General features: G+C 40.3%; 4 protein-coding genes, 1 long non-coding RNA gene and 1 other non-coding gene across 10 annotated transcripts; 5 read left to right on the top strand and 1 right to left on the bottom strand.

Annotated features, from left to right (window-relative positions):
• Positions 1-109,164: 109,164 nt before the first annotated feature.
• SUB1 (SUB1 regulator of transcription) lies at positions 109,165-122,446 on the bottom strand. Of its 2 annotated transcripts, none has more exons than XM_075021669.1 (5): positions 122,368-122,446; positions 120,357-120,429; positions 118,533-118,652; positions 111,860-111,968; positions 109,165-109,406 (listed from the first exon to the last, which is right to left on the bottom strand). In XM_075021669.1, the coding sequence occupies exons 2-5, from the start codon at positions 120,426-120,428 to the stop codon at positions 109,327-109,329; spliced, it is 381 nt and encodes a 126-aa protein (XP_074877770.1). In that variant the 5' UTR covers position 120,429; positions 122,368-122,446; the 3' UTR covers positions 109,165-109,326. The 2 variants fall into 2 exon arrangements, with proteins under 2 accessions (XP_074877770.1, XP_074877771.1); XM_075021670.1 differs by lacking the exon at positions 109,165-109,406 and adding an exon at positions 109,429-110,234.
• Positions 121,517-127,005, top strand: LOC142027452 (uncharacterized). 2 transcript variants are annotated; one of them, XR_012649141.1, is made up of 4 exons: positions 121,517-121,801; positions 124,656-124,877; positions 125,033-125,097; positions 126,125-127,005. It is a non-coding gene; the product is annotated as an uncharacterized LOC142027452 (long non-coding RNA). The 2 variants fall into 2 exon arrangements; XR_012649140.1 differs by lacking the exon at positions 121,517-121,801 and adding an exon at positions 122,448-123,344.
• A 2,698-nt stretch (positions 127,006-129,703) lies between these two features.
• Positions 129,704-178,940, top strand: ZFR (zinc finger RNA binding protein). 2 transcript variants are annotated; one of them, XM_075021689.1, is made up of 20 exons: positions 129,704-129,884; positions 130,187-130,271; positions 147,518-147,800; positions 151,102-151,246; positions 152,062-152,280; positions 153,565-153,812; positions 154,827-155,018; positions 157,148-157,436; positions 158,374-158,567; positions 160,276-160,395; positions 161,360-161,505; positions 162,009-162,171; positions 163,828-164,033; positions 164,263-164,413; positions 166,417-166,558; positions 171,528-171,625; positions 172,447-172,542; positions 175,510-175,621; positions 175,732-175,829; positions 176,579-178,940. In XM_075021689.1, exons 1-20 carry the CDS (start codon positions 129,848-129,850, stop codon positions 176,756-176,758), a joined length of 3,204 nt encoding a protein of 1,067 aa, XP_074877790.1. In that variant the 5' UTR covers positions 129,704-129,847; the 3' UTR covers positions 176,759-178,940. The 2 variants fall into 2 exon arrangements, with proteins under 2 accessions (XP_074877790.1, XP_074877789.1); XM_075021688.1 differs by having other exon boundaries at positions 157,148-157,448.
• On the top strand, positions 144,814-144,950 carry LOC142027547 (small nucleolar RNA SNORA66). Its single transcript, XR_012649178.1, has one exon. It is a non-coding gene; the product is annotated as a small nucleolar RNA SNORA66 (small nucleolar RNA).
• Positions 178,941-192,176: 13,236 nt separating the features above from the next.
• Positions 192,177-228,628, top strand: MTMR12 (myotubularin related protein 12). 2 transcript variants are annotated; one of them, XM_075021476.1, is made up of 16 exons: positions 192,177-192,430; positions 200,494-200,548; positions 201,762-201,901; positions 203,751-203,823; positions 205,071-205,201; positions 205,876-205,969; positions 208,532-208,655; positions 209,851-209,926; positions 212,866-212,972; positions 215,150-215,274; positions 219,662-219,740; positions 221,413-221,483; positions 222,553-222,725; positions 223,461-223,628; positions 224,567-224,728; positions 225,807-228,628. In XM_075021476.1, the coding sequence occupies exons 1-16, from the start codon at positions 192,371-192,373 to the stop codon at positions 226,380-226,382; spliced, it is 2,214 nt and encodes a 737-aa protein (XP_074877577.1). In that variant the 5' UTR covers positions 192,177-192,370; the 3' UTR covers positions 226,383-228,628. The 2 variants fall into 2 exon arrangements, with proteins under 2 accessions (XP_074877577.1, XP_074877575.1); XM_075021474.1 differs by lacking the exon at positions 192,177-192,430 and adding an exon at positions 192,515-192,989.
• A 14,717-nt stretch (positions 228,629-243,345) lies between these two features.
• Positions 243,346-275,938, top strand: GOLPH3 (golgi phosphoprotein 3). The gene is made up of 4 exons (XM_075019590.1): positions 243,346-243,821; positions 264,410-264,541; positions 270,563-270,677; positions 273,989-275,938. The coding sequence occupies exons 1-4, from the start codon at positions 243,606-243,608 to the stop codon at positions 274,411-274,413; spliced, it is 888 nt and encodes a 295-aa protein (XP_074875691.1). The 5' UTR covers positions 243,346-243,605; the 3' UTR covers positions 274,414-275,938.
• The last annotated feature ends 12,420 nt before the right edge of the window (positions 275,939-288,358 follow it).

The raw sequence follows: 288,358 nt of genomic DNA, 5'->3' as shown, positions 1-288,358 counted from the left end.
CTTTGGCAGGAGTATTTATAATGCAGGAGGCGCCAATGTCCTCTGACATCTCACAGGATAAGGAGAGAGCAGACTGCTACACCACCATACCCACGCACCAACAACTTCAGTACTTTGTTTTTCCACAACAAGACTTTGTTTCATCGAAGTGGAATAGCTTATGCTAACTAACCCAGTAGCTGGAGGTTGTCAACCAGTTAGATTTCCTCGAATAGCTTCTGAACTGGCATGAGCATTTTGGTTGTAGGTTCAGAGTCACACACTAGACAATCATTTCTGCAAGGCCAGGGTCAGGAGATGGCTGACAGCAGAGAGGAAAGAGGGGAGAAAACAGTACTGAAAAGAGTTAAAGACTCACAGTTGGCATTGAAGGAGAATAATCTTTTAACAGGATTATGTTAAACTAACTTGGCAAAAATGGATACAAAATAGACACCAGTTTAAATAATAAAATGGAAATACTTAGCAATACCAAAAAACACAGGGCTAACACTTAAAGCCAGAAAAAAGTGGAACAAATGTAACTAAAACAGCATTCAATACCTACACTAACAAATACCACTTCACAAACACATTCTCTCTTGAAGGCAGTTTCAGATATGAGACTAAACCAAGTCTCATATCTAGTCTAATATTTAGTCTCAACACAATAGTTACTGGTTAGAAACTAAAATCTGAAGTGTGTCCGTATGTGGGGAAGGCAGATACTGACAATTAAATAGGAGGTGACATGTTTCTAAAGACATTATTGTTAATACATATTCTTTCCCTTTGGCTGTGTGTGTCTGGTAGAAATGACAGGTTTTCTAACACATGCACACAAGACACTAAATAAAATAACCTCCCAAGACATTAGGACTGTTTCACCAAATCACAGATCAAGATAGCAGGAAGTATAAAAGCCAGACACTAGAAGTATAAAGATAAGGCATTACTGTCACCAGTATAATTTTGCTCTTCAGAGTTTGAACACCGCAAATTTGCATGAACTCGCTCTACAGTGAATTTTATTGGCACTGCAAACATTTCAGACCAAGAGTTCAGAGCATCTAATAGAAAACTTGGATAATCAAAACCAAGTGTTCAAAACAATCCTGACACCAAACCAAACACAGAAATTTATTTACCAGTTACCTTAACAGGACTGCCAAGCAAGCGACTTTTTTTCCCCAAAGCACCCAAACTGGTTTGGTAACAGAGATGGGCCAGCTTCTCATGTTATTCATGTCCAATTCACAGGAAGTCTGGTACTTACCAACATGCAGTTTTCTCAGCCTTCATTTTATACTAAGATCCTTGAATTAATCCCAGAAATGGTTTTTTTTTAGGCTAAAAGCACCCATAGATCATTTCTGTTTCCTTTGTCAGAAAAAAAGCATTTCCTAGTCAGTGTCCATTAAGGTAAATATGCCAGCTAGCATTGGCAGCTGTCACATTTCCCGAATTTTTCACTTTGGACTCAAAGTTTGAAAATACTTAGTAAGAGAAATTTAACAGTATTATCATGTCTTAAGAACCTTCCATGATTTACCTTTCACAAAGAAGTCATATGGACAAATATATTGGCACAAAACCAAAACATACTTGCACTCAAAAAGCCTGCAAGCTTAAGAAAAGTTTCCAACAGACCTAATGGTAGAGTCTTCATACATCTTGATTCTAGTGGGATTTTAATGTTTCTTACCTCAGTTGTTACTTCCTTGTAGTCTGATCCTGCTTTCATACTGCTACAATCTTATCAATTTTATCACATGGATACCATAAGTAGTTGCTAATATCAGAATCCCATTATGCTGTAAGACAAGAATGATCCTGAACAGTTGACTGTCTCAGTACATTGGCTTATTGTTAGCATCAATATCTGCAAAATCATAATTAGACCTTGCCTTTCTTAATTTATCAGCATTTACCTTCCTGAAATCCTATGCCTTTATAAGGTCTTTGCCAATGATTTCACCCAGCATGTATGCACATGTGCTGGTTTTGGCTGGGATAGAGTTAATTTTCTTCATAGTGGCTAGTATGGGTCTATGTTTTGGATTTGTGATGAGAACAGCATTAGTAATGCCGAGATGTTTTGGTTACTGCTGAGCAGTGCTTACCCAGAGTCAGGGCCTTTTCTGCTCCTCACCCCTCCCCACCAGCGAGCAGGCTGGGAGGGCACAAGAAGTTGGGAGGGGACACAGCTGAGACAGCTGACCCCGACTGACCAGAGGGGTATTCCACACCATATGATGTCATGTTCAGCATACAAAGCAGGGGCCATGTTTGGACTGATGGCGTTTGTCTTCCCAAGTCACCATTATGCGTGATGGAGCCCTGCTTTCCTGGAGATGGCTGAACACCTGCCTGCTTATGGGAAGTGGTGAATGAATTTCTTGGTTTGCTTGCTTGCGTGCATGGCTTTTGCCTTATCTATTAAACTTTCTTTATCTCAGCCCATGAGTTCTCTCACTTTTACTCTTCTGATTCTTTCCCTATCCCGATGTGGGGGGAGTGAGTGAGTGGCTGCATGGTGCTTAGTTGCCAGCTGAGATTAAACCACAACAGCATGGTAAGAAATGGGAAAGAGGAGCCTCGTGTTTTGTCAATACACTTTCTTGTTCTCTGAAGTTTAAAACCAGTGGGGTTTATATGACAGCTATAGATGAAAAGTGAATGAGGAGAGATATGTTCTAAAAGAGGCTGTGAATATATTTCTGGGTGGAGTAGCATTGGGACACTCCACCTGTGGAGTACAAACACCATCTCACCCTACACCATTCTGAAAATAAATAAATTAACGGTGCTTGCCCAAGAAGAACCTGTGAGGAAAATCATAATTACATCTTCAGAGAATAATATTCCAGAAGACGGAAAATGAGGATAAAGCAAGGTACTGAGTAGACTAGTTAGCGCTAAGATTGTCTTCTACACACTAGAAGAGGCAGAGTCCAGATGAAAAGAGAAAAACCCAAAACATTGCCTGATCACATATGTAAAGACTGTCTCACAGCAAGTACCAGCCTTAGGTTTCACAGGCTTTTCTAATCCCAGTGTCTGACTTTGCAGCTTTACTAATTATCTTTAACTAGAGATACCTGTATGAACCAGCTGAGTGACTAGTAATGCTCATAACAGCAAGGTGGAGGATAATAACAGTGAACTTGAATTTCCTTTTTAAGTAGTTCTAGTGTTTGAGACAGCCCAGATTAATCAGTTTTTCAATTTGACTGCATTTTACGTTCACAGACATTTTTACTGATGGCCCAGCAGAAGGAAAACATGTAATAGAGTAATACGGGGAGACCCCTGAGACTACCTCCATTCAGAATCTACCCTGAAACTCCCACTGAGCAACAACAGAAGAATTCAAGTTTCTAATTCAATTGTGTTTATTTCCTGGTGTTTACACCATCGAGTTTCTTTGCTACTACATTCAGCTGACTGCTATTTACCAAATGCCAGAAAAGTATCTTTACGAGTCCATGGGGAAAGTAGTAAGTCCTCAGATCTATATTTTTTCCATAGGCATTTTAATATTTGTATCCGCAATGACCTAGAGTCTTTCAAGTGACTCATCTGTGTCCACAAGGAGGTTCTTCTGCCCACCACAGCTTTTAGAGTCCTAAACCTTTCCTGAAGGAGCCATAAGAAGCAGCTATATCTTTCTTCTCAAATAACTAACCCAGGCTCAGGATTCTTCTTCATGATGTCGCTGGAAGAGAAAGCAGTATATGTAAGTAGAAAAGCACATGGCCAGAACTGTTACAGCAAGAATGCTGAGTAAGCCATTGTCCTGGGGGGCAGGGGATGTGGAGCTGAAGCCCAGCAAGAAGAGGATGGATTGAACCTGGTCCTCTTCCATTCCCTTCCCCCAAATATAACCTCTGAATTGCTGCATAAGGAGCACTTTACCACTCTGGGAGAAAGAAGCTGCTGGATTTTGTGGAGTTGAAAGCTGCAAACGTGCTCTGAGAATGGCTTCATGACCAGGAAGGAGATAAACACCATCTTATGCACTTCCAAGTCAACAGAGACACAGGTATTGGGAAGTTTAATGTTAGTATCTTTGGCTGCTAGAGATTCTAGGCACCTACAGGTTTAGGCAACAGCTGAATAGGGATTTTGAGGATCTAACTGTTGGGTTTAGTCACCTAAATCCCACATCAGCATATAAGGCCTTTTGTGGATCTAGGCCTTGGTCCAATAGCATCTTTTGCTGGGAAACAGAACAATGTCCTTTGTTAATAATAACAGTGAGAATTATTGCAAAGCAAAGATACATTTTTTTTACCCTACACAGGATATAAAAAGAAACAAATGTATTTTCCAATCAGGCAAATAGAGATTAATCTCAATCTTTAGATCATCTGTAGTGCATAGCTTGCTATTTTCTCAGGCCAACTAAAACAGAATGAGAACTCCTCGAATCAGTTTCGCAATCAGGTTAACAGAATAGTCTTTATTCTTCACATTAGCAAAATTCTTACAACCTCTGTTAAAACTAGTTTGTTGTTTCTTCAATTTTGTATGAGTCAGGAACACAAAAAATCAGTCTCTAAATAAATCTCAGAAACTAGTAAAAACAAAGCAAGTCCAGAGAGCAAAGCACTTGTAAAACAACCAGACAGAAAAAAACAGGTAGAATTATTTTGTGCATAAAGTAAGCCAGCTTGAAAGTTCTCGAAACTTAGCACTATAGTTCGGTGACATTCCCCTTAAAATAATTTTTAGTAAAATAAAATAGAGGAGAAACAGACAAGCATCTTAATATGACAACAGACTGCTATCGTTGTATTTATCCTGTTTTGTGTGCTCTTTTTTAGAAGGGTCCTCCACCCTCTTACTCTTTACCAATATCTGACCAATTAAAAGAATTATGAAAATTTAACATAGGTAGAGGGCCAAATAGATGATGCATATTACAGCTAACCCTTCTTTTAGCTTTTCCCTGAGTTCCCCAGCCTCTGAGACCTGACTGACTAAATAACCACTTCCAGCGCATTTGGATATGTGTTCATCACAGCTCACCCTGCAATAGTTTCTTTGCAGGGAATAATGACCTGAGATTTAAAAATACTTCAGCACTCAGCTGCATTTTGAAAATACGATCATTGTATTTAGGTGCCTAAGAAAATGTATTCTTTTACTTAAGCAGGAACCCTTCAAAAAGTCTGAAATGGGACATCATAGAGGGATCCTAGGAAAGAGATGACTCCTCTAAAACTAAATAAGCCTGTCAGGATGTGGAGTGCTACCCCAGACAGCTGAAGTTCAATGAGATGCACCCCTTTTGTTTGCCTCTGGCTTCCATGAACAGAGACTACAAAAGTTGTAGTTTTTCCTATCCTCCTCTGAATGACAGAAATAAGTTTCTACCAAATCTGCTGAAATACGTTTTACGGAATTTTCTTCAGACCCCTCTTGTTTCTGAGGAAAGGATCTTTTTCACTGTTTCAAAGTGATCACATTTCTCAAAAAGATTTGCAATTTCAAAATAGATCTATTCCCTAGGAAATTTCATCTCCTGAAGAAATGCACTTATTGCATGAATAGAGCAAGAGGAGCACAGACTCTTTCCATGAACAGCACACCAGAGCTACTATGCATCACCTGCATTTGAAACATTTTGGTGAATCATTTCTCTCAGAGGGTCCTTTCTGAAAACTTGTGCGGTAAATCTGCCCTGAAGATCTTTCTTCTGTTTAACATACTTCAAATAAAACATAAAAAAGCAGTGCTGGATTAGTCAATAGCATGAATTGTTTAAATAAAATCTCGCAGGAAATTGCTTTTAAACAGTTGGGTTACCTGATAAACTTCATGGACTTTGTTCTGTTTCACTTGCCCTATCTAGAACTCCCCCTTCCCAAACTATACTGTGGTCTGTGATTCTCTGAGGTTAAAATGCACCTTTCATTTGAGAAATAAAAATAAATAATTCTGGAAATGTTGGACATCTATATTTGTGAGCACATTCCTGATATTTGCCCTCAGGTATTTACCAAGTCTATTAAACAGTCAAGTAGTGCCTTTTGCTTTTTCTGGAATTTGCAAATAGTAGGCATTTGTCATGTCTTGTAACCCTCCACCTCCCCTCAACTGTCACTCTGGAAAAGAAAACATATTAAAAGATGCATCTGTGCAAGCTAAATTTAAAACAACTTCTAAGCCCACAGTTATAAAAATGGAAAATATATTTCTCTGTAATGAAAACCTGCAAGTTAGCTAATCAAACTGTAGCCTCAGGGTTTCAGAGAGGTGTCACTAAGGGCTTTTAATGTTGCACACATAAAGCCAGCCTGCAAAAATAGCAGAGGCTTAAGCCATAAACCATGGTGTGACTTCTCTCTACCTTGCCCAGCTGCATGTTCAGGGTTATCTGTACTCCAGACTCCAGCATAGCTTAGAAATACCCAGGCTAGCTTTAAATACATGGATTCAGGCATCTGAATCATTCTAGGCTCATCAGCACCATGCTTGGCAAAGTCTAATTTACCCAGGTAGCAGGAAGGCAGCCAAGGACATTTTAACAGTTCCAGACTCTTCTCCTTCTATCCCTATCATCACTCATTGCTTTTTTAAAGAGATACTAATAAAACTAGGAGGTGGTATCTTCCCCATGCATTAGAGAGCTGAAAAAAATGCTTCCAAATTTCAGGGGCAACAGCTTCTAGTTCTGTTTTTCCATATCTTAAGACTGGTGCTGATTTTTAATTTTGGGGTTGAACTGCCGAAGCAGATCCGCACCTGATTTCAAAGTGAGGATAGAGGCTCCGGTTTCATCGTTCACGAAGGGACCTTCCTCACCTCAATTTACACAGGTCAGGATTAGGACTCCAATTCTTGGCTTGCTGCTGAAGGTGCCTTTAACCAGCCAGTATAGAAAAGCTGGTACTTCTGGGTGGTTCATCTCTGGTGTCTAATGCAGGGGGAGATAAATCAGCATCTGTAACCGACGAGAAAATGAGCCTGGAGTGATTATTTTAGACATAACTAACTAACTTTCCCTCAGGCCCTGTTCCACCCAGCCACATTACCAGGGAACCCAGCAGCCGCTGCCGCCCGTGTGGAGAACGTGTCCCCCAGGGTCTGGAGGGCCGAGCTCTGGGGTTTGGCCATCGCATCCCCAGGGCAGAATTTTCTAGAAAAGACATTTCTGCCCTGCCACTCACCTCTGTATTTGCTATTTTTCTCAACTGAAAGGACACGTTGGTTACCATGATGCCAGATGCTTTTCACCCCTCTTTCACAGCACGTTCCTGACCTCTCAGCTGGCTGCTTTGTATGAACTCCACACCCCATCTCTCTGCTCCCATACAGGGCGATTCTCTTGGTGGAAAACAGGGAATGAAGTGGGCGTCAGGGGACCGTGAGGCTCCTGCTTAGCCCAGAGCAACTCCCTGGTGCTGAGGCGGGACATGGCCCCAGCTTTCCCACCGCCTGTCCCCAATGGGATGACGGCCACCCTCTGTGGCCAGGGTGCCCTCAGCAGCCAGACCACTGGAGGGGAAACGGACAAGGCCCTGACGCTTGCGTCCCCTCTCAGTGAGGGGCGTCTGGGGTGCCCACAGCCTGCTGTGCCCTGAGGGACAGGGAGCCAGGGCCGAGCATGCCAGCAAGGCAGGGAGTCGCCGGCCCCCACCACTCCCAGTGATGCCAGACTGCTTGGGCTGTGTGGGCCCCTCCAAGGGTGTCCTTGTGCCCCCAAACCGGTCCAGAGGTGATGCTGTTTGGTTTGCATGCTCACCCAGCAGATGTGACCTCGGCACATTTTGGCTGGGACTTACCTTTCCTTTGCAATGAAACAAGACTCTGCTCCCTCACTGAAAAAAGTACTTTTAACAGAAAAAAGAAAAAATAGCAAAAGGTCTTCATCTCCTTCCCCCCCCCCCTCCCCATTTGCCATCTGACCATGTTTTTTAAGTGTTTAGAATCCTGAAAAGGTAAATGTCAGGGATCAGGCTTTTCATATGTTTATATTGGAGGCAAAACCCAGCACTTCCAAATACCATGTCCAAATTCAGGTTTCAAGTATAAAGAACCTGACTGTTAATTGAAGTTTGCACTTTACATAAAAGCCTGTATGACTTCAAATATACTGTTTCCACACATATTATTTTATCAAATAAAATTAGAAGATTGTCATGATCTTAAAAGAAAAGGCACTCTAAATTGAGATAATCCTGGTCTCACTGGTGTGGTTTGCATTTTTAAGGAATCTAATACAATATACAAGATTTCTTCCTTCCTTCTTTTTTTTTTTTTTTCAGCAGACACCTGCTTGCATGCAGATGGACTAATATGTTCAAGATGTATCTTTGTATGTATTTGAGGACATTTAATGTCTGACAGATGAAATTGGTTTCTTTATGGAACATTTAATATTCAGAAGTTGATTCACCTGTAGACAACATTAAAGGAAACCAACAAGGCCAACTGTAGTCCTTATGAGCTGCCAGAATTCATCTGAAGTCACTGGGCTGATAACAAATTACACTAGGCTCTGCAATCTTGATCTAAGCACAAAAACCAAATAGTGACACCTGGTTTATGTCTAGCTTTCCCTACTTCTCATCAGTGAAAGAGATTCACAAATCAAATTTGCTCTTATACTAAGAATCTGACTACAGTTTTCATAAACATACATTTTAATGTGCTGCACATTTCAATACCATGTATTCTCATGCTCTTTGCCCAAAATCCTTACGCTGAATTGTCATTCAGCAGTTACTACAACATTTGAAAATCCATATAATCCACATGGCTCTTTATGTCTCTGCCTTATATTTATATATTAGCCTGCATCATTTGGAGCCTTCTGTCACACACATTAAGAGCATTTTGTCTTTCATGATGAGTTTAATTATCGCAAAAACTCTGTCATTACTCAGTTTGGTATGGCTAAGCATAGATGTGTGTAGCTGGCCCAAGTCAATGACACTATGCTTCATCAAGCCAATGGTCCACTGTTGTTAAAGGTCTGTGTCACCTCACAAGGGTTTAGTGGCAAACACTCCAAAATACCACACTTAACAAATTCAAGAGGGCATGCTATTAGAAACATCTACAGCTATACTAGGAATCTAGATATTGAGCATTTATATTTACTTTATTCTTTATGATTAAATCATTCAGATTGTTATGATTATTTAAAACAGTTTAAGTATGCTTGCAAAGGGATTATTAGAAACCTTAAAGATATGTATCACCTTTTCATAAAGAATTGCAAGAATAGTTTTAGTTTTAGAAGAAAATATATCAAGAATCAGATGACTCACAATAAACTGGGAGTTAATATTATTAGTTCCTAAAATATCTGAATAGCATGTATATAATCAATGTGTACTAGTTAAATTGTATTTATCATGGTTTTTCAGCAAGTCACCAACTGGCAATTTCTCACACCATTTAACATGCAGATACGCACAAATCTGCTTGCCTTCTGATGGAATGTTGTTGCTATGAAGTTGGTAAAGAGGTAACTATTTAGAGAATCATCTTTCTATCGTGTACATGTATTGTGTCTAGACCAAAGAGCCTTAAATCACGTCTGGGGATTCCAAGCATCACCACAGAAGTAGAAATAGTATTACTGCTTTGGCTCAGTGTCTCCAAGATGCATTACTTATGGTCTAATAAAAGTTACAGTTTATAACAGGGAAGAAAGTTTACCTGCAAAATGGTTATAATGTGTTTTTTCTTTTTTGTATCTACTGTTAAAAAAGCCCTACCTGTGAGAGAGGTTATTTCTATGTTTCTGTGGAGAAAAAGTTGCTCTTGCTGAAGAATCCAAACTGCAAAAACTGCAATACCTCCCATTCATCCCCTCTACAAAGACTGTATTTCTGACAGGGACAAATAAATTTCCTGTAGATTGTTCCAACCAAGTCCCTTGTTTTCTAATTTTTCACTGAACTCCCAGATGGAGTGGTTCATCCATGGCTATCCATGTGTAAGCACTACGCTAACAGTTAACACCCAGACCTGTCAGAGATGTGAGCAACAACCTACAGGAATGAAATGAAGAGCCACACGCACTTTCTGCCATCTTATGAGCCCACATGTTAGAAAAACATTAGAAAAAGGTGAATGGAATCACTGCTGACTTGTAAGGCACGATATTGCAGAACAGGAGAGAAGACCAAGTTCCATGCAGCCCACCAGCCCCCTGCTCACTGGTACGGCAGCACTGACACCAGCTGCTCCTCCTCACAGGACCCCACAAAGGAAGAAACTGGAGACGAGTTGTGCGTGCACCCTCCAAAAAGAGGCAATGCTACGCAGTATGGCAAGCACTGCTTCAAGGTCAAAGAATATTTGTTCTGTGCTCCCCTCCATGTGAGGACATACTGTTTTCCTTCAGTCCAGCTCACTCAGCCTTAAGCAGAGGGTTTAGGGCTTAGGTCTAAATGAGTTATTTACACAAAGGGATAACGGGTGGGTCAGGTTCAACAAGGGGCAGTAGAATAAGCAGTACAAGACTGCCACAAGACTGAATAAATCCAAATATTACCATATTTTCTGGGAAGAAAATAAACACCACCCAAGAGAAAAAGTGGTCAGAAACCAGAGACGTGTCTGACCTGAATTGTACGTACTGCGGTGTTGTTGCTCAGGTCGACATTCCCACCGAATCACTGGCCAGAAAACACTGCTGCTGAATTCAGTCGCCGCACTGCGAACCCAGCCGTTAAATACTGGGAACTCAAACAATAATCTTTCTAACGCACTGAGTTAGTTTTGTTCCCACCCAACTTTCCTATCTCCTCTTTCACTTTATTATTTAAGGATCTATTACCACAGGTTTGTACAGCAATTTAATCATACAAGGCCTGATCTTGTGAGGTGCTGAATACCTTCACCTAACACTTACCACACATCACTGGAGGAATGTTTTGTCTTTGGCTACATTTTCAGCCTGGCTGTTTCCCCTGTCTTTTCCACATGTAGTGGTGCTACATGATCCATTTAAAGGGCAGCTTCACTGTTCTTTGTATTCCTGATATACAGAATTATTAAAGTCAAAACTGATTTAGTAAAGTAACAATTTTAGCAAGGTAATTAAGCATGTTTATAAGTTTAGAAGCAGAGAGTATTTCCACAGACTTCAAGGGAACTATTCATAGGTTTAATGTTATTAATGAAATTCCAGCCAAAATGGGCTCTTTATTTTATTCCCTGTTTATGTCATACAGGTCCCAAGGACGTGGCTAGTACTAGAGATTCACAAAGTTGCAGGGGAGCTTGTGACATCCATTATGTCCCTACGTAGCAAAATAAACATCACTGAAGCCGTAAACCCAAAGCATCATCTTACACTAATAAGGCACTTTACAAGGGCTCTCCAAAACACTCCACAAAAGAGATTGATTAAATTATGGCATGTTGTTTGCACAGCCGCAAATACACGTAATGAAGATCAAGTCCTTGTCCAAAAGAATTTATCACCTGAAATGCAGCTGTGTGTAAGGAGAACAGTAACAGCTCTTTAACATCTTTGTGCATTTTAGGTTTTCTGAGCACAGAAATATTTGGTCAATCCATTAGAACTATAACAATAAATAATACAGAGATAAGATTCTGAACCTATTTTAATAAAGAGCTGTCTCATTTCCACAGTTGTAACACTTCTGTTATAAAGCTGCCAAATTTCATTAGCTTTCTATTTCCAGTCAAATCTAAAAAGGAGATGCCAGCCACTCAGTAAGAATTGCCAATTTTGGCCTAACTAAAACATGGGACTATAAGCCAGATCTTTCCAGAGATTAATGAGAAGAAGCATCCTGACATAACACCACCACTGAGATGGGAACTTCACTGAGAGAGCTGATAGCCCTCTCCATCTGGAGGCATTAGAGGCAGAAAATCAGGGTTAGGCTGAAGCATTTTAAATGGTACGTCTTCTGCTAAAATCACTCATTTTGAATGAAATATTACAGAGCTGCCACTAGCAGAGGGAAGGGAAGGCAACACCTGTCTGCAGCAGGAGAGGGAAGGAGCAGCTCTGAGAGGGGAAAAAAGTAATTTCTCCAGCAAACATGGTTGAAGTGTAGTCACGCTCTTGCCCAAGCAGTCCCTTTAAAGCATGATATAACTCATCCACATGGTTCTCCTCTGAAGCCAGAGCAAACGTCTCTTGCTCATCCCTCGCCAGCAGCTTTCAGCACACAGATCCATTGGTAGCAGTTAGTCACAGGTGTATCATTTTTCATGTGACTTTTGACAGAGAAAAGACAGAGGCTGCCCCAATTTGGAGTAAAGCACCACTGCCCTAAGCAGATTTCAAGCAGTCAAGGAGCTGTGCTATGGCCTCTGCAAGCTATCATTGCCTTAAAGACCAAAATATGCTTTTTAGGCTTCTTGGTGAAGAATCCAGCATCCTTAAGAAAGCAAGTGAGTACAGTCAATCACATTTGCCAAAAGTTGGTCAAAGGATGAGCTATTAAACTGAACCTACTGCTTTTATCAGGCTGGAACTAGTCCTTATATTTCCCCTTAGGTAAGCTACCAAAAAGTTTTATATAAGCAAGTGTTCCACTGACTTTGAGAGCCTGCTTTTGTGCATAAGGATATCATACAAGGGAAGCCATCCCAAAGTCTTACCAAAAGCTGTAAAATTATCCACTGGACACGTGCACTAAACAGCATGAAGGTGAGCAAGTGTTTGCCCCTAGTTCATACATGTATGTCCCTGTGAGGACATGAAGAATCAAAACCAATCATTATTAAAATCAGTACTGGAAGATTGTCTGTATATTAGTGTGTTCTGGCCTTAGGTATGGGGAGGTGTCAAGCTAACTTTTTAATTGAAATAAATTTATTGTGTTTTTCTAGCCTGTTTGAAATAATTGCCTATATGAGTAGCAGTATTTAATCAGTAACTAATTATAATATCTGAAATTTGACAAAAAAAAAAAATTAATGGAACAAATCTTCCAAATAAATTTCTAAAGTGGACATTAATATTCCTGGCTACAGTTAAGAAAAAAAAATTTAACATTTACTGAAGTTGCTGACAAAATACAGCTCAGCACAGGATCAGATTTTCCATGAATATGTGTGATAAGTGATTGATGGTTTATATTATTACCATATGCAGTAGTTAAACATTTGAAAAAGTAAACCTTATAAAGAAACAACATAGAAGATAATATTTAATTTCCAGTGGGAAGAATTTAAGAATTTTCAGATGAAAGTGGTTTGTATGTGGAGTGAGTAGATCATGTAAACATGGTTTAAATGATTGTAACAGAGTGGTTGTGTAGAGCAGCTAGAAAATACGTAAAAGAATTAGCAATGTTTGAAACTAAAGTCATAATCAAGATTTATAAGTTGTAGAAAATTTAAAAATAATAAAATGACAATTTAAGTACAGGCAGAAAACACTTTGATGCACTTTGAAAATGCAGACAGATAACAAAATTTTGTTACCTGCAGTGAGTTTTATAAAGAAAGAAGTGTACAAAAAGTGTCTATTTTCCCTAAACAATATTCTTTCTGGATTTGGATTCCACACAGACTAATTTAATTTCAAAAAGTATAGGAAAAATTTATTTGGATTGAACCTTTGCTTTCAATGTAGCAGAGAATCGCAGTAGAACTCTATATGAGAGTGGTCTGAGTTCAAATGGTGGGGGGGGAACCCAAAGATTGACTCTTAGGAGAATTCTACTTCAGTTGTGCATAAATATTCAACATTTCCATCATAAGGAGGAAATCTTTTAACTTAATGTAGAGCTAATCCTCCTAAGTCTCTTTCATCCAGTCCTCCATTTAGAAATAAAGGCGTGTAACATTTATTACACCTAGAGGAGAAGCTGGCCTGGTACTCTTGTATTAGATGGGATAAATATGCACAATTTATCTAGCTTTTCTCTTAATGGAAAAGGTTCAAAATATACTTAGACTATGACCTGTTGTCGGAATCCAACAAAACTGTGTGGAAAGAGAAATGTCAGGACTTCTTCTAACCATCATACATCACTGGTGTTGCAAACCATGCTCCAAGAAAAACAGAGCAGCATTTTAGAGTAGTGCATAGCTGAGTGGCATAACTTTAGCTATCAGGTTTTTTAACTTACTCTATCCAGGAATGTTATCATCTGAATAACTTAGTTCAGTAGCTTTATTCTTTTCTATTAAGAACACAGAGGGCTATAAATTTCATGAGTATCACTGCTGAACTTGCTTTTCTTTGCTGTCTCTGTGAAGAAGTTTTGGAGAAAAATAACAAACATTTTAAAAAACTCTTTTATGCTGGGAAATGTCTTTTTCTCATAAGACATATTCCATGGGGTAATTTTTATTCTCTCTCAGTGACACCTGAGTTTATACAGATGAGCCAATCCTATGCAAGGTGAAACATTGATTTGAATTGGACAGAATCCTATATACACACTCATCCTCTGGAACCAAATGCTTATTTAGAAAAAAGATATCTTTATCTCTCTTTGAAGACTGGAGTGACGGAAGCACTGACATTGATAAGGAGAGTGGGGCTGGGAGAGAGCTGTTGGACTGACAAAACCAAATAAATGAAACTAGTTTATAAAGTTTTGCAGCTGGGTGCCGTTTCCTCCAATGATGACAATGACACAAAAAACCTGTTTTCTTCTAGGAAGAGAATGGAAACTGTGGACATGCAATACGGTTTTTAAAAAAACAGCTTTGTGCTAGGGCTGGCCAAATTGCTGTCTGGGCCAATGATGTGACATTCGTACAGATGAAGCTGGGAACTGGGAAGAAAATTAGTTTTGTATTTTTTACACTGACCTGGAAATTTATTTCCTTTGGTTTAGATATTCTGCATTAATCTCTTAACCTCAAAGAAAAATTCCAAAATACATATATTGGAAAACCAACTGCCTAATACCTCTGTGAGTGAAGCCAATTCAAATGTTGTTTGAGCAAAGACAAAACCCTAGAGGTTTTGTCTGGGTTGGTTTCACGGCCTGATCCAAAGCTGATTGCAGCCACTGGAAGCAGCACCACTGCATTGCTCCAGGCTTCAATCTGCTCTACGCTCCTGATCACTTTGTCATCTAACACTTCCTTTGCTGGAAGAAAGTGGACAGAAGTTTGGACAATGGGACAATCACCACCATATTTCCTGGAAACAAGGAGGCTCCTCCTTCAGGAGTAGCAAGAGCTGAAGGAAAGCTTCACAAAGCAACGTCTGAGCGTCGGTGTTGTGAATCACTAGCTGAAGGAGCTCCTCTCGCTCCACTGAAGGCACGTCGTGCCTGGGAGAGCATCTTCTAACATAAGCACGGAGGTAAATGCTGCCCATGACTTACTATATTTGCCTTTGCAGTATTTTTCCCACTGGTGAGGCTGTTACAAAGAAACTCTTCTTTACCTGTAAGCTGAGGGCGTTTCAGCAGCAGTCATTAAGGAACAGAAGACAAAGAAAAAAGACTAAACTTAGTGTCACTGTCACCTCTTAGTTTCATTTTCAGAATAAATCCTAAATTTAGCTGTGTCACTGGAAACAATGCAAATAAACCCAGCTCAAGAAAGGACTGTTTAATCTGCCACTGAAGTGGTAGCATTTGAATTCCTGTGTAAAACCTCTGAGATTTTAGTATGACTTAAGTCTTCTCCAAAAGACATGAACTCATGAAGATTCTTGCAATTTCTGTCCACAGTTAAATGAACTGCACGATCATAAGAGAAGGCAGAATTTGGGGCATACATTTTATCCTATGAAGACAAGGAATAAGCTGCAGTTTTCCCTGCTGAATGAGGTACACCTGTATTTCTATCCCTTGCTTTCTATAGACTCTACATTTGACCTCTTGCTAGCAAGAAATTTAAATAACTCAAGAACTCTTTTAAGTGGCACTTCTGGATTGTACTGTGCAATTAATAAATTACAATTTATTACCACAGAATAGCCTAGAGCTCATACGGAACTGAGGTGCCTATGCACATATAACACCAATAATACAATGTCTGATTTAAGAAGAGTATGACTTGTGAAATATTTATAACATTCCTTATGATGCTCAAGTGTGTCTTGTATGTAACTGCTCATAGACATGCATAAATCTGCATATTAATGACATTTAAAAGGCAAACCCTGACCTTAGCCATACCTTATACACAGGTTCAAAGGAGTTGTGCTGTGAAGATAGTGAACATCAGGTGGGACTTCTGTGTAGGTGGAAAATTTGCACAGCTGGTCATAAAGAAAGTTGGCTTGCCAGAGGTAAAGACCATTCCTGCTGTCAAAGCTAAATCCTGATCCAGAAAGATTCTTGACTACAGGTTTAACAGTACGCCCTTGAGTAGACTCACTGGTTTCAAATTAGTTATATCCTTAGGAGTGTTGCTGGATTGAAATGAAAGGTTAACAAAAATTCTTAAATTTCCTTTCCTTTGTTTATATATTAACAAATAAACTAATTATAAAATCATACAGTATTAATTGCAAAGTACATTTCTTTCTACAAATATTCAGCATATAGTGCTGTATACCAGTACAATGGATGTCAGGTATCTAAAAAAATTACTCAGAAGAAACAGAATAATGTGCAGGAGAAAACTTCAAAAGAGATTGGGATTTGCAGGCCTTAAAAGAAAGCAAGGTAATGAACATAGTGCTCATAACCAACTACTCATAACTGAGGCTACTCAGAATGTATTTTTCCTGGAGCAGAACCAGACACTGCTTAGCACTCCAAGTTATTTTGAACCCAAATTGCACCTTTCAAACCTCACCTTTTCCTCTGTAAGTCAGTTCAAAAATACTTTCAACAGTGGGAAGAGCCTGACTTACAGGACACATCCCCAGAACTTCCACCAGCCTCAGCACCTTCAAAAACTTTCAGATTAATTATTTTGAAATGAACTATTTCATACACTCACTCAAAGCTTCCCTTGAGAACTTTTCCACTGTATCCATGTATATGAAGTGTATTTCTGTAAGAAATTACTGGTGAAACTACATTCACTGCCATTCCCTCATCTTTCTCTGCACCAACCTTCTGTGTTAGGTTTGCTTTTTAATTCCAAATCTTTGGGAAAGTCTGTTTACAGATCTGGAGTAAAAAAACAATGTAGATATCAAATCAGGACCCTTCAGTTCACTTCTGAACTGAAGTTGGGAAATGCATATTTGAACCCAAATGGTGAAAATTTCCAATTCTAGTAACCCAACCAAGTCTTTGTGAGGAAATTGCATTGTGATCTCATAACGTTAGATTAATTACTGCTGCTTTTGAGACAAAATACTATGCAGAACTGAAAAACTTATATGCTCATGTACAAAATAATTTGAAATAACAATGTCAGTCTAGTTGTTTTTAAATGTATTTGTTTCTGTCTGTTTTTCTACACAAAAACTGGTTCAATTAAAGTGGGTCTTTTGTCTAGGTATACTGAACATTGCCCTGAAACAATAAATCACCCTCTCCCAAAAGGTTTCAACTATAATCAGCAGCATAGAAGGAAGTATTGTCTCAAGGCTATTGAAAGGTGGGCTGATTATTAAAAAGCCTGACGAGTTTTAAAACATTGCCATAATGGATGTGCTTTAGAAGATCCTGTAAATTATTTTGATTACTCTCATCTCCCATTTCAGACCACTTTACTCTCACTTTCTTAGTAAACAGGCAATGCAGGAAGCCTGCTCAAACTGATCTTTTGCTTTGCAAACTATAATACCCTACTTTAAAACCTCAGGAAGGTTATTTCAAAATTTTTCAGCTGTTCAGGAACCCGGACTAATCCGCTGAAATCTACTGACCTCACATATGGAAAATAACCAAGTAGGAACTAATGTGTATATCCTCTTTGAACTTCCTCTTACAAATTTCAGACTTAAGAAAAAGGTTGAAAAGGAAAAGCATTCTTTCCTATAAACATTAAGCTTTACAATACCATTTGCTTTCCGTTCTCAAATTAAACCGGAGCCGACTTTTTGTTATGGTTTTAAATTGTCTGCAATAATAACACCTTCCCCCCTTCTAAAATGTAGAAGGCAAAGCATGTCCAGGATCATAATGTTTGGGGTTGTTTTAAACCACTTAGGAAGTCTGCAGAAACTGGACTCCCACAACTGCTTTGCATTGAGAGGATAATAGGTTCCCAAAAGGAACAAGAGGTCTTTGTTTTGGGTTGTTTAAGATGCAGAACAAAGGAAACTCTGACAACAAACAAGCCTTAAGAGACCATAGAAACAACTAGAGTAAAAAAAATCTTTCTCTTACAGGATATGTAAGAAACAAATTTCACTGCATTCCTCAAGCTTCCTATGTTTTTTCCCAGGCACATGTCCCAGGACATGTTCCCAAAGCCACAGAGGACTCCATCCTAAAATATGAGTGCATTCAGCCCCTACCCGTTCCACCGTATCTCTTAGGAAGTGTTCGGAGCATTGCACACCCATTTCCCAAGTTCAGCTTCCGGGATATTGGTGTCCTGCTAACTCTCAGCAGTTTTTCTTCCGTAATGCACAGCTTTCTCCTGTTAAGTGTGATATCTTTTGCTGAATGCATCCTTTTCCAAACAGACTTTTTTTCCTGAAGGATGAAGCTTTCATTTGTTGATTTTGTTCCATTCACTAAGAGACCATCTGAGTGTCCTGACATTTCTCTTCATCATGTTTACACTGTTTTGCAAGAGTCTTTTGCTGCTCTCTTGTCTCTGGGCTTGGTCCTACATGGCTGAGATGAGTGGGAGTTTTGCCACTGAATTGCGTGGGAGCAGAAACAGATCCTCAAAGCAAGGATGCTTGTCAAAGCCCAATTCAGTCTACTTTCTGAGCAGATAATGCATTTACTCTTCATATTAACTGATTTTGTTTACAGCATACATTCTGGTTTCTAGTAAGCATGTAATAGTAAAATATTGGGAGTCAACACAAAAAATTGAACCTGTATATGCTTTTCAAACTCAGTATCCCTTTTATCAGTTAATTACATAATTTAAAATAGGGGACTTTATAAAACTATTCTTGACTTCCATCTACAGAACAGTATTTCAGGCAAGTGAAGAAATCTGCCATTCACGTTTGAAGTGTATTTGAACTGACAGAAAGCTTTCATCCATAAATTAATCCACTGTAATGCAAAATTCATGACTACATCACCTTTGCTTTCTCTCTCTTTTTATAGGAACTAAAAAAAATATGTTTCTTATAAGCAGATGGAACAAAGGTGAGCAACTGTCACATAAATGTGCTGGATCTTGGAGGGAGCCATTTCCCTTACAACACCCCCCACATCATGTACACATAGCCAGAACAGAGGTATGTGCTCAACTCCTCAGGTGACTAGAAGTGTTAGCATGGCTCTGCACTCCCAAAAAATAGCTGGCATTCTTCTTGAGCTCCTCACCTCCTCTGCAAACCAGAAAACTGCCTTTCAGCATATGTTTCAAGAGGCCAATTAACACTTTTTCCAAGATCTGAAGAGAGGTAGCTCTAACACTTCTAGAGACTCAAGGCCTAGTTTGCAGCCAACCCTCACACAAACACCTTTTTCCATTCATAATGATACATAAATATTTATTCATATGTCTCTTTTGCAGAGTCTGTGGCATTGATGTAGTCGTGAGATAAATCCATGAGGCAAATCTTGTGTACTCTTGGTCATGAGAGTGACATTGATGCAAAGTACAAGGCAATGGCTTGAATTTACAAAGCAGACAGTGATTGAAGAGAATGGGAGAGGAATGGCACTACCGCTGCCAGTTCTGTCTCCTGCACTATCAAAATGTCATGAGGAGTGTCCATGAAAAACATAGGCTATGACAGAGCCAGCAATGATGGACTGACAATGCATTTTGGTTTTATGTACTTTGGTAAAAGGAAACCATGAAAAATTTTGCTATGCAAGACATGATTCAGAAAGCACGCATCAGATGACATCAGAATGCAATCAACCTTCTCAGGATGAAAGGGCAGCATCTGAAAGTCTATGTATATCTCAACCCAAGACAAGGAACAAGCAGTAGATGGAGAATACACGGCACTCAGAAAGCCATATAGTTGTGCACAGATGTGTCATTTTTTTTCAAGGCAGATACTATTTCCTTGCCAACCTCACCAACTGCGTAGTAATTTTAGGATCATCTGATCATATCAGCATGTATGAGACAGTAACCTCACCCAGTAGACTAGTTGTCATCTAGCTGGTAGGTTTACATTATCTCACATAATCATTTGCACTGGCTCCTGTGAGACACTTGCTAATAATGAGAAGCTTCAAACTACATTTCCTGTTCTGCAACAGAATAGGAACATTGTGGGTACAAGAAATGTAAGACTGGCCATGTTTGGCTAATTTACTGAGACAAAATCTCTTTAAAATCATGTAAATATTGGACAAGTTGCAAAAGTGGTGGGAAATTTGTGCCCAGCCAGAGCCAAGGAGTCTCACAGACACATGCTTCTTGGGATACTGCAGTCCTCTGGTCAGCATCCCATAGCACTAGTTTGGCATAACACAACATCCAGTTCCAACCAGTGCATACCAGGACTCTTCAAAGGCACAGTTCCCTACTTCTTTCTTTCCTATAATCTTAATACAAGATTTTAAATACTAAACACTACAGTCTATAAACTAACTTGTCAAACCAAATTAATCACTCTGGTGTCCTGCACCACATGGACCTGAAAACAGTAGCAGATGGCAAAGATCTGATGTTCAAACCTCTCCTGGTCTGCGGTGGCTACAGCCCAGCCTGGATTCTCAGGCAGGTAAGGCAACTGACTGGCTGCCCCCTTTTCCTTTCCCTTGTGATATGGACTGGGCAGTGGCTGTTTCCAGGACCCTGCATCACACTGGTTTCGTTTGCCTTCTCTGCCCCTCCCTGTATTTACAGTTCACCAGGCCTGCTGACAGGAGGTCTTAATGCTGCAGATGTTCAACTCCTGTCAAAGAAAGTGGCCATAGTTAAATGCTATAGTTCAAAATGTCCTTCTTGCATGGATTTAAGAGGAAGCAAAAGGAGACATTATCCCCACTGTTATCACTGAGATCCCACATGACGAGACAGGGTGTAGCCAACTGACACACAGCCCTTCTGCCCTCCCCATCACATGAAGACCCTGTCTGCATATCTTTTTTTTTTTTAACATATTTGCCTCTTACTTCTTGGCAATTACAACCCAGCAACGTTTAAATAAAGTCTCATTTGATACTGACAGCTCCTTTTTATAGTAACAATAGGGAGTGGGAGAACACGACCTTTGCTACTCAGCCATAATGGCTTTACTTATTTCCGAGCAGTGACTGACAGTAACTGTCTATTACAACACACATTTTGTCAGTGTCTTTTTTAGTCTGTTAATGTACAAAATTTAACCCTAAATTGCTTCTCTGTACTTTAGTCAAAATTTTTAAAACTTACTTAACTTTTGTGGCTGAGAATAACTCTGTTTTCTCAGGGCACAAATCTGCCAGGCTCTTTCTGACAATGGGAATAAGCCTCATTAACCAGCATGAATCTCTTACAATAAGTTGTTTTGCATCAGTGGGCAAAACCCAAATCTTCCTTGCAGTGATTCTGTGTTGGATGACCATATTCAGAGTGATTTGAACAGTGTCAAGGAGGTGGAAATAGAGCCCTCATTATTTCTTTAATGTTTCAATTTTTCAAGTTCTCAACTTTCAAATTAGAAGGGGGTTTTATGTTGACCTGTGGTGGTATGCAGAATCTGCCCTCACTGACTTTTACCCGGGAGCCAGGGAGGAGCATTAATTTTTCACATTTTATAGCCTGGCAACTTGACAGTGACTGCACTATAGATTTGTTGGCCTTTATTCTGCAATAACTGTCCTGATCTCAGTGGACCACAAAAACAAGTAGCAGCTCTGAGTGTAGTCTCAGCAGGAGAAGCTGTCAGGCTTTACCCTACAGAGCCCATTAGGGCTGAAATATGCCTGACCTCCACTGCTTTATTTGTTGTGTGGGTAAACTTCCAGTGCTATCAGACCTGGATTTTGACAAGCATTTGCCTGCAATATTAAGGTAAGATCCTGTTGATTTTAGCAGTTTTCCAGCCTTGTTTGTTTTGGCAACGTGAAGAAGTCCTACCAACAGTGATGATCCGATACCATCTCTGAAACATCCCTCGTTATCAGAGAACACTGTGGTCAGGGAATAGCAATCGTGCGAAGGAAGGCACTTCCTCTCCCTGCCTCCATTCCAGCTCTTGGAATAATTTTCATGCCAAAGGTAACAAGGGATGCATACAGTGAAATGGATCAGCTTTTGCTCATAGCATTCTCATATTTTTCAGCAAACTATTCTCTTTGCATGTAGAGAAACACCTTCCTAACTGATGATAGCAGGAGTTAAATTGTGTTTGCATCAGCCAAAGACAATACTTTCTTCATTCACACTGCAAGGTGTGAAAAATGCATGTGAACTGAATGCTCACAGAATCTGCCTGATGGAGAGCCATAGGTTAGCTCTCACCTGGAGAAGCACTGTGTGGAAAGAACATCTTGCTAACAAAGGCTGATCACTGACTGACTGCGTCCATGCTTATCAAGCTCTATTCTGCTTACAAAACCTACGTTTCTGCTATGATTTTACTCATCTGAGACAAGAAAAACACGCACTTGTTGAACGAGGAACTCATTTCATATGCAGAGGAGACCCAGGAGCACAAGGGATTGGTCCCAGCCTTATTGGAGTCAATAGGAAAATTCCTCCTAAACATTTCAGGTCTGCTGGGACAGGCTCCAGATGAAGACAGTGGGGTAGATGAGACAGGATGTCTCCCTTAATCTGCCAAGCCTTTGCTGCTGACAAACATAAATGCAACAGCAAGAGCCCTCTGTATTCTTAGTCCTCATGCTGAATTATCATGACTAACTGCCAAAAAAGACATGTTGTAATTCACTGACTGAATGATTTTTTGATGCACATTAAAATGGCCAAAGACTTTTTTTTTTTTTGCCATTAAAAGACATTTATGCTACGTCTATAACACAACCTAAAAAACGGTCAAGGAATGAGCTTGCGTGCCAGACTGCTGATCACCCAGGCTGACTCACTGTCAACACATCTCAGCACAGGCCAGCTGCCACCTCCCAGAGAAGAGTACGGGTAAAACCCCACCTTACGTGGCTCCCTCCCCTTGACAAAGTCCCCCAGTGCTCTCCTGTAGGACTTGGCGCCCTCAAGCACCCTGGATGCCTTCATGCCATACATGCAATGCACATCTGTGGTTTCATGCACTGAGAATACCCCACCAGTGGCCCATAACATAGTCCTCACTTTAGTTCAAGCACTTGGAGATGGAAGGGAAAAACAGACAAAATAATAACTGTGTTCAAGGCTGGAAGGACCCTGTATGGGACCCAGAGAGATAGAGAGCCAAGTCACACACAGATGAAGTGCATCTGTAATGATCTCAGGGCCAGAGGACAGATGGTTATCCTGTTTTATTTAGCAGTGTAAAGGTAACCCAAGTCTCCTATCTACAGGACCATGAGAAATTAAAGTTACAAAGGATGTTCAAACCATGTGACTTTTTCCTGTTAAGTTTGTTCTTCCTAATTTCAGTACTGCTTCATTAAAACACATTTATACAACACTTTCAAAATCACCCTGCTTGCCTCAGCTGTGATACGTGCTACAGCATTTGTTGCAAAAATCCATTTCTTCCTACCTCTCGTTTTGGCTCTTTTCTCTTCGTTACCTCTCCCCAGCTTTTTTTTTAATTTTAATAATGGCATATATACACTCCACAGCTACCATTTGATGCAGTATGACTTACTTTTTCTATGTTTTTAGCACATACACAGACTGAGAGCTGAAAATACAGCTAAGGCCAACACAGTTTTCAATCACAAGTACAGAAGTTGTATATTCTGCTTTATTTAAGCACCAGACCAAACAATTTGTTTAGCTTCTGCCAGGAATGAGCCCTTATTCTCTCCACAGTTTTGCAAACATTTTGAGCTGACTCTGCAATGTGCCAGCCTCCTTGAGACTTAACTTTTTTGTTAAATCCTGGGGGACAAATGGTTAAAAGTCCTGTGTTCTGGCACAAAGAGTTTGTGCTCTGTCAGTGTGAGGAAAGGTGAACGAAAATTTCCTTATATGTGAAAGAGGGAAGGATTTCAGCTAATTAGAGGCAGACCCACTCCCAAGCCTGCTCTTTGGGCTAAAGTGTTTCCTAATTACAAAATTCCCCAAAATCTAAGTGTCCTGTATGTAACTCAGTGCATGGTGCAGCCTACAGCACACCCATTGTGGAAACACAGAACTGACCTTGAATTCAGGCAGGGGGAATTGGAGAAAAACCTTATAAATGGCTGGAAAGGCCAAAGGGAGAAGTGAACTCCAGAACTGGGAGCACGTGGAGGAAGAAGTGTCTCATTATATAGTCATGACCTCAAACTATGTCTGAGGATTTTTTGCTTCCAAACTAAAACTAACTTCCTGCTTGTGGGTGAGGAGTGTCAGAGAAAAAGGACAAACACATAATTAAACAACAGCATTTCCTTCCTCTTCCCGCTTTCTGGTATTTCTGGACTTGGACTGTTATTTATTTGGGTCCTTCTTGTTGAGCCAACAGGTAGCAATGTTGAGATCCAAAAAATATAAAAGCAGTTCCTCCCGTCTCAGCTTGTTTACATATCATTCAAAAGCTTCACCATCTTTCATAAGACTGCATTAGACAACAGAATGGCAAAGCAATTTTTTCTTCTTCTGAAGAGATAAATATAGCTTGACATCTGTTTTGTTTAGACTGCAGACAGTGCTGCTGGCATGCAGGTTTCTTAGCTTCCTCTTTATTTATCCAATTTAATGTATATTAAATAGTAGAAGTCTTTAAAAAGGAAAGTTCACTGGTTTAAAATTGCATTGCTACTTCTGCTTCAGGCTCAGAATCAGAACAGAAAACTTGAAGGGCCAATTTCTGGTTTATTCAGCACTTGTGTCATTCAAGCAATGACAGCAGGACTGTGCAATGAAAATCAGGACAGAGTTTTGTAAGAAGAAACTTGGGAGTGATGTAAGGTAAAGAAAGGCTTAAAAGAGATATTTTGGAGATTTTTAATTGTTTTCTAATACAGCTGAGAGTTTCCTGAAACTTCTTGATTTAAGGCAACAAGACTCATCGCCAAAATTCTTGATTTAAGGCAACAAGACTCATTGCCAATCTCCAGAGAATGGGGAATGAATATCCTCAGCATTTGCTCTTGCAGTGCAACAGCAGAGATTCCCTGTAGCAATGACTGGCCTACAATCATCATTTTAAAAGATTTTGCAACAGAAGAGGAGCAAACAATCCTTAACTCTTATTTTCTTCTATGGCCTCCATGGGGCTGATGGGGAAACAAGATGTGTTCCCTGTAGACACACTTCTGGGATCCCCAGACTTCCCTTGGATTTCATTCATTTCCCTCCCACCCACCCTCTTTGGAAATGAGAACACCTTGTGAACTCCTTGGGAAAAAATGGAGTAAAGCAGTTGTGAAGCTTGCTCATCATGATCCAGCTTCTGCATCGGAGAGGAACTAGAAAAACTCTGGAGTAAAATCATGTCTGATTTTAGAGCCCGAGCTTATGCTTACTTGAAAATACTCCCACTGAGTGTGTATTGACCACAAAAATCAGGCCATTACTCTGAAAGAGACAAGCTACATTTTACCTCATTATCTCTGAGAATAAAAAGCTATATAGATTTTGGCAAACACAGCCAGGTATTTTTTAATGTCTCTTTAAATCTTGCTTAATATATAAATGACACTTGAAAGTCCTTTTTATTGCAGTTGGCATTTTACCTAAGGTCATAACAAGTTGCTTCCCTAGTAAAATGTCTTTTTTTCCTAACCACAACGATATAATTCAGACTCTCAGATTTATTAAAAAAAAAAAAAAGTTTAAGTGTTAAAGCAACCCTCTGGGAATAAGAAGTAGGATTTCCCATCAAAGAGAAAGCAGTCACTTCAGTGTGCTGAACTGGCAGGACACCAAGGCCTGTAGTACTTCCTACAGACAGCTTTCTAACACAGCCCTTGAAAGAAAAACTTACTTTTTCACCCATTGAGGTAATCTATGATAACAGCAAACTATAAACAAAAGGAAAACAAACCAAAGGAAGTCTCCCTGCTAAGGCATGATGTGGCACATTATTTACTGGGAAAGAGAGAAAATAAAAAGGCAGCACATGGCAGTGTACAAGCAGATTCAGGGTCTCCATAGTGCAGACCCTTGTGCCTGTATTTGCACTGCAGGACACATTTGACGCCAGAATTAATTCCTATTAAGCTTCCCATGAACAGTGTGCAGAAAGAAGGGGATATTTGTTTTGAACAACGGGACTAGAATCTAGTCCTGGTAAAAACAATTTAGACCGCAGGTTTTATCTAAACAGAAAATCACCTTAGAATTTAGCCAGTTGCAATCTGGTAGCTTGTTTAGACCATTTCCTCCATGGGGCTCTCTCCTTGCCATCAAAATCAAATGGTGAATCTCAGTCTTTTTGCAATTGCTTTCTATACCTTACAACTGTTCCTCTTTTCAGGTTCTAGTTTGGCTTTTGCATTTCTGTTGTAAAGTTCTAGCAAAACAAAGCCAGTAATTAGCAAGTCACAGAATCTATAAAGTGGTACCTGCACCCTGCACTAAGTCTTCCTGCGTATATGTATTATAACCTTCTTTGAACTGCACTTATTTGAAGCTGCAATTTCTGCCGAGGAATTGGTATACTTTGAACTGCAGCATATAAACTCAGGAAATTCTTTCCTATGAACTGCAGCATATACACACAGGAAACTCTTTCCTACTGTGTGTATGAATCTTTAAAAGCCCTGTGGCCCATATAACAAAGGTAATTGTGAATTGAAACCAGTTGTGTTTTAGGCATCTGGCCAATACCAGCACTGTTGAAATCCCAGTTGGTGTTTATCTACAACCTGCAGCTCCTAAACACTTTTGTAATCTGGCACTATTTGTGCCAAAGAGAGGATTTTGCTGAAACACTGCAAATACACTGGTTTGGTTCATAAAGGTAATGTACATTCTGGTGTTTATACCTATTGCATAGCTATGCAATTCAAATGGTGCAAAACTATTCCCACTGTTTGGCCCAGGAGACAAAGCCACAGGTTACAAAGATTTAACCTACAAACATGCAGTGGCAGCTAGACTGGATGCCCATGACAGCACACAGCCACGTTCCACCACTGTCCTCACAGTGCCTGTGAAATCTGGGAATTCTACCCCAGGGAAAAGCTGAATTTCATGCAAGCAAATTTTCTTAGAAAAGAGACATTTAAGATGTGCCTCAGGCACACAGACTCAATGCCAAAGCACTTTGGCCTTTCTGAATCCCCTGCAGGCACTTGATTTGACAGTGCATATAGTCTTTACTGCTGACTGGCACCAGGCAAACCATGAGCCTGTCCAGCTCCTGTTTAGACAAACCGCCACATGAAAGAAATCGGATGAGCTGCAACCATCCTGGCATCGTGATATGCATAAGGAGAGGGGGGCTCCCAGTATACTTTCCCTTACCCTCTTTGCAAAGGCCAAATACGTGTTCCCCATGTCTTTATAGGAGATTATTTCTAACCCAGCATTTCTAGAATAAAATTACAAATTCCAGATTGTTTCAAACCATCAGTGAACCTGTCCTTGCCACCATTGTTCCAATAAGAAAATGCCTAACTACCTATAAAGCACAAGCTGAATGCACAGTCTCCCCTATTAACATTTTTGATGCAATGCCCACCTGGAGTCAGGAGAATGCTGTATAATTCTCCAGATGAAGGAGAAACCACAATCATTTGACTCTGAATGTTTCCTTTTTCCTGTAGCTCTTGTGTACATTTCTTAGCTCATATCCCTAAAAGTTTTTGTTGTCATTTTCAATACCTACATTCCCCTTTACCTACCTACCCTCCTCATCATGTAATGGTTTTCCTTTCCTAACTTCCCCTCTAGAGGATGATGCCAAGAATGTACTCCCTGCAGAATTTGTATTGGCTTTTATTTTCTTTTTAGGTTTTTTTTTTTTAATCTTCTACGGTTGTACATTCCAGTCATATACATTCTTTATACCCCTTCATTATTTATACTGAGTCCCAGTTATTACTGAACATTCCTTTAATTCCCTGCCATAGGCTCATGTACTTCTGCTCTGGTGTGGAAAAAATGAGTGAGCTCTTCAGAGCAGTTCCTCTGTAACTTCCAGATTGCTTCTGTTGTCTTCCAAAATGACAGTGGAATTGTATCTTTTAGTCTTTTGCTGCTGGGGCATCACTTTGTTATAGTGGTTCTTTGACTCATCGTGGTATGGGACGATGTCTGGTGTAGAAGTTCATCTTCTGAAAATCACCTCTGAAGGCAGCAGTCTTGATTCAGCACCGCATATCATTCCCTTTTGCCCCAGGATGCTTTAGTCCAACCTGCAACTCTGAAAACCTTTACTTCTGCTGACTGAAATATTATCCATGCTTTGCCTTTAATTTACAGTAAGACTTCATAAGGAATTTAAAAAAAACATTAATAAAGAAGCTTTAACTGGTCTAGTACAAGCACAGAGAATGTCACAGTCTTAATATCTTCAAAATTTATTGTCCACTTTATAAAAATGAAAGATAATACTGACATTTATGGCTGAAAAGCTTTTGTCTAAATCAGGCAACCTGAGGTCTGTTGTCTGCATTGGTCAATGAAACACTATATATATCCTTGCATATACGTACACTGTCTCTTACAGAGTTCAATACTGATGATTTTTCTACCAGAGAGAGTTTAGTGTCTTTACAGAGTAATTCCTGCCTTCTTAACTCAGTCCATCCTACACTTTGGGGGTAGGAGGATGTGGGTAGATGGAGTGATGAGGGAACACAACACCCCTTGTTCACTCCTGGCCCCAGAAGGCTTTGCAGAGGCTGAGTGTGCAAGTAAGTTTTCTACAGTCTCTCTGATCCCTCCAGCACTGGTAGAGGTGTTAATAGGGCTGCAACACAGTGAGGGGAGGTAGATGCCCAGGAAAAATCCAAGCATGGGAAATGGTGAGCTCCAAACCAGATTCAGAAGGGGAGTACTAAATCACCCCCTATATAACGTTTTAAAACTCAATATGTGTTATGTATTAGAATATATAAACATACACACATGTTTATATTCTTTTTGAAACTGTGTATTTGGGGAGTCTGTCTTCCCCATATGAACCTGCTCAGTCTCCACCCCATGTGCCTCTCTCAGACACTTTTATTCTGCCCATGCAGCATCATTATGCTATATCGCCTCCCCTCCTCCCCTAAATTTACCCTGAACCACAGAGCAGATTTATGCAAGAATCACCAGCAGCCACCCAGGAATCATCAGTGTACTCCACACTGACTACTCTGCAGTAATTGTGTAGGAAAGGGTCCCGACCCCATACAGCTGTACATTGTACATTATACCTCGCAGGTCTCCTCCCACTGTGGAGACGGCTGACTCTTCACCATGCACCATGGAGAAGTAGTTTACTTGGACCAATCCTATAGAGCATCCAACAGACATCACCCCAATGGCAGGAAAGGGCTCGCATGATGCAGCTTGGGCAATGCAGAGGACACTGGCCAACAATGCCTCGGGATTTTCTAGTTCTGGGGGCAGGTTTCCAGCAGGAGGGGCGTGGAGCCAAACCTCATCGCGTAGGAGACTCTGTGGAGGACTTGGTAGGAAGGGAGGTCCTCCCCAAGACCTCTGGGTAAAACGTACAGTCTGTCCTCTGGCACTGAGAAAGGAAAGACGAAGACACCCCATCTCCCATTCTGATGTCTGTGGTTTAATTTCAATGCTCATGTGTTCCAGGTGATTGTTATTCCCCCCAGTGCTCGTAGGCTTTAAGAAAAAAAAAAAAATCCTCAAAAATACTAAGTTAATTATTGTGGTTATTCAACATACCTCAGAAGGGAACCACAGTCCCATCTCTCTAGTTCTTCTGGCTGCAAGTCCATTCCCTCAGCTGCTTTGAATTTTCAGATGGTCTTAGCCAATTATGAAGAAATAAAATGATGCAGGAATTGTAAACCCTTTTTACAGAGAATTTAATTGAAGTGCTTGTTTCTATAAAGCTAAGAAACAAACAAACATTCAGGCACTTGCTTTAGACAAAATAAACAAATGAAGTACAGTGCATCAAGCCGGACAGATTTAACTTATGTCTTTATAAGGTGTAACCAGGACATTGTAAACCAACTTCCCTTGCTAAAATTCCCAAGTATGAATTTTATGTGACTTCTTATTAAATGTTTAGTCTGAATAAGACGAAGGAAGAACGGAGTCCTCACATGTTCTAAATGAGGCCTGCATAATAGTTGAATCATTTTATTTCTCCTGCATCATGAAGTGGTCAAATTCTTCCAAAAAAGGAGAGAAAAATTGGAACAGAAGCACTGAGGACAATGTTATAAACCACCTTTCAATTCATTACAGAAACCTTTGATATATTACACACATGAGGAAAATGCCATTGGTCCTCTTGCAATCATACCTGTCAGATTTTACTGCAATTATCATTAGTACCTCTGCACAATCTGCTACAGAGACAGTCCAGTTGTCTTTCCATGTAGTAAAGAAGCTGACTGCAATTCACAATTCTGCTTAGACTTGAACCCAGCTAAGTTAAAGGGCCTGCTTTTCACCATCATTACTCTTGGCTCTGATGCAATGTTTTTGTGCTCCATCAGAGCCTGGTCTGGCAGATTTAAAATAAAATAATGCAAAAAGTACTTGCTTAATGTGCTGTTTCTCTGATTTTTTCAATAGCTGGGTGGCCATTTGTCAGTAGGAGGCAGCAGGAATAATAGTCTGGTTTGTTGGGAGCACATTGTTTATAAAATGTTTTAAATTAGAAACATATCCAGGGATTTGGATGGATATGATTACAAATTAAAATGCATGTAAAAATATTACCTCAAAGGGCGTGCTTCTCATTTGTATTGAGACCGGTTTTGTCCTCTACCAAGCAAGTTAAGACAAGGTTTTGAATTCTGGAATTACACTCGTTGTCTCCACAACACGTGAAATGAGAGACGCTGCAGTATCAATGCTGTACTTGGCTAATAAGCTATAGCACCAATTAGCAGATTCTCAACCAAAAAGAAAGATATGATCCTACTCACCAGCCTCTGTATTACTAATTCTGTCAGTGGCTCACAGCCTTATGTTGGCAACAAGCAACAAAGCCTGTGCTTTCTTGGTATACCTACCAGAAAAGAAAGATGTTGGGAAACAAACTTCCTATGAGTTTCCTACCAACCATCAGTTGGGTTTGGGTGGTTTTTTTAGATATATACAGCTTCTTCAAGACAACTGAGTCACGGTCTTTGGATGGATGGTAGTGACAATCCTATCCTGCTTTCCTGTAATACCTGCGGCTGCACCACCAGTGCTGCCAGTGCCAATAGTGCAAACCATGTTTGGTAGATCAGGTGTCTTGCAGCTGCTTCTTTAGCTGTCTGGCAAAATCTTGCTCATTAAGAGGCACAGATCTCACCTTTGCCATCACATACACCGTGACCTTCTTGGACTTCCCACTGTCACACCTGTGAGTACAGGTCCAGTGCGGAAAGCAAGTATAAATGACTAATGTAAACCTGCATTTTTGATCAGCTGAGTGCTCATTCAGTTAACACCCTCCTTTGAATACTGCCTTCCATGTTCTCTAAAGAAAACATCTTCAGGTTTGTTTTGAAACAGTATTTTGACAGCCACTCTGTTGAAATGAAATTACAAATGCACATATATACATACATACATTTTCTTCTTTTTCCTTCCTCAAAGTAAATAAATCAAAGCCTCGGGTCTCTACCAACAACTTTCATTTCTGCAGTGCAGCTGGCAAAGAAAAGTACAAATAAGGTCCCCCCTTTCAGTTAATTGTACTTTTAGATGACGTCCCAAGTGTAATTTATAATATTCGTGACATTTTCCTATTCATTTATTAAACTCCAGGAGACCATTACAGTTTCTAGCCATTCAAACAGAAAGTCACACCATTTCTCACACATTCCAAATGGAGCCAAAAAGATGCTGGCAACCCATCAACTACAGAGCAAGCCTGCGAGCATATTTCCTCCAAAATGTGTTTTCCTTACGTGAAGATGGTGTGAAGATTTCTAATTCTTGCAGAGAAACAAAAACAGTCTGTAAAAATACAGCAACTCAGTAATATTGCAGCATTTGATCAGAGTCAGAAAGAAAATTTAAAAGGCTGGGCACCTTTCCACAGAAACGAGTGTGCCGAGTACAGTCTGCAGGGATAGTGCACAAGGATCTGAAGAAAGGAAGCTAAGGGATGGCAACAGCACCTGCTGCTTAAGGTAGTCAGATGTTATACAGTCAGAAGGGATAACCAAATCCTGTCCCAAGTAATCATTTTCAAAGACCACTGAGAAATGGAACTGTACATGCAAAAGGCACCCATCTGGCATAAGCAACAGAACTGTAAAAAGGCAATGGGTAAGTACTTATTTTTGAGTGAAACACAGTCAAATACAAAGTAAATATCAAAATACTACCATCAAGTGGTGGGTGAGAGGGAGAGTTACAAAATAGAGGAGAAGCCAGAAAACAAGGGCTGCACAACTAGCACACTGATAGGATATGAATCCAGAAATATGTTTTGACTCTACTGTGCAAGACAGCAAGGAGGGTGTGAAAGGTTTCTTTGAGCATCACAGAAATGTCTAGGCTTTGTCAAGAGCTTGGAAGAAACTTTGCCTTTTATCAAAGACTTTTTCTCTTCTGCTTTTCCTGCTCAACAACACTAGTGCCAGTAAAGAGGAGAGAGGAACAAGTATTAGTGGATATAGTATGTCCACACCTAATGCTGTTCGGCAACCTTGCTAGCAAAACAGCCAAGAATGGAACATGGTAAATAAAAGGTATGATCTTACCCTTAAATACGGCCATTCCACATCTTGGCTGAAGCACTGGAGCAGGACGCTGTGAAGATTATGTCCCGTGTATTTCTGTACTGCGTGCTCATTCCTGCCTTTCATTCTACTACTTATCGCGGACTGGTTTTCTTAGGGTCTTGTTGCAGATGTAGCTGGACAGACATCCTGCTGAAAAGAAGAATTACCAATGACTTTTGCTTGCCTGCACCCAAGCTTTCCTTCGTCTTTTGGCTTTGGCTGGGAAGGATTTTTTAGCTTAAGAAGCCACACTTAAGGTCACATGCAAAGGCCACTTGCACAGAGGGACAGAAGCAGTCATAAGCAGACCTTAAAGCACTTTTCCTACTGAAGGGCTCAGGAATCTTCAGGTCAGCTGGAACACCAGCACGAGTTGGACCCCAGGAAATGTGTATTTGAGTGCTAGTACTTGTCTGTGCATTGCCAGCAGTGGTAAGATGATTGTCTTAGCGGAAAATACAGAGACTGTCAGAGAGAGTATGTACTGCATTTATTGAAACCTCAGTGTTTAGCACACAAAAACCTCTTAAAATCACTAAGGTGCCTCAAAACTTCTTCATAAACGAGCAGAAGAAGAGAGTACTGTGTTCCCAACATTATGGATGGAAAAACCTCCCAGAACAAAGTCCCAGACCTTATCACAATTGCTTCCTGAAAGGAAGCGAGGCTAAACAGTGCCCAAGGCCAATCGAAGCCTGCTTGGAAACCTTGTCTCTTGTTGCTCTAGGTATCAAAATAGGAAGTAAACAGCTCAGAAACAGTGCTGAGAATGGTTTGGAGGAAGTACGGTTTCCTCTCCCTGCACTTGCTAAGTTCGCTTATCTTTCATGCTCTCAGCATCCCCCATTCACTCACTGCAGCCAGCAAATGCTGCAGAGGCCTTGCAGAAATGACCTAGGAAAATAACATTTATACAAAAAAATCTATCACCAGCTCCTGACTCTGAGAAACCCTGCAATGCTCTGCCTGAGAACATGATCTTGGAGAGCGCTGCTTTAGTGGGGATAACTGTACATCACACACCTCAGACCCTCTCCCTTCAAGGCCCAAGATCTTCGCCAAAGAGACACCTGAAGTAGGAGGTGATCTTACAGCTTTGCTGAAGATGCAACCTGATTCTCATTTTCACCCTATTTATATACATATGGTCACAACGGCTAAAACTCTTTGAAATACATTATAGGCATCACTTAATGGGAAATGTATTTCTTTAGTTTTCTTTGGATTTTCATTGGATTTGGGAAAAAACAAGGCCTGATCTCTTAACTGGAGATACAATGTAGCAGAGATAACCAGAGATATGACGATCTTTTCATCAAAGCTAGAGGCTTTTATGAAAGAATTGACAGCAGTAGACCCACTAATGAGAAAGAATGAAGGGCTATACAAGTCGCCAAGGCATCTACCCTATATGTGGAGGCCAAACCAGAGCTGACACTACGTGTCACTGGTCTCAGGGTCCAATTACTAGTGCATTAGGAATTTGGGGGTGGATTTTTGGTTAAGATAAGGAGCAAATACATGATTTTAAATGCACTGGTCTGGTGAAATTCACATTAGGGAAAGAGGTGGTTCAGCTGCAGAGCTGCTAAGGGCTCTGACATGATGAAAATGACTGATGGAAAGAAAGGGGTTTCCAAAAACTGGAAAAAGCAGACATGCACTAGTTTAGAAGGGAGGAAAAGAGAAAAAGGAGAAAAGAGAACCCAGTCAGCTTTATTCCAGTTACCAAAAAATACGAGGACAAATAAACAATTGCCTCCAAGATAAGTAGGCAATAAATTAGAGACAACATGGAATTGTTGAGAATAAATCACATGAAATCACTCCAGTTTTCTTTATGACAATAACAGGCATTGTGGGTGGACACAAGCCGCAAACATCATTTATATTGATTTACACAGAACAGGGTCAAAACCTGTACTAGGCTTTCTCAGAAGTTTACCAAAGAAACATTTTCTAGATGAATTAACAATAAAGTAGCTGCTGAACTGGTAGAAACCAGACCACGTAGGTCTCAGTTTTTCACTGCAAGGAACAATCAAGCAGGACTCCTGGCTAATATGCCCTAAATGGGGACTAATTTGTCATTTTCATGAATGATTTGGCCAGCAGGATATAAAACATCATTGTTATTAAATTGCCACTGGCTGGGAGGAGCGGTGGGACAAGCAGGCTTAGAGCCCTAAGGAATGCCCATAGGTAAGGGCAACTGATCACACAAAGAAAGGATAAAGAGGTTGCTAGTCCAGAGAAAAGGAAAAGCAGCTGAAATGTGGTAATTGCCTTCAAACACATTAAATGTAAATGCAAAGCAAAAGGGCAGAGCCTGTTCTCCAGGCCTGTCTGCCTTCTAGAATATGAATTCAGAGCCCTAAATTTCAACACAGGATATTGCAGATATGGCTTTAGGAGGATGAAGTTAGAGGAGCATCTGTGGGCAATTGATACTGCTTGGAGCTAGCACAACACTCGTCTCCCTCTTAGCTCTGTATTTTCTCTGATTTTAACTGTAATGGAATACTTCTGTAAGCTATAAAAAAAGAAGGTAAAATCTGAGGTATACATGTAGGAGATCTACAGACATTTGGCTTCGACTATTACCATCTGGACGTTGACTAGTTAAATGAGAGGTGAACATTTTTTAATTTCATTTCAAATTTTAATTCAAGATCTGTTTTTTACAATGAATCATGCAAACATTTGTGATTGACTATTCCAATACAAAATTACCTATTTTGGAAAAAAAAAAAAAAATTTCTGGATTGCAAGCTGGCCCAAATTTTACATGTGAGTAGTTTTATGAAGTTTCACAAAGGAATTTTCATAGCCCACCACTTTGCTTTCACTATCAAGTGAGAGGATTTTTAGTATTTAAAATCAAGACATTCAGAAAAACTGAGCTGATGAAACAAAACTTTTATTCTCATTTGTTTTTTCATTTTCTTCAAAAGCTCATGACTTCAGTTTTTCCGCTAAACATATATTTTAATTCTGTTCTTTTATTAACTGGCAAAACACTGTACTAGACAAAAATGCTACATCCAAACTCTGCTGGCTGCTGTTGCAAGACACCTAGAGAGTTTTAATGCAATCTGTGGAATAGGTGGAATTTTAGCCTTTTCAATATTCTAGAAAATCTGATCAAGAGTTTGCAAACAGTTGTATTAGCTTTTCTTCATCAGTGCACTCACAGATTTTAAGATCAATTTTAACACTGGGAACGATTTGAGAATTAGATTTTTTTATACCCAATGAGTAAGCAAACAAAATCCTTTTAAAAAGGGATAAATGGGAACTACAAACATCATAATCTCTGGGGCTAGGAAGGATGATCATCTTCATACATTTTTTTTAAGAAATCAAACTAAACCAGGTCAAATTATAGAAAGAACAATTGGGGGCTGGGAGGGTGGGGTGGAGAAGATAACCATTTTCAGAAAACCAGGCTTTAGAGAAAGTCCTGGCATACTAAACAGGCAGACGCTGATGCCAATTGATTACTAAATATCAAACCCACATTAGTAAAATTATATATTTCCCACACACAGACTGCATCTCTAAAGACCTGCTGGAAACAAAAGCTGGTTATTTGTAAGGGGGACATGTTCACATTTGTGTCCAGATTCAGTTAGGAACTGGGGCATGGTAAGTACCCAGAGAGCACTCCTGGGACCCTGGAGTTTTCTGTCCAGCAGACATGAAAGGTGAGACACTAATTTTCACTGGGTAGAAATGATGGAGCAAATCTTCATTTTTTTCCTCCTGAGCATGTAGCTGGCCTTCTCCAGGCATAACAGTGTCTAAAGGAGGAGAAAGAAGCATCCTACAGGCAAAGAGGCCTCATAAGCAGGAGATTTCATAACAAGCATGGAGAGGAGTGTTTTCCTCTCTCTCTTTTTCTCAAAAAAGCTTCAAATGATCTTGGTTTCATCCCACTGTAGAAAAGGAATATGTTGAAATATTTAAAAATAAAAGGGTTGCGCGACGGAAAAACAGTTTCCTGCCAAGCTTTAATTTTGAGTCCATTGAGTCAAGTCATTCTGACCTCACTGTTTAAATTTCGAATTTTGTTGGCCAGCCTCTGGGCTTTTGGATGGGAATTACTTACTCTGTGAAAGCAACGATCTGCAAAGCCTCCCCCCAGAAGTGGCAATGGCAGTATTACTTTGGGAACCTGACTTTGAACCAGGTCAGCGCTCGCCGTCAGTGGGAAGTTTGAGTGTAGATACAAAAGGTTCTTCAAAAACGCTCTTTTCTTTCAGTCTAAGCCCATGATGAATACTATCCTCTCCTATCTATGCTCTGTGGTCACCCTGTTGTGACCTTACCTTACACAGTTTTATTTGCAGTTCTTTTATATGCAAGAGAAGTTGTTAAAGAAATGTAATTATTGCCATGAAAGTCACAAACCTTGTGCTGGGAATCCACGCATCATTTCAGGATTTCAACTGTATAACAGTTTTCACCATGATTTTCTGATAATAAAGTAACTTTTACTACAGAATGGAAGTTGCCCTAGGGCAAAGTAAAATAAGTTATATTTGTATTATGTAAAGTGTTTTGTGATGTGACAAAATATATATATACACTTTTTTTAAAAGGAGAGAAAAAACTCTTTTTGTTCATGTTTGGAAGTTTGGATTAAGTGCCAAGCTTTGACTGAAGGGAGAGCTTAATTTGAACACCTGAACCAACAACGGATATTTCAAAATCCATCCATACATATTGCATTGCTTTTATTTGAAAGTTCAGAAAATAATGTTGGTAAGAATTTAAGTAGCATGTTAAATCTTCAGCCAGTCTTTCCACTCAATATATTTGTTAAAATAATGTGCTGAAGCAGCAGGAATTTATTATTGGGCTTTTTCACACAAGACACACCTTGAATTTTTCCATTCTAAATCTTTTAACAGATGCATAAAGTGGTAAAGTGCTTCATAGAAAAAGCTTCATATATGATGTGAGTTCAAACAGCAACATGATGAAGATATGAAATACAAACTATTGAACTATATCTTAATTAGTTTCAGATTTTCAGTCTAACATTTTTAGGTGTTTTTGACATCAACAATCATATAAAGTAAAACCTGCAACAGACATTAGACTATGGGGAAAAGTTAGTTATCATTAGCATATATTGGAAGTAAGTCTCTGGTTCGAATTTTTTAAAAAAACCGTTTTAAGTATCACTTTTTACCAATACAAAATGCTGGTATACTAAGGATTTGGCCTGCATAATTTTAAGCTAACAACCCACTGTAGCTGACCTTGCATTTATAGACAAACTGACTGAAGTGGTGTCCGAGACACAGAAATCTCCATTACTGTGGCACAAGAAGTAACTAAAAATGCCTATTTTGTCTGGACAAATGAAGTCAGATGACAATATAGAGAGCCTGCAAACATAATGCCTTACCAGGATATACAGTGCCTTTGATTCTTTGATTTTGGAAATGTGTGTACAATACACTAGAACAAACTTAGAAGAATCAGACACCTCTGTTGCAAATACACACATATTGTGGGTGCTGCACCAGGCAGCACTGGCATAGCTTACAGGTTTGAATATCACTGCTGGCATAATGCAGCTGACATGGGAGCTACCAAAATGGGTTAAATCAGATTTCCTCTTTTCCCTGTTTGATGCAGCACTGTACATTGTCTTCTTGCCCAGGGGCCCCTTGCCTGCAATCTCACTAATTCCTCCCTGCCACCTTCTTTACAGAGACAAACCTTTCCTGGTGACCATACACATCAACTTTGGCTTAAAAAAGATAACATTATGTTACACTAAGAAACATCTAAGTTGTCATGAATTTACATTAAAATTCAAAAATGTAAGTTTTCTTCATTTTTCAGCATGAGAATTAGTGCTCTGCTTGCTTATTTATAATCCTGCCTTTCCTCCAGAAGCATCCTATCATCAATTCTTGGACAAAACCCATATAATAACATGTCACTAACTCAGTGCCTACAGAGATCAGCTTCCAGGATCAAATCTGAAAAAGACAGACCCCTGAAAAGCTTGTAAGATTCCAGTAATAAGTCCTGGCTGGCTTTTGAGATATGCCTGATGGCTTTTGGTTTCATGTCATAAGTAAGGGGTATAAAAGAGTATGCAAGCTGTTCATAAGGATACTGAAACAGAAGTCATTGCACACTGAGATCAAACAGCTGTTGAATTGGTAAAGCTAAAAGAAACCCACAGTCTTATAACAAGGTCTGCAATTTTCAGAGCCTGTTGTATTGCGCATAGTTAGCTGCATATGGTAAGTCATAGTATCTCATCAAATTTCCAACACAGCCTCTTCGGCAGCAAAAGAAATGCTGGCTAAAAACTGATATAAATAAATTAAACTTCTATAGTGTTTTGCATCATACTGAAAGAGATATTTTTGTGGAAAGAATAGAAAGAATCTTTTGATAAGGAAATAAGCTACACAGACAGCAAAAAAAAGTGGATTTAACTAATTATGTCACTGTTATAGTGTGCTTCTGGAAGCGAATCACATCTTTTTTTTTTGCCAGCAGGCTACATATTGCTGGGCGGAATCCACTCCCTGTGGGCAAACTGGAAACATTCCTGCCAGTTCAGGGCACAGTGTGCCATTTCATTTAATTCACTATTTGGAAAAGAGAAATCAAGTGGAAGAAATGCAGAACAATGCCTGCACTCAAACAAGATTAACCTTGCTCATTTTTGTGTTTTAACCTTGTCAAAAAATCTCTGCTTGAGCAATTAAAGTTTTGGTAAGGACTCCCAGCTCTAAGAGGTGTTTAGAAGATGACTTGAAACAACTCCTGGAGCATTTTGTAACAAGAATAATTAAGCAGTGAGCATGTGTGAAAACAAAACAAAATTGTTGTTGCATTACTGCTGTTAAAAAGTTTCACTGATCACATGAATTTAAGTAATCATCTGAAACAGAAGATCTGTGCTGAGAGAGCAGATTAAGCTTTTATAGGCTGCTCAGTGAAGAACTGGACTCTCATCAAACACGGGAAGCAAGGATACTTTAGAATGCAGGTACATCCAAAATGGCTGGAAACCTGGCAATGTGATAAATGTCTGATTTGGTTTAGCATCTTAGAAAACCAGTGGAAGGACATATGCGAGAGACCTTTGTTGAATCATTAGGTAATACTGGAGGAGAAAATTTGTGGCAGGAAAATGGTTGTGTCTACAACAGATACTGAAACTGGGTGAATGAAAAATGGTGCCTTTTTATTGCAGTTAGATTTAAATATCAATGTGCTTCATCTGGGGGGGGGAGAAGAAGTAGGTCTGCAAATATATGTTTTACTGTCATTAAAATGTGTATGCTGCTGTTACAAATATTTTGATAACTTAAAATTTTATTTTATATAAGCTGGGTTCGATCAAAAGGTAAAGATTGTAGAATATAGGGGTTTGAAGCTCGCAATGTAGTCATAGAAGCTTAGGAACATACAAAATGTGTTGTATACAATCATAAGATAATAAGTATTGTCTAAAATTAGTTAACCATAGAAACTTTGACAGATTTGTTAGTTGGTAGTGTTTTGTCCTAAGAAACTAAGAGAGATCGTTATGGACCTTAGTTCTGTTGCTTAGAAACCTCACTTTGATCAAGATTCCAGTTAGTGGAATTAAGTAAGATTAACCAATGAACGTTTTGGTATAAGAATATTGATAAGGTGGTGTGACTGAAGGGCCAATCATTAGAAACGTTAAATTTAAGAATTAACATTGAATGTACTTTTTATGTAATCTAGTACATGATGGCGAAAATCGTACTGCGCAGAATCACATAAGAGAGGTCAACTATCGGACAAAGTGAGGCAGACTATGGAAGACCACCAGAGGGCTTCTGAAGACCACCAGAGACTTCACCGTGCCTGGGTAGAGGGACAATTACATATGCTAATGATTTATTGGACAGTTGATGATTATGTATGACATTTCCTAGAAATTTAGTGAATGTGTATAACAGGTGAGTATTTAATCTGTACAGTTAGACTAGCCAGGTGCCCACATTAGGTGGAGTGATCCCCTGTGTGCCCAGCGCTGCAATAAAGGAGTGCCTGCTTCTTAACTTCTCATTGCTGTTAAGGAGTTTTATTCTGGATTTTGGTAACACTGCCCCAAAGCATGGCAGATAGGTTGCAAGTCCAATGGATGGTCTGCAAAGAATGTGGCAACTGAGAACAGTAAACACTGAACAAATGATCAGGACATCTAGAAGAACACACAGCTACTTGATTAAATCAACTGGACAGACAAAATGCCTAAAATATGAGCATTTTCTGGCAGAGCAAACACACTCAAAGAGGCTGATTTTTATATCCAGTTTATGCTGATGCCTGTGACAGATCAGCTTTTAGCCACTGTATAAGACTTGCTTGGGAATCAGTAATGGCTGCACTTGCATTGTCCCCAGTGAACTGCTTCCCCTTTCTCAGAAGCTACCCAACCTTGGCCTTTTCTTAAAATTGCTCCCAGGCTAGAAGCCCACATCCTAGTTTCAAAAAACATGACTTGCTACTTAGGAATGTAAATCACTTTGCATCCTGATCTTTGAGAAACTAAGTCAGCCCAAGGAGTGGGAGAATGATCCTCCTTGTTCTGCACCACCCCGAGGGCCAGGGGGTAAGTGACCTCCACCCCCAGGAGCAGAAAGCGCCCAGCCAAAGGAGCGGGGTGGCAAACGAGGGCAGGTCATTTGGGATTGAATGTGTTTCATTTACATGTAGTGAGGGCATGCCCTCCACCAGGCTGCTGGGGGCGGGGGGCAGATGCCGAGACTACTGATAGAGCATTTCAGTGCCCTTCAAAAGAGATCATTTAAGGGCTGTCTTAAGGGCTTTTTTTGCTCCTTTATTTCATATACATAGGCACCATGCGTGCAAAAGCCTGGCTTGCTTGAAACCCCTGGGGGAGGCAGCAACATTGCACAAGAGGGGGAAGCAGAACCTCTCCTGAAATGGCTTTAAAAGGTTTTATCAAAAGTTTTAACCCCCTGATGCAAACCAATCGTTACAGCACTAAAACAAATAGCACATCACAGCAGTAGGGTAGCCAGCAGTGTGATACACATCAGGAAGGGATGGTGTAGCTCTGAAATCCACAGCAATACCTACCAGCCCCTGTGGATCTGTCTCAAACTAATTGTTGTGCAAGTGCTGTCCTGCGAGGGCTCAGGGAAGTCAGATATATTTCTCATCACCTTGCAAGCAGTGTTAGGGAAGATCCTGAGGAGATTTGGTTCCCTGAGACAGACATCAGAAATGTGAAGATGAATAAGGAGCACTTGCTGACAAGGCAATTCGCAAGCACTTAGCTGTCTACTTTTCTCCCTACCACAATCTTTCCTTTTCTTCTGTAGGCAGAAACATCCAATTCTCTTCAGTTCTGGCCTGCTTGCCTGCACCTAGATGCAAAGTCTTTGTTGGGGGTGTGGGGGGCAGATACAGAGGCAAATCAGGCAGTATTTCCTAATCTTCTCACCCAGGCACAGAGTTGGCCCTTATTACTGTGAGGTCTTCAGAGTGAAAGCTATACTGGCACAGCATATCCAGGGGCAAGAGAGTATTTCACTGAGTTGTTGAGCATCACATACTGTTCAAATTGCTAAGCCAAAATTTAGAAGTTCATAACCCGTAAAAGTTATATTAAATAATTGTCACCGGACTAGTTGAAGAGAAACATAAGCAAACAATGGAGTTACCAATAGTTACTCTAAAACAAAATCCACAATCCCACTTAGCTCTTTCATACATTTGAGGGCTGCCAAATGATTTATTTACTTTTACTAGTTAGCACTTACTGATTCTAACAAAGCCAGTAAAGCATGGACTGAGTTATGCAGCCGAACAAAGGGAAACAAGTGAATAATGAGTTGAAAAATATTTGATTATGTACAACTGTACTAATCATATTTTGTCAATAACTACCAGTCAGCAATATCAGAGTGTCTTCAACAATGACAGTAAGTAGTAGTCAGTTGATTACAGCCCAAAATTTAAATCAGTTATTTATGAATCAACTGAAGTAGACTAATCATAAAGTCAGTTATCATTACTACTAACACAATAACTCCAGAAGTAAATGTGGTTATGAAATTTTGCCAAAGGGCTACACAGCATTTCAAGTAAAATTCAATTCCATTACAGCACACTAAGATGCAACTTCATATTCAGATCTCTTAGACTGAAGAAAAGACTCAAATGCATAGTTAGATATGATGGGAATTGCTTAAAATCTCACACTACACCACATTAAACAACTAACCATAGCTTTTAGGGCTCCTTCAAGGAAATCCCATTCTAGGGCTAATATTAGGATTAAAAAGATAATGTCATATAACAATTACTGCTCAAGACTATGGAGTATTCCTATTTACTGGTGTAGCTGAACATTTTTACATTATAAAAGTTAGATTAAAATAACTCCATCCAAAGAGATCAGTACAATAACATTACAAAATGAGACAGAGAGAGTGTTGCTCATACTGGATTTGCTGCACACACAAACTGGTTTTGTTGGACAAAGGTTGGAATTTTATTTTTATCTGTATTCTGAAAAGCTTAGTTTTTTTCTCATCAAGAGTATATATGTATTTCTCTTGAAACTCAGGGGATTCCTCATGGAATCTGAAGCAAGAAATGTTGGTTTTTCTGATTTGTCTGGCACTGAGCCAGCTTGGTGAACTCCATCCATACACCAGCTCTCTGAGTGGTCTATAGGGGGCTTGTCAGAAGAAGGGTACAGAAGCTCTTGGAGAACAAGAGGTTCCTGGTCACTCTGATCTTCAGAAAAGCTGATTCTTTCCCAGAATTACTGGAAGTTTAAAGGACTTTTTGGAGAACAATCTTTAGCTGGGGAGTTCATTCCGTGCTCCACAGCCTGCCTGAGAAGAAACTTTGGTTTTAATTGATGTCTGACTATTCAAGCCAAGCTCAAACTTTTACCATGTCCCATTTCTCAGATTCCAGCTTTTTTTGAAATCTGAAGGTTAACAGAATGGATCATGAGAGAGAACCTGCTGTTGTTGCTGCTGCCCGGAAGCAAACGTCTTCTCCTTACACTCGAGTTCTTCTGTCTTCCCTTCACACATAGGAAGACTGTATTCCTCTTTTGCTAAACAAGCCTCATGTTCATTTTAAGTATCATAACTATAATTAGTATACCCTAAATAGACTGAAAATTCTGCTTGGAAGGTCTAATAGCCTAGAAAGTTTTGACCATATGATGCAAATCAGTACGGTTTCTAACTAGCAACATCTTCCATGATTACTTTTCTCAGGACAAAAAAGACATATTTTGATAAAATTTTTTGCATTTCTAGCTGGATGAGAACTCCCAAGCAGCAAAAATATCACTGTCCTGGTTTCAGCTGGGATAGAATTCACTGTCTTCCTAGTAGCTGGTACAGTGCTATGTTTTGAGTTCAGTATGTGAAGAATGCTGATAACACTGATGTTTTCAGTTGCTCAGTAGTGTTTAGACTATAGTCAAGGATTTTTCAGCTTCTCATGCCCAGCCAGGGCACCTGACCCAAACTGGCCAACGGTGTATTCCATACCATGTGACGTCCCATCTAGTTTAGGAACTGGGAAGGGGGGGCAGGGATATCGCTGCTCGGGGCCTGGCTGGGTGTCGGTTGGCGGGTGGTGAGCAATTGCCCTGCGCATCATTTGTACATTTCAATCCTTTTATTACTACTGCTGTCATTTTATTAGTGTTATCATTATCATTATTATTTTCTTCTTTTCTGTTCTATTAAACCGTTCTTATCTCAACCCAGGAGTTTTACTTCTTTTCCTGATTTTCTCCCCCGTCCCACTGGGTGGGGGGGAGTGAGTGAGCGGCTGCGTGGTGCTTAGTTGCTGCCTGGGGTTAAACCACGACAATCACATAGAGACAATAGCTGTAAAAAAGTTAGCTACGCATTCATTTGGAGTTTAAAGGTTTCTTGCAAGAAATAACCGCAATTTGCATTGCTGTACAGAAAGTGTTCGCTCTTAAGTTTCTGTTTCTGAATGAGAAGAATCTATTAGTGTGTGCCTGGCTGATTAAAAATCTGATTTTTTTTTTAGGAAATCTATATATATTTGCTTCTTTCAAGTCCTTAGGAAACACTATAAACAATAAACATGGTGCCAAACTTGCTGATTTCTAAGGAAAGAGTCTCAAATACTAGGTTTCAGTATTTCAGTAACAACAATAAATTCCTGATGGCAGCCTTCCTAAGAGAGTCATAAATATTTTTCGTCAGTGTGCAGTTCTACCATTTGCAACATGATGTGACATTCATAGTGGTATCAAAAGTTCAAATCATAATATCCTGCCAGGAAGCTTTAAAGCAGCTCTTGGACTGCACTAAGGCATCTGTTTGGTATCAAACGTAAGATCAATAGTTTCCCTGTTGACTACTATTTAATAACCTGATTTTCTGGACAACACAAGAGAAGATACAACTTACAGAACATAATTGTAGTCATCGGAAAGAAAGCAGAAACAAATGGCAGTGTTGTTTGTTTGTTCAATTCTTTTATGTTAAAAGCAAGCAAGGACATCCCTGAACACGCAATGAACAGATCAAGTGGGGAGAGGATGCAGCCACAACAGTGAAGCCCAGCAAGGAGATCTTAACATTAATTCCCAGTGCTCTGTGTACGTCTGCACAGCTATGACTAGAAAGTAGTGTGTAATCCTGGCAGAAATGCTTTGTAGATTGAGTTCCTAATTTAATACTAAATAAAAACATGCTGAGAACGTTTATGCATATGATGCTACAGCAGTAGTTCGTGAGTTGGCTTCTACATGCAATATCAGGTTCCTCCGTAAACACAGAACCCTCTTCTTCATATATAACCCCAAAATATTACAAGGCTGATATATTAACTAATTCCCATACATTATAAATCACTGTATGAAATATGCCATAAAACTTACTGAGTCATAGGTACCACTCCTCCCTTGAAATTAAATACAACTTAGGCCTAAACTTGAGTTTAAATGTTTGATTACACATTTTTTTAATTGTTCCCAGAGTTATTGTTTTCTAGTCAAGGAATTTCAAAGAAATAAATAAAGTATCTTGTGAAAGAAGATCAGAAACGTGTGATCAATTGTGAGAACTGGGATGGAATAATTTTAATGAAAATCATACTTTTCTATCATTGTTTCTCAGAGGACAAACTGAAAGGACATAACATTAATCCTCTTTGCCAAAATTAAGCAATGAAACTTCCTAGGGGAATCTTCAGTGGAAGAATATCCAAGCAGAAAAGCTGAGTGTATTTACGGTTCTCTAACCATATGGGAAGCTGTCACATAAAGTTTTATGAGCCTTTTTTGAGATGTTATAGTAAGTCTTTGTTAAGTGTATTGGAGATAATCTGAACTCTTGAAAGTGTTTTCTAAGTACTGTGAATATCAATGCACTCCATGCTAGCACGAGTTTTGTAGAAACACAGCAGATACTTTTCCCCTGTTTATACATAAAAAGAAGAGCTCTTTCTTCACAAGTAAATAGGACTGTGACCCTCCTCAGCACTGTGTATATTTTTTTCAGCATCTCATATGGGTAAATAGCCTCTTCATGGAAAGACTGACTTCCATGTTGTGAAGGATAAGTGTAGAAGCTCTTGAAACTTACAAAGCTGGATACTTAGTGAAGTTTCTCCACTCTTGGTGAAACACATAGGTATTCCTGCAGCTCTTACAGCTCCCTCCTCCCAAGTTTGTTAAATTCAGTCCCTGACAAGATGTGAAACAGATCAAAATCCCCCCTCTTAGTTTGTAGTGTCTCGGAAGGTTAGAAGTTCATGAGTTCATTTTTCAATGTTAAAAATATACAAGAAGGAAAAAAGAGAGAATACAAAGCTTTCTGACACCTTTCAGGCCAAAAACAAACAAACAAAAATAAAAACAAAGAGAGCACAGACATGTTAATTATTGAGATTGAGGCCTCTCAGTCTGCCAAACCAGTGGCTATTTAAAGATCTTCTACACCTCATTTCTATGTTCTTCCCTGGTTGACCTTCCCCAGGTCATGGCTAGATAGGGAAAAAATAGTCAAGTGCAAGAAAAAGACCCTTTAATTAGCCATTGCCCTCTGCAAATGGGGCCACCAAAGCGATGAGCTTACTCAGCATCCACCAATAAAATCTTTTGGTAAGAAGTCAAGCCATAACCACACACCAGGCTCCCTCTTCCCTTCTTTGAGTTTCTAGCCCCAACCACATCTCTCCCCCAGGGACAGCCACCTCCAAGAGTGCTATCCCAGAAGGGTCAACCCTGAGTCACCTTCCAGCCTGCAGGTCCCTGGGACAACCTTGCCATTGGGTGCAGGGAATAATAACAGGCAAAGAGGGAAGTTCACACCGGCCATGTGTATACTAGGGAGTGAGCTAGCAAAGTGAAGGAGCTGGGGCTGAGGACACAGCATTTGCACTATACAGCGTTCAGGGTTTCTTTACTTACGTTTGGTCCCAGGGACCAAATGCCCATTTGTGTCTACAGCTCAGTTGAGGCTCTTGCAGCTTAGTATCACCTAAAAGGAGCCCAGTTCATACACCCTAAGACTGCTCCATGACACAAACCAGAGCACTGTAAGTGGGGATAAGCAGGAAATTTTCTTCAAAAGCATTCTGCTCATCCACACACCATGCCTAGAGATCACGGTCAACTTCTCCCCACAAGTACATCCACTGTTCTTCTGAGGCAGCCATTCCTGGAGGGCTCTCTCACCTTACAACCTCTGTCCTAATCCACACAAGTATCGGTAATATAGCAGGGGGAGACTGACTGACCCCAAGGCACCTCATTAAATTTTTTCTGTTCCTCATGGACTTTACTTCTCTCGTCTCACTGGGAAATCAAAGCCCCCAAAATACTTCCAATCCATTTTTCTCTATGCACCAGGGAGATGTGGGGATCAGTATTCGGCAGACAGTTTATTTGCTACATGTTGTTTTATCCCCTCCACTTAGTGTGGAGTATTTTCTGTGTGAAGGAGAGAGGAAAGAAGCGCTTCTCATTGCTTGTGAAGACAGCATCTTCCAGCAAGCAGCAGACACTCTTAGTACATCTCTTTTGGGGTTCTCCATCTAAAAACTAAATTCACAGCAATGATTTACACCACTTTCCCACTTCTGTCTTTCATTTTAGTCATTTCATTAGGAATCAGTATTGCATACTCTTGGTGACCAATATCTGCAGGCACAATGGGATGACAGCAAGAACCTGCGATCCCACAGCAGGTCCAGAGGGGAAGGAAGGGACAGGAACTGCAGCATTACACAATTATACTTCTTATATATCCACAGTGCCCAAACCACATCATCTTTTAAAAGAGAGTGACTTTCTAGGGGGAAGATAAACAAAGGTATGGTCTTTAAAGGAAGCTAATTTACTTCACAAACATTTTCAAGCCTTAAAAGAAGACCGCCCTACAGCCTTTGGGCAGAAGTCTGACTACTGCAAAACAGCGAAAATGCATTTCACTGAAAGTAAACAAAACCACAAACCTAAGCATCCAAAATAAGTGTTGAGAGCATAAAATAAACCTTTGCCAACAAGCTGGTGTCTATTTCAATGACAGTCTTGGGCTGCTGTTATTTAAAAGAGAAAGTTTTCACAATATACAGTGATATAATCCAAACACTGCAATAAGTTTTGCTTTAATTAGGAACTCTGAGCTTCTCTATCCTGAAGGAAAAAAAAAAAAAGGTCATGTTACACCTGAACAGAACAGAGAAGCAGAAGAAGAGCTCCTGGCCCAGGGAATTTGCTCTTTTTTAGCATGACATGCAGACTCTATGTATAACCCTCCTTTCCTTCCAAAATACCTTGGTGACTTGAATGGAAATGCCCTTCTTTCCTCCAGGGACAGTCCTGATACCATTTTCTTATGCATGATCTTTGATGTTTCTGTGTGATTCCTAAAAGTCTCCCAGCTGCCAGCAGTATGCTTCTCTTCTAGGAGTTACTTATCTCCAGGAGCAACACATCTACCTCAACCATTCAGCTTGAAAACATTTAAGCCCTGCTACTGTGCTCATGCCTCCTTTCCCTATTTTTCTCTTGCAGCCAGAGGTGCTGTGCAACATGTCCAGAGCCGCACTGATATACCCTGACAGATTGGCCCTCTGCAGATGTCATGAAAGAGCTCCCCAGTGAAAACAGGGGACAACTTTAATTGTCTTGAAGTGGGAAATGTGAAATTCACTGTGACTCATACTGCTTTGGCATCAAATCCAGCTGTTACAAACAGCTCTGGAGCAAATGACCAAAGTGTTGGCATGAGCAGTCTCTGCACCCAGTGGACAATTACCCATGGAACTATAGCCAATATCCCTTCATATTCTCATTCTTTTCCTAACCTGTTCAGCCCCAGCACCAGCCTGAGAAACATGTTTACCCATTCCTCTTCACTTCCAAGGAAATCCAGGGTGGCAGTAATTACCTCCACACAAACCTTTCAAGTTCAGAACGAGGAAAGGTGCAGAGCAAAGCACATTTTGCCATACATTTCTGCTGGACCTTAAAACAGTTGCTTAGAAATACTACTAAATGCTGTTACTCAATCTGCATGTGCAGTAGAAATACAAAAAAAACAGTGAACGCTCCACTTCCCTCTCTACAGGTCCTTATCCACTGCTATTGGATCAGGCCAATATCTCTTCAGTGGATTCATATCATTCCCTTGTGTCTGGTTCCTCAGAGTTGGGTTCAGTCTATCCACTTTCCTCCATGGCCCTACAGCAAGGTTTTCTTGCCTTTTGTACAAAAACCCATGAAATACACATATGCACAATATATGCAGAAAAAAAACCCACAGGATGCCTCACTGCAAGTTTCACTGATGACTCTTCCACAAAAACATGCTGGCCAGCCATTTTGCATCTTGTGGTTTCATCCATGGGTGCTGAGAGTAGGTCCAAATCTCTAAAATCTGTTCTGGTATTTTAGTGCCCATACCCAGCCATTCTTAAGGCTTTCCTCATTACAGCTCCATCCTTTGTGGTGCTGGTCAGGCCCTGGGAGAAGCAAGGCAGCTTCATAGCCTTTTTTCCTCCATGTTCTTCCTTTTAGCTCTTTGATGAGGTTTAAGGAGATGGAGGGAAAGGTGAGCATCTCAGTGAAGTTGATCGATTACTGATCAGGTAGGGGGAAGTTTTGTTGAGGTTTTCTAACATGATCAGCACTTGTGGCAACTGAAAGAAGGACTGAGAGGCAAAATGTCATTTGAACAAACAATAAATGGCTTATCTACATAAAAGAGTTAGCATTTCGTGGAGCTGTCAGAATGGCATAGCAAAGCAAAACTGTAAGTTAAACATCTGTGGGTTCTTTCTCAGGCTGTTCACTCTTGAAAGTGATAAACAAAGATTTAGTCAATACCCAAAAATAACTTCACAAAGTTTTTTTGCCACATTTTCAAAATGGGAGAATCTCTGCATGGGCTGATCAGACAAAGAGAGACCTTGCCTTTCTTCCAACCCAGTATAAAAAAAAAGAAAATCATAATGGCAGGCAAAGATTTTTAACTAATATAGTCTACATGCACGTTCATTCCTTTACTTCTCTGAGGGACGTCATAGTGATTTTCTGATGCTGCTAAGGAGAACCTTTGGCTTGTATTGGTTTGGAAACAGAAATTCTTTGCATATCATAGTCATTAACTAGCCTAGCTAAGAATTACTCAATGTTAACCCTGACCTACATGGACTGGAAACAATTATCCCTTGATACTAAGAGCTTTTTCATTCAATAACTAAAAAAGTTGTTTTTCACCCTGGACCACACTTTAAAAAAACCCAACACAAACATGTTTTCCAAACCAGCCTAAATGCAAAAATGAACATTTACCCTAAAAGCAATTTGTTTAAACTGACACAACATCACTTCTCATAATATATTTGGATCTATTTCAGCAATTGTTGGAGAAAAACAGCAAGTCTTGGAGCTCAGAGTGCTTAAGAGTTGCTGTGGCAAGTTTGCGCCATCCCATTGCTGTGCTCAGAGAGCGTTGTGTCATTGGTATGAGGTACAGCTGCAACGTTGGAGGGCCGAGCATGCAGAATTGGGCTTGGCTACAGTCCTTGCTGCCCCCACCACAGCACAGATGTGCACCCTTTTCCCCTTGTAGTAAATGCTTGAGCTGCTGCCAGCAGCAGGGAGTTCCCCTCTTCAAGGGGAATTGTTCACAGTGTCTCTCTGGTCTAGTTAAGAGAATGAACAAGGACTCCAGGGCTCAAGTATCTCTGTGTAAGAGATTAGCACTACAAGAGCTTGGTTTGCAGAAATAGAAGTTTCAAACAGCAATTTTAAGTAAAGACTCAACGTGCAGGATGAGAAAAGAGCTGCTACTCGTGTATTTCCCAAAAGGTCTTATTCATATCCTCATGCAAAACTGCCCGGACCACATCTCTTGGGTATTTTAAAATGAACATTTTTTTTCTCCACCAACTGAAAGTGATAAAAGTTTCCTATTATTTAAATATGTAGTAAGAGCATGACACACAGGGTTTCTGGTAAGAAGTTGTGTTTTGCTTTCCAGCTCAAACCACAGGATCTCATTCTGAGCTAAGGATGTCACTGGATGACAGGTGTCACCGAACAGGGCTGGTACAGCAAAAGGCCACGGGGCCTCTCCTGGGAGGGGGCACATGAGCACTCACTGCTGGGGCTGCAACCATGGGCAGGGCTGTAGAAGCCCTACAGGATGTTCTGTTGAACCAAGGGTTTGTGTTCGTTTCCAGCCAGGATCAAGAAAGGATTTTAGCCTGTATCAGAGGGATTTTTTTAGCCTGTACAGGAGGGTTTCTTGGCCTTCTGGGAAGAATGGTTGAGTCGGGGTTCAGACCAGAGGGAAGAAAGCTGGGCTGTGGAAAACTGCAGAGACATTGAAGGAGATTTTTCTGAGCCAGGAGGGAAATGAGTTGTGTTAGGAGGGAAGAGTGAGAGTGAAGGACAGAGCAAACTGGTGAGGGGGAACTGCTCGCATGTGCAGCAAGAGGAGGGACAACGAGTGTGTGGAAATGCTGCCTTCTCTTTGGATTTCACACCCTGGCTTACGCAGCTCCCTCCTAAGGTGAGGTAGCCACAGCAAATAAAACATGAGGAGTACATCCCACTGCAGAGATATTTTAGCTTCCCCAGATGAGATGAACTGCTTACTCTGCCTTTTCCTTTTAATTTGAGATTGTTTGCTAGCCCAGAACTGGTCATGAACTTGCAGAAACTTTGCCTGGAAACTGCAGGGAAAAGCAAGAGAGTCTTGGCAAGGGATGGCACAGTTGCAAAGCATTTTCCCCAAGCATCCTGAGCAGAGCTGTGCTCCTCAGGACACACTGCCCGTGCTGTGGAGAGAGGAGCAAAGACCTTTCTTCTGCAGCCTGGAATTAATGAGTTTGGGCTTGTTCACAGAGGGGTTGAGGGCGCAGGGGAGGAAGGCATATTTCAGTTTGTTGATCATCTCCAAGAAAATCTTTCAATAAATGAATGGTGTGTTGGCCCTGATTGGATGCCAGATGCCCACAAAAACTGCTCTATCATTCCCCCTCTTCAGCTGGACAGGGGAGAGAAAATATAACAAAAGTCTCATGGATTGAGATAAGGACTGGAAGAGATCATTCTCATGGGCAAGACAGACCCAACTTGGGGAAATTAGTTTAATTTATTACCAATGAAATTGGAGTAGGATAATGAGAAATAACCCAAATCTTAAAAAACCTTTCCCCCACCCCTCTCTTATTCCTTGGCTTAACTTCACTCCCAGTTTTCCCTCCCTCCTCACCCACACAGCAGCGCAGGGGGACGGGGAATGGGGGTTACAATCAGTTCATCACACGTTGTCTCCGCTGCTCCTTCCTCCTCAGGGGGAGGACTCCTCACTCTTCCCCTGCTCCACCGTGGGATCCCTCCCACAGGAGACAGTCCTCCATTAACTTCTCCAATGTGAGTCTGTCCCACGGGCTGCAGTCTTTCAGGAACAGATGGGTCCAGTATGGGTCCCCCTACGGGGTCACAAGTTCTGCCAGAAAACCTGCTCCAGTGTTGGCTCCTCTCTTCATGGGGCCACAGGTCCTTTCAGGAGCCTGCTCCAGCGCAGGCTTCCCACAGGGTCACAGCCTCCTTCAGGCATCCACCTGCTCCGGCGTGGGGTCCTCCCTGGGCTGCAGGTGGAGATCTGCTCCACTGTGGACTTCCATGGGCTGCAGGAGGACAGACTCACCATGGTCTTCTCCACAGGCTGCAGGGGAATCTGCTCCGGCACCTGGAGCACCTCCTCCCCCTCCTTCTTCACTGACCTGGGAGTCTGCAGGGTTGTTTGACTCCTCTCTCTGGCTGCAGGTTGTTGTGCAGGGTTGGGGGTTTTTTTTCCTTCTTAAATATGTTATTACGGAGGTGCTCCCACCATCACTGATGGGCTCAGTCTTGGCCAGTGGTGGGTCTGTCTTGGAGCCAGCTGGCATTGGCTTTATTGGACATAGGGGAAGCTTCCAGCAGCTTCTCACAGAAGCCACCCTTGTGGCCCCCCCCCACTAACACAACCTTGCCACGCAAACCCAATGCAACAAGAAATCTTTGTTTGTTTGGTATTGGACCAGACTGCATCCAGATTCTTCCTCTGTTGGAGCTCAGTTGTATTTTATTTCACTTGTGTTACAATCCTGGCCCTATCTCGGAGGGGTGGGTTTGCATTTTGGATAACTGATAGGATGGGACCCCTCAGCACTTCCCCATGTAGGGCACATAGCTTGTACTACAGGGCTTTTTTCAAGGGGGTGGAGTTGTGGGAGAGGGAAAATGTTACATTTTTCACAATACTTAATACACTGTGACTCAAAGAGCATTGGGGTCTCATTTTGGCTTCATTCAGTCCACAATTAATTTCTTGCCCCTTTCTCTAAAAGTCTTGGGTGTGTAACACCATTTTGCACACAGCAGATGGCTTTGTGACATGGCTTACACTCAGGCTGTGGCTAGAATTAGAATTTCAATAGAATTGAAATTGAAAAAATAGGTCCCAAAAGCAAAGCCAAGAGTTGGGGGGTTGGGGGCTGGTTTGGGGGTTTTTATTGCTGGAGATTTCTCCATGTGGGTCCTTTCTGCCACTGTCCCACAGTTAAGAAAAATAATCCCCATGGACCTTAAAGATGTGGCAAAGACCTGTAGACAGCAATTGACTCTTTAAGGCAGCTATCAGGATCCTGAAGGCACCAGTAAGCCTTACTGACCCTGAACAACCTCCCATGGGACCTCCCTGACACCCAGAGGGCCCTGAGACAAGTCAGGGGATGGAGACAAGGATGGAGGCCATTTCCTTAATATCATCCTGCTTAGGAGGAACAAGAAGCAAGAGTTGCCCTATGGGCTTGGCACCTAGGAGAACAGAGACAGGCTGCATGCATGACGGAGCAAAGGATGGCCTGGAGGAACAAAACCTGTGAGACACAGCTGACAGGTAAGGTGCCCAGACAGCACTTGGACACACGTTCTCCCTTCCCAGGTTCCTTGAGGATCTCTATAATCAGCTCCTGCTAGTAGCTCCCTACAGAAAATGCATGCAGGGGATGAGAGTGAAAACCAGGGGGAAAGTAACTGAAATAAATTGCAGAAGAGATTTGAAGCACAGCAGACTGTGCTTTTCTGATTATTACAAAACAAACATATAACAGAAATCCTCTTTTCTTCTCACTCCAGCAACTGATTTTATTGTTATAGAGGTAGTTTGTTAAACTCTCATGTCGTGACAGGGTCATGGTCTGGCCCATAGCCTGACCCTGAGAAAGTTCAGTCTCAGGTCTGAAGCTCCTAGAGATTAAAATGGTGCCCAGACGGAAAGCAGTGTTAAAATGTTCACCAGCAACACACTCCACATAGTCTCATGAATGTGACTGTACCTACCTCAGTGGACCAATGCAGGACTTTAGCATGGCTGGAAGGGTCACCTGTTGAGTTTGTGAGCTGCTGCTGTTACTCTGCTATTGATGTAGTAACAGCTAAGCAGAGATGTAAAAAGAAGAGTGGATAGTAACAGCTAAGTAGAGATGTAAAAAGAAGAGTGGGGAGCAGTTAACCTTCCTCAGACAGATGGACAAAATCAAATTTTTGCCCTTATCACACCACAGGGTGGGGGGAAAACATTTTTCACAATGGCATTGTCTGTTTTTAAATCTTTACAACTCTTTTAGAAAGCACCTGTGATCCAGAAAGCACTGAAATGACTTAGCAAAGACTGGAAACACGGACCTGTCGGTGAGCTCTCAGGCTGTATCATCAGGTCGTTTGGTATCTTAGTCCTGCTGAATCTTCTGAGTAAAATTTATCGTCTTCGCTTTTCAACCCAGAGCCACAGCCTTTAGCAAAAACAGTGTCTGGGCAAGCCAAGCTGAAAGCCTTGGCATGGAGCGTTGCTGGGAGTGGAGAAGGGTGATAGCGCAGCCGGCGGTGCCATCTAGCTGCTGCCCTGCCCCCGGGTGATGCTCGCTGTGGTAGTGGGCCCGCCAGCCCACATCACCAAAGGATCCAGCAGGGACCTTCCTAAAACAGCTTCTGGTTATTATTCCTTCCGTTGGAAAATGGGTGAAACATGAGATAAAAGGCTGGTGTTTCGGCACAAGTTGTGTTTTATTATAATTTCAATCCATTCTTCTTTTATTCATCCTACTTTTCTCCTTTCTTCTGATTTTAATCAGTTCTGATTTTAGTCAGATGCTGCTGCAATTGCCTCTAACTCTTTCCACCAGTACTGGAAATATTCCCCCCTCCCTTCTCACCACCTGCATGCTATCAGCCAGCTTTCCCCTCCCTTTGACCTTCCTGGTAATAAATATAACTATTCGTTTCACAAAACAGACATGGGCCCCTGTGTGGTAGTTTCCAGCACCTTTAGAAAAATAAATGGCCAGGCCCATTCCTTAGGCAATCCAGGTAGCCCTGGATTTCACCAACAGCACAATCTTACCCATTGCCTTTGTTCCCTCTCTGACGTCCCAATAAGCTGACAGTAAGGAAGGGATTATCTATCCAAATTTTGATAGTTCTCTGCCACTACTGAAAAATATATGCGAAACAATTTGGGCAATAAGAAAACCTTTTAAGGCACATGAGGACTGTTACTGACAAAGGTTTCAGCAGTTCTAAAAAGGATTTCATTTTGAAAGTGTTCACCTCCCAGCAGATTCCATAAGCCACAGAAGACCTCCTGGACGCTCACATCATCCAAGGATCCAGGCTCTAAAGCCATCCAACACCTGTGCAAACAGAGCTAGTATTACACAGGCAGTGTGCCCTGCCATAACATCCGCCGTGCTGGGCTTTGTGCAAAGGACACACATCTTTCCAAGGGGCTCCAATGCAGTGGTCCTACTTGGTGAAAACTAACATAAAGTGATCTCAGGTCTCACAACAGCAGCAGAGGATGCCCAAGTTTCTGCCATGGTTCATTTGTCCTGAGGTACTCTGAGCTGCCAACCGTCTGGCCATGGGGGCAGATACTGCGTTCTGATTCATAGATGGCAGATGTGAAATATCTGTAAGTCAGTTGGAGCTCGTTAGGCACTCATGATTCCCCTGCCTTTTCCAGGAATTGCTCTATGCCTGCAGAATATGGCCCATGCATCTGCCATGGTGTGTGAACTTCAGCCAAAAAGCCAGGGACTGTGCTTGGCACTCAGGAAAGGATCTACTGGGAGGGGGCTGATGGGCTATCCCTGGAAAATCACATGCTATGCAGCATCAGCAGCCAGCTGCTCTAATTTTGCTTGGTTGCCAGTGTCTATGTATTCATTCCTCCAGGACATGACAAGGCAGAGGTGGCGGTTGTGGTGTGATAAAAGAAGGAAATGGATGGCTGGGTTAATGGTAATGACAGACCAACTCAAGCTAGCTGGAAACCAGGATGATGCAGGATAGGCTGTTGCTAACACATTTGTCAGAAAACTGAAAACCACATTTATTTGAAGAGGATAAATGCGTGTAAATGCAGACAAGCAGAACTCAGAACAAGTAAACCATGCTGTCCGAAGCCCCTCTATGCTAGGAAACCCCTCTACATTGCAGAGTGTTCGGCTTAACCCATTTCTTCAGTATTGATCCCAGTAATTTCCTTCCGGCCAGAACACAACCCCCCCGAAAGGGGTTCAGCCCTGCCTTGAATGTGCATCACTGCTTTCTTTGTTTGTGATACAGGTGACAAAGAAAGGTGTTGGGTTGTGACTGGGGGTAGGACCGGTGGCTTGGCCTTTCACATTGCAGTGAAAGCTTGATCCCTTGCATTGTAAGACCCTATTTTCAAGCACTTACAATGTTGCCAAACTATAACCATTTGGAATGAAATTTTCCATGCCAGGTATCTGCCTCAGGCTGAAGTTTTTGGAGAATGTCCACAAACTCAGCCGTTTCCAATAATAAGGGTAAGGAAAAATTCGTTGTTTTGTCCAAGCTAAAAAGCAATTGTGACCTTTTCTTTGAAAAGATCTGGCACCCCTCTTCCTTGGAGCAAGAACTCCAAAGAGGGTTGCCTTTCATCAGAGATATCCCTTTTGCCCTCCTGAAAAGCTGCCCAAGCTTGGCTTTGGAAAGCTGAATTTGCACATGCTCAGTGGATAACTAAGAGATTCCTTTCATTTTAGCAACTGAACCCCTGAAGTTTTCATCCTTCCTGAGCAGGTTTCAACCTCAGGTCAAGCAGGACTTCACTTGCAGTTTCAGCCGCAGACTTTCACAGCCTACAACAGGACCAGGCACCTGAAAGGAGAGCCAGGAGTCTGTCTCTATTGCACTCTCAGTGATATTCACTGGGGTGAAATAATGTGGAGGAGAAAAATTCCTGGATTCAAACGCAGAAAGGACAAGAGCCAGACATGTGGGTGGTGATGAGGGAGGGGAAGACTCAGGAATCCTCCCAACAATACAAGCAGAAGGACAAGACCAGGAATGGCACATGGAAGTGGAACAGCAGCGTGGGATGGAGGGCAGGGCAGTGGTAGGAAGCAGAGGGACGTGGTGGCTGTGGAGGATGGGTGAAATGAAGTGGGAAAGGAGAGGAAGAGGCCGGAGAAATCTTTTCTCACCTGAGAAGTTCATTCCCGGGAACAAGCTGCAGACTCCAGGGTCAGCATTTTTGCCTGTCATATCTAATGTGTGAAATGCACAGCCTCAGCCCAGACACAAAAATGAATATGTATCCTTTACATTAATCTTCACAGCTATTCAGTAAAAAAGGACTCATTTCCTTCACCTCTGAATGATGCTGTAAAAATGAATTACATCTGAGACCATGGCTGTAAAGACAGAGTGCGATGGGAAAAAAAGTGCATTAGAAAATTGATAACTCTTGGTTTAGGGCAGAGCTTGAATAGTGGGACATGACAAAAAGGTGTTTTATAGGAGAGGACAGAGCTGAAATTCCACAGCTAACTTCAATTCCAGCATTTCCTTCGCAGTTTGTTGTTCAGATGTCAAAGTCAGGTGTTATGCTTGTAATGTTATCTTTTTTTTATTGTCTAATTTTCTTGGCAGTGCTGGCATTGTCCATAGGCACTGACTGCCTGTGCCAGCTTGTACCTCAAAATGCAGAACAGCAGGAAGCATGAAGAATGATACAAGCTGGCATCTGGTGTTGGGACTGGTTATTTAGAGATTAAAAATCTGGGGCAGAAGTTGTTCAGAAAGGTAAGCAAGACGAGACTCTATCTTCCAGAAGGTTGATTTGGACTGAAGAAAAATGCTGATTACTCTGGAAGAGGAGGTGATCCTGGGAAACTCTCCTTCTCTCTATAGTGTTTTCTTCATTTTTTTCAGGGATACTTAGAAAGGTACCTAAAAGAAGCAAACCTATCACCGCATCATTAGATTTAAATTCACTTTATAGGCGTTTGTATTTCCACCAGAAAACCTCTAGGATCCTGCAAATTAAAAAAAGCTTTGAAAAATCTGACTAACATTTTTGGAAAAGAACTTTTGACCCATCGACGTGTGTGCTGACACAAGGAAGTATTACAGAGCTCAACATGTATTTGCCTGAAGTTCGTTGTACTGTATTTGCTAAACACTTATGGCTCTGCCATGGGCAACCACACTGTTTCCTAAGACAGAGACTGGGGATTCTAAGGACAACTGCATGCCTCAAACTTGTGGAGACTGGGCTACTGGCAAGAACATTAACAAAAGAATGCTGATAACACAGTTACTGTTTGATACGAAAGAAATTATTTTATAACAAAGGGAAAACCTGGTCTTTCAGTGTTGTAGCAGTCATGCAAAGGGGACTTTCTCATTGTTTGACTGTCCATAGGATGTTTGCGTGTCCAACCTCAGTGACTGGGCACAAAACTCCTGTCTTGAAGAGTGACTTCCACCAAGCCCTGCTACCTCCTGCAGCCTCCCATGCAACAAGAATACTCTCAGCCACTTGCTGCTTCTGAAGAAAGACCTTCTGTTTGCAGCGGCTACCTACATTGCTAGCCTCATTGATGGCCCAGATCCAGAGCCGGTCCCTCTGAAGGCCATTGGTTGCTGCCCTTACAGACTTCCCTCAAGGGAGCAAGCACCTCTGAGAAGCCACTGGCCGCTCTTTGAGGAGTCTGGCTTGGTGTCTCGAATCTCTTGCCGAGAACTATAGGCTGACTCAGAAGTTCCCCTGCAGCCATTCTGCACACTTTGGTCACTCAAGGTTCCTTTGAAAACCTCCAGACATCATTAGCATACATTAACGACTGCTTAGCATATGCTAATAGTTCCCAGACGGGAAATTTTGCTCTGCATTGAGTGGGTCCAAAATAAGCAAAGGAGACTTTGAGCATTACTGAGCAGCTTGACATGCATCACTTATCATCCCTGACATCAGAGAATCTATCAACATGTCAGCAAACTGGGTAAAGCAGAGGGAGAAATGGCACTTTGTCAAAATATTGATTCAGGGATGCACAGAAATACGCAGTCCTGCCCTCAGCCATACTGGCACAAGGTCAGAGCCAGCCTTGAAGGCTGTTGTGTTCTTACGGGGATGGGAAAACAGCACCTTTTTCTTACATTTATTTTTGGGTTATTTTTGAATGTTTGGGAGGTGCTCAAATATTATGTGATGGGAACTACATAAGCACTGAGGCTGAATAGGTGACACATTTTTTCTTGTGTGAGACATGTCTTATATATGCAAGAGTGGCAGTAATTACTAGGCAATTTTTACCTTAAACCATCACCACCAAAGCAGCCTTTGTAACTATTATTTCCCAAGAGGTCTCTGGACCTGGAAGGCTTTCATGGTTACTTATTTGCATGCCGTTGGGGAGAGGACATTAACCATGCTGAATTTATCCTATCCACCAGCCTTTGGGTAACCATCTGTGCTTCTCTTTATCCAGTGGACTAACTACAGAGGGGCAATGGGTTTTTTTTCCTCACTGTCCTCATTCTTCCAGAGTCAGTAAAATTTTTCAAAGCATCAGAATCTCAGAAGTGCAGGAAACTGCTCACACCACAGTCTGGAGTGTGGGTTCAGCTTGAGTGAGTATTCAGATGCTTCTCCAAAGCTTATCTGGCCTAGCCAAAACCTCCTGAATTTACAAAATTGGGCTGGGCATTTTATGAGAACAGGATCTCTTACAAGATTTTCAGTATTTCCTCTGCTGACTAGAAAATACCATGAGATCAGCTTGGAAACCAGAATAATTTATTTTGATTAAAAATGGATCATAATGTTTCCAGATCTTAAAAAGATTCAAAGCAAATTGGCTTGTAGAAATTGATTGAAGGTGGAGGTGGATGACTCCTTTTATTTTGCCCTCCTTAATCCAGTTTGCTCTCCTCCAATGGCATCCAAGGTAACTTTACCCTTGGCAGCCGTGTTTCCCATTTCAAACCTACCCTCCCCTTGCTCCAGCATTGCTTTACTGCTGCAGCACCTTCTCTTGAAATAAATTACTAACAACTTGTAAATTCTAAGCCAGCAATTATTCTCCAAAAGGTCAGGCAGCTCAAATGACTTCCACATCAGCTCAAAGCTCCTCCATCAAAAATGAGATGAAAGCACTGGTGTGCCTGATCCTTATTCCAGTCCTGCAACCCAGGTTTCAAAGGCCACTCTTTGGTTTTGAGGCTAACATGGGCAGTCAGATATCTTGAAGTGTTTTCCTATGGGGCTGACGGTCTGTCTGCTCTTTTGAAGACATACATCAGGACTTTAGTATTTCCACTCGTTAGGGTGGCCTTTTGCTGTGTTCACAACTGAGCTGGCTTTATCTCTGCAGAAGAAAAATGAAATGCCACCTCCCAGCAAAGCCTTGATGAAGCTTTGCTGAGAGACATGGCTGGCACTATTTTGGTGAAGAGTAAGCAGAGCAGCTACATCACACCACTCATGACATCTTCACCTGGCACACACCACCCCGTCTCCTGGGGAACACTTCAACAGCAAAGGTTACTTGCTGTTCTTAGAAACTTTCCCCAGAAAAGGCTGATTTCCTGTTGCTGCCTGTAAGGAGGAATATAGCCGCTCTGGTGACTGCAAACACTTAAAATGTAGATGCCAAGTGTGGTGGAGATCAACCTTGCTGTGACCTGCAGGATGGGGCCAGGAAGTCTGCAGTGGCTGCTCATACCTGCTCTGTCTTCCTATTTTCAGTTTGCTTTTATTATTTGTTTCTCCCCTGGTGAGTGGTTGACTTTTTGATGACTGAGTTGTCCCTTTAATGACCCAGGAGATGGTCAGTACCTAATGGTCATCTGCTTTGTACATAGACTGTCACATTCCCCCATCAGTGCCAATGGATGTTAACAGAGGTGATCAGAATGGGGCTGCTTTTGCTCCTGTATTGCCAGTTGGGTGTGCTGCAAGGAAAAACATGGATGCGTGCGCGGAGAGCCTCTTCTAGGAGGCAGTAGCAGCAGTGTTAGAGCTTTTTTCACACTCCAAGGAAAGCCAAAGTCAACTTCAACAAATAAAACACAGTGGCTGTGACTACTTCAGAGAAAAGTGAGATCTGGCCAGGCCTGGACTGCATCCACACATCACAGCTAGAGAAGCTGCAGAACTGCTATAATGAGAAGAAGCAGCCACTGACCCCACAGAACAAGTTAACGTGTAAAATCTGCTTCAATATCCTGCTCTGAACTACAGCTTTTTATTTTAAAAATCCGGCTCAATTTCAAAACTTGAAGAGATTAAAGAATTTGAGAGGGGAAGTCTCCCAGCAGCAGACAGATGAGAGAGTAAGTTCACCGGCCACTTTAATGCATACAGTAGAGAATAACTGTAGGGGATCTAACACTGTAGGGGATCTGCAATCCTTCTGCCGGTGGTTTCATCTGTACTGCCTGGCTTCCTAACAGTGATGTGTTGAAATCAAAAAGATGGTACAACACCAAGCCCTTGGGAAAACACTTTGGTGAGGGATGGTGTTTGGTGTAGTGATTTAAGGTGAACAAGTTGCCATGGGTTTAATTCCACTCCCACATACCTAAGTCTTCCTTTCCAGGACATCAGAGCTAGCTAGTGATATACATATACAAACATCTGTATTTGTGTGAATATATAAATAAAATGGGGCCTCTGCTGGCAAGAAATGACTAAAAACAAGGCAAGCTCCCTTTAGCCAATGGACAAATCACCTCTCCCAGTACAAATCTGAAGTAAACTCAGTTGTTGGATATATAAACTAGAACAATAGCATCATACTGACCTATTTTAGACACTGCTGAGATCAGGAATGAGATGTTGTGCTACCTGCAACCCCAGAAAGATGACGGAAGCGTCTAGAAAAATGTCTGGAGAATGAGTCAGTGAAAAAAAAAATCTTTGCTCTAAAACTACCAAACCAATCTATACAGCCTACTAAGCAGAAGGCTGGGGGAAACTTCACTGCAGTCTATAGCAATTGTGAAGAAGGAAGTGTACATTTGAGAGAAGGCTGTTCAAACTAGCTGAGACAGAATGAGATCCAGTTACTGAAAACAGGTATTAGATCAGCTTCAATTGGAAATGGAAATAAAGATTTCATGGTGAACACAGCTATCCGCCAAAGTAGTTGTATTTGTGAGGGGGATTCTGTGTTCCTGGAAATGAAATAAAAATTGACTTTTCTTTAAAAATATCCTCTAACTCAGGAACACCTACTCAAACCAATTATTAGTACAGGGAATTTTAAACAAATTAAACTAAATGATCTTTGAAAGACCAGACTTTCTGGTCTTATAGAGCTGCAACAAAAATGCAGCAACAAAGATGTTGGTCTTGGTTTTAAGTTGCTTAGCCCCTAATGCTTGAGGCTGTAGCAATATCTTTGGATCTCAGGGGATTACACTGCCACCTAGGTGTTAGGAAGTCATGTAGGTGGATACCGAGTATTCATTCAAATTCCTTTCTGCTGTCACACCCTGGTATGGCTCAAGCTGTTAGAGAGATGCAACATTCCCTGTACATGATGGTGTCAGCACATAGCAAATAATTGCTGACAACAACAGAGCCTCGGGTCAGATATATCTGGACATGGTGGAGTCTTGGTAAAAGAGCTGCATTCTTTCCCTTCTGAAAGTTGAGATGTGAGTCCTTTAAATATATATGTCTATCCTACAATCATTCCCTTCAAATGCAAAGGACTGCCTCCAAAGAAATCTAGGCAGGGAAATGGCAAAGCTTCAGCAAGGAAAGACAAGTCAAAAGACAGAACTTTATAGGAAGGTATTTTCTACAGTTTCCCTCTCCATCAGTGCCAGAAGACCTCTTTCGGCAAAGCATGAAGCCCATCTGTCAGTTGGGGACTGCACAGGGCACCCCAGCAGTGAATGGAGTTCAGAGGGCACAGGGGAGCTATCACAGGGCAGAGAGGATTTCTCCTTAACCAAATTACAGTGGAATAAAAAATGTAAAATACCCAGAAAAATACCAGCAAAACTCAAACAGAGGGCAAGGGAAGAAAAGATTAAACCAGTGGAAGGCTGGACCCATGTCACCCTCCCTGCCAGATGTCTGTCCTATGTCCTCCTCTCCTGCACACAGCATGGTTCACATTCCTGCTTCTCCTGGTCAGAAAATCTTGGCAACAAACTCCTTCACCAGTTTAAGGATCCAGGTGAAGTTTTGCAAGATGGCATTTTTTGTGCCCTGAGATGCTACAGAAACCTCACAGGGTTTGTGGTAATGTTTAACTGGGACCTTTTCAGTGTGAGCTGATTGTTAATACGGATTTCACACCACTGAAAAAATGTGCAAAGTCTACAAAGAAAGACATTGTCTGCTTTGTTTAACAAATGACATTATTTCCCTTCTGCCTAGCAACCCATAACAGGGCCAGAGGATCTGTAACAAGGAGCCGGAGTGAGCTAGCAGGACAGAGCATTTCAAACTAGCAAATAGATCTCATGCTTTCATTGCACTTTACAGCTTAGACAAGAACTTATAAAACGATAAAAAAAGAACATCTCTCTTAATCCAATAACTGTAAAAGAACTCCATAAACTCAGATGCTTACCAATTCATCAGAACTGTAAGAAAATATAGCTTTCAACAGCATTTCAAAGTAAATTTTTTGAAAGACTAATTGCTTTGTATATATTTCCATGCAGACAGCAAGATCATCCATCACCCTACCATGCCCTTAATTGCCACAGTGAGAACTAACTTAATAATGTAATAATGTCACTGTAAACAGATCCATAAATCTGAGGCATTTTCTCACATTCCTTCATAGTCATCATCATTCTCTTGATGTCTTTGACATGCTGAAACTGAAAGAATATCTTCATTTTAAAACTTCCTTGTTTTAAGCCTTGAAGTTATTAGGGTTGCTTATAGCCAAGCCATATGAGTCAGGCTGTGTCAATCATGTAGAGGGTACAATGGGGCAAAAGTAAGAGGCTGGTAAAGGATTAAAATGGTCAGCTTGACCAGTGGCTGACTTGTAGGTCTTGTACATTCAGTAGAGTTGGGGAGGGGAACGGGGGACATTGCTATAATCTATGTAGATTTGTTTGTCAATCCAGAATGACACGACAAGATGATAATGCACTGGTGAGATCAGAAAGCATGTCAGGGAATAGCAAGAGCTGGATGCTTTGCAGGGGATGGCAAGCCAGAGCCAAGGATGACAACAAGGCCACTAGGGAGGTGCCAACACCAACAGCCCCATCCCACGAGTCTATAGATGGTAGCCAGGGTCAGCCACAGCCCATGGATCACCAGACAGGTCCACAGTGATGAGGCAGAGCTGAGGCCGAGCTTAGAAGGTAAGTCAGTGGGTTGGGGTGAGGATGAGCAAGGTGCAAGACTGGGCACTGGCATTCCCACAACACAGCTGAGGAAAACACGAAGTGTAAGGGCCTGAGCTTGACTGTGGCTGCTGGGCAAAGCAAAGCAGACCCCAGCCAGGCTTCTCGCTGCTCTTTCACACTGACTTTTTCCTCAGCGGTCTGATCCCAGGTTGCCCGTTTGCATCAGGGGAAAGCTGGCCATGAGCCCAAGCAGCCTAAGCCCCAGGAGATGGGGGATGAGGCTGCAGAGCCCCTTGGTGCACACAGGGCACAGACAACACGTATGACTTAACACCTTTCCAGCTTCTTCTTGGGATGGAAGAGGCTGAGAAGGATTTGCTACATTCATATGCATCTCTTTGCATCACTAGATTTGAAGACCTTGGAAGAATCTCCTGTCAGTGAGGTTTAAAACACCCACATGGAGGTGGCGCTTGGTGCCCCTCCAGAAGTCACTGCCAGCAGATGCTGTGACACATATGAAATGTAGCTCAGCTCAAGGGGAGATTGGGCAAGTACATAGAAGAGAAATCCATTGAGAGTTACTAAATGCACAGAAAACACAACCAGCTGAAGAAATTCCCAAGCTGAAGACAGAGGTTAGGAGGCTGCTCCAGGGAAGCATCCTATTTGCTTTTCCTGGCTTTCCTCTTCCCTGTCTATCACTTACAGCCACTGCTGGAGACAGGATACTGAGCTGGAGGAGACCTTGTTCTGACCCAGGACAGCTGCTTTGATGAACTTCCTAGTCAAACTGAAGGATCGGTTTCATCCCTTTTATATTACAAGTGATTCAGGCTCCCTACACAGTTATTAAAGAGAGATGAACCTCACTGAAAGGCTCAACTGAGACTCATCTTCCTCCATTCATCATGTAAAGACCATTTCCTCAGAGTCCCAGTGCTATGTAGGATGAATCTGGGTCCTAATGTTGTTTCCAATCTTGCTGCAAAAATGAGACCATTTTTGAAGTCCTTATCTCTTTGAGAATTACACATGAAAGTTTAAATACCTTATTTTCTCAAACAATTGCAAAAGTGGACACCTAATTTGACTCCTGCTGTAAATGACAAAGTATTGCAAAATGCTCATCTTAGAAAAAATCTAATGGTAATCTTGATAAGAACAATTCTTAGAGATGTAAGTTATTCTTACAAATGTTCTGTTTTCTTGCGCAGCTCGTCCGGTCAGATCAGAAATTTTTTGCAGACATAATTTTGTATGCTGTAGACATACATTACATTATCTCCTGTATATTACATGTAAGTTCTAAATAGGCATGGCCCTGTGAATTATGACAGAGTCCCTTTTACTGGTACTGCTTCTTCTATTGCTCTGCCTGAAAAGGCAGGTACCTCATTTCCCCCTGCCCATTAAACAAACTTCATTAGTGACAGGCAAAACAAAGCCCCAAACAATTAAAAATGTCTCCACAAATGGCCTAGCACAGCATGTCCCAGCTGGAGCTGTCTGCACCCAGCTGGCCAGAAGACATCAGAAGGTGTCTGCACAGCAGCTAGAAAAAAACAATAGCACAAGCACGCACTCACAGCCACACAGAGGCAAGGCAACAAAATGAGGGGAAATAAAAATATTAAATGAACATTCAAAGCTTGGCCCAATTTTCATTTAATCGTAAATGAAAGACATTATTGCAATACAGCACAAGATGGCGTTGAATTTTTTTTATCCCAAAACCTGGGATAGTTCTGTGGGCTTTTAAGAACTACAACAAAATTTAAAACAAAAAAAAATAAGTGGTGTTCAAGTTCTCTTTTAAAAGCTGGGATTTAGAACTTAGATTAAAGTCTAGGCAAGTAGTGCAACCCCAGGTATTTGATAATTAAGCAATATATTTAATTTTTTGTCATGGGTAATGCATCTGTGTACAGGGATGTGGAGTGTGCACACACATGCAAAGTAGCAGTGAACTTCATTTCTGTCCCCCACATCACATGGATTCTGTGATTATTTTAACAGCAACATTTGTTTTTCCTTATTTCCATTGTTTAATTGGAACAAAAACAACCTGCAGACTCACTCACAAAAATCATAAATCTCCCAGTTCAGTAGTCTCTTCAGTCGAATTGTGTTCAAGCTCTTGGGCAGTATGAGAACACAGGCAGTCCAGGAAGTGTTTATACAGATGAGAGATTTGCAGAGAGAGAGAGGAAAAGGAAAAGTGCATGGTTCATGTGTAATTTCAGTTATTCTGGGGCTCAGAGTGACAATGAGCATGGTGGGGATTGCAAAGAGGGCTGTGGGTATGATAGCACCACGCAACCTTGGTCCTCTTTTAGCAGCTTTCTCCTGCTTGAGATACCAGGCAGATGCACTGAGTAACAGGCTGGGAAGGTTTGGTCTTATGTGCATGTCCAGATTTGGGGCTGAGAGGCTTGCAGCAGAGCCCTTCATGTGCAGACAGATCAACAGCAGTGCTGTAGCAAGCATCACATCAAGAATGATGAACAGGCAACTTGAAGAGACATGAACTCCTTTCACGTTGCCCAGAAAGCTTGTGATGGAAGAGTTAAAGAAATGCATAGCACATTGCGTGGCTTACAAACAAAAGCCAAAGTAAAGAAAAAGCAATAACTTATCCCTCAGAAGTCATCAATTTCCCCTATTCTCACACCGAGTGCTGCAGTGTCAGGAATCTGTGTCTGCAGCCAGCACCAGGAAATCCTGACTCCCAGGGTCTAAAGCTCAAAGGGATCATTAACTGCAGCAGAATAGCACATAGGCAGGAGCATGGCTGGGAAGGGGACATGCAGGAACCTCATATGGACAGAAGAAACCCTGTAAAAAGGACAATAAATGAAATGAAAGAGGGCATCAAGCTAATTCATCTGCTGCTTTCACACTGGGAAAGTGAGCCACAGCTTCAGAGGGCAATGGACAGAGAGAAACATGAAATAATGCATCAAGGTGCTGACAGCTTGAATTCTCAGGCATTGATTTTATGTGGGTATATGCAGCAAAGAAGGCTCTTTCTAAGCTGTTAAAATAATAAGGAAAACTTAATGTTAAAGGTTTTTTTAACTAATTAAAGGAATACACCACCAAAGTTTCTAAATGATTTTGCTCTGGGAAGCTTTTTGAAGTGCTGAATCCAATGTATGAGCATAGGAGTACAGTGACAGGGGCTGCCTTCCTACTTGCACATGGTGAGCAAGTAATTTAATTAAATGCAAGTAATACAGGAAGTTTCCTTAACCCAGCCAGGGGACATGTTGTGATCCTGAAAAGGAAGGTGCTGAAGGAGCACAAAAATTGCATAAATTCCTGATTTCATGCTCTCTGTAAAAGTTGTTAAGAGCTAGGTAAACAAACTTATTTTCCCAGTAGCATGAATGTAGTGGGAAGTGAAAGGATTAGTTTGATTTAACTTGTGACAGAACACTTACAAACCATGCTAAGGGCTTAGGCCATGGAGATGGGGTGTTTTTCAAAGCATAGCTCTTGTAGCCATGTTGCCTCGGCTGTTCAAAACTGAAAATTTTTAAGGACATTTCAGGATATCTTGTTGAAAAGCCTGCCTGGAGATCTGCAGCTGTCACAAGTTAGGCTGCCCAATGCCTTTCAAGAGTAAAGGTTGAAGTCAGTGTTGGCTGAATTATGTCAATTAACAGAGAGGATGTGGAGATGAAATAAGAGTACCAAAGGACAGTACAGAATCACTAGGAAGTCCTGGCCTCTTGATTTATGTAACTAAATAGCATAAGTGTAAAAGCAAGGTTTCCAGGTTTGCTATTTGGACTTAGCAAATCTTTACTCAGATACAAAAGGATGTAAAAGTCTATCCAAGTATTTGGACCAAGCAGCTAACAAACACAGTCCAGAAGAGATAACTGGCGGACAATAAGGCTGGAACGAAAAATTCACAACAGTAAATACATGTTTAAAATGCAGGTGCTGTGTCTGATTGACCAGGGACATAGATTGAGTTATTATTGACAAAGTCCTTAACTCAATGTACAGCTGCAGACAAGAGCTGCTTTTGAGCTGATACACATATTACACTTTTATATTTAAAGAGAAAGGTTTTTAGCTGATCAATTTAAAGTATGCTTTTAGGGGTGAATTCCATGTTATTGCTTTCCCAGATCTGTCTCACTATAGTTGGCTTCTTTATTTATACTGCTCAAATGAAGTTGCTGGTCATCCAAGACACTCTCCCAAGGTCCACCATGAGCTCCCAGCTTGCTTTGGATCCACCTGTGACTTTGAGGTGACAGCTTGCAGAGCTGTCTAGACACAGGCAGGCCCCATTTAGCACGGTGAGAAAAAAAAGGGTGATAAAAAGCCAGGCTTTTACTCAGACAGTTTATAGGAGACCCTAATCTTCTCTAGACTGGCTACAGGGGAAGCACAAATGCACACAGATCATTTAGGGTATGTGCATATACGTTCTGCATATGCCCCAGGAGCAAGGCAGAGTGCTGGTGGTTATACTCTATCGTCAGGTTTTCCCAGGCTTTGCCTTGGAGGAACCAGATGCACTGGGCATTAGCATGTATGATTCCCTGTCCCCTTCCTGCTGCTCCCCTCTGCTAGCTGTGTGCAACAGGGCACCCAGACCCTGCCCTCATCTTCACCGGTTTCTCCTCTTTCAGTTCGAGCTGGCATCTTCCTTCCAACCTCTCCCAGGTAGGTCCTGGCAAAGCTAGGAGTCAGCTGCCAGGTCCTCAGCTGAATTGCAGATACATCTAATGCACAAATCACCTAGGGTCGTGCTTCTGCTGCTGCTTTCTGTTTGGAAAGTCTCCAACTCAGAGCAGTGAGCCTCACAAGACACTATCAGACACACATACCTACACTTGAGATCCCACAGCCTGTGACCTGCTGTGGCACTGTCACTGACTCCTTGCTGCTCATTCTGGCTACTTTTCTCTATGTCCAACTTAGAGCTGTTGGACTTTTTTTGTTTTGTTTTTCTCTGTTTACAGAACAGCCAGCATAGCTGTGCTTCCTTACCACACCTGCAGAATGGGAAATCACCCAATATCTCACTGCAGAGGGGACACAGGTCAGTGTTTGTCCAGGGCTTATAGAGTCTGAAGAGGATCGACAGCAATGCCACAGCTCTTCTGTGGTTCTCTGAATACAATCAGAGCCTGGCAGCTGAGCCCAGTGGGACAACTCATGTCATTTGTGTGTTAAAGAGCATTCAGCCTCACTGTCCAGTCAGCAACGTGCTACTCCTATCACATCACCCTCCAAACAACTGTGTTCATTGGCATGCTTGCCTGTTTATTTAGGTGTGTGACAGGCTTCCATTGTTATTTGGATCAAACCTGCCTCATTATGTTCATTCCAAGCACTGCTTGCGTGCTGTTTTGTAGACATCTCCTAGACATGCAGGGCACCAAGGGGATTAATAACATTCATCCAAATGTTTTTCCAGAGGTCGGTGTAAGAAATATTGGTATTGACCTCTCAGACTTGGGATACAGATAAGAGGCATTCAGAATGTGGAGGGACTTAAGGCTTGATGCAGCAGAGGGAGAATATTACATTTCACAGGATTTCAAGCTGGTTTTCTTTCCTGGAGACTCGGTGTAACTCCCTCTAATGCAAGACCTCAGGGGACAGCTGGTCTGTGCAGTTGCAGCCTACAAAGAAGGGTGGTTGAGCACTGCAGAAAAACAGCCTACCTGCGATGAGTGTCCTCAGAATATCACCTTACCATCATCTCTGATCTGCAGACTGTCCAGTTCTGCTTATCTTTAATCTAAATTTATCACCTGCAACACCCTGGGTAATAATGCTGACACAGCTTTCTTACTTTGGGAACTCAGTGTTCAAGAGCTTACAGCAGCTATAGTAGGAACAGCCACAACAGATCTTAATTATCTGGAACCAAAATGGACGTCACTTAAGTGCTCACCAATAAGAACCTGTGTTGGCACTCATAATAATGTCGAGTCTTTAATAAAAAAAGTAGACTAACCTTGGAGGCTAGAGCTGAAAAGGAGAAAGATGTATGTACAAGGCTTCAGCTGGGCTTCCAGCACCATCAGGACCTTCCAGGAGCTGCTGTATTTCAGGACAAACCTTTCAAAAGGGCAGTTACATTTACTGATGACACATGGACACATTTCAATCTAGTGGGGCCTCATCCTCAAACATCAGCCCTTTCATTGCCACTATTCCCAAATGCCAAAGGGAGCCAGTCTTCCTGACCCTGAGCACTACATAGCACAGTGCTCACAGAACTGAGATGTCCCTGACCAACCCCATGAAGTCCACCTTTGGGGAGTTCCCGAGGGCAAGGTCTGGGTTTTGCACAGCTGCATAGCTGGCTCAAGAAGTGACCTGCTGATGGGGACATGGGAAGACTTGCTGGCTCCTTGCCTTTTGCAGTAGGGGACTGCCACTGCCCAGCAGCCCTGTGCCAGCACAGCTGCCCACCTGGTGGCCAAGTCACCACTCATGTAGAGCCACCTGTGGCTTCAGAGCCATGGAGTTGCCCCAACATGTGCCACAGAGGCCATTTCCAAGCAGTGACTCAGTTATAGCCGAACCCCCTTTCCCTGACCTGCTTCCTCTTCTCCCACTGCCTCTTAAAGCCTCCTGCACTGGAAAACCTGGAGAGAGATTTCTTCCTACTCCTGATATGTGATTCACTGTCTTTCACCATGCCATTCTGGTCCTTGACACCCTCTTGTGCATCCTATTCTCCCTCAAATACATCATTGTAAAATCAGACACAGCATTCAGTATATGTGCAGGTAAGAAATACATGGCTTCAGTATGTAGCCCCATGTTACAGTACATGGCATACCTGTATCCAACTGCAGCTTGTCTCCTTGGCACTTGAAGCCTTGCTGGTCTTGCCATCTGTGCCTGGCTGCTCAGGCAATTTCTCAGCAGCATCCACTCGAGGTTCTTATTCTTGGCTGCTTGGTCTGAATACTTCATTTTCTGGCGGGGAAGATATATCCTTGTCCTTTCCACCCTTGCAGGTCTTCAAGACTTTACTACCCAAATCCCTAATCAGCTTGATCTAATTAGATCTGCTTCCAGTGAAGGTTGGACTAGATGGCCTTTGGAGATGCCTTCAAACCTAAATCATTCTATGGTTGTGGTGCCTGAAACAAAGATACAAGAGGACTAGCATTAAGTAAAGGTGTATGATCAAGGTTGGGGTTAAACATGCAGCAGAGGAGTGTGAGACACCCCTGAGGCCATGGCAAGGGCCAAGACCCAAGACCCAAGACCCAAGGCAAAACTGGGAGGATTGGCAGCTGGGTGGTCAAACCTCCAGGGAGAGGCTTAGAAGGCCATTTGGTCCCAAGAAGAGTGAGGACAGTCCATGATCAGTCTGGTGGCCCTGATGAAGCCCATCAGTACCAGGCAGGAAGTTGAAAAAGAAATTTGAGCATTTGAAGAAATCATCTGAGCATGAATGCAGGCAGGACATGGGAAAAGGGCTACAAAAATTTATCTTTAGTAAGTGCACTTAACATCAGCAGGATGGATTATAAATTTAACACTGCACTTACAAAGAGCTGGGACTCCTCTGCTCTTGTTGGATGGATGCAAAACAGTAGTTCACTCCATGGAGAAGGAATAAGCTAATACACAATAAACACAGCACAATCTACCCCCCTCAACACAGGAGAAAATTAGACAGGTAGGGGTAAAGATTTAAATATAGTTGACTTAACTCTTTCATACTTAGACCAGCAGACTAAAGGTAGTTGCTCATTTTCCTTACTGTCTAAATACAATCCCAGGTCTGCCATTATCAATGCTAGAAGAGAAAGAAATATTAGTTACATTATATGGTCAGGTAAGGTTCATGCTATTTTTGGATGAAGACAGGGTGCAGAACCCATGAGTGACTTCATTAAGAAAATAAAGATTTACAAAAGAATTTACCAACACATGGGCAACGATTGGAAGAGTGCAGAGTTACATACCCAGGGCCAGTTGGGCATGGGACATAGAGAGATTTTATGTGAAGGTTTTTTTGTTTTCTTTCTAACAAGAAGTAATTCCACAAGTAGAAATCATGTTTATGACCCTTTTCATAAGCCTTTAAGCCACTTGTTAGTGTTGGACACTGAACGGGATTTTGGCAAAGAAGTGACAAAGGAAGAAGCTTAACAATCAGTAAAAAACACTGCGAAAACAGGATAAAACATGTATACCTTGTGACAATTATTATTCACAAGTAGGTTATTTCAAGCAACAATCCCAAGCAGCAACCATTTGCACTGACAGCTATATTAATTCATCTGCACTCAGATGGAGACAGGGACATCAGACCTTTAACTTCAATTCAGATTACTTTCCAAAATCAACATTCACGAAACTTGTTGAAATGAGCAGGCACAGAGCCAGGGTTGCACATTCATACCACTACCTTCAGATCTTATTGAAGTTAATGGAAGATCTGCCATTAGCTGAAATTGGGGTTTTTCATGCACAGCTGATGTCTGGTGAGATTTGGGAGTGGTATTTGAAACCAGATTACTCTGAATCTGGTTGATTTATTGTATCGTTAACTTACTTTGTTCATGCTTTTGAGACCTAGTTGTGATAGCTGACAAATCTGTTTTGCTTCCCCATTTCACATCCACCTTTTAGTTACTTATTTTTACAGGTTACTCTAGTGTAATCACACTATATATTAACTGTGATGGTGTTGTGATGGTGCTTGAAATTCATTCTTGAACCTTGGCTTTCCCAGAAAAGGTGTAAAACCACAACGGAGTGGTTTCTTCAGTTATTTTCTTACATCAGGCTGCATAAAGTGGGGATGGGGCTCTGAAATCAAGTACCTCTTCACTGTAGGACATGTACTTGGTCATCAGCAAAGCCAATCTTGTGGAAGTCCACCTGGCACATCTTCCTGCAGGTCTCACCTATTCCAGCACTCGGTTATCCAGACTCGATTGTTAGTATTCTGGGTTGTACTTTGACAGTCCTTGTACCCTGCCTGTTAATATCCCACAAGCCATTCCAGGAGTTGTTTCAGGGAACATAAAGCAAGAGTATGTCTGTCGACCCCAAAGCCCTGGCACGAAGCATTCCAGCCCTTCTAAAGCATTGCATGCTGCACACAGGGAACCAGGATGATGCTTACTGTAGTAGCTTGTGTCCCAGTGTATTCTCCATTGCTTTCATAGGGTTATAAGGAACTGAAACTTCATTAAAATCTCCCAGTTGATCTTCCTATTTCTTTATTCTTTTCCTCAAGGGCTCACACATTTCAGTCCATTCTGGTCACAAAGGCTGAGAAGGAGCATGGAAGTGAGGTAGTTTCCTCCTTCCCCAAAACTACAGCTACCTCAAAACATGCCATATGCATCACAACAGAAATTGGGTTTGTCATAACCCAGGAAAAATCCCTTTTCATGCTGCAGTTTCCCCTCCTGGCAACAGTGTTGAAAGTCTCTTCTCTAGCTGTGGCTCTGCTTCTCATGTTCCCCCTTCTCTGAACAATGCCATGGGTCTATCTCCAATCATCTCTGGGTTAATTACCTTAGGTCTCTCAACTGCTCAAGCAGTGCAGATGCACAATGCATGGTGAGAACAACCGGTTGATTGTCCTGCTGCAGGCTGCAGTGATCATGCACTGTTTGGAATGACAAGAGTATCCCTGCACAGCCCTAATCTGCTGCTTTGCTTTACCTAAGTTTGTTTCTCTCACTCCCAAATAAACAACCCACCTTGTTTTAAACTTTCCCCGTTGGGCCTAGTTTTGCTTATTTTACACCCTTGTTTCTAATTTTGGCCTTGGCCATCAGCTCCACTCTGCTTTTACCATCTTTCAACATTATCCAGCTAAGTGAGCTCCCAATGACTCCTTTCACATCATTTGTCTATAAGTTTAACCCACTATTGTTTTATTAGTTTAACCCCAGTTTGGGTTGCTCATGTGCTTTTCCTCATGTCCAGCAGTTTCTCTCATTGCTACCTTGTTAGTTACCCCCCAGTGGATTCTTCATCCACAGAGATTTAGACAGATATATAGAAATAAGATTTAGTGTTGGCAGTAGTCCTGATCTAAGCAGGAGGCTGGACTAGATCTTTGGGTAACAGGACCTCCATACATCTCTCCCCACCACTGTGCCGAAAGACAAGCCTGCAGGGAAGAAAACCGGCCTGGCTGAACAGAGAGCTTTGGCTGGAACTCAGAAGAAAAAAAAAAGGAAAGGTTATGACCTTGGAATAAGGGGCAGGCAACTCAAGGGGACTACAAGGATATTGTGAGGTTATGCAGGCAGAAAATTAGAAGAGCTAAAGCCCAACTAGAACTTAATCTGGCTACTGCCATAAAAGACAATAAAAAATGTTTCTATAAATACATTAGCAACAACAGGAGGGCTAAGGAGAATCCCCATCCTTTACTGCATGCAGGGGGAAACACAGTGACAAAGGATGAGGAAAAGGCTGAGGTACTTAATGCCTTCTTTGCCTCAGTCTTTAATAGTAAGACTAGCTCTCCAGGTACCCAGCCCCCTGAGCTCAAGACAGGGACAGGGAGCAGAATGAACCCACCATCATCTGAGGGGAAATGATTAGTGACCTGCTGTACCACTTAGACACATGTAAGTCTACAGGGCTGCAAGGAGGATCTGGGGAACTACAGGCCTGTCAGTCTGACCTCAGTGCCGAGGAAGGTTATGGGGCAGTTCATCTTGAGTGCCATCACACGGCACGTACAGGAGAACCAGACAACCATGCGATCAGGCCCAGCCAGCATGGGTTTATGAAAGGCAGGTCCTGCTTGACCAACCTGATCTCCTTCTATGACCGGGTGACCCACTTAGTGGATGAGGGAAAGGGTGTGGGTGTTGTCTTACCTAGACTTTAGTAAAGCCTTTGACACTGTTTCCCACAGCATTCTCCTGGAGAAACTGGCTGCTCATGGCTTGGATGGGTGTACTCTTCACTGGGTAAAAAACTGGCTGGATGGCCAAGGCCGAAGAGTTGTGGTGAACGGAGTTAAATCCAGTTGGCGGCCAGTCACAAGTGGTGTTCCCCAGGGCTCAGTTTTGAGGCTAGTTCTCTTTAATATCTTTATCAGTGATTTGGAAGAGGGGATTGAGTGCACTGTCAGTAAGTTTGCAGATGACACCAAGTTGGAAGGCAGGGTCGATCTGCTCAAGGGTAGGAAGGCTCTACAGAGGGATCTGGACAGGCTGGATCGATGGGCCGAGGCCAATTGTATGAGGTTGAACAAGGCCAAGTGTCGGGTCCTGCACTTGGGTCACAAAAACCCTATGCAATGCTACAGGCTTGGGGAAGAGTGGCTGGAAAGCTGCCCAGTGGAAAAAGACCTGGGGGTGCTGGTCGACAGCCGGCTGAATATGAGCCAGCAGTGTGCCCAGGTGGCCAAGAAGGCCAACAGCATCCTGGCCAGCATCAGAAATGGTGTGGCCAGCAGGAGCAGGAGGTGGTTGTTCCCCTGTACTGGGCACTGGTGAGGCCGCCCCTCGAGTGCTGTGTTCAGTTTTGGGCCCCTCACTGCAGGAAAGACATGGAGGTGCTGGAGCGTGTCCAGAGAAGGGCAACCAAGCTGGTGAGGGGCCTGGAGCACAAGTCTTGTGAGGAGCGGCTGAGGGAGCTGGGGCTGTTTAGTCTGGAGAAGAGGAGGCTGAGGGGAGACCTTATCGCTCTCTACAACTACCTGAAGGGGGGTTGTAGTGAGGTGGGTGCTGGTCTCTTCTGTCAGGTGGCTGGAGATAGGACGAAAGGAAATGGCCTCAATTTGCACCAGGGGAGGTTTAGATTGGATATTAGGAAAAATTTCTTTACTGAAGGGGTTGTCAGGCATTGGAACAGGTTGCCCAGGGAAGTGGTGGAGTCACCATCCCTGGAGGTATTTAAAAGATGTGTAGATGTGGCACTTAGGGACATGGTATAGTGGTGGACTTGGCAGTGTTAGGTTAACGGTTGGACACAATGATCTTAAAGGTCTTTTCCAACCTAAACAATTCTATGATTCTATGATTCCTGCTTGACACAGTATCTGTAAGGATGCTTTCTGTCTGTCACTCTGCATTTGGGACCTCTGAACTGTAACATCATATAGTCTTTGAACTATAACTTTGTATAGCCTTTCTGCTGTCTCAGGTGTACTTGCTCATCCTCAGAACAAGACCTGCACAGGGACTAAAAAAATCTAAGATTTCAATGAAAAATGAAGTTCTATAAAACTTGGTAGCTCCACCAGTCTAATGCCAATATGACATGTCTTTGGATTAAGCTGCTCCTTGCACTGACAATCTGTCTGCCCAGGAACAGACTTAACGATGCTCTTCCATCACTAGATCCCATAATTCAAGATTTCCAACAGGCTGTGTCCTTTCCTGCCACCACATAGTTATTTTGTTGTTGGTTCCACGCTGGAGAGCTGGTGGAATGCATTCTTGCAAAGCCTAATCTTAAAACCATTGACATTTGTACAAAGCATTAGATCAGTCCTGCACCCTGATTCCAGAACTGGGCAGATGGCAGAAAGAGAAGCATATTCTAAGAGAACATATTGGAATGTCATAAGAAACAATAATGAGTGAAATTTGTTTTCATAGCGAAACATTTAATATGCATGACATGTACTGCACAATTACTCAAATTCTTAAAATGAAATGCATAAATGTTGCCAGCAGGCATCATCTTCTAACAATCCTTTCAAGTTGATGCCAAAGGAAAAAAAAAAGGAGCTAGTAAAATTTCTGTACTGAACACACCAATATTGTCTCCAAAGCTATCAGACATGTTTATATGAAAATTAAAGTCAGGTTAAAAGAGAGGCATCCAAAATATATTTTTTCTAAGGGTGCGGATAAGTAAGTGAATCACGTTAAGACCACTGTTTCACGTAAGATATTCTGTTTCCATTAGAGAAGGGCTGTGGATGAGAGCTTCCAAACCATATTTATCTGTATTTACAATTCCAATCTAGCTTAGGCTAAGTTCAGATCTGATCAAATGTCCTGTAAGATATGACCCCAAATGGCTGAATTCTTGCAGAGGAGTGTAAAGGCCTGAATGGTGTATCCTGTTAGTGTAGCTGGCAACACCAAAGTCTGCCCACATTTAGAAAAGGTGCTTACCTCCCAGGTTTATAGAACCAAATGCAAAATAAGCTGACCATCTGCTTTCTGATCATATTTACATTACTGGTCCCATCCTTCTTGCATACATAGCACTTGAAGCAACCCCAAATATTGTCTACTCTGTAAGCCTTCCCATCTTTCCAGGTTCCTCTATCTGTCTCTTCAGCCACTACCTCTGCACCTTTTTCCAAGTAGTTTTAGAAAATTCTCTCCAATCTTTCTACTTTAAGATGCTTCTGCTAACTTTAAACTGAAACAATCACTTGTTACTGTCCCACTCCTGCAGCTGTCTGTTTCTCTGTGTAACCATGCACAAAATTTTATCATTTCTTATTTGTCTATAAAATGCCTGGAATGTGGCAGGCACTGACACAAGTCAATAATAACGTTCGGTTTGCAGGCTAGGATCATATCTACATTTTACAAGTGAAAACAAGTCTTTAGCTATCCCCCACTATTACTGCATCTATTTCTGAGCCTCAGCAGTGATTTCAGATGGCACCTTGGCAGTATCTCAAACGCCTGGACCAAGAACCTTCAAAATGAGGGCATGTAATTGCCAAAGTGGTATGTGCAGGTAGGCCATGATTCAGCAGCAGTCAGCAGCCAAGATTAAAACAGACCATCTAACAAGCCAGCTGCCTTGGATACAAACACAACTCTGCAAAACTAGGCAGTAATGTGCAATCTCATAACGTGGGTATGTCTTGGGAAGCTGGAGACTGCAGGGGTTGCTGCAGATTTGACTCTTAAGTTCATGTATCCAAAGTGTTCCCAGGATCTTTGTTCTGCTCACTTTTCATCATTTTTTTGAGATTTCTGCTTGAAGCTGGTAATTTTTTTCACTTCCTTCAACAGTTGTTTTTCCTCCCCTGACTGCTATATTACTTTGTGTATTTTTCCAAGGATGCTTTCCTCTCCTTTTCTACCTCTTCCACTTACATACTTTTAATTTGCTCAGTTTTCCCATCATTTGACTTGTCAATTGTTTTTGCTACCTATTGATTGCAGCAGTAACAGGTTGCTTGCCTACACTTCCAGTTGAACACAAGTAATTATAGTGGAATTAAACCATCTTTACCCCATCCACTTACCTTTTACATGTGGAAGAGGTGGACACTGAAATGGCTGCAGTTTCAATTGCTTTGTCCTACATTTCTTCACTTGAGAGAGCACCTCTCATGGGTAGCAGCAGGTTTACAGCTCACCATAGAAGTCCAGTGTAAGTGATCTTGGCAGACGTAGTGAGATATCTGGTTCTGACACACACAAATACTGAAACCATCTATCTGCATGTGTCATACACAGGGCCTTGTAACACACCTCAAATCCTATTTAGGAGCAATTAGTAGGTTAATACTGAGGTCAGTAATTAGAAGGAGACATTGCCCATGATATTAAGTCATGGTAAAAGAGCATTATCTCATGCTATAAACAGTTGGGCCAGACAATCCACCAGCCTTATTAGTACAGTTCTCAATGAGAATAATGACATGCCAAAAATGTTGGAGGAATGAAGTGTCTATAATTTTTCTTTAGCCTTTCTCACTGTAAAAATGCCATATAACATTTCTGCAGTGTTTTGTGTTGCTGAGATGACTCATTATACACCAAACTGCCACATAAGTAACTGTTTGTGAAATGCTGACCCACTTTGTTTTTACTGCATGTCAACCAGTCATGCTACCTGTGAAGGGTTACAGCTGTAACATCTCCCTGACCTACACTGTCATGAAGACCAAGGGTCTGTGCTCCTGCAGTTCATCCCTAATTGCTCACAGAAAGAGCAGCAAAATGTCTAGAATCAAATAGTAATTGATAGGCTTTGCTGCAAACCAGATCATTGCTTCATCATTAAAATATTCAGAGATAATTTTACAAAACACATGCAAAAAAGCTAAGAACTTTGTTCTTAAGCACTTATGGCCAAACTGTTTCAGACCTCTATGTCCTTTTCTCTATCCTTAGCTCTTCCTCCCTGCATGTTTTCTCCTTTACTCAGTCCAAAATTCTTCAGACAGGGACTGTCTTTTGTTTCATGTAAGGAATGTACCTACTGTGCCCTCAGCCCACCATCTAGCTTGAGGCCTCTAGACATAAAGAAATAAAAATATTATTACTAAGAATAATGGAATAATGAGTTGTCCTTAGAAACCTCATTAATGCTGTATGCCCCACTGTGTGTCCTGTTTTTGTCCCCTCCTTTTGACCGATGACTGGACATATGAAAGAAGATGCTTGATTCAGGGTTACCCTGCAGAGACTGGTTTGCTATTCTAACCAAGTTCTGGGAATAACAGTACATTTTTCATCTTGGAGAAACAAGATACAATAATAAAGAATATTAATCAAATATTGTATTGTGTTCTCATCTTTGGTGAGCCTGAAACCATTTTCCACACTAAAGAAAATAAATAATTAATAAAGAAAGCTTTTTTTGTAACACAACACAAGCTGGAAAACATCCTATAAAGTTACAAAGTAAAATGCAGTGTGTTTTTATAATGACCCATGAAATGTTTATAAATATTGTTTATTTTCAGTACCATGGACCACTGAACATGCAAGAGATGGCAAGGCAGCATCTCATTCATTTTTACATATATTTTTCTCACAAAACTTGTTGAATATTCATCCAAGCATGCCACATGCCAATTCTTTGTTTGTCATAGTAACTGCAGCCAAATGCCATCTCAGCTAAAGCGAAGTGTCCTATGAAGACTGGAATGTATCACTCAACTCAAAAAAATAAGGGCTTGTAATGCCAGTGTGTTCACTGTTTTTGAAAGGAAAAGCATCATGTTTTAAAGCATTCAATACTTGCAGGAAGCATACTTCAGGATGCCTCTCCTGGTGTTTTTTGTTTCCTTTGCTGCACTGCAAACAGCCTCATGTTGTTATTTCCCCTTTTTTTCATATCCTAAGTGTAGTTTCCCTGCTCTAGATACATTCCAGCACAATGAGAAAAATATTTTGTCCTATGCTATGTATAGTAATTTCCTCTGAAATGCCCTCTCTTGCTGGAGAAAAAGAGCCTATGCCTGCCAGCCAGCATGAAGACCCATTCTCCAGCAGTCATACGCAGCTGACAGAGTGCTGCTTGGTTCAGAGACCATTCACCCAGGAGGAAAACTGGTGTTATCAGCGGGAAGGTGGCCTCCAGAATGACACCAGTAAGCACAGAGGACCCCTTGTCTCCCATCCCAGTCAGAGGGAAATCAGCAGCTTATAATATTATAACGTCCTGGTTATACAGCTCAGACTTCTCTATTTGGCCAGGCCTGGTTCAAGTACACATCTCTACATGCAACAGTATGTAAAAATACACACATAAATTAGAAGTTCCTGCTAGTATGACTCTGACTTCCAGTGGGGCTGAGCCCCAACACTGCCCAAATAATCAGACACTTTGGCTTTTGTTTTTAAGGATATTTAAAAGCCTAACTCTGGCTCTACTGTGCTTCATCTTTTGATATGCTAAGCATCTACTGCAGATTATTGAGCAATCTTAGATGGATCCAAGTAGATTAGTTTATTATTATTTGATCTCCCAAACAACAAGAGCAGAAGTATTCTCCAGGGTTTTACAGTACATTATAGTGAACATTTAAAGCTAAGTTAAGATTTTAACTGCTACGCAATGGACTACCATCTCCTAAATCTCAGTTCTGCTTTCTTGTATCTATGTACTAGTCATTTAGCACAGGCTGTAAGGAAAAGACTTTTACTTTGCACAATGCATTTTTGTCATATTTGTTGACAGGGTCTTAACAGCTCATTGAATTCTGCAGAGTTCCTAAATTCCCTCCTTTTATTTGTTCTTTGCTGCATGACAGAGGTACACATAGTGAAGGGATTCAGCAGCATGCTTAACTTCAGCCTGCTCTGCACCTGGGTTGTCCTGGAGTGCCAGGGCTCAGCCTTGGCTAAACCCTTACTTGGATGGTGGGAGTGACTATTAACATAAAGTGGCAGACAAATTGAAGTGGAAATAGTATTACAAAGTGAAAGGTAATTATAAGCTTAGATGGACTGTGTAGAGAGTGCCAGATTTATCAAAATATCTAAGGAGCTGTAGCCCTTTCATTAACCACCAAAACGAGTAGCAAGTGCTCTGCCATGGGATTGCTACTAAATGGTCTTTCAGGGGACATGGTAGCTTTCTCTGGATATATCCTCAAAGATGACCTGAATTACAAGGCACTCAGAGTCTGGGTCTGACCTCCTTCATACAAGTCCAAGTTGGCCATCGAGCCATGGGAGCTGTGCTGGTAGCCCTCCAGTGCAATAAGCACAGGACAGAGCTCTGAGGCTTGAAAAACTAACAAAGGGCAAAGGCATCTTGCTCAGGTGATGGTTAATTTTGTTGCAGCAAACAATTACACTGCAGCAGAACTGAGTAAAGGGTTCACCAGAGGCTGGTTTTCACCATGAGTTTAATTGCTTTAGCTGGCAAGTTATAGGACAGTGATGTAACCTTCACGGGGTGGTAAGCACTGCATTAATCCAGAATTGCAGGCAGCTGTAATTATAAACAGATACACAAGATTTGTGCTAGTGCAATGTCCCCATTCCAGTAAAATTCACACTGTAACCAAGTTTGGACTGAGGGAGATGCCAGAACAAGGGAACCATCTGTAAAGATCCCACCTTCAGTTGTAGCTAAGAAACAGCCTCCACCTCCACAACCTGTGCAGTAACCAGAATTCGGGACTCAGTTTTCCATCTGTTTGGCCCCTTTCACATCAGTAATAAACACATTGCATATGCTATCTACTGCTATCTTGCTATTTGGCAGGAACTCTTAAAAAAAATAGAACATAAACACCACAACAATACAGAACAATATACTTTTTGGCAGGTCCTTCTTAATCAAACATGTCTAGGTCTGCAGGCAGTGGGCCCTTCGTGGCCAATGGACATCCCACAGAGTTGGAGCATGCACCTGGAGGAGCCCCAACGTGCACACTGCATTAGGAGACAGATTAAATCAGTCGTCACTTGGAAATAACAACAATGGAGAAGTGGCTGGAGACACAGGTGCAGAGTGAGGGATGACAGGATCTTCCACTGCAGCCATAAATCTGGGGGAGAAGCAGATGTCTCACCCCACCCCTAAAACTGACTTTCCCTAATGTGACCCAATCCAGGCTGTGTCTCCTCTTTCAGAAATCCCTTCAGCTGCCTACAGACACAGTACATGGTGAGAACTGCCTGGCACACTGAAAGACAGGGCAGGGGGAAGATCTGTAAAGCTGCAGATTTCCAGGCAAACTTCTTGTGTTTCTGCATTCTCCTCCCAAACACCATTCCTTCATCTCTGCTTCTTCTGCTCTCCCTCCTTCCTCCTCCTTGCTGGGAGGAGGCACTGAAGGGAGAACGGCAGAAAGAGTTGGTGGGAGAGCTGTTGAACTACCTGGCCTTTCCTATGGGAAGGTGTCCCATCAAAAAGATGGGAAGGGAAGGGAAGGGAAGGGAAGGGAAGGGAAGGGAAGCTGAACACTGCGCACACAATCTTAACTGTGAAATTTATTTGCATGGTTTAGAGGTGCTGGGAGATTTCAAGACCACCAGTCTCTGCATGTCTGCATGCTCTGGGATTACAGCCACTGCCACAGGGCAGCCCTCCCTGCTCAGGGCACAATGTCACATGCATAGACATGCCCAAGTTGATATATTAAGGCAGACATGATCCCCGCTTCCATCACAAACTAATTAATTGATCTTGATGAGCCCACAGGACACTGTCAGGCATGGCTTGCACCGTTGGCACCACAGAAACAGCTATGGTGGAACAGATATGTGATAGACAGTACAACCTAAAAGGGAATTTAAAAGTTACTGAGGACACCATAATAGTATAATAAAATCTCTGCCATGTGTCAGTACACCTGCAAGGGTGTCTGCAAACTTATGACAGTGGTTGGCAATGCTTTCACTTGTGTCTCTACAGCTGGCAGGCTACCATTACCCAGGATTGCTGTGCACACATTGCTAACCTGATCGAACTTATCTGTCCCTCTCCAGGTAAGTGTGGTAGCCTATGCAGGAGTGGGTAGTGGAGGGTGCATTGAAACATGTCTTAGTTTTTTGGTTTCTTGGTCATTGAGACTGAAGATCTGGCTGGAGCATCTGAGTTTTGGCTGCAAACTTTGGGTCTCACATCAGTGCAGAGTTGAGATGTGACCAAGGCACACTCTTGCACATCAGAGTTCAAAAGTGCATCTGTGTTCTCTGGGCCAAACACAACCTGAGCCTGGTTTCCCAAGAAAGAGAACCAGGAAAGATCCTGAAGCCTGGGCTCAGGAATAAAAAGCAGCAGCTTGGAAATTAAACCTGTCTGGGTTTCTTGCATGGGAATGCAATGCAATTCCAATGCATTAGCTCTAGTCCCCTCTACAAGGCAATGCTACAGGTTAAGGAGAGCCAAGAAGTGATGAGTCTGAAGTAAGTTTAGTAAACACATTCTTCTGACAACTCAGATAACTTAGTATTTCAATGACAGTAACTGTGATAAAATGATGATTCTCCTCTCTTAACAGTGTTAGCATGTATATGGGAGCAACATACATTTTGTTGCAGCTTCATAGATGTAGCTAGTTCATATGCTGGGCCTGAAAGTTAGGGCAAGTACAGTCTCAAGAGATCAAAGATCTATCGTCTCTCAGAAATATATATTAAATAGGTAGAATAAAACCATGTTCTGAAGGCAGTGTGGTAGAGTATCAAAGGCATTAAAAAGGAAAAACAGCTTTCTGTTGCCCATCAGTGAGGAGTTACTCTGTTGTGTTTTCTAGCAGTAGTATTCTCTAAGCAATGAGACACATGTCACGTAGCTAACTATCTCCACATCACAGACAGGCACAATACAGCCATTATTTCAGAAAGCATAAAATTTTAGCATATAAACATGAATCAAAGAAAGGTGTTCGCATAAATTTAACTTCTGATTAGGTCTCAGATTCCAAAATAAATATCCATCTTGAGTATCATCAGCTGGGAAAAAAACTAACATAGTCTGGACACAGTTAAAGTTCAGTGTAACCTTGGTGAAAGAAAGCTGAAAGCCACTTAAGCAGCAGTTCAGACAACTTTATACCCTTGCAGACACTTTTCCAAAGAGCCTGGTTTACTGTGCCCGAAGCAGCACTGAAGTCCAGAGAAAATAAAGTAACCCACGTGAGACACCATCAGTCACTGACTCCTGGAGGTTCACGTAGCCCATAAAGATTACACTAAAAATTGCTGCAACTGAGAAAACAAGTTCTTGTTTCAAGACCGTTTGACCAGAATAGCTGATCAGACACTGGCTTTGGCCTTTACCCTTGGAACTGCAGCAGATTATTGGTTTCTTTGTTTATGTAAAACAATAGGCTGAAATAGGACCTATTTTCAAAGTAAGTAGCAGAACACTTGTTGCCAGAAGGTGAACAAACAGCTCTAATTGCTGAGTAGCTTTTGCAGCAATGCAGTGTTTGAGTCACTTAGGTGGTGAGGAGTCGAGTGTGAGTGGTGGGATTTAAGTCAGAATTCAATGAAACAGTCCTGTATGCCAAGTTTGCTGATTTATTTGAAGGAAGAATAATTTGAGCATCAACCAGAAATCAAGCAATTGGAGACTGATTTTTAGCAATGGGAACAGCAGCTCTGGTCACATCAATTTTTACTTTGGAAAAAACTAAGAAAAATAATTGCCTTTCTTTGCAGAGCAATAAGTAGAAGGATAAATCCTTTCACTGGGATACAAACTCTAGACACTAATAAAAAGCTGCCAAAGACTATTCCTGATACCTGTTTGCAATTAAACCATATTTAAGTAGCACACATCTAGCAGGTGAAGAAGAAAACTAATCATATGAGTCAGTTACTTTACCAAATGTAATAGCAAATCAGGATTGTCATTTCCAAACCAGACAGTGAATTGGATGCTGGTTTCCCAGCCAGTGCCAGAACAATTTGGGCAAAAGTTCCTTAAGGTCCTGTGATGAGGGAGTTGAAGATTAGCATTTTAGCCTCTGTGAAATATCTCATTGACCTAAGATCTTGCTTTTAAAACAGGGTAGATGGTGTTATGTGGCTAGTAATACACCAAAGTAATGTGCCTGAAAGAACAGTGTTTTTTCCTTCTCATCCCCACTTGAGTCCACGAGCAGGTTGCCACACATCTAAGGTGTTCTGGAGGTCAGTTACCAACTGTGCAGAAGCGGGACTAAAAGAAAGCTCACTATTATTTCTCTGCCTTTTCATATTTCACAAGCATAAATATATGATAAAAGATTGTGTGATGTCCAGATGCACATTTTTGTGGGAACAACAGAACTTCAGTCAGGTATAAACAGTCAAAAGTCTTCACTTTCCAGGTTACCATGTTCCTTCTAAAGGCTTTTATTCCTTTAGCTATTCAAAATATACGATGACAATGCCAGATTTTACCCCTCCTTCATATTCCATAAACTGGTTGAACTTCAGGATGTGGTTTCATGATCAGATAAGGCCAAACTATGACTACACCATTACTAAAAGACATGATCTCACTCTCCGCCCCATGTCCAGGTCCACATTCCTGCTCTTTCCTCTGCTGGGTTCAGCCTCCACAGCTACATAGACAGGCAGATACACACTGAAATAATGTGAATACTACCCACCCCCCAAATTTAAAAAAATATTAGTTTTCAGCTGTATAGATTTAGATCAGCTGAAGCTGATCTTAACATGTCATCCTTTTCTTGTTTGTGCACAGGATTTGTGAGTCACCCATGCAGCCTGGGAGCCCACCTATTGATTCTGCAACTGCAGGCACAATGCTTGGGGACCAGCACTTCTAAACAGGCAGAGACAAGGTCAGAGAACACAGAAGAGGTGAAGAAGATGAGTGAGAGTATGTGTCACACCAGGTTCAGTGAGCTAAGAAAAGGAAAGAATGAGAGATCAAGATACAAATTGAAGATAGTGCAAGAGACAGCAAGAATAGGTGAGGACAGGAATCTGGTGATAAGGTGAAATAATTTGCCAGAAAGGAGGAGACAGAGAGCTATGCACAGCATGCACAGAAATGCAGTTTCCTGAATGTATGAGAAACAGAAATGAAGAAAAGCAGCCAGTGAAGCTCCTTAGAACAGAGTTGAGGAAGAGCTGGAGAAAGACATTTGCAGCTGATCCATTTTACTAGTCAAAAAAAGGAATGGGAATATGCCTAACATTGCTTAGCTTGAGTAATGCACTTTATACCTATCAAATTTATTTATAGTCACAGAATTATATTCTCTCCATGCTCCCTCAAAAGTATACACTGAGATACACTGAGCATAGCTTAGTGCTTCAATTTTCAATTGTGTCATAAAGGGGAGATGTCACTACTCCTGGGTATCTTGCCAGTAAAGATTATGGCCTGACCAAGTCAGTAAGATTGAACTCAACAGGATTTTTGCCATTTAATACTCTTCGGTGTTTGACTGCATTTGAAAACTGATGGTCAACATTAATTAAGGAATGTAGGAATATAAATAAAATGGTGCTGGAAGAAGAGGTTTCATCTTCAGTTTGATTGATTTCAGGGAAGAAGAGAAAATCGTTTGAATTATTAGGAGATAATGAAGATACTACCATTTAGACTAAATTCCTTTTCTTTTTCCCTTAACTTCAAGTCTAGCATTTGAGAAATGTAACTTTATAGCGAAAAAAGCATTTCTCTTACCCAGCAAACTTAAGAGTGAAACATGTTGGCAAATTGTACCTCCCATGGGAAACAGAGATAGCAGAACAGTTGTCAGAAGGGCTGAAAAGGTCAAAAAGAGATCTCAACTGTGTCTTGGAAGACAGATTTTTTTCTAAGTTTATTTCCCCTATGGGCAACCTTGTCTGTTCTCTGTCATGCTTATGCTGTGTGATTGTGATGAAAGGTCACATACTGTATGTCCAGTAACATATAAATCTGGAAGAGCAGAACTGACTGTGCCATTGTCACACTAACTCTGCATTTCCTGAAAAAACATTGGTCGTTTTTAAAGATGTCACAAGGCCCCCTTATCACTTTTATTAATGCAATTACTTATTCAGGAATCTGAAATCATGCAAAATATATTCTTTCCTTCCAACCACATAATTATTCTTTGCCTTCCTTTCAGCTTGGACAGGCTTGCAGTTAGTGTTAGTTTCTGGTGCCAGCAAATTCCCAGCCTGGACCAGCCTGTTGACCTCTAATTCAATGTCTTGTCTCAAATACCAGCTGCTTCAAACACCTCTCTGATGGAGGCAATACAGGACACCTTACTGCAAGGAAATCTGCCTCCTCCCCGCTATCCCTTATGGATTGGCCTGTGCCCTGCAGAATTATGACTTTGCTGTCATGCTTGGATACAAAGCACCACCAACTGACTGCATATCCTTGTGACAGATCTCCTATCCTGAGCACACTTAGCTTTTGCTCCACAAGGGGAAGCTGCCCTTCCTCTTTTTTTTTTTTTTGTCTCACAACCCCTCCATCTTTGCCTTACAGAAAAGTTTGATGCCAATTAACACTGACTGTAAACCACCAAATCAGAGAGCATCCTTGCCCCCCAGATTTTAAGGCAAACGAAAGTCATACTTAAAAAGCCTGGGAGAGAGTTGTGACCCTCCCAATCTCACACAAGTGATCCTGCAGCACTGGGCACATTTGGGGTGAGCAGTGGGTGCACACAGGTTATGGCCTGAGGTCTGACCCCTGGGATGCCCACATGACCTTTCCCTCTCCCAAAAGCAGAGGGGTTTGGGCACTGCCCTACACCAGCTTTGCTTCCTCTCTAGGTCATGATTGGGAAATATTTCTGTGTCCTCCAGCCTCAATGCAGCAAGAAATATGGGGACTTTTATGATACATGAGAAAACACAGAATAGATGAAGTTTCTCCAAGAGGCCATGGCAATTTCCCACCCATTATATCCCAAAAGGCATTCTTCCTTTCCTTTCCTTCACCAGAAAATATTTTTTTCATCTTTGTTTTCCTGGCTATGTCAGTAAATTCCGCTAACAGTAATGTAAATGTAGTCTGTAGGATTACAAGCTGCACCATAAAAATCATAACAGATTAGACACAGGACTTTATGCTTAAATCGTTACTTTTTACTGTGGCACTTGAGGACCCAGGTTATTTAATTAGGTACCTTGTATAACTGAAGAGGGGAAGTAATTGCTCTATACTTAATACTAGAAATGGACACAAAAGATCTACACGGAACAGATAATTACACAGCTAATAAAGTTATTGAGAAAACATCGAAGAAAAATCACACAAATTAGCAGTGATCAAATTCCACAGGATCTGTGGATCAGCTCTGCACAGGAAGCAGACTGAAAAGAGTCAAAGACACACTTGGAAAAATGAAAAGAGATTTAACCTGAAACTGGCTTTAAGTAAAGCCACAGAAAGCCAAATATGCATCTAAACATTATTCCATCTACGTGTTTAGGATAGATTTTGATGCTTGTTTGGTAATATTTGTTTAAGAATGAATTAAGACATTGCTCTCTAGCTACAGCAAGTTTATATGCAATCACTCACATGTTGCTTAAGTTGCAGGCCTTCCAAATATAAAGAAAATATTATTAAAAGCTGAAAGAAAATATTTTAGAATTATATTTCAATAAGCTACAAAAAATTACCCAGGGCCAAATTAATCTCTGTTGCCATCACACTGACCGCAACAGAATCACATTTGGAAAGTCTTGCGTCAGCTTTGCCAACCATGTATCTACATCTTACAAAACTAGAAACTAATGCAACAAGCCACATGTCTGGTGCTATATACTGTCCTGCAAGTTCATTTGCTTTCTCAGCCACTCAAAAGGAAACTTTGCACTTCAGTTCTGTCAATGCAGAGGTCTGACCTGTCAGTTATCAGAAAAAGAGCGATGAAGCTCGTGAGGGGCCTGGAGCACAAGTCTTATGAGGCGTGGATGAGGGAATTGGGTTTGTTTAGCCTGGAGAAGAGGAGGCTGAGGGGAGACCTTATCGCTCTCTACAACTGCCTGAAGGGGGGTTGTAGTGAGGTGGGTGCTGGTCTCTTCAGTCAGGTGGCTGGAGATAGGACAAGAGGAAATGGCTTCAAGTTGCACCAGGGGAGGTTTAGATTGGATATTAGGAAAAAATTTCTTCATCAAAAGGGTTTTCAAGCATTCGAACAGGGTGCCCGGGGAAGTGGTGGAGTCACCATCCCTGGAGGTATTTAAAAGACATGTAGATGTGGCACTTAGGGACATGGTTTAGTGGTGGACTTGGCAGTGTTAGGTTTATGGTTGGACTCGATCTTAAGGCTCTTTTCCAACCTAAATGATTCTTACGCATGAGGACCTTGTCTCTCTGCTTTATTAATGAGTGAAGATGAGACAGGATCTGTAACAGCCCTGATTCTGTTATAAAACTGCCCTCTTGAGTCAGACCAATGCTCCATTTAGTCCAGTATTATATATCTAGCAGTAATAAAGAAGATACAGTTTAGGGCATGGCCTCATAAGTGCGCTACGTTCTGCTGTCCGTTCCCTCATCCTTCCCCAGCATCCAATACCAAGGATGTTAGTGAGTACATTCCTCCTTGGTTTTTTTTCAGATTCCCTTTATGCACATGCCTTTGTCATATCCTTTTGAACTTGCCTTGACCGCTCCCTGTGTCAGTAGGCTCCCAAAGGTCTTTCCTTTTCCAGTCTTAAAACTCTCTTCAGCTAGCTTCACCCCATGCCACCTAGTTCTTGTGTTGTAGGACTTGTGAGAACAGCAATCCTCCATTTCATTTATCCACCACCTTCTAGATTTCCTAAATTCAATTGTAAACCTGCTCAGCCATCTCCCCACAGACTGGGGAGTCCCAGCCTTTGCTGGGGCCTCACACAGGTGCAGCAACACCATGTGTCTATCTAGATGCCCAAGAGCATCTGCCTTTGAATTAAACTAGTAAACTGCTTGGTTTGTGGCAAAAGAAATAGGCAGGAATTGCCATTCATTACAGTAAACATATATCCAGGATGAAACCCAGACTGAGAGTAGATAGGCATAAGGTTTGAAATGTAAATATTTAAGATCTCATTAAGTTTTTGAAATATTTTTTCTACTAGCACACAAAAAAATTCATCACTCCTAATTATGGGCTTGCACTAAATGTACCGATATTGAAAGAATTTTTATGCTCTTAGGCACAGACAAGATGAATTTTAGCTAAAATGTAAGGTAGGAGCAACTTCCATGGAAACTTTGGGAAATCTCCAATCATAAAACAGCCAGTGGAACATCTGTCCCCTGCACATCCTTTGGGATTAGATTGCCTACTTGGAGCTGAGTTATACTGTCAAAGATGATGATACTCAAATACTAGCCTTGCCCCAGGAGCAATCAAATTGTAATAATGATCTCAGTCACCACCTCGTCACGTTAGGCATTTGCAGTTGGGCCTAATGGGGCATTCAGAACAGCCAGGCTCTGCTAGGTAATGCAATCACTGTAAAATGTAGTGTATAAAGGTCCTCTAATTGAAATTACTGGTTAGAAATTGTCAGTGAGGTTCAAATACACAGTACAGGGCTTGCAAAGTAATGAAGTCCACAGCATTTCTAAAATAAGTCACAAATGTCCTGACAGGATCTGTGGCAAGAAATAATCTATTTTATCTTAATGACAAACCTTGACAACATTCTCCACATCACTCAGCTTTTCTAGCTTAAAATATTATTTTGTAAAACAAATGAGAAACCAGCTGATATTTTTTCCCTTCCAGATTCCCTGCAAAGTCAAGTGTCTGAACCAATTGCATTCACATTTCAGAACACATCAGTCTCCCAGGCTGAATGCTCATCTGCCAAATTTTAGCCTGAAAGATATCTGGGGGTGGGGGGAATTATACCAAATGTAAATTCTACTGGGGATTATAACAGAAGCACTGACAGCACAACAACATAAATGCAACTCTATCTTCCTGGATGCTCCATAAGACCAGTGCTTGCTCTCGATTTCTGGTTCAAAATCAGGAACTGCTGAGATATGCCTTTTCCAATTATTTCTTGTTACTTGCACTTGGTGTAAACTCCTCCTGAGGACTCAGGGCCCCATTCCTGCAAGCTGATGCACGTGAACCTGCACAAACTCCCATTATCCTCAACAGGGCTTTGCGTGGGTGTTAAGGGTTTGCCTGAACAGATCAGTTTGCAAAATCAAAGCCTAAGAGACTGCACTTAAGTGCATTTTCATCTCTGTCTCCTCTCCTCCCTGCAGCTGGACCTTAGTTATCTCTCCCCCTAAGACATCCCTCCTCTTCAACTCAGTCAATCAGTCAAGGCTCATATCCCAAATTGCTGCACACTAAAGTTCAGACTTTCATGCTTTCCATCTTTTTACTTAGAAGGCAAGATGCTTCACTCACTGTTTGTTTTTTTTTTTCTTTTCCTCATTACCAGCCACCTCTTTACCCCCATTAAAAGCTCAGTCTTCTCCCCAGCAGATCAGCTTAGGGTCAGCCTCAGCTCATCATAACCTTCACTCATGAACAAAGCCAGGCCTGAATCATAGCTGACATTTTCATGAACTAGAACAGATCCATGATATCTGATTCCCCAGACAAGGATTTGACTCTTCGGGGACATATGTTTATGGTCAAATTCTATTCTAGAATAAACTTCTTATGGATTTGTTTTTAAACTTAAAAAAAAATTTGTTTGTACTAAGCTCTATAAAATGCATTTCTAAAGAAAAACTCTTTGTAGTGTAGCCAGCAAAACTGTCCTTTTGAGCCCAGTATAATAGACTTCACTTTCAACATTTTTTTTCAAGGCCAAACTTGCAAAACTAGTGACACCATGACACTGAGGATCCTTGACTCTCCATGGTTTCTGAGCCTGGTTTTGACCCTCTTTGTTGCTGTGATGGTAAGAGTCAGGCTGGTTTGTTGTCCTGATTCAAAAAAACTGTTGCTGGAAACTAAATATTTAGTAGAAATTTCTACTTGTTAAGTCTTTTGTAAGGGGCTTGTCTGGCCCCAGCTCTGTGATCTACTTCTCAATGAGCCAATGTTTCACAGAAAGGATGCGGTTGGAAGGGACCTTTGGAGATCGTCTCATTCCTCCTCCTCAAAGGGGGCAAATACAGCAGGTTGGCCAGGATCATGCCCAGCTGGGTTTTGAGTATGTCCAAGGATGAAGATGCCACAAACTCTCTGGAGAACCTACTCCAGTGCTGGCTCACCCTTGGAATAAAAAAAGTTTTCATATGTTTAAATAAAATTTCCAGTATTTCAAGTTTGTGTCCATTGCCTCGTGTCCTTTCTCTAAGAGGAGTCTGGCTCTGTCTTTTTTACTTCCCTTCATCAGGGATAATACACAAGGATAATCCCACCTCAAGCCTTCTCTGCTGCAGGCTGAACAGACCCAGACCTCTCAGCGTCTTCTCACAGGAGAGATGCTCTAGTCCCTTCATCATCTTTGTGGCCCTTCATTACACTCACTTCAGTAAGTCCATCTCCCTCATACTGGGGGGCCTAGCACTGGACCTAGCACTCCAGCTGAACTTCACCAGTGCCAAGCAAAGAGGAAAGACCACTTCTCTTGACCATTTGCATCACAAATAAAGCTTCTTGTCATCGGGAGCAAAGCCACGTAACTGACCTTCCCTCCGATCTCAGTTCCTCACCTCCTCTTATTGAGAACCCAAAAACTCAGGTGGCTGGTCCTGCTGTACCGAATTATTTGCCAATGTATTTACTAGACTGGGACACTCATGAAGCATTTACCAGTTAATCCCAGATCTTGCTTCAGTCTAAAGAAACTACCTTGGCATAACAAATTACCCAAGTGTGCACAGCAGATCCAGAACTCCATGGGGTGAAAAGGCAGGCATGTTTCCACACTGGCTTCTCCAGCTCCATCCACTATTACTCACATTCCTGAACCTGCAGCTTTTTATTTCACAGACATTGTCTGATTTTCCTTCAGGATGAGGCTTAACTTAATCATATTTTTTTGATGGTGCATTTTTCAGATTGGCAATTTTAGAAGATATTCTTTTTTGCACTTCCTTATGTTTAGAAAACTGGAAAGAAAGACCCGATATTGTCTGAGACCTCACACTGAATGTGAAGTCTCCCTTTATCTCCCTAAATTCTATACAAGCTGGAAAGCATAAAACACTCTACAATCATTGGGTTTTAAATGTGAGGAGAGCCTGCTTTATTTTCTCACATTTCACTGTAACAAGATAGCCATCTTTTTTCAGCTTAAAGTCTCTGTTGGTCAGTTAAGTACAACTGCTGAAACTCCTAACTACACAGAATACTTGCTTGCTGAAATGCATCTTTGATATAATTCTGATTAACTTAATAGGCAGTTAAAGTTTGGTTCTAGATTCCCCTCTCACAGTAAAAAATAACTTTAGCCATAGATTTATTAAAGAAATACGCCTTCTCATTTCTATCATAGGAAATATTCACCTGGCTTCCTCATCGTATTTTATAACCAGACTTCTTCCTGAAGCTTTCTCTAAGTATACATGGTGAGAGGTGCATTGGTTTAGCTGGACAGTTGCAGGGCTTTTTCAACAAATCCAAACAACAAAATAATCCTTTTGCTCTTTTTTCCCTGTCTTCGATCCTACAAAAAACAAGAATCACTGGAACTTCAGTAAGTTAGTTATCACTGACAAAATAGATGTACTTTGAAGCCCTACAAACAGTATCTCCTGGCTACAGTTCACCCAGAGAGACGCCCCACCTGGGGCACCCCAACTCCCTTCTGTCCATCTGCTCCCGCCAAGCAGCCGGTCCACAGGTACCTACCACAAAAGATGGATTTCCTTAGTTATACCGTGCACCTTGGTTCTACATGTCTTCCTGCAACTTCTGAGACATGTAAGAGGTGTAATAAACTCAGTGGCTGAGGCACTTTCAAGTAGATGGGACCTAAAGTTCAAAGCAGGGGTGGGGACTCTCAACATGTCCAATCCTCCCAGTTTTTGAAAAATGCTGAAGGGATTCTATGTGCCGACCCATAGGGGTAAGAATTAGATGCACCTTGTCATACATATTCAGATATATCTCCCTCCATCTTTCCACCTAACCAACCCATAAAACTAAGAAAAGATATTGCAATTTACTACAGCTTAACAAGATTGACAAATTCTGAATTTTTCCATCATTTAATTGGTCAAAGTAGAACAAATTATAATGCACACTTCGCCATTTTTCAGTGCTAATTTTTTTTTTCTACTTCCTCCCCCTCCCAAAACAACACCACAAATCATATGGAAAAATCTGTATTTATTTTTTTGTAATTACTTCTGGGCTGAGACCAAGTATTTAAGTGGAAGCAAATTTTTATGTCCAAGTTATAAACTCTGAAAAACAACTTATAATGAGAATGCTGACACAATTTTAAGTGGAGTGACATGCATGGCGCCAATATAATGCAGTCAAAACATGTGGGAAATAAAGTATTTTGTTCCAGAAGGATATGAAATTCCCAACTCAGAATAAAGTATACGTCTGGTATTTACTGGATTCTACCAAACATAACAATTTTGCAAAACATACAAGGGCTTCAGGGAGTATAGGATTCAATCACAATTCAAAACCTCTTCATCTTGGATACATTTGAGACAAAGGGTTTCACGAGCCACAGGGGCCAACTTCTTTCCTTCCTCCAGAAACTCAAGTGGGATTTACCCTGAGTGAATAATGGTAACAGATAAAATAGGAGTTCAGCAAAAGATCTGTCTAGCAGAAGCGTTCAAAAGCCCACATAAAATCCAAAATGTTATAAACCACTTAAAATGATGAACTGTGTAGTAACTATGCAGCGTGGGAACCATAACAATATACCAAAAAGGAAGAGAATGGGAGTTTATACATCCTTTGCAAGTCAGCAGAGGTAGTTTCAATGCTGACATGAAGCAGAGTCTGAGATGAGCTATTATCATGTTATTCTTTATTAGTTGTTAAACACTGATGTTGTATTCAGTTCTTCACCAGAGAGCCCTTGTCCTAATGGATTTACAGTTGCAGGCCCTCTGCCATTTGTTCCAGCCAACTCTTAAGTCCTCTCAAACTCCTAATGTCAAGATGGATAAAGAGATCTGCCAACACAAACCCAATGACTGCATGAAAAAAACACATTGAAGAAATGATACAAGGCTAGAAATACAGAAAGAGTTAATTGCACTTTTACAAATCACTGTGGGAAATACAGAAAAAGGAAATGTTTAAGAGTGATGTGAATAGGAATAGATGGATTAGTGAAACAATGGGTTAGTCCTCTCTTGAGGACAAGAAAATTGGCACAGAGTAGAGAACTGCAGAAGATGCTTGTAGAGCTCTACCCAGCATCTTTGATAAGGCAGAAACAGGAAGGAATAGCCATGAAGAGCAAAAGGAGCAAAAGGGGATGGAAATAGTGTCTTGTACAGGACAGGTAGATATTGTGCGTCCTGGGCAAAGACAGCAAGCAGAAATTAGGAAAAACCTAATGACTCGTGTTTGGCAGCAAGGGTTGCCCCCCTGCCTTTCTTCCTTCTTGCCCTCAGCTACACAATCTCACCCTCGGTGCTGACACAGGCATTCACCTGTCTAGAGAGAGATCATCTTCTCCTCAAAAGAAAACTACTTGCTTGTTCCTGCTGTGTTATTTTTCTGCCAAATTAGCCACTTGAAGAGCAATGGGGAGAGGAATAGAACTGTATCTTTTCTGCATCAGTGAGCCACTAAAGTGGTTTAGCCAACTTCCCCCCTAGATGCAGCTCTAATTTGCACACAAAAGCTCTTCAGCTTTGCTGAGGGGCTCCATGATGCAAAAAGCATTTTTGCTGGCAGGGAGCTGCCTCCTTCACCTCTTTGATGCATCAACCCATGCTTGAATGCAAGCACAACTGAACTTCAAAAGTCTTATTTAAATCTCACTTTGTTCTTAGCTGTTTTAGCAAGTATCAATGTCTTTTTCATGAGGTCTAAAAAGTGGGAAATTAGGAAAAGTCACCTTGGTACACTGCTAGAAAGACGGGTTTCACTGAGCGTTTCACAAATACAAAAGGCTGTAGCCTCTTGGTGCTGGTTACCAAGTCTCATGTCAGAAATCAACTTCACATCACGTTTTAAGCAGGAATGGCCAACTCGTAGCTCAGTTGTTAATATTTAAAATAATGCTGACATCTAGTGGCTGGCTGCACTCATACACGTCTGTGCAGGTCTTGAAGCTATTTGTCCACGTGTGTCCAGCACCATTCCTTACCCTTTGGAGGCAAGAGGCTGCAGCTGGAAGTATCACGTCCCTCTCCATTGTGCACTATTCAAACAAAGAAAATGCATCCTAGTTCTGCAGAGATCATAAATAAAAAACGATGGAGAAAAAAACAAAGGAGACGAAGAAAATATTATTCCCCTTTTGTAGATGGAAGTTAACACTGGATAAAAGAAATTAGAAGCCAGATGATTAAAAGCTGATGGGGTCAAGACTGCAGCCAGCCAGGGCTGAAGAAAACTAAAGAAGAGTTCAGACTTTCCCAGAAATATCAGGTGCTTGAAAACTGTCAGATCTGATGAGCTGGAGTGAAGCACATTGAATACTAACCCTACCCCAATTAGTCCCCACTGTCAGCTAACAGCCCCCCTTGCAGCGCATGGCTGCTGGCTGGCTCTGCAATAGAGCACTGCTGCTCCTGGTCTGAGCAGGGGGGAGACGTTCTGGGCTGAAGTCTCTTAAGTGACTCATATACAAAGAGAACACACCCAGAAGAAGCTGGGCCTTGAGAGACGCCAAAGATAGCCAAAGAGGAGCCTGAAACCAGGCCAAAGATTAACAATGTCTTGTCCTGTCTTATCTGGACAGTAAGCTTTTTGTTGAGACCTATAAGCTGCAGGTCAAATAAAGCTATACAAGGATGAACCTCTTTATAAGGAAGTTCTTCAAAGACAGTTGTGTGCATCTCATTTTCGCCCCAGACTGCAGCTCTGCTCACTTTAACTGCCAGAAAACTGGAAAAATCTAAATAGAGACATCTCCAGCAAATGAACATCACTGCCCATACACCCCTCCCACACTGCATTTGCCTCCTGTGTATTAAAAAGCAAGAATAGACCCCTTCCTTACGCAGCACATATAAATTTTCCAGCATAACTTAAACATCAGGCCCTGAAAGATGAGACTGGAGAGCTTTGTATATATTCACATGCTGACCAAAATGTGAGGTGGTTCCTTCTCTTCAGTGTTATGTAAAGCCAGTCCGAAATGTTCGCAAAATGTTAGTTGTTAGAAGAGTATTTGGTGATAGAAGAGCATAGGCTGATCCTGCATCTTACCTGGTGCAGAAGTAAACAGATAATCCAGAGATGAGCAACTCGGCCTTCCTCATGCTGGAAGTTGAGTTGAGCCATTTTCCAGTGACAGGAGGCACATGTTCATCTGGAAACATGAGATACGCTTCACACAGCTGTTCTTGCATTATTTTTTTCCACCAAGATGAGTCCAAAGAGATTGTTGGTGTATTTTGCACCAGTACCTTGCCTTGCTTCAGAGCAGACTTTGGTGGAGGAAGGCTATTTTCCCTTTTCCAGGTGCCAAGGAGTGCTAGAGATAACAGGTAACAAAGCAGACAGCAAGACCTCATAGGTGCCATTGCCACTCCTACCAGTATCCCAGGAGGTATGCCCACTGGCACTAAGAAGCTGACAGAGGTGAAAGATAGTTCAGGGAGAATTACAAAAGGTAGGACCATAGCAAGATTGCTGATCATTCGGGAAAACCTGTATGTAGTAGAGAGATGAATTCACACTTCATTTCACAAAAAATACCATATTTCAGTACCAGAGCTGACATGAGCAGACCCCACCTCATCAGAGGATGAGCCAATAAGCCCACAAGCAGTAATCCATCTTCACAAATTTTCATGTATTTTTCAGCAGTAAATGCTCAGTGTTGTCTGAAATAGCAAAGTCCTGAGGCAACAGAGGCACTATGTGGCCCATATGATCTGTGCTGGTTTTCATCTCATTGCTCTGGCAACTTTTCTACAGGCTGAAACAAAATTCTTAGCTACAGTAAACACATATGTTATTCCAAATATCTTGAACAATGACCATTGTCTTGTTTTAACATTTTGCTTGAAGTAGCCATACCAAGACAAAAATACATCTGAAAAACATTGGGCAATTAAGTCATCAAATGGAATTGACACAGGGACGTTTTTCCTGAGCACTGAAGACAACTGCTCTCTAATATCTCCAGTCCCATCATTAACACCATAAGAGTGTGTTATTCAAGACAATGTTTTAATTTCAAGTCTCATTACTTTGAAAACAGTGACTCAAATCCCTGTCCCACCGAAGTCTAAGTATTGACTGAAGGTTCATGTGTCAAGAAGTGGAGGAAAGCACTCCAACAGATGTTTCACTTCTAAGTGCTGCAAGTGCCTTGGCACTACTGGCAGCCAGCAGTGCAGAGCACTCAAACTAGCTTTATTCACAACTACTGCCGTCATAACCCAATACTCTCTCTGAGCTGACTTTACCCTTTTCACAACAGCCCTCCATAAAATATGGAGGAGGCTTATCTCTAAAAGACCAAGAAAGTAGCTAGGAGGTTTAGAAACACTTTCAGAGTGAAGGATTCCAACTCAATAATGCAGTGTTATTATAGGCCACACACATGCAGATTTCCAGTTCTTTTACAGCAAATACTTACAATGACCTTTCTACTCTACAACATCCAAGAAATCCAAGTGCATGGATTGAAACTTAGTACCTGTCACAGGTGATTTATTAAGAGAAAGCATCATGATTAAACAATGATCAAATGTTAAATAGTTGATGATTGAATGGAAATCAAATGGTGATTAAGCAATAATTGATTGGTAATTAAATAGTGATTTGACATTGATTTAAATGATGATTTAAACAATAACTTAGCAGTCAAACACTCCACTACTTACTACACTTCTAATAATTAAGCTATAGATGGAGATACAGATATATAGATACATAGATATATAAATGTCACTAGCATATAATACACTTTTAGAACAAAAGTAAAATGCTGCTTACCTCACTGTAGATATCAGATGCCAGGTAAAGGGTGTCTCAGCCTCAAGGAGTAACCCTGAGAGGTGTCCCTGCTCAATGCGAGATCACTACCATGCAGCGCATGTAGAGGAGAATAAAATGGGCTTGAGGAGGGTACAAGCTATTTTTATAGCCGAAAGCGATGGACATCATAGTCAAATGACCCCCTTGGTGTTTGTGCAGATGGGCAGCTGTGACAGCTTTAGTTTTTTCTAGTCCCAGCTTGGGCTGGTGCTGTTATCTCCCAATAAGACATGGCCTAGACTTCCTGGTCCCTGAGAAGATGTGGCCTCGCACGGTTCTCACAGTTTGCACAGTACAGCTGGTATTACCCAGGCCTGCTTGCGGGTGACTCCTGAACCAAAGCATTGCTCGCTCAGTCAGAGTGCGGCCATCCATCACTACCATTTACAAACTTAGCGGTACACACATATGCTTAACTAACCTATACTGAATTATTACTTAAGTATTGCTGCTGGCACAGAACTTGCATTTAGTAGCCACTTACACAGAGATTTGTCTGAATATTTGTTAGAGAAAATATAACAGTTATTAAAAAGTAATTATTGAGGTTTACCCAGACAAAAAAAAACTCACTTCTCTGAAATATTACACACACTATTGAAGATTACCAACAGGTTGTCAAAGTGTTTTATAGGAAGGTTTTCAATTCAGATCTTGTATACTTTTAATGTGAAAAGCAGTGATATGAGTTACTTAATTCCACTTATTTACACGTTCCACACATGTTGCATTCAAAAGATCCATAATGAAAAAAAATTCTGCTTGGCAACAGAACAGTATTACCTTACCTTGCACCAGGACTCCCATCCTAAATGATGTACCAATCAATGATGCCTATGTAAGTACATTAGCAATGACTCAAGCAGAAATGTAACCAGATACAAAATAGAACTGAGAATTATCTAAACTATGCATCAGTTTGTATTGGCTTTGTGTAGCAAGGGTTTGGGGGAGGGCATGGGGGGGTGTTACATGGCTGGCTTCTGTGAGAAGCTGCTGGAAGCTTCCCCTGTGTTCAAGAGAAAGCCCATACCAGCCGACTCCAAGACAGACTTGCTGCGAGCCAAGGCCGAGCCCATCAGCAATAGTGGTAGCACCTCTGTGGTAACAGATTTAAGAAGGAAGAAAGTTGCTGGGACACAGAAACGGCAGCTGGAGAGAGGAGTGAGAACATGTGAGAGAAACAGCCCTGCAGACACCCAGGTCAGAGAAGAAGGAGGGGGGAAGGAGATGCTCCAGGCACCAGAGCAGAGATTCCCCTGCAGCCCATGGGAGGTCCACGGTGGAGCAGATCTCCACCTGCAGCTGGGGAGGACCCCACGCTGGAGGAGAAGGATGTACCCGAAGGAGGCTGTGACCCCGTGGGAAGCCCACGCTGGAGCAGGCTCCTGGCAGGACCTGCAGATCTGTGGAGAGAGGGGCCCAAGGAGCAGGTTTTCTGGCAGGACTTGTGACCCTGTGGGGGACCCACGCTGGAGCAGTGTGCTCCTGAAGGACTGCACGCTGTGGAAGGGACCCATGCTGGAGCAGTTCATAAAGAACTGCAGCCCGTAGGAAGGACCCACGCTGGAGAAGTTCGTGGAGGACTGTCTCCCATGGGAGGGCCACCACACTGGAGCAGGGGAAGAGTGTGAGGAGTCCTCTCCCTGAGGAGGATGAAGAGGCAGAAATAATGTGGGATAAATTGACTGTAAACCCCATTCTCCATCCCCCTGTGCCGCTGTGGGTGGTAGGTAGATAATCTGGGAGTGAAGTTGTGCCTGGGAAGAAGGGAGGGGTGGAGGGAAGGTGTTTTGAGATTTGGTTTTATTTCTCATTACCCTACTCTGGTTTGATTGGCAATAAATTAAGTTAATTTTCCCCAAGTTGAGTCTGTTTTGCCCATGACAGTAATTGGTGAGTGATCTCTCCTGTCCTTATCTCAACCCACGAGCCCTTTGTTATATTTTTCTCTCCCCTGTCCAGCTGAGGAGGGGGAGTGATAGAGAGGCTTCGGTGGGCACCTGGTGTCCAGCCAGGGTCAACCCGCCACACAGTTGCAGTATTACAAATTTCTTGACTGTGCTAATCTCAATCATTTTGAGGACAAACCCACACAAAACAGAACATTTAATTAATAAAGCTAAATATCCATCCAAATTTTACTTCAATAGAATACACACACCAAAAACTCTAAAATCAGTTCTACCCTTCATTAATATAGCAGACTGCTAATACCAAGGCTTCAAGGCAATACTGACCTAAAGCAGATCAAACTCATTGCCCAAAGCACACAGCAACCTCTTTGTCCAAGAACTTCCACACCAGATAACAGTTCTCTTCCTTCAGCTGAGGATATGACCTCCATCTGTGGAAGGCTCCAAAGTTGTCACAAAGCTTCATAGAAATTTACCTTTCAGTTAAGATGAATGCTTCAAAAGTATCAAAAGGACAAACAGAAACACTTAAAAACTATATATTGGTATAGATTCAATTAGCTTTGAAAATTTTGTGGTGCTAAACATCGTGTTTATCTAGGCAGATTTCTTTAAACAAAAAATCACTGCTATAACTTTTTCAAAAATACTGCATTAAAAAAAGGGCATGTCTGATAAACTTGTGTTTGAACAGAAGCAGTTCCAAATTTAAGCTTAGCGGTTTTTAACACTTTGGGGTTTAGTTTTTGCCTTGAAGATGCAAAAAATATTGTTTCTGGAACATGTCCTGAAAAAGTTCAGAAAAACACAAACTTATTTAACTGCACATTTCCCTCTCCTCACCTTTTCCCATGGCATATCACAAATTTGCAATTTTATAGTCCTGACAGACAATTCTCTTTTCAACAGTTGCTCAGACTACAGAGCAAACAGTCTCAGCCAGATAATTTAGGAATCTAACTAAATCTACGAAGAAATGCATCCAAGCATGACCTTTGCAAGTTCATTTTCAAAAGCTGCAACTGGAGCATGCTAAAAATACGGAGCTGCAAAACACCTTAATGATCACAGGAAAAAAGTCGTTCCAGTTTCCTGCAAAACAAAATACCAAATATTAAAATACCAAGGCACAAACAAATGTATAGGAGGGTGGGGAAAATACCTAGGTAACTTATTTACAAAAAAAATCATCCCCAAAAGCCAAAATGTTTTTTCCCAAACATTTTAAGAGATAAGCTATAAACATTTTCCTTGGGTTACTACAAATTGTGTTGACAGATGAAATGCACATTACTATGGAATAGTTACAAAATAGATGCTGTGTAAGAACGAGAAAAAGATATGCACTTTCCCTACACAGTCTGAGTGATTCAGAGGAAATCAGGGTGACTAGTTCTCTTACCAGGGTATATGTAGGGACAAGCATACTGCAAATTAATATTGTTCAAAGGTTTCTTTTAACAGCCAGGAGGGCAGTCTTTACATCATCATAAATGCTACTAATATCCTACATGGCACTTTAGGAACTTTTCAGGCTACGCAAGCAACTGGTTTTCTTTCCATTAACCAAACCACTGCAATTACAAATATCCTTGCTTATGGCAGGCAGATATCCAGCTGATAACTCTATTCCAGGAACTGTCTCACTGTGGCATTTTCCAAGTTGTTAATAATCACTTCAGCAGAAAAAGCATTTGCCCACTACTTTCACTGAAGACAATAATCCAAGCTAGTATGAAGAAAATCAGTTCCTTTGAGAAGTATGCATGTTGGCAAGAGTAATCCAACTATTTTAAGTATACTTTATCACAATGCTAAAAAAAAAAAAGACATATGACCATTAATTGACCTTTGTTAGCAATATCAGCTGTATCTGCCAGCTATCATTAGGATCCAATTGTTACAATACTCCTTGTAATGTGATGTGAGCGTAGCCAGAAATGCTTGTGTTCCAAGAGACGAAAGGATGCTTCCAGCCAGAATACAAGCTGCAGGTCTCAGTAAGGGATGGCAAATGGAAAGCAGAAGAAACAGCAGAGCTCTGCAGAGCCATTTCATTTTGAGATAGCTAGCAAAAAGCTTCAAAGATTACATAAAATCAACACCACAAACACACTGCAAAATTTTATTGCTCTATACTACCTAACTTTCAATTTCAAGTAGTTCATTGCTAGGGTCACATCAAACTCAAGTTTGTTCTTAATATACAATGCCATTCGCCTCTCCCTCAGATATATTGTGTGATGACGTTTTGGTGAATAGAACAACTTAGGTCTTTCTATTCCTAAAACGAAATGGGCTTTATTTTCAACAGCCTGAAAATTATTCTGGCACATTAGCCTATTAGTGAAAGCATAAAACATTTAAACTCTTGAGGAATGAAGCACTTCTTTCGATAATGACAGCAGTAACAGGGTTATGTAAAAACTTACTATTTCTTTACTTCAGCAGTTTTTACCTCATTAACTTCTGCCCAACTGAACTGGTAACAGTAGTCTACTAGGAATGCTGGCCAAGGAGGCATAAAATGTTTTTCTTATTTAGCCTTATTAAATACAGCTAGAGATTTCCAAGAACAGTGTTCATTCCAACTTTTGCAGTTTTACAGCAAGCTCTAGTCACCTTTAGGGTTGAGAGCCCACCTCCTTCCAAAGGATAACAATATTTTTAAACACTTGAGTCCTCAACCAACCTCAGTTCCAACCTCATTTGCCATCCCATCAATGACAACTATATGGACTCATTTAAAAGGAAAAGTACAATGAAAACCAAAATAAGCAGATCTTACAAAAAATTATAACATTTTTGTTAAATGAAGTGAAATACCAAGGGAACAGCTGTCACCAACTTCTCAGCCTTTAAGTTATCCCGACGACTAATAGCATGTCCCTCTGCTCACAAGACAGCACAATTTAAGCTTCCCTGATAAACCATCACTAAGCCAAGGACCATTTATTTCAGTTCTTCAGCAGGTGTCTTCACACTTCTATATAACAATATTGACAGCAGGGTACATACAGGCTTGATTCACAACAGGAAAAACATTGCCTGATTGCTCTTCCATACAGTCACCAGAGCTACAGTCAAAGATGAATCCTATCAGTAAGTGGATGGCAGTAAATGAGAAATAAGTAGGACATGGTGACCCTCCATCAACCCCAAACTCCACTTCTTCCCTTCGATCCACAGTCATTTCTGTTTCTGTGGCTATAAGCTGCTTAAACTAACAGAAAAATGTTAGATTCAAGGCCATAATCAACTAATCCACTCCCTACAAATGAGTCACAGCAAGCATGTGAAAAAAAATAATGTTCTTCCTAAAGAAGACTACATTGATCTAACTGACCAATGATAATAAATAAATGGGTGAGAAGCTTTTTTCTATCTAATCTACAGTTACATTTATTGTCACATCAAAAAGAAACTCCACTGAAAAAGATAATCAGCCATTTTCTGAACAGTAGTGACTTAGGCACTTTCCTTCTGTTTGATGTTTGAAAACACATTTCTATCTCCTGCTTCTGTATTTAGATAACACTTGTTCTTCTGTCATAGTGAAAAACTTCTATCCCTCTGGGTTACACAATCAATCCCCCACCCACAAACATGGACCAAGTATAAGATGATTAAGTTTTCACATTTCCAAATTACAGCAGTTGCAAGGAACAAACAGCAATTTCCATAATGATTTCAGAAAAAGTAAGTTTTAGTGCAGCTAAATTTCTACTAAAAATAACACTATGTCAGCAGAAGTCTTCATTTATTTCCAAGTGTTCAAATTGTTATTACACATATGCCATTTAACTATTTTTTTATTTGAACATTAAGGTAATTACAGTTGGAGGGCTCATCTTTCCAGTGGCCTCTCTGCAGCAGATCCCCCCAGAGCAAACATGTAACATTCCACATGATTAACAATATGACATTTGAGTTACCAGAATTACAATCATCTTTTTTTTTTTTTGCTAACAGATCACATAAGAAGTAACTGGGGCATTTCCTTTAACAGAAATATCAAACTTAGTACTGTGTTTAATTTCAATATGAACACCTCTACATAAGAGCAACATTGTACATGACAGTTTGATTCATCACACATATGGTACTTTGGCAGCTCTAACTGTGATTTATTTTTCCTCCTAAGCTTCACAGTAGGTTTAACTTATAAAACATATTGCTAATATGCCCTGCATAAACATCAAGAAACAAATGCATCTTTCTTTTGCCACTCCAGTGGGAAAGGGAGCAGTGTTTTTACGTCATATTACACAGCCTTTTCATACATGCAGTTTTCTTCCATGGACTCTTCTATATGTACCCTAACTACCATTTTGTCTGCAAGAAAATAATCTTTATTAAAAAAACAATCTGAATTTTCTTCTCAAATTGAAAGACTGCAGCTGTAGATAATTACATGATAAACCACTACCAACTATTTATTTCAAAATAACACTGAATGTGTCAAATTTTTATCAAGTAACAAGCACATCAGTTATCTGAAGTGCAACGAATTCCCTCACAATTTAACTCATCCCATTTGGAGTTCATTTGTGAAACTGACTGGTTTATTTAGTTAACTTTTTTGTATGACATTCATGCAGATGTTAAGACTGGCTCGGGTAAAATATGTGGTATTTTATCATTATTACATGCAGAAACATAACTGGCAGATGGAAAACTATTTTTAAACACAGAAGCTAAGTAAAATCAAACTGCCTAAAGTTTTATCAAGTAAAATGGCATAAACAGGTCCAGTAATTATCACCACAAATTCAGCAAGGGGGTTATCTATAACAGGAACTAATAGTTCTTGGTTAACAAATACTAATTTCTTTGAATACCTCTACCATCAGTTTCCACAAGAGAACTAATCACTATATTAAAAATTTTTCACTTACTCCCCGCAAATGAACGAAATTAATTCTCCACCTTCCTGAAAAAAATTATATTGTACTCTGATACTCAACTGCCAGTGACTTACTACCACAGTAATTGAAGTGAGGACAACATTCCCTCTAATGTATCACGCACTTTAAAGTAGCCACATGGAAGTTTTGAGGTAAAATGGGTGAAATCTGGTTGCAAAATTTCAGATTTAAAGGAAAAAAATCATATATACATACCACATATAAAAAACACCTATTTCATATTTATTCTATTTGGTCCGAATACCCCTACACGCCTTTAAGAGTCACTCAAAAAAAAATGCTGTGCCCCAAAATGCATCTGCTACCACAAAACATCTCTTCACCCTTTTACTCACTCTCAAGCAGTTCTTAAAAATTTCCTGAGCTACACAAAAGCAGAGCTTAACTTTATTTGTAATATGTCAACAATAGGTAAGTTAAAAAGCAGGTGGATGTATCTGATATAATAATTAAGTAATATATATTTAATTTGATGAAGTCACCCTTCCTCACCCTTCAATACCTATTTGTATTGAATTATAAACTCCGCAGCACAGGAACAATCTGTATATGGCACTTCCATGCGTGTCTGCAATATAAACAATTATATTAAGATATTCCAAAATTAAACAAATGGTATATCCTGTTTATCCATACAAAATTTTAAAACTACATTAACATCAAATGGGAAAATTACAGCCGAACCAATTAGGTTGTACATTCACTACATAGCCTTGAAATGTCAATTTTCATCAAGTTAATTCAGTTAATTGAAGAAAGAAGATGAAAGAAGTCAGAAAATGAACTCTTCTCCAATTCCGCTAACGTGCATTTCTTCATTGAAGTTATTATGTGTCAGCTAACTTTGATCTTTCGCCGTTAACTTAGGTACTGGTATGCCCCTTATCTCTCCAAGTTCTACTCAAACATCTTACTCTCCCTTCTTCAATCCACTGTTTGTGACACCTACCAAGAAGCCCTTCAACTGGGGCAGCATCTAGTCTAATAGAGCTTCCACTGGACAAGAAGCTTCTCTTACCAGAATAGTACAATGGATGACAAGCAAAGTTTGCTAGAGTCATGATCCACTACGTACCAGCGCTCCACTGTAAACGCTAAGTATCTTCTGTACAAATAAAACAGCTGTGCACATGTAAGCCACACAAAGCAAGCCAAGTTAAGAGGTTTGGGCAAGCAGTGTGTACAGGGCAGAAGCATGATAGCCAGGCATTTTGGCTGAAGCCATTTTAACCCTGTTTGACTGTTTAACCTGTGTTACAGCCTAGTTTAAGCATCGTTGTTTATGCAATATTCTCAAACGAACAAAAGCCCTACAAAGACAGGTTAACTGTTCTTTTCTATAGAATAACTAGTTAGTATGTGTTCGTGTTCAAGAATGAATTTAATGTAAAGCTTGAAAAGGGTACCTAACTAATAACCACATTTGGACCTTTTAAGTACTATCTTACTCTGAGGTATATGTCTATTACTGTGGAAGTTTATGCATCACATTCTAAAATCTAGGGTCCAAGAAAAAAGGCTAATCATATTTTCTAAGTCAAGCAAGCTATAGAAAAATGGGAAGAAATAGCATGTGGCTTGTGTTCAAGTGTTACTGTTTAGCATAATGCTTCATGCAAGTAATGCAAAAAAGTCTATATACTCAGGACTGTTTACATCCGAATAAATAGGGTAAATTTGCAAATACAGTATTTAAAGTTATCTACAAAAAATGTGTTTTACCAAGTATTCACTGTTTGTATCAAGTCTTAAAGCAGAAAGCTGTCAGGGCAATACCAAAAAGTATGAAATAAAAGAAAAAAATAAATGGATATATTTTAAGAAACTGCCTCAGAATACAAATTCGTATTAACTGTTAATTAAGCTGAAACTAAAACAAAGACTAAAGCTATTAGGTGGCCTTACCAGCAAACACCTTCAATCAAAAGGCCATAAACAAGTATGCTTTACATATTATTTGATTTGTTTATTTTACACCATGAGGTGAAAGCAACACATTTCCTTTTAGTAAAGTATACACAAATAGCCTCACTCAGAATACACTTTTAATGCACATAAAAAAAGTATTCATCTTACAAATCGTTTTGCAATCCAAATATACAATAGCTTGGAAAACAATATTTTAGAAAACAAAAGCCAATGTAAAAAGACCGCTTTAAACAACTAAAATAAAAGTTTCTGTATGGCTCTGTCTTTACAGTTTTCTTACTGCATCATCAATATCAGAAATCTGTTCCTTCAGCTGGTTCCACTGTTCTGGATTTAAAGAAATACCTGAAATGCATTAAAAATAAACACTTAAGACAAAAACAAAATTGTGGTGCAGGATCTTGCAAAACTGCTATTAAGACTGGTTTAAAACACAACATCTATGTCATAACGATTAATGCTTGAGCTACTTCAACAACCATCTCAGTTACAAAGTGAAACTACTCATTTGTAACACTTCAATTTAACTTCAGACTTCAGCTTATCTCTGGACAAGTATAAATTACAAAGAAAGTAAGTACAGTGTAACAAATTCATTCACAAGTATTAGGCGAAATACAGCTCTGGCCTTGATAGAAGGCAGCACAAAAGCCCCAGGTGAGAAGTAGGAAATCATCTGTATTCCTGTTGGCTCCTAAAAGCCATACCTCTGGGGACTGAACTTCTATGTGCTTTTAAAGTACCATAACTCTGGGTTGTTTTTTTTTTTTCCTCCTGTTTCTTAAAGCACTGTAAATAACATATATCATAAATAACATTTTGGAGAGACTATTCCACTCCCTAGCACTCACAAACCAACACAGAAGTTACTTTTTCACTTCAAGTTCACTATAGTTTCTAGTGACATTCAATCAATAATCGTTCAGTGCCCCACAACCCACCTCCTCAGTTCTAAATTTGTACTTCCTCACGCTTGAGTCCAGGCACGTTTCCGTTGTGCTTTGGTCTCCTCATTCTTCCCCTACAATTTCTACACCAACTCTGTGCAAGTACAGACTCACAGGCCTACCTCTCATACTCTCTCCAGCCAGGCTCTTCTACTATTTACCCTCACTCTCCCCCCTCAGTGACCAGGCTTCCTTCATTGCTTTCTCCCTGCAGGTGGAGCAGGACCTGAAAACAGGTGAAACTTTGAATTCCATTTCTGGGGCTTATTGCCTTTTTGACTTCTACCATCCCTGTCTATCCCTCTACCATCCAGAGCACCACCATAATTTTGAGCAGCAAGCAGTCTGCATGGAGCTACTCTAAGCAGTTTTCCACCAGTCTTTAGAGGGCAGGTTTCTTCTGAAAACAGCATCAGGTGTGGTAACCATTATTAGGGGACCAAACGTCATCAAGATATTCCTGGACCACATACCAGTTGAACTGCACGCAGTTCAGAAACAATCTGCTGTTTGAAACAATCTGACACAATAATTTAAAACTCAAGGTTTTTTTCCTGTTTTTTTACACAATTTCAACTGCTTATATTGTTTTCAGGATAGCTGGATAAGCAGCTCATAAGAGCATCAATGGAACATTAGGCTCACATACTGTATAATATTATTAATTTTATCCTAATAAAATTCAGACTCTTTTGCCACACCAATAAGCGTTTCTATCTACATCATGCAATTTTTGTCACTTGGCCTGCACATCAAATCCCATTGTAGTTTGCTTGTCAAACTGCATATATTTTTGATTTCCACCTCAAAACGCAGCAGGTTAAAGCCCTTAGGAGTTAGAGTAATCTTTTTTGTTAAGTAGCAACAACAAACCCAAACCAAGAAATTTTCCTGTACAGTACCAGTACACCTGTTCATACAAACCTGTTCTCAGTGCTTATTTAAGAAATGTTGAAAATGCTTCTCAAGTGTTCCAAATGTCTATTCACTGAGTTGCTCCTGGACACACCAGAAGAATGTAACAAACCTTATACTGATTTTATATTAAATGTCTTCAATCTCCAGGGCAGAATTGTTTAATACTTACCCCTTTTCTTCATGCAATATGAAAACCAATTAAAAGTAGGCTTTCCTAACAGCAGCAACATGACATTAAGCAAAGCACTACTACCATAACTGTCCTTGCATCCTCATCTTCCAGGTGGCAAAGTTCTGAAAATGGTTCAGTGAAGGCATGCCATAAAAAACAGATATGGGAGTGGCAATTAAAGGCACAATGGCTTATGCCGTGCTGCAGAGTAGAAGCACAGTACCAAAACTTGAACACTTGAGGTATTTTCACCTCAATTAAAATCCTGACATATTTTTTCCAAAATTAGTCACATTAAACATTTTAATATTTTCCAACTAAAATTTGACAGAAACTGAATGACATAATTGTTTTAAAGAAAATAACATCACAAATTAGTAAGTTAAATCTTTTCAGTGAATTTTTAAATAAGAAACCAATTGTAATAATAGAAAGAAATCGCATTGTTAATTGGGGGGGGAGGGAGGGAGTATGGCTATGCTTGTAACTCCCATACCAAATCTGCTTGTATTTGATGCCTTGTTTTCCATAAATCATGGAGGATCTGTTTAGGAAAACAGACTCAGGCCAACAAAGCCCCTTTGCTTTTGTTTATAATCTACAGATAAAACCAATCATTTGTTAAAATAAAATTATAAAAATGTAAAAATACTACTCTAAAAATATTATGTAGCAACGAAGCATAAAAGTCTGATACACAAAGTTCTCCAGCAAACTGCAGACAATGTTTTAATACAAAATAACATGAAGCAGAACAATACCTTTTCTGCCAGGCTTCATTTCACCTTCTTGATCCATCCAATATTCTCTAATATCAATTAAGACTTTCCCTTTAAAGTCACGAACACTGACATACCTCATTTTGCCAATCTGTCAAAACACACATAATGGTCTTTTAGGTATTTTACATGTTACAGCATTCACTTTTCCCAGCAGCATCAGACACATGACATGGCACACTGCAGCTTATTTTAGACACCAGAGAAACAACTAGATCAAAAGCTTAAGCCAGAGTAGTCAGTAGGCTAATAAGTAATGACAATATAAATGGATGAACGACTTAAAATGAGTTGAGCGTCCAATGCTCAATGTAAAACTAGCTCTCCTACAATAAAAATACCTACATTCTTAACACACTTACTTCTTAGAAAAACCACTAAATTATTGTTTTCTGAAATAAAATTTTGCCTCTATCATAACCATCTTCGTTTGCAGCAGTTGTAAACTAACAGGGAAAAAGGGAGCTCTACTCCCAAATGTAAATTTTAGTCCATTCCATACATAGAGAAAGCAAATTAGATATTCACATGAGATAATCACAATTTCTAGAGGGGTTTTTGTTTGGGTTCTTTTTTTCTTTTTCTAAACACAGTAAATACAGATCAAAATGAAAGTTAGCCACCAACTGTGCCACACCCCGTCCCAAGTCCTCATGGCATTTCATTGGAACTGTGCTTAAAAGACTATCTCACTGTACCAGGTGTTCCAAAAAACCATTTGAATCCTTTAAGTTTACCAGCATGTAGCATAATATGAAATGACTTTGGAATTCCATAATTTCTGCACTACAGTTGCTTAATTGAATTATGAGGGTGCTTTTTTCTTGGGGGGGGGGGGGGGGGGCGGGCGGCGGAGAGACACAGGGGAAGGGGAGCAGTCACACTGACAACTACGCGTTACATGACATATTTAGGCTCATTAAAGATCTGACCAAATTGGATAAAAAAATACTTGTTCACATAAATTCAAACTATAATGTGAATTTGAGAATCAGAAATTAGGTAATAAAAACACAATCAAACACAGTTCATGTAAGAAATTCTCAGAATTCTCTATGCACTTTCTGAATACACTTTATTTAGAAAGAACACATTCTAAAGTAAACAATTTTATAACAGAATATTCCTTCCTGATGAAACATTAACTTTAGTCTTCAGCTTCCTTAGTTTATGCATCTTGCATTTTGATACAATTTAACGAGAGCCCAAACCCACCCTAATAGCTTTAAGTCTGACCAGAAAGGTTGAGTAACTGTCTAATCAAAGAAAATTATCCACAGATGTTTAAGTCATAAGCTGTTATTTGACAAAATAAACAAGAATGCTTTATGTTTGCTTAAAGTAATTCTTCTTCTTAAGCAGATCACGCTAAATTAACTCCAAAATCGACTTTAAAACAATTAGGACATCTTTAGATACTATAAGCCTGAAGCAGTTCTACTTCAAAGCATCCTTTAAAATGAACAAGATGCTACAGATTACAAGATAGTATTTTTTGAACTGCTTTATTAAATACTTCCACGGTACTACAAATTTAACATTCAAAAATAAGGCATGATGTCATGGTAGCTTAGTTCTTTCAGACCAAACTTGGTACTATGCCCAAGTCCTTCAGCACTGCTGGCAAAGAATATCCTAAATAGCCTACATGGACAACATTTCTTGGTTTTACCCTTTAACACTTCAGTGACTTTCAAGGTCACCTCTAAGAACAGCTTCAAGTAGTAGTACTCCACAACACCTTTTTTTCCCCAGAGCTATCAAAGAATATTAGTGCAGGGCCAAGTAATTCCAGATTTGCTCCAAGAAATAAAATCTAATATAATATAGCAGACTACAGCTGCAAATACAGTAAAAGGGTTTAGGATTTAAATTTTAAGACTGTATGTCTTAATTCAACTACTATAAGGTAAGTGGCAATAATGCAAAGTTCACATTTACTAAGTAAGTCTACCTTAAATGGAAGCAGTTCCATATGAAAATGCTGAAATTGTCAGGTTTTACACAGAATCATAGAATGGTTTGGGTTGGAAGGGACCTTAAAGATCATCTAGTTCCAACCCCCCTGCCATAGGCAGGGACACTTTCCACTAGACCAGGTTGCTCAAAGCCCCATCCAGCCTGGCCTTGAACGCTTCCAGGGATGGGGCATCCACAACCTCGCTGGGCAACCTGTTCCAGTGTCTCACCACCCTCATAGTAAAGAATTTCTTCTTTGTATCTAAGCTAAATCTACCCACTTTCAGTTTTAAGCCATTACCCCTCATCCTATCACTACATGCCTGTCCTGGTTTCAGCTGGGATAGAGTTAATTGTCTTCCTAGTAGCTGGTATAGTTCTATGGTTTGGGTTCAGTATGAGAAGAATGTTGATAACACACTGATGTTTTCAGTTGTTGCCAAGTATTGTTTATACTAACTCAAGCTTTTTCAGCTTCTCATGCCCAGCCAGCAAGAAGGCTGGAGCGGCACAAGAAGTTGAGAAGGGGACACAGCCAGGGCAACTGACCCAAACTGGCTAACATGGTATTCCATACCATGTGACATCACGCCCAGTGTATAAGCTCGGGGGAATTGGCCTCAGGGGGTCGCTGCTCAGGAACCAACTGGACATCAGCCAGCAGGTGGTAAGCAATTGCATTATGCATCATTTCTATATTCCAATACTTTTATCATTATTATTGTCATTTTATTATTACCATTACTGCTTCTTCTTTTCTGTTCTATTCAACTGTTCTTATCTCAACCCACAAGTTTTACTTTTTTTCCCAATTTTCTCCCCCATCCCATCGGGGGGGGGGGGGGGCGGAGTGAGCAGCTGCATGGTGCTTAGCTGCTGGCTGGGGTTAAACCATGACAATGCCCTTGCAAAAAGTGCCTCCCGCACTTTCTTGTAGGCCCCCTTTAGGTACTGGAAGGCTGCTAGAAGGTCTCCCTGGAGCCTCCTCTTCTCTAGGCTGAACAACCTCAACTCTCTAAGCCTCTCTTCACAGGAGGTGCTCCAGCCCCCTGATCATCTTCGTGGCCCTCCTCTGGACCTGCTCCAACAGGTCCATGTCCTTCTAATGTTGAGAGTCCCAGAGCTGAATGCAGTACTCCAGGTGGGGTCTCACCAAAGCAGAGTAGAGGGGCAGAATCACCTCCCTTGACCTGCTGGTCATGATTCTTTTGATGCAGCATCATCGTCTTTGATGCAAGTAGATACCACTGTCTAGATTGCAGCTGAATATTCACATTATATTTTGAATGTTTAGTTGAACTCTATGCAAAAGCTGCCACTGCTAAAACCTTTAAGTAGGCTTCTGAAGTACAGTTTCAATGAACATCTAAGGTTAAAAAGCTCAACCAAAATCTAGATTTAACCATTTAAGTAAATTGATGCTTCTCGATGCTCAGTTACCTGCAGTTCTGGCACAGATTCATTTCTGAACAATTCTTTTTTCACACAGCAGCTGACAGTCCTAGAATAATTTCACAGATCTGAGACATCTTTGTATCTCTGTAATCACAAGTGTTCCAAGGGTTGTATTGCTTTATAGCAGCATAGTTACTGCAGTTCAACCTTCACAGACAAGTTCATATGCTTTTTATTAAATATTACAGCTCCTTAGACTGTATTGAATTACATAAATCAGAAGACATTAAAAGCATTATTTCCAGGTTTCTGTTTCTTAGAATAAAATGCACTGAACTGTGTCTTGGGTCCCGTCACAGCTATGCAACCGACTTCCTGTATGAGTTTCAGCAACCACCTTCTTTACCGTTCTTCCTCCTATTTCCAGTTTGTGTTGATTAAACTGTATACACACTGTAGAAGCAGAAACACCAAAAAAAATCCTTCTTTCTTATCTGATACCTATATGTATAGCATTAGAAGGAGCGCAATAAAGAGTTGTGTGAACAGCGAGATCTGCAACACGGCAAACTGATTGTGAAATGCATCAGTGACCACCTAAGTTTCAGAATTCATGTGCTAAATGAATCACCTTTCCAGAGCATCATAATCTTATGTATTTATCTACTGATAGGTAAAGACATTACACAGGGAAACCAAAGAACTTATTTCTCACAAGTCAAAAAACAAATACAACCCAAACTTTAAAATAAATATAACAAATAAAAGGAGCAGGGTGGTGGAGAGATGAGACAATACACATACAGGCAACTGTCGAAGCAACAATTTCAGTGAAATGCCTGATCATGCAACGTCGTTCCACTCTAGGTAGTCAAGTAATACTGCATCCTGACAGCATTAACAAACCTTATCCAAATCAGGCATAGGTAGATGACAGGATCTGTCAAACTAACCAAAGTACATGATGCAGACCTCACGATAGCTTGAAGCCACAGACAGGAATTTAATGTATCAACACTAAACCCTTCTACATGAATAATGCTTGTCCTTAGGGCCTCTAGTAATACATCAGAAATGGGAGTAAGATAAATTTCTATATCCCAACTGCACCCAAATCCTTTAACAAATTCCAAAGTATACTAGGCTACCTATAAAACCTAAAAAGGCCAAGACATGTAAACAAATAAAATACACTTGGTGTCTTACACTGAATTAATTCCCTTCTACTTATATTTATACTATTCTTCATAATTAGTCTCAAGAATACCATTACACCAACATTAGTCTGAAACAAAACCAATAAAATGTAGATCTTTATGAAAATGCTGAATCTTCCAAATACAGCAGTCACAATGAGCTCTATATTAAGGGAAGATGTATAGTTTAAGAACACACCCTGAGAGTATAGAACAAGCCTCTAAGTTTCACATCATTTGCTGCCACTCCCATATACAATATGGACACTACAGAATTTCTGACTATCTTACAGATGCTTTACAGCATGATTTCCATCAACAGAAGCCACACTTTTAAGTTATACTGCAAAGTCACTGGCACATCACAGATCATTTTACTGCCATGGGAAAGTAGAAAGGGGAGTTTCTAGTATTACTAGTAGTCCTAGAACAAACAAAACCATACCTAAAAAATTAACACACACCTAGATCTTCTAACATGCTCTCCTGGGTAGGGGGGAGAGAGGGGAAGTATCCTCAGACCTACAGTGCTATTTCTGCACTGAAACAGTTGCATCTTAGTTAACACGCATAAGCTGATGTAGCATGAAAAAAAAATCACAATACTTCACATAACACAATAAGCTATCTAAAAAAAATTTTGTTGTTGATTAAATAAAAGGCAGGCAGAGACTAAGTAACACTGATGTTTTAGGTCAAGGTGATATTCAAATATTTGTTCTGTATTATACTCAACACTGGAAGAATCCTGTTCTTATCAGACTAACACGAGTCCTGTACTGTCTGTTTTTAGTAACTTTTTATTATCTTAGGTCAAAAAGGTTCAAAGAAATCGGAGCACACAAATACTTTTGCTTTTATTTGAAAGGGTTTGGGTTTTTTTGCATCAGGGGAGCATTAAAAATTTTAACAACTTTCGCCAAGGCTGGAATTTCTGCACTTATTACAAACATAGCATAAAGCTTATACATAGCTTTTTTTGAGTTCTAACTGCAGTTCACCTCATAAGGTGTAGAAGACACTATCTCATTTTTCCTACATGGTTCAAAGCATGCCCCAGCAGAACTAAAAATACTATCTTCTTCCTTTGATGGGGAAGTCCGGGCATTGTCTTCAACTGAAGCTCGCTCTGCCAACTACACGTGAAGAGGAAAGTCAGAACTGATACATTAAAAATAACTGCCCTCTATTACAATATCAGTTAAGCAGGTCTTCTCTCTAGAAGATTTTTTTTTTTTTTTGCCACATTACTTTGCACATCTACAGCCCCAAAGAGTTTCTTTTGCCTTACTCACTGTTGGGACCATCTTATTAGGCACCTCTCCCACATCCTTTCACAAACTTAAGAATCAAAGTCTCTAAGAATTTAAGCTCCTTTCCAGCCAGCTAGTCAGAGACATTTAATAATTCCTGACCCACACCCTTAAAACGGGTAATTCTGAGCTACATATATTTTTGCACAGCTCTCAGCACACACTGCTACTGCCTCAGCAAATCCCAGGAACTGCAGTACCCTGAATTCACAAATGCATTTTGCTACTGAAAAATGCACATTCATCCCAACTTGAAAACAAGGACCATGTCAAAAATTTCAATCTTTCTGGATGTTCTGTGAAAAAAACATGCATCATAAAACAAAGGAACAAGCAAAACTTATTCCAAGACACTGCCTTATAATGCAGGAGCCAAGTTGCCCTTGACCTAGTTAAATAGGAGTGAAGAGTCCATACTTTGGTTTCCATGAACCTTTCTTTCAAGAGCCCTGATTAAAAAACATTTCCATGTACTGACAGTTCTGATCTAATATTTACAGTATACTCATGGTAAGTGCTGTATTTACTGACAAAATGACAACCCAGAGTTACCATGGGCAAAAATGTGAGGGTTAGATCAATTGCTACAACTCAGATTGTTTTACTCTGCTGAAACCTGACAATGCTTTTTCTGAGCATCTCATCTGTGTGCTAGCATCATAATCCCCTTTGGCCAAGGCTTCAAGAGACCAAGCACTATGCTGTCAAGATATTCAGATCACCTCATAAGATTTATACTGAATATGATGTAACATGTTACCTTAGCCAGGCTCTAAAAGTCATAAATTTTACCTGAAACATATTCTCATCTCTGTTACTGCTTTGCTTAGAAGAAGCTGCACCTTTTGAACTTTCACCCGTCTTTTGTTTCTTTACAGGCTTTTCTGGAGCTGCTTGCTTTTTCCGCTTTGCCTTGGAGCAAGAATAAAAAAAAGAAAAGCATGAACCACAACTCATTCTATAAGTTACAGAAAAGTTTACATTACAGGTCACAAACAACTACTATGCAATGCACATCATCACCTTCCTGCTGTGAAAGCAGGAACACAATACTGTACATTTAGACTGGAATTTAGAAAAAACTAAAAATCTTCAAATGAGCCTAATTCTGTTCAGTGAAGTTTACTGTAACACTCTGGCTTTAAAGACAATTGAATTAGATCAAAATACATTTCAAAAATCCTGCTCTTTCTGCGCAGTAATACTGTCAGTTCAGTAGTTTTAATAAAAAATTTAAAGTCTGATGGAAGCTTCACCTTCCTTTCCACTAAGTGTAACAAAAACTGCAGGACAGCTTACAACTCTTCTAAAAAAGAAAAAAAAACTAGATGAGATAATGAAGAAAGGATCTGGAAATCACCTCCATCAGTAATAATTTTTTTTTTTAAATCAGCATCCAATCTCTGTCCATAGCATGATAAATTAAACATGCTTTTAAAACATTCAAACAGCATCACCTGTAAGTCAAATTACCTGCAGATGCTACAAAGTTACCATTTCTACTAATGGTTATACAGTAACCATGCCCTCCCCAAAAAGAGTAATACAAAGATACCAAAAAATTAGTCTCACCTGCTAGAATCATATGTGGATAACCTCTTTTAAAGACAAACAGTTCCAACAAATACAGGAGGTTATAATAGGAAAAAAAAAAACAAACACCAAACCACCTTACTGCCCACTAAAGCAGACTGTTAAGACTATGCCTTTTCAGGAATACAGTTCCCTATCAAAAAAAATCCCCCGACCATTTTCTCTTACATTAAGATCTGACAGAATGCCTAATTTGCAAAGTGCGATATTTGAACCAATTCAGTAAAGCAGCCCAAGTCTCTTCATGTACTACATTAAAACACCTGATGTCTGTGTTACCATCTAGCATTTCTTAAAAATATAAATTCACTGACTTTTTCTGGTTTTGTTCATAATGACTAGTACATCTATACAGACTTACAAATTAAATAAATATTAATAATAAATGGGAACACTCAATTTATACATTTAAAACATTCATCATATGTTAAAAATAATCAATTCAAAGACATTCAGGTTGGGTCAGCTTTTAATTGAGAAACTAGCAGATGGTATTACAGTAAATCTAAGAATCTGAAATGGAGAAAAAGAACATGCAAACAAGACAAGCAAGTGGCACATGGAGGACAGGGCAAGTAGAGGTTTTTGCTTTCGACAAATAATCCAGATACCAAAAGGGGGGGGGGGTTGTTCTCAAAATTAGTCCAAATTCTTGCCACCAGGGGCAGCTTATACAGAAGCCTTCTATCACTTGCCACAAAGCAGCAAAGAATTCCAGGAAGCTTGCGGTTAGATATATCATATGGAAAACCCTGAAGAAAGCAAAATGCAACTTAAGGAAAAAAAGTGTACTGCAAGGCAAAAAGCATCCTATCCACCCAAACACTAACCTTGTTGTTGTAGTTGTTGGGGGAGGCAGGGGGAGATAGGCAGGGGGAGATAGAGGGGTGTGTTTTGGGTTAAGTGCCTGATAAATTGTATGGAATGACATGCATGTTGTGACATAATGAACACCTAATTCCTTAACCGCAGCCTGAAATAGACAAGTTAATACATGAGTAATAAACTGTATATAATGTTCACCTTTTTGTCAACTTCACTATCTGAATCACTGGCAGATGAGCTTGAAGACACTAGTTCCTTTGACTTAGGCATTCTAGGAAGAGAAAAATAACGTGAGAACACTACACAAGGAATATGTCCCATTATGGCTGGAAAGCCATCGTCAAACCTGTTTGTAAAGGTTTTCATCTTATTGAAAACCCTCCAAAAGACTTGCCTGCATTTTCACATAAGCTCTAACGCACATTGTAGATGTGATCTCAAACACTCTTCCCTCTTACATCTCTTCCCCTTTTTGATGCAACTGCATCAAATGCAGTGGTTTATTTTCTGAACTGTTTACAAAGGGACAATTTTTCACCAGTTTCATACAGCCCTAAATATGACAGAAACCATAATGTAAAAAATACAACACAATACTGTTGTCCAATTGAATTCTTTGTATTACACTCACAAATATAAACTACTAAGGCCCTAGCATTATCTATACTCTTACATGGGCATTTCACCCAGTTGGATTTGCAAGCAACACGCTGCATAATCATCATACATGAAGGTAAAGTTCCCACCAATAATACAGACGTCTGAAAAGCACCTCAGTTACAGTGAACTACAGTATTGCAATTAATATTTCCACTGCAGCTTCAACACATCAGTCACTAGTGTCTATTCATTTGCCAGACAAGTGGACATTCAACTTTCCTTGAATACATGCTGCCAGGTGTGCTTCTGAATCTCTCTAGTATGCAAACGTGTGGTTAGATATAGCAGTTGCATATCTTGCCTGCTACTAGAAACTCTTTGTAACAAATAGCTCTTTTGTTATTTCAGAATAAAAATAAGCATCCCAGAGAGAAACCGTATAAAATAAACTACGGTTAGGAAATGCTAAGAAAAGGTTAAAGAACCGTATATCAGGAAAGAAAAAGGAATAGTGGCATGTTTAAACTGGCAGTGAAAAGAACATATGCAAATGAAAAAACAGAGTCTGAGTAGCACGCGGTTCTAAAGTAGGATAAGTTCTGCCGTAATAGCTTGGAGCACAAGGATGAAAGCTGTAGCACTGAAAATGAAACAGGGTATGGGTAAACACACATAAGCCACACTGCAGGATGGAGGCAGAAGAGAGCTGGCATGGGACAATGTAAAAATAAGCAGAGCAGTGACATGAAATCGGAGAGCCGAACAAGAAAAAACTCACAGGCGGGGCGGCGCGGGCACCAGCAGGGGATAACCCCAGGGTCCGCACGAGGATGAGGGATTGACAATATGGAGGAAGGTGGGGGCGGAAACTGGAGGAAAAGAAATGGGAGGGAGTAGGTGCCCCTCGAGAGAGAGAGGCTGGCAGGCAGAGCGTGAGGAGACACCGAAGCACCGGTGAAAGCGAGGGCCAAATGAGACGGGCCAAGCGAGAACGAAGGAAAGATAGAGAAGAAAGATAAGCCAGGAGGAGCCAGGAACACCAGGTAGGCGGATCCCAGACGCCATTTTCCTCCCCTATTCCTCTTTTGCACGGCTCGCGTTGCCCCCCCAGGGGAAAGGAGCGAGGGGCCGAAGGGGGAGGGGGGGGGGGGGACCAAGGACGCCCAGGTCCTCCTGGGGCAAGGTGGCAGCAAGCGGGCTGCAGGTCACCGGCGGCGGAAGAGAGAAGAGGCAGGAGAAAATAAAGAGGATCGGGGGTCGTCAGCGGCCAGGGTCAGATCCCAGCGTGGGGGGAATGGAGCCGGGCGGTTCCCCGCCGCCATTTTCTCCCTCATTCAAATCCTCTTTGCCCCCCCAACATGGCAGCTTCTCCTCGACAGCGGCTCCTCCTCCCGCCCCAGGCCGGCTCCACAGCGGGGCATCCCTCCCGCAGGGCACAGCGGGCACTCGAGGAAAGGGGAAGCCTCGCCTGGCCGCACGGCCGCCCAGCGCGCCTCCCCCGCGCCGGCCGGGAGGCGGCCGAGACCCCGGCAGCCGGCGACGGGGGCGGGGGACGGAGAACATGGCGGCGGCCCCGATGGGGCGCGAGGGGGGGAACCCCAACACTCACGTCCGAGTCCGCGCGCGGCTCCTCCACACCACGAGAGGAACGGAAGTGACGCACGGCGGAATCCCCACCCTTCTCCTGCACCACGTGGGAGAGGGCGGGAGAGAGGCGTTTAAAGGGGACGCGTCCCTTTGTTACTCGTTCCTGCCCCCACCCCCGGCGGCAGAGAACGCCTCCGGTGCTCCCGGTCCCCGCAGCCTCCCACGAACCAAGCACCGGGGGGGGGGGGGGGCGGAGGAAACGCGCCCTCCGAAGGGGAACCTGTGTGGCTGACGGCAGGGCCCTGCCTGGAGCCGGGAGCCGTCGGGGCTGTGGTGCCGCTGAGGGGAGGCGCTGCCGGGGCCGCGGCTTCACCAGCCGCCTGCCTGCGGGAGGACGGCCCTTAACACTTCAAAAGAGCCCTTAAAAAAAAAAGAAACCTGTAAATGGCTGGGTTTTTTCGCAGGCTGCAGCGCTTCCTCGATCTCGCTGGGAGCGCCCGGCCGCCAGCCGTGCCCGCGGAAGCGGCCTGAGGCGGTGGCGGCGCGGTGGCTTTGCATACCGAAACCGCAGCCCCGGCTGGCACCTGAGGCGCTGTCCAGGAAAGCGCCGGTTCCCCTTTCGCTCACCGGGTGACTTGGGTTTCCTTCTCGTCCCCCCTGCCCGCCTCAGGGCTTCGCGGCGCGGGGGGAGCGCCGGGGCTCCCGCCTCGGCGGCCACGGCGGGTGAAGCGCGGGCCTGAGGCGCTGGGGGCCGAGGGGGAAAACAGCCTCGGCTCCTGTTTTAAACACCTGCTTTTTACAAGCCCTCCGAGCAAAACGAAACAAAAACAACCCAAAAAAACCCCAACCTGAAAATGTAATTTGACAGTTTTGCCAATCTCTGTAGCGTGTTTACGCCAGAACACGCTGCCTCCAAAGTGCCGTGCTGGTGCCTGTGTCAGGACTTGAGGAGGGGCTGCAGGCTTAGTTCACCTAAACAAGCACCCAACAGCTTCCCAGGTAAACCAAAATGACACCTCTTTGGAGGGGTGGTGGGGAGAGGGTCTTTGGCCCCCGGCTTTGTGAAGGGAGAAGACTTTTAACAGCCCTTGCAAACTGCAGTAGGCCAAGGACGCCAAGGCCAAGGGGTTTCATGTTGTGTCTGCCTGTGTTACGTGTTTCAGCCTGTACTTTCTTTTGGTTCATGATGCGATCTATTAACATTAAAAAAGTGTTGTCGTCAACACAACTTCACACAAAAGTAACATAGCCTGTTATTGTTTGCTTATTACTATTTGCACTGATGGCTGATGTAGTTGGGTTGTAAGCATGGCAGCATGCCAGTAAATGTAGACTAAACATTACCAGTTTAGTTTAGTCCTTTTCTCATTGTTACTACCTCTGGAGCTGTGCTTTTGCTACCGTGGCAATGCAAGCTTTTTGTAAAAAGTGCAAGCAAACCATTAGAAATAGGAAGTGGACTCTAGTTCCAGTCCTAGCTTCCAGATAAAGCTGTTGTTGATACAGGTAGAGTGGGGTGGTGGTTGATCAACCTCTGTAGTTTCAAGAGCAAATACCTATTAATGAAGTGTTTGAAATCAAAAGTCTTGGGCCTTCTTAAATTCCAAAGATCTCCGTTCATTAACATGGGCCAGAAGGATAGACATAATGTTTCAAGAGGGGATAATCCCCCAGAATCACCATAAGCAGCTGCAAGTCCTAAGCAGTGTTTCTGAAAAAATACTTAACGGGTGGTAGGCGAAGAGGTTTTTAGAAGGGATACATGAGGTCTTTAAATCTCTCACCATGAATTGAGGTAAACTTGCTCTCACTTCGCTTTTTCACTTTAGCAGCAGGAAAACAGGAAGTTAATACCAGAAATTAGAAGTGCACTCTTTTAACTGATTCTTGGAAATTGGCAGTTTCATACTGTTATGTATCTTGCAAAACAAAAAGAAAAATTGAAAAATACAGTTCTTACTGCATGCCAGACCTTTGGAAAATAAAATTATGGTTGTTTATATGGAATCAAAGCACAGTAAATCAAATGCATGCAAATACAGTAATTACCACCACTGCGCAAGTATCAGGCTTGTCAAGCCATGTAATTGTGGAGGATGAACAGATGATCTTTTAATACTTAATGCTCAACTCCAACAAAAGAAAAAAAGAAAAAGAAAATACCTATTCCACACAAGATGGTGTCCACATGTAGAATATGAATTTGAAAAAACATAGCCGTTCTTTTCAAGGCTTTTACTAACTTTTCATATTAGAATAGTAATGGCAGTTCGGGTCTCTGTAATCCCTATCTGCTTTGCTTTCTTATAGGTCAACACCTGGTGCACAGAGAATGCTAAGGTTTTAGAAGCATCACACTCAAATCAACAAATTCTTTATGCATTTTGATCAAGTCCTTCAGCCTTGAAATAAATCAAAATGACTAAAAGAGATTTTTCTGCTGGATCTTAATGAGTTAATTTGTCCCACCTGCAGCATTTCCTCCATAGCAAGCACCAAGTTTATTTTTACAGCTGAATTCCCAAATAACAGGTCAGTGAGGGGAAGGGAGTGTTCGCTATAACTGGGGATTTCATGTTCTGTTTTTCAGTAATGATAGGTTTCTTTGAGAATTATTCTGGTTGTTGAGTATATTGACTGTTTGAGCTTTTTGGTAAATTACCTTTACTGTATTTTATTCTATTTAGAAAGAAGATACTAAGAAAAAAAGCTGGCTTTAGAAAAGTGGGAAACGAGCCTTAATTCTTCTAAGGTAAATTTCTTCTGTTACCTTCTGAGTGAGTCATCTTTCCCCCCAAGGGGTATAGTTCACTTTCTGAGCTCTTAAAATAGATTTTTGTAATGGGTTTGTTCCCTCATCAGACTCTTTCCTTCTGTAGCTGCCTTTAAAGGGCTTGAATTCTTCTACTTACTGCCTCATTTCATATCACATATGTCTTTGGCTGAGAAGAATGTTGAAGCATTAGCTTTTTCTTCCAAGAGAAATTTTAGCATGCAGATTTGAACAGGAATGCTGCAAAATACAAGCTTATGCTTCTGATCACATAGCGATTACTAACTGCAATGGTTGACTTCTATAGTTAGAAACAGTAGAGATGGTAGGAAACACCTTTTGGGGCAAGAAGAATGAGGGACAGCTCTTTAAAGTTTTAGTACTCAGTACTTACCAGTTTAAATGTGGATGAAGAAATTGACTGAGGAAGCGAAGGTTAGCATAGAACATGGACACTAATTTTATTAAAGTGTCAGGAAAGAAAGAGTAAAGGATACTGCTGGGCAGTATTTTTGCGTGTATACTGTAACTGGTTCGTTTCTTGTGTGTGTAATTGGAGTTTGCATTAGCACTTGCATGATTTTGTATTATGCTTGGGTTTGGGTGGTGGTGGGGTTTTTATGTTGTAATTTGGTATTCTAAACACTGATAACTTCCATTTGTGGTTTAATAAATTACTTTATTAACACTTCTGTTATGGTCACTGCTCAATGTCTAAACCCTGTTGTTAAAAGGTAACATTTTCTTGCTTTAATCACTTAAAACCTTGGTGAAAACATCGGGTCTTTGTCTCCACTGCTTAAAAAATGCAATTTCACTTTAAAATAAGAAGGTTGATAAGCTGATGTCTTGTCTCTGTAGCTATCTGAAATAATTTCCAGGTGAGAAGACAGCATTGGACTCCTTATACTGATTTGAAATCTTTTCCTATCTAAGGCTTTTACAAGGAGAGCACTAAGTCTTAAATTACCTTTTCAGGAAATAAAAGTGCAGCTTTTGTTAACAGGGTCTGTAATTTGCTGTGGAGGAAAGCTTTCATCTTTGGCTACATCTGCCCTGCCCTCTGGTGGTCACACAAAGGCCAGCTGAGAGTCTGGTTTTGCATAAACTGGAAGGTTGCTGCTAAGAAATCTCACCCCCATCTGCTGCCAAAAAAAAAAGAAAAAAGTTTGTTTGCTCACTTTTAGTGGTTTACAGAGAAGGTACAAAAGATTTACAGTTTTCCCAATGTGTTTCAACTACAGTTTTGCAGTCCTGTGGTAGCAGCAAAGACATGCATCTTGGACATTGCATTACATTAAATAGTAGAATTGATGACACTACATGTTATACGGTTCTTTCTTCTCACCCTATTTTGGAGATCTTTTTTCGTATAGTTGAAATGAAGCCCAACGGTTTATTTTTCTGAATGCTGGCTTGCTGGTTTTGTCTGTGATATTTTTAGATGCATTGAACTCTGCACAAATAGAGTAGCTGTGCTATTTAATTCCAATTAAACTTTTGTGTTCCAGTGTATGTTTTCATTCTGGAAATTCTTGGCTGTTCTTCTGTAATCTTAATAGGAACAGAGATAGAGAAGTTTTGTCTTTCTATTTAAAAATGATCTTTTGAATGTTTCACTAAAGCTTTTGTGCCTTTCTCCCTCTGCCATGCGATTTGTACTTTATCACTCCATTTATTTTCCTCCCAGTTAAGGCTACAGAAATCGGTAAAGTTCAAAATGCCCTAAAGGATCTAATCTGAATTTATTACTGTTTCATTTTGAAGCATATCTGATACACATGTCTTACAGAGATGCAATCTTGTTTTATAACCCACTGAGGTTTTTTAAGTGTAGACTATGAATCTGATCCTGTGAGCTAGTAGTAACATAAATAGATGTTATGTAATGGTTCATAAAGTCACCAGGAACCATCGGGTTCTTATTAGGGAACTGCTGAGGGAAAGACTTGTATAATACCACTGGGTTTTTTTTTCCAAGAAAATAGGAAACCTTCTTGATTTTTTTTTTCCACACTTAGTAAGTGTGAGTTCTCATAATGTATGTTTTAATCTTTTTAAAGTGATATATGCACTGAAGAGTCAATATGCAAAATTCACCCAGGAAAGTAATCTGAAACTTCTGCTGAAATTGCAGCTGAACCAGGCTGCCAAATGGGAGCTTATGCTCAGACATATGCAGAGCTGAAATCACAAGATATAGGGTGGAATATTTGAATTAGAACTACTAGAAATTACTTGGATGAAAGAAGTTATGAAACCTAAGACAGAAATCTGTATTGTGAGTAAGAAAGTGCTTCCCCCCACCCCTCAGTTTGTGGAGCCAAAGGTTGAAAAGAGGGTAGATATTCCAAGTTAACCTCATCAGTGAAGAAGGAATAGGCAATTGCAGACCTACCCACTTGCAAAACATAGCTTTAGTGATACAGTGTCAAAAGATGTGTGAATGTCTGTGTGTGTATATAGATGCTTATATTTTTTATGACATATATATTGAATTCTGTATATTTATCAGTATTTTGGAAGGTTTATAACTGAAAAAACTTGAAATACAGTGGAACAAAAAAAACTTCCATTTCCTTCTTGTCCAAGTACCATGATGCAGTAGTCCAGTTATGAGCAATTTTTAATAAAAATAAGGAGAGGAGAGTATAGATATCTCTCATTTGTGTATCCTGAGTCCACTGAGGTTCTCATGGCAGAGGTCATGCCCTTTAAGTTCTTCTATAGAAGATTTGTGTAGAGCCCTCTCCTGACGTACTCTTGTATATAACTTCAGGATTAGGGATTTTGGTTTTATAAGCAATAGCAATTAAATGTCGTCACCCAATAGCTGCTTTCTTCACAGAAAAGCAGCTTTGAGTGGAAGTGCACTGCATAGGTTTGAAATTCATTTTTTTCCCATGCAGGTTCCTTTTCGTATTGTGCTTGAGTAGGATAAGAATGAACAAGAGGTACAGTGCTATTTAGTTCCTATGCAAAACTAATAATAATAATGACCAACGAATTATGTTCAGTAAACTGGCAAGATGTTTGGCATCTTAAGTAGCTATACTTCATATGTAGCTGCAATAATGTAAGCTTTAGATGAGAAATTGCTTTACTCCTCTCATTTGTTTTATCAACAATAATATCTTCATTGAAGTCTTACTGCCTAAGACAACCCCAGGTACTGTGGGATAAGGGAAACCCCTGCGTTTCTGAGGACTGTGGGAGATCACAAGCAGGGCTGTTCTGAGTAGGCATGGCTGACTGAAAACAAATACTTCTAGAATGATCACTTTGTAATTAATCCAGAAGTGTTTTGTAAGTCTTGATTAGTTTACAAAAAATGCACATCATAGCACAGACAAAGTGCACAAATGAGATGTAAATATTTAAGGATTTGAGCTTTGCTTTGTTCAGAGATTGGGGAAGCATCTGCGGCTCAGAGGGAAGGATTGCCAAAAGGTGGAACAGAGTCATGGGGAACAGATGTAAATTCAGTCACTTTGAACGGGAGGTTACTGCACGGGCTGCAATCTGCCGCCCAACGGTTTTTAGGAGCAATCTCATGGACTGCTGGTGCCTAGAAACTTAAGACGAATGGGCCCTGTATGGGCGAGGCTGCCCAGGGAAGTGGTTGAGTCACCATCCCTGGAGGTATTCAGAAAGCGCATAGACAGGGTACTCCAGAACATGGTTTAGTGGGCATGGATGATGGTTGGACTCAATGATCTTGAAGGTCGTTTCCAATCTAAATGACTCTATGATTCTATGAGGCTTTACCTCACGCGTGCGCTAAGCACACGGGAACTATCACAGAATTAATTTGTGGACATGTCAGCTGCGGTGCCTCAGGGACAGGTCAGACGACATGCACGTGGCTGTAGTTGGACGACAGTGACGTTGCTTTTCACGTGTGCGGTCGTGGTGGTGCAGCCGGGGGCCCAAGTGAATTTAAAACTGGTTTTACGTTTAGACAAGCCCGAGGTCTTGCTGTGAACCTTGCAGGCGTGCAGGAGCTGCAGCTGCTGCCATTCAGCTCTGCGGCCTCAGAAGAGTGCTATGTACCTGCTGTGTATGCCAGGCTTCGGCTGATCGTGTGCTTGCGTGGGAAAGCCGGTAAATACGTGCTTGTCCCTTCGTTACTACTAATACAAATGAGAATATTGTCATTTTGAGAAACGCACCGGTAAGGTGTCCGTGGGGGTGGCGTGGACCCTCTCCACCCGGACGCCTGTTACTGGAGCTACCTGCTGCGGCGCGTTGCGCCTTTGGAGGCAAGAAATGAGAAACCGACCCTGTCCTTGCACTGTGAGTCCGCGGGTGGGGGTGCGGAGCAGGGGATAACGGAGGGAGGAGGGGGACAGGCGGGCGCTCCCCTGGCAGCAGGTCACCGTAGCGCCTGGGCCTGCGGGGCGGGGAAACTACAGCTCCCGAGAGCCTTTGCACATCCTTGCGCACGCGAGGACCGGCGCCTCACGGGCGGTGGCGGCTCCCGCCGCACCCAGCGCGCTCTTCTGCGTGCGGGGGGGCGGGGCCGCAGGGGGCGCGGCCAGGGGCCGGACTACAACTCCCAGCGGCCCCTCGCACATCCCGCGCGTGCGCACGGCGGCGGCCCGCCCGCTCTCCGCCGTTGTCGCCGTAGGTGGGTGGGGGGAAGGGAGCGAGCGCGGCGGTGAGGCGGCGGGAGGGGGGGGCTGAGAGTTGAGAGTTCAGCCGCCGCTGTCGCTGCCAGCTCGGACTCATGATTCCCATATGCCCGGTAGTTTCGTTCACCTATGGTAAGTAACGGCGCTCGGTGTGTATGTGTGTCCGTGCGCGCAGAGGGGGGGAGGGGATGCGGCCCGCGCGGTGGGGCGGGGGGGAAGGGGGCGAGCGGGGCGGTTGGGGGGGTCCTGAGGCGCCGTGTCTGACCTAGCGCTCGCGCGCTCTTTCTGTCCCTTGTCTGTCTGTCCCCTAATCTTCCTCCCGCCCCCCCCTCCCCGCCCCCCCGCCTCCTCCTCCCCCCCCTCCTCCTGCCGGGCCTCCTGTCATGGCCCCGACCGCCGCCGCCGCCACCGCCTCTTGGTTATCGTCGCTGCAGTGCCCAGCCGGCTGGGAGAAGATGCCAAAATGGCCACCGGCAACTACTTTGGATTCACCCATAGCGGGGCTGCTGCTCAGTATAGGTAACCACTGCGACCCCTCCCTGCCCTGCCCCGCCCCTCCCTCTGCCCGGGCCCGCAGCCCCCTCTCCCCTCTCCGCCTCCGGCCCCCCGTCCCCGAGCGAGCCCTCCCCGCCCCCTCGGGGTGAGGGCTCGGGACTGCTCCCGTCCCCCGCCCCGTGCCGGTGCGTCTGCTGCACCGCCGCTCCTCCGGGATGGCTGTGCCTGGGACCCTTCTGCTTGTCTGCCCCGCCCGCGGCTGTATTTTCTTATCCTCCTGGTAAGGGCCTCCCTGTATCCCCAGTGGTGTGAGGGTGGGGACGTGGAGCAGGGCACTACGCAGGAGGAGGAGAATCAGCGGCAGCATCAGGTCCCGAGGCCCTTAAATTAAAATGGCCACTTGCAGTCAATACCACCAGCAAGTTACCATCTGCTGCCCCCGGGCCCTTCTCCTTCTTCAGTTTCAGGGAAGACGGGGTTTGCTCCTCAAGTCTTTGCCCCCACTTATGTCAGTGTGGGAGGACAGAGTTTTTTAACATAGGATAGAACCCAGCCTCTGGGAGACCGGGTGGGTAAGGGAAGAGCTGAAGCACCAGAAAATACAGGGGATTTCATTCTGTTGAAGCAATGTTATAATTAACGTCTCTAAGAAAGTAGAGCAGGTACGTTCAAGGCCAGGCAACTCTTAAAAAGATTTTCTACTTTGATATTTAAGACCGGGAGTAGGTCTTCTCGTGTTGCTCGGGGACCTGTAACTGTACATTTTATATAGACACACTGCCGTAAGTCTTTGTATCTTTGTAGTTTTTGTGCGTCCAAATTGTGTATCAGAGTGTTAAAAAGTAATTGGCAGCATCTATTATCTCACATTTTCTGAAATCAGATTACTTAATTTGGCAAAAAACAGATACAGTCGGGGACATCTTCACATTTTTGGCTTGTATTGAAGTGGCACCATGTCATGGTTTAACCCCAGCTGGCAACTAAGCACCATGCAGCTGCTTGCTCACTTCCCCCCCACCCAGAGAGATGGGGGAGAGAATCGAAAAAAGTAGAACTTGCGGGCTGAGATAAAGGCAGTTTAAGATGACAGAAAGGAAGAAAATAATAATGATGATAATAATAAAATCACAGTAGTAATAAAAGGATTGGAATATACAAAACAAGTGATGCACCATACAATTGCTTACCACTCGCCGACTGATGCCCAGTTTGTTCCCGAGCAGTGATCCACCCTCCCACCCCCTCCAGGCCAACTCCCCCCAGTTTATATACTGGGTATAATGTCATATAGTATAGAATATTACTTCAGGTTAACTGCCCTGCCTGTGTCCCCTCCCATCTTCTTGTGCCCCTCCAGCCTTCTTGCTGGCTGGGCATGAGAAGCTGAAAAATCCTTGACTTAGTATAAATACTTAGCAACAACTGAGAACATTAGTGCATTATCAACATTATTCTCATACTGAATCCAAGACATAACACTATACCAGCTACTAGAAAAAAATTAACTCTGTCCCAGCTGAAACCAGTCCACATTTGAATCTATGTTACTCATTTCATAAATCTGTAATAAAGACCTTCCTTGATCCCTAAATCTTGGTTAGTGGGAAAAACAGAAGAATAAAGCAAATATGTGAGGCGTTATTAACAAACAAATGCAGATGTGTGCTACTGTTAACTAGCTAATAAAAATTGCATACCTGACATAGTTTCAGGAATATACAGTTTTATGGAGGTCTTGGAATGACTCCCAATCTATTCTTTCCATCTATTTTTTCCTGGAAATGGACATAAAGTACATTAAATTGCATTTGCTCCAATGTTTAATAGTTAAAGGAGAGGATTAAATTTAGCTCATCTGCTAGTTCTTTTAAGATTAGGTGCTTACAGTATGGGTATGTTTTACTTGACAGTTGCAGTGAAATTTGAAACTTGAGGTGTCATGGGGTATGAAGGAGTTTCTAAATAGGATTTTTTTTTTTGGTCAGTAGACAAATTAAGTGAATAATAAACAGAGATCCCTATGTCTGCGGTTTTGAAGTAGAGATTAATTTTTTAAATTATTACTCTTTTTTTTTTGGAGCTGAGGTGGTCTCTAGACTTACGAATCTGAACAACTCATTTGAAATTTTGTTTTGAATTGCAATATAAAAACATATAATTGGGATAATGTTCAAGTTCAAAACTTGTTTTCATAGTTAATCCTAAACATATTCTTGAGAAAATGGAAAACTGATCAAAAGAAGCTTTTTCCTTTGCTATCACAAGTGCAAGATACTATTTCATTTGCTGTCAGTAAAAGACTCTACATGCGATAAATAGTTTGTATATTTACCACATCTGAAAGTGAAGAGACACAGCAATCAGTGTTAGAGCAGTCCTTTCATGAGAATTAATTTAATATTTTGAGCAGAAAACACACTAGCCACTTAAAATGTCTAAAAGGGAGCTTACCTTCATGAAGCAGACTTGGCAGGTCCTTAGTAGCTTGTTTACAGAGTGCTACAATATGTATATTCCACTCCAGTATATTTGAGAAAGAGGTGGAGATGGCAGGGGAAGATAGGAAAAGATTTAATACTGCAACAAGTCCTCTACAATTGTTACTAGTATTTGAAGTAACAGTTTATAGAATAATAAAATTCCTGCGTTCTTAGAAACCAGGATAATAGATAAACAAATGGATGTTTATCTGCATAGTTAATACATAGGTGAGCCTCCTAAATCTAAAAATAAAAATAAACTTCTGGCCACAGAACTAACCCATGGACTTTTAAAAAGTTGCTCAAAACGGCAAGTTGTTCTAGGATGGCAAATCAGACACTTAAAATTGAAGACCTTAGTTCTTTGATGCATGCTGTTTAGAAGTCCTAGTGCTGTAGTTTTTGTAGGAAGTAACAGAAATTGTCATAATAAACACATTATTGGTCACATTTTGGGGTGTTCTCTCTTGACAAAATGCCTTTTAAAAAATGCTAATGTATTACAAGAACTTTAGGCTCCAACTTTAAAGGAACCTCAGTCAGTGCTCCCTAATTATAATACATGGAATCCTGTTGATTTCAAGTGGTTACTTCAGCTAAGTGCAAAAAATCTGGGCAATTCTTTTCAGGATATATACCTTTCAAGTATGAAACTGTTAAATCTTAAGCTGGAGACATGCAGGGAAAAAAACCCAAACTGCATAAGAAGAAAGAGAGTCTGAATAGTTTCTGATCAATTTCAAAGAATAGAATAGACTATTTCAGTTGGAAGGGACCTACAAAGATCATCTAGACCAACTGCCTGACCACTTCAGGACTGACCAAAAGTTAAAACATGTTATTAGGGGCATTGTCCAAATACCTCTGAAATACTGACAGGCCTGGGGCATCAACCACCTCTCTAGGAAGCCTGTTCCAGTGTTTGACCACCATCTCGGTAAAGAAATGCTTCCTCATGTCCAGTCTGAACCTCCCCTGACACAACTTTGAACCATTCCCATGCATCCTGTCACTGGATCCCAGGGAGAAGAGCTCAGGACCTCCGTCTCTGCTTCCCCTCCTCAGGAAGGTGTAGGGAGCAATGAGGTCACCCCTCAGCCTCCTTTTCTCCAGACTAGATGAACCCAAAGTCCTCAGCTGCTCCCTACAGGACATTCCTTCCAGCCCTCTCACCAGCCTTGTTGTCCTCCTCTGGACGCACTTGAGGACATTCACATTCTTCTTAAATTGTGGGGCCCAGAACTGCACACAGCACTCAAGGTGAGGCCACACCAATGCTGAATACAGCACGATAATCACCTCTTTTGACCGGCTGGTGATACCGTGTTTGATGCACCCCAGGATGGGGTTTGCCCTCTGGGCTGCCAGGGCACACTGCTGACTCGCATCGAGCCTGCTGTCAACCAGCACCCCCAGGTCCCTTTCTGCAGGGCTTCTTTCCAGGCAGTCATCTCCCAGTCTATCCTTGTGCCTGGCATTACTCCATCCTAGGTACAGAATCTGGCATTTGGACTTGTTAAATTTTATCCCGTTGATCATTGTCCAGTGTTCAGATCTATCTTGATGCCTCTGCAAGGCCTCTTGTCCCTCAAGAGAGTCACCAGCACCTCCCAGTTTGGTATCATCAGCAAACTTGCTAATGGTGTGTTTAACTTCTGTATCCATTTTGTTGATAAAAATATTGAACAGAACTGGCCCTAGAATTGAGCCCTGAGGAACACCGCTGGTGACTGGTCACCAGCCAGATGTAGCCCCATTCACTACAAGCCTTTGAGCCCTGCTGCTCAGCCAGTTCTTCGCCCAGTGCACCATGAACCTGCCCATCCCACAGTTGGACAACTTGGCCAGAAGGGTGCTGTGATGGGGCAGTATCAAAAGCCTTACTAAAATCCAGAAAAACTACATCCACCGCCTTCCCTTCATCCACTAGGCAGGTGACCTAATTGTAGGATATCACATTAGTTAAACAAGACTTTCCCTTTGTGAACCAGTGTTGACTGTGCCTGATGATTGCATTGTTCTTCAGATGCCTTTCAGTAGCACCTAGTATGATCTCCATAATTTTTCCAGGAACTGAGGTTAGACTAACAGGTCTGTAGTTTCTCGGGTCTTCCCTCATACCTTTCTTGTATATTGGAGTAACGCTGGCTGGCTTCCAGTCAGCAGGGACCTCCCCAGACTCCCAAGACTTTTGTTACATGTTTGAGGGGGGTCCTGCTGTAGCATCTGCTAGCTCCTTCATTATTCTGGGTTGAACCCCATCAGGCCCCATGGACTTGTGAACATTCAGCTGATACAGCTGGTCTCTTACAATTTTGACAAATGGAAAGTCTGTCTTCCCGCAGTCGTGGTCCTTCCAGAGGACTCAAAGGAGAAACTCTGCTGTACTAAGTGATATTTGAAAGGTGCTTGTAATAAAGGTTTTCTGTATTTAATTCTGGACTTGTTGGAGACCAGTATAAACCTTGTTGGAATTCATTTCTCAAAATGACAATATTCTCATTTGTATTAGTAGTAACAAAGGGACAACATATTAGAACTATTGGGCTCAAAGAAATAGCTTCTTTGAATCAACAACTGAGAAGATGATGAAGCTATTATTGGCACTGCGTCTTCCTGTGATTCTAGTTTATGTGTGGCCATGGTGGATCATTTAAATACTCTCTCATTCTTCACAGGAAGGGTGAATTAAAATTTGTCCAAGGAATATAGTCTTAACTTTAAATACTGATATTTGAAGCAGTTATATAGGCCAGATTGGTAGCTGCTGAGGTGTTAGATCTTGGATTTGGGAAATTTGTGAGTAGTGTGTGCAGGAGCTGATAACGTATTTACTGTTGTAACAGTGTAAGCAGTATAGTTCTCTGAATTGACTAGATAAGAAAGGGAATAGATGTCTTTATTAGTTCATAAATACTACTTTTCATAAAACACATTTGAAATCTTAACTTGTTTCATATTTAATCAAAGGCAGCACAAGAGCTAAGTGTCCTTTAAACCTGTAAATAATGGATTAGAAGCGTTCTTGTTCCTTTCAGTGTTGTCACTGCATAAAATTTCCTGCTGCCCTGCTCATTCAAAATTCTTTGTGTGCACTACCCAGTAATAATATCATGACTTAATGAGAGAAGCATTAGATTACACAAATACCGGTATGGGAAATTTCTCTGAATATTGCAATACCTTTACAATTTGTGCCTTCTGCTAGTGGTTGTATTAGCACCTAAAGTTATAAACCTGCATGCAATGCAAACTTCATCTGTTACTTATTTAAGTAACTGTATTAATCCCTCTATTTAGGAGTCTGAAGTAAATGTAGAATTTGGTGATACTAGTCCTCTTTTTGTTTGTGTGTGTATGTGTGCTCTGTAGGTCACCTGAACCACTGTGTGTCTATTCAGTTTGAAATGAACAACCTAATACTGGCTTGTCTTCCATGTGTAAAAAATACTGACTTTCTTGATTCAGTGCTGGAGAGAGTCATAGTTATGCTTTTATTCTAAAGTTGGCTGACTGAAATGGGGGGATGCTGGTAGAGAGATAGGGGCATTGAGAAATGTCTGGACAGAGAAGTGTGCAAAAGTGGTAGTCTTAACCTTGTGTTGAGATTTTGGTTTCTGTTAAGAAAATAAAGAATCTTTAAGCGTCTGAGTTTCATCTTGGGGATACTCATATTGTGTCACTGCTCTAATGAGACAGGACACAGATGGGAGATTCTTGGGTAGTTAGGAGTGATTTGTTAACTTCAAATTGCCTTCAAGTAACATGAATATTACTGTGTGGTGAGCTTTCACAGATAAAGGCAATTTTAGCATTTCAGATTGAGAGCAGACCACAGTGCCTGTGGGTTTAGGTTAAGATGCAGTCTTCTAGGCAGCCATATGAAAGTGAACTCTTGCAATTGTAGCTGGTTTGGAATTCAAGTGCAGTGCACTATGTTACAGGGTATTTGAGGCTGGTGCAGAACAGCAAAAGAAGGTGAAATGTTGTGGATGGATAAGCTGGCTATTGAGAACTGTTTGGGGGTGGAGTGTTTTCTTCACATTTGCTAGTACTTCTAATTAACTTTACTTTTGTCTTCAGTGTCTGCTCCAGTTACCTCTTCTTCAACTAGTCGCTGGTTTCAAAAGTATTCAGTGTTTCAGAGACATTAGGCCTGTAATTCACACAGGTCTGCTAGCCCCAGTTTAAGGTATCCCTAAAGATAATTCAGACTTGTACTGCTGGACAACCAGGAAGATAAGGACAATACTGAGTAGGACTTTGGCTTCTGAAGTGAAAATGTACTACTTAGACTTAAATTTATGTTAAGAAAAACATTTATTCACCTTACAGTATTGTGTTACATGCACCCCATTCTAAAATGCATGGGGAATGAAGGTAGTAGTTCTATCATAGGATGAAGGTACCTATATCATAGTGTAAAAGCTCCAAATGCTTTCTTTCTGCAAATTTTATGCCCATGCTATCTTGAGTTGCATCACATCTTAAAGCATAAACATTTTTAGCTAAAGAGACTTCACTGAATATGATAGAGCTGTGTGGTGCTGATTCTCTTTTGTTCAACCAATGTTAGTCTTAGGTGCTATCCTAAATATGCTGTTCTAGCTTACTTAATGTACACCAGAAGCCTCCAGTAAGCTGCTGCTGTTTATAAAAAGATTTTGATAGACTTATTTTCAAGTTGGTGAGGTCCCACTCTCAAAGGAGGTATGCCAACATTAGAAAGGCAATAAGGGGCTCTGGGTTTGTTAACATGGGCTGTATGCCAGTATTGCAGTTGACTAATGATGGGGAGATGGAGGAGGTGGTGGTAATTGGGGTGGAGAGGTGCCTCACTAATCAGAGAAGCCTTTGTCATTTTTAGGAGGGAAGTCTGCCAACTAGTTTAAATTTCCAGCAGGCTCATGTCTTTAGGAACCGAGCACTTGGGGAAGCTTTTCTGTTAATGGTGGTGTTAACATCCTTGGTAGTTCTAACCTCAGTTGTAGGCTTAACTCTGGGGTGTTAAAATATGTGTAAAATTTTGTCTGCTACTAAAATGCAACAATGGTAAGTTAAAGTATAGTTGCATTATTGGTACTAGAAGAGCAAAGTAGTAGCTTAAGGCAAGAAATATAGAATGTTTTAAAAATTGAATACAGTTTTCCATATTAGTGAAGTATCTTTCCTTTTATAGACAACTTGCCAATTCTAGCATTTTTTCTGTTTAACCTCTTCATTAATGATCTGAATGATGGGGCAGAGTGTACCCTCAGCAAGTTTGGTCATGACACAAAACTGGGAGGAGTGGCTTATACGCCAGAGGGTTGCACTGTCATCCAGAGGGACCTCAACAGGCTGGAGAAATGGGCTGACAGAAATCTCATAAAGTTCGGCAAAGGGAAGTGCAAAGTTCTGTACGCCGGAAGGAGCAACCCCTTGTACCAATATATGCTGGGGTCACCCAGCTGGAAAGCAGGTTGGCAGAAAAGGACCTGGGGTTCCTGGCGGACACCAAGTTGAACATGAGCCAGCAATGTGCCCTTGCAGCAAAGAAGCTGACTGGCATCCTGGGCTGCATTAGGCAAAGTATTGCTAGCAGGTCGAGGGAGGTGATCCTGTCTAACTCAGCAACTGGTGAAGCCACACCTGGACACACTGTGTGCAGTTCTGGCCTCCCAGTGCAAGAGAGACATGGATGTACTGGAGGGAGTCCAACAAAGGGCCCACAAAGATGATGAAGGGACTGCAGCATCTCTCCTGTGAGGAAAGGCTGAGCAAGCTGGGACTGTCTAGCCTAGAGGAGAGAAGGCTGAGGGGAGATCTTCTTAATGTATATAAATACCTGAAGGAAGGGTGCCGAGAGGACAGAGGTCAGTGATGCCCAGTGACAGGACCAGAGGCAAGGGGCACAAACTGAAACACAAGAGGTTCCCTCTGCACACCAGGAAACATTTTTTTCACTGTGAGGGTGACTAAGCACTGGCACAGGTTGCCCGGGGAAGTTGTAGGGTCTCCATCCTTGGAGGTAGTCAAAAGCTGTCTGGACAGTGTCCTGGGTGACTGGCTGTAGGTGGCCCCGCTTGAGTGGTGTTGGACCCCTAGATGACATCCAGAGGTCCCTTCCAACCTCAGCCATTTTTTGATTCTGTGACTTTGACAGGGAAAATGTTAGTAGTTGGTGCTTCTTCAGGCAGATGTAACATCTCAAGCTCAGTTCTTTTTGTCTTGCATGTTATTACTGTGAACATGGCTGTTGACTAGACTTGAATAAAATCAATGTTTTGATAATTAAGAGAGCAGTATAGGCAATGAGCTGTCTGTTGTGTGCAACTGAGTAAAGGGAGGTAGATACAGAGCATATATTGCATCATTATTAGACTTGCAGTTATGTTGTGATGTACAGTGAGGAAAACATTGCAGAATTTGGTTGGATTTAAATCAGGTCATGAGACTAAATCCGAAGAGTAATAAAGCAGTAAGGGTGTATTGAAAACCTGAGGATATTCATCTTCGAGGTGAGTTATTGATAGTATATGGTTTAGCTGTCTAGTACTAATCAGGATTTTTTGTTTGTAATGGAATGACGCAAGGATGTTTTTAGAAACAAGGAAGAGGAATGGAAACTCAAAGTTGCTACGAAGAACTGTCTTCTTTAGGCCTTATGTAGTTAAACCATAGAATACTAGGAGCTGCTGAAATTTAACAGAATTCAAGAGGGGATTGCACATTTGCATACCTTCAGGCCTCTCTTTGGATTCTTACTGAATTGTGTTGCAAACTGTGTTCTGTTCATAAAATTGTAATAATACGAAATAATAATTTTAATTAAAGTTCTAGAAAGATATATTCAGTCTTCATCAAAATTTTATGCTTGTAGTGAGTGGACAGGCTTTAGAAAAACAGAAGTAAAGTCACTTCTAAAGTCCCAACTTACTGTAGTGTGATATTTCATTTCACCATTTTATGCTGTTTATTAATAGTCAAGTGTGTTTAGGAGGAAAAAAGCTCACTGGATTTTTTTTTTTTAATTATTATTGTTTTGTTTTCACTTTGCTTTACCCAGGTTCCATTAACACACCTGAAACTTCATCTGACCAGTTATTCAGTAGTGCCTCTTCCTAGGTTAGGATCTGAAGAAGCAGCAGATTGTAGTGCTTCTTTAAGTTTTTGTGGAGTTAGGTCATACTTGTTTCAATCTTCATGTCCCTGAAAGAAAAACTGCAAAACTTTATTTTTTTGTATTCTGCTTCTAATAGAATAATCTGTGAAAGTTTGAGAAATCTGGCAGATAGGTCTCAACAAATATGGTTTCTGTAATGCTAAAATGTTCAAATGTTCTTAAAAGTTAGAATTCAAGAAAAAAGTCTTAATTAGTGGGGGGGGTTTAGTTCAAGATATTTGCATTTTAAAAATCATTTTAAGAGTAGCTTAAATATGCTAAGCTAGCCTGAAAATAACTTCTTTAAATGAAAAAAACCTGCAAGAAATATGTTTTAGAAGTTGTAATTTCTGAGGAAGCTTGTGGTTTGGATGGAGAGAAAATTGGTTTTAGTCCAGATCTTAACTCCATATCAAAGTACCCTAAACAGAGCTGGAAGAACAGCAGTGTTAGTGTTAGTGTGTGTCTGTGTGTTGGTTGGTAGTACAGAGATGCACTGGAGATCAGCATTTTTGTTTGTCTTGAGCTTACATGCAGACGAGTTACAACTCATTTTTGTTTTTAAATTAAATCAGTCAGTGTGATGAAAAGCAAGGCTTATAGGCAGCCTTTGTATGCTTCCTCTATATATACCTTTTACATGCTATATATCTTATATGGAAATAGACTGCATTTTCTTGAAAATGTATTCGTCTGACAATAATTGCTACAGATACCTTTTTGTTTCTTAACACGTGACTTACTCCACAAATATCTTAATGTGGAAAATAAGGTATTACAATCTTAAGTCATCTGAAGTTATTACCTGGCAAAATAGATAGCATTATGTCAAAGCATTGTATTTTCCTGGTATTGTTAACATGCAAAAAATAAATAAAGCTTTCTACTTTCAATTTACTTTTTTATAAAAAAAGCCTCAACACTTTTTTACTAGAAAAGGCCAAGAGCTGGAAATGAAAAAGGACATGAGTCAAGTGTTCTACAGAAGAGAATTCAGTATTTGTTTCTTGATTGCTTCGGGCTGATATATCAGAGGAAATCCAGATCTTCTGTCAGTGTTGCTGTATAAAAGTAACCAGCAAGTGAGGATTCTGCTATATTGGATCTAATAGGTACAACACAAGTTCTCATCTAAGCATTTTTTGTGGAAGAATGTTGCTCATTTACAAACCTACATTATATAGCTATTTAAGTTAGACAAACCTGTGTGGTTTTAGAACTGGAGAACAATGTTTTGCTAAGTGGACACCAATACTTCATTAATTGCTCTTGATCAGCAATTTCTGCCTCCTAGCCAGCTTCTAACTAAATAATTTTAAGTGTGCTGCCAGGTTTATTTCACTTTGGAAGTCTGTATTTCTTTTCATATATCAAAAGCGCTGCTACAATTTCCTTGTTGAAAACCTCTATGCATTTCAGAAAAGGTTTTTAATTGCTGCTTGAATAATCTGTATTTTGACAAGAGGAGTGAAAATTACCAACAGAATTATGAAATTAATCCAGTTATTATAATAACTAATATGGAGTAGTGATGGCTAACACCTTTTGTTTTGAGAGCTTTTTCTCAGGGTGTAGACTTTTTGTTGCTGGTGTTTTAATACAACTTGGCCAAATGTAAGTGTTCGGGCTGGAATTTTCCTGGCTAAATATCTATGTAAAATTACACATTTTTTTAAAGCTATACTATAGCTTAATTGATTTTGTGGTGTAGAATTGGGCAGGGAGATCTTCATAATTCTTTGATGCCTCAAAGTGTTGAAATGGAGACTTCACAAATGAGAAAAAAGGGGTTTACATGTTATACTGTTTCAGAATCACAGCTCTGACTGTACACAGCAATATCAAACGTTGATACCATGAAACAGCTGCAGTGTTAGTTTTATGTCCAGCTTGCAAAGTATCGGGACAAAACAGGCACAGGCCTTGGGAAAATGTACTTTCACTTAGTGAAAGGAGTTCCATACACCAGACAGCAATGTGGACAAAGCCAATTTTTGCTGTGGCCTTTGCTGTGGGATGAATTCTGCAAGACTGTGGCCCCTCACCCCTGTTGTGGTTTAACCCCAGCCAGCAACTAAGCACCACACAGCCCCTCACTCACTCCCTGCCACCCAGTGGGATGGGGGAGAGAACCGGAAGGAAAAAGGTAGAACTCGTGGGTTGAGATAAGAACAGTTTAATAGAACAGAAAGGAGGAAACTAATAATTATAATAATAACAATAATAAAATGACAATAATAATAAAAGGATCGGAATATACAAAGCAAGTGATGCACAATGCAATTGCTCACCACTCACCGACTGATGCCCAGTTGGTTCCTGACCAGTGATCCCCCCAAGACAACTCCCCCCAGTTTATATACTGGGCATGACGTCACATGGTATGGAATACCACGTTGGCCACTTCGTGTCAGCTGCCCTGGTTGTGTCCCCTCACAACTTCTTGTGCCGCTCCAGCCTTCTTGCTGGCAGGGCATGAGAAGCTGAAAAATCCTTGACTTAGTATAAAAACTACTTAGCAACAACTGAAAACATCAGTGTTACCAACATTCTTCTCATACTGAATCCAAGACATAACGCTATACCAGCTATTAGAAAAAAATTAACACTATCCCAGCTGAAACCAGGACAACCCCCCAGAAAATCAGATTGACATAGAATTGGAGATCAGTGTGGAGAAAGGTACACAGCTCACTGCAGCCAGCCTTATCTAGGAGGTTTAATATCATAGTGGTGTTTCATAATATATGGCACTTGTTCTGATACTAATGCATCAGAAAGATTAGTATTTCCCATCATGAGTGTCAGTTGAAATTACAATAGGTGTTATTCAAAGATTTGAGTCAAAGTTGTTTTACAAAAAATACTTTTCTCATGCACTGTAATACAATAATTTTGAATAAAGAATTAATTCTCTTGGTCTTGAGGTTACTTAGGATGTGGAAGATGAGGGCAAGCTAGGTATACACTGGGGTGTAAAACTTTTGAATAGAAGCAAGCTTGTTTAGGAAGAAGAAGCAAAGAGCATGGGGAAATAGCGATATGCATGTAGCAGTGTAAAGCAGGTAGGGAGAGACAAAACATATGGGTAAGGTGCTGGAAATTACCTTCTGCAGTTGACTGAAACATGCAGCTACAGAATCTGGAGCAGAACAGTTGAGTGCAACATGTAGACTGTAAACTGGCTCTGGCTGGGATAGTGAAAATGCAGTGAAATGGAAGTCTGACCTGGAAGACGAACATCAAAGAATGTGTATTATTCCTAGAAAATAGAAATTAAAGTCAGCTTGGTGGGGAAGCACTGTTATTATTATGATCAGCTAAAGAAATAGGTATGGTATGAATAAAATATATTCTTTTTGAATGAAGATTTCTGGTGGAAGAGGTAATATAATAGCAATACAACAGAGTACAATTTGAAGCTGCCAAGTCCTTCACCCATAACTTCTTACATCAGAGTGATGTTTATTTTGATAGTAAATTAAAACACTGTGAGAATTGTAGTATGAAGTTATGTTGAATTGAATGGTCACAAACTGGGTTTGCCTTATGTAAATGTTGGTCTAGACCTCATTTGCTTTTGAAACTGAAGTTTTTATAAACTAAGGAAAAAATTCTTGACGGTGAGGATGCTCAAACACTGGAACAGGTTGTCTAGAGCAGTCTTGCAGCCTCCATTCTTGGAGATGATCAGAATCTGGCTGGACAAAGCCCTGAGAAGCCTAATGTAACTTCGAAATTAGCTGTGCTGACCTCCAAATCCTTGTTTCCACCTACATTATTTTGTGATTTTTAAGCTCCACCTAGTTAATAAAGCCAATTGGACTCATTATCTTTTCATATGAAGAGAGCTGGATTTCCTTGAACTCAAAATATCCTAATAAGGTTATTAGAATTTATTTGGGGGAAGGGAAGAATTGATCTACAAAGAAAAATGGCAAAGTTAACCAGGTCAGTGAGTTAAGTGTCTCTGTCTGCTGTGCTGCAGTACTTGTTTGCATGTTCTTAGTCCATAGAACATAAAGAGTAATTTGGTTCAACTTTTTCCCACTGTGTTGGGGGATTAAGCTAAACTGAATTACTTTCTTTGTTGTGGTGAAGAACACACGTGTGGTTTGTTGCCATAGCTCAGCTGACATACTGTTGCTCTAATAACTTGTTCACATGCATAAATCTTTTCAAGTCGTATTTATTGGGACTAGGTTGAAATACTTGATGTGGTGCAGTATGGAAAATTACTGCTTAAGGTAGACATTAGTAAAAGAATGGTAGAGAAGGAGCTGGTAGAGGTGGTTAGTAGAACTAGAAGAGTGGTTATCAAATAGGAATAATTGCAGTGGACTTCCTTAGGGACTGGTTCTGAGCCTCACTTAGTATTTATATTAGTATGGCATGTCGTGATATTTGATGCAAGGAAAATATTGTCAATACACAGGTAACTTTACAAGAAGCTGCTCTGCGGAAGCTAGACTATTTGGAAAGAAAGCACTGTCTGGAGCAGAGCAGGTAGCACAGCTGAAACTTCATCTGAAATGATGCATACGGTTCTTGCCATCTGTAGTCAAGAAAGAAGAAGAGATAATACTAGGATAGGTGCACAGATGAACTGCAAGAAAGATGAGTGGAATAGGGAGTCTGGCAGAGTAATCTAGGAGGAGGTAAGTTCATCTCAGCAAATGTGATCAGGCACTAGCCAACAAACAAGGATAAAAACTCTTGTAAGTTAAATGAAGAAGTTGGCACAATAATCTTCTTATTTAAACTAATTCCATGAAAATGTCTGGTCATCTTAATGTTAAAAGGTTTTCAGTAAGACCACAGGAACAAAAAGGAATGTCATAAATTTAGAAAAGACGTCACTGTGAATTTCTGTAACATAATGTAACATAACTTTTAAAAAGGAAGAAGCAGTCAGTTCTAGAATATTTTTCTTGCATTCTTGCAAACTCGATCACTAGCTCTGCATGATGTTGCAGAAGCAAGGGGAACAAGTTTGCTAAAGTAAACATGGTCATAGAACTGTATTAGCCTGAGAAATCAAATGATTGAGGCTGTTAATTCTATACCATGATAAGGAATTTCTATACAAAAATAGCACAAAACAAATGAAACTGCCTGTACCAGAATCTTGTTAATAGTCCTGCTGATAATGATCCTAATGTCTTCATAGTATTAAATACTGAAAACTGTCAGGTAGCTTTAATCATATATATTCTGAGAACAAAAACATTTTCTTTGATAAACTGACTGGTACTGTTAACATAAGCACTCTATCATATTTTGTAATAGTAACTTAAGCACGGATTCATGACACTTGGAAGAGCCAAGTTAGTGCTTCCTGGACAGGTCCCTGTTCTTTCTCCTCCTTCCATTTTTTTTTTCCATGTTTCCCTATGTATAACTTACATGGGTTCTGGCATTCAGCAGACTTGTTTTGTAAGCTCCAATGTTTCTAACATTTCAACCATGTTAGAAAACAAGCCCAGCAAAAGAAATTCTCCTTGGTTTCTGCTAGATTAATGAATTAAGTCAGTGCACTGAATAGCTTGACAAGTTACAGAACTAGCACAGGGGACGAGTAGGATGGCATAACCAGGTTTGGTATATGGGAGGAGGGAAGAAGGAGAGTGGGAATAGGATACAGTAAGACTTTCCTGTTGGCAGTAGTGGACTGTTGATGTGTTCAACTGCAGTCTGAGTTAAACAGTCTGCTGTCTGTTTTCTCAATTTATTGTGTTTTTAATAGACACATATGATAATGATTATTACCTCAGAATTTGTGAGTATTTTACACTTCTGTACTGTTAGTTATGTAGCTAATGCAGCCTAATGTTGTAGACTCTCATTCGTTTTTACCATCATAAAATAGTCTTACTGAATTTTCTGGTGGAGTCTGATTTCTCACCTTAAACTGACAAAATAGAGAATCTTCCTATATACGTCGAGTAGGAGGAATTGTTTCAGGCAGTGGTGGGAGGTACGCCAAAGTGTTTTAGGTCTTTTCCTTCTACTGTTAACGCTAAGAAATTGAAAATAAAATGAAAAACAGTTGTGAGTACAGCTCACAACTGAATTAAATTTGGATGAAATGCAAGTGGTCTTCTAAGCAGTCAGCGGCCTATGATGGGAAGAAGGTGGAGTCCAGGCATGGAAGTCCAATAGTAATAAAATTTTCTGTGTTTCTGCAGTAAGAATGTTTTTGAGTGTTTTAATATATTGAAGTTAATGGCTTCTGCTGTAATTAATATGACAAAATCAGGTTTTTTCCATAAATAAATAAATACAAATTACTAAACACAAGGTAGTTATGGAAATGTCTTTTGCAAAAATAATAGTATGTGTAGTTAAAAGGTGCTTTGTTTCTGGTAGGTATGTTGGAGACAATATTGCAGACTTTAGGAAAAAATACTGTAACTTGTTCCTTTTGGTTTTGAGCATAACATACTGCAATTCCAGTGTGCCACTGAGTATGTTTGCTTCACATGAGATTTCATTTTTATATTTTCTTCTGAAAAATAGGGAATACTATCTCCTTGATAGGCATGGAGTTGGTTTTGAATGGTCTTTTAATAGTGCTATGGAGATGTAAAACCCTATAGAGATTCTTAAATGTTATTGAACAACAGTGCAGGAAGTGTACTAAAAAAATTCAGAATAATCACTCATTGCCCGCTTCATATCATTGTTCCAGACAGTGATGTATTGCCTGGTTCACTTTATTTGTGGAAAAATCAAAATAACTATTCTAAGCTTCTAATCATGATGCACAATTATACATCAATATAGGACAGTAATACTAGTTTTCTTTCAAATAATTAAACCTTTGAAGCCTTCATTTTTTATTTCCGCTGTTAGTATTTACTCATTCTTAGTAAATAGCCACATACTAATGTCCTACCTGCAAATTTTAGAGAGGCAGATTAGTCTCGGCATGTGTCTGGAACATTGCCAGAGCTCTGGTAGCAGTTTTCTTGCTGGATCTGACTGTTCTTTTGATGCTTCATGTTGTGAGGCAGTGGACTTCTGTATGAATGAGTGGGGCTAGCTTTTATAATTCTAAATTTTGTGGGAGAAGTCTCTTATCAGAGGTGTGTATTTAAAGTGCCTCTGCCTTAAATGTAGGAGTTCTGAGTTAATTTTCAAGGAAGTCTTTAAAATGTCATTCCTTTAATGTTATTGAAAAACTTCATGCAAGTGCAGGTTAGTAATCAGGTCTCACAGAAAAGTAGTATTTTTCTTAATTTGACAGGTATGTCAGTTTTATGGAAGAACTGCTAAAGCATTTAAAAACTTGCTGGTCATGAAAAGATAACAGTTTAAAACTTCTGTATTATTTTGAATGAAAGACTTGTGCTCCTCTGCTTGAAAAAAAAACCCAGCACAAATGCCCCACTTGCTAAGAAGGTAATCACCTGCATGATATGTGTGCATCCACAGAAACTTCAAAATGATACAGCCTTTTAAATGGGGGTGGAAGAGAGGTAATAGAAGCCATTAAAGTGTATGCATGTATAGATAGCTGCTCCAGATCAGTTTGTAGAACAGACAAGTGTTAATCAAATCTGGGATTTTGAAATGTGTAGGCATTAGCTTAGTATGTTGGATTAACCTAATTATTTGCTTACTGTCTTTTTTAAATATAGCCAGCAGCCAGCTTCGGGTGTAGCCTATTCCCATCCAACTACAGTTGCTAGCTACACTGTCCACCAAGCACCAGTTGCTGCGCACACGGTTACTGCAGCCTATGCTCCAGCAGCAGCTACAGTTGCAGTAGCCAGGCCTGCTCCAGTAGCTGTTGCAGCTGCTGCAACAGCTGCTGCGTATGGAGGCTATCCTACAGCACACACAGCTACAGATTATGGTTATACGCAGAGGCAACAAGAAGCTCCACCGCCACCACCTCCTGTCACTACGCAGAATTACCAGGTGGGTTCCAAAAAAAATTACTTCTGTTGTATGATTTTTAAATGATTGTTAAAAGGAGGAAGCCTGTTTGGTTAAGTGTTGTGGTTTAACCCCAGCCAGCACCTAAGCACCATGCAGTGGCTCTATCACTCCCCCTGCCCCAGTGGGATGAGGGAGACAATCAGAAAAAAAAAGTAAAACTAGTGTTAATAGGACAGAAAAGGAGTATGGGAGGGGGAATAATAATGAGAGAATATACAAAACAAGTGATGCAAATACAGTTGCTCACCACCCACTGATGGGTGCCTAGCCAATTCCCTCCCAGCTTCTTGTGTACTCCCAGCCTCTGCTGGTAGGGCAGTATGAGAGGCTGAAAAGTCCTTGACTTGGTGTAAATGGTGCTTAGCAACAACTAAAACTTCAGTGTGTTACCAACACTATTCTCATCCTAAATCCAAAACACAGCACTGTACCAGCTACTAGTAAGAAAATTAACTTTATTCCAGCCGAAACCAGGAAAATAACAGAATGTGATGATATTTTTTTTTTTTCTGTGAAGCACAGTTTGAGTACAACTCAGATTACTTAGTAGTGAAAACCGATAGAATGTGAAGTGACTGCAGTCTCATATGGCCCATATGGAGGAATATCAGCAGTACTGTTGTACTGCAGGAGCTAAGATACAGACACTAACACAATAAGCAATGAACTGATGTTTACCTCCAAGTGATTTTGTGAAACTACTGCTGAAAAGAGTAGTACTGTCTTGCCTCAGCTAGCTTAAATGCTCGAGTGGTGTGCAGTAAACTTGGTTTTGGAACCGATGTAGTTGAAAAAACTGTTCTAGTAAAAATTTTCAGTGGAGGTAGAAATAGTTCCCTTGCCAGATGCCTGGGTGCCACAGGAGTTCTAGTACCGAACATATAAGGTGTGGTGGGTTGACCCTGGCTGGAGGCCAAGCGCCCACCAAAGCCGCTCTATCACTCCCCCCTCAGCTGGACAGGGGAGAGAAAATGTAATGAAAGGCCTGTGGGTGAAGATAAGGACGGGGAGATCACTCAACCAATTACTGTCACAGGCAAAACAGACTCGACTTGGGGAAAATTAATTTATTGCCAATAAAACCAGAGTAGGGTAATAAGAAATAAAACCAAATCTTAAAACACCTTCCCCTCACCCCTCCTTTCTTTCTGGGCACAGCTTCACTCCAGGATTCTCTGCCTAGCCCCCCTCAGCAGCAGGGGGATGGGGAATGGGGGTTACAATCAGTTCATCACATGTCGTCTCTGCCACTCCTTCCTCTTTAGGGGCAGGACTCCTCACACTCTTCCCGTGCTCCAGCGTTGGGTCCCTCCCAGGGGACACAGTTCTCTACGAACTTCAGTGTGAGTCCTTCCTACAGGCTGCAGTTCTTCACTAACTGTTCCAGTGTGGGTCCCTTCCATGGGCTGCAGTCCTTCAGGCACAGACTGCTCCAGTGTGGGTCCCCCCGTGGGGTCACAAGTCCTGCCAGAAAACCTGCTCCAGTGTGGGCCTCTCTCTCCATGGGGTCCCAGGTCCTGCCAGGAGCCTGCTCCAGTGTGGGCTTCCCACAGGGTCACAGCCTCCTTAGGGTACATCCTCCTGCTCTGGCACGGCGTCCTCCGCAGGCCGCAGGTGGAGATCTGCTCCACTGTGGACCTCCCTGGGCTGCAGAGGGACAGCCTGCCTCACCATGGTCTTCCCCACAGGCTGCAGGGGAATCTCTGCTCTGGCACCTGGAGCATCTTCTCCCCCTCCTTCTTCACTGACCTGGGTGTCTGCAGGGTTGTTTCTCTCACATGTTCTTACTCCTCTCTCTGGCTGCTGTTTCTGTCTGTCCCAGCAACTTTTTTTTACTTCTTAGATACTTTATCACAGAGATGCTACCAGTATTGCTGATGGGCTCAGCCTTGGCCAGCGGCAGGTCTGTCTTGGAGCCAGCTGTCATTGGCTTTATCAGACACAGGGGAAGCTTCTAGCAGCTTCTCCACAGAAGCCACCCCTGTAACCCCCCAGCTACCAAAACCTTGTGACACAAACCCAATACATAAGGGTAGAAGATTGCCCTAGGAGAGGAACTATCCTTTGGGTAGTTTTGCAGTACCCTTCGTGAGATCACTGCCTAACCTTGTGTGGCTACAGGCTTCCACAAAAGGGAACTGTTTGTTTTCATCTTGGGTGTTGAAATAGTATGTCTTTTGTAATAATTTTTTAACTTTTTAGTCCTAAACTTATCAAGGCAGTATCTAGATTCTAATAAGTATTTTGTTTTTTTAAAAGGACTATACTATTGCTGCATGTTCTCAATTCTTTTGTATGGTTCTTTTAATTTGTTACATATGGAAATGAATCATAATGTAGGAGGCTTTCCAGTAGCACATGTACTCATAATTGCGAGGTTAGTTATTAGATTCATTTGGACAGAAAAAGAGAGTCCTCTAAACTAAATAAAAATAATTCCAGTTTATACAGGTTGGATGTAAAGGAGATTTTATTTTTGTATTTCTTGGAAATAAAAAGAATTTTTATACTTTGATACCTTTCAGCTATAGTAGTTCATGCTTTGCTACCCCTCAGTTGATCAACTTTTTACGCTTTACCATAAGTATGGTGAGGATAAGAAAATATATGTACATACATGTAATTGGTTCCAGGGCCTCCCCTTCTAAGCTTACTAGCTATCTCCTGAGTTCTAGAGGTCTTGGATGAGCTACTTGTCTTGCCATTATAGACTGGATATGACTCCCTAATGGACTCGTTGATACACCAAAAAGTAAAGAAGGCTTTAAAAATATCACTTTCATACTCTAAAAAATATAATCAAGAGAAGTATTGTTAATGATGGGATTTTTAAAGCCAATAAATGGTCATGTTCATAAACTTGTGAATTTATTGTGGTTTGTAGAAGTGCACGTTTTGTGGAGATCTGTGGTGGTTTTTCACTTTGTATTTTACAGAAATGTAATCTGACACAGTCATTATGAAAAACTAGTGAGATTATTTGCTTTTCAGTAGCAAAAATAATTTGATAGGGAAAGTGATTTACTAGCATGAGGTTAATTCCTGTGTTAAGTCTGAAAAACACCATCAGGGTTGTTTTCAGGCCTGAAGTGTCTGTAAACATAAATTTAATTTCCTTATGCATTTATTTGTATATACTGTATCTGTGAATGTTTTTTTAAATCTACTTCAGTAGACCAGAAGAAAATACAATGCTTCTTTGACTCTGCTAATGACTTTTATTACTCCAGATATATACTTAAAGGAGAAATTTGCTGGTTTTTCTTTTTTGAATTTTTAGGATTCCTATTCTTATGTTCGATCTACCGCCCCAGCTGTAGCTTATGACAGCAAACAATACTATCAACAGCCAACAGCGACTGCGGCGGCTGTGGCTGCTGCTGCCCAGCCTCAACCTTCAGTAGCTGAGTCGTACTATCAGACAGGTGGGTGGCATGATTCAAACTCCTGTCAATACACACAGTCTGTGTAGTACTTTAGTACCTTAAAAATATCTTTTTAATATTTTACATTACCCAGATTTTTTTTGTTTTATAGTTTTGTCCTGTCACATCTCTGTCCCTACACATCTCTGTCAATGTGTAGAAAAATTTGCTGCACCTAGAACTTGATTATGTGACATTGCTATAAGTAGCTATCTCTGAGGTTTGGATTATTAAATACACTCAAAACACACTTCTAGACAAACTTCTTGTTGATTTGTCTAGAAACCTTGCTGAAGTAGGTTCAAATAGTCAATGGTGGGTTCAGATGGTAACTTTGTTAGAAAGACTCTTTCTTAATTCTTTACTTGCTTAATACATGTAATTGTTTAATTATTGGTATCATGATTGCTACAAAGCATAAATCCTATTTACTTCTTTTTATTTTAATTAGAAATAATAGGAAAGTTTAGGTGTACTTAGGTTTAGTGTACTCTTATTAAAACCATTGAATGAGAAGGTTGTTTAAAAACATGGCAGCACAATTAAAAATAAATGAATAAATTTGAGGCTTCCTAGTGTGAGCTGTGACATGATTAAACAGTTGTGTGATACATGGTACACAATGCATAAACACGACTCTAAAAAAAAAACAAACACCACAACACAAAAACCCAAAACCAATCAAAAAAAACCAAAACAAAACCCACCTGTTAGGTGTTTATTCCCCAGCATATCATTAAGTATCCCTTAACATGTTTTGCATTTCATTCAACTAAAATGTATCAGTGTACACTTTTATTTTCTATCCTAATCAGCTCCGAAAGCAGGATATAGCCAAGGGGCAACTCAGTATACCCAAGCCCAGCAAACACGACAAGTGACAGCTATAAAACCTGCAACACCAAGTCCAGCAACAACTACGTTTTCTATATATCCGGTGTCCTCTACTGTGCAGCCAGTAGCGGCTGCAGCTACTGTTGTTCCATCCTACACTCAAAGTGCAACGTACAGTACAACAGCAGTTACTTACTCTGGTAAGAATTTTGCGTATTATGTTGCTGGGATCTTTGCAGTTGCTACAGGAGAGGCTTTAAATACAATTCTAACAGTTCATGTTGAATTACATCATAGTCTACTGAGAAGTATCAACCAGTTAAATCTTTATAATGGCAAAATAGTTTGCTGTATATTGAAAAGGTGTTTGATGTTTTTGTGTGCCTGTTTTGTTACCTGTGAGAAAATTCAAAGCATTGGCATTGCTAAACGCACAGAGTTTTTTGACTTACTGTAAGGTTTGGGGAGAAAAGATGGGCAGTAGAAAAAAAAAGGAAACACATCCACACAAGTATTACCCAGGCAAATTGGAAGGGAGCATGCTGCCAGCAAACAGCAGTTACAGAGACAGGGACGAGCGGTCCAATATAAATCTTGCAAGTTTGGGCTGTCTTGACCCAAAAGGGGAGGAGAACAGGTGCTGAAAAAAAAGGCTTTCCTTCAAACATTAGAAATCTATAAAGTAGTTAAAGATAAAAAGATGTTAACTTATGGCCAGATGGTAATCAACTGGCATATTATAGCTACCTTGGAACTTTTTGTTTTGTTTTGTTTTCTTTTAAAACGGGTTTTTAAGATTTGCTTGAGACAGAGCCTGGTTAGAGGATTAAAATAGTTGAACCAGTAGATGTAGAAACTTTATGGGAAAACTGGCTTAAAGGTATGAAAGCCCAGTTTCCTTGATTTATTCAACTTTGATACTAGAAATCAAGGACTGCATAGCCAGGTCTTAGCAGGCAAGCAGCTTGTCTGCACTAAACCAGCTTAAATCAGTGAAACAGAATGTAATTGTCCTAGCAATTCTGTCTTCTATCTTCATTTTTTTTTCCCCTTTCTCTGCATGATGTCTGTCCTCTTTGCCATTTGGAAACTTGGAACAGCAAATCTGGTCCTAGAAGACTGCTTACTTCATGTGGCCTTTGATAAATCTATTATTAAAATTCTTGTTACATCATACTTGGTCATACCAGATGTACCGGGAAATTTCACATATTTTTTAGGGATGCTTTGATTTATCTAACATAACTGTGTGTCTGCAAAGATATGTCTAAAGTCAGATACATTCCTCATACAATTGGTAGCTATGTATTTGTGTACTGTGAAACATCAAGAAAAATTCAGACTGCCTAAGAAGATCTCAATAAATTGTTTATATCCTGTCCTGCCCCCCTAACTCTGTTATGCAACATGTTTTTAATTAGTGTATTATGTAATTGATACATGATGTACAGTGATGTAACATTTATTTTATTTTGATCTTTGAGGTACCTCTTATTCTGGCTATGAAGCTGCAGTGTATTCAGCTGCATCGTCCTATTACCAGCAGCAGCAGCAGCAACAGAAACAGGCAGCAGCAGCAGCAGCTGCTGCTGCTGCAACAGCTGCTTGGACAGGGACCACCTTTACTAAAAAGGCACCATTCCAAAATAAGCAACTGAAACCAAAACAACCTCCCAAACCACCCCAGATCCACTACTGTGATGTTTGCAAGATCAGCTGTGCTGGACCACAGGTATCTGTATTATGTAATATTATGCTATACACTTTAGTCATAATTTCTTCAGCTAAAAAACTTACCCCTTTAAGAATATTTGTTCATTTTTAAAGACCTGATTCTGTACTTCTACTAAAGGAATAATTAAATGAAAATGTGCACTATCATAGAAAGAGTTCCTATGAGAAGACAAAAAGAGACATCCCCATAGCTTGTGCAGAGAAGCTTCAGCTGTGCTTTGGACTTCAGAAATATTCTAAATCTTGAGTTTGATTTGCTTTTTTAGCATAGCAAACTTCTTAGAAAATACTTTTTTCAAAACTATGGAATTACATACATTTTGTGAATGGTAGGCCTGAATGTTTATTCTTCATTGTATTCCAGCATCCCAGTTTAGTTTCACAATGGGTACAAGTGCATGGAAAGTAGATACAGATTCATGCAGACTGTTTCACGTGTGTGTCTGGCTAAACAGTTCTTACTGTTTAGGTAAACTTGTCATTATTTCCCACCCTGTCTGCTCTCTAGATTGCCAGTGTTGGTATAGGAACAAATGCCAACTTCGGCATTTCATTTTCAGCACATCTTTGTTTATGCACTACCTTCTTTTGAATTGTTTTTTTTAGTTCTTTGGGTACACGTGATCACTGTGATCTTGTAGTTTGAGGAAAAATTGAAGTCAAGAATAATTGAATGCAGTGCAGGAAACTGCAGTTTTCTGATCCTACCAAGTTTTCAGTGGTAATATCTGTTGATCAGTACTTGATTGAGGAAGTGAGAAGCTAGAGGAGAAAAGCCCGTATTATATTACCTAAAAGTGGAATCCTGGTGGTGAAGAATAGAATTTCTTGGTCTTAGAAGTGGCCTGCTAATGCCTTAGAGCATGTCACATGGAAGAAATGTTCAATGTAGGAAGTGTTTCTTACACAAAGCATGTGTTTTATGCTATGTTCTATATTACATGTATTCACATGAATGATGAGCAAGCAGTACAAAGACAACTTATTCTGTGTGTATTGTTTATTTAAACAGACTTATAAAGAACACTTAGAAGGCCAGAAGCACAAGAAGAAAGAAGCAGCACTAAAAGCTTCCCAGAACACCAATAACAGCAGCACTTCTGCTCGTGGAACTCAGAATCAGTTGCGCTGTGAGCTTTGTGATGTGTCTTGTACAGGGGCAGATGCTTATGCTGCCCACATCCGTGGAGCCAAGCATCAGAAAGTAAGAGTTCCCTCTTGTTCTTATTATACAAGTCAGTCATATATTTCTTCCCATCATTTTTTTCCCATCTTGGAGAGGAGAAAATACACAGAAACAATATAATCTGGATTATTTTGTTTAAAGATGTTTCGTTTTGCTTTTTGTTTCAAACTTACCTTTAAGCTCACTGTTAGAAAGGCCTTGTTGGGAGAAAGGGAGAAAAATATTGCCATGGCATCAATGAGAAGAGGATGTATTGGGGAAAGTATGTAAATTGTAGGAAGAAGGTGTAGAGTAAGATGCGGAAGAGAGTCAATGAGGACATGTGGTAGCATGCTCGTGCCCCCTAACTCTTTTCAAGACTTTTCTTGACATTCGTCTTATTCTTCTGATGCTGTGAAGCTTTCAGTGCACTTTGAAACACTGTAAGCTGAGTCAGTGCCAAGGGACAGGACTATTATGTATACCTCCTTGATATTTCTTGCAAAGAAAATTGGCATATGGGAGCAAGGAACAATGTCCTGTAGTAGACTTTATAATGAGTATGTTTGGAAGACTTCTGGTAAGGATGTTTTCCCTGCTGTTTGGGTGCAGTTTGGTGGGCATTCTGGAATAAATACTGGGCTGCAGTGTGAACCCCTGTGACCTGTCTTTTAAATTTGGCCATACAATAGTAAATGCAATGGCATTGTAGACTTGTGTGTTTAGATATTACAGATTTTCTTCATAACTCTGGAAAGATCAGTGTCACTAAAAACACAGTATTAATATTCAGCTTTTATAGCTCTTTGCATCTCAGAACACTGTACAATGTGGCATCAGTAACATTGTTCCTGTGAAAAAAAATAAATGTCATAGCAGATTTAAAACAATTTTCCCACAAGAGCAAAAATGATGGTTTAGATAGACTTGCCTAGTGTTCTCCCTTTCATTAATAAGTTAAGCCATTACATTTTTGGGTTGCGCCCAGTAACTCCATAGGTATATGGAGTATAGTATATATTATCCTTAAATATTTGCATGTAGCTTTCTCTTCCTCATAAATAGTTGCTAACCTCTTTTAATTTAGGTTGACATCAGTGTAAAAATGGAATCTCAAAGGACTTATGTCTGTGGTACACTAAAGGATATTGTGCATTCTACTGGAAAAAAGTAATTTTGAAGAGTTGCTTGAACTTAAATTTATAATATTGTGTGACACTAATATGTCTGTATTCTGATGGGGAACATACTTAATAAGAACAAAAACCTAAAAAGAGTCTGTACACAGTTGTATGCATATCATGATTGTGTACATGTGCTTGCATTAAAAGCAAGTCTTGCAGACTGGTTTTTTTTCCCCTGCTATTTTCAAAACCCAGTCATTAGTTTTGATCTTGCATGTTTTGTTCTCATGGACTACATGCATTGCTTTTTCAGGTGATGGTCAGCAGTCAAGTCATTATTCTATCTCAAGCATGTTCTGGAAAGGCCTCTGCTTATCACTTCTCAGAATAAGCATGTATCTCTTTACTTTCTATGAGATACTAAAGAGCTCTGCAATACATCTCTCGCGTCCTCCTTAACTATCTCTGCAGTTTTGCCTTTTTTTTTTTTAAAAAAGAAAACCTTTGCCTAAGGTCTTTTCAGTTTTGCTAGGTAACCTGGAAATTTTTTCAATATGAATACTCTTAACATGTAGTGACAAAAAGAGACAGTGTTGTTGAATCTGAATTAAATAACTCTTATTTACAAGTATTGTTTGTAACCAAAATAGTTCAATGTACTACACTTCTGGAGGGAGAGTAAAAAGCAACCAAGCAACGAGTCACATTGAAACAGCTGGAGCAAAATGTTTCCTTGAGTTGTACTGGCTTGTGAGTTTATTGGCTTTCTGTTCTCATCTATACAGCTTTTGGAGTAAACGTCTGAATTTCTAATGGAAATAAGCAATGTGAGATAACAATTAACTATTTCTTTGTTAGAGATGACAAGAGCTTTTACGTGTCCTTTTTTTCTTTTTTTTTTTTGCCAAGATCACTTTTTGTAAAGAAATAATAGCTAACTTTTTAATTATATTAATTTTTTTAATTATATTAATGTTTGTGTTACATTATTTTTTATAGTTATCCCAGGGAAGATCATATTAGGAATTTCTTTTCATTTTACAGGTGGTAAAGTTGCACACAAAACTTGGCAAACCCATTCCTTCAACTGAACCAAATGTGGTTACCCAAGCTACTTCCTCAACATCCACATCTGCTTCCAAACCAACTGCCTCTGCTTCAAATATAGCAACTAGCAGCAGTACTGTGAACTCCTCTGTTGCATCCTCTGCAGTGAAAATTCTTACTCCCACGGCAAACACACCACTTAACACTGCGTCCAACAACAAAACATCTTCAACCGCTGCTAATATAGCTGTAAAGAAAATATCTACACCGAAAATAAACTTTGTTGGCAAGTACAGAAGTCAGTCTTTATTTTGAAACCTAACCTATTCTATAATTTTTTAAGACTTAGTGCAGCAAATACAAATGTATTTAGTTAACTTTATGCATGAGTAACTCTGTTATGTTTAAAAGAATTACTGATAGGTGAAAATAAGAATGTATATAAGGTTTTGTTTCAGAATTTACGGTGTTTTCTGCCCGGTTGTCTCCACTTGACCTCTCTTGGAGGCTTTTCTCACCTTCATAAGAAGCCTCCCACCTTTGATTTCTTCTGTAGTAGCTGCTGGAGTATTGCAGTTCAGTTAGTCCTAATTTCAGTTTACATCCTGGGCTGTTGAGGCAACGTGCAGTAGGTTGACAGTTGATAACTGGGCAACTGAAACATCCTTGTAACAGTGAAAATCTAACAGTAGAAACTTTTGAAATGAGCATGACAGACATTCAGAGTTGGGAAGCAGCTGTTCAACAATAAGCTATCCTGCTCTTTAAGGAAAGACCTATGCAGTGGGAACACTGAGAGTATACTACCTTTGTTAGTACAAACATTATAAGGTTTTGAAGTACTTTTTGGGATCCATTTAAAAAAAAATAAATTACCTGATGACAAAAAAAAGATTATTAAAATAGATTTCCTGAGTTGTTCCCATTCAGTCCTCTTTTGAAAAAGCATGAAAATGAATAATGAAAATTGCAATTATATAAAGCAAAAGTTTTTCTTGCTAAAATAAAAAACTAACTGTTTAAATAACTTGAATGTTGTTAAACTTAGTTTTAAAAATCTTTAATTGTATTTAAAATATGTTTAAGTTTTAACTAATTTTAAAAGACTGATAATGCTTTGGCCAGAGCATTGATATTTGCAAATAAAGTCTTCAGTTTGCACATCATGTGTAATCACATTCTCATTTTATGAAAGTTAATGATTTAACTTTTTTCATTTGTAGGTGGCAATAAGCTTCAGACAACAGGAAGTAAACTGGAAGAAATGAAATCAGCTGAAAGTGTTAAAACAACGCCTGCTGCTACAGTACAAACACAGGAAGTAAAACCAGACACAGCAGCTGAACCAGTGACTCCCACAACTCTTGCTGCCTTGCAAAGTGATGTCCAGCCAGTGGGCCATGACTATGTGGAGGAGGTATTGATATGAAAATGTGTATTATTTTTTACTATTTTAGTGAAAATGTGTTCAACATGAAACAGAATCACAGAGTGGTTAAGGTTGGAAGGGACCTCTGGATGTCATCTGGTTCGACCCCTCTGCTCAAGCAGGGCCACCTACAGACAGTCACCCATGGTGATTTGATTTGATTTGATTTGATTCCCTGGGCAATGTATGCCAGTGCTTAGTCACCCTCACAGTAAAAAAAGTGTTTCCTGGTGTGCAGAGGGAACCTCTTGTGTTTCGGTTTGTGCCCCTTGCCTCTGGTTCTGTCACTGGGTACCACTTACCTCTGTCCTCTTGGCACCCTGCCTTCAGGTATTTATATACATTAAAATGTCCATGTCTCTCTTGCACTGGGAGGCCAGAACTGCACACAGTGTGTCCAGGTGTGGCCTTACCAGTGCCGAGTTAGACAGGAAGGATCACCTCCCTCGACCTGCTGGCAATACTTTGCCTAATGCAGCCCAGGATGCCAGTCAGCTTCTTTGCTGCAAGGGCACGTTGCTGGCTCATGTTCAACTTGGTGTCCACCAGGAACCCCAGGTCCTTTTCTGCCAACCTGCTTTCCAGCTGGGTGACCCCAGCATATATTGGTACAAGGGGTTGTTCCTTCCTGCGTACAGAACTTTGCGCTTCCCTTTGCCGAACTTTATGAGATTTCTGTCAGCCCATTTCTCCAGCCTGTTGAGGTCCCTCTGGATGACAGTGCAACCCTCTGGCGTATAAGCCACTCCTCCCAGTTTTGTGTCATGACCAAACTTGCTGAGGGTACACTCTGCCCCATCATCCAGATCATTAACAACAATGTTAAACAGGACTCGACCCAGTATTGACCCCTGGGGTACACTGCTAGTTACTAGCCTCCAAGTAGGCTTCATTCTACTGATCACCGTCCTCTGGGCCTGGCCATTCAGCCAGTTTTCAATCCACCTCACTGTATGCTTATCCAGGTCGTACATCAACAGCTTGTGTAAAAGGCTATTATGGTGAGACTGTGTCAGAGGCCTTACTGAAGTCTAGGTATACAATATCAACTGCTCTTCCCTCATCTGTCAGGCCGGTCATCTCATCACAGAAATTTATCAAGTTATCAAGCATGACTTCCCCTTGGTGAAGCCATGCTGACTACTCCTTGTGATTTTCTTGTCTTTAACTTGCCTGGAAATGGTTTCCAGGATTAGCTGCTCCATCATCTTCCCAGGGACTGAGGTGAGGCTGACTGACCTGTAGTTCCCTGGGTCCTCCTTGAAGATAAGAATGACAAGGCATTGAACCTGCAAAGGATTGTGCATATGTTTGCATTTCTGTATTTTACATGTTTCTTTTATGCTCACTGGGACATTCTTCACATGGGTGGCATGAGATATGTGGATGAAGTCTTATGTAAATTTTTCACGATTTGCAGGTTTGTAATTATTCAGCTCAGTATGTTCAGGCTCAAGGTTAAATCTGTGTACTCTTTAGAATGGAATAACTTTGGTCTTTGTTCATTACCAAGCACAACGGTGTGTCTGTCAGAATTTAAATTTCTGCTTTGCCTTCTTTCAGTTATCGTGTGAACTTTTTAGCATGTTTTGATGCAGAGGTAGACATTATCCAGTGTCACTGATTAGATTAATTTTTACATCCATTTTGTTTTTATTAAAAAAAAAGCCAAATGTGTTATAACTTTATTTTCCAGGTAAGAAATGATGAAGGAAAGGTGATCCGCTTTCACTGTAAACTTTGTGAATGCAGTTTTAATGATCCTAATGCCAAGGAGATGCACTTAAAAGGGAGGCGGCACAGACTTCAGTATAAGGTTGGTAGAAATGCTAATGCTTCTATCTGAAAATCCTCCAGATGTCAGCTGACTGATTACACGTACTTACATTTAAACACTAGTCAGAAGTAGGTACTCTAAGTAAACAACATATAAAAAAAGGTGGAGAAATATATTTCTTAGGGAGTATAGTAGTTAAAGAAGTAATGCAGACTGAAACTATTTTGGTTTGGGTTTTTTTAAACATTTTGAACATTGCTTTCAGGCAACACTGAAGTATGGTACAAGGTATGCAAACAACAGTAGGTTCTTTATGTTGCTTACCGGGAATTTTAAATAGTGTAAAATAGTAGTGCTCAATGTTTTTGGCAGGATAAACCACATAAACCCTTTGTGGAGACATCTGAGAAGCAAGTGTTGCAGATTTTTTAGTCATGAATGGAGAGACACCTGTATTGACATATGGTGTGCATTTTGATTATTACAAGATTATATTGGAGGAATCTACTGTGGTCACAAGAGATACAATGGACCTGCATAATCATGAAAGGGATGAAAGAAGAGAAAAAATTGCCAGAAAATTTTACTCAGGAACTCATGGTTATGCCCCTTTATGAGGGACCCTTCAGGAACAGGGCATCAGGAAGCACACTGTAGTTAAGATGAAATGTTTTTTCAGGCTATAGCGTAGTCATCCTGCTGCAGAATGAATAGTAAATTACTTAGTATTTCGTGTAACATTTTAATCTTAAATTGCTTTGTTCGCATATAAGTGAAGAGGGAATTCATGCTATTTGTAATATGTTGCTATTTCTTTCCTTTAAAATACTGGACACAGATTTTTCTTCTTCAACTACTCATTCAATGCAGTTCTAAAACTGCATTTTACTCCCCTTGATTTTATTGTAGACCAGTAGTGTGTGTTAAATATGTCAGAGGAACACTGTAACCTTGAGATGAGAAGAGGAAAAACAACATTTCATTCATTATTTTTCTGAACTAGAAAAAAGTAAACCCAGACTTACAAGTAGAAGTAAAGCCCAGTATTCGAGCAAGAAAAATTCAAGAAGAGAAGATGAGGAAACAGATGCAGAAAGAAGAATACTGGAGAAGGCGAGAAGAGGAAGAACGCTGGAGGATGGAAATGAGGTAATGCATTCTGTTTTATCAACAAATGAGACAAAGCTGCAGTCAGGTTATCTAAAACTAACTCTGCTTCTGTAGTTACTTATTTTGAATACTTTTTGGGGGAACTCTGTACTGTCTTGTTTTAAATTAAGTTGTTGTTATCTGTAGCGTTCGCTACATATCAAGGTGCCACGCTTAGATCACTGGTCGGCCCGGACCAGGGAAAGAGACAGATAACACACACAGTGTGAGCGCCAACTTCCGCCTTTTATTGCGCAGTTAATTCCTTTTATACTAACAAGGGGAGGTGGGGTTACAGGTACATCACAAGGCTGCGACTAACCCTCTAACTTTCTGTGACATCGCGAGATCTTCTGAACGCCGACCCCTACAGTTATCCTTCTGGGGTTTTCGTTTGTTAGTGTTCAACCCCTCTGAGGAATGCAGACATACAAGAATTTATTTAGAATGGTTGCAAGTATTGTCTGCCATATAAAGAGAATACTTTGATTCATGCACTTCAGGCGATATGAAGAGGACATGTACTGGAGGAGAATGGAGGAAGAGCAGCATCACTGGGATGACCGTCGCAGAATACCAGATGGAGGATATCCTCATGGTCCTCCAGGACCTCTAGGCTTACTGGGAGTTAGACCAGGAATGCCTCCTCAGCCCCAAGGACCAGCTGTGAGTTTCTTAACTTGAGAAAAAAAATTAAATCATACTTACTTACCAGGAGGCACAGTTAAGAACTATAAATTAGTGCTAATTCAGTTGTTTCCAGTGTTTCTTAATAAAGGATTTGGAAAAGTGAAGAAGAAATTGTATGCTAATGATACTGTGTAGATGGACCTGTCTTCCAAAATAAGTCCACTGAAACGAGAAAACGATGCCTTAAAGAAAAATATTGTTTCTTCTGAAATAGAAGTCACTCTGGATTTGTGTACTATTTTTTATTTCATTTAATTGCATTATACAACATTACTTATCTAATTGTGGACAAATGTATGGATAAAAAGTGGATGGATTGTCAGTCGCAGAGAGTAATGGTTAGTTGTGGGTCATACTCCACCTGGAGGTCAGTAACAAGTGCGGTACCAGGTGGGTTTATCCTGGGATTTGTCTCTTTAGCACCTTATCAATGATCTGAAAGGTGGTGGAGTGAGTGCACTCTCATAAGGTTTGCAGCTGGCATGAAACTGAATCAGTTTAGGGTGGGGAGAATAGCTGATACCTTTGAGGGCAGGGCTGCCATCCGGAGGGATGTAGGCAGACTGGAGGAATGGACCAACAGGAACTTCATGGAATTCTGCAAGGACAAATGCCTAATGCTGCACTTGGGAAGGAATAACCCCTTGTACTGATACAGGCTGGGGAGTGACAGGCTGGGCAGCAGCCCTGCTGAAAGGATCTGGGGATCTTGGCAGATAGCAAGCCGAACATGAGTCAACAGTGTGCCCTGGCAGCAATGAAGGCCAACAGCATCCTGGGTTATATTAACAGGAGCATAATCAGTAGATGAAGGGAAGTGATCAGCTTTCATTAGACCCAAATTGCAATACTACGTTCAGTTTTGGGCTTTCCAGTACAAGAAAGATACTGTAAACCATAGTGTGGGGCTGTGAGGATGGTCGGGGTCTGGAACACATGCCCTGTGAGGAGAGACTGAGGGATCTGGGCTTGCTCAACCTGGAGAAAAGAGAGCTTCAGTGGAACATAATAGCCTTCTAATACCTGTTCATTATAAAAGCAATGGAGCCAGGCTCTTTACAGTCATGAGAGAGCGAGATACAACCAGCTTAAGCTGAGACAAAAAAGGTTCAGATTGAATACAGGGAATAATTTTTTTCACACAGAGGTTGTGCAGCCTCCATCATTGGCAGTTTTCAAGAACCGACTGGATAAAGCCCTAAGCAACATGATGCGGTCTTATAGCTGGCCGTGGTTTGCACAGGAGGTTGGACTAGAGGACCTCCTGAGGTCCCTTTCTATTTGAATTCTTCTGTGATTCTATGAAAGCAATCATGGATATTTTATTTTGCAGCAATATACAAGTATTTCCCAGTTGATAGAAAGACAATAGATATTTATGTTGTGGAGATGCCTTTGATCCTGGGATTTCATAAATTGTTTAATTTTGATACATTTCATGTTTTTTCAGACATGATTTGTTGTGACCAGTGTAACTTGTTAAGGACACTTCAGTTCATGTTTTGTTACATTTCAGTGATTTGAGGTTTGAATGTTTTGTTGTTTAGCCACATGTTTGGTTTTTGGTCACTTATCATTTGTGATCTTGGAAGTGTACCCAAATTTCAGAAGTATGCTTTTTCATCTGTTTAGCCTTTACGCCGCCCTGACTCCTCTGATGACCGCTATGTGATGACCAAACATGCTGCTATATATCCAACTGAGGAGGAACTTCAAGCAGTCCAAAAAATTGTTTCTATTACTGAGCGTGCTTTGAAACTTGTTTCTGACAACATGACTGATCATGAGAAAAGCAAGAACAAAGAGGGAGATGACAAAAAAGATGGCAGTAAAGACAGGTATTTTTTTAATTACTTTTTAAGAATTTCATCATTTGTTTCTGACGTTTCTCCTTACACTGTTATCAGTGCTTCCAGGGGTTCTCTTCTCTTTGGATTTTGATACAGTATGTCACCATGGCCTCAAAAGTATGTGGAATACTCCTATTTTATTTCACTTTTCTATCTTCAGGATTAGTTTTAAGGGTTTTATATTATTTTAAATGCAATTTTTAACTATAATTCACAGAGCTTTGAAAGGAGTTTTACGGGTAGGCGTTTTGGCTAAAGGTTTGCTACTCCGTGGAGACCGAAACGTCAATCTTGTTTTGTTATGTGCTGAGAAGCCTTCAAAGACATTACTCAGTCGTATTGCTGAAAGTCTTCCCAAACAACTTGCAGTAAGTAGAATTTAGATTTTTTCATTTGAACTTTTGTAAAAATACTGTAAAAATCTGTCCTCAGGTCAAATGTCTGCAGGGCTCACTGCGCCACGCTTCTGTCGTGGTTTAACCGCAGCCAGCAACTAAGCACCACGCAGCCGCTCACTCACTCCCCCACCCAGCGGGATGGGGAAGAAAATCAGGGAAAAGTAGTAAAACCCATGGGTTGAGATAAGAACGGTTTAATGGAACAGAAAAAAAGGAACTAATAATGATAATGATAACACTAATAAAATGAGAACAGTAATGATAAAAGAATTGGAATACACAAATGATACACAGTGCAATTGCTCACTACCTGCTGATTGACACCCAGTTAATCCCCGAACAGTGATCACTTGCCCCCACTCCTCCCAGTTTATATACTAGATGTGACGTCACATGGTATGGAATACCCCGTTGGCCACTTTGGATCAGCTGCCCTGGCTGTGTCCTGTCCCAACTTCTTGTGTCCCTCCAGTTTTCTCGCTGTCTGGGCATGAGAAGCTGAAAAATCCTTGACTTTAGACTAAACATTACTTAGCAACAACTGAAAACATCAGTGTTATCAACATTCATCAGATACTGAACTCAAAACATAGCACTGTACCAGCTACTAGGAAGACAGTTAACTCTATCCCAGCTGAAACCAGGACAGCTTCATAGCTCATGTTCAGTTTCTTCCCATTTTCTTGAGTGTTTCCATCTGAATTCAGGGACTATGCTGCACTTTTTTGCTTTCTGTATATTGTGTCCATACAAGTGTCTAGATGTTTACGCTAGTGGTGTAGTATCAAACATCATTTGATAGATTTCATTTACTGGGAAATAGAAATGAACAGAACAAAGACAATTATCCAGTTGCTAGCAGCAACAGAGGTAATTTGTGCAGTGTTACAGGAAGCTTGCAGCCTGAAGGTCAAAGTTCTCCATTAATGCCAGTCTGTGCTTATATCTTGTTTCCAGTTTGTATGTGTCAGTGCTTTGTAGTTCTGCAATTAGTTAACTGTCTTGTATGTTTTGTTTTTTTTAAATTTGGCCCTTAAAAAAAAAAAGGTACCTGCAGTCTTAGACCATTTAGCAAAATTCATATAAACCATTTGCTGTATTTCCACAAGAAAGTCTAGAATAAAGTCTCTGCTCTGTGTTGAACAAAGCTTGTCCACCATCATTACAGAATGCTTGTCACAGCATCAGTATTTCAATACAGTCTGCTAAAATGTTCAGCAGAATCAGTGGCATGGTAGAAACATTAGCAGGATCAGATTAATTAGAAGACAATCTTGAGTTTGCTCTTGTTTGAAGTGAGAGAACAGAAGAAAACCTAAAAACTGCATATCTTGGTCTGGCTTTGTGGAGAAGTCACTTGTCCTGCTAGTTTGTGGAAGAAGGTGACAGAGGTGCCTACAGCTTCCTTTTGGGGGTATTTAGAATTATTAAATCTAGTTGCAAGAAGCAATTTGGAATAACAACCTTGTTAGTTACATTTTTTTCCTCTGCTGTTTATCTTGCCCTTTGTTCTTAGCCTGTTGTGACAGCCAAGTATAGAATGTACCTAGCAGTACCCATCCTGTAACTGCGAGCTTGAAGAGCAACCACTGCATCTTTGTGCTTTTTAAAGGCTCCTATGTTCCAATGAGAAACATATCCAGCTGACATTTTAAGTGGCTCTGATGCTTTTCTTTATCTCAAATACTGTCAAGGTTCTTGTTATGTAACTTACTTGTATATAAGTTTCCTTTCTGGGTAGTTTTTTTTCTTTTGCACACTTTGTATTTTCATTAATGATTTGGAAACAGTATGCAAGTCCATATATGTATCTTAATTGTGTGTGCTGTGGTTTCTTTGAATACAGAGGTAACTGCTTTATATAATTATATTGCATTTCTGACTTTCTGTTAAAAAGACTGTTGAAATCCGTTTTCTTCCCCATACTTTTATTGGCCACATGCTAATAGAAATTTCTGTTTCTTAATATTTAGGTAATAAGTCCTGAGAAATACGATATCAAGTGTGCAGTCCCAGAAGCAGCAATAATTTTAAATTCATGTGTGGAACCCAAAATGCAAGTGACTATCACACTGACATCTCCAGTCATTCGGGAGGAGAACATGAGGGATGGAGGTTGGGAAGTTGTTAAAGATGTTACTTCTTTCTAACCCGTTTTTTTATGTTTATCTATTCTGCTTAAGATGGCATTAAGGTCCTGGAAGGCAACATGCTGGCACACGTATTTGATCGGAAACCTTGTTTTTCAACAACCAGTCTTGGTAGAGAGCAGTTGGTTAAAATAAATGCTTATATGATGCGTTTATTTAATTTTTAAAATTTCTAACTTTATGTCCAACCTCAGCTTTCTGGAAAAGGTACAAACTTGACTATTTTTTCCCCTCTTTTAAAATTATGTGGAAAACTAGCAAGTGGCTATAAACTGGCTTTCTAGAGCAGTCTTGCCCTAAGAGAAAGATTGTATGGTTTTAGAAAATCAAATCACATGTTTTGGGGTTTAAACTGGATCGGTATTGCCATCACTTACACATTCCAAATAGCAGCGCCACTTAAAATGCACTTTTATAATACTTTTGATGATAACAGTGCTTCGAACTTTAAAAGAGAATGCGATTTTTTCCAGGTCTCTGAGGTTGCTTTTTGGTCTGGAGTGCTTTCTGAGTATATTTAGGCTCCTGGTATTACAATCAGTCTTCTATCCAACTGGCAAACCCAGATTAGTACAATAAGAAATGGCTTTGTCGTTGAGCTGAAGCAGAAGGTGGAGCTTGTAAATCAATTTACATTTCTGAAGTCCGCAGTTTCTCTGGTGCCAGCAGTGTTGCTTTAGGGTCTGTTCTGTAACACTTTCAAAGCTCCAAAAGCTTTTAAGCCAACAAGCATGATTAATGTCTGCAGTATATCGGTTCTTTTTGTTTACGGGTCAGATAAAATTAACTTTTGTTTCCTTTTAATCCTGTATTTTCATAGTTGAAAGAGATCATGGCAAACAGGGTTCTGGTGTTTGACAGTGAACCTACAAATAGGAAATCTGAGGCTATCTTAACATTTCTCATATGCAGGTTGAAAAAAATTGTATGTGTGTATGTATACATGTGCTTGTGTATATACGTATTTATATAAGCCATGGAGGTTCTTTTATTTCATCTCATCATTACATGTCCTCTAAAATACTTGAGGTTTTTATATTGCATTAGTAAATGTCCTGTAGCTGTGACTAGTGCATTGTAAGCAAGCTGTGTTAACAAAGTCGTCCTTCATAATCAGAAAGAAAATTTCAAGATGCATTCTCTGGTTTGGATGACTTCTGAAGAGTCTTATTTAAGAGTGCTTTGTACATGATTTTTAAGCTGTGCATATTATTCCTAGCTATAAAGGCTTTGTACATGTACTGTCACACCCAACCGATTTTACTTTTTTGACAATCTAAGCCTAACATGACTCTTGGTTTGTGCTGAATATGACTTCACATATTATTTAAGTTTGTAAAGAATACTTTAACTTAAAAGATTTGATTATTGAATTAGGTTAACCATTGAATGAAGTTAACCATAAACACCACATTTTTATCTTAATGTACTGTGCAAAAGTGCAATACTGATTCCTGCCACAATACTCAATTTCAGTTCAGTGGTTTCTGGCCTAAAATTCTATGATATGGACTAAAAATAAAATAAATTTCAAATTACTACTATCAATCCCTTAATTTATGCCACCTAAAGGAAACAAATCTGTATTTTTGTCTGACCCACACTTGAGTTAAAATGATCATTGTGAGTTTATTCACTGCTGAATGCAGTACTGCCTCTAGGCAAGCAAAATCAAGTTAGATTTCTCTTCAAGACACTGAGCAGTATAAAATGGATGTGCAGAAAAGTTCACTTTGAAACTAGAGCAAATAGAAGACTGAATTGCAAATTATTGCAGCAAAGAAGGCCTTATACGAAGACTGCTGCTTATTTGCTGCAGAGTAACAGTACGTGTTTGTGTTTTTTCTTACTGCAGCTTCTCATGCTCTGTGTCTTACAATGGTTTAAAGTTTTCATTTTTTTTAGCCCGCTTGGGGAGCTAGTTCAGGTGATAAGGAAGGCTTTACCGGAATAACCAGTTTGAGTAAAGATGAGACTGAGACTTGCACATGGAGTAGAATCATGTTTGATGTGTCATAATCCCATTACATGGTAAAAGGCTAAAAAAAAAATACAGTGAAATAAAATTGTTAACCGCATAGCTACTGTTTCTTACAGTATTGTGCGTTTGACAGTTTACCGAATCTGATATACTCAAAGTGCTCTAACCCCTGCTGTGGAATCTTTCCTTCAGCAAACAAAGTGTACATACTTATAAACACATATATGTGTGCGTGTGTGTCTTTTTTATCCTTAGCTAACAGCCCCGGTCCAAAGCCTTCTAGCAGAGGGACTTGATTCCTGTCAGGGGTTGCTGCCAAGACATCGGAAGGATTTTTGACCAAGGTTTTCTAAAGCTCAGTGTCACACCTGCCATGCTTTACAAAGGAGGGGGTTTGGATGCATAGTCCTAGCATCTATTGTTACTTCGTGTTTTGTTTTGGTTTGGTTTTTTTCTTTTTGTCTTTGTCTCTCTCCTAGAATTAAGCAGTGTTCACACTAGTCTTGAAATAGTTGACTGGGTGAAAAGTATTTCACATAATAAAACTCACTGAAATTGATATACCTGTTAACTTTTAATGAAGAGGTAGTGTGGACACAGCATGTCTAACTGAAGATTAACCCCTTATATTTAGGCTAGTAATAAATTAAGTTATATAGGGTAAGAATTAATGCTTCTGTTTTGTAAATTAATTTATTGTTTTGTCTTAGCTTAACAAGGTGGTAGGTTAGGCATCTGAATTTAGTTAAATAGTCTTTAAGGGGTTAATCCTGAAATGTGAAACAGGTGCAAAAATCCACAGATTAAATATTACAAGAGTTTCCTTGATACATCTTTTGAGTTGGTGTATTCTCAGTGCAGTAGATGCCTTGGCAACTTCTGACTTCCAGAGTCTTTTTAAGTTTCAAGGGTGTTCGTATGATATGTATTAGAAGCACATTTTAGATTGACATTTCCAGCACTGAGTAAAATTCTCTTCTGTGCATTTAAACTGTAATTCTTTTTAGTAAAACTGTTTTCCAAATTGAAGTTTTTCAGAGCTAGAAGTAATTGGAGTTTCAAATTATGTAATGAATTATTGTGCTAAAAGTTTGCACAGTGTCACCTATTTGCATATTAGTTCTAGAAGAATGTAAACAATCGACTGATTAGGCTACTAAGCCCAACAACCCATATTTTTGTTTTTAATTTCTCAACCTTTGTCACTTTTTTCCCGCTCTGGGTTTTCTCTACTCCTCGTCTCTTACATCCAGGTTGTACTCATTCCATCAGTTATCTTACCTGGCACCTCTCTTGTATAGGTTTGGGTTTGGTTTGGGGTTTTTTTGTTTGTTTGTTTGTTTTATTTTGTCTTAAAGGAAGTACCACTTTAAATGTCTTCATTTGCTCTGTAAATGCCTTGTTAGTGCAGATTTTCATCTTTCCACTTTAACATATAGTCCATAATTTTGAGTATCTGTGTGGGAAGATACCTATATTCTTCTCAGCTTTGTTCTTACTTTGAAATCCTGCCCCTCTTAGCGCTGTGCAGAGCAATGGGACTATCCTATAAAAAAATGCTCAAATCTGAATGTAGTACTTCAGATTAAATTTAATTATTATATTGCAAAGTTGTACCACCATGTTCATTCATGGCTTTTTAGCTCTCTGTATAGTAAAGCATCCTAATATTTATTTCATATTTGTGTAAAATAGGTGGTTGCAGAGCTGTCTTTCTGCAGCATGCCTAAAAGCTTCTCATTGCGGGCATGTTTCGTGAGTCTCAAAATATTTTTTTTTAATGTTATGTTCTGACTTACCTAAATTTATATCTTGCTGGAGTAAGCTATGTTGTTCCATAGAGCCAGCTCCTGTGAAATGAGTGCCATTGAGTGAGGACTTTCTGTTTCATCTTATCTGGTGTATCACCAGTTATGCTACCAATATACTTTATTACTCACAGTAGCCATTTTCATAATCAGTAAAACAAAGAACTTTTAAAGCTGATCACAGCATTGTATCTGTACGATTTTTAAGTAACCCAAGGATACTATTTCACATTGTTCAGTGGTTCCAGTTTCATTGATTAAACCACTTCGAAAAGGGCCTGTGGTCTCTTCCTTTTTGGTAACAAAGCAATCAGCTAAGTAATTAAATCCTTTTCTGAACATTTAAATGTACAAGATTTACTGTATTTTCTTTATCTTTCAGACTTTCTGCTTTGTTTTTTTAAACTATTCCTTGCTTTTCTTTTTCCTGCTGAATCTTAAGTAAAGCAGTCCCTTTTCAGATCCTTCCTTGCATCCTAAATGATATTGGAGCACATATATTATGGGCCAAGGAATTTTATTTATATGAGTAAGAGAGAGGTACTAGAAAGTAACGGAATGCTGTAATACTGAAGAACATTTCACATTCCTTTAGTCAGGTTTTTAAAGCAAAATAATTTCAAGTTTAAGGTATAATAAAAATAACATCATTACTAAACATCTAGTGCTTTTAAGATTTGTTATACTTAGTCTTTCTTTTAAAAACAGGTCCCAATAGTGACCATTAAAATTTACAAGAAACTAAGTTGGAATGTTTCTACTTGGTTAAAGTGGATTTTTGTGTTCCTTCTGTCTTGTGTTCTCTGTGCTGGTGCACTGTGTCCAACCATCCTTCCTTCAGTATTTAATTTTAGGGGATACGTGTTTTTTCAGTGTTAGCTTAAATAAAGAAGTACTACGCATTGCATAATCCGCAATGCATTTGAAAATAACCTCAGAGCTAAAGTATAATATGCTCTTGATCTTCATACTGGGTTGATGCCCTAATCCTAATTGAATGGCTTTTGTTGAACATTTACATTTGTTGTTCAAGGGTTTAAACTTTAAATGGCATGTGTGACATTGAAGCTACTTTAAGGAAGTGTGGTGCTCACCTGGTCAAACACCCATTCCTCACTGCATTTTGCCAATTCAATCCATTTTAGATGTAACCTCGGGTATGGTGAAAGACCCACCGGACGTCTTGGACAGGCAAAAATGCCTTGACGCTCTGGCTGCTCTACGCCACGCTAAGTGGTTCCAGGTTCGGAACATCATTTTACTTTCTTCTTGTAGCCTTATGAGAGATTAGTTCAGTTGCAATATAAATGTTTAATTGTGTGAAAACACTCAGCGTTGTTCATTCTAATAATACTTAATATTTTTCTGGTCCCTAAATTTAAATGTAGAAGGTTGAGTATGGAGGAACTGCTTTATGCAGTTATTGCTCATTTGACATGATTTTTTTTTCTGGTCATTGAGAAGGCGATGTTGAAAGCTTGACTCGCTTGGGGTGATCATATGTTGTATATTTGTTATATATTCCATAAGGCTGCAGAGTACCTTTGCTTTAAATAATGGAATATGTGTTTAAAGCTTTGTGTTTAGATTTAAGACTTTTTCTTCCTATTTCTTTAAGTGCATTAAGTGTAGGGAATGAAAGGTGAGAAGCAACTGTTTGGTTTAGTGACTTTGCATTCTGGCAAAGGCACAATAAAGAAACCAAACAGATTCCCTTGACCTTTCAGTCTCTATACCTATTTCTTAGATCTTTACTTTATCCTTTTTATTTCTAATATAGAAAGATACTGTATTTATTGTTACAAGTGAACATAGGTCAAAGTGTATAGGGGATCAAGAAATGTTATTCTTGTATAACCTGTGCACTTTGACTTCTACCACCTTTAATTACTAACCCTGTATAAAATACTGCTGTAAATGGCAGCTCATGGAATAAAGTTGTAGAATGATTTGTTTCAATCTTGTATCTGAGCTTCCATTGAACAGTGGTGTTTTAGTCTTTCAACAAGTCCTATTTGCTGTAGGTGCTGGGATTAATTAATTTGATTTTGTATTGCTCTCAAGGCTAGAGCTAATGGTCTGCAGTCCTGTGTGATTATCATACGTATTCTTCGTGACCTCTGTCAGCGGGTTCCAACTTGGTCTGATTTTCCAAGCTGGGTGAGTAATGTCCTTTTGAATGAGTCTTTTTAATACACATGGTACTGCAAATAAAGCATAGGGAAGTGTTACTACAGTTTTTAAATGTAGACTTTTTCGAGAAGAAATGTAGGGTTTTGTTTGGGGTTTTTGATTTTTTTTTTCCCTGACAAATAATCCAGATTCCCTCTAAAAATGTTCTGAGATTTTGTCATTTGGAGCTGGAATTTATTTTTTTTTTCCAAAAGGAATATTCTTGTTCTTTTGTACTCTTTGGGGGTAGCATTCTTATTCTAGATTTTAGCATTTTTTTCCTTTACTCTGTATAAAAGAATCTAATTTTTTCTAATGACCTACTCCAAATTGCTTGGAGTTTACTGAAACCTGCTTAAAATTTCAACTGTGCCTAGATAGTTCTGTGATAACAGAAAGGCTACTTGAAAGAATAAATCACAGTAATCTCTGTGTTTGTTAATATGTCCCTTCCGCAAGATGAAATACTACAGTACTTCAGTACAATCTGTGGGTGTGTCACCATTAGCATTTTAATCAGTGTCACTTAAATCTCTAGGTTGTATTGGGTTACCTCTCTTAATTCTTACAGCCAAGTGTTCTTGGGAGCATTCCTTTTGCATGGACTATCTTAAATGATGTTCTCCATGAGTGCAACATGTGCTCCAAATATTAACAGTTGTTCACTGAAACAGGTATCCTGTGGAAGTAAACTTAGCTCTGACTGTTACATTTCACAGACCAAATCCTGTTGCACTGTGCTGAGTCCTTCTCAGTTTTGGCAGAAAGAGCGCTAACATTGTCAAGGCAGTTTAAGCAGTTGGCATTATTTCAACGAGAAATGTTTTACAACTGTACTAAGCTTGCAGACAATTTTCTGAAATTACTTCTGATAACATTTATTGCTTCTGGAAAAAATGCGAGGCAGTTATTTCTGGTTTTTAAATAGTTAAAGTAAAAAAATTTAGTGCCAGTTTCTGTGCTACATTTCCTGAAAGATACAGTGTACAAACATAGCTTAAAAGAAGCAAGTATGTAAGTGCCTACTATCACTATGATACTGAGTTGCCAAAGAATAAACCCTGCATACCTGTAGAAAAGCATCCTTAGAACTATTGCAACACACAGCAGGCACACAGATGAAGAACAAGGCATGTTTTTTCTTATTTCTCACATTATCTGTTCTAAGGCACATCCAGAAGGGAAGAAAGCTGTGAAGCAGTGTGTCAGGCCTAGCTGTGTCTCTGTTGTCTCCAAAAGTGATTCCCGATTTGCTCATGGTACCTGATGCATTGTCAGTGACATGGATCAACGTTGAAGTCTGTGTAGTCAGCTGTTTTTTTGGCCCATTGGCAAAGTCTTACTGATTAAAACAATGACAGAATGAAAATGGTGATTTTAAATATATGTAATTTCTGCCAGTCATGGATGGAATTTCATAGATTGAAGGAATATATTTTTCTGGATACAGAACTTCTCCTAACCTGTATGCTATAGAAGCCTGTTACAAACCAAAGAGGTGCTAGAGCTTCTCAAAAAGAACCTAGGTAGTTGTAAAAATAGAAGATACTAGGATGTCTAAATGTAGACATTAGTAGCACCCTCTTCATGTACCTAAAAATAAAAACTAAATTAGGATAATTTTGTCAAGTTCCTACAAGTTAGAAGGAATTATTATTCAAGGTTGGTTTTTCAAACTTGAAATCCAGCCTTTCATGCACATAAACACCAGGGCATCATAGTTGACATTTTCCTAGGATTAAGTTTTAGACTTTAGTGTATGAGGATCCAAAAGAACTAGACTTGAATAAATGGAAAAACATGATCTGCTTTTTTTCTTTCGTGCTGTATTTTGCATCATACTTGAAAGCAACTAAATTACTGTTGCTAAATCCTGAGTGATACTGTGGGAATATGGAAATACCAAGCTCAAGAATTGAAATTTGTCAATTAAATGGAGCTAAAATAGAAAGGAATGGGCACCCTTAGTGAAGGATTGTAATCAACACTGCATATAGTTACTGGCATGCATCACAATAGGCATTTACTCCTGGAAAGTAAAAGTAAAAATTTGAACAACTGTAAACTTGATGGTGAGGGGGAGCACCAAAAAAACCACAAAGAACCAAGAGAGACACATTGTTTGAGAATTAAACTTGCCAAGGAGGCACTATTGAACGCACTATTGAACTATCTATTTCATGCTGAAAAAAACGTAAGGAAAGCTATTCTTTACTTTTACAAATATCTTTCATGGTTTTTTCTGGAAAAAATAGTGTCTACTAAAAGTAAACAGTGGAAATATTTACAGAAAAAACTATTTAAAATACAGCTAATAATTTGAACCATTTAAATATGAAATAATGTACAAATTTTAGAAAACCTGTTTATCATCAAGGTTTTTTTACACTTGTTTAACATCTGAGTTAGTGTTATCCTATAACCGGAGAAAACTTGCTGTGAACTTCAGTTTTGCTAAACTGAAGAAGTAGTAACCACTTAAATGTTAAAAGATCATTACATTTTTGATACTTTAAGTTTCTGTACTGCTGTAGAAAGAATTATTTTTCTATAGCATCCTGTTAATTTCATTAGCTATACTGTGTGCTGTTTATTCCTGTGGCTGACAGATTTAGGTGTCCCACCATGTTTCATACCCTCTCAAAAAATGGCTGGACAAGTTGTCTACTTACATACATGGGCTACTACTGTATAAATTTCTACAAAACTTTTGAACGACTTGTGATGAGAAGCAGCATATCAGTGTCAGTACTCAGCATTGATCTTGGACCAGCTTTCTTTTTATTCATCTTTATAAAATACTGATTTTTTTTCCATTTTAACTGAAAGTGTTCTTTGATGTGTAATGTTCTTCAGAATTCCTGATTCAGAACTTCTGTACTGAACAACAGTAGCAGCTTTTTTCTGTTTTAATCAGTCTTCTAAATTGGCTGGATTTTCTTATTGTTGGTCTAGGCTATGGAGCTGCTCGTGGAAAAAGCAATTAGCAGCGCTACTGGGCCACAGAGTCCTGGGGATGCACTGAGAAGAGTTTTTGAGTGTATATCTTCAGGAATCATCCTTAAAGGCAAGTTGCATTTGATCAGTGTCTGTATACTTATGCTTAACTAATGTAAAATATCTAATCTTGGTTGAAATAAGGTGGAGATGTGCTGCTAATTAGCCTAACCATTGTAGGTGGTCCTGGCCTTCTGGACCCTTGTGAAAAAGATCCTTTTGATACACTTGCTGTAATGACAGATCAGCAACGAGAGGATATTACTTCAAGTGCACAGGTAAGGAAACGTGTGAAGTAACTAAATTTGATGGCTGGGTTTTGGGGTGGGTTTTGGTTTGCTTTGTGTTTTGTTTTTGTGGTTTTTTACATGGAGCTATATAGTGGACATTAATTTTCATTTCTTAGAATACAAGAGTCTGGTCTTATCAGACTTAAGCTAGGCAATTAACATGTCACAACAGAGGATGTATAATAGTGTTCATTTTTGCACTAAAATTAACATATTTTCCTGAAAAGTTTGAAGCACTCCCATCTATATATATCTGTAAAGATGCTTACTCTACAGCAGTATGTTACAAGATTTAAAATTACATTGGCATTTAATATTTTATAAATAAATCTGTGTAAGTTTAATTTTTAATATTTATTGTATCCATTTACAGTATTGACCATTCACACTTGCAGCTTAAGAGGTTACTGCGTCTACCTCTTAATTTGATCCTTTTGCCAAAGATTACTAACATGCAATGGGACATGTGAGAAGCCTTGGCTGCTTTGGTCCAAGTCCAGCAGCTAAAACACATACATGTACATTATTTTTAAGCTAAGATGATGTGCTTTGTACAGAAGCAGCAAATGTGGCACACACGTTTTATTGTGTTGACTTCATAGGGGGAAGGAAGAGGGGATAATGAGAGCTAAGGATAATACCATACACCGCTAACGTTCTTCATTAATTGTTTGACAAAGTACTCAAAATCTACATTTGTTTCTAACAGAAATACCTTCTTTCTACCCTTTTTCTAGTTTGCACTGAGACTCCTTGCATTCCGTCAAATACACAAAGTTTTAGGAATGGATCCATTACCACAGATGAATCAACGCTTCAACATCCATAATAATCGTAAAAGGAGAAGGGACAGTGATGGGGTTGATGGATTTGAAGCAGAGGGAAAAAAAGACAAAAAAGATTATGATAACTTTTAAAAATGTTTGTCATCAGTGCTAAGATCAAAGGTGATAAAAAGTCCATTTGTTGCCTTGCTTTTACTTCATTCATAATAATGTCTGTTTAAAACATCCAAAACCAAATTGAGAATAAGATTTGGAAGAGAACAACCTAGCTCTTCTGTGAGATTCTGAATATTTTAATGGATGTACTGTACCAGACAAATTATGGATGGAAAGACCGCAAATGGAAACTCTGTTGTAGGAAAAAACAGTTTTCCCTCACTTCGTTTTCTTTAAATGTGTTGCTAACTTTAGTAACTTTTATTCTTTTTTTTGTCTTTTTTATTAACAAGTGTGTTGTCTTCTTATCTTGACTATTTAATGCAGCATTTGTGCTTCTGTTGCTATGTGTATTTTGACTTTTTATTTAGAAGGGTTTTTGTTTGCCTTTGACACTAGTTGTATAAGTTACTTTGTTAGATAGTATAAACTGTTCCCCTCCCAATTAATATTTTACAGAACTTTTTTTGTAAAGTGAGACTGCAGGATTATGTTTTTTTCTAAATGTGAAGGGGTTACAACACATAATTATCCTGCCATTTGAGTGCTCAGAATTAAATGTTCTTGCCAATCTTGTGGCATTTGTCTCCTTAGTGTGATATAACAGTGTAATTAAGACAAATTTGTGTTAATCTAATCAAGTTTGCTGTTAGTTGTGCATTAGCAGTATAAAAGCTAATATATACAGTATGGTCTTGCAACAGTTTTAAAGCAGCTGCATAATTGATCAAAGTTTTGCATGATGTTTTTAATAGAAGGGCTTTTAAAACTATGATTTTAGGTTAAATGCGTAGGTCTTTGTATGATTGACTTTGTGACATAGCAAGGCCAAAAAATAACTTTCTGAATTTATTTTCTCAACATACAAACAAAAGTGGGCATTTCCCATTCAGACAAAGTTAGTCATTCTTTTCAGTCAACTTTGTCAGTATGATATTAATGCCTCTCAGCCCTTAAAATAAATGTTTGTCCTATCAGTGCCTGTGAGGTTATTCCTTATAGCTATTCCTGTATAAACTTTCTGTGATTTTTTCAATAATTCAAATTTTAAAAGTGAAGTATTACTGAAAAAGTGAAGGTTATCAAAGAAAAAACCCAGAAAATTATTTGATGTGGCCATAGTGTATGCTTATGTCTCTTTCAAAAAGCTAAATATAGCAGTGGTGTAAGTAAAGTTACATCATACTGTTGATGTATGCTCTGGTACACAGGTGTGATTTGTTGTCACAGCACTACAGTGGAATACACAAATAAAAACTAAAATTTATTAAATTACTGAAGTTCATTATACACTGGAAACTGAAGTTTCACTTATTCTGTTCAATGTCTATTAGCTTTGTTGCAAACCCATAAGACATAGATTAACATAGACTAACATTCCGGTAACTACTTTATCGATGGCTGTAGGAGAGTATCGCACATTACAAAGATCATTTGTTATTTCTGGTACCATTTATTAAAAAAGCCTTTTGTTCCATTTTGAGGTCAAATTTATCTTTGACCATTTTAGTAAGCAACTCATGGAGTAGGGGGATGTTTCTGTTTGCAACACTTAACTGCTAACAGCATGGGCCTATGGAATAAAAATACAGTATTTTAGAAAAATAGAGGGAGTCTAAAGACTTAAAAAATATAATACAGTGTTTTTCAAGCATCGGAGTGCAATTTTTAAGGGAGTGATTATTAGTGGTTAGCAAATAAAAGGAAAGCTTTCTCATTGTAGGAAAGATTTCTTACTAATTTCAGCATCAGAAATACAGAAAGCAGAAATGCTTTAAAGTTACTTTAAAAAAAGATTGCACTAGTTTGTGTTGTTCAGCCTTCATGCATAGCTCCAAGCATTTGCTTGTTCTTAGTCTTTTTTTAAGAGGCTATCTTGCTGCCATGGTGTCTAGTTAGCCATTACTATTTATTTTGAAAGCTACAGGTGCTATTCATGTGGCTAGTTCAACTCCATACCAAAGTTTCTTTCCTCATAAAGCAAACTTGTCTATTCAGGCGTGTGACTCTAAAATTCAGGATTAAAAAGGTCAAAGATGTATGTTGGATTTCCTGTATTTTTGTTCTGCTGGCTTCTAACTCTTAACCAGTTTCTGGATCTTTTGAAATATTGTATACTTAAAGTGATTCCACATTAAATATGAAGCTGTGACCATGATTTTTGCGCTGTGTGGTGAAGAGTGAATTTGCAGTTTGTTTCTGGTTTTCCTGTCGTGTTTTAATGGTCCGTTTTAGGTAGCTTCTGACTCTTGTTAATCTAAGAAGAATGGAAAAACAAAAGGTTTTAAAAAGTACAGAGCTAGCTTTGACTTTTGATATTACACTGTGCACCTAGGAAGACAAAACTGAGACCAAGTAATCACCTTATGAACAAGTAATCATTTTAATACCCTGTGTTTTGGTAGTGCTAGCAGTTTTACTAATAAGCAGTGTTTGCCTTTTTTTATTCAGCAGTGCTGTGTGTTAAATCTCAAAATTCCAGACACCATAGTCATCATACACAAATGAGAAATGTACACAGCAAGAATTTTCCCCTCAGTGCTCACCTTAGAGGAACAGTTTGTGAATATGTGAGCTGTTCTGTGTTGAAGCTTTTTCAAACTTTGACTTATGTGCATAGTTGTTAAGTGCGTCCTGTCTGTGAGCAGTGTGGTTTCACATGGATTCCTGTGTAGGGGCATTGATAGAAATTAAAGTCTGTTGGACATAGTCCATCAACTTCTTGCCCTTTTATGAAATTCTAGATGAACTGTTAATCTTACAGGGCTATTGAATGTGATTTGCTGCTTCTATTTTTAGACTTATTTCACTACTCTGAAGTGATTTAATAGTACTTAAAATTGTTGTACCTAGCAAGTTTCTGAGAGTTGGAATCAACTCTATTCCTACAACAATTTGTATGCATATTTAACATTCTTGTTGCTGGTTGAGTATCTGCTGAACATTAGTCTGTTAAGTATTCATACAATGCTGAATTCATTTCTTTATTAAACAATTAAGACTTGTTTGGACTACCCAAATGGATTTTAATAGCTGTCGTGGTTTAACTCGGCAGGCAGCTAAACACCACACAGCCTCTCGCTCATCGCTCCCCCCCACAGTGGAGTGAGGGCAAGAATCAGAAGAAAAAAAAGTAAAACTCATGCACTGAGACAAAGGCAGTTTACTAGGACAGAAAAGGATGGGAAAATAATAATAATTATAAAAGAGTTAGAATATACAAAACAAGTGTTGTACAATGCACTTGCTCAGTTGTACAATGCAATTGCTTACCACCCACCAACCGAAGCCCAGCCAGTTCCCAAGCAGCGGCCTCCGGCCAACTTTCTCCCTAGTTTATATACAGGGCATGATGTCATATGGTCTGGAATACCCCTCTGGTCAGTTGGGGTGAGGTGTCCCAGCTGTGTCGCCCCTCCTCCCCAACTTCTTGTGCACCCCCAGCCTGCTTGCTGGTGGGATGGGGTGAGGAGCAGAAAAGTCCTCAGTTTAGTGTAAACACTACTTAGCAACAACTAAAACATCAGTGTATTACCAATATTATTCTCATCCTAAATCCAAAGCACAGCACTATACCAGCTCCTAGGAGGAAAACTAACTCTATCCCATCCAAAACCAGGACAATAGCATAGCATTAATAATAGAGGAAAAAACAGTAGCAGGCACAATTTGCAATCTGTTTTTTTCCACTTACATTGTAGGTTTACAAAATATAGTGATAAATTCAACAAAAACATCTATTTTCTTTCTGTTTGTTTTTTTTTTTTGACAGCTGTAAGCCAAAGATCTTTCTAGCCAAAAAGGCTAGCAAATTAAATTTCTCCTGAGAGATTCCTTTATAAATCTTCTCAAGAGTTCTTTTTTCCTTCAGCATGGTGTTTCTCAGCCTTTTTAAAATGAAACACATACATGGCTTTTTGGGGAGGAAAAAAAATCCAAGGAGTGTCATCTACAGAGTTACCACAATGGTTTTGATTTACATCCAAATAAAAATCAGGCTTAGTTCTGTAAATATCTGTTTATTTGTATTCTCCCATTTTGTTCCACTTTCTCATTTGGATTATGAAAATGTGCATATATATTCGTACTACTGAGAGAAGTTTGCTGTTGTTTATTGAAATGCTTTCTGATGCTTTGCAGCTTGCATTTTAAGAAATGCTGCCCTAATAATACTTAGCAATTGTAAAGTTCCTAACGGGGTAAAGGTCATTGTCTTTCATGGGTACATGATTGGTAGCTGTTACTGGGAATTTTTATTGTGCACAGTGCACACTTTCCCATTTAACATAGCCTTAACATATCTGCATTAGCAAGGGTCATCATTATAAGTCATCTTCTTTAACACCTGTATTTTCTTAAACTATTTTGCAAAGCCATGGCCATTAGTATTTATTCTGAAGCCAGTGATTCATTTATTGCAGGGTAATTTAAAGCCTATCAGCTTTTAGAGGCTCAGCCTAGCTTAAATACTTTCACATATATTCTACATCACTCCTATTTCAGATTAATATCCTAAATCCAAAGAAACGTAGAATGGCATCAAGAAACCTCTACGGATTTTTGAAGTTTCCTGTAGTTAAAAATCTAAGATTGCATAATGGAATAGCTGACCAAGAGAAAATAGATTGCTTTTTCTACAGTGAAAGGGAGACAAAAAGCCTCTTGTTTCTACATGAGAATTGCAAACCTTGTTCCTTATGTAAGCTTTTTTCTTTCCTTTTCTGCACACTGCATCATGTTTGTATTAATTGTATGCATATATAATTAGGAAGTTCTGTCCAGAATATGCAAGACAGCCTTATCACAGACTTAACTTCTGGCATACATTTAAATGTGGCAGTAATTTGCTGGTTATACAAGTTAATGTTTTCTAAGACAGTGAGCTGAGCTGCATTGCTAACAATGCAAGTCAGAACAATATGGGAGAGATGAAGATGCCTGAATACGGGGTGTTTACTGTCATTTTATATGCTGCTAGGGTATGTACTGCTCCAAAAGGGGACGTGTCTCAGAGGTGCAGGCCCACATCTGCCAGCCCCATATGGATACCTCAGTATGCCTTAGGACGGCTAGAATGGCGTTGTTAGGTAACCAACATGTATTTACATGCATGAGAGAAAAGCGCAGGTACTTTTAAGAATTGGAGCCAGTGTAATCCAGAGTGTTGCCAATATAGTCATGCAAAACTGCAACTTTAAGAAGGTGGGTTAATCATGAAGGAGGCATTGTGCTATCAGCAATGGAGTGTGCTCATCACAGTAAAGTGCCTATGATAATTGAATCCTTCCCAATTGCTCCCAGTAACTTCAGTAATTTTTTGTAGTGTGTTTTGTAAGTGGAGAGGTAATAGACTAGACTAGACTAGAACAGAATAGAATATTTCAGTTGGAAGGGACCTACGACCATCTCGTCCACCTGCCTGGCCACTTCAGGACTGACCAAAAGTTAAAACATGTTATTAGGGGCATTGTCCAAATGCCTCTGAAACACTGGCAGGCCTGGGGCATCGACCACCTCTCTAGGAAGCCTGTTCTAGTGCTTGACCACCCTCTTGGTAAAGAAATGCTTCCTCATGTCCAGTCAACCTCCCCTCCTCCCCTGGCACAGCTTTGAACCACTCTCACGCATCCCATCACTGGATCCCAGGGAGAAGAGCTCAGCACCTCCCTCTCCTCAGGAAGCTGCAGGGAGCAACGAGGTCACCCCTCAGCCTCTTTTTCTCCAGACTAGATGAACCCAAAGTCCTCAGCTGCTCCCTACAGGACATTCCTTCCAGCCCTCTCACCAGCCTTGTTATCCTCCTCTGGATGCATTCAAGTTCCTTACCATCCTTCTGAAATTGTGGGGCCCAGAACTGCACACAGCACTCAAGGTGAGGCCACACCAATGCTGAATACAGCAGGATAATCACCTCTTTTGGCCGGCTGGTGATACCATGTTTGATGCACCCCAGGATGGGGTTTGCCCTCTGGGCTGCCAGGACACACTGCTGACCCGCATCGAGCCTGCTGTCAACCAGCACCCCCAGGTCCCTTTCTGCAGGCTGTTCTCCAGCCACTCCTCTTCCAATCTATCCTTGTGCCCAGTGTTACTCCATCCTAGGTGCAGAATCTGGCATTTGGACTTGTTAAATTTCATCCCATTGATCATTGCCCAGTGCTCAGATCTATCTCGATCCTTCTGCAAGGCCTCTTGTCCCTCAACAGAGTCACCAGCACCTCCCAGTTTGGTATCATCAGCACGCTTGCTAATGGTGTGTTCAACTCCTGCATCCAGATGATTGATAAATATATTGAACAGAACAATATGTACATGACTTTCCCTTTATTTCTCATATAAAGCAACCAGTTTTCTATGGCCATAAGTATCAAGAATGCCACCCAACACATTTTCATTCCCAAATGTATGGTTTCCTATAATGTATCCTGTTTCAAGTTCATTGTCATTTTGGTGGTCTTTTACAGCACCAAGAGCACACACATTTTAGCAGGAAAATGTCTGCTCTTCCAAGCCATTTTCCCTTTGATGATCAATGACCTCAGTAGCTGCATTTTTCCAGTGGAAAGGAGTAGTCTTTGAGTGAATTGTGACTTTGAGAAGACAGAAGGGAAAAAAACACAAGAAAAATGGTATCAGAAAGAATAACAGAACTGATTAAATGGGTCCAACTGAAGAAAGAAAATGAGGAAGGCCATTAGAGAGCTACAAATCAAAGCTAAATTAAAAATTAAAGAAAAGTTACATCAAATAGTAAAACAGTCAACTACAAACTACAAAAATAGTGTGGGAAAAAGAAAAGAAAGTCTCTATTTTGTGCAGAGAGAAGACCTAGTCCAGTACATGATTTGCCACCCATGCAGCAGCTGCAGTGCTCCACAAAAAGATGGAAGAAAAAAGAAGTGCCAGGTGATTGAGGAGGTTGAGACTGAAATGGTTTAGGCCAGGTGTTAATAAAAGTTACACGAAATGTCACTGCAAATGAGCTGGGAGGAAAGGAGAAAGGAAAGATGAAGAGAAGGGATTGACCTTTCATACATCTATCCTACTTCACAGACAAAACTGTACATCCAGTTGGTGTCCATGTCTTGCTCCCTTACATGTGAATGAAGAGGAGAATGTTGGGGAGCACGTGAGCACACTTCTCCAAACAAAAGTCCAGTGTTAGGCAGCAAATCTACAGGCTCAGCTGGGCTGATACCTGAAACGTCTTTGTGTGCTCGTAACAGCAGAGAGCGCTGTGTCGTTAGCAGCAGCTTCCATTTGGAAAGGCAGAATTAATTTTCACCTTGCTGTGACAAGCACGAAGCGAAAACTGTGATGTTTCAGCTACTGCAGCGTTCCTCTCTATTGCCAAAGAATGCATTTTAGAAGAATTTAGAAATAAATTTTTAAAAAAATGCAGCAAAGTTGCCAGGGCAGCAAAATCCAATATAAAATCTCTGCTAGTGCCTAAGAGAGCGGTGATTAGAAACACAATCAGGACTACCTTGTGAATAAATTAGAAGTAAATACTTTGGGGGGTGAAGAAATGAAACATTTCAGAGTAGGCATAGGAGAAGGGAGAAGAGATTCAATTTGTCCAGAGTAACTGAGAGGTTGCAAAGAAGAAATAAACTATAGAAGTTCTCCAAGATAAGGATTCCTGCTGAGGAAGGCAAGCTGAGAAAGAGGTTGTAAAGGAAGACTTCGTAAAATGTGTGTCAGAAGAGTATATCCGGCAAATCACTGAGAACAGGAGGAGAAGGACATTTCAGATGCAATTTTTGTGTGAGGAGATGGTGTGCATTTTTGCTTTATTGCAACCGTTTCTTAAGAAACTTCTTGCAGCTGCTGCCAGGGGTGATTTCAGGGCAATAGATTCAGGATAAGCATTCCTCATATGGCAGTGGTAAATCATAAACCAGGATTCTGGATGCTTTAACTAATGTCCCCAGCATGTTCTCTAGCATATCCAATGCCATAAGATGTGCCAATTTACAAGCTATGTGACCAGTTCAGAGCTCCTACTACAGGACTAGCCAGGGCTGAAGCGTTTCCCAAGGAGCAGTGAAGCAGAGTGAGAGAAAACAGACCCAGAAGCCAAGGGCTTGGAACAAAGTCCACACAAGAAACTGCCACCGACCCTGTGCTGGCTTATATATTCTCCCTGAGAAACAGTCCCTCTACAGATGTCACCCGTAGCTCAGAAAAGAATAGAAGATTTAAAATAACTTATTTCCTTGGAAAAGCCCTCTGGAGTTCTGGAAGCGCAGGTGAGTTCTGGAGTCACCAAGACAAGCGTTTCCAAATACTTGTCCAACATTCAGGTGTGCCAAATTCCCATGCAGACATCAGCATGAATATGTTTTAGTTCTAGAAAGTTTGGTCAAGAAACTTTTCAAAGGCCTGGAGCTGAAAACCACAGCAATTCTGGAGAAAAATGTTCTAGCAAATCAAAGACAGTTGCTAGCAAGGAAGAACATATGGGCTTATGAGATTTCATTTACAAGATTTGCTGCTTCAAATATTCATTTGTCTTAGTCAGATAAAGGTTTACCTTGCTTAGGGAAAGGCCTTTTTGGATTCAGGGACAAATATGGGAAGCTAGAGCCAGCTTCTAGACTCATGTTTGTGTTTTACCATTAGTTTCTGCTAAAGAGCATGTAGCTTTCCTTAAGGGGTAGGTTTGTGCCTGTTTCTTAAATTATCTGGGCTGGATTTTTTAGTTACAGCAGCTGTATGGGAGCTGGGGACGACAGCATGAGCATTTAGCTGGATAGCTTCTCTCAATACCAAATCCATGATTAGTGACTCACACATGCATTTTTCATTACGAAATCAAAGCCAAGAGTATGTCAGGGGCCTGGTAGGCAAAGTAAAACAACCACATATTTTTATTGCAGTCATGTGCTAGATACAATTTTCACTGCTAAAGGAAAGAACAGAAGAGACAGGACACTGCTAGCAAAAGCTTCAAGTCTCTATGTGTACTTTACAAGGAGAAGAGACTATTGTCTACACCTAATACCAAGTATTTCTCCCTATGGATATGCTGGAACCTGCCTGTCCTGTACCCTGTGACTCAGATGCTGGATGGTTCTCACTAGCTTCTCTTCTCCCAGCCCAGGAGTCCTCATGCCCAGTAGGAAGAGTACTGCAAGGAACAGCTATTTAACTAGGTGGACCAGATTCCCAGCTGGTGATGGATAGCTGGAAATCTTCCCCAAGGACCTTCCATCCACATTGTGTTTGGAGAAGCTACTTGGGCAGAAAGAATCGGGGCTGCCCAGTAACTACAGCAAGGACCCCTTGGCAACTTTTTCCACCACCCAGCTCAGGACTGGCATCCAAATTGGGAGCTGAATGTTGCTCTTTTCTTTCCTGGGGTTCATTCCAAGACAGAAGAGTGAATTCAAGCTCTTTGGTATCAGGAGGACCATATAGCTGTTTATCATTCTTGTTTTCTAAGAGCTTATGATCCTTAGCACCTCCCTTTGGACTGTAGGCTGAGAAGAACTGAGGGTGAGAGGTGACCCCTGATTTAACTGTGCCTCATATCCAGCCATGGAGTAGGCATTCTGCTGATATGGATGGGCTTCGGCTCACCCTTCAGGTACTGTTAAGGAGAAGTCTCTGGCCTGAAGTAATTTGGATTCACGGCCTTTTGGAAAATGAAAGGAAGAGGTTCACCACACAACAAAGAAGTCTGTGTGTGCCCATGAACAAGTAATTGTGTTTGCTTTCAAGAGAGCTAAAAAAGGTGGGGAACTTCCCTAGTTCCTGTGTTCTTGTTTCTGATACCCATGTTTCCTTGAGTGAGTAGAGTTACTAGTTACTCACTTCCTCTTCTCCCACTTGTAGCTTAGAAATGGAGGTGGTTTTGCTATTAGATGTGAGGTGCTTTGTTCCCTCAATTTTCAGAGCTTTCATAGCAATACTTTGTCTTCCATCCTCAAGTTTAAAACATGTAATTCCCAGCTGTGTCTCTATGACTAAGCACTCTGGTCCAGGGTGTGTTCTCAGCAGTTAATGCCTCTGTCCTACTCTTCACTATGTACTTGTTAATTTAGTCTTGCACTGTTCTGCACTTATGTTTCGGCACTATATGCCCCAAATGGCAGATGAACCTTCCTGGTAAGTGGTGGGAAGCCCTCATGGCCCTTCTCTACAGCCTTTTGCCATCTAGATTATCGCTTGACCAAGACTTAAAATTTCAGTTTGCTCATTAGCTCTGGAAGGCCCTTGTAGAACAAAAACATTGAGTAATTAAGGGATGGACACAAAATTGCAGCGGTCTGTACTGTTACTGCTGAAGGAACTGCGGTTTGCCATCTAAGTCATGAACTGGCCATGTGGGACCTCCCAGATGGCTTTACTCAAGAAATAAAATGCATCTCTTTTACCACCTTCAGGGAGGAACTGGGCACATCGTGTCCCAGGGCTGAGACACAGGATAGTGCAGGGGTCAGAGCCGAAGTTTCAGCTGAGGAAAGCTAGTATAGAGCTGCTTTCCCTTTACTGGGGGAGCTTCACACAAAACCTCCCCAAAGAAATTAGGTTCTCACAATAATGAGTAGAAAACTCTGCTTAAAAAATTGAAGCACACAATACAGTCAGTAAAGAAACAAAGATAAAAGATAAAGAATTCATATAGGACAGCATTACACAATCTCTGACCATATTCTTAGTAAATGAGAATGAAAACAAATGGTTATATTCCACAGCTCTAAATATTAGCTTGGAGTTCACCATGAAGGTACCAGACTCTAAAGGATGAAATCTGAACCAAATTTGGAAACTAACTCCCAAAGGACACTTGAAAGTATTGGCAGATGAAATGTGAATGCAGTGCTAAAAGCATCATCTTAGAGTACAGCCCTTCTTTTATCTTCTTTTTTCTATAGATTTCTCTTAATTTGCATAAAGCTAACTTACATAACTTTTAGTAGGAAATTATCTTAACCTGTGTAAAGCAGAGATAGCTGCTGTCTGTTTATAAGCAGACTGATTGCTGACCTTTCCCCAAAGGACATGACAGTACATTCCTCATTTCTAATTTTTCCTTTAGTAGTTTCCAGTAATCTGACTTCAAGCTTTCTCTTAAGTCTTCTGCATTTCTTGCATACTGATTTCAGCTACTTTAATGTGGCCCTATGCTATTTAAGATACTAAGCCCTAAAATGAGTTATTTAATTGAATAATAGAAATAGGGAGTGTCAGCCCCAGGATGCATGGCCGATCTCTGTATACTTGGGGTAAACTCAACACTTTTGGGACGTGTCCTACCTTCTGAGCATGCATGGCCACCTGTGATGCTCTGGGAAGTGTCAGACTAATTATACATATACTACAGAAGTACACAGATTTCTACACCAAAGGGCAATTGTTTTGGTAATGCCCAGAAAAGTGTAAAAAAAGAAAAATCATCAACTTCTACCCAGGTAGCTTTTCAGGATAGAGGAAGAGGATCAGGAAACCTTGACAAGGGGTAACTTTGTGGGATTCTCTTTCCAGCTGCTACTTCAAAAATTTACCCATGGCACCATTGGAATTGCATTTACTAAAGGCAGTCTCCAGACCTGCATCCAGCCATGATGAGAGGTCGAAGGGCAAGCACAGCTGCAGAGCCCTGCCAATTATTTACCACCCTGGAATGGAAGCTCTGCACATATCTGTGCCTTTGCAGGTCTACAGCAGGGCAAAGACTCCCTTTATTTTCTTTGAAAAGAGGAAATAGGAAGTAGAAATTCAGATGTAGTCATGCAAGTTTGCTCAACACTCAGGAATGGCTTTTAACACTTAATTTGTTACACCTGCCCAGCCTACATGAATGTGCTCACCACACACAGTGACCTGCAAGCCCCGCTCCTCTGACCACCCTTGGGACTCCCCAAGGCACTGAGGTTTACAAAGCCCCAGGCTCAGAAAAGCTGAAATGTGGTATAAAGCTGTGTACAGTCATCTTTGCTGACTGCATTCCAGATACTACCTAGGATAACGCCTTATCCAGTCCACTCGCTTCCCAGATTCAAGGCAACTCTGACGAGGAAGACTGCCACAAAGGAAAATATGAGATACAACTTGTTGTAGTTAAGAGGATGCCTGAAAGAAAACTGATAGAAAAGCTGCAAACAACTCCTTTGTGGGTCCCCTCCATCTGCTATTCCCACTGAGCCCAGGCACAGCTGAGAATTCAGCCCCAAGAATTACTCAAATTAATGGCATGTAAGTTTTTTAAACAAAGCAATCTCTGTTCATGAGAACAGCAGAGCTGGTCTGTGAGTTTCCCTCCTGCAGACAGCTTTCAAGGTAAATACTGTGATTATATTTTTAGAAAGAATGCAAAATGTCAGGATAAAATGGGGGCAGTGAAATGCCTATGTTCTTCACCCACCACAGACAAACTAGAACTTGACTTTTAAAAAGTTTTACTCTTCTACATTTGCATGACTGTCATTGACATACATCTAAAATGGAACAAAATTATATGAATGATTTTATAAGCTCAGGTGGGTTTTTTTTTAAATGCACAGAAAGTCATCGGCAGCATGGAACAAGACTTCCCATTTAGAAATAACGTGAGAAGACAGATCCTGTTGATACACCATACCAAGAACTTCAATTTGTTGCAGTAATGATTTTTTGAAAAGTCTTTGTTAGTGATAAGAACAATCCCAAATGATACAACACTGAACCATGTTATTTCCATATGGGGAGGGGGTGATTCAGAAAAAACACTACAGAGTAAAAATGCTGAAGGGAGGGGGCACATGATAATAACAGAAAAGTTAATACCTAAATACATAAATGAGAGGCAGTAGATGAGTACAGGGGGAGCGTAAAGACAAGGTGGGGAAGGAGGACACTCAGAAAAGCCAACTTCAACCTGGCCAAGCTAATTTCCTGAGGTGCCCTGAGCACTGGGCAGTCTGTTGAGGCTGTTTCTGAACAAGGAGTTTATTTGGGTACCCCCATCACCTTCAGAAGGAGCCTATTTCCCTCCACTGTCTGCAGGGGGAATCTATGGAGATAAGGTGGCTGGGCTGAAGCTGGCTTTTGTCAGTACTCCTCACAGGCACTCAAGGTTTTAAAAGAAAGGCAGAAGACTGCACAGAGGAGATCTTTCTGGGGAAATGGAAGATCACCAAAGCCCCTGGTGCTCTGTAATCTGTTGGGGCACAGTGTCTGGGTTGCAGTTGGCCTTTTCAGATCCAAATGTACTTTTCTGAGGTAAGTTAACTTGTGTGTGTGGTAGCTTTGCTTCTTCCATTCCAGAAAAGATGAACACACCGACTGTTGAAGTGAGCATCTGAATCCGGCTCCCAAATTCCAGGAAAAGAGCTTCAAATCCCTTCCACAATGGGTTCAGCCTGGCACATTTGGCTGCCGAGGGAGCAAACCCGAGGAACAAGCACTCCCTGTCCATTACCAAAGACAGGACATGGGGTCATGTGGATATCTTGCTGATGCAGAATAGCAGTTACATTTTTGGATGTAGGGCTTTTTTTGATGAGATGTTGAAGAATGAATTCCCATGTGCTATGTGGGAATTAAAGCTCCTTTTGCACTTCCCATCAGAGTTAAGACTGGCCTGGCATCAAAACATCCCTTCCTCTCTGATATGTGTTATGCTAGTAAGTAGCTGATTTTTGCCTTAGTCTGCTGTAAACTTTCAGGGCATGCTTAGAGGTAATCCTGCTGTTGCCACTGTAAATTCAGATGCTTTAAAAGATTAATTTTTATAGTGCTATTCTCTTTCTTTGTGTATTTTAATACACTGGAGAGCATGGAGGTGCTGTCCCAATTTTACCCTCACCCTAGATTTACACCGATGTAATCTCATGGGCTGTACTTTTGACCGATGCAGCTGAGGTCAGATGCAATGTAAAGGAATGATGGGGAAGTAGCTGTGGAGTGAAATGTAAGAGCTCTTCTGCATGGGATCCCACACCAGAATAACCTTTGTTGTGAAACTAGTAATGAAACCTAATCTCTGAGTTTTCTTTTTTTCAGGCAGAAGGTGATTAAAGCCAAAAGACTTCTCATTCCTTGAGTTTGAGACTGAAACTAGGGAAATTAATTTATTTCTGAAATAAAAAAGCCACTCCATTTTACTTTTATAAATGCTGTCTCATGACTCCATGTACTTCTTTTTTTTTCTCCTTTAGTTTTCCTAGGTCTGGGTTTGGAGGAAGGTAAAGGAAGTTAAGTATTACAAGAAAAAAAAAAGGGGGGAGCGATATGAAAAGTACTTACCATTAATATTTGAAGAAGCTATTGATTTTCACATCTTATGGTCTACTGAAGTTTGTAAAATATGTTTTATTTTTGTAAAAGTATTTCCATAAAGTCTACTCTGTATGCAAATTGTCGCCTGGGTTACTATTCATCATTTAAATTGCTGGGTAGTCCTGCTGCATTGCCACAGGCAGTTGACAATATTTGCATTGTTCTGTATCCGCATAAAAGTTAAGCCTTTAAAAGTAACCTAGATACCTGGTAAACCTGGTGTTTATTTACAGCTCTGGTTATACAGTGTCCAAAGATGACATTCCAGGCAGGCCAGGACTGTAACACTTTAATAGACATGGGGCAGAGGACTTCTTGGGGTGTATCAGCAGTCAGGTTTTAGAGGATTTATTTCATGGAGAGCTCATTTTATGTCATTTTCCTTGCACCTCTCCTGCCATAAGTAAAGCCCAGCATCTCAATGCTTTGTTTAGATTGTACTTCACACCGAGTTTTCTCACGAGCGCGCAGGGACGCAACACGGGCGTTTCGCAGCCCAGTAAGAAACAGCGCGATGGACGATTCGAACAAAGTGACAGCTCGACCAAAGAACGGGCAAGTCTTCACAGTGATGCAAAAAAAAAGAGATGTGGCTACCCCGAAACGAAAAAAATCCTGTGGGAACCCAGTTAGCTCAGGCTGTCGGTTGCACGCCGAAGCAAGAGCCGCGCAGGCCGCCGGGCGCACCCCGTGGGACCCGGCTGCATCCCCACCGCCGCTCACGGGCTGCTGCCACCCTGCCCGGCTGCCGAGCCCCAAAAAGTGGGTGCTCACCGCCTCCACAGGCGCTTCAACAGCACCCGATGCTGCGGGGCTCCGCCGCCGGCCGCCCCGGGCCACCTCAGGCTCCTGAGGCGAAGCGGGGCGGGGCGGGGCGGGAGGGGGCACAGCGAACAGCGCCCCCCGGCGGCCGGGGCCGCGCCCCGACTGGCCTCCCTCTCCTCCGGCCACCGCCCCGCCTCCTCTAGGCACGCCCCCTCGCGGCCAATAGGAGGAGGGCGCGCCATGACTGACAGCGGCCATGCCCAGTGAGGACGGGAGCGGCGGGGAGGTGGCGCCCTAGAAATGGCCGGCGGCGGGGCGGGCAGGCATCGGGGCTAGGGGGTGGGGTCGTTGCGCGCGCCGGATACCGCCGCCCGCGTTCGCCACCGACGCCGCCTCCGCCACCACGGGCTCTCCCCCGCTACCACGGGCTCTCCCCCGCTGCGGCCTCTGCCTTGCCACGGCCCCCCGGCGGAGGAGCCCTGGGAAGTGGTGGAGCTGCCGGCCGGTGCCGCCGCCGGCGGCGGTTCCGGGGGCAGGCGGGAGGCGGACGGAGCCATGTTGGGCAGCGGGGCCAAGGCGGCCAAGCCCTCCTTCGTGTCCTACATCAGTCCGGAGGTGCGGGGCGGGCGGCGGCGGCGGCGGTCCCCGAGGGGGGCTGCGGAGGGGGGTGGGCGCCGTGAGGGAAGGGGCCGCGGGAGAGTGCGGGCGGGGGAGCTGTCAGGCTGCCGCAGCCCCGGCCCGCAGGGCGGCGAGGAGCCCTCCGTGGGGTCTCGTCAGGGCCGCGGGAGGAGGAGGAGGAGGCGGCGGTGTGGGTGGAAGCTGCGCGCGGGTTCCTCCCGTGGCGCCGCTCCCCTGGCCCCTCTCCGGGGTTTCGCCGCGGGAGTTTTCTGAGGGGAGCCGGGGAGGGCGGCGGCGGGACGGGGACGGGCGCGGGGCTGGCGAGGGCGGCGTTGGCGGAGCCGCTGTCGGGGGTTGCAGGTCGGGAGGGTCGGAGGTGCTTCCCCGAGAAGGAGGGGGAGCTTGGTGCTTCTCGAGAAAGCCTCAAAAAAAAAAAAGTAGCTGGCTTGTCAGTTTTAAGCTGATTATTCTTCTGGTGGTTCCCTTGAACTGTTTTTTTTTTTTTGTAAGTGGTGGCCAGATGTCAGGCTGTCATTGCGACTGTTCAGCTTATAAGGTGGGACTTCCCGAACCTGTTTTTCTTCACGTCCTTTGACATCACTCCCAGTGCGTGCTCTGTCTCTGTAAACTCCTTGTTTTCGGTTCTGTCGCTCTGAAGCCCTGGGTCTCTTCCCTTAACAGCTCGGTGTTGAACTCCTGGCTGTGCATATCTTTCATACTGTTCTTTCTGTTGTCCTCTCACTTATTTGTTGAAACTTATGTTGGCAGTTTGATTGAAGTGGCTTTAGACTCACTTTACTGAGGTCATGTTGTTAGCAGGTGGTATTAGGTCAGTATTGGTATTCAGTATTCCTTCATTCTTATTCCTGGTAAACAGCTGTTTTCTAGGAAGACCGATCTTCATGAAAACTAGCCATTTGTGGGGTTGGGTTTTTTTTCCCCTCCATAGTTCCTTGTAATCCACGTCAAACTGGTTCTTAATCGTTCAATTCTCTTGAGAGCTTCTGAAGGAAGAGATTTTTGTCTATCTTGTTAGTTAGTACAGAGTTTGTTGTAGATAGGACCTTGGAGAATCTGCTGGTTTTATTTTTCACTGAATCTGAAATAACAATGCAGAGTTATGGCTTAAGTCAGCTGTGCTGTTTAAAACTTCTGTCCTTATTTTGTAGTAGTAACTCTGGTTTTATATGTTGTTGAGCCCTGGTGACTTGTAGTTTCATCAGTTTACTTTAAAAGTTTTCTTTTCCCAGTGAAAATGGATGTTAATGATAGGTACAAATATTTCTGGAGTCAGCAAATATATCTCTGTGAAGTCAGTCTTTCACCTTAGGAGAGTACGTTGTACAAATAGACAAAAAAGTGTGTGCTCAAGGAACTGAGTTTTGCGAAGGTAAGAACTTCACTTGTTGGACTTACTAAAAGGCACGTCACCATTTAAACAAGCATGCTGGATGATGAAAGCTTGCTAGAAGAAATGGCCAGTGGGAAAGGTACAAGGCAAATATATGTAGTGCAGGAAGATACCAAAAAATAAAGAATACTTTAAATTGATTATAACTACAGTAATGTATCTCTTCAAATATGATCCTGATGGCTGCAGGAAGAATAACAAAGGTATTTAATATTGGAAGATGAAGCTCTTAATGAAATATCCTGATGCACAAGAGCTTGCAGTCATTTACTGTATTCATGCTGCTTTTAACTATCTCCTTTATGCACTTAAATTTAAGAATTTCGTGGGCTCTTGCAGAAGAACCTTTGAAATACATACTTGGCTTCTGCCATAGAATTGACGTCTTTTTTGCGCGTTCAAAAGCTCAGTGGAACAGGTCTGATGCCAGTAGCAAGTAAAGCAAGTTTAACTCTTTGCTCTTCTGGGTATTGCTCTCTTTTTGACAGCCTATGACTGTCTTAATGGAATGGTTACACAAGAAGCTGAAGACTTAGTGGGTTTTATGAGGATTAAAAATAAAACTTTAGGCATATGATGAAACCTATGAGCCTATTTGGGGATCTGGAAAAAATATTTTGATTAGATATCCTAAAATAAGTGGAAGTGACCATCTCTCAAGGAACTGTATTCCGTATGTACCTGAGAAAAATAACCTTCTGAACACAAAGTTTGTATACATGTTAAGTTTCATGTAGTTGAGTTTTAAAATTGGAGTTAGACTGATAGAACAGTAGAAATACTTAATCCATCTTATGTGAAACATAGTTTGGTCAACTGGGAACTTTCCTTTCATCAAAATAGTGTAATTGCTGGATGCTTGGGGAAGAGTATAGGCAACAGGTGTGTTCAGTGTGATGCTTCCTATGGTAGACCCTGTGAAAAGGTGGCAAACAGTAGTTCAGGGACTTCGTGAGCTTGAGGTTACATCTAGATAGCATTTGAGTTAATGGTGGACTTGTCTGTGAACTTATGGAGTCTTGCTTTGAATCTGTTTATACTTCTGACTTGCGGCAAGATTTTCTGTCAACCACTATGCAATACAAAGCAATATAGTACTGTTATGCTGTAGTCCTCCTTGCTTGCAACGTCCAGATTCTTCAGGCTTGTCCTTGTTCTCCTGGAGAGTTGTTTGAGACCTTAAACTGCTGCTTCTAGGTTAGGGGAGCCCTGCAATAAGAAAATGCAACAAGCAGAGCTGGGTTTTGTTCTAGCCCCATGTTTAGTCCATCCTCGGATACCTGGGAACACATTAGGTAATGTTCAGAAAAACAAAATTAAGTTAGCTTTAAACTGCTTTGGGGGTTTGTTTGAAGATTAAAAGAAACAGGAATTCTATTCATGTTAACATATGGCAAGATGGAAGTAAGGAGTGAAGAGAAAATGCTGTTTATTAAAGGAGCAGAAGTAGTTTCTGCTGTGAAACCCCAGAATGTCTGGAAAGGCAGTGTTTTTGACATCTGACTAAATATAACCTAGTTATGCTCTGCTATATGGAACCACAGATCAATCAATGGTCTGTTGAGAGTGAGACCGTAGGATGTTGATATTAATGACACACTTCCCCTCAGGACAGACTTGGCTACCCTGCAGGAAGTGGGGTGAATACTAGGGTATAAAGTCAATGTTTTGACATGTCTGATCATAGACTAGGAATATTTGTCTATGGAGACATAGAAGCAAGAAGCAGTGAATTACTTCATGATTTCTAACTCTAATATTTCAAAACTGAAAGCATTTGCAAGGCTAACAAGCTGGATCATATTTTCCTTAAAAATCTTAATGTGAATAAAAATGTAGATGTTAAACTTGATTTGCAGCTTAATGCTACTTTTTGTGCATGCATTCTCAAAAGTTAAATCCTCCATGATAATTCTTATAGGGTATTAGTTCTTGTATTAGCCCTTAAGCTTTTTAATAGATTTTGTTCTGCTTCATGCTGCTTGTCCCTGTAATCTGGAGTACACCTCAGGCTACTGAGTTGTGAGGGTGACTCTCATACCTCTTGTGCTTTGTCTCTCAAATTGTGTGTTGCTGTTAGCTCATAACCACTACGAATACTTGTTGCTTGTTAATCTTGGTACAATATTGTGTGTTCTGTAGTGATCACTTTAGAATAAGACCATGTTATTTTAAAATTGGAGTGATGGAATTGAAGGGTGAAATAAGGAGTAGGCGTTACCAAAGCAGACAGCTGGGCTCTGGACTGACATGGGGGAAGCAGGGTATTGAAGTCAGAGGAGATGGACAGGACAATGTAAGGAAAGAGGAAAGGATAAAGATGAAACGGTCATGGAAAACATGTGCTATGTTCTAATGGGCTGTTGGATAATGAAGCCATAAAAGGAAGGAAAACAAGCAGTTGGAGATTATTTTCAGCACTGTTATTAAAGTGTAGTAAGTACCTTTAGATTGTACGGCATGCAACATGGTATTAGGCTTGTTTGACCAAGAAGTAGTCTTTCAGAAAATACCAAGTATGTATTGTGGTTTGTTTCTGAATACAAAGTATATGCTAAGCATGTGCATAGGTATTTCCTCTTTTGCGTGAAATTCCAGTGGAACTGTTAGACAAAAGTTTGATTTATTTTATTCAGGAATCCTGTATTCACTTGTTGGAGTACCACAACTAATTGCAAATATTTTGGTATACAGTTTGACTTTTACAAGTGATAAAGATAAATGCATAGTTAAGAAAGCTATCTCAGCCCTCTGTTAGTCTTTTAGTGAAGTATAAGTAAATAATGTTCACAGCAAGCCTCACCATGATGTAGAGCTTCCCTGTGCTGAGATTACTTGTGGAAAACTATATAACAACATTGAAATATCCTGTGTTCTCGCAGCACTACTATTTGCTGTCAGCCTTGAAAGAATGTATGTTTCAGCCAGTGCTCTTGAAACCTTGGAAGTGATAACTGGTTCCTTCATTACTTGAATCTAATAAACAATGTTTTTCCCAGTAAGTTTACTAAAAATCTTGGTTTTCATTGTTGGAATTACCTCTAGCACAAATGTCCAGCTATGGATAAATGGAAACATTACCATGGGGAAAGGTAGGTTCAGAGTTTATAGCATATAATTTGCAGCAGCGGACTGTATGAACGGTCTGTCTGCTGAGAGTGATGAGCAACATCCACTATCAGTAAGCCTATATACATATTTTGCAATACTGATTTAAAAAAATCCAAATTCTTTGACAAGATCTGGATTCTAGCATGCATGTTTTTCACCTTTTACTCATTTTCTGTCCACAGTTGTTCACCTCTCTGTGGAGTGAGAAGCGAGGAATTGCTCTCAGTTGTGGTGAGGCTCTCAGACAGAGAGCAGGAATCATTTGGGATCCCTCTTGTGCCCTAACTGTTAGGACCCTGTTAATATAACATAACTGCTACTTGACCTTACTGCCTTAAACTCAGTGTTGCCTCACACATGGTGGCTCTTTTATGCTTCAGCACTTGAGGAAGACATGCCTCCCTAGACAGACTTGGGGAATATATTTTAGCCCCTTTAAATATATTTTTTGGGGAGAGCTGAATGTAGTCCCTGGGTATTGCAAGCTATGCAGTTCTTCTGTATACTTGGGTAAAAACCAAGAAGAAAAAGAAGGGTGAGCCTTTCCTTAAGAAAAACAGTTTCTCTATTGTGTTGTCTCCCCCCTGTTGAAGCAGAGAATCTGCAAGGAGCATGGTGTCCCCTTTCCCTGGCATGTCACTGTTTCATAATGCGATCAGCTGAAGTCGGTTTGAGCTAACAAGAAGAATGATGCATTATTTATTAGTATGGTGTGACATGTTGTCAGCCTGCAGTTTTGGTACTCTGTACTGTTATAACTGATAATTATGGGGTGTTGCTGAATTGCCTACTACTCTTTGATAGCCTGGAAAAAGGAATGTAGCACAAGGTAAGTGCACATGTGAGAAGCATCCCTGCAAAATAAGTTTCTAAAACCTTCAGCAAAGTTGAGGTCTTTTTATCATTTCTGAGGCAATCCAAAGGTAATTTTCCTCATTTGCATGGTGTCCTATGGGTATTTGCATTTAGCTATTGCTGGTAGTAGGGTTTCCTGTGTTGTGTCTTGAATAAGAAGTGCCAAGATTCTGCTTGGGGCATTCAGAACAGGGAAGCCACAGGTGAAGAAGTATCTATCTAGAGGTGTGTGTGGCTTTCAGTGGTCATATATGGAAAGTGCTTGCATGCTTAACTTCAACAAATGGTCAGAGGGTGAAGTTTCCTGAGGTCTGAGTGGATTTAGTAGCTTGTGGAAAGGGACAGACTTGCTTCTGCTGCTTCCCTTTCTTTTGTTTCTGTGCTCATCTGACCTGTTGATGAGCCGGTTCTGCTAACAATAGGCAGTAACAACAAAACCAAATGTAGCATAAGTACAGACTTTCCAGATGATCTTATGAACCAAATTACCTCACCATGTAGTCAGACAAACCCAGGGATAAAAGGGGTGAGTGGGTGAGTATGAACTGTGTGACTGATTAAAGGGGTGTTGAGGAGCATGTGTTTTAGTGTCAGCGGGCTCTTAAGTTAGTCTGAAGATTTGTGTTGCCCCAAAACTGAAATTCATTAGAAAAATAAAGTTGAAACAGAGTGGAGATATTCATTAAACTTATGGGCTCCTACACAACTTGCACTGACTCATGGTGAGTTAACAGCTTTTCTTCATAAAGATTTTTGTCATCTCTTAAAAGAGCAAACACAAAATGTGACATCAGTAGAATTTAATGTGTTGTAACATCCTCCCTTGGAAAATGAGTGCAGCAGCATGGATTCTTCAGCAGTATTCATGGCTTGCATTCTAGCTATCCTTAGTGCATATGTATGAAAACTGTCCATGAAATATTTATGATTTTATTATGGGAATATAAAAGTTGACTTTCAAATAGAACTGTTCTGGAAGCTCAGCTCTTGGAAGCTGTTGTATGTTAGAGGAATTCTGCCTACAGTAAGCGCTTCAATGCCTATGGTTTTCTGTCAACAACTGGTACTCATGGCAATAAGTATGAACATTCAAGCAGTGTGTATACATAAACAGTAGTTACTACATGCCTTGTGATATCTCCCAAAGTAAAAGCTAATAGAAAAGCACCTAACTAGTATACTGCTTTACTGTTCTGTAGCAGTGATTGTTGGCATATAGTTTGTGAGCAAACAGTGTTGCATTTAGTTGCACACAAATAGTGATCACAGAAGGCACAGCTATAAAGGCACTAGTAAACCCCAAAGTTTAGCTCAGAGCTACCAGTGGTGAAGAGACAACATTGGGAAAATGCATATGTATTTTTTCTTTGAATGCAGCAGTGTTCAACTTGAGCCATGTTTGCATAGTAACTTACCTAGCTATCAAGCATGAACTTTGATTAAAATTTACTTGTACAGCATCCACACTTAGAAGTCAAAGGTAGCAAATTGTGTTTTGTTTTCTGCATTAGCTGCCAGCTGTAGTTTCTTCACACCACCACCACTTTCATTTTATAACCCTTTCCTCTTTTCAACCTGTCTTGAATGTCTCTGCTGTTCTCATGACATGGTTTCGTGGTGGTTTTAGTTTTGCTATGCAGTCTTCAAGCTTTGTTTTGGGTCTTCTGAGTGTTGAGAGCAAGTGTTTATATGAATGGTGAAGGGGGATTATTTTTATGTTCTCAGGGGCTTTTGTTTCTCTGTTAATCCAGCAGAACTGTTGTTGCTCATGTCTCCTTTTGATTGCTTGCCTTGATTTGCAATACCTGACTCTGGATGCTGGTGACAAACTAAAATTAGCTTGCTTACTGCTGTGGCCCCGTGGGGGGAGAGGGTTCCAGTTAACTAATAGTTTTCCAGAGACTCCAATGCATGCGAAGTCATTCAGACTCAGAGGAGGAAGTTCTAAACTGGCTGAGCAGGAAGGGTGTAGCATGTCCTCTAGTTTAATAGTCTTTCAGCTGGAGATTTTAGCCCAACTGTCAGTGTCCCAAGGCTAGAATAAGTGATACTTAGAATTTAAAAGGTTTATTTTGTGCAATTTGGGTCCAAAATAAAGGATATCCTGTGACTGGTTTTACCTCTTGGGTCTCAGGTTCTGAAATCCCTTTCCTTCTAACCTTAGTAGTGCTGTTTAAGTAACTTTTGTACTTTGATTGCAATAATACATGTAAGAGAATCAGAAAAGATAGTGAAGGATGAAGCTTGAAAAACTGTGAAGGGGACATTAGAAACAAATATTAAGTCATACGTGGAAAAGGGTATGAATGAACTCTGGGAGATGGTGTTGTAATACTGAGTTTATGCTTATCCATTTACACGTGCTGAGAGAACTTTAAAAGTATAGGTCATGCTTTATTTCTGCCTGTTACTTATAATGCATTTCCTTTTTTGTGTTCACAATTGCATGTAACTGACACTGGGTGTCAAATCACTGACTTAATTATTTAGCTAGTAGACTACTGACCTTTAGTGCAAGGAACACATTGCAAACTTGCTCTTCTTAGTTTAGTAAGTTTTCTCCTTAATTTTAATTTGCTTATTTGCTAGAATGTGACAAATTTAAAAGGGAGGGTGCTGTTATTTACAGCATATGTTGAAGGTATGATCTTTGCAAAGTAACAGTTACTCTTTCTCTCTTTAGGAAATACACATAAAGGAACCCATAGAAAAGGAAGTATATCCTCGCTTATTACCAGGTAACTGTTGTATACTGTATTAGAATTAAATGATAAAAAATCAATCATGTAAACAATATTTAAATATTCCCACATCTGCAGCAAGCACTCATGTGACATCAGTATCCCAAGTAGTAAAATAGAGGGTTTGCTGTAACAATCCACACAGATTGAAATGTTTTAAATATCTGTATCTGCATGGGTTGTTGAAAAACTGTAAAAATTTCAGGTTTTATAGAGTACAGTATCTTCAGGTAAGCTGCACGTGGAGAACTGTCTATACTTCAGTTTGCCCTGCCTCTTAAAAGATAAAGTTGGGTGGGTTTTTGTTTGGGAACTGAAGGCCAAGAAGTAGTGGAAACTTACTTTCTAGTTGCTTTGTTTCTACTATGAGTTACTTAGGCCTTTTGATGCCTCATTCACTGTTAAGATTTTTTTTTAATTTACAATTATTTCTTTTTAAAAAATGTTTTCCAAGATTGGGAAGAATGACATTACTGAGATAAAATACAAGTAAAAGCTTAGAATAAACTAGTATTCTTCTGTTGGAGTTTCTATACTTGATAGGAAAAACCAAGGGTCTGGCTGATTATACCTGTTAAAACCTGTTTTTACTTTCTTAAACTTGAAGTTCAGTTCCTCTTAATTTTAAGATTAGAACTTCATTGACCATTATTTATGTAAATTTGTGTTTGAGAACTTTAAGATAGTCCTGGTACCTGTAAAATAAGCAACATCTCCAGTCAAAGCTATGAAAAATTAAGTATGATGAACTTGTAATAATCAACTCAAATGTTTCAGCATTCTTAGAGTTTAGCAGTAAGAAAAATTGGAACAGTTTTCACCTTGGTTTCTTGACTGTATAAACTACTCTTTGGTGGGCTTCTGGTTTTTTTGAGTACACACTCGTATGGTTGCTCTTTGCAGCTCCATGTGTTGGCCTAGTCTAAGTGGCAGAAGAACATGATACAGGTACCTCTGGTTACAGAAGTCCTAAACATGTGCAGTTGAACAGTGTTCAGTCCATCTTGACTAATGTTAATAACCTGGAAGGCTCTGAGTGTACTGATTCCAGGAGCTGCCTCTTATTCTTTTTGTATAACAGTGATGAAACATCTTCAGGCATACAGTTATGAGAAGCTATCAGGAAGTTAATGCTGAGTTTAAGATAACAGTTGAAATAATTCAATTATAAATATCGGTTATGTTGCAAGTCAGTGTTTCTTTTATACAGGTGAACTGCTGCTTTGCGAGGCAAGCACGGTATACAAGTATATACAAGAAGATGGGTCAAATCGTGGCACCTATGGGAAACTTGTGTGCACAAACTTCAAGATTGCTTTCCTTGATGATAATTCTGCTTCAGATGATAATGTAGGAAGACAAGTCTTCTAATTATGACCAAACAGGCTCTGAAGATGTGTAGTGTCTCTGACTAAATATTCATATCTTTCCCTTATATAAGGATACAGAATGAATACAGATTTATAAAATAGTTTTAATGGGTGCAGACTAATTTTAATCAGACTGCATCTGCTTGGTCTATGCAGGTGCTTCCTCAAGCTCTAATGATTATTTTTGTAAAAATGGTGCAAGGCTGTATGTGGAAACTTACACTAGATATAGTTTATAACTCTTCATGTCTTGTGAGTTGGTAATTTTGTGAAGCTTAAGTTAAAATAATTAATTTTTTTGAAAATTAAATCAACAGGTTGTTTAAACCTGATTTCTGACTGCTTGTCTAGTAGCAATTGCAAAAGTGTGAATGTCAAACGTACTTCTGATGTTTTATAACATCTGTCTGACTTGACTTTGGGCTACCTCTGTAGAACCATTTCAGGGCTGCACAAGACTGAGTAAGCTAATACTCAGTGGAAATGCTCTAGAAAATTGTTTGTCTGGCTTGGTAAAACTCTGAATTATTCCATTCAAAGTCAGGTATTGACAGCAAAGATTTAAAAACCTGGTACTATTGAGCTAGCAAACATAAAAAACATAAAAAGTCCCCAAATCTTAGAAATAAGTTGAATCTTGTTTCCTTTGTTTTAGGTGCTCAAATTGAGCTGTCAAAGGGGAATGGTAATGCCACACCTTTTTTGATGTGCTTAAGCATCTGTAATGGTCTGGTCCATTTAAGCAATAAAAATGAAGGAGAGACTATTATATAGCTCTTGAGTGCAAGGTGAACTTGGCTGAAGAATAGTGAGAAGAATCTGATTTGACATGTGTTGATTGTAGTCTGAAGTTTCTTGGGGTAAAATTTCAGGGAGTTAAAATGTTAAACTAAGGCTCCTGCAGCCAAATATGAATTTTTTGACCTTGTGGATTTAATTGGGACAAAGCTGCAGAGCCCTTTCCACAGATTGCATGAGATGTATGCTAAAGTTGGTAGTGACCATGCTAATTTCTGTTCCATCACTAACTTTAAATCTTGGGTTTGTAGCATGCCAAGTCAACTGTATTTCTCTCAACAAAAGTTCAATATTAGCCACCTGATTCAAAGTGCTGCAGACCTGGTAATAACTTGAATGAGGTTAACTCTGTTCACAGCTGTCTTCAAGTAAAATGTAATTTGCTGATGTAGTGTACATCAGCCTTCTGGTAATACTATTTAACATAACAATGTTTAATTGTGGCATTACTCAAATGTCATTTTTAACTCTGAGCTCAGGGAATGATAAAAGTGAAGGGAGCTGCAAATCACTTCAAGTTTGGCAAAACAGTAGACAAGAGATTTGGGTTGTGTGTGTCTTCATTTTACCCAGTGATAAATCTGGCTGTTACGTTGGAATATTCTTGGGATACTTGTTCTTTTAAGAGATTTTCTATTTCCTGCCAGGTTCCCATAGCAAGGAAACTTGTCATAAAAGGGCTTGGATTACAGCAAGTTACTGTATTTCCTGTTTACTGCAATGATTCTAGTTTGAAAAGTGACTCTCAATAGAAATGCATGTTTTGAAGCATTTGAAAAGTAATAACTCTATCTACATTTCAAGCATGGCTGAGACTTCAATAAAACTGGATCTGCAGTTCATAAATTACACCTGTGTAACCTGCATCTGTCTGTATTTCAATAACTGTTCTTTGGTGTTCCACCTTACACAGCTTATAAGAATAAGTAGTAATGCTGATAGTAAAATATGTACTGAATACATCCTTTACTTGTGAGAAGGTGCTACTGCTTAGTAGTGTGATATTTCTAAGAATTTTTTTCATGTTCTAGGAGCCACAATTTGAGAATAAGATTGTAGGAGAAAATGACATAACCCTGCAATGTGTAGACCAAATCTATGGAGGTAGGTCAGCTTTCTCCTCTTGGTTTAATAAGCCTCATACTTCTAGGTGTCTTACAGTGCTCATGCTCTTTGTACACTTACATCCTTTTCAGAAAACTGATAGAGTTGTCACTTTGGAAACTAGGATTGGGTAGTCTAGAAAAAACAGCTGCAGTTATACTTAATGATGAAATGACAGATAAGAGATCTATCAGAACCTAGTTTTATCCCTCAAGCTTGTGAAAGCTACATTTTTGTTAATTATCTTGCTGAGACAGACAAAACAATTCCTTCAAAATGTCATGATTCAAAGCAAAGAAGAGTGTACTGTGAAAAATCTCTAAGATTGGTCCACAAGGATCTTTCAGTGTATCAACTGTTTCTATAAATATGGAGGTATTCACTTCATTTGAGCAATAGCATTGCAGAGCAGCACAGGTACCAAATTCCCAAACAATGCCTTTTGTTTGTCTAAGGCAACATTGTTTTATGAGATTCATGATGTCTTCAAAATATCAAAGGAGATAGAAAACGAGGTTTTAATTTACAAGTTAATCAGTGAGTGTTTTGCAGCAGGGCTTACAGATATGTCTGTATTGCTAAGAATGGTAAATGAGAATGGGGCTGGTAATTTGTAAGTAGTTGGGAAGGCGTTATTGAGAAGCCTGACCTTGGACTAGTGTTAGAGTATCCAGAGTATTTGTGAATGGTGGTGTGGATTTGTGAAGGAGTGGACTAGGGGGAGACTGGTGGAAGCTAGTTATGAGACACTGTTTAGGTTCATATAAAATGCCCTAGCTGGCAGCACTTGAAGTTGTGAAATGATATATCCTGAAACAGAAGTGAACAAAGGGCTCTCTTGGGGACTTTATGGTGGTTTAAAAAAAAATAATTTTTTTTTTTAGAAGCTTAGAATGATCTCAGTTGTTTGGGGACTTTCCCTTGGGCAAAACTAGTAAATTATGTTCTTTATGCATATCAACTCTGAACTGACTATGCAGTCAGAATGTGAACAGAAATAATCACTGAACAGCTGGCTTGCTGCAAGTCTGGTTTCTACTGTGCAGGAAGTAGTTTGAGTGCATTTTAAAAAAAGAGTATATTAGCACAAGAGCTTGCCAGTTTATGTTGTAGGATGCTTTTTCTGACTTGCTAAAACTTGGGCTTGAATTAGTTTCTTGAGAATTTTGAAAAGTCAAGCAGGAATAGCTTTATCAACTGATGTCAAAGTCCTTTTTGATATTTACTTAGACTTTTTAATTTTGCAGTTTATGATGAGAAAAAGAAACTTCTAACTGGACAGCTGAGAAAATACCCAGAGAAGCTAATTATCTACTGTAAAGACCTTAGAGTATTTCATTTCTGCCTGAGATACACAAAAGAAGAGGAAGTGAAAAGAGTAAGCATAGTAACTTAATTTGGTTTTCTTTAAGGTTAGTGTTGAGTGTTTAGTTGTGGGGATGAGGGAAGGGTGAAATTCACCCTGAGAGATCCCTTAAACTTGAAGTGTTTTCCAATCATTCCCAATTGAGAGGGAAAGTAAAAGACTTTGATTTTTAGCTAACCTTACTCATTAAACATCGTTATGTATATAGCAGTTAAAAACATCAGATGCACTGGCTCTTTGAAGAAAACTGGAGTTTTAGAGTACTACATGAAATTAGCTTCAGCTCAGGCAAACTTGTAAAGCTGTTCTGTTTGTGATATATGATTTTAGTAAGTTTTAGACTAAAGTGTTTTTTGTATGAAAGCAATTATTTTCCTGACAACTTGAGTTCTTTTGACAGGTTAATCTGAACTCCAAACTAGGAGTCTACTACCTTTATTTAAATAATAAGAGTCATTCTGGAAGTTGAATTTCTATAATACTTCTCATTAAGCCAAGTAGGTATAGTGTCTTGCAGACAACAGAGAAAGTTTTTTAAAACTCAGTTTTCAGCTGTTGGGGATAGAAGCCATTAAACAGTTTTGTTTAAAACCTGGAGGGGGGAAGCGGGGGTAAAAAAATAATCACATTTTTTGCACTGACAGTCTTAGTCTGGGTTTGGGTGTTAATTTTTGGTCCTTTCCTAGATCGTCAGTGGTATAGTTCATCATAGCCAGACTCCTAAGCTGCTTAAACGCTTGTTTCTGTTCTCTTATGCATCAGCTGCCCCAAACAACACAGGTAAATGTTTTCGTATTTTTGATTTGTATTTGTTGCGTACTGTTAGTTCCCTAGCAGTCTGGGATGCTTAATAGCTGAGTTTGTGCTCGGCTTATGACTGCCCTGCTGGCAGATAGCCTCAGAAGATTCATTTTTCTCTCGCTATACATTGTTAGACTTGTTGCTAAAAATTTCTGAATTGTGTACTGTTGGTTTCTGTGTCCTTCAGGGTAGTTGCACAGAAATTTTCCAAGCAAGAGTAGCATCACTGGATTAAAAACTTACTGTGTTCAATATGTGCAAATGCTTTTCATGTGCTTCTGACTAGAGTGCTCTCATCTAGAAAATATTTTACTTATTTTATCAATGTGTTTTTTCTGTACTATTGCAGTGAACCAAACTTCCTGCTCTTAATTCTTAAATTATTACATTTTCAGTAGCGTCTAGCAAAGTATTTGCCTTTTTGCTCTTACTTGCAAGCGATCTGCTTTTCCCAGGCAACTGCAAAAAAAAGCATAGGTTTGCATAGCAAGATTCCAGTAGACATCTGACTTCCTCTTATAGCTAACTTATTACATAATCTTCCCAATTGATCAAACTTGGCTGAATAATGTAGTAAGCTGCAAAATTCAAGATAAAAAAATTGTCAGTGCACTTTCTAGCATTTCATAGTTCAGACTTCAGCTGAATTAATAGCACTGTTTTGAATTAGGAACCTGATTCTTAGTGCACCAGGAATGCCTATTCTTTTCACAGAGGGAAGTTTTTACGTACCAAAGGTATTAACTGGACACTTATCAAAGTATGTCAAGGAATTACAGCATCATTGAGGTTAGAAGAAACCTCTGGAGATCTAGCCATGTTACTGTCCATCTGCCCCTGTTTAGAGTAGGGTTAACTACAGCAAGCTTACCAGGATCATGTCCAGTTGGGTTTTGAGTATCTCCAAAGATTGAGATTCCACAACCTTTCTGGACAGGCTGTTTCATTATTTGACTGTCCTCACAGTGAAAAAGTTTATTATTATGTTTAAATGAAATTTGCTGTAGTTCTGCTTGTGTGCACTGCCTTTTGTCATGTCACTGGATACCACTGAGTCTAGATCCATCTTCTTTACTCCCCTCCACTGCTTCCACCCCTGGTCTGGTGTTTATACAGACTGGAAATATTTCTTGGCCCTCTGCACCCCCACTGAGCCTTCTCTTCTCCAGGCTGAATGATCCTAGCTCTTGGTCTCTCCTTGTATCAGGTGCTTCAAGCCCTTTAATGATCTTAATGAGCCTTCACTGGACTTGGTCCAGCAAGCCCATGCCTGTCGTACTGGGGAGCCCAGCACTGGACACAGCACTGCAGGCATGGCCTCACCAGTGCTGAGCCGAGAACAACAATCACCTCATTCAACCTGTAGGCAATGGTTTTCCTAATCCAGCTCAAGAATACATTGGCTACCTTTGCTGCCAGGGCACATTGCTGGCTCAGGTAGTTCCTGCAGACTTTGTCGGTAACTGGTATTCAGTCTGAACTACAAATATCAGAAAGACTGTAAGGTTTTCCAGGTAGAGACTAATCAAATGTGTGAGAAGCCTAGTCTGTATAGCAACATGAAGTGTTGTGCCCAATTCCATATTTTAATAATTATCTTCAATAATAAATGCCTAGGTCTCATTCTTTATAAAGTTGTTATAGGCCAAACCAAGCAGACTTGGGTTTTATGACTCTTATGGTCTGATACTCTTAAAATCTTAACTTGTCCCTTAGAGCTCATTAATAATGTTCTGTTTCCAGCTGTAAATTTTTCATCTACCTTATCTTCTTATGGTGGAAAGTTTCAACTTGCCACTGTATCTTCTGTGGAAACTCTAGCCCTGTTTGGTATTTTAAGTGTTAGCCGATGTTGCAGTATACTTAATTATGATGGATGCCTAAAACAATTGGCCGTACTCCATAAATTATATGGTGGTTACACGAGATCTGAGGCTAAATCAACCTGTTGTCATAACTGTTGCTGAGCTGGCTAAATAGAAATACAGGAAAGGTTCTCAGCGGAAATGATTGAGACTGAATTGCTGTAATAAATTTTCTGCTCTTATCAAGTGCCTGAAATGTTCTATTCAGTGCAAAACTCCTATCCATGATAAAAGAATAGACTTTAAATGAAATGCAGTATCTGAATTGCAGAAAGGCTTTTGGTATCATTGTTAATTCTATATTTAAGCCTATATTATTAGATGCCAGTCAGATGCACTAGTATATAATGGTATTTGCTGCACAGCATCCTGGGTTTTAGGCTCAATGTGAGGACAGCCTCAACTGTATGGAAGTTCCATAAGAGCTGACTAATTTCTGTAGGAGAAACTATTCCTGAAGTTATTAGTTAAAGCAGTATTTGACAGAAGATGAGTTCTTAAAGATCAGACAGAAGCAGCATGGTGTACAAAGGCATTTTATCTTTGACTTGAGGCTTTCTGTACACAAGAGGTTTTTTCTTGCTTACCTTAATGAAAACTAAGTACTTGATTTAGGAACGCTTTTGTGTTAGAGTTCCTGATAGTCTGCAAAGTTACCGTTATTGATGTCTGACAGATGGAAGAAACCAAACAGTGATGTTTGAAACTCTTGAGGACTGGCGTGGTGAGTTGGAGCGGACCAAAGGGAATGCAAAATACAAAGCAGTGACTACCAATGAAGGCTACAGAGTCTCTGAAAAGTAAGCTTGCTATTGTTAATAGTGAACCTTGGATATCCATCTCATTAAGATTTGCCAAAATCAGTGCTGCCTTTGATGCTGAGCATTATACAGTTGTTTAGGGTTTTTTTAGGATCTGGTTTCCATTTTGATTTATGGGATACTTTGATTTGGGACCTCAAGGAGGTCATCTTACACAGCCCCTGCTCAAGCAGGGTTAACTTCAACATTAGCTCAGACTACTCAGGACCTTGGTCAGTCAAGCCTTGAATATCTCTGGAAGTGAAGAATACCACTTCCAAAATGGGATGGAAAATATGTAGTTCTGGTGCCTACGCTTCTGTCATACTGGTTAGGATGACATTTTCTCAGTCCTGTACCTTTACTCTGGTAAAATTCCAAGTTAAATGCACTTGATTTTCTTGTTTAGTTGGGGGGCTGGGTGAAGAAAGAGTAACTGGTTTAAAGTGTATCTCCAAAACATGCTGATAGGAGTTAAGTTGCATTGCCTTTAGTGGAAGTTTAGAGATGTATACTTCTACCAGTCTAGCTAAGTAACATCTATCGGTAAACCCTTTAGGATGTATACAAGGCTTTGTGTACTACTGTTGTTTAATAGTCAAATCCTGAAAGGTTTCACAGACCTTGAAAACAAACACCAGTTTTCAAAGAAGTTTTAACTATTTATTCTAGAACTCTGTCTTGAGAGACCCAAGCTGAGGTTAAGTATTTATTTTTATTGCTTCTGTGGATGTTGAACATAAATAGTGTTGGCTGACACTGGAAATTCATGGTATATTAAATTACATTCTTGGATTGTGATGCAAACTGCTTACAAGGCATTGAAACATAACTAGTTATCTAATACTACAAAGGCATGTTTTGAAACAGCAAGGAATGAGAGAACTGAGGCAGTCTTAGCAATCAGTTTTAGATGATAAAATTAACTGTAGGACTTAATTGGAGCCTTGGAAAGGCAGGGGAATTTTACAGTGAAAGTAATGAAGAGCTCAATATTGGAAGAAAATACTTTATCTAGCTGAAAATAAAGGGAGGGTGTTGAGGCAATATAATTATCTAGTAGGAAACATTATTGTAGCAGTAAGACTGAATATATAATTAGCATGTGGACTAGAACACTCACAATCATTAAAAAGAGCTTGGAGATTGTTCAGTTTTTAAGTGCAAGAAACTCTTTTTTTTTTTATTGTCTTAGGCTGCCTTTGTATTTTGTTGTTCCCATATGCGTTTCTGAAGAAAGTATCTTGAAGTATGAAGGCAGAGGCATTCCTGTAAGTATATATGCATGGCTGAGGGTAAGAAAACTTATTGAGAAGACAAAATTTCAACTAGCACTTCAGATATTACTGCATATTATTTTCAGAACTTTTTTGTTTTTAACAGCTCGCATGTATGCCTAGTCATCTATAGAAAGGGAAACATGTTGCAAGAAGTGCTTAAAGTATTCTGTATTCCCTGAAACAGTATGAAGCAAAATATATATGTATGGTTCACAGCCCTCACTTACATCAGATATCTAATGTCCTATAGTCTACATATACTACTAGTCTGTCTATTCATCAGCCTCTTCTGACTGCCATCTGACTGGGGCAGGATGTAGGGCTTGAAATGCTATTTGGATACTGAGGTGAAGACCACACATGTACAGGTATAGCCGAATACCTCCAGTTACCTAGCTTGGGTGCTGGTAACTAGTATGGCTGTGATGATGCAGCATTTTTACGAAGCCAAGTAGCCTAACTGAAAAAGTAGTTCTAACAGTCTCAACAGAAAATGAAGGTAAATATACTGTTTTGCACCCTGTAGCAAGCTGGCTTTGGCTTCCTACCTTGTACTGCAGTTCAAGAACCAGTAAGACAAAGTAGGTAGAAACAAGAAACAAAGTAACCTTACTTATAAGGTCTTACCATAGTTGCTGGATGTCCATCAAATTTCCAAGGAAAACCATGTTCTCTTCATGCTCTTAAATTACTTGGCTGTTGGAGAAGATAGCATTGTACTGTCCTGCCTAATTTGTCCTTTCAGGTAGTAAAGTTCAAAATAGTTTGGTTCATTTTTTTCTTACATAGTCAACCAGACAAATTACAGCAGCTGTTACACAGAAACAGAAGTGGTTTGTTTTTTTTAATTGCATCTTGCGTTCATAGAATCATAGAATAGTTTGGGTTGGAAGGGACCTTTAAAGGTCATCTAGTCCAACCTCCCCTGCAGTGAGCAGGGACATCTTCAGCTAGACCAGGTTGCTTAGAGCCCAGTCCAGTCTGACCTTGAATATTTGCAGGGATAGGTCATCTACCACCTCTCTGGGCAACCTGTTCCATCCAGTGTTCCACTACCCTCACCATAAAAAAAATAATTACTTCCTTATATCTAGGCTGAATCTACCCCTTTTAGTTTAAAACTATTACCCCTTGTCCTGTTGCTACAGGTCCTATTAAAAAGTCTGTCCCCATCTTTCTTACAGGCCTCCTTTAAGTATCAAAAGGCCATAATAAGGCCTCCCTGGAGCCTTCTCTTCTCCGGGCTGAACAACGCCAACTCTCTCAGCCTGTCCTCATAGGAGAGGTGTTCCATCCCTCTGATCGTTTTTGTGGCCCTCCTCTGGACGTGCTCCAACAGGTCCATGTCTTTCCTGTGCTGAGGACCCCAGAGCTGAATGTAGTACTGCAGGTGGGGTCCCAGCAGAGCAGAGGGGCAGAATCACCTCCCTCAACCTGCTGATCATGCTACTTTTGATGCAGCCCGGGATACAGTTGGCTTTCTGGGCTGCAAGCACACATTGCCAGCTCATGTTCAGCTTTTCATCCTCCAGTACCCCCAAGTCCTTCTTGGCAGGGCTGCTCTCAATCCCATCATCTCCCAGCCTGCTTTGATGCTGGGGGTTGCCCCAACCCAGGTGCAGGTCATGGCACTTGGCCTCGTTGAACCTCATGAGGTTCACATGGGCCCACTTCTTGAGCTTGTCCAGGTCCATCTGGATGGCATCCTGTCCCTCAGGCATGTCAACTGCACCACTCAGCTTGGTGTCATCTGCAGGCTTGCTGAGGGTGGACTCGATCCAACTGTCTATGTCATTGATGAAGATATTAAACAGAACTGGTCCCAGTACGGACCCCTGAGGGACACCTCTCATCACTGATCTCCATCTGGACATTGAACCGTTGACCACTACCATCTGGATGTGACCACCCAACCAATTCCTCACCCTCCAAACAGTCCATCTATCAAATCCTTATCTCTCCAATTTAGAGAGAAGGATGTTGTGGGGGACTGTGTCAAAGGTCTTACAGAAGTCCAGACAGATGACATCAGCACTTCCCTTGTCCACTATTCAGAGGCCTTGTAGAACTCTTCTAATTATTTCCAGATTCTTTTGGGAATGCTGGTTTCAAAATAGCTTGACCATATTAAATCAGTTTGAGATGGCAGTGAAAGGACAGTTTAGCCATTTTTTCCACTCTTGTTGATTGTGAGGTTTCTGCATCCTTCTGAAGTGTACCTCTTGGCTAGTATAAATTGGTAGCAGAACTTTAACTTCCTGGTTTGACTTGTGTAATATTCCTGATGAAAATGATACTGACTACCAGTTTCAAAGCGAGTTTAAAGATCAGCTTGAGAGCTTCAAGCAGTAGGTGTGAGTCAAGAAATTATGTGTAAAGGGAAGTAAGAAGCTTTGAGGACTGATTTGCTAAAAGGAATACCTGTAACTATGTAATCTGATTTAGTTCTGGAGTTAATATCTTATTTCATATGCCCAGATGACCCATTATGCGTAGCTTGCGTTAAGGCTGAACTGTAAGAAAAACACTACTGTATCTGTGTGGAGAAAGTGATGGCTAATATATGAGTTACAAGAGCTATCTTGCTGTGGCCTATCTTCCAACATAATGTGGCCATAGGCAGTTTGATCAATTTTTTTTACCTATGAGGGCAGTTGAGAAAGTAATGTTCTGATACAATCTGACATTTTATGTTTCCCTGTGCCTGTAGAAAGCTTAACTTAAAACTTGCAAGTGATAACAGGGTACTGAGGCATGTAGTTCTGGTGCAGATGTAGAAGTTTGCTTCTACAGATGGGTTTGTTGAATACACCAAAAATTCAATGAAGCACAGCATGGAGAAATTTCTTGTAATCACTCAGTCACTTAAGCAAATACTTTGTACGGGACAGTATACCAATTTTTATCACCTGGTAAATGTCTTTCTGCAGATCTGGTGTTGGTCTTGCCATAACGGTGCTGCTCTTCTCAAAATGTCTGCATTTCCCAAAGAACAGGATGACAGCAGTTCACAAATGCAAAAAGCCTTCTTGGATGGGTCAGTAATAGCTATTCTGTCCACAACACTTTGCTTGGTATGGACCCTGCTTCTCTTTTTCCATATATGCTGTATCTTTAAGCTTGCACGCATCAGGAAACAAGTTCTAGATCTAAAAGTAGTTTTCTGTGGTGGAATGGGTTTAAGCCCTTGGCCTAACAGCATTGGTCAATTGTGCAGGACTGTAACATCACTGAAGGCTTATTTGTGGAAATACATATATATATCAGATGAATCTCTGTACAAACTGTGGTGTGTTATTAGGTAAAGCAGCACCAAAGCCTGTAGGTCTTAAGTACAGTTAAAGTATCATTAGCTGATGGGCTCAATTGTGTTTGCAAGTAAGAGAAATTTAGATTCCATCTCTAAACATGGATTTGCAAGCTGAGTTTTAAATCTCCCTGAACTCTGCAGTCTTCTGGGAACTAGATTTGTGTTCTTAAATAACTTTAGATAAAAGTGACCTAAAATGACTGAGACAATGTAGCAATTCACTGCTGCTACTTTCAGATGCCTGGGCAGACAGCACTTTTTCAACTGAGGTAGTGAGCTGAATTAGCTCAGCAGTCTGAAAAATGCCACAGTTAACATAAGGGCAAGAGCACAGCTGCCTGGCTGAGAGTTACAGCAATGACTTGTTGCTCTTTTTTTCTGGCTTTTTTTAACCTGTTGGGTGTCCTGGAGAGAACTCATTTAGCAGCAAGCTATTAGATCAGGCTAGTATGTATAATTTGTAATGCTTTGCCACTAGCTCCTTTCTCCTCATAGATGGAGAACCTGTTAATCACACAGAACTAAGAGAAAATAACTTGAATAGGCAATTAAAACCTCTTTTGTTTATAAAATTAGTAATACTTGCATGGGAAAGGCTTTTGACCCTTCCTGCAGATTCTCTAATGTTTCTCCCCTGAAATGGAGAAGTTTACATGACTTAAAACTTTTTAATGCTATTTCATAATGTGAAAGTAAGTAAAACTAGCAGTAAGCTGTAACAAGGTATCAACTGATCCCTTGTCTGGGACCATCTGAACTTGGGGCAGTATTGATGGCTTTCTTTGCTATGGAGTACTGGTGGTTAACCACTAATATTTAAAAATATATCTACAAATTGTCCATAAGGGTGTGTTACCATGCCATTGTAATAGTAGTCTGAACTCAAGCACACAGCAGATGTTTACAATTAACAGCCTTTTTTATTGAAAAAGCTGTTCAGAGCCAGATTGTCCCACACATTGTTTACTTCAATTTGGAAGAGGAATCATAATTGACAAATGATTGCTTTCCCTCAATTCTCTTATCTGATGCATCTTCCAGTAGGTCTAGTAACCTGCATTTCTGATGTGGACGCCTGTAGTTCTCACTTAAAGCAGGCTTCTGTGCTACAACGTATGGGAAACAAAGTACTCTGTCCTGTCTGGGCAAGTGCCTGCAAGGCTTCACTTCTGAAGTATGAGCTAGAGCAACTTTTCCCAAATCTTGACAATAAAAAGCCAGCATGACAATAGAGGTATTTCCTAAGCTGATGTTTATCTGAGCTGTGGAGCCTGAATGAGAGGGGATGTTCTGGGTCCAAACCAAAGGCTCATCTGGCCTGGTATTTTTTCCTCTCCTCCTAGAGAAAAAATAGCAGATATGTAGGGAAGTATAAGGCAGGTACACTGTCTCATGTGAGTCCAAATTTTTCTTCTTGCTTTTACTCATGTGTTTCATTAGCAGACCTGGCAGCTAGGTGTCAGAAAGTAATGTGGTTGGTAAAAGTCAAGAACAATTTTAAGTGTCTGCTGGGAGGTTTGGGTGTTTCTATCCGTCTCTTCTTTCTGGATTCACCTCTAAATAGCCTACTAGTAAAGTAATTCTGTTGTGTCTAGTGAAGACATTGCTAAAGAAGCAGTAGTAAAAATGCAGTAATGCTTGTAATATTCATAACTGCACAAACATGCAGGAATATCATTTTATTGGTGTAACAGTTAAGAGCAGCAAAACTTGTCATAAACTTGTAGGCAAGCTTCCAGCCACTACTTAATGCATGGAGACCCTTAGCTTTCCAGGATGTATATCTTTCAGTAATATAGCTGTTTCTAAAACCATACCTATTAACTTTGTCTTCAGTTATAATAGTTGGTGCATTATTTGACTTGTGAAGTAGAAGGCTTTAATCTCTTGATGATTTGATTTAGAATCTATAAGACAATTAGCAAACCTCCCTATGAACTCCTGAAGACAGATGACTTGTCAAGCAGCCTTCCATCTCTGCAAGATATCCAGACTGCATATACAAAATTTAAACAGCTGTTTTTGATAGGTAAGTCAAACTTTAAAGTAGTCTTTTGTCTCTAAAGTGACTGAGATGCAAAGCATAACAATACTGTTTTAAGTCTCATGAATGCAGTCCTTGTCTTCATTGGTGTCTTGCTTTTGACAGTGGTTAAAAGCAGATTTTTAAATATGTAACTGAAGAGTGTGGTTATGACTGGCACATTAATGGAGGTTTGTAGTTCTTAGACTTACCACTTCTTGCTAAGCAGTCACAGTGTCTGAAAATTACTTTTAGAGAGACTATGGAGTTTAAATGTTTGTTGGAATACACTAGCTGGATTGAAATTTATGGGAGAGGATTCTTCAGTCTTCCGCAGTCCATTGAAACTGAATGTTAAGTGTTAACCTTTTAGCCTTTGTGCTATGTCAAGAGTTGAGTCTAAAGGCTAATTAATTTTTGCCCTAGCTTTTGTTACAAACTAGTCACATCTCAGAACATATGAAGTGTGAGTTTGCTTAAAATTCTGTCACTCTGGCTGTAGGGCTAAACATGACTACTGTAAATAGTAAGTCTACCTGAAAGGAGTAAAAATGGGAGCCATGTGAAAGTATAATCTATGCTTTCAGACTGGTTTTTTTTTTCTGGGACTCTATTTTGTTGTTACGAAACAGTACTTTGACCTTGCCTCTTGGCATGAGAAAAGCTCCACAGAACCTTGCAACTGTGCAATGTGCCATTGGGCCATTTTGGACAGTGGGTCTTCTACAAGATAATGAGGGTAAATGTTGCAATAACCTCTGTCTGGTGGCATGCTGTACACTGGGGCAGTTCACCTGTGGCTATTAATGTTGGACATAACTGAACAGATCATCGTTAAGGAACTGTCTATTGGCAGTGTAGCCCACAGATGGTATCCAAGTCCTATTGGTTTTATACATGGAATTTAGCTGGTAAGTTGATATTGATTGCAGATCAGTGTGAATGGTTTCTTGTAAATATGTACCAAAGATTTCAGTGACACACTGAAGAGAAGTCCAAGATACACGAGGTATTTGCCAGAGTTTCACATTGAGGATTTTGTCTGGAATACATTGCCAAATCCACAGTGAGCCTTAGGAGCTAAAAATAATTACCTATATTTTAATGTAGTTTCTGGTAACTTGCCCTCCTCTTCGAAAAAGGCCAAAGCTTGAATTTAAGTCATTTAACATCTCCCAGGAAATAGTGCATATTTCAATGGTGTAATTGTATCATTGTCTTATATTACTTGAAGCAAAAAGGAATATGTTAAAACTGCATTCCAGTAAGTGGTTTTGTCTTATAGCTTTTTTAATAAGTGTTGTTAGTAGACTATAGCTCACTCAATATAGCACTACGGACTAGCAGTCTGAGAAACCACTCGGGTAACTTTTTGCAGAAGTGTTAGGATCTTACAGAAATTGACTACTGTACTACTATTTTTTTAAAGTCTGAATGCATTAACCATTATTTTTGTTCTGTATGTGCCTAGTTAATTTGATTTAGGTAACTTGGGGGTGTTGGTTGATGAGAAGCTCAACATGACCCAGCAATGTGCATTTGCAGCCCAGAAAGCCAATAGTATCCTGACTGCATCAAAAAGAAGCGTGACCAGCAGGTCGAGGGAGGTGATTCTGCCCCTCTGCTCTGCTCTTGTGAGACCCCACCTGGAGTACTGCATTCAGCTCTGGGGCCCCCAACATAGGGAAGACATGGACCTGTTGGAGCAAGTCCAGAGGAGGGCCATGAAGATGATCAGGGAGCTGGAGCACCTCCCCTATGAGGACAGGCTGAGACAGTTGGGATTGTTCAGCCTGGAGAAGAGAAGGCTCTGGGGAGACCTTACTGCAGCCTTCCAGTACCTAAAGGGGGCCTTCAAGAAAGGTGGAGAGGGACTTTTTACAAGGACATTGTGCTGGTTTTGGCTGGGATAGAGTTAATTTTCTTCATAGTAGCTAGTATGGAGCTACGTTATGGATTCGTGCTGAAAACAGTGTTGGTAGTCATAGGGCAAGGGGTTAATGGCTTTAAAATGAAAGAGGGTAGATTTAGATTAGGTATAAGGAAGAAGTTCGTCACTGTGAGGACAATGAGGCACTGGAACAGGTTGCTCAGAGAAGCTGTGGATGTCCCCTCCCTGGAAGTGTTCAAGGCCAGGCTGGATGGGGCTTTGAGCAACCTGGTCTAGCAGAAGGTGTGCCTGCCCATGGCAGGGGGGTTGGAACTAGATGATCTTCAAGGTCCCTTCCAACCCAAACCATTCTATGATTCTATGAAATTCCAGTGTGACTTAAATTTCCTGAACACATGCCCAAACTGAAGTTCCTCTTATAAAAAGCCTCATTAAGCAAAGCAGAAACCACAGTAGTAGGTAGCCGCTTGAAAGAGGATTTTGATGGGAGGGGACAGCTTGGATCCTCTTAAATTGTTCCTCTTATTTGAACTTTTGCAAAGGCAGATGCTGATTTTGCTAGAGTGCTCACAAGTCTCAGTGTATGCTATTTGCCCACATACCTTAAATGAGACTTTGAACATTTAAATTCTCAAATCCTAGCACAGTATTTCTTCATTGTCCTAGAAGATAGGAAGGAAGGGAAAGCTTGCTCTCTATTGTAATGTTATTAAACAAAATACCTTGATTAAGAGGTAACACAAGCTGCAAGTGTTTTGTTGTGCCTTTCAAAAGAAGTTCCTGTTTTGACTTGGAGATGACTTTGGCTGGGAAGAACTGCCAAACCAAGCAATGGTTTGTAGAGGCTTGCACACAAGTGGTTGAGTCTAATTGTGGTAGAGCAGGATTGAAAAAAAACAAACAGCCAACCACACTTAATGTGGCTACTCAACATTTTGCAGTAAAACTCTTCTGTACTGTCCATAATGTAAGAGCACTGAAGAAGACTTCAGTATGGAATATAAGTGTTACTGTTACAGATGAAAGCCTGTTATTTCTACAGGAAAAAAGACGGAAATACCTTTTCCTTGGTATCATGGGTTTTGGGTGTTTTTGAAGGACTCAAAATTGGTACTATAATTTTGCCTTGATCCAGGATGGACAGGTTTTTCAAATAGTGATGGCAGGCTAAATGGAACATGAGATTTGTGTGCAAGGAAATATTCTAAAACATGGATGGAAAGAGGATGAACTGGGGAGCAAAGGGTGTTGTACTGTAATGTATGTACTTTAAAGGGTGTCATACTTACAGGTCGGAAGTGAATTTGAATATGTTAATCAGAAAAGATTGGAGAAAACTACATCTAATGTGAACATAACCAACTAGGAAGCTTTCAAGATGCATTCTAATGATTTTATGGAGAACTAGTTTCTATGGCCAGGGTGAAATGAATCAGGGAAAGAAAGATTATTTTTTTTTAAAAGTGTAGTGAACAGAATGAGGGGCACAAGCAGGCATGGAGGCAGAACAGCTACAGGAACAAAATAGATATATGCCTGTGCACTTGAGGATCATAGGTGCAAGCTGCAGAAAACTAGACAGAAGTGAGTATGTATTGGAATTAAGCATTGGAAGCATATGGAGAGACTTTGGGAGGTGAACAGAAGTTATACAGAACATGCAGAACTGAAGCTGTGGGGGAAAGGGTAGGTAAGGAGGAAAGTGTGGTATACCTCAATTGTTTTGCAATAGTAGAACTGTCGTAGACCTTGGGCTTCAAGGTTTGTTTTATGCAGGAAAAGTAATCTATTCTGGTTTTAACTGACTGTATCAGCCTATGAGAGCTTTCCAGTTTCGGAATACTGGCTTTAATAGAAATAAAAGCAATAGAGATTTAGGTTGCATTTAACAAAGCTACAAAAGTCCTAGTGACATTCATAAGACTTTAATGACTTTGTGGTATTGTACTTGGTTTCCTGGTTTATCTTAGCTATTCCCTTTTTGATGTATTTTAATGCCTCTTCAGTTGCAGTGAAAACTGTTTAAAACCTTTTTCAGGTAGTCTTACATTACATAAATTTGTGTAATCTTCAAAACCCATTTGTGTTTCTGGCTGTAACGGTAATGACTTTCAAAATCCAGCCTCCTTATGTTAAGCTTTATATAAATCATGCTTTAGAGTAAAGGCAACTGGAACTTGGAAGAAACATCACCTCTGATTAAACTTATTTTCTTTTCCTTTCCCATTTTGTCAACAGATTTATTTACTTGGTTGCTATGAACCTACAGCATACTTTTTCTAAAAGCCTATGGTGCTGTAAAACTTTACTGGTGTTTGTAGGACTACTTTACTTCCTCATTTAGCTATATGGTGTTGACTTTAGCAGTGAGTAGGATTTACTGACTCCTTAGTATTGGTTGTTTTATAACAGTTCATAACTGAAGAGTGATAAAATGGATGGCTGTTAATTAGCACTACATATGTGTGAACATATATAATTTTTGGTTTTGGTTTTTTGCAGATAACAGTACAGACTTCTGGGCAACTGATGTGAAATGGTTTTCATTACTGGAGAGCACAAACTGGCTAGAGATAATCAGGTTTGCTATATCTGTAACTTTCTGGGTTTTAAATTGTTGTTAGATGCATTTATAGTGGGTTTTCTATCTAGTTTCTTGAAATATGACGACATTCTTCACCTCTGGTAGGAAAGAAAATTAAGACAGACTTATGGTCCCATTTATATATCTTATTTCTACAACTTGAGACGGTATTTTTACAGTGCGGGCTTGTGTTAAACCTCCCACGTTAAAGGATGTGAGAAGCAGCAGATCATTCCAATTACAACTCTTCCAGCAAACCTAATAAAACTATTGATCCAGTAATTTCCCTCCTGCACTTAGTCACCTTCTTTCCAAACTGAAGAATCCTATTTGTTTCTTGCATGAAACCTATTCCTTGTCTCTGACTAGCCTTGCCATTCTTCTCTGTACTCTCTACTTCTGTAATATCCTTTAGGACGGGATGAACTGCAGTATTCAAGATGTTAGCCCACCAAAGATTTATAAAATGACAGTTGTTCTCAGTTTTGTCCCCTTCCTCTCCTGATTGTTCCTCAAGTTCTTTTTTCTTCTCTCAGCAGTCCACAGTGAGTAAGTGTTGGAATGGTGTTGGCTAACTTAAGGCTTGTAATAGTGGAATGTTGAGGGGTTTTATTTGTTTTCAGTGTTACTTTGTGCTAGCTCTATTGTCTGCCAGTTTATTCTGTGATCAGCTTGTTACCATGAAGTGCTTCTGCAGTGTTCTGCAGTCAGCTTTACTTCTTTCTAGTCTTAATAACAATCAATAAATATTGATAGTTACTCATTCCTTAATCTAGAATTTAAATGTATGTTGAATGAGAGGTTCTAATGGAGATCATATGTTGAGAAATGCGTTGACATAACCAAGATCACAAGTAGTTTAAAGTAAATGCCAGCCCAAGTTTTTATAAATTTATGTTGTTTTGAGACTGGTCATTTCCACACTTGGATCCAGTTGCTTCCTGGATCAGCCTGGTCTTGGCTCTTGGTATTAGTAGGAATGCCTTCTCAGCTATTCTAGATGCTAGAACAATCTGACAACTCCACACTTACGAAATAAACTGTCAGCTTCTATTAGTGACCTAAGCAGTTACGCGAAGCCTAATTGTGTGCAAACTTTTGCTGAAAATAACCAACTTTATGAAGAGTTAAGTCTAGAAACCAACAGCATTACATCTGGTTTTGTGATCTTTAATTCCACTCAGTCTTCCTTGTGTAATGATAATCTCTGAATAAATTTTGTCTGCATGTTTACAAGATCTGATTGCTGATCCTTCCCTCTGCCTCTTAAAACCACATTATGGGAGAAATGTAGTATGTAGTAGATGAAAACATAAGTGTGGTGATGTTGACTCTTTCCAGTATAAAGATTTGGCTCTTAGCAATTGTAATATTTCAGTGTGTGTGTGATGGATGCTATCAATCCAGAATAAAGTATTGTATTACAAATGTACAATGATAACTGGAAATGCATGACCAATGGCCAAGTAAAGATACCTCTTGAAAGTTTGCTCTTGAGGCTAAATAGTCCTTCACTTAATCAAGTTGAGCATGGTTTTTGTTGTTTTAAAGGACTAGTCAAGTTTCAGTAGTATAACATTCTAACCTGTTTTAGGGGAAACTAATGTAAGAAACTGAATTGTAAAAATGCTATGAAAATGTTCACTTATCTTCTCCTGTACCATAACAGGCGAGTCTTGAAGAAAGCAATAGAAGTTGTTGAGTGTCTGGAAAGACAGCATACAAATGTTCTCCTTATAGGTAAGAATTTAATGAGATTTTCCTATGTATTTTTTTAAATTTTCTTTTAATTTCTTTGGATGTATCATAAGCATTAAGTTTATAATTACCATAGAGGCTTGTAAAATTCATAAAGTACTCAATGTACCAGACACCTAAATCTCACACCCTTGGAAATGCTTGCCGTAGTTAGAAAAATATGGAAAGCATAGTTCCAGGCTAAGAGAAATATGTTGTGGATGAGAAAGCTGCTGATAAGTTGGCAAGAGAGTCATGCTACCTCTTGTTTATGCACTCCTGTTTCCTAACTTATTTTATAAAAGGTCTCCTAGATGTTTTGCTGTACTTTAAGGGGATGGGGGGACACACCTACACAAAGAACATAGAGCATGAAAACTTTCTAAAAGGACATTTTTATGTTCTAGATACACAGTGAATACTATGTAGTCTCTTTATTAAAAATACATAAAAGAATATGCTTATTGTACACATCTTGAGCAGTTTGTTTTCCTAGATTGAGTAATCACATGGAAAACCAGCTCAATGTTAACCATTAAGCTATTTTTGGATTAGTAATTCTTGGATTTAGTTGGGGTTTTTTTTTTCCACACACTCCCATTTGAGAAACCTATCATGGGGAAGAGATGTTTCTAGAAGGCACCTGAAGGGTGAAGAATGCATGTTGCATGAGGAGGCAATTTGACACCTTCTGAAAAGCTGCATGCAGGATAGGAAGGATAAGGGTACATAGCTGACCTGGTAGCATAGGGCAGGAGGGACAGTATGTGCATTGTGTGAGACTGAAGGGTGTAGGCATCAAAGTTACAGTAATAAAAGCTTGGGTTTTGCAGGTTTTATTGTCAAAGTATTATCCTAGTATAAGTGTACAAGAAACCTTACATTTTTACAAAGGGAAGTATTGGAAACATGGATTAACTTCTGTCTGATGGTGTAACACTTGCAAGAAATTGTGTGCTTCTCTGATCTTGAAATACAACTTTGTTTATGTGAAGCTAACAATACTTTGCCTTCTTACCCAAAGTTTTAGGCATGGCTTAGTAGGCAATGTCATTTCTCTTCTCTTCCATAGAAGAGAGTGCTACTGATCTGTGCTGTGTAATCTCTAGTCTGGTTCAAGTGATGATGGATTCATACAGCAGAACAAAGTCAGGGTTTCAGAGCCTTATTCAGAAGGAGTGGGTGATTGGAGGACATGGCTTTTTGGATCGTTGTAACCACTTACACAGAAGTGACAAAGAGGAGGTATGATGTTTTTATTACTTTCCTTACTTTTAAAAGTTTACTTGGCATAAGGAGGGCTTTAGATTTCAGTCCAGAAGTTCCAGTTACTCTGAGGATCTTTGTTTTGTTTTATGAGTTGATGTTTTGTACAGTGTCACTATTTTTTCTGTTTAGAGTTCAGCAATGTCTTTTTAAGTAAAGACAACAAATGTAAAATTTCCCATTCAATCTTGAGTCTTTTGAAAGACATGTATCTCATGTCCTTTTAAACTGTGTTAAATGGTAGTAGTGTCCATAGAAATAACTCAGGTGAATTGCCTATTCTTGTCACATCTAGAGCTTAACCTTATACTGTCCTGTTAGGTGTTGCAGTCTCACCTCTCCATTTTTGTTTATATGTATAGATCAGATTGCTATAAAGAATAGAAATCATAAGTGTCAACTGACCAGTTCTGATCAAGAATTGCTATAAACTGGTTTTGCTTTGCCAATGTTAAAAGCTGCATAGCAGCGAATTTCATAGCAAGCTAGTGTGTGCAAATTCAGGTTAGAAAAGTGTTCATCTCTTCTGTCAACAATTGGCCAAGGGTAGCTCAGATGCTTCAGAGTTTAGTGAATGTTATATGCAGCAGTTCTGTAGTTAACCAGATTGCTTTTCGTACTATTTTTATTTGGAGACACTAACTACTATAAAATAAATAGTCTGCATGGTGAAACTTTTTTTTCTGAAACTGATGCAGTATTTCCTTTTCTTAGGCTCCTGTTTTTCTGCTCCTGCTAAATTGTGTTTGGCAGTTGGTACAACAGTATCCTCCAGCATTTGAGTTCACAGAAACTTACTTAACTGTCCTGTCAGACAGCCTCTATGTGCCAATTTTTAGCACTTTCTTCTTCAACTCGCAACATCAAAAAGACACCAATATGGTAAGGGTTTGTTATTTTGTGGATGCAGTGTGTTGGACAACAGGTTTGACCAACAAGCAAGGAACACTCAAAAAAAAACCAACTCCCTAATAGCATGTTTTTCATACTTATTTGAAGGGTAGTGCCCTGAAGGGTGAACAAATGCAGTTTGGGGTGAAAGGAGTCAAGTTCAGGACTTAGGATTTTATGAAGACAAAAGGAAAATAACTCGGGAATATATTACTTTTAATGCGTGGCTCTAGGTTCATGTTTATTGCTCTTCAATAAGAATGGAGCTCCTTAACAGATGAGGAATATCCTGCTGTTCTGCAGAATAAGTTATCTACAAAATTCTTGTATAGTATATTCTGTTGTATTCCAAAATCAACATTTCCTGAATGTTGACTTACATTTGGTTCCTGCTTTTCTCTGGCATAAGAAGCTGGAAGCAATGGGAGTATCCTCTGTAAGGCTGCACAGAGACTAAAAAAAAACCAAAGTGAAGATCACTGTCTTGCATATAAATAAAGTGTTGATCATAAAACTTAAACTGGTAGCACTGCGTAAGTGCAGTTAAATTTTGAAGTTTGGAGAGGTTTATTCCACAATCCTAATATGCCCCCTATATTTGAAGAATTCAAGTGTATCTCCTGCCCAATTTTTAAAACTTTATTTTTTCCTTAGATTATTTAATCTTATTTCCAATTGTGTAAAGCATTCTTGGTGCTAATTGCGCTGTTGAAATGAAGTACTGTCTGGAGTTATGGAGGATAATATATAGATAGCCTTTGTGTCTGTACTCACTTGCATCTTATAACGTTCAGCTATTGAATACATAGAAATCATGAGTGATGTTGCAACTCTGGCCTCTTCTGTGAAAAGCCAGTTGCTTAATTTCACCTTGACTTGGTCAGAATTCCTTTCTAGCAGTATTAATTGAGACCTGTTTGTTTTGGCAGAGTGGTGAAAGCCTCAATACACAAAGCAGTCCTTTCAGATTTCTTACTGTGTGGGACTGGTCTGTGCAGTTTGACCCCAAGGCCCAGGCTTTCCTGAACAACCCTCTTTATGCAGACAAGCCAAAACCAGATAAAAGTCACCGGAAAACTGCACGATTCAAAGTAAGATGTGTGCTGCTTAACTGTTTTTTTTAAATTATAAGAGTATTTTGCACAACTCATATTTCAAGTGTATTCGCAGTGGAAGTATTGGTGCAAAGTTTTTTGATTGACAAATTACATGTACACCTCAGACTCACCTGAATCATAAGAATGCAATTTGCACCCACCTCAGTTTTAAATCGCTGTTTTACAGTTACTCTGCATAGCTGTGAACTTAGGGATGTTTTCTTCATACTTTTGTGCAAATGTAGTGATAACTTAAGGGACTTAACATCCAGGTGAGTTGCACTGACATGTTTGAAGTGAGTTTATTTTGTTGTTCCATGGAGTACCTAACTGAAATACATAGCAGGTTTATAATTGCCTCCCTAATTTTGACTGAGTGCAACTGGACTGTGTGCCTGCACTTGGAGGAGGAGGGGGACCACCAATAACAGAAACTGTCTAGGGTCTGAAGGATTATGGGTCGACCATCTCATTACTGGAAAGTAGCACAAATTCAGTAAGAAAAGTTTGTTTGGAGTACTGTGTTTCAGTTGTAATATACCTGTTAGTTAAATCCTGTTCTGTACAAAGCACTCTCTAGTGAGACACTGCCAGTATGATCTACAGCATTAATCAGAGAACTCTTACATAGTGAGATGCAATGAAGAACCACTGGATAAAAACTTCTAAATTAAGTGCTCTTTGATTTGTGTGGCTAGCTTAAATTAAACACGGGAGTCTAATACTTCAATGTATGCAAAGAATTCTCCTTTTTCAAAGAAAAATGCTTCAGTGTTAATGAAGTTACAAATTTGAATTTGCAAAGAAAAATTCAGTGTTACTTCGTTGCTACAGTTACAGTGCAGGGAAGGTATCTGGGAATACTAAGTATGCTGTGTGCAAGTATTTTGTGTATTAGCCATTGAAGAGTAACAGTTTTAGACTACATAGCAAAGCAGTGGCTGTGTTTAAGTGACTTTGTTGCTTATAAGTATTTTCTGAATACAAGTTATGTTTTTCTTCCTCTTAAGATGTTTTCTAAAGTCCTATCAGTATTTATTTCAGTGTATTTTTCTTTTCTTTCCTCTTAAAGCATCAGCGGCAACTTTCTTTGCCATTGACGCAAACAAAATCTTCCACGAAGAGAGGATTTTTCAGGGAGGAAACAGATCATTTAATTAAAAACATTCTGGGTAAAAGAATTGGCAAGTTCATAAATTCTTCAGATGAACCCCCTAATAGCTTCAGGGAGTTTTATGATAGCTGGCATAGTAAACCTGTTGACTATCATGGTCTTCTGTTACCTTGCATTGATGGCCCTGAAATCAAAGTCTGGGCACAACGGTATTTACGATGGATTCCTGAAGCCCAGCTTCATGGTGGTGGTACAATAGCTACAGCTGCCAACATTTTGGACTTGATGGAGGAAGTGCAAAGTTTGCAGGTGAAAATGGATGAAGAACATAGTCAAGCTATTTCTGGAGATTTACATTCTGTTCCAGTGCTAAGAAATTCTGCCCGTTTGTCGTCCCTGTTCCCATTTGCTTTACTTCAGAGACAGTCCATCAAACCAGCTTTACCCACTAGCACCTGGAAAGACTTGGAAGATGAAGATGACTTGGTCAACAGGGATGACGAATTTGTTGATCTGAGTGGTGATATATTATAAAGTGTATATAAATTAAAGTATGAATTGTATGTGGCTAAGCTCTGAGTTTTAAATGTGCTGTATCCTCATATAAGGAACTCAAGCATCTGCAGTCTGTTCAGTGGATTTGTGGGATTAAAAAAAAGCCTTGGTTGGAAGTAACTAGTTGCCATGATTAACTGAGCATATTTTGAACCTCCATTTCACTCTAACAGTATTTATTGCAGAAACACATTTTTAGCATAGGTATAATAAAACAGAAGTCTAGGCTGGAGTAGCCATATGGCCACTTAATTTAAAAAAGAAACAAACAACAAAACCCTGTTATTTTCTGATGCAAAGGTAGAATACTAAATACATACAGCAACAATCACTACCTTAATATAAAAACTCTTCTCCTTATGCTAAGAGTACTAGGATTGGAAGTACTGTAACTAGGAACTTAATGCATCTGCATTTCCCCTTCATGTCAAATAAACAGGGAAAGGTGCAACTAAATGTGCATTCACAGATAAGCTTTTTACAGCTGAGGAGTAAACTTGTAGTCACCAGGGGTTTTCTCTCTACTGTGGCATCAGCTGAAGTCACGTGCTTGTCAACCTCATCTTTTCCAACAGTGTTTGTCTTTGGCTTGCAACACTTCACCTTGTGTGGTATTATAATAGCAGCTTGGCTGGTCTAAGCCTGTGCATGCACTTAGCTTAAGAATCAGATGCAAGAGCTTAACTACACATTTCAAGTCTTACTGTGTGGCTGCTGTGCTATACACCCTTGCTGCCTTGGAGTATTAAGTCCCAAATGTTTGCTGTAAATTGTAAGAAATGGCCTGACTGTGAGGTTCTAATTTGCCATGAGTATTTTTTCTCCTTTAAATAGTGAGACTTTGATTTTAACTTTCCCCATTTATGCCAGTTGCCTTTGAGGCTTTCTGTAGCTTGCACTGAGACCTTCCAAACAGAAGGGGAAACTTTTTCTGTAATCCTGCAGTGAAGCTGGATTTGCAATCTGTTGCCATTTGTCATGAGTTGGTGGCACAGCTTACGAATGTGGCGTTCGTAGCATATGAACACTTGCATCCTGTTGCTGGATGTTACACAGTACCTCAGTGAAAAAAGCCATAAAGAAATGCCTGTTGACTTTGATCTACTGTGTGTATGTTTATATATAAAGTATTTTTACTGCAAATAATTGTCCATTGTAAAGCTGAATATTATTTGACTGTCAAATCTATTTTGAACATTTAAATTCTAGGATACCCCAAGAATGGATGTAAGTCATAAAATCAGTTACACTGGGAGGGTGGATGTTGAATATTTTCTCTGTTCTCATACCAATTTAGAAATTCATGCTGGAAAACTTAGCTGGTGGAGAAACTTGCTTAAATTGGATCTGCTCAGTGTGATCGGGGATATTAAACTGGCTTGCTGGTTAATTATTTCACACTGAGTTGTATTAATATGTATAGCAAAAATCTATCAGCAGCCCTCTAAAAATAAATTCTAGTATGTTAAAAATAAATGTATTAATGGGGATAGGGGGAGACCTTAATGCAACTATGCCAAACTGAAGCTTCCCAACTCTTGATTGCCTTAAGTCTTGGTAGTGTGAGGACAATACTTGAGTTTGTAGCATTTTATTTCAAAATACACTAGTACTTATGCTTTCTTATGTGATGCATATGATCTTACAGCTAGCACTTGCTAGAATGGGCTGTCCAGCACATGTCTGACAGACTTTTTTATTGTAGTTCTAGCGACTCATGTATGCAATATTTTGCATGTTGAATGAGCAATTCATTTTTATGGTGAAGACATGCTTATCATTCTAAGGTCATTTGGGTTCAAGGTTTTTTGGTTTTTTTAAACACTGCCATTAGAAAAAATATTAAATGGATTTTTTCTATACTTTTGATCAAACTGTTGTAATGTTTCAGTCATGAAGATTACATATTTATATTAAAGAACAGATATTGGACATCTTATTTGTACATAAGTTATCAGAAGTTTATATAGAAGAGAAACATATATGTGGAGTTGAACATGGGAACACTTCTAATGTAGAGTAAATGGCATTGTTACTGGTTTTCTGCACTGTGGGATTGGAAATGTACTTAATATTTTTACTCCAGGCTTCTGTTTTTACCTCCAGGTTTTTACACTGAACGCAAGCTAGAAGCTTTACAGTTTTGTGTTTTGTTTTGGTTTAAATATTGTCATTTCTCTCTAGCGGGCTGTTTGGAGAATGTCAATAAAATATACTTTGAAGTATTTGTCCTGAAATAAGAATGTATGTTTAAGGTTATATTTTGCAAATGATGCTTTAAATCATAGCAAACTTGACAATCTGCAGTGACAAGGCTTTTCTAGTTATATGCTAGGTTTTTACAGACCGTTACAGGGAGGAAGCTGTGCAGTTTTGACCTGGTTAAACTTACTGGAGAGCTCAGGAAAGAGGAAAGTTCAGTGCAGGGTAGTAGGGTGACTATGGGAAGTTCCTAAGGTGGTCTAGAAAGTGTCTGCTGAATGTCAGTCAGTATTTGAGGGTTTATTAAACACTGTTTATTTCAGTCTTAGCAATGTACATGTCTTCCCCCCCATTTCAAGGGGGAACATTCTTCTTACAGTGTTAAACTAAAACTTCTTGAAATTGCTACAGTGGGGTATTTCTCAAACCAAATGTGTATTGAGTGTGGATTGTGAGATGATGGCACTAAGCCGTAGAGTATGAACTAAAAGCCTCTGTTTTTTCCAGAGATTATAAATCACTAGCTTCTGTACAAAAACAGCACTAGCGCAAATCACACATTCAAAAATCATGCCACTTTGGGTATTTCCTAAAGAGAATGTTACAAGACTGTGACAGACTTGTTCTTGAAGTGTCATACAGCAATAGCGTATGCAGTGGCTGTGAAGTGCTGGGTCACATAATGCAAGGTGTGCCTCTGCCTCACCCACATCTTCTAAAGATCAGTGAGTGTACTTTGACCACTTGGCTTTGATTTAAGACTGTGTTCACTAGTGAAAATTTTTGGCTATTGATGTACACAATATTGGAATGCAGACATGTACTTTATAAAGCCAACTTGGCCTCCTGATCTCTTACTCCAGTTAAAGCTTTTTCCATTCATAACTTCTTCAGGAGCTAGCAGAATACTTTCTGCTGTGGATGTCTTATGATGGATTAGTTTTGTCACACCAGAGGTTACCTTCATTCTAATCTTTAGCTGGAAACTTCATATGCAGTATTTACTGCCTGGTACTTTCCTGAAAAGAGCTAGGTTTTGCATAAAACTCTTTTTAGAAATTATGTGGGATGGACTTCATTTTCTGGGCCAGGGAGGAGATGTATTAGTGAACTCTCTTGAGTTTAGAAAGAGCATTCTATATACAGAACTATATATGCTTTTCCAGCATGAATTGCAGGGGGAACCCTTCTCATGGTCATGGGTCCTCTATTTTGCTTTATGGTAAAGTTAACTTGTGACAAATACTTTTTGTCAGCATTTGCAGGATGGCAGAAGTCTTACCTGCTGGGATAGTAGAGTTATCTTGGAAAGGAGCGGACAGAGAAGGTCAGAATAGCTGATGTTTGAGCTGGAGAAACAATTTTGTGGGGAGGGTATCTCCATGTTGAATACAAAGGGAGTAGAAATGGGGTTGTTCAGGCTGTGTTGGAAGAACATGGTGGAGACTGCAAACAGTTCTGTTGTCCCAGAGAGGCTTGCTTGGGAGGTAAGTTTGACTTTAAAGAGTATCAGCTTTAAGCTTGTTATGGAGGCTGAGAAGAGTTTAATAGAAGACTGCTAACATCTTGGTTAGTGTTTGTTTGGGCAAGGGATCCTTCATGCTGCCATGCTTGGACTAACGTGAAGCCATGTCCTCGTGGAAATCCTATGGGACAGTAAGCACTGTTGCTCAATGGCAGCATGGTGCTCCACTTCCAGCAAGCATTTGGTTCCTCAGTTTATTTCAGCAATCCAGTAAAATGAAGTAAGTACTTCCCTTAGTGTTACAGCTGGATGTTTAAAGCAGGCAGATAACACATACTTAGGAAGTGCATTTGTTAATTTGTTTTGTGAACAGCAAAACTATGAAGACTGATTTCCCATGGCATTGACTTATCTGGCCATACCACAGTTCCCTGAGCTTCATCCTTTCTTCTGACATTTCCTACCCTTGCTCATACCACAGCATCTTCAGTCTTCCCTCCATCCAACTCCTCTCTGTTCTTAAGTTGCGTGCTGTATCAGCAGTTAATAGGTTTATCATTGCTATGGACTTGTTGGGCAAGCCAAATTCAGTATCTGTGTTCCTGAGGGACCAACAAAACGGACATGACTTGGCATGGCCAGGCCATACAGTCTCCAGACTGCCTGTTGGAATCTAGTAACTTTTGAAATCTGTTTCTGTCAAATATGATCAAAATTATCCACTGGTTTCCAAAGCTTTGCTGCAGGTAGGTGGGGAGGAAACTGATTAGCTGCCCTGTGTGGGTTACTAAGGAAATCAGGGTGGGAGAATGAAACTAAAACCCCTGTACCTGCAGCTCAAGCATGATTCAAATCTGCAGTTTTCAGGCTAAAAACAATGCTAATCCCAAATAGGAAAATCTTATTTGCCATCAGATCAGGTATCCCAGTTTTCTCTTATTGCAACATTTTTTTCTTTATTTTGGGTAATGTCTGGTTTTGTGTTCTGAAATAAACTTTTCATTATACTGTAGGCAGGAGCCAAAATTCAGGCTAGGGAACCACTGAGTTTCCTGGAAATCAACTGAGATTTGTATGACTCCTGAAAGGTCACTTACATCCTTATTGTTACTTTTATTCCCATATGAAGAAAATTTCCAATTAAGAACAGCTAACACAGCTAGAATTAATGTACAGTTTTGCTAATTAAAAGTGTAAATCTTCAAGTATTTTATAAATACTAGTAAGCTTTTAAATGTCAGAGCTTTGGGGGCTTGCTAGCTAGCTCACTTTGCAGTCAATGGGATTCACTTTCTTTTGTGTTCCTATAGGCATTGACATAAAGTCTGTTGATGTATGAATGTGATGACAGAGAAGCAAATTTTATGCAGAGGGTGTAAGTGCTCATTGCTTTATGTTTTGGTGATGATGCAAGAAGATATTTCAACTTTCACTATGACCCCAATTCAGAAATCAAAACAGGATACTTCTTACCAAGCTCCTTAAGTTCCACACGCAGATGAATCCAGTTTGTTTCCTACAAGCCATTTCCTGCATTCTCCAGTTTCCCATCCTGGCCTTTCCACTGTGGGTTCACTCTTAAAAAAATCTTTTTTGACATGCTTTTCTGATGGCTGTTCATTTAAGTTTGGAAAAGATTGGGTTTATGCCTACTATCTCTACTTAGTTTTTTCTGTTGCATTTTCCCGAGGTGGAGGGAATAGTTGAAAGTCAGACAAGAGTACTACAGATGACTTAACCAGTCTTTTCAAAGTACGAGGTCCCTCGCTTCCCTGCCACTACAGAGCATGGCAGCTCTGGATTTTGTCCTGTAATAATAATAATTAAAAAAAAAAAATTTAGAATAATTAAAATCCTCCTGCGCAGCATTTTTCACAAACAAAAACTGCATCAAAGAAAAAAGCAGGGTGATAGTCTCAAGCTGTGTTTTCTAATGCAGCGTATCTCCTGTAGCTTTTGGTACTTTGCTGTACTGATGTCTGCAGTGGAGAGTCATAAGTGACCAAAGAATGATGGTCTGTTCTCCCAGCAGGGTTTGGGTTTAGGTTACACCCAATGGGGGGCAACTGCGGATGGCTGCCAAAGGGCATCCTGCTGTGCACTGCCCAGCGCTGTGTTCCCACCACCTTTGCTGTTAGTCTCATGTAGCTGCCAACTGATTTTATGGAAATACATGTTTTGTTTTTGTGGATTAGTTTTCTATGAGATTGGCTTGTTGATCTAAATCACCCCATGGGGGTGCAAGGGGAAATAATGGGAGGAGATTGTTTGAGGATGCCCTTTTCAAGAGGCAACCCCCAGTTAGAGCAGACAAGGGGAAAGGTGGAACCACAAGTGCAGTAAATCTAGCTCTTGAGCTGCTGTTTTGTTGAAAAAGAGATAAATCCTCAGAACCACATCTAATGTGCGGCTAGCTGAAATGTTGTAAGTAACATGCACTGCTAACTCCAGCTATTTAACACTTCTGAGGAAAAAAAAAAAAAAAAGACAAGAAAAAACCACAACCCAAAACAGCTTTGGTTTGAGGTTGCCTGAAGAAGCCTTACAGGGTGATTTAAAGTACAGTTGCATTGAATGTGACCTGTTTGTGACAGTAGGAAGGTAAGGTAAACAAAACCTGTTAATTCTATCTATGGCCATCAAACACATTTCAATGCTCTTCAGGCCTGTAGTTCCTTATGCTGTGCTTTGGTTTGGACTGGCAGAGTTTTTAAATACAACCATGCTGCTGGGGCTGCGATTAAACAGTGATTGAGTGTGGCTGTTGAAAACAAAAAGCATGTTCTGACTTGTAATCTGAAAACAACCGTTGCTCAGAAAGTGATTTTTGGATTCCTGATGCATTCCTGCTTTTTTCTTCACAGCTTCAGCAACACACAGCTAAGCTCATTGCTTATTCCCCGCCACGCCCCCCCCCCTCCATTTTGGCATATCTTTCTTACTTCTCATTTTTATTTAGATTTAGTGCTGGTGATCTGCTTTGTCCATATGCAGACCACTATCTGTCTCAAGTGTAGGATGGAGCTCTCTCCATTCTGGTTGAGAGACCCTAATTTTCTAGGGAAATTTATCCACCTAGTTTCATTTCTGAGGCAGTGGCCCTTTTTATGATGCAAATTGCAGGTGAATAGCTATCTGGCAGAGATGATGATAAAAAGGGCTAGTTACTGAAATAAAATACTCTAATAGTAAAACCATTACTTAATGTCTTGGTATTAAGTAGAGGCTGCATGAATATGCAAGGCCTCTGGAGTTCTGCAGGTAATAATGGATGCTGGAAACAGCTGAAATACAATTACCAGGAACCCAGACTCATTTAGGCAGCAGGAAATGACCGAACATAAATGTTTCTTCATAATCTTTGGATCTTATTGAAGTAATAATAGCCCTACAGGTGCTGGCTGCTGACATTAATATTCTGTCTAGGCTGGTAGACATACTTCCCCTTCTTGAACGTTTTCTCTCTCTGTTATTAATATACAACCTGCTGCCTACCAGCTCCACCCTCACAAGGCAAATGTGTCCCCAGCTGCAACGCACACTCAGAGGGAAAAGTTGACTTGCATCTTTGCATTTGTCAGAGAAGCATTGTATATGGCTGTTCCCCCACCAAGAAATTTCTTTTGAAAAGTTACATTCAGTCAGTTAAATAATATCTGAGGGTACCAAACTGAAGTTGAAAAGGTAGATTTAATCACAGTACTGAAAAGGAATTCTTTTAAGTGAGGAAATGAGGATTAGGTTTTCTTTCCATGGACGTGTGGGAGAAAAGAAACACTGTATTGGGTCTGGCAGGCTGTCCCCCTGCAGCCCATGGAGGTCCACTATGGAGCACATATCCATCAGCAGCCTGCGCAGGATGCGGTGTCAGAGCAGGAGGATGTGCCTGTGGAGCACCTGGCAGCACCTGTGGCCCCATGGAAAGGAGCCCACGCTGGAGCAGTCTGTGCCTGAAGGACTGCAGCCCATGGAAAGGACCCACACCGGGGCAGCTCATGAGGAACTGCAGCCTGTGGGAAGGACCCACGTTGGAGAAGTTCATGGAGGACTGTCTCCCGTGTGAGGAACCCCACGCTGGAGAATGGGAAGAGTGTGAGGAGTCCTGTCCCTGAGGAGGAAGGAGCAGCAGAGACAACGTGTGACATGAGGGGTAGGTAGAGAATCTGGGAGTGAAGCTGTGCCCAGGAAGAAGGGAGGGGTGGGGGAAAGATGTTTTAAGATCTGGTTTTATTTGTCACTAACCTACTCTGGTTTTATTGGCAATAAATAATTTTCCCCAAGTCAAGTCTGTTTTGCCCATGACAGTAATTGGTTGAGCGATCTCTCCCTCTCCTTCTCATGATGCACAAGCCCTTCGTCATATTTTCTCCCCCTGCCCTGCTGTGGAAGGGGAGCAGTAAAGCAGCTTTGGTGGGCACCTGGCATCCAGCCATGGTCAACCCACCACAAACAATTAGTTGCACCCTTTAACAGCATCTGTTTGGCTGAGTTTTTAGAAAGACTTCATGTTGGGATTTTCAGTCCCTTTATGTATGGCTGAGTTTTAAAGGTATAGAAAATATATTTCATGCATCCATCTTAGCTTTTGTTCAATTCATTTAACTATTGGTTTGCTAGTAGGTACCACCCAGGCAGCTACACTTGCAGGAAGATATTGCTCAGTAAAAATCACCCACTGATTTGTATTTCCCAGGTCTCTTGAACATCTCCCTGGGCGTGCTGTGAGAAAGTAGGTGTTGCATTAGTTAAGTGAGAAATCTTGGTGTGGCTGTCACCAACTCCTCACTGCTGAGCTATTGAAGTTTAAGCAGTCTGTCCCACATTGGGGCAGGCAATAGCTGCGTAACTGCTCATCGGTAACTTTGGTGTGTCAATTGGATCAGATTTTTGAGGTGTAGCCAATGGCGATGAGGAGCATGAAATGTATTGCTCTGTGGAGATCGGGTAGGAGAAGCCTTGTGAAAGGGCTCTTGGGTCAGGTGCTGGCTGAAAGAGCTGTGTTTAAAGAAACTGTCTCCAGCTGTTTGATTTATACAGTGGTCAAAGAAGCAGGGTTGTATATTTTTGTAAATAAATCAAACGGCATCAAAGATGCTTTATTCCTAACTGGAGTAGCCTATCGGACTCTGAGCTGGCCAACTGCCCAGATCAAGAAAGATCTCTTCCTGTGGAGAGGAAACTGGCAGAGGAAGCAGAATTAGGAATCTTGATCTTTTTTTATTTTTGTCAGCTGTGCTGAAAAGACACAGTAAAAAGTCTACTTTGAAGGATTTTATCTACCTATGTATTTTCAAATTTCAGAATTCTTTCTGTGCAACATATCTTTCCAATATGGTCTTGCCAGTGGAAAGTGGTAAAAATGGCATCTTCTTCCTTAAACAGTTTTGGCCCTCCTATATATTCCATGCCATATTTCCTGAAGTTAATGGCAAAATAAAGTCCCTGCTATTGTCAGCTTGGAGTGGACCTTCATAAAAATTCTTTGCTGAAGTTCTTAGTTCCATTGCAGTAGTATACCTAAAAGCAACATGGCCTTGTGAAGTATCAGAAATAGCTCCTTTTGTAAAATAGGATGTTAGAAACACTTAGCACCTTGTATTAACCTTATATTAACAATGACTAGCAAACATATATTCAAGCATGACATTCATATCTGAGGCCCACTTAGAATCCTGGGGCCATGCAGATATAAGTAATGCTTTGGTTTTGGCTGCAGGATGTTTACGACTGATGGTGAAGCGCCAAGTTGGTTCTCCAGTTCCAGGCTGAGTTTGCAGCTAGGAAAACAGAGCGCATTTGATTGAAAGAAGAGGGAAAGTCCTAAATTTGTTTTTTACAGAGCTGTGTTTCAGAGTGGGACCATGCTTCCAGGATAGGGAGTGCCTTCTTTGCTTTGGCGTAGTGCCTGGTCCTGCTCTCCTACTGTAAGCAGTGAGAGATCACCTCAATGGATTTCAGCCACAGGTGTGTTTTGATGCTTAAGGCCAGTAAAAGCTTAAGTGTCTTCTGCTCTTGTGTTTGTTCTGTAGAAGCACAACAGTTGCATTTGCTGCTGCGTAACTTACGCTATGAACAATGAGACTAGTTTTAGTTTGGGGGAATTTTTTAAGGATTTTTTTTTTCTTTTTCTCTCTGAAGGACTTAACTGTGTAGTAAATAGCTGTTAAGTAAAATGGTTTTATCCTTTGGCAAAAAGAATTAAGCTGGGGGCTAAGTCATGTCAGGGAAAAAATTTAGTGAGAAAAGACCATACATACCAAAGCAGGACACCTTGATACAGATGGCTGGCTCACCAGCCTGACATATTCCATGTTAAATATGGGAAGCTTGTATGTCATTTGCTGTATCTCAGCAAGACCAGAATGAGGTTTAATTTTTTTCCAAAGATGACTTATAAACCAGACAGAGATATTGACTTGCTCTCTATGCTGGTGAAAATACTGATATGCTGTGCAGCTTCTCTCATTCCCGCTGTAGCCAAGGGTCTCCGTTGCAGATGCATCTGTGGTGTTTGGAGGTTACTAGATCACGCCAGGGACACCTTCTTAGGCTGCTGGATGCATTTCTATTACCAGTCATCAGCTGGATTTCTCCACTAAGTTTTTGGTTTTAACTTCTGTCTTAACTTGTAACTGGTGGTAATTTAGCTGCTAATCCTTTTTTCTCTCTCCTCCCTGGGGAAGTCATTAGAGTCCTGAAGGTCTAATCCTGGCTTCAGTGACATAGCTCATTGCTGTCACTGATGTCATAGCATCAGTCTGCCTCTGGTAGCTGTGCCAGGCAGATTTTTGGGAGGCCCAAAAGGTAGGCTATGTTTTGTAGCTAGTCCTGCAACTGCCTGCATCAGCATGGGAAAGCAATCTGATGGTCACTTGCCACATATTGCTGTTACTTTAAGTGTGAGGCTTTGAGGCAGACAGGTATTGATGTCCTGGTTTGAAGTTATAATTTAATGGTAAATGGATTCAAGAGAATAGGAAAGCTTCTTCTGCCCTGTTTATAGCTACCTTTTGCAACAACTTTGTATCTTTAAAAAAAAAAAGATGGTAATGCAAAATAAGTGGCCATCAGCAAGACAGCAGTTCATATAACTGAACAAGCAATGCAAGCACCCTCTGTCATAATCAGATCCATGTTAGGTGTCTAGCAGGTTGTGATGGCAACAACTGCGCAAAGAATTTCACAGCAACATAGTGAGACATAGCGCTCTCCAAGATTTGACTTGCACAAGATTTTATTCTTCCATGCCAACAAAGCCAACTTTAAATGTAACAAACTAGTTAGACATGCATCCTTCCTGGTTTGACTCTTGAATGAATCAGCAAGAAGCGTAACCCAGAGATGCCTGCATGTTTAACCTACAAAAGTTTATCAGTGTTTTTTTGCTCCCTGGATAGAAGGTATTATCACCTGTGACAAACTTAAAAACCTTCTGGTGTTCACTGTGATCACAACCTCCTGGCTGCCGTGAGAAGTACAAACCATCCAGCACAAGCAGGGTATGCAACCACCACCAGGAGCAGAACAGCCATTGCAATGCACTTGGCTGATTTTTCAGGAACAAGGTAACTTGAAAACGCAGCTTTATTTCCTTTACAACAGTCTTCATAGACGCTCAGAGATGGCTGCTGCCAAACATTTCTAGAATTTCTTTTCCCCTGCCCCAGCTGCTCACACACCTTTGCTGAGTTAATACAACCACTGGTTCTTGGAATCCTCATATTATTCTCCCTGACTAATGTCATGGCTCTGTTTGCCTCACATTTACTGTTCTAAAATCACCACTCATTATTTGATTCTCTTTGTGTGGGTCTTCGGTCATAACAAGAGGGTGTAAACCTACCAAGAGTAATCAACATTATTCTACACACACTTCTGAATGAACACAAGTACTCTCTAATTAGACAACAAGAATACTGTTCTAATCACTATTTAAATTGTAAATTACAACTCCATGGAAACATTTTCTTTGCACCATCTGGCTTTATGTATTTTTTTAATGAGTTGATGAGTATTTATATATTTTACAAGGAACAGACAGTAAAGCATTTGTTACATTAGGAAGTGAAATAAAGATTTTTCAAAACTGAATTTGTATAAAATTCACTGCACTAAACATTTTAAATTTTGCCAAAACACCACAGTTTTGGTGAAGGCTTCATGGGACTCATTTTACTCAATGAACATCTGCTAAGAAAGCTGCACATTCTTACTAGTGATGTTGAACTTGACTCCTGTGTAGAAATGAAAGCACATCTTCATTACAAACAGCACCTCGACTGATACTTTGGTCCTTATGATTTCAGTACTACAATTGTAATATTAAAATAACCAATACAGATTCTTGCTACTGAACAGTATCACTCAGATACAAGGAGGAAGATGCTATTACAATACAAAGATTTTGGGAACTAGCAATCATTTGAACTCCACAGGAGATGAGAAAATGACAGGATCTGGAAATACTCAAAATAAAGAAAACCTTTTTGAAATGAGCAAATGTGAATAACACCTTTGCATGTCTGCCTTTGGTCTTCCTAAAATGCCTGTCACTCTTTCTCTAAAAAAACACAATTTATTGGTTTTGTATATACAAAAATTAAAAGCAGCACTAAATTATTCAGTCAAAGCCCCTTGAAGTTAAATCTTATTACTAACTTAGTGGCTGCACCTGATTTTATATGAGCTAGGTGTTATCAGCTGGCACTATGCCACTAAAAGTGGTAATTCTTTGTGGTTTTGAGAAGCCTCAAACATCATCCTTAAATAATCCCAAGTGAGAAGCTTAAAAAGAGGCTTATTGGAAAAGATATATTGGCAAATTTTGATTTTGTAAACAGACTAATTTAAACAATGTCTAACTACTGAGCATTAAAAGCTATCAAAGCAAGGGTTTGTTGTACGGACAGAAAGAGCCATACCAGTAAGTGCTTCTTACTTAGAAAAATTTGCTGCTAGTGTTGGAACATTCATTCCTAAAACCAACAAGAAAATCCCAGCTGGTCTGCACTGGCTAGTGAAGGATTTACTTAGTAATGAGAAGAACAGTATGAGTAAACCAGCTGAAACCAAAAGACAGAATATTATGTGACCACTGTGTACTAGACACGATTTCTACAGTCAGTTGATCATTGTCTCTAGTTTCTTCCCACTTACAGTATCACACATCAGTCTGCTCACTTCTCTTGTCCCATATCTCTGAGCTCCTTCTCTCATCACTCTGTACGTTTCAGTATCTGGATTCTTACTGGAAGTGAAAGTCCTGTTCTTGGAGAACACGCTGATAATATTGGATAGAACAAATCTGAAGATAGTTTGTTCCTTCCAGTTGCATTCTGGCATTAATGTCTACTCTAGCACTCAAGCAGCATGTTTGTAATCAGCATGGTTTCAAAGATGGTTTGGCCTTAAGAAATTTCTATCTCCCTTTGCTCCTGGCCATTGGGTTTCCATATTTGGTACTCCAGCTCAGTGCTCCTTCAGTAATGATATGGTGCCTATTTGTGAGGCTGCCCTGTCAATAGATCCCTGAAATGACACAGGTAAACATGACTTTTTTTTGGCTGTTGTTTTTAAGTCAGATCCTTACAGGGGCTCAGGCCACAGCTCCACCTGACACTGTTTTTTAGTGGCATCATTGGGAGTGGCAAACTTTCACTGGGAGGGAATGGAACATACAAGCAGGAATGTAAACAAGCTTGATGGGTGAAACCATTGGATGGTGAAGCCGCACCAGAGTCAGCAGCCGCCTTCTAGAAAACAGGTCCTGTATTCTTGCTGTCAACTTCAAAACACGTACATGCTATTAATCTAATCGTCCTTCAAGAGAAGAATCTGCCCAGCAGTATCTTGTTAGGATGCTGTGACTGTATCACTAGCATTTGTCCACTATGTCTTAAGTTTCAGAGCCTGGCACATCTGTTAGGTTGAGACTTCTGCAACTTCTTGCTTTAACCAGCTGTATGTCATGCTTGTGATGTTCAAGTTACATCTGTCGATAGTTAATAGCATGTGACCTCCTGCTTCAGCTGTTAAATAAAGTTACTCTTTGCTTGACCTGCTGTTCCAACAGACATTTGCACTTGGTTTGTCAATCGCATTTCTGCTGACATCACTGAGGTAAGCCCAGCTCCCACAGTGAAGTAAATCATGGCAACTGCAAGGAGCACAACACAAAATAAGGGTCTGATCCGTATCTTTGCTATTTTCCCTTTTATTTCAAATTCCCAGTGGGTTAGCAGCAGTTCAAAAAACCTAGCTACTTTTGAAGTGTACTGCATTTAGTAAAGATAACTTAGACTCATCAGCAACTGTTAATAGAAATTCTCCCAGATATGAGCTTAAGAATAAGCAAGGATGCACTACAAGGTCAATTTACTGCAAGCCAAACGAAATTATTTATAGACTACAGCCTGTGCTTTTGCGTTATTAGTTCTTAACAGAATGTTTCAAAGATGCAGGGCCTCAGCTCTCAGGTTGGATGCCACTGGCATTGGCATGGGGGGAGGAAGGGGAGTCTGTACTCAGTGACATGCCTACTGACAAACCAAATGACATGAACCCCACGTTGCAGCAGCCAGTGCCAAACAGAGTGTCAGGGGTTACAGCCTTCTGAACTCCTGATAAAGCCATATATGACTTAGAAATATTTTTCAAATGCAGCTTGATACTGTAAAATAAATTGCAGGTAATACAGTTGTGACACGATACATTAGGATCTCCTAGGCAGAGATCCAACAAGTCAAGCGGTCCCCACCAACACACCAGCTCTCAGTCGTGTAGAAGGGACCAACACCAACTAATTCATGTGCTGAAATGTGTCTTGTTTGCTATCATTTCCATTCAAATTTTGGTTTTGTCTATCAGTGTTGCACTGGTGTAAAAGGAAAAAGTTAACTGGCTCAAAATTCAATCATATGCATTCTTAATTTGATTCACACCAAGCTTATTAGTTTAGGCTCATTAGATAAAGAATCAGAACTGAAATTAGTAATGAAAAAATATATTTGTTTGAAATGACACCATTCAATTTGTGCAAACACCTGAGTTTCTACATCAGAAAAATGACTGTCAAATATAAGGAACTTCATAGTACACCTCATCCTAATAAAAATGAAATCAATCATCAAAATTAAAAATTCTTATTAACCTACAAGTGATTCTAATTTGATCACTTCTGTAATAAAAAACAGAAAAGTGGGCAAATCAGTAATATAATTAGCTACTACTTTTAAAAAGTGAATTTCACAAAACTGAAAATAACCATGAGGCCTTTGAGGAAAGGACCCAAACCAAAAAATATAAACTAGGAGTTGCTAATAACATTCAATCAGTTAACCCTTAGAAGGCAATCAGGACAAAACCCAAACATAGTTCAAATGCCATACTAGTGTAGTGGGAAAGTGAAAATAATTGTAACAGCCCGACCAGTGCATTCTGTTGATGAGAAAGGAGAAGATAATATTGCTTTGTTAATTAAATATAGGAGTTAAACAAATGTAAGTGTTGTTGAGAGATTTTTGCCACCAAAAAGAAAGAGGCAATTGAATGTAGGTGCAAGGCAAATTCTAACAATGATATTAGTAAAGAGAAATGTAAGAACTGTTAACAGTGCTTTAAAAAATGTGTTCAATAAATAGCTTCGTATTCTGGGGAAATAGGTAAATATTATCATGCAGGACAAAGATGAAATACTTTCCACTAACAGTGTACTTTTAAGAAAAATTTAAACAGTAGTAGTAAAGCTAGGTAATTTGTATCAGTCAGCCAGGATAACTTGCATGCAGGCTTTTAAAAGAGCTTTTTGGAACCTCTTTTTGATCTCCAATTATGATTCTCAATAAATCCTGGGAGTTCCAAAGAACAGGAAGAAAGCTAACAGAGTGACTATGTTAAAAGAAGGTAAAAGTGATTACCCGGGTTAATTACATGCTTGTCATCTTGATTGCAATCCTCAGCAAAATATCCAAGTGGCTCATATAGGACTAAATTAATAAATATTTGACTATAATTACTACTCAGAAAAGACATTTCCAGAAAACAGATCTTGTAAAGCTATTACTCTTCTTTATGCAAATGCTTCTTTGATAGAAGTAACAGTGATGTTATATCCTTAAGCTTTGGTTTGGCACTTGACCCGGTACAGCGAAACATTTTAATTAAAAAAACTAGAAAGATAAAAAAATTCAGAATGCCACACAGTAAGTGGACTATGAATAATTAGCCGGCCTCAAAACACAAAAGAGGAACGAGCAGCACACACGTCTGTGAGTGATTCAGATCCTCTGGGGATCAGTTTTGTCCGTTGGCTATTCGTTCTTACCAGTGATCTCAAAGAAGCTATACCGAATTATCACCAAGTCAGAACAGCAAAGGATGCAAGAACTGCGGGTGTGGGAAACAATGGAGGCTGAAGTCGCTTACAAAGTGACTTGGAACTCTTGGTAAACAGGGGGCACCTAAAAAAAAAAAAAAACAGACCCTAAAAGTAATTCTATATTTATACACATTATTTTATTTCTATCTTGGATCCACATTTTACGTATGTTTATATCTATATCTATGTATCTCGATATGGCCAAATGCAACATCCTAACTGTGGACTAGAAAGTATAGGCCCCCCTTGCATCATAAGCACCTTTGTTCTGCAGTGAAGTACACTACCTGGAAACATACATGGGATCTAACCTTAATAAGCAGTTTTTTGAGTTTTTGGTGTGCCACGTTCGAAAGGGCTGAAGGTTTGAAAAGACGGTCATCGACCGCAGAGCCGAGGGACTCCATCTCCTGAGTCTTAAGTCAAGACTGTCGAGAGCTCACCTGAGCTTAGCTGACGAGCATATATACGTACATGCGCATGTGTATACATACGGAGATCTATTCCGGGGGGGGCTGCACTAGCAATCGGACACCTCCTCGTGGCAAAAACAAAACCGGAACCGAGCAGACTTCAGGTTGTAAATACGGCACTTCTTTTGAAGATAAAAGGCATTCGTTTCAGAGAGTGCTGCACTCCGCCCCTGGGATAGGGCACGCCGGGCACCGGCCGGCTCCCCAGTCGGAGCGTTGGATTAACGGCTCTCCACAGCCCCGCGGTAACGGCCGGTAACGGTCAGTAACGGTCGCCAACGGCCGCCGCCACTCGCGCTGCCCGCGCCGCCCCCGCCCCCGCCCCCGCCCCCTGCCCCGCGGGCGGGGCCCCTCCCTGCCGCCCGCGGCCCTTTCCGGTGCCCCCCCCTCTCCCGGCGCTGCCACATCCTCCGCTGACATCAGCCCGCGCCGCCATATTGGAGGAGAAGCCGCCTCCGCCAGCTCGGCCGCGGCAGGGGGAAGACGCCGGTCCCCGCCGCTCCCGCGCCTCCCTCAACGCGGCCGAGCCCCGCTCCCCATGACTCTCGCCGGCCGGCCGCTGCCTCGGTGCGGATAGGGCGGAGGCGGGAGCGTCTCCCGTCCCTTCTTCTCCCCCCGCCTCCCGAGCTGTTGCCGAGACCCTCCGCCCGCGGCGGGCCTCTGCCCTCCTCCCGCCGCCTCCAGCCATGACTTCCCTGACCCAGCGCAGCTCCGGCCTGGTGCAGCGCCGGACCGAGGCTTCCCGCAGCGCCGCCGCCGCCGACAAGGAGCGGGGAGCGGGGGGCGGCCCGGAGGATGAAGGCCGCCGGGACGAGTCCGGCGAGGACGAGAAGGGCGACTCCAAGGAAACGCGGCTCACCCTCATGGAGGAGGTGCTGCTCCTGGGCCTCAAGGACCGTGAGGTGCGGCCGGGGCCGTGGCGGTGGGGCTGGGGCGGGCCGAGGTGAGGGGCGCTGGGCGGGGGGGTGGCTGAGGAGGGGCGGTGGTGCCCGGGAACGAGGCGCCTGAGGGGACACCGGTTTTTTGGGGGGGGGGGGCGGCTTATGGGGGGCGTGGATGGGAAAAGGGAGCCTAAGTGGGGCGAGGGTGTGGGTGGGATGGGGGCAAGGGCGCTGCTGGGCGAGGGTTGCGGCGGGTTTGGGGCAGAGGTGTTGCTGGGGGTAGGGGCCCGTGCTGGAACAGCTTCGGTGTTTTGGAGGAGGTGGGTAAGGTGCTGGGATTTTGGGGAGGGGGAGCCTGGCAGAGTGTTGGGATCGCCCTTTGGACGTGGAGTTCGCAGGGGGGCTCTCGTATTCGTAGCGCCTCAAGGGAGGCAGTGTAGGGGTTGGGGCAAGACCTGAAGGTGAGGGCCAGGGCTTCTAGTGGGCGTTGGTGGTTGACTTGGAGGCCTGGGTAGATCCGTGATATTTATACTCTTTCTCCTACAACTTACCCGTGGCTCTAATGTGGGGGGGCTTGTCTGCTCCTATGTATTTTGTCAGACCCGGCTCTGCGGTACTTATGGGGTTCTCAGGTGCTTTACGATGCTTAGCAGCCCTTTCTGCTAAGGCTTTCCAGACTAATGCCTATGAAAAACGTCTTCAAATTGGGGGGGAGGTACATATGACAAAAGTGGGCCTTGAGTATTGAGAAATGTTTCAAAATGAGGAAATGGCATTATTATATAATTCTGTGGTTTTTACTGAATTTATAGCTTAATTGTTATGACGGTCATTGAGGAAGGTGTATTTCTACCAGTGTGTCAGATTTTTGTTTCATTTGAAAGAGGTAATCAATATAAAAAGCATGCACACAGCAGAAATTCAGTCCTATCGAGGAAACAGTTTAATTTGATGTGGCATATGGTGAAGTGTAATATGCCTTTATTTTAGATATGACCTATAGTATGAATTTCATTAGGCAACCTGCTTGCTTGTTTTTGGTTTTTTTTTAGGGGTAAGCCAATTCATTGATTTGAGTGGAAGTCTCTTAAAACTGTGTGTGTTCATGAGGACAGAATAATGGGGAGGGAAGTTGGTAACTTATATGTTCTTTGACACCATGTTGCATCTAAAATAAATTTGCTGATTGATAATGAATAGATTAAAGAGTAGTTTTCCTGGTTAACATTTGTTTTTTAATGTATGTGGGTATATCTGTATATATACCTGCTACAATAACATAAGTTATTTTTCTCTAAGATTGTGTATTTTAGGCCATATTCTTGTAATCTTTTTTTTTTTAGATGGACCTTGCCATGGCATTCTGATAAACTCAGGTATTCACAGTGATGTGTCCTTCCACCTGTTGAATTAAAGACTTGTGTGTATATGCATTTCTCTTTCTACACCCCTGAATAGTTGGGGGAAAGTAAGTTAGGTGTGACAAGACAGATACCTGGCAGGATTGCCTAGGAGGTCTTGCCATGAGGAAGGTGGGATAAACTGGCTGATCTTTCAGCTCTTTTTTTTTTTTTTTTTCCAGGACTGTGTGCTAAATATGCTGAATTTGTGGGCCTTAGGCTATAAAGATTTCAAGGTCAGGGCATTCTCTCTGTCTAGAAAGAACATATAGTGCAAGTGTTCCTGGTATATGAAAAGTTAATTGTTAAAGTTGGGCCTAAAAATCCAGCTTTGCACTGGTGTGCATCAAAATTATAAATCATCTCACTTTGCTAAGTGCAGCAGTGGCACACACTGCAGGTAATCTAATATTCCTTTGTATAGGAAATAGGAACTGAGTGATTACATTGGCATGGATATCCATAACTCCCTTGGGATTTTGCAGTTGAGACATCAGACAAAAAGAATGATAGTATTATCTCTGGGGTTGGGAGCTTATGTGCAGAAACAGTAGCATACACTGTTTGTGCGCTTTGTTATACATGAATCACTAGGGTTTGTATTTTGGTTTTGGGTCTGCTTGTACCCTTATGTACAAGCTACACTATGTAAACCACTTTGTCACTTTTTGCTTTTAAAACTGGAAATAAAACTATAGACTCATTTTCAAAGATGAATATATTTTGTTGTTCTCTATTGTTCTAATGATAAGTAAGCAAAACTTACTTACTTTCCACACCTGGATACGCATTTTACAAAGTTTTTACTTCCAGTAGAATTGATTTCCCATGACACTTGTGCGGGACTTTCTTATGACAGCAAGCAGAGAAAAGCAGTACAGGGTCTGTAAAGCATAACTGTGAAACTACACAAAGTCTAAGGGAAAGGCAAAGGCAGGTGTGTGAGCTATAAACTCAATTGAAAGCCGGTAAATTTAAAACTGGTAACATCCTTCCTGCGTATTCCCACAGGATAAAATAATTTAATGTTGAGTTTAAAATAAATAAAAAATGTAAAAAAATAAAGGAGTCTGAATTGGCCAAAAACCAGCTTCTTTCTCATAAAAGTCACTGATATGCGCATTGATAACATAAGGTTTCAGTTTTGGTGGTAATTTTTTTTCTAAAGTTAAACACTGGTGAATATGGCTTAACACCATGTAAACTGTATACAAAATACCTCGCATATATGGAGCTACCGTTTATAATTTGTAAGTGTAGGTGGCAGAGTCTTTACTCTTAGGAGAGAGTTTTTCAGGAAGATCCAGGCAGTGATGGATTTGAGTTGAGTGTTTCTAGGAGATTGTTAGATATTTATGTAAATCCTGCTTTCAGGATAGTGTGACGATTGTTAACAACCACAGCAAAACTTTTGAGTTGTTGCCTGGGTGTCTCTGCAGTATGGGTTCAGTGATGGGAATGTCTGGCTGCCCTAAAACAAACACAGCATGCCTCAATCCCGTGCTTAATGCTTGAACACAATTAACTGCATTTGCACATGCTTCCTGGACATGGCTTCCCATCCCCGTATGGCCTAATTAAATCATACTTGATGTATGTATACTGGTTGCTCTTTTCCACCAATGGTTCCTCTTGTGTTTGTATCTTCTGTGTATACATAACTATTTCTGTGTTCCAAAGTCAAGGTAGATTATAAGGGATATGTGCTGAAATATGTGCATGCTTGCATAACATGACAGATGCAGTGTCCTTGGAGGAGCAGGTAATATACTGGAACGCAATACGTTACTAGAATTCTTCAGGGACCATCACAAGAACACTTACACTTACTTGGAAACCCTTCAGAAACATGGCTAGGAAAGGGAGTCGTGTTCATCCATTTAGAGTAGAGCGATAGCCTGTTGCTATAGGAATAAAAAATACTCACTGAAATAAAATACTTTGCTGTATTAGGTTAAAAATAGCATTGTGGTAGGATGGGTCAAAGCCACAGCAAAAGGATTGTTATTCTGTAGAACTACTGAAGCATCTGAGGTCATCACTCCCAAAAGAAGGGAGTGATAAACATTAAAAGTTAGCTTATTTAAAAATGACAGCTAAGAGATGAGTACAGGCCAGTTTGTTCGTTACAGCTCTTCCAGACATCTTGTAACTCAGTCCCATAGAAAACTGGGAGGTTCCAGTTAGGTGGCTGTGCTTTACAACTGTTGCTCCATTTAAGTTCATTTAAGTCTTTTGTGGGTGCAGGGTTTTTTCTGGTTGTGTGTTTGGGGTTTTTTTCTCCTTTTTGGAGTGTTCTCTCGGTACACGTTGGGAAACTGTTCAAATACAGCAATGCACACAGCTGGTCATATCCTCTATACAATGTGCCACAACTAAAACAAATTGAAGGAGCTATAGAGATGTGGCACCTACTAAGGTAAAATATTTATTTTGCTCTGTAATGAATTCCTTATTTGCTGAGAGAAAACTCATGTGAAATATGCTGAAATAATTGTCAGGTACTGCGGTCTACTGCAACAGTAAATATTTTTGGTTTTATTTGCCCTTTCTTTGGTGAAGACTAAAATGTCATTTGCGAGAATGAAGTAATGTTAAATCACTTTGTTAGGTACAGAAATTATCTTGGGTCTTTGCTACTCATGTTTAGCCTTCAGAAACTTCATTTGTTGCTGAAGATTTAGTGTTGCAGCATAGCTTTTTGTCCAAATCGTTCATGTGAAGGTTTCCAGCTTATGATATTTTTTGTCATATTGAAATAAGTTATTGGGGAGCTAGTTTGCCTGCTTCAGATGTGCTGTTTTGTATTTATCAGATTAGTGCTAAAATGTAGTTTTCTTTATTCTTAGAAATGGGAGTGTCTGGATTTGTTACTGAGTTTTAATCCTAAAGGGATTTTTCTGGAAGGTGAAATAGGAATTTGAAAACATTCAAAATGTGGGTGGCATTTTCCCTGATATTAAGATTTGGCTTTGTGAAATTCATATTTTGATGCAGAAAACTGGGGGTTTTGCCTGTGTAACAAATGATGAAGTTTTGAGAAGTCTTCATATCTTTTTAGTCTGCCCTCGCCGCCCCCCCCCCCCCCCCCCCCCCCTTAAAAAACATTTCAGCAACAGCCTGAATGTCAACTCAAAAGCTCCCAAGTTTTGCTGGAAAATTTCTCAGACAAATGAGTGAAACTTGCAGAGGCGTCAACTGGGAATTCGCATTTCAGTTGAAGAATGATGTATGAATGTGTTGAAACCTTGACAAAGACGTGCTTTTTCTCAAATGTTCAGGGCCTAATAACAACAAAGTGTGTAATGTCTGTGGTGAAAAATTCTTTCTTTCATAGTTGCACACAGCTTTTTGGTATTTTTTTTATATTTCATGTCCATACATAAATTACAGGCTAGGAGATGATAGGAGGTGTGGGAGGAGGAGTACCCGATTCTCTGTGCTGCAAGATGCAGCGAAGTGCGTCTTTACTGTGCTGCTGAGTAAATCCTGCTTTTGTGCTCTTTGGACCATATGCTGATTTGGAAGCAGCATTTTGGATATAAGTTGACTTTGTGTTGAAATGGTGTTTATATTTTGTGGTTCTGCATGCAGCTAGTGTGGTTATCCCTGCCCTTATAGCATGGCTAATCTGTAATCTATATTATTTATTCATGGATAACTTTGAGTGTAGTGTAGTCCTTTCCTTCATGTCAAGCTGTCTAGTATAGGGCAAAGACAAAAACTCTGTCAAACCCTGACTAGTGATGCTTCTCAGTTTTTTTGAAGTGCTCTTAAAAAAAAAAAGCTGTAACTCTTCTTCCTCTCCCTATAGCAAGCTGGTTTTATTAAAAAAATTGCATGAAGTATATATAAGAAAGTATTGCTCTTAATTGCTAGAGGGGAAGTAATCGTGGAACTGAAAACTAATATTTTATATTAAAGAAGAAGTGGTATTATTTCAGGTGTTCTCTGATCCTAAAGTAGTTCATATTGCAGCATTTATCTCAGTTAAGCTACATGTAACGGGCCTTCTTTGCAAGGCTAAGTTGACTAGGCTAAGTGTTGCAGACAGAATAGTCAAGAATGACTTTTCTTACAGAGCAAATAATTACTACAGCACATACTCACTTCTGTGTTGCATTACTAGGGGAAGGGGAAGCTAATCTGGAGTAAATGCATGGCTTGGTTTCCTCTGCATGGACTATCATGTGCCACTTTCCTGGCACATGAAAAACTGGGTTTTTCCCAGCTTACAAACAGGTCTTGTTACTTAAATTACTTCAGTAATTTATTTTCTTTCAGAAATATTCATAAAACATTACTGCAGAATGATTTCACATACACTTTTCAGATGTAAAAATTACAAGGTTACACATAAAATAGTTCATAACCGTTCTTTTCCTCTTAAGTGCACTGTATGTAGGCCTGGATGAGTAGGAATACAAAGGTGTGTGGTACTATCTTGAGTGCAAACCAGTATTATGCACGCCAAGTTTTTCCCACCTCCTCCAGTATATCCTATACTAAACTACTGCATTTCAACCCCACCCCCCCTTTGTGATGGACCATTAAGATAATAAAATAGTATGCCATGTAAGCTAGATCTTTGTAATTGGACAGGTGTTATAGCTCTTGTATTATTTGTGGATGTCACAGGATTTATTCATCACACTGGGAAATTAGTCTGTTGGCCTTTTTGCATATCTTTCTGTTGCTGATACTCTTTTAAGCTGCTTATTGCTATCCACTTTCTAGTCATCTGCCTTTATAGTCTTTCTAGATAGCATCATGTGGTTGTATTATTTACAGAGTACTTAACTGCCAGGCTAGGTGTCTTTTGTACATGGGCTGTACCATGAAGTTTCTATTTATATTTAGCCAATCATTCTTGTACAGCATAGCACATTGCACTTCCATTTTTTACTTCAGTAGACACCTGATTTTACTTTGGCACTTAGATGTTCAACAGTCTTATCACGAGGGAAGCATTCCATATGTATTATGTTGCCATTTCAGTACATCTTCTGCATTGCACGGTGGAGAAGGCAGGTATAATGTTTATCAGCTAGGTTGAGGTAAATGCCAGATGGATGTTCAATCTATACTAATCACTTAGGAAGTGCTAATTGCAACTACTTGCCTGTGCTGGATATATAAATGGGACTTCTGCTTTAGTGGCATCTGCATCTGTGTCTGAGACTTTCAGCTTACAGTTAGTACATGTTAAGTACTAAATGGAAGAACTTGCTCCTTTTAATGCAAGGGCAGTGCAATGAGTGGAATTTTTTTATCTCATAATGAAAATGTTGACATGGCATTATTATGAGATAGACTGTTTCTTGAAAATTGTTTGCACCTGCATAAGTGAAACAAGTGAGAGACCTGTTCTGAAAAAAAACCAAACTGAAAGGAAACTAGGGGAATTTTAGACAATACAGTTTTGTTTTTTTTTTAAACACCCAAAACATGACTCTGGAAATCCATTCACATTAATGACCAGATGCACATCCCTCAAAATGAAACATTGTATAGCTCCCCAATTTAAAATAACACAGTGCCTTACATAGTGTTTTAAATTGTGACCATTGTAGAGGAAAAGGTAGAAGAGAAGGATAGGTGCTGTATTTGGGGACAGATAACAGTGTATTTATAAGCCTGGAGGAGGGAATTGTAGTTTTAATGTGGCCTAGTTAGTGGTCAAAGTTAGTGAAACTTCCACTTATTAGTCAGCCAATATTAGAACTGCTTTGCCTATCGTAGAAGGATGTACCAGATTTAGGTTTTTCTTACTGTTTTTAAGAGAGGTATACTAGACCTGGCTGGGATAGAGTTAATTTTCTTCATAGCAGCCAGTATGGTGCTATGTTTTCGATTTTTGACCAAAACAGTGTTGATGACACAAAACAGTGTTGGTAACACACCCATGTTTTATCTGTTGCTAAACAGTGTTTGCACAGCATCAAGGCCACCTCGGTTTCTCACTCTGCCCACCCCCCAGTGGGTAGGTTGAGGTACACAAGAGGCTGGGGGGAGATGACAGCCAGGAGAGCTGACCCCAACTGACCAGAGGGATATCCCATGCTGTATAGTGTCATGGTCAGCATTAAAAAGTGAGGGAGTGGGTAGGTGGTCGTTGCTTGGGGACTGGCTGGGCATCTGTCTGCTTTTGGGAGGTGGTGAGTTAGTGTTTTGCATCACTTAGTTCTGTTTTGTTTGCTGGGGGGGGGACGGGGACACGGGACTGGGGGAGCAGTTATGAGGGTCTTAGCTGCCAGCCGGGTTTAGCCCACCACTAGAAGACACTGAATGTGTGCAAGGTTTGTGTTGTAAGCTTCTGGTTGTTAGATCTAGGCAGGATGTGAGCTATTTTTCTGATCCTGCTATATTTCCTTACTGCTGTGGGAAGACTTGAGTTTTTTGAGTGAAATATCTGATGTGGAGAGTTTATGCACCAGTTCTAATTAAACATTTCTTTCAAATAAATGCCAGATTTTATGCTGAGTGACAGTAGCAGGGAGTGTAGAAATCAATTTGCAGGTTATGGAACAAACTAATTGCATCTTCATTTTGCACCAAGTATGGAGAATAGAGATTGGACCCTGATGGAAGGTGGCTTTGCAAGAGCCATGCAAATATTTGAAGTCATTATCTGCATGTGTATACACTTAATGATGCTGAAAGTTAGGTTTCTAAGTTTGTCTTTTCATTCCTAAATCAACAGTCAGATTCTTTAAGTGTTGATTTGTTGAGGGGTCTTGTAAGAGTTCAGCAGTGTGCATGTGTTAGTTGCCTCCTCTTCAGCAAAGTTACCTTTTTTTATTATCTTCATTTTAGCGAAGAGATGTGTCTGTGTAATGTATGCCTGTATACTTGCTTGAAAAGCTAGGCAATAGCATTTGGCTTTAGTGCTTTCGGTAGTCGACAGCAGTTGCTGTTCATTATTTATTCTTAAATGCAGTGGCAGATTGATCGGGTACCTGACAAGTTTCTTGTCAACGATACTGTGCTTTGTAGAATGTGTATGCTTGCTTTCCTAAAGTATTTCTAGTGTTTGGCTGTCTGAACACTTCAGAGATTTTCCTCACTAACTTATCTTATGTTTATAACTAGACAATTTATGTTCCAGTAAAATGGCTAATGATTTCAATTGCATCAGAAGAGGAAATCAAGAGGGACCACAGTCAGACATCAGAGTCCTCACTAGTATTCCAATAATAAATACTTCTGCACTCTGGCTTGCTTTTCTTTCTTAAACATATAGTAATTTTCAAAAGTTCCATAGGTGAGGATGTATCATTAGCATTTCTGCAGCCTTCTGGATTGAGAAGGTGATGGCTTACTTGAAAGGCAAGATTTGCAGCAAAGAGCTAGCTAGGTATAGGTTGGTGTAGACCCTTAATCTCTAGTGAAGACTATGAAGAGGAATCTAGTTTATCTTAATTCAAATGACTTTGAGTATTTTCCCTTTGACACATGAGAAAATCCAGCATATCCCTCTAGCAGGTGCTTTACTTGAATATTTTGTACATTCAAAAGTTCTGGGCATGTTGTTTTTTTCTTTTGAGGGATGACTGGTAAAAGAGATCAATGTCTCCTAAATTATTATAGAAATTATTCAGAAATGCATTTTTATTTTTTCCAATTATGTAGACAGATAGATAGAACTGTATTTCTTATACTGGATCTGAAATTCCTTTGTACCCATTTAAGAGCTACCTGAAAATAAATCTTTCAGTTTTGGTTATTACATATACTATATGTCTATATAATATATACTAGGTAGCCTTCTCTGAATGCATTCCAGTCAGGTGAGACCGGGTCATGTCTTTAATCAAATACGTCTTAAAACAGATTGGTCAATAAAAGCAGTGGAAATCAAAATCTGGCAGACAGTAGGTATGAAAACAATTCTATAAGAAAAAGAGACGGTTTGTCTTTATAATTTTCTAGATAATCTTAAATTTTATTGAATCTTATTGCTGTCAAAACCAAAAATCAATTTTGTATTTCAGGGTTGCTTGTTGTCTTAGAACCGAAACATGAGAAAAAAATTTTCAGTGTGTTCTCAGGTTACCATTGTTCTTGCATTCCAGAATTGTGGAGGCTTTTTTCTTCTTTTTTGTCTTTTAGTTCAACAGAGGAGGGAAGAGATTGAAACTATTATTGAAGAGTTATTTAAGCACGACCCTAACCCTGAACATTATATTTTCAGCGGTGTGTAGATAGGTTGGGGTAAGACCACACAGTTCCTTGCCGAAGGAAATTGATTTGGGTCTTGCCAGAGAATGCTGCCACAGAAGCTGAATTTGGTTTTGTGGTTTAGTCTGTCTGGCATTGTGCAGTACTGTAGTGTCATGGAGTGTAAGATTTTTTTTTAGAGGTGATAAATCAATATTATTAGACTTTATCAGACTTAATAAATTGATATGTGTATTGAATGTATATTAGAAAATAGCAGAGAATCTCCAAGTCATTAAAGCATATGGATAATTTGACCATGTCAGCTTTTCTTGTTTGAGACTTGCTGTCAGCTGCAGCTTCTGTGCTGTGGTTGCACGCATCTTCAGGTAGATTAAATTACAGTAACCTGCTTTGGAAAGAAAAGAACAGATCTTTTTGATCCCCTGAAAGTGAAAATGGATCAATTCATATAATAAGATACCTGTGGTGAGAGCAGCCTAATTTTACCTTGAAAGTTCAAATAATTTCGGACATTCCAGCCTGTCTTTGAATGTTGCAATGAAGCTTTTCCTTTTTCTCCTCTTCCATCATTGTTCTCTATTGTTTGCATTTTCCACCAGCTTCTTATAACTATCTTTAGTTATGCTGGTAAAAAGACAAATTGGTTCTCACTGGAGTTTAAGGTGCTTTACATGTTTACAATCTGTCTAAGGTTACTGAAGCTGAATCAAAGCTTTATAGAAATCTGTATAAGGACCTAGCTGAGCAGGAACAAATGCTGGCTGGCTGCACAAGAGGATCCAAGGACTCCAAATTATCACAATAAATATACACTTAGTTCTCCTAGTATTGACCAGCTTCTCTATTTGTTATTGAGAACTTAGGAAAGTTTGTGGATTTTTTTTTTTTCATTTTGTGTTCATTTTTACGACACCTGTTTGCTTATTTTTATGTTGAGAAGCTTCTTGCAACAGTATGCTGGAAGAAAAAACGTATATAAATTTTTTTAAAAAAGTGTACCTTATTTCTAGTATAAGAATTTCCTGCTCTAAAAAAGGACGTGGTTGAAGTCTGAAGAAGTCAGATATCAGATTTGTTGGACAAATACTTTATAAAATATGCTCAAATTAAGCATATATAGCATCAATCTTGAGGACTTCCACCCCGTTCAAGAGATTCAGAAATTGTATTAGACATTCCTTATGGAATGATGATGTTCCTACATAGAATACTAACTTCTAAGAGTTTTTTCATATCTAAAGAATCCATGAACTTATTAGAGTAACTCAGTTACTGACATTGACCTGCCTGAGACTTCTGCTTATAGATACAAAGATATTTACTTACCTGCATCAATAGCAGACAATTTTTCTCTTTCTAATCAGCAATTTTACTTTCAGCTGAAAGGATAGGAACCGCAGAATTATGTACAGGTGTCAGAACCTGATGTTCACTTATTGTTCTTGGTCCTCTCCTACCACTGTCTGCTGGTATCTGCATTTAATTGTATGACTTTATGTGAATATCCAAGAGGACGTAGTGTTGCTGTTGTAGAAGGATACTGGTGATAGATGCGTTTGGAATTCATAAAATGAAGCTTTTGGGCCAACAGAAAGGATTGGAATTCTATGCTAAAACATAATCTATAATAAACCAGGTACTTTCATTGTCCTTTCTATACACGTACTGCTTATATTTTGTATTTTACTTCTTTGGATTTGAAAACAGCTTTAAGGAGATGTGTTGTAGAAGTTCTTCAGGTGATTCCAACTGCTTTCAAATATTTAGAGCAGTATTAGTAATTGTAGAGAGACTACATAAAGGAAACAGTATAAGATGGTTCTTGTCTTTTTGGGGAATATGATAGCCCTATGCGTCTCAGTCTGCTAGTACTCGTCATTAAAATTAAGATACTTAAAATCAGTGTTTGTCATCAACAATCATAGCTGTGAAGCAGATTAAATTTGTACAGGTGCTTGCAACAGATTCTGATGGAGTTAGGATGCCAGAGGAAGGAAACAGCCATCTTTGAGAAGAAAACTGTGGCACATGAAAATTCCTATTAACTTTTAACCTGCTGCAGTGCACCTGGATTGTATACGCTGTTATTCCTTTCCCTTCTGCCCTCCCCAGCTATCTTTTTGTAGCTACCAAAATTACTACTTCAGAGAGGAACTCCTTGACTAAAAAGGTGAGAGTTCTGTCGCAATTGTGATTATGTCCATTATGAAATACAACTTGCCACAGACCGTATTTCAGGATAAATTGTCTCTGCCTGTCTTCTGCAGTAGGTTTCAAATGGATGACAGATGGATGATTTTGGATTATTATGTTCTGTCTGTGCTTTGTGCTGGCTAATAATAGGGTAGTAGGCACCTCTGAAAACTTCCTATTGCTTCAGAGAATCAGAAAGGGATTCTATTGCTGTCCTGTCAGATTTAAACAATGTAACTTCAAATTTATGATGATCAGGGTAATCATTGCTGAGGTCCAAAACGGGGAGCTGAAGGTAGTGATGAATATAGTGCATGATACCTTAATCTTTAAGCATTTTCTGTTTTCTGAGCAGATTGTGCTCCTGAATGGCTTCAGTACAAGTAGCCCAAAAATGTACGGGGTGGGTTTTTTGTTTGTTGTTGGTTTGTTTTTTTTTTCCCAAGCTCTTTATCCCAAAGATAAATGAATAGTTCTAGCTGTAACTATTCAGGTTGTGAAAACTACTCAGGTTTTGAAAGCAGTTTGTCCATTGAAGTGTGGATTGTCAGTGAAGGGGATGCTCTTGTCTTTCGCTGTCCGTCCCGACCATGTTCCTTCCCTTTGCCGTGCTGTCTCTGAAATTTGTTCACTTGCTCAGTGAATCAGATGAGCAGACTGACAGTTAGCTTTCAGACAGACCATCTTCTCATCTAGCTGACTACACAAATGCTGCTGTGGGCTCAAGAGAGAGAACAGTGATGTGCTTCGATGGAGTGAAGAAATGGATAGTTTAGCAGCAGTTCAGGCTTTGTTGGACTGCCTTCTTGGGTTTAGTCCTCAAATGGCTAAAAATGAAGCATGGGAGAGGACATACCTTCTCCAGTTACATGGTTTTTTGCGAGGTTAAAATGAGATGCTGTGACATTGATTTGGAAGGTCAGTAAAACTGAAATGAATCTCTCAAAGGAAAAATAATTTAAGTGGTGTGCAGAAGGTAGTGGTTCGAAAGAGATGCTTCTGCTGAGAAAGTAATTAACACTGGGATGTCATTTTTCCTCAGTTTCTTTTCCTGCTTTTTTTCCCCTGGTGTTTCTCTCTGCCACTTCACCTCTAAGAAAAGATACCTGAATTTATGTATATATGAAACATGAGCCTCTTTCTCAGTATTGGTATAACTACTCAAAGTGAGCATGCAGGTATATTCTGCCTTTGTGACACATACTGTGTACACGTTAGAACTAAGTAGACTCTTTGCTAATTGTGCTATGCAACAGGAAAATCAGTCCCACACATATAATTTATACCATCAGGTTACTCAATTTGCTTTGCCCAATCCTACAAATGACCTAAACAGACTTTCAAAGTGGGTTTTTTTCCCCCCAAGTTCCACATTCAATTTAGTCCATCTCAGGCTACGAATCTGTTGACAACTGTTTCTTCTTATTCTCATTTTAATAGAACTGAACCTTGTATGTTTTACAGGTCTCCAAACTGTATTTCTGTTATGCTGGCATGTAAATTTGGTGAGTGTGACTAATTGGACCTGGAGATAATTGCCCTCAGTAACTTCCCGTGATGCCAGCAAGCACAGAATATTTTCCAGTATGTTTGTCATCTGTGATTTCTGAGAACATACCATAAAAATGGTCTGCCACATATTGGAAAGAATAGATGGCAAGGAAGAAACCCTTGTTTGGGAAAGCTAGACATTTGTTTGTGTATAAACAAACAATAGTTTTATGTCTCAGAGCTTTTATATTGCTACCACCAACACAGTATTTGAAGGCTATCCATGCAGAAGTAATAGCAAACTCCAGCAGAGTTTAGAAAGTCTCATTTTTTTATCTTTCAGCATCCAAGTAGAGCTGGTTGAAATTTTTCCTCTGAAATATTCTTCTAATGGAAAACAGGCTACCTGTAAATTCAGAATCTACTGTCTGCTAGAGTGAAAGCTTTCTTTAACCTAGATTGTACCTCCTAGCTGAGAAACCCTGACAGCAGGGGTTTCATGTCTTCTTGATAGACTCTCAGATGTATTGCTTCGGAGCTAGGACTTCCAAAATCCTCAGGAGCTGTAATTGTTGTTTATCTTGGCTTTCTGTTACTTTCCAAGTTGGCCAGCTCCCCTTCTCGTGGGGCTACCGTGGCTGGAAAGGGTTAAAGCAATATTTTATTTCTGCTATCTCTAAGTGAAGTTTCAGAACTTGCATTCTTAACTAAATTTTGAAGTATTTTTTGTGCGTGTGTGTTTCATAAAAGAAGAATCTGGAATTTCCTGAGAACAGGAATTCAGGGATTTGGGTAGCTCTAGTGATGTTTCTCCTTCAGAAGGTTCCCCTTTACTTGTTTGGTTTATTTTGGTTTGGTTACCATAGATCTTTTGTTTTGCTTTTAACTAGAGGGTGCTAGGTGAGAGTTTAAGGGCTACTATTAAGTCTGCATATAAAATGAAAAGGCTTTTAGTAAGAGAAGTATAGACTGGGCAGTGTTACATGCATTATCCCAGGGAAGCTTTGCTGTTGTGATTCTTCATAAACGTAAACTGAGTCTGAGTCAGGACCAAAACTTTGACCTAACACTGAATATGAGTCTGTGTGGACCTGAGGATGGCCCTGAGGGGGCCTGTTGTTGCTAAAATAAAGAAATACTTTATTTTCTGGTAAGCAGGCTGTTGTAACCCTCAGTTATCTTCACAGACTATTATATGGCTTTATCGTGCTGTTTTAAAAGACTTAAAGCTAATTTCCATTTGCCGTGGCTCTGTGGTCTGCGAAGTAATCTCTAATAGCTTCAGACTTGCTAGGTTAGATCAGGGAATGCATTGGCAGCTATGGTCTATGTTGCACTGTACAACAGTCTGTAAACAGGTGGCCTTAACCAAGAAAGTTAAACACTTTTTTTTTTAATTACGACATGAGTATCTTGAAGCCTCAGGGTTGGAACTCTACAAGCACTTATTCTCTTTTATTTTCTTTTGAATCTGAGAGATTTTAACAGATTTTTTTCACTCTTCCCCACTCTTTTTCTGGTCTGTGCGAGGTGTAGTGGAACTGCTGCTCTCCTATTCTCAATTAATTGAAGAATTGGAGAGAGAATGTATATTTCTGTAGAGGGACTAGATTTTTAGTAACTCTTGCGTGTAAAAGTATTCTAAGCAGAAGATCACCTGGTCTCATGTGAGTCTTTTGTACTCAATTCAATTCTATGAAGGAGGGGATTTTTTGTGGGAATTTTTTTTAACTTCACTTTGTAATCCATTAAAGATTACTTCTCTGTCAATATTTTGAGGTAATGTCTATAAATGCAAAATGGCATCTGCAATTCAATTGCATTTTTTGCACTCTTACTGCTGGGTGACTTTAATTTGCACTTGGGAAACAGAAAATATTGAGGTTTGTTTGAGTGGGGTCTTTTTGTTTGGTGGTGTTTTGTTTTGTTTTAAATAGAGCTAGTGTGACAATTGCCTGGAAGCTGAGTAGAGCAATGTAAGAGGTAACTGAATGACTGTTCCATGAAGGTTGGCCGTTTTGTGCTTAAGTGAAATGTTTTTGAAGTTTTTTGCAAGTTCTTAAAGCAGCATCAATTGTGTAGAAATCGCTAACATACTTGGCACTGATCTTTGCCAAATACCTTCAGGTGCGTCTGGTCATGTTAGAGTCGTCTTGTAATAATTTTTTACATACTTAGTAAATTATAATGGTCATTGCTGCAGTGTCTTTATGGACCTGAGGTAGAGAAAGTGTTGTCTTATCTGTCTTCTTTCAAAAAACATGTCTACAAATCCTTGAATTATAAAAGTTCTTGAGTAACATACAGACTTTAAATATCCAGAAATTTAAATTTGGAGTGTCTTGAAAAATGGGAAATCAGTGTGTTCTGTATAAGCGTGTAGTTTATTAGTTCTGCAACAGCTCTTATACTTAAGTACTGAGTGCTTCACCAAAATATTTGAATAGCCACCAAATTCAGAATGCTGTGGTGTTGTCTGCGCTAATGTGTACGTGTTTTCTCTCTCTAGCTATGGCTTTATTATAGCATAAACAGATGATCCCATTAGGTTTTTCATAGCTGGGGTGATAATTTTTGAGCTGTGGAATGACATTATTTCTTTGTCTATGCAGGAGTTCTCATAATTTTCAGGAACCCTGATAAAGACTTTTTGCAAGTCCTAGGACCCTATTCCATTTTAAGTACAACTTTGTGAAGTTTGAGAGTGAGGGGTTTTGGAGGCAAACTGGGAAAGCACGTTGTTGGGGAATAATGTAAGTTAAAGTTTTAAGGGACATGAGTAGGATGTTTCCACTCAGGGTCTCTTCCCTCTCCCTTCCTTCCTATGTGCATGAACCCTGCCTTCTGTTGCACTCTGCTTGCCAGCAGCTGTAGGAAACCGGGTCCTAGTATATGTTTACACTGTGTTGTATGCAGATCTGAGCTGGGATATTCCTACAGTAAGTAGGAAGAAGCTGTGAGAGCTTGTGCTTTGCTTAGCAGAGCTAGACCCAGAGTATCAGTAAGGATTACTTGTTTGTATGTCTGCTAATGTATCATGTGGCTTTGTTCATCTCTTGGAACATAGACAAGAATAAGATGGCTGCTCACCAAATAGAGTATAAATGCTTTCCTATCTTGTCTGCACCATCTGTGTGAACAGATCTAAGGAAATTTGAAGGTCACAGAAATTTAGATCTTTATAAACCCGCAGGCAGTAAGTTAATGTATTACATGTCACAGTAAGATGAGGTGGGGAAGGGCGCTGCTGTAGGAGAGAGGGTGTCTCAGATAATGGGGAAGAGGAGCTAAAGAGGTGAGGTAAAAGCAGGGAGTGGAAGATAAGGTAAGTTGGGTAACACTGAGGCACAGGGCCATTGTTAGGGGGTGGACTATTTAATAAGTGTTAGTTTCAGGTGATTAATGGCTAACTGAACAGAAAGACCTGTGTGAGCTGGAAATTGGGCAAGGGGCATGGGAAGAGGAGACAGCAAGTGCTGGAGGAAGTGGTGGGAGAGAAATGGCCTAATGACCATGGATTTTGGCTAACCTACTCTTTAAACAGAAAGATGATACTAGACTTAGTGCTGTGCTTTGCCAAACCTGTGTGGAAGGTCTGAGCTTTCAAAGTTAATATAGTAACAAGTCTCTGTTACATACTTTATTCTTGTTTCCCTTTATGCTTGTTTAGCAAAACTAGTTTTTACCTGAAAATTTCTAGGTCAGCTCTGATGAAAAAAGCTTTTGTGCTGTGTTTGTGTAAATAAACATGACAGTTGTAAACATTCTTTTGATCTTTGAATCAATGTAGGTATAAAATTTTGTCTTGCAAGCTATTCATAGCTTAATGTGCTATTCTAGTGTGATTGCTGTCAGATAAAAATAATTTCCTGCCTTGTAAGACTTCCCCCCCTGCTGCTTAGCAACTTTACTGAAATAAGTACTTCACGGAGTTAGGATGTTTATAAAATGATAAAAGACTTGTAGGAAGATGGATAAAGTAAAAATATTTGGTGGTGTATTCATGAGAAAACTAGTGCTGTTTAAGAGCATTAAATGGTGGAATGACTTGCATCTATAAATAGTGGTCTTTGATCTTCAATCTAAGTGTTTTGAGACCATTAGGTATTTGGAATAACAGTAAGAATAGTGTTAAAAGGTCAAACCAAATCCCTATCTCATTCCATAACCTGTAAGGAGCAATGGCCAGGCTGTGTTCAGGGAATGGGTGTGCCCAGGGTAAAGACTCCTCCTCCAGTGTGCATTGACTTCAACTGGGTGGGAGCTTCCCAGGCCATGCATGGTTTACAGATCTATCGCCTAGTCTGTCAAACTTCAGTATCAATCTCCTATGAATTTAACTAATTCTTTAAAGGATTTTTTTTACTTTTGCCTTCCTGTAAAAACAGTTCAATAGAAATGTAGAAAAGAAGTTGGCCTTTGACTTTTCTAACCTGTGAGCTAGTTTAATTTACCACCTTTTAGTCCTTGTCTGTGGAAAAAGAAAAAATAATTGTTTCTTGTGCAAATAGTACCTTATTTTATATTGCTGTTCTCCCTCCCCATATATTGTTACTCTTTTCTCTACCCCTTTCACTCCTCTTTTCTTCACTGTCCATCTGTAGCCTCTTTAATAGGTAGTAGTTCTATAATGCTGAGCATTATTGGGGTTTTTTGTGCACCTTTTTCTAGTTATGCTGTATGCCATTTAAAGTAGGTGTCAAGAAGCTGTTTGCAGTGTCGAAGATAAATGTCTGTTTCTACTCATTTTCAGTTACTTCAGGAAGTTTGAGTTAATTTAAAGGATGATTTAGTTAGACTGTTGTGTGTTACACTGACCTTCTGTGAAGATTCCTTCAGTTGTCTGAGGTCTTTGCAGTAAGTGCCAAAACCAATCAGTCCATCTGCCTGAACTATCTAGAAAGATCAGTTTAATGGATTGAGAAATGTTCAGAATGACACCAACTGTTATAAAATATCTCAATCCTCACTGCATTAATAGCAGTATAATCTCTGTATTGAAATATGTTCCTTCTCTAGCAGACCACCTGCAAACTCTGAGCGTGAAAAAAAAATAGAGAAAAGGAAGAAAAAAAAGGTGGCGACGGAGTATACATTCTCATGACTTTAATGTCATCTAACCCACTAGAGCAAGCAGTTCCATTTGTTAAGAATGTAATCTTTTTGAGCTGCCTTTCAGGATCACTTGATTAAAAACTGTTGGATGGTTGTGCAGTCTTCATCCTTGGGGGTTTTCAAGAGTTGCCTGAATATAGAACCATGAGCAACTTGACCTGACTTCATAGCTGAACCTGCTTTCAGCAGGAGGTTGGACTAGAGATCTCCTGTGGTCTCTTCCAACCTGAATTATCCTATGATCCTCTGTTTCTTTGCAGCCTGTGGCCATGTGTGTTGAATGACTGCTGTAGCAGAGGAGTTTACATCTGGTAATTGCTGCCTGGAGCGGTGTAGTTAATGTCACTTCATTGAAAAATACCCACTTTAAAAATAAATTCAGTTTTCATTACTAAACTAAGGGAAAAAATTTAGCACTTTAATTTTTTGCATAATAATATAAAACTTTTTGTGAATAGAAAGAGGAGTATATTTGTTGTGCCACTGTAGTAAGTTCGTGCAATAGGTTTTTAGTTTGCATATGTGTTGCCTGATTTAAAAAGTCATTGTGTAAAGGGGGTATTTGATTGGAAATAGTAGAATGTAGGACTCGTCTCCTTTTTTCCCTTTTTTTTATTTAAATCAAGCAAATACTGCACCTTGTCTTGCATGTTTTGGCAAAGAAATGTCTGGTCTGGTTGCCAGCCAAAATCTTAAGTTTACAGAATGGCTGACTTATGAGAGTAGCTGATACTCACAAAGTATCAGCTCTGAGTAGAAGGCTGATAAGTTAACTTCTCAAATGCTTTTCCAACCTTATATAAATATGGACTCTCACATAAATACCTGTGACATATTTCAGTAATTATTTTCTAGGGATTCAGAGCTTTTGTACAATTTTCAGAAGTATGGGTCATCTATATAATACAGCTCTTGAAAATAGCTGAGTGCTAAATGGAAACAAGTATCATATTCCTGGAAATCTATATTTAATGGCATGCATTAGCTGGGGACTATTCTGTAAGTTTAGTGGACTTAGATATGTGCGTCTTGTATCTCTCTATACATTGGCAACTTTTAGCTGCAAATAGAACAAAATTGAATTGGTCTTGATTTAAGCTAGTCTTTGTTATTGGTTAAGATAAATTTTAGGAAAGGGAGTGCTTTTTTTTTCTTTTCCTCTTTCTCTTGTTTGCAGCACTTTAAAGAAAAGTATCCCGAAGTAGGTGTTTTTGGAGATGAATCAGTAGAGGAGTTTTGGAAGGTCTTTCTGGATCATACCAAGTGTTTCTGCAGTCATTTCTCAAAAGACAAAGTATTTCTCAGAATGGTTTGTTTTGTCTTAAAAACCACGCAAAAACTGTGTGGACTACTCTGTAGGTAAAATAGAATCCTTTTTGTAAGACTTTTTTTGGTCGTAATTTGTTGAGCAGTGGAGTACAAAAGTCAGTATATGTATTTCTAGATATTGAGTGAATATATTGGGTCAAATGCTCTGTTCTGCTATTTAAGAAAACAGTTGTCAATGAAGAAATACAGCTGAAGAAGCGTGGTAGATGTGGTGTGGTTCAGAGAGTAAGTGTGGTTTGCAGTTTTGCAGTCCATAATTTGCATCAAGTTTTAAAAATACATGTTTTCAAAGGATTTAAATGACAAAATAGCTGTTCTGAATATTTGCTTGAAAACTTTTGTCTTTTGGTTCACTATATTCAAGATAAAAAACCTGTTCCATGGCTTATGCTGATTGCCACATCTATGTTTCCAGTACACTCCATGTTTTACTTAATATTGATTTATAAGTACTAGTACTTTATCAGAGCCATATTTTTTATAGATGTAAAATCATGTTAATATTTCTCAGGAAGCTCAGAGAAGCCTGTGTGATGTCCATAATGCCAAATGCTTGATGCCTTAAAAATGTAGTAAGTTTATTTTGACTACGTATAAATTACACTTTATATCTCTATGTATAAACTACGCTTTATATCTCACAGTTCTTGATATCTCACTGTTTCATTTTTCATCACTGTCCTGAGGTTTCCCTGTTCTTCGAAGAGCAGAGGCTGTGTCAAAACGAATAGGGGATGAGTCTGTTTCATGTTTCCATTACAGGAATGGTAGTTGACTAGAGGTGCTACTTCAAAAGTGTATGAAGGCAGGAGGACTGCTTAGAGAAAGCTTAAGCCTCTCTTTCTATTGGCTTTCAGGTGGAGATGGAGATATCTTATTGTCTTTCATTTTTCACAGGGTTACACATCATTCTGGAATGATTGCATCTCCTCAGGATTGCGTGGCTGTATGTTAATTGAATTGGCATTGCGGGGGCGTCTTCAGCTAGAGGCTTGTGGAATGAGGCGCAAAAGCCTATTAACAAGAAAGGTGAGTGGAGGAAAATGATCACGTTTACTTTTGTGTCATGCTCCAGGCAATACAGTAGCTGTAATTTACAACTCGTTGTAAGAAAAAAAAGACTACTACTTTCTTTACATGGGGATAGGGATTCTAAGTAGTAACCCAAGTTATATGCACAGAGTTAAAAGTGTTTAAATGGTGAGCTGAAGTGCCTTGGAAGAATCTTCTGTACTTGTTCTCTGCTCCTGTTTGTTCTCTTGACATGTTCCTGCTGCTGTTGGGAACCTTGCACAAACAGTTGGCAGTGGCTCTGGCCCGGGTGCAGCAGCAGCAGTTACTGCAGAGAGTCAGCAGCACCAGTTGTAATCTGCTGAAGGAACTGGCTTTTGCAATGTTGGTGAGATGCGGGTTCAGACTGAAAGGAATGGCTAACTGACAGCCTGCCAGATGTATCCTGCAAGCCACTGGTTTAATTCTGGTGTACACATGTTGCAGTTTGCGCCTGCAATGCATGGAGAGGAAATGATCCTTGTACTGTGGGCCCCTGAGAACACAAAATTGTGCTGAGTTTAAGGTGTGTTAAATTAGTTGTACTCAACTGACCTTTAAGAGGGGCAAGTTTTTAAGGTCCTTTATTGAATTAGACTGAAGATTTGAGGCCTTAATTTATTACTTTTGCCGCTGGATTTTTCCTTTGTACAACATGTGCAAAGTCACACTGTTTGAAGAATTTTTACTTCATCAGCATTAGAGGATACTTGTAAAAATAAGCTTATTGAAAATGGTCAAATTTATCTGTGGTGGATAGAGAACATTCTCCTTTATGGCACATTTCCATGTCAATATTATCCTTTGCTAGATTTTTTAAAGGAAAGCTTACAAATTCTCCAGCCTTCTCCCAGCTTCTTCCTCTTCTGAAGAATCAAACCTCTGTTCAGACAAACAGCTCCTGCTTCTTTTAGCTTCATTTAAGCATATTCAGCATTGATTAGTTTGCACAATTTTTTTTTTTCCTCCAAAGCTTTTGGCTCCTTAGGCATTCAGGAATGTTCTTTAGCAGTTATTTTCATTCTATGCAAAAGTTGTCAGTTCTCTCTACCTGAAATTTAAACTATGTTTCTTTTTTTTAGGAAAATGGAAAAATAACTTGTGCATATCTTCAGTAAAGAATACAAGCAAAATTATTGTCGTCTTTTGTGGTGGTTTGTTTTGTGGGGTGTTTGTTTGATTTTTAATTTTATCGTCTGGTTTTGAGGGTGAGTAGGTGTGGTTGTTCCTCCTCCCCCACTCCCACCCCCTTTTGTTTAAGGAGAACTAAAAGCTACCCAAGATTAAAGATTTTGTTCTTTCTGCTGTTGTAAGGCAATTGAGATTTCTTTTTGTGGGCAGGAGGGTTCTATGAAAAAGTTTTTTAATTTAAAATTCGGCTGAAGATTGGTTTCTGCTTAAGTATTTTCTTGCAAATAAAATCCCTAATTGCCGATATACATAAGGTTTCTTCTCCCCCTGCACCACCTCTCTCAACTTAGAAATCATTCTCATGAATGATTTGTGTTGTTTTGAACCTTATTTGAAGTTTTGCATTAACACCAAGTTTCAGTCTTGTTTCTGTGTTGGCCAGATTTAAGTGTCTCAACTCTACCAAGTGTTCTCCTTTGTCCCCCTTTTGCAGGCTTTGCTTCCCTTGACCTCAGCTTTCCCTGTGAATTAAATACGGCGCTTAGTGAGTGGAATGAGCTGTTGTGATTCAGTGGCAATACCATTTTCTATAGCTTCTGCCTCTCAGGCTAAACCTTCTCCTCCTTGCCCCAGGTCCATCCTTGGATTTTGTGGGAAGGTAAAATCTCCTTAGAACTCAAAGTTTTGATTTGTGAATCAAAGCCCTGTATCTTCAAGCCATGGTTTGAAGGGAGGAGCTTAGGCTTCAGTCACTTTAGCCTGTGTAGCAGCTGAGAAGGCTAGTCCTGTCTTTATGAAGAGGCTTATCTTGGGTTGTTACTAGCATTTGTGCAGCCTTATCAGGTCACCCCTCTGGCTGAAAACTAATTTGCTGCTTTGATCAGTTTAGTTTTTACTTGAATCACGTTCTTGATCTTATCAGGTGGGGCACAAGTGAGACTGCTGGCACAAGCAATACGGTGAGGACAAGAAGAGGGTAGAACTAGTTCTTTGGGCAGTAGTACAGATTTATAACCAGCTAACTGTGGCTGTGGTCATACAGCTGACTTAAAACATGGCTAGCTACATTGCAAGGCTACTTCAAGCCTTAAATCAGGTAGATCTTTGCTGATAATTTTTTGCAGTTTCTGAGACAGAACTTCAGAACAGATCAAGATGCATTAAATCCATGCTCGAATGCCATAGAGAGACAAATGAGACCAAGTAACTGGCAGACAAGGACTTGATGGATGTTAGTGAAACTTTGAAAATCAATATGACGTATTTTATGTTGCAACATCATCATAAATTTGGCTTAAGAGTATGTAATCATTGCGTCATTTTGGAGTTCTACCTACTGGTATCAATTTGAGAAACAAATAAGTGAATGTTGAGGGTTACATAGAAATAAATTTCTAAGACTAGTGATTATTGAAGGTAGAAAATGATACTCTGTGCTGCCTTACAGTCTCAGAAAGCAAACAAAATCATTAGAGTTCTTAAAAACAAAAGAAACCCCAACAAATTCTTGGTAGATTTATTTCAGTATTTTATAGCTGACAATTCTGAGTGATTCTTGCGTGAGTGAATTTTTGTATTAAAACTAATAATGAATTTTACTTAAAAAATCAACACAAGAAGTGCTTAATCTTTAGCATTACTTAATTGCAAAGCTGCATTGTGGAAAATACAAATTAAATATTCTGTATAATTTAAATTTCCTCAGCAGTTGGATACAAGGCAAATCTAGTACCTGATAAATCACTGAAAAATTGGAATAAAGAAAGAATTTTTTTTTTTGCAATAAGGCTAAGGACCATAATCTCTGAAGATCCATAACCTTAGCTGCTTTCTCTACCTTTGCTCCTCTGTTAAAGAGAGAAAACAATTTCCCCCTTGTGGATGCTTAATCTTCTGTGGCAATTCAACTCATCAGATCCCCAGTCCACTCCATTTCCCACTGTTCTTGTGCTGTTATGACTCTGAAGATTAGCCAAGAAGCATTCATCAATAAATCCAAGAAAGAACAGATCCACGAAGATAGGAGAGAGGTGGCTGGGCTTCTGCTGTTGCCTGTTTCCATGTGCTGGGAAGGGGAGGGGAAGAGAAATACCATGGAAGTGGGAACCAAAGTACTTTTGAGGGGAAGGATAATCAGAAGAATCAATGCAGTGAATATTCAGTGTAGCAGAGAAGCAAGAAGAAGCAGTGCTGTATGCCTGGCTGCAAAGAACAGTAAATTTGAAAACAAAATTGCTGTGCATTGTGGCTTCACACGAGTTTATGGAGTCCTGACTGAGTTGGATGGGGGAGTCTATGCTCCTTACAGCTCTTTCCTCTAAATGCCTGTATGTTTAGACTCGTTCTGTCACGGTGCATTATATTCAGGCTAGCTTCTTAAACTTCTTTGCAGTGGTAGGAAAAAGTATTTAACCCCAAATAAGCAAGGAAAGCTGTTTTCTGAACTTTAAAAAAACCCCTTACATGTATCCTAGACTTAAAAGCATTTTTCATCTCTTCAGTGAAGTTTGTTTGGTTTGGTTTGTTTTTTTTAATAATAAAATTGGTCAAAAAGATGACTTCACATCTTACTGGTGAAAGTGAGATGGTGAGTAGTAGGTTACCAACTGCAGTAGGCTGGAGTGATCCAGTGTAACTGTGAAACTAATCATATGGTACACTTCAAAGAAACTAAAATGCTGCTGGAATGTCAATATTAAAAAAAGTAAAGATAAATAAGTTGAGTGGTTTTAGGCTAATTATTAGAGGAATAGCTGAAAGGTGGCTATTAATAGCAGCAATCTAGCAGCTTAAAAACCCAACTTGAAGTATGCTCCTGTATAATTAAAAACCAGAAACTTCCAAAATTTCAGAATCTTGATATAAAACCGGAAGATACGTAGTATCGTTATATGCGGTTAATAGAGGTTTTGAGTGATGCTGTAGTGTAAGCTTGTAAATCAGAAAGATAAATATGCTTTGTTGTGTGTTTAGATTCAAATACGGGTTGTCTGGATTAAAATGTAGTTGTGTTTTTAAACCAATTGTCCAAGGTTTATGGTTGGAGTGATCTCCAGCTCCCCAAAATGGAGACCTGGACAGTATCTCAAGAGACCATTTAATCTTGATGTAGTAATAGATAATGAGGTTTCTCTGGTCCCATCCTGGCACCTGTCTAGTCTTCCAATTCTCCACTGAATGCAATTCAGCAGCTCCCTGGCTGTTGAGTTTGTCTGGTGAAGTTTTTGACAATACATCCTGCATCTTCTGTATTTCCAGAGTAAGCTGGTAGCTTTTGTTTTTCCCAAAGTAGGCACCCTAAACTGCTCTTTGATACCTTCTTTGTAAAAATGTCTGTCTGTCTTTTTAGATCTAACCAAACTTTGTTCCTTCTAGCGTGGCATTGTGGACTGGTTCATTCTTGCTGATTTTTATTAAAAAAATCTTAGTTTCTGTGCTTTCTATATACCATCCACATTGGAAATAGTATTCTTGCTATGACCTGTTGGTATTCACAAAGAACTCTCCAGCAATTTTCCCTTTCATTTAATCTCATTGACTTTGTACGGATCTCCAGTTTGGGATCATCTTGCCAGTGTTGAAGCTGTCTTACCATTGCAACTCATTTCATTGTCATCTATAGATGAACTATGAAAATGTATTGTACTCCTTTGTTGTTTGTAGAAAGGATTGTTAGAATTACAGAGCAAAACTAAACTTGTATTTCAACAGGACACTTAAAGCTTTTCCAGGACACCGTTCTCACTACTGTGAAGCCTTACAGAAAACAAGAGCTTTCACTTGCTGCTTCTTGTATATGTGGAATTCTGTTGATGTGTTAGTTTTTCTGTCAATTGCCTGCTATCTTTTTACCTGATGCTTAGAAAGTGCTAAATTGTAAAACTATTTAAATTGCCAGATGTAGTTGTTTTCGTAAATAGCTTTGAGACTGTAGTAGTCATTCTTTTCCTAAAGAAAGATAGATTTTATTGTTGTTAGTTTGTTTTTATTCAGACATATTGACTTGGGCTAGTTTAATCTGTATGTTTTTGGTTTTCTCTTGCTTCTGTTTTTCTAACCAGAAAAAAATTGTATTTGTATGTGGTTTATATAAATACTTATACTGGTAAACAAGCAGTTACTCAAATTCTTAAATTATATTACGTTACTGTGAATGATTTTTTTGTTGCTCTCGTGCTCTCTTGAGGGAAGAGCTCAAGTCATTTTAGAAGTTATTTAATAACAAACTTAAATGATACTCCATTTATTACTGCATATTAGAGGGGTTTATTAGTACATACATATTTTGCCTATTACATGTATTTTAACTGTTAGTGAATGGAACATAGTGTTGCTGGTCAATATGTTCCTCAGAGCTATAAAACTTAGAGTTGTCTTTAACCTATTTTTATCCATGAATATATGTAAGAAGAAAACATTTTCTTGCTTTTTCAATTTGTAATTGATTTCTCAATTTCATGTGGCCTAATTGTTTAACTGCAGTATTTTGAATAAATTGACTTGAAGCAGTAAATAGCCATCAGAGAGTAATTTAACACTGTAATATACTTTGTTTTGGGGAGGAGGCAAAGGACCTGACCAGCTTAGAGGATTATCTTCCTTAAAAAATTAGATATTAAGCATGTTATTAATACTATAGTTTTAGTCAGTTAGGGTTAATTTAAGTTCTAGATAACCTAAGACTTAACAGAGCTCTGTAATTAAAATCCTAGATAGTTGTTTTTTGTTTTCTTTTTTAACCACTGTGTATTTTTGTAAAGTTGCATATTCTGGGTTTTGAGAACAGGTAGATTTTTCCAGTTTTTATTTGTGGATGTTTATGGTACATGAATTAAGTCAAAATACTGACTGCGTTTTATTCTGTTCTAGGTGATTTGCAAGTCAGATGCTCCTACAGGGGATGTTCTGCTTGATGAAGCTCTGAAACACATAAAAGAGACCCAGCCTCCCGAAACAGTACAAAATTGGATTGAACTGCTTAGTGGTAAGCCTTGGACATAATGCATTTGCTCCCCCCCCCCCCCCCCGCCCCGTAAAGCTAATTATATGGCATCACTAGAGATTATACTGTAAGGGTTTTGGGGAGAAAGTATGTAAAAATGTTAATTAGTCTTTCCTCTAGGGTAGTCTCTTGTTGATTGTAGCCTTTAATCAAATACAAGTAACTGTTGCTTTTGACTTAACTTGGTACAGAAAGGATCTTTATGGAAATGTCAGAGGACATCTCAACTCTGTGGAAGAGGTGCCTTATACTGACTCTGAAGTAGATCAGGACTGCACCCTGGAGATATAACTGCCTTTCTCTGTAATTGGAAATGAGGATTAGTGGAAGTTTGGAGTATAGGTGTATGGATTCAGTATTCAGATCTTTTGATAAAGAAAGGAGATAAGGAGCTCACTGCTCAGTTGTAAAAATTGAGGATAATTTGGCCATTAATTGTAAAGAAATAATAAAGAGTCAGGAGTTCTTTCCGTTAACTGGAGAAATTTAATATTTTCAAATGTCAGATACTTCTCATTGTTCAAAACAAAGTCTTCAAGATGACTACTTTGCACACAGCTCTTCCTATAAAGCTAGTAAGATGTTGCAAAAAAAAAAAAAGTCAATTAGATTTCATCTTTACAGTTGCAGTTACCATTTTTCATATACTGGCCACCAGTTCTGTTCTCAGGTTGCATAAATTAAACTGAAATTAACAATGACTGTCTTTTAACATGTATCGCATTTATTCTTTTTCTGTTTTGTGTGGGATTTGTGGGGTTGGGGGGGGGGAGGTTGGGTTCTTTTTAGTAGCCAGAAGTCATCACCAGGGTTTGTCTGTTTTTACAAAACACATAAAATGCATCTTCCTTGGAGTAGATCAGAGATGTACTTAGCTGCACAAACAGTGTCGAAAAAAACCCACCGTTTTGTCAACAACATGACTCCGGAAGGTAGGGGGTAGTGAGACTTGACATTGTCTGTCTAAATCTGTTACTTTTAACAATCGATAAGTAAGTGTTTCAAAAATGAGTGAAATCTCTCCACCTTTCTCTGCCTTCTTGTTTTCGTTATGTTCTTCCCATTCATCCTGTACCACCCTAAACTGACTTCCTTGCACATCAGTTCATACTACTGCCCTTGCCACCTCTCCCCTTTTGCTCCTTGACTGTCAGGCAGAGGGGGGAGACAGGAGAACAAAGCAGTCCTTGTCAGCAGGGGGCATGGCTGCTGTGTGGTCTTGCAGTACAGTTCTTGCTCAGCTCTCCTTCAGTTCTACAGCCTGCAAAAACAATTCCTTTTTCTTGTCCCAAATACATAATTTGTGCTGACCTTTCACCTTCTCTTCCAGTGCGGAGCACATCAAGTTAGAACTGATTCAAAAAAGGTCAACTAATGAATGAACAATGATGTAGGTTTTCTTTAAGCTAAGGTTTTCCCGACCTTGCTGAGCTTTGGCTCTGGGAAAGTAGTTATCGCCAGTGCTGTGGCTAAGACTTGGATCAATCATTTTTACCTACGTATGGTTGTTAATTACTAGTTCTTGGATGGCATTAGGGTTCTTTGCATTTCCCGTGGTTTAGAGGACTGCCCTTTGATATTTTGGTTTTTTGTTTGGGTTGGGGTTTTTTTATAAACTCTTTTAGAATTTTGCTTTAGGGCCTGATCCTGGAAAAGTGCTACTCTATCCATAATTATCAGTGATGCGAAGAATGCTGCATGAAGTTACAGTACATATGAGTTCAAAGCCATCATGGAAATATTTATATGGATGTGTAAGGTGATGTTGTTTACCAGGGGGATGTTGTTTATAAAATAGCCTCTAAGGGAAGCAAGTGTAGGGAACACAGAAGTTTGGATCAAAATGTCAGGTCTTTGTGTAGATGTAACGTCTGTCTGTGTTTGGACAAGCAAGTGTCTGTGTAATTGAGGAGATTGGTCACAAGGTGTCACCACAGTACTGATTTTTGTTACTGTATAGCCACATGCACCTAACAAATGTAGAAAAATCTAGGAAATAGCGTTTGCCGTGTGTAACCCTGTAAGAAAACTACCTTTTGTGTGTGTGTGTGATTAGTTTCATTCATGCCCAAGCTGGGGAATCACATTCAATGAGGTGTGGGACCTACAGGGACTCGGGTAGTTCAGGCCTAGGTGGGTTCTCTGCCTTTCACTATGCAGTTGGTGTCACCTCATTTGTTTACTTAACTTGGCTGTTACTTGGATACAGTGTATGTCACTCTCCATCACAGTAGGAGAAACCTTAAAGTCATCTGAGGTTTTTATTATTATTATTATTATTATTGTATGTTAACCAATGAATTTTTAAGAAGCTTTCTGATACAGAAACAAATAGATACAGAAATTCTCATATAATTTATAGAAACCCCCCATCTATATAAGAAATACTTAATGCTGTTCTCTTGCCTCTTAAAATGCATAGACTCTTTTATATCAGGAGGGGATTTTAATACTTACGATAAATACTTAGGTAGGCTGCACCTGAAATTTTTAGCTTGTTAAGTAAACTCTTAAGCAAAGGTGGGTTTCTCAGTGCTTAACAATTTTAGCTTTATCAGTAGCTGTTGATGCTGATTTTCTGCTTTTTAAATTCCCTCCTCTATGCACACACAGTTACGCACTCTGAAGGGCCCAGTTCTCTTACCTTAAAAAGCATCAGAAATAATCTTTATAGAAACATTAAAGCCCCTACCCTACAAGTCCTCATATGTACACACACCCCTGTGCTCACACAGTGCATGGTCATTGTTTCACCTGGTGGGGGCAGGAAGAGAGAGAAGAATGAAAACCTGAAGAAAGAAATGCACAGGGTAGGTGTGCATTAGCTTGTCCCTGTAGCAGAAAGGCAGGCAAGGACACTTCTTCCAGTCTCTGAAATGGTAAAAGGCTGGAAGCAGACAAATGCACAAGATTGGAGGAGATGCTTATGTTTATTATTAAAAGTAAACTCTTTCTTCATGACTGGTTTGGGTTTTGTTTGGTTGTTTTTTCTTGAGTACAAGACTGCTTATTTGTCATATCCTTAATCAAGACATGGCTTAGCTAGCATTTCGTCCAAACTTTAAACATACACCGAAGTTCCTCCAAGGAGGCTTTCAGGGTCTCTGTCTCTATGCCTGTATCTGGGTAGGTCAGAGATCAGAGAAATGCTGACATTAGCACAGTATCTTAGTGTAATAGTCAGCTATATGAATTTGACAGCTCATTCCGCACCACAGGGAGCGGGGAAATCACTGTAATAGTACAACTTAAACTTTGCCTGACTGTTGGGTTTTTTTGCTTGCTTTTTTTAGGTGAAACATGGAACCCACTGAAGTTGCACTACCAACTGCGAAATGTCCGTGAACGGTTAGCTAAAAATCTAGTGGAAAAAGGTGTACTGACAACAGAGAAACAGAACTTCCTTCTTTTTGACATGACTACACACCCTCTCACCAACAACAATATCAAACAGCGCCTCATCAAGAAGGTTCAGGAAGCAGTTCTTGACAAATGGGTGAATGACCCTCACCGCATGGACAAGCGCTTGCTGGCACTCGTTTATTTAGCCCATGCTTCAGATGTTCTGGAGAACGCTTTTGCCCCCCTTTTGGATGAGCAGTATGATTTAGCCACAAAGAGAGTGCGGCAGCTTCTGGATTTAGACCCTGAGGTTGAATGTATGAAAGCCAACACGAATGAGGTTCTGTGGGCTGTTGTAGCAGCTTTCACAAAATAACTGCATTCAGACTGAAGTGTTCTCTATTCTTTCATGTGAACCAGTTGTTTCTCTTCTATTGACTATTCATGTTTTCTGTAATTTGTACCTTCTCACATGATGAATCGGCTCTTGTTTAATGGGAATTATAAGTGGTGTATTCCCTCCTTCTCTGTGTATCTGTATACAGGATTCTGCTGGTACAAGAGACCTTCCTGTTTAAAAGCAACAGAAAAAGGTTTTACTGCCATATTGGCATTCCATTTCCTATTCAGTTTGAGTTATCTGAAATACTTTTTTTAATCTATTTTTCATTTTATTGTTATTGAAGTGGTTTAACATGGGAAGCACCTCAAGGAGGAAATGTGCATGCAGTTGGATCACTAGTCTCAGCTGACACAGATGTGTGCATGCATCAATACTTCTGCATTACAATTCATAACAGATTAAAAAGGGCCTTTTAAAATCACCAAAGCTCCATGTTGAAGTGTCTGTCAGGACATTTTATACACAGATGTTTCAATTATATCTAACAAAATTACTTTAAAAGCAGAAATGCCATTAAGCAGCTTTGCCTATAGTTCCTGTAAAATGTCCCACAAATTTTACTTCTCATGCAAGTCTTTTGTGTACTTACATTTTCATTAGAACAATAGGTGAGTCATAAGGCTAGTATAGAAAGGTCCAATTGTTTCATAAACCAGTTTTGGGATGGGATACATTCCATTATATTGTATATATAGTTCAAATTGTATATTAACAACTGCCCCATCTTAGTATTTTGCAAGATCTACTTAGTTGTACACCTGGTGCCCCTTATTTGCTGTCAGCCATTGCCATTCGATGGGAGGAAAGGCCTCCTGTAAAGAGCATGTATGTGAAAGCTGTTTGTTTCCAGTGTCTACAAAGTTTGCCATCCGGGTGTTCTCAGTCTATGCATTGCCTTTGATAATTAGTGTACGGAAAGAGACCATTTTCTATCATTGTACTCCCCACCCCCTGCTTATGGAAGAGGCTCATGACCAGTACAATTCTTGAGTGCAGTATTTAATTTTGTACACAAATTAATGTTTGTTTCTTAAACCTCATAATCTTATTTTACACTTTAGTAACAAGTCAGTCCTAGCAGGTGTTGCATGTAAACAGTTAGCAAGTAATGACTGTAGTTCAGATTTCTGTAATGGGACGCTCTGCTATATTTTTATTTTTTATATACAATTATGCTGATTAGCACACTATTGTAAAAAAAATTACATAAAACTTTGGCTTTTCTAAAATTTATTGCCTCTTTGCCACTGCTTGTTATCTCCCATTGGTTTCACAGTGTAAATATTATGCATTGAAAAAATTAAGCATTGATTTATTTTTTTTTCCTTATAACAATGCAGATTTATAGTGGGGCTTACAGGTGTTTAGAAACTTTTTTGGTTAACATTCAGAGCAAGAATACTAGATGGTGTATAACTGTAGAGTTGAAATTTAAGGGATCCCTTAATCTGTATACTAGCTTTTTACCTACAGTAAATAAACTATGATCTTGAAAGTGCCTGAAACAGAGCAAGTATGTCATTTTTATTTTTTGTTGCTAATTAGAAAGGTTTTATTGCTTAACAAAAAGCTTTAGTTAATATCCTTCTTATTAGAAAGGGAGAGTTTATATTAAGTAGATCAAACTGACCTAATCAGTGGTGTCAGTCAGATCTGCAGGATTCATGGCTGAGACAGACTGAGTTAGCTTGTGAGTGCACAGCTGTGCCTGCCGTGGGTAGACCTCTTCTATCTTGAGCACAACTACAGCCTCATCTGTGACTGGACTTCCAATTTTGCACTTCATTTTCAATCGTTTAGATGTATAAGTAGTTGACTTTAAAATACAACTTAAATTCATCATACCTATATAACCTTTTTTTAATAAAGGTTTTAAAATATGGTCCTTAACATTTAAAGACACACTGTTCTTTCAGTTCTTAAATGCTGTTTCTTTAGAAAAATGAGATTAAAAGTATATTGTAAGATATTTCAAACTCTGGTTTACAACTAAAAAGATAAACTGTTCTCTCGGTTCTAAGATGCTGTGTTCAAAACTTTGAGGAGCTTGGGCATGAACTTTGGACATTTTCTTTTAAACATTTCAAAACGTGATTGCTTTAAGTGGAGGAAAAATGAAAGTTGCTGTGTTGCTTTTACATTTGACAGCTTATAGAATACTTTATGTACTTGGTAGTATATGCTAACTCACTGCTTTCATTGTCTCTCCTGTGATCTGTTTTCTCATTTTCTGTTGCTCTTTGAGAGGAGAGAAAAGTAATTGGGTGGAAAGCTCAGAAAAATAGTGGGGTATTCAGGAGTGAGTTAAGTGCACAAAACTTTTAAAATGGCTTTGTAAATCTAAAGCTACTTGAAACATGCTGCAGACTGAAAGTATCTTTCATAGTCCCTTTTCTGTCCTCTCATCTTCAGTCTGAGTATTTTCCATTTTCCTGCTGGTTTCATATCAGGCTGTGGAGGATATTTGGGTTTTGTCACCCTTACAGCCAACATAGTTTAAAAGAAATCACCCTTTAATTCTGCCCCCCCCCCCCCCCCCCCCCCGAAAGAGAATTAGGATTGTTTCTTTATTTTTTCACATAACAGATGGCTGCCTAAACTATTTATCAACTTCATTTTGCTTAAAGATATAACCTCTGTCTGTGATGGGGAGTTTGTACTGGGTGTATCAAAGAACTTTGATGTAAGTAATGAAGGTTTTGTGAAGAGCAACAGTGTCTTTTGCTAGACCACCTGGTATAAGCCTGGATGTACAGGGGAAATAGATGAGCGTTTGGAGTCTTGGGTCCTATGTTGTGCGTTGATAAACCCAAAGCCTCGTGAGTGCTACCAGACCTTATGTCTAACAAGGAAGGTAAGTTTGGTAGGTTAACAGGGACTGATATAGCTAACATCCTTGCCTTTGTTGCTATTTCAGGTTCTAATAAAATGGTTAATATAGGAGACTGCTTTGTTCTGCTGAAATTTAGGTTCTGCTGATATTCTTCCTATTAGCTGCTCCTGCAGCTCACGGAGACCTGGAGACCTGGTTTTAAGACAGTTTTGTCTGCTCAGAGACCTCAGTTCTCAATGGCTGCTTAAAGTGAAGACTGCTGTCCATAGCCTGAACTCGAACGTGTGCCTGAAATAAGAACATACATTATTCAGGGACACATTCTTTTAAAACAAACTTTCAAGTTAATGTCAAACCCAGGATTTTGAAAGTTAAATCCCCAAGCAGTATATATATGTAGTTTTACAGTCCTTGAGATTTACATGCTCTTCTCCTGTGTTTCTAGAGATGATGTTACAGTGCTCCTGTACGGGATGCTAGTGAAATCTGTGTGCCATACATGATACTTGTAAGGCAAAAGTTGCATAATTTGGCTATAAAAGGCTGGTGACTGAGTGCTCATGTGTTCATGCCCATTTCTCCTACAAAGTGAAGATATGTATTGACTAATGTGTTCTCTGTGAACTGGACTGAATCTGTACTGAACCAAAATAAAGCACCCTTTCAAGCTATGAGCTGCAAATGGTTACTGCGTATCATATGCATGCAATACCTAAAGGAAATTTTTTTTTTCCATTTGCTAAGTAATTTCCAGTTTTTCCTGAGGCTCTGGTCTTCACCAGCTTGGGAAACAGAACTTTAAGATTTCCATCAGAGCCTCAGTTCTGCCTCAGCTGGGCTTCAGGCGCTTCAGGTAGTCAAAGCCTCTTATACCCTAGTTTCCCCTATTGTCCATCTATCTTTCTATATAGAGGCATCCCAGCGTCAGAGAAATACAAATTTATTGAAAAAGTAACTCATTTATTCTGGGTTAATGCTTAATGTATACAACTATTACTCAGGAAGTGTGATGCTGTCAAGTGCTTTGTAAGCATCAAATGTAAACTATGATTTGAGTGTGTGTAGGAGGTGGCCTTGGGTAGGAGAGGAGGGTCTTTGGATGGGGAAGAATCATGGCCAGAGCTGCTCCCCATGTTAATATCTGAATAAGATCTGGAGTTTCTCCTGATTGGGTCTTGTTTTCTCATGCCTACAAAGCAGCATCACGAAAACCTGTGAAAAGCTGTTGGTAAGAAATGCCTTCTGACTTGGGAGGAGAAAGAGCTTCTGTAGAAAGAGTGAGAAGAAAAGCTGGTTCCTAAGAGCAGAAAAGAATAGGGAAAGAGATGCTGATCATTAGTAGCCTTTGGCTCCACCCCCACCTCCTCTTTCTGTACTTCCAAACAATTTGCTGTTTTGGCTTTTTTCTCTCCTGACTTTGGCCCCTGGTCTTCTCTGTTTCTTCTCTTTTCCCTGTTGCCTCTTGACTTCCTCTTTAATGCTCATGAATGAGTTGCACTGATTTCCAACCTTAGATGTTTCCACTCTTGCCTTTTTATAACTAACCTTTTTTTGCTCAGTTTTACTGTCAACTCAAGCTTAACTCTCCATTACACTGTCTCAGAGTCACTTTTCCCTCTTCTTTGATTCCCTGCCGATGCCTCAAGGAACCTCCCATTCTTCAACAAATAGGTTTGTCAATACTAGCTGCCTTGGTGGCTGAACAGAAGCAACTGGCTGCCTGCTACAGCTTATAACATGTGGTTTGTTAAATGCTAATGTACCTTGAAACTGCTCTTTGCCTGCTTCAAAAGCAAGCTGTTGTCCACGCAGCAGAGAGGACTTGCAGTTGAGGATTGTGATTTTACCAGTTCTCTAATGTAAGTAGATCTTGTTCCCGAGCCAGTGCTTTAAGGACTTGCTATCTCTTACTCAAGATTTTCCTACAGTGACAGCATTATATATAAAAGAGTAATTTTCCTCTTTGGGCTCTCTGCTTGTTAAAAAAGAGTTGAGTTTGTGTTGCAGCTCAAAAACACATCTTCACTATGTGGCCATTTATTTTTATGGAACTTGTAGACACGTAAATTATTTGGAAGGTTTCTTCTATTTAATTTGATTAAAAAGGATAAGTGGGAGAAGAAAGAGGCGCAGGTATACTTACAATGTGATTACATAAGCTGTTTTCCTGCCAAAATAGACTAAAATTTTAGTTCTTCATTTTTGCTTTCCTGACTCCCAATACATCATTCAGTTCCTTCCCATGTAGTGCATCCGATGTCTGCTCAGAAAGGAATTGCCATCATCTAATGCACTATCCTTCAGGATTTATCATCTGTTGCCCCTTCCTTTTGTACATTTATTCAAATCTTGGTTTGTTTCTTCCTTTGCCCTAGGAGTGATCTTGAAGGTAGGTGTTAGGAGAAGACTCTGGTGGTTGTAAAGCAAAATGACAGGCAGTTCATAAGCTTTCTTTGCCACTGCCAGGGCATCTTTATAGGTCCTTCTTTGTTTTCTGTCAGTTCATATGAAACCAAATCATGTCTCAACCAGCTTTTAAAATCCTGCTCTGACTCCTTAAGCTCCTGAGGACCTCAGTCACTTCTGAAAATAAGATTTAGCTAAGTCTTGTATAAGTTTTGCAATGCTAAACAGAACAACGCCTACACACCATTAGAAATCTTGGACCTTGTATTCAGAGGACTTGCAGAAGGAATTCAGCAAAACCAGATCGTTTTTCCAAGCAGCAATCTTGCAGTAACCCACCTCAGCTGTGACAGTAAGCAGAGCCCTTGATGGAGAAATCATGATAGTGCCTGAACAAAAATTGGTCCAAGGGAACTTCCTTTCCTGGAAAGGTCTGAGGTTCTTGAGGCCGTTAATCTTATGCAATGTTCTTAATGACATTTTGAAAAGATCTTGTATGGACACATGCTTCATTAGTGTTTTCCCCCCTGGTGAAATTGGAGTTGGCCATGGGCCAGAGGCTAGGAAGATTTGCTGCCACTCACGTGATGTGGGAGCTGCTCTCCATCCAGGCAGGCCATGAACCATCACAGCCATGATAGACCTGAGCACCTTCCCTTGGAGGTTGCTCTCCCAGTGGTCCCACCCCGGGTGTGCCAAGGAGATCTTTGGGGTCGAAGAGTTTTCCTGAGCATGGCAGGGGAGACTGAAGAGCTGTGCATGGAGGGCTCTGGCTTGTGCCCACCAGTCAATATGCTGCAGATGTGTCTGGGGCTGCCTGTGCCTGCGTGGGAGAGGAACAGCCGGCTGTTCACAAAGGTTTCAGTCATCCAGGAAAACACCATGTCATGCGGGTGAGCTCTTGTACTTGAAACAAGGGAGTGCGTGTGACCTTCCTTAAACTGGAATATGTACAAATAAAACAGGCCTGAAATAAAACACAATTATAAACACATTTGGAATAACAACTGAGGTCTGGTTTTTGGATATGTTGCAAACAGGAAATGGAGCTAAATTCACTGCATTAATAAACGCCTTGCTGCAAATATGTTGCCTGATGTTAGGCCCTAGCTATTGAGAGCTTCCTTCTGAGATCCAGCTGAAGATTTACATGCATTTTAATATACCTAAATCTGAGACGCTCAGCCAAAGACATACAGCATCCCTTCTGTATGAGCAGCACTGACATGCAGGGAAATTTGTACACAGCATTTATAGACATTTAAGCTAACTTACATTTTCCTTTAAGAGGAAGCAGAGTTGTATTTAGATCTTACTAAAGTATGCTTTTTTTTTTTTTATCTTCTGTCAAGAATGGACAGGACCTGCTGCCAAGATCACATATGGCTGACAGTGAGCACAAGGGTTAAGGATTTGTGAGCCATGAACAGCAGAAATGTCTGGCACATTTTCATTTACTCTGCACAGGGATGGAGAAAAGCTACTATTACTGCAGCCTTAATTGAAGTGTATCTTCAGAAGGTAATTGCTTAGAAGATAACTAGAGGTATGAGCAGGTTGGTGACTATCCTGCTGTTAGTACATCTTGCAGGTTATGTTAATCAGTGGCACAGAAAGGAGTTCAGAAAGCTGAGAGTTCACCCTGTAGGGTTACAGTAATGAAGGGGTTCAAGTCTGCTTGGTCCTCAGCTCTTTGCTTGTACAGTCAAATGAGTCCCAGCTCTCCCACGTCAGTGTCTCTGAGCTGCTCAGGGCTTTGCAGATTTGCCACTTGCCGGTTTCAGATGTGCAGCCAACTGTCAAGGCTGCCCTGGAAGCTCCTCTCCTCCCAGGCTTGTCTCCTCTCCAAAGGCTAGGAGCCCCATGCCCATAGGCTTCCCACAGTCTGCACTGGAGATCCAGAGGGTTCGCAGGAGAGCTGCACGTATGCTGTTTCCAGATGAGGCAGCCCATAGTGAACACCGTGGGTCCATCAACTGAGTGAGGGAGACAACCAAGTGGCACAAAATATGGGAAAACGCTGATGTATTCTTCTTTGCCTGCACCAGAGCTCAGTGCGTGCCCCACCAGCTTGGAATGGAGGGGGACGGCCAGCAGCAGGGACTGCTCAGAGAGACTGGATGTACACAGATCCATAGGGCTGGTGGGATTCACCCCAAGGGGCTGAGAGTGATAGCAAGCTTCAGCTAGGAAAAATCATGGTGCCTTGAGGAAGTCCTTGGGAACTGGGCCAGTGTTATGCCTGTTTTCGTGATGGAGAATGTGGTACAGTCAGCCTTGTCTCAAGTCTTGGGCAAGTGCAGGAAGCACAACCTTTTGAGTCCACTTCCAAACATGTAAGAGGGCGGGAAGGTACTAGGGAATGGTCAAAGATTTATGAAGTGCAAATTGGACCTGACCAACAAAACTGCCTTCTATGATGAAATACCTGGCTATGGGGATGGTGGGGGAGCAGTCGATAAAAGACTACTTGGCTTCAGGAAGGCTTTCAACACTGTCTCTACAGCACTCTTGGAAAGAAGCTGTGGAATTAGAGGCTGCAAGACTGGACTGTTAGGTGAGGTGAAAATTGGGTGGACCACTGGGCTCCAGTAGTAGACTGGGGCTAATATTGTTCAGTAGCATCATCAGCCACCTGTGTGAAAAGACAAGGTGCATCCTCATTGTGGATGATTATAAGTTAGGGGACTGTGGTTGACATGCCAAATGGAAGTAGCTTCAATTCAGAGGGACACAGAGAAGTTTGACACGGGGACAAGAGACACTTGAGAAAGTTCAGCAAGGAGAAGTGCAGAGTCCTGTGCCTGGGATAGGAAAAAAACCAATATACTGATGCAGGCTGGGAGCCAAGTGGAAGTGGCACTGCTGGAAAGGACATGGACCATGTTGAATATGAGCCACCAGGACATTCTCATCACAATACGAAGAAGGTGGGCAGCAGTTTGAGGGAAGCTGTTAGCCCCCTCTTCTTCACACTGGAGATCTCATCCACATCAGCAATACCATGCCCAGCGTCAGGTCCCCTAATTCAAAAAGGATGTTGAGGAAGTAGGGTCCAGCAAAGGGCTATCAGGATGGTCATGGGCCTGGGGGACATGGCCTACAAGAAGAGGTAGAGGGAGCTAGGATTGTTTAGTCCAGGGAGGAGAAGGCCTAGGGGTCCACAACTACTTGTGGGGGGAGTTACAAAAATAACAGGGACCAACTGATCTCGGTAGCAGCAGATAATATACCAGTGGATGATAGCATCAAACTGCACCTTTGGAGTTTCAGACTGGACTTTAGGAAAATTTCTCCACTAGGAGGGTGGTGCAGCCCTGGGACAGACTAGCCAGAGGCGTTGTGGTTATCTCCATCCTTGGAGGTCTTATACACTTGTCTAGACAAAGCCACAGCTGACCAGATCCAATGTTGGCAAAAACCCTGCTCCAAGTGGGAGGTTGAGCTGGAAGACCTCCAAAGGTCCTTCTCAGCTAATATTTCTGGAATCCTGTGATCAGCTTCATCGTTTTGACTGTGGTTGCTAAATTGGATACTCTAATGAGCTTCCTGCTCAACAGGCTGGTCAAGTAGCAGAGGGGGAGACTGGGAAAGAGAGGGTGGTCTGCTCTTGTTTTATTTGAGCAGAAGAAAAGCAGTCCTTACAATATTATTCAGCTTTGTCCTCAGTGCCCCAAAATTTTACACATGCTAGAAACATTATTCAGTTCTTTCATGGGACTGGATTTAGATCAGATTTTTAATGTTTAATTTGACTAATAGACTGGATATATTGCCAGCCAAACTGCCAGAATCAACAGATCTTTTGCAAGATGATGTTGACATCAAGCAGATAATGCACCAAGGTGGTCTCATCCAGGCAGCAAATCCCAAGCAAGGCACCAGACCTGCCTGGAGCATGGCATGGAGGATGTGGGGAGGGGGAGAAGCTCTACACCTCCATGCACTGCTGTCAGAATAGCATGGGCCGAGAAGTTTTTTGAGCTTTTGCAAAGTCATGCAAGTCCGTAGGTGTTATTTATAAAGTTGTTTCACTGCTTCGAACATTAATGAAAAGGTCCTTATTGTGGATACTTCTGTTAAACAAAAGGAGGTGAGAAACTATTTTGCAAAAGTATGAATTTCTGGGATATTTTCAGCAAATACATACACCTGTCATTTTCTTCAAAGACAGGTTTACATATCTGCACCGGTGAAATACTTGCCTTTCCTAATTAATACCCATCCATATTTATGAATGGATATCAAGGAACTTAGTGGTGCAGCATGAACTTGTACCCCTGCAGGGATTTCTCCTGCTGCACCAGTCTGCACAGTAAGAGACTCTCTCATTTACATCATGGTGTTCAGCTTAGGTTCTTGTCATCTCTTATTTTTCAATTCAACCTCATTTAAGTCCAACAAACAAATTGCCACTTCCATCCAACATCCCTCAGGAAGAGAAAAAGACTAATGTCACTCCAGAATGAACAGCCAGAGCACCCACTGAAAACTGCCTTTTGTTATTCCACCATAAGGAGAAACATCAGCTAGTACCATTTATAGAAAATCAACAAAAAAAAAGCAAACTCAGCTGCAATCCCAGTTTGCTAAAGATTTGGATTGATATAATAAATTGTGGTAATTGTTTTTTAATTTAATTAAGTGTGCACATAGCTACGTAATTAAAGAGCATGCAGGCATTCTAGATTTCTTTAGAAACTACCCACCACTTTCAGTCCTGCTATCTGTCTGCTTTGGGTCACAGGGGATGTGAAGCAACCTTTCTGAAGAGCATTAACCTCTTTGGAAAAAGAAAGGGGAAGTGTTAAAACAGGTGTCCCATGTTAACATGAAGAATGATTTACATCTACTACTAGAAACTGGGTCTCTGGGCACGTGGTGAGATGCACCAGAGACAGGATTGCACAGAAAGGAAGGGATGGAGCTGTGAGCTGAACCCAGTGAAAGCACAGACTGACCCCAGTGCCCAGGGAAATCAGTGGCTCTGCAAGCGCTTGTTGCCTTTGGAATTCCGTTTGTTCTTTTACTGCCTTGGTTTATGTGAATGTGAGGTCTCTTATAATCTACTAGCTTTTATCACAGAACAGACTGTGTGTGTATTTCAGTAAGCAGCTAAGATTTAAGTTGCCGAGTTCTCCAATGCATGAGCTGAACAACTTAAGTTTTTACTTAAAATACACCTTACTTTGGTGCCTCTCACTTCTAGGACTGAAGGGACAATTCTTGGTCTCCTGCATGTGTTTTCTCCAAATAAGTGACTTTGCTTTCTTGTTAGCTCTCCTTCACGACTTGTTACATTGTACAGTTCTTAAAAAAGAAAAAAAAAGCTAAAATGTGTAGTATACACATTTTATATGCAAATATAAATGCAAGTCAAATATTCGAAGTTGTGGAGATTCATTGGGATATTTCTACATAGCTACATCTTCACTTGCCTTGCTCTGAAATGCCTAAGTTTCTCCTTGAAGCTGCAAGAGCTTTATGAAGTGGCTCTTAATGAAGGTGACTTTGAAAGTGAGGAAAGACTGCTAGTAAATCTAGTCCAGTCTCCTGACCAAAAGCTCTATCTGTTTCCCACTGTGCATCACAGGTTTTGGCTAAATCAGGTTTTCTGGTAAGACATCCTGCCTTGATGTGAGGATAACAAGAGACTGGGAGCCTTATGCTTCTTTTTCATGCTTCACTAGCTTTATTTGAATAAGGTTAACCTGGTGCTGATAAGTGTGCTACATTTCTAAGGCTGATATCCTGACTGTAACTTCCAGCTATTATATTGTGATATTTTCCCTCTGAGGATGCATTTACATCGTAATTAAGTCACCTCACAACATCTTCAAAGATGAACTGAACTGCTTAAACTCCTTAGGAGTGTATCAGTACAGAAGAGCACACAGGTTCTCTTGGCACAATTATACCAGTAAAATAAAGTGCCAGGCACCAACAGAGCTCCTCACAAGGGCACTGGTTTTTGGGGGTAGAAGTAGGTTTTCTTTTCCTTTCCTTTTTAACTCCTCCCAAAGGGATCTTGGAAGGTGTCCCAGTGCCCTCTCCTGCCCAGGATTTGGAAGTGGGTAAGGAGCGCCTTTGCAGCAGCTTCACCCCAAATGCCACATGTAAATCAGGAGATGCCCCAGGTCCAGAACCCTCTTGGATGTGGGACACAAGGTTTCATAGACTAAAAGAAGCTCACAACAGTCTCCGGCGCTTCTTATGCTTCCTTCTTATCTGCAAGCCCAGCAGCCCCAGCCCTGCTGAGACCCCACTTGGCCCTCATAGCCCATGCAACTCATGAATTGAACTGATATAACATTTTTACAATCACTCATACAGAATAGCTGTTTCCAATTTAAAACTCAAGGATAGAGTTGCCTCAGAGGTTGTTTTTTTTTTGTAAGTTAAGAGCAACCTGAATATAAAGCCATGAAAGTTCAGTGCAGCCTGTTTCAGCCTGTAAGTGGGTCACAAGACACCGAAGCGCTGAGTGAAATAACACCCACACAAATCAAATAAAAGAGTAGCTAACCTGTATTTAAAAAGAATAATCTTTCTGGATGCCTTAGTCATAGCTGTCTTAGCCATGAAAAATTCAAGACACCAAGCACTTAGTGGAGAAACGGCTGCAGAGGATGCCTCCAAACCTAGGCACAAAATTATCAGACTGACATTAGTAGTTAAATCACCTCCCCTCAATGCTCCAGGGACCTGGAATGCACACAATTTCCATTGGAAATAATGAAATTCATGAGTATGAACCTTGGAAGTGGTGTCTAGTGAGGGCTTTAGTGGAGAAAATCTTACCAAAATAGCTCATACAGAAGTTGGCCTTAAAAAAAAACAAACCAAAAACCAAAAAAAAACCCAAAAGCCCAAGCAAACCCTTAAACAAACAAAAAACTTGAAGAACTGGGGAGCAGGTAAACTGTGTGAAACCCTGCACGGTGGCCAGCTGACGCTGCTGAAAGACAGATGCTGCTGCAGAGAGCACTGCTAAGCTGAGTTGTAATCTAAATAGCTTGAGAACCTGCTCAGAGGTTTTATCTTTGCTGCTAGTAATTACAGCACAGCCCCAACCAGCACTGCAGTTTGTCTGTCATTACTGTGGGCCTACAGGGTTCCTATAAGAAGTTTTACATATCCTGGTGACTGGGAATGACTGCTAAGAGGCTGCAGGCAGACAGACAGCCGTGGTTGTGCAAGGCTGAGCGGTGTGGAAGGATGGGGATTTGTCTCTGGAGCGTGTCTGCTTGCAGGAGTAAGGCACGAATGAGGAGGCTGGCTGGGAAGGAAGAGATGGGAGGTAGCAAGCCTCATCCTAAATGCCTGGAGGGGTTAGCTGATATGCTAACAGACCCTTCAGCCTTCTTGCTGGGGATGACAGCTAGTAAAGCCTTGGCATGCCTGGCTCAGCCTTGCATCCTTTGCTTATGCTGCCCTTCTTATGGGTGTGCCCTGCAGATGCCTGTGGTCTCCCCATTGGTATTTTCCCCAGCCACACTGCCCGGAGCCAGGGGGGACCAGCTGCCTCCGGCTGTTATGTTGCAGTACAGCTGTTGGTTTTGGACTTCCCTATGTTACTGCTCTTAGTTTTGACCAACAGAGATGGGATTGTGCTGCAGCAGTCGTTCTGGGCTCTGTCTGCCGTATCAGCCTCTGGAGTGAGCTCTTGCTTGAGCAGAGTTTGGCTTTCTTGTAGCGGACCTGCTGAGCCCCTGTTTACCAGTGTAGCAGTGGGATGAAGGATGACAGCAGTGGGAAGTGAATCAGAGTGGTGAGTTGCTCAGTTTTAACTTACCTCTGCTTGTCTGCTGGAAAATGGAGATAACTGGAGATAATGTAGTTACTCTTCTGCTCTGGGCTTGCCCTGTCGTTGTCCTGTGGTTTCCTCCTGAAAGAGAAGATCAAAGGATATTTCTCCTGTGCAAATGTATTGTACCTGGGCACATCTGTGGGCTTCTGGGTGTTTGATGGAAAGGAATACTATCCTCCCATAAGCACTATCTCTGATTATTTTACATTTCTTCTTTTTAATTAACAGTAAAAAACAGAATGGAATAATTTCACAGTGAAAATGCTAACAACTCACACATAAGACGAAAAGGGTGTGAGGTTATTTGCACCTATTGTAATGTTCTACATGCAATGTCCTGGCAGCAGAACTGGGCCTTCCCCAGAGAGATGGTTTTCCACCATCCTTTGAGTTGGAGCTTCAATGTGCCCTGATGCAGCAGCTCATGAGTAAACAGAGGATGAGGATCCCCCACCTGCACTATCTAATCCAAATCCCCACACACTGATGGTATAAATGACCAGGGTACAGACTGGCTAAAGAGAAGGATGCTTTTTATCCAAAATTTGGGACATCAAAAGGAAAACCAACAACACATTATAGAAATGTTTTCTGTATTTGTCAAAATAGCCGCATGTTTGGCATCAGCTTACAGTCAATGCTTTCATGGTCCCACAATGCATGAAGGATGGGTGACTGTGGAAGTGCAATTAGTGGGGCTTTTCTCATCAAGCTGTGGTTCAGCTCTGGTTTTGGATGCTGATGAGAGCACAAAATACATTTATTGCCTATAAATACAAACCCTGAAATCTGTAGGAAGCCCACTTTACCAGCTGAAAAACCACTTTAGGAAGAAAACTAAAACTCTTGACCTTGAAATAGCTTCCAAA

The sequence above is a fragment of the Buteo buteo genome, chromosome Z (assembly GCF_964188355.1).
Source record: "Buteo buteo chromosome Z, bButBut1.hap1.1, whole genome shotgun sequence".
NCBI lineage: Eukaryota > Metazoa > Chordata > Aves > Accipitriformes > Accipitridae > Buteo > Buteo buteo.
This window is presented reverse-complemented; position numbering and strand designations above follow the sequence as displayed.

Coding starts and splice junctions, on each gene's coding strand:
- SUB1 (XM_075021669.1), bottom strand. CDS start 120,428: ATGCCTAAGTCAAAGGAACTAGTGTCTTCAAGCTCATCTGCCAGTGAT. Junction 111,969..118,532: donor GAGATGAGAATATGTTTCAG/GTAAAATTTATG, acceptor GTGTTTTGACAG/ATTGGCAAAATGAGGTATGT. Junction 109,407..111,859: donor AATGAAGCCTGGCAGAAAAG/GTATTGTTCTGC, acceptor AATGCATTTCAG/GTATTTCTTTAAATCCAGAA.
- ZFR (XM_075021688.1), top strand. CDS start 129,848: ATGATTCCCATATGCCCGGTAGTTTCGTTCACCTATG. Junction 166,559..171,527: donor GGAGAACATGAGGGATGGAG/GTTGGGAAGTTG, acceptor AATCCATTTTAG/ATGTAACCTCGGGTATGGTG. Junction 171,626..172,446: donor GCCACGCTAAGTGGTTCCAG/GTTCGGAACATC, acceptor ATTGCTCTCAAG/GCTAGAGCTAATGGTCTGCA.
- MTMR12 (XM_075021476.1), top strand. CDS start 192,371: ATGTTGGGCAGCGGGGCCAAGGCGGCCAAGCCCTCCTTCGTGTCCTAC. Junction 192,431..200,493: donor TGTCCTACATCAGTCCGGAG/GTGCGGGGCGGG, acceptor TTCTCTCTTTAG/GAAATACACATAAAGGAACC. Junction 209,927..212,865: donor ATGAAGGCAGAGGCATTCCT/GTAAGTATATAT, acceptor GTCTTTCTGCAG/ATCTGGTGTTGGTCTTGCCA.
- GOLPH3 (XM_075019590.1), top strand. CDS start 243,606: ATGACTTCCCTGACCCAGCGCAGCTCCGGCCTGGTGCAGCGCCGGACC. Junction 243,822..264,409: donor TGGGCCTCAAGGACCGTGAG/GTGCGGCCGGGG, acceptor CATTTTTCACAG/GGTTACACATCATTCTGGAA. Junction 270,678..273,988: donor TTGGATTGAACTGCTTAGTG/GTAAGCCTTGGA, acceptor TGCTTTTTTTAG/GTGAAACATGGAACCCACTG.